This window comes from Callorhinus ursinus, unplaced genomic scaffold (assembly GCF_003265705.2).
Source record: "Callorhinus ursinus isolate GAN/ISIS: 27379988/994484 unplaced genomic scaffold, GSC_fseal_2.0 scaffold27, whole genome shotgun sequence".
In the NCBI taxonomy this organism is placed as follows: domain Eukaryota; kingdom Metazoa; phylum Chordata; class Mammalia; order Carnivora; family Otariidae; genus Callorhinus; species Callorhinus ursinus.
Window position 1 is genome coordinate 20334349 of NW_027397089.1, and position 235957 is coordinate 20570305.

Genomic DNA, 235957 nt, shown 5'->3' on the forward strand with positions numbered 1-235957 from the left:
GAAAACTAGAATAAACCTTGTGCTGTTAGATTGGAATTGGAAATATTGGTATGAACTCAAGTTTTCCAATATATATATAGAGAGATATATAGAAATAGAAATAGAGATAAATGTAAATATATGTCTATATGTATATGTAAATATGTATATTTATATGTACACAAACACATGTATTTTCCAATTCTGTCCACTGAGAGGGCCTAGGAGCAGTGACATCCCAATAGCAATGACCACACACAGAGCTCAGATGTTGGTTTCTAAATGCCATTATATACTAAAAGGAATGAGGGCCCCTTGAAGAAATAACTCTTTCCAAACTGTGAAGGAAAAGTACAAAAACTGCCTGGAATGCCTTGTGGTGCCAGAAATAAAGAAGTACTCGAAGAATGATGGGGGTATATCAAAACGATACAGAAACCAGCTGAAAGGGAAGCTCTCCTCTGGCCGAGTCCAGGATAATTTAAGCATCAACATAAATAATAAAACAGGAAGCCACAAATCCACACTGATATAAAGAAATAAATCAAAAGCTTCATGAAGAGGGGGTATTTATATTCTTACAAACCACCTTTCCATAAAAGTTACTAATTACAAAAAGGAAAAAAAGTAACTGCATAGTGAAGAAGCCTCACAGTACCACCATAATCAAATGATCAAAGTGACCATATCAGTAATGAGAAAATCAAAACCAGGAGCCACCTCAGAGGCTGCCATGTAGAGAACACAGCATCAATTCTAACATACTTAGTTAAAAGTGCAACCTAAATCTAATCGTAGGAACACATTAGATTCCAAATTGAGGAATATGCTACAAAATAAATGGCCTGCAGTTTTGAATGGGATCTGAAGACTGGACTGTACTAATGTGTCAATGTTAACTTCCTGATTTTATGGTTGCGTTTAGGTTAGGTAGGAGAATATACTTGTTTGTAGGAAATAAAAACTAAAGTACTCAGGGATGATGAAGCATTGTATCAACGACTTTCTCTCAAGTGATTTGGGGAGAAAAAAGTTACTTGCTCTACTTGCCACTTTTCTATAAACTTGAGATTGTTTCAAAATTAAAATTATTTTTATTATTTTTAAGATTTTATTTATTTTAGTTGACAGAGAGAGAGAGAGAGACAGCGAGAGAGGGAACACAAGCAGGGGGAGTGGGAGAGGGAGAAGCAGGCTTCCCGCTGAGCAGGGAGCCCGATGTGGGGCTCAATCCCAGGACGTTGGGATCATGACCCTGGGATCATGACCTGAGCCAAAGGCAGACGCTTAACAACTGAACCACCCAGGGGCCTCTTAAACTTATTTTTAAAACGTGAATGGGGTTGTGGAGAGTCACAAGAGACTCACACCCTAACAATGAAAACAAGGGGGTTAATCTAAAAAATCACAGCTTTAAAAGAAAATCCATCAGAGATATGAGGACACAAAGAAACCTAAATGAACTAAATTTCAGTGTTAGAAGCTTCCATCGAAGCTTTCCTTCCTGACAGAGTAGTGAAGAATAAAACATCTATAAGAGATGGGAATGAGAAGAGGGGCTTAACTTTCAATGAACTTTTTTTTAAAGATTTATTAGTATTATTTATTTATTTGAGAGAGAGAATGAGAGAGAGAGAAAGCACGAGAGGGGGGAGGGTCAGAGGGAGAAGCAGACTCCCTGCTGAGCAGGGAGCCCGATGCAGGACTCGATCCTGGGACTCCAGGATCATGACCTGAGCCGAAGGCAGTCGCCTAACCCACTGAGCCACCCAGGCACCCCTAATGGCTGCATGTGGCAAGCTACAGAGCAAGTGTGCGGCCACCGACCCGTGTTTCCCCAAGGCCTTCACCAAATGCACAGGGGTAGTAACTCAAGTGCTGGGGGCAGGGTAGGAGACCTGAGAGAGATCTCCTCTAGTATGCAGGTCTTCCTCAAGTGCACAGCTACAGCCATGAGAGAGCTTTCTAGAAAGGAATCCCTCTGAGTGCTCTTGGCCTTCAGGGAGAGTACTTCAGGGGTCCTCCAAAGACTGGGGACAGAGCAGCCAGGCAAACAGAAGTTTCCTAAGGTGCATAAAGCCAGTAACATGACTGGAAAGCGAAGAGAACTTTCCAGAAACACATACCAAGCAGCTGTGCTAAAAACGGAGAGAGACCTCCATGGTTTGTGAAGCTGGTGGCTGGATATAAAACAAAAAGAGATCTCTGTGGTCTTGCTAATGTCAGATCCCAAGCTCTGCTAAAAGGAAAGTCCTTATCCTGCCCTCAAAATATTTGAAGCCAATGGTGATCTAAATCAAACTAAAACAACAAAAAGCCCAGACCCATTTTTTTAAAGATTTATTTTAGAGAGAGAGAAAGAGTGAGCGAGCGGGGGGAGGGACAGAGGGAGAGGGAGAGAGAGAGAATCCTTGAGCAGACTCCCCAGCCTCACATGGGACTTGATCCCAGGTCCCTGAGATCATGACCTGCACTGAAATCAAGAATTGGCTGGTTGGCCGCTTAACCAACTGAGTCCCCCAGGTGCTCCGTCCAGGCCCATTTTAAATTTCAGCCTCCTACAGAGTATGTCCTTTGCCGACCCATAACTAGCTACGTTTCCTGATTAGTATGAGAGGACCACTCCAACTACTTAATATTTCTAACCAACACAAAGCATGTGTCCTTCCAGTTGGCCTATGCAGTCTTATTTTGGGTAAATATAAGACTTTTCTTGGGCTCTGGAAATAGTGAAAATAGCTCACAAACCTTCTGTGAAGTCTTAGGGAACTGCAGACAAATCTGTGGTTTGAAGCTAGAATTTAGAGGCTACACTAAACTCTACCAACCTATGAATTGAAAAACGTAAGAGTGGGTTTATGTTTTCCCATTTCTACTTCAACATGTAAGGAGCTTGGAAGTTACCTCCTCATCCTAACAACGAGTTAAAGCTAACATACTGAAAAATCAACAACTCTTCTAGGATCTATAAGAGAGGTAAGGATACATGTCAAACTGCTACCCCCAAGATTGGAGAGTGATACGTCAATACAGGAAATCATGGCTTCCCAGAGGAGAGATTCAAAAAACAAACCACTGTGGGAATGAGTGCCAGGGTAGGAAAACCTGAACTGTAATTGATGAATGGCTGGAGGTTCAGTGTGGACAACTCTGAGAGTTAACAACAATAGAGGAGCCCCACAATTTGTGAGATTTACCTCTAGCAGTTCAAGCAGGTTCTCACAATGAAAATAAGAGAAAATCCCCCTGTGCTTCCAGCAGAGAGAGGGAAAAAGGAACCATCTGCAATATATCAGAGTATGCTGTTCTTCTTAATAAGGCCTATCTTCAAGAGAAACTAGTTAAACAGAGCCTAACCTGCCAGGGTATTATCAGACCTGAGGGAAAGGAGATGCTCAACTCCAGCCTACACTAGCCTTCCATGTAGAAGAAGGGAAATACCCAATCTCAGCCCACTCTATAGCCATCCTGACCTACCTAAGAGGGAGGGAAAAAAATGAGACACACCTTGAAGTTCACAGTCCAGAGACACAGGTTCACTAAAGGACTCAAACCTAATCACAGGGCTACAGAATGCTTCTCCCCCACACACACACCTTACCACATTACTAAAGGTCCATTTATATATATAGCACTTCCTTTTATTTGAAACATCATGTCCAGCTATCAAGAAAAAATTACAAGACATAAGGCAAAAAAAAAAAACAAAAACACTATTTGAGGACATGGACAAGCATCAAAATCAAACATAGCAAGAATGTTGAAATTATCAGACTGGGAATTTATACAACTATGATTAATATATTCAAGACTCTAATGGATAAAATAGACAGCATGCAAGAATAGATGGGCAATAAAGAACAAAAATGAAATGCTAGAGATGAAAAACATTGTAACAGAAATGAAGAATGACTTTTATGGGCTTATCAATAGACTGGACATGGCTGAGGAAAGAATATCTGAGCTTGAGGATATCTTAGTACAAACTTCCAAACCTGAAAAGCAAGGAGAACATAGACTGAAAAATTAAAAAAAGAAGAGAATATCCAAGTACTGAAAAGAAACAGACTATCTGAATAGACCTATATCTATTAAAGAAATTCAATCAGTAGTGAATAACCTTCCAAAACAGAAAGCACCAGACCCAGATGACTTCTCTGGTAAAGTCAGTCAAACATTTAAGGAAAAAAAAATTATACCAATATTCTAGAGTATTGGTATAGAAGAGGGAATATTTCCTAACTCATTCTAAGACCAGCCTTACCCTATTACCAAAACCAGACACAGACATTACAAGAAAAGAAAACTATAGACAAATATCTCCCATGAACATAGAACAAAAATTCTCAATAAAACATTAACAAACCAAATATAACAATGTAAAAAAAAAAAAAGGATTCTATATCATGACCAAGTAGGCTTTATCCCAGTTGTGCAAGGCTGGCTTAATATTTGAAAATCAATTAATGTAATCCATCACATCAACAGTCTAAAGAAGAAAAATCACATGGTAATATCAACAGATGCAGAAAAAGTATTCAACAAAGTCCAACACCCATTCATGATAAAAACTCTCAGCAGACTAAGAATATAGGGGAACTTCCTCAACTTAAGAGAGAATATATACCCCAAAAAAGTTCTACAGCCAACATCATACTTAATGGTGAGAAACTCAAAGCTTTTCCACTAAGATCAAGAACAAGGCAAGGATGTCTCCCCTCACCACACCTTTTCAACCTCATACTGGAAGTCCTTGTTAATACAATTACATGAGAAAAGGAAATAAAAGGTATACAGATTGAGAAGAAAGAACTAAAACTCTCTTGGCTAAGGAGAAGAGAGGAGGAGAGGAGAGGAGAGAAGAGAAGAAGGGAGGAGGGGAGGAGAGAGGAGAGGAAGGAGGAGAGGGAAGGGGAGGAGGGGAGGGAAGGGGAGGAGGGGAGGGAAGGGGAGGAGGGGAGGGAAGGGGAAGGAGGGGAGGGAAGGGGGGAGGGGAGGAGAGAGGAGAGGAAGGAGAGGGAAGGGGAGGAGGACAGGAGGAGAGGGGGGAGGAGGGGGGGAGGAGGGGAGGGGAAGAGGGGAGGGGAAGAAAGGAGAGGGGAAAGAGAAAAAGACCTGTCAACCCTGAATCCTGTAAGTGGTAAAACTGTCCTTCAAAACTGCAGGAGAAATTAAGATATTCCCAGATATACAAAAGCTAGGAGATCACTAGACCTGCCCTGCAAGAAATGCTCAAGAGATTCCTGCAAGGTAAAATGAAAGGACACCAGAGAGTAGCTAAAAACCATATGGAGAAAAAAAGATCTTAATATAGGTAAATACAAAAAAATAAAAAAATAAAATGAAACAAAACAAAAAAATATATAGGTAAATACATGGACAATTATAAAAGCTAGCATTATTATAACAATGGTTCGTAACTGCACTTTTATTTTCTACATGATTTAAGAGACTACTACATTTAAAGAAATAAAATTAGTATAAAATCCAAAATTACTGTAACTCTTGTTTGTAACTCCAAATTTTCTTTTTTACATAACTTAAGTGTCCAGTGTATTTAAAAGAATTATTAGTTTATGTTTTTGGGTACAAAATGTATAAAGTTTTAATTCTGTGGCTTCAACCAAAAGGGGTCAGAGCTATAAAGGAGAAGAGTTTTTTTTTTTTAATAATTTTTTATTGTTGTTAATCACCATACATTACATCATTAGTTTTTGATGTAGTGTTCCATGATTCATTGTTTGTGCATAACAACCCAGTGCTCCATGCAGTACGTGCCCTCTTTAATACCCATCACCAGGCTAACCCATCCCCCTACCCCCTCCCCTCTAGAACCCTCAGTTTGTTTTTCAGAGTTCATCGTCTCTCATGGTTCGTCTCCCCCTCCGACTTACTCCCCTTCATTCTTCCCCTCCTGCTATCTTCTTCTTTTTTTTTCTTAACATATATTGCATTATTTGTTTCAGAAGTACAGATCCGTGATTCATCAGTCTTGTACAATTCACAGTGCTCACCATAGCACATACCCTCCCCAATGTCTATCACCCAGCCACCCAATCCCTCCCACCCCCCCACCACTCCAGCAACCCTCAGTTTGTTTCCTGAGATTAAGAATTCCTCATATCAGTGAGGTCATAGGATACATGTCTTTCTCTGATTGACTTATTTCACTCAGCATAACACCCTCCAGTTCCATCCACGTCGTTGCAAATGGCAAGATCTCATAAGGAACAGAGTTTTTGTATGTTATTAAAGTTAAATTGGAATAATTTCAAATTACAGTATTATAACTGTAGGATGTTAAATGTAATCCCCATGGTAGCCACAAAGAAAATAGCTACAGAATATACATAAAAGGAAATGAGAAAGGAATGTAAACATTTCACTATAAAAAAAAAAATCGGCTAACCAGAAAAGACCACATAATTACAGAAATGAGGAATTAAAAAGCCATAAGGCATATAGAAAACAAATAGCACAATGATGGAAGAAGGTCCTTTCTTATCAGTAATTACTTTAAATGTATATGGATTAAACCCTCCAGTCAAAAGACAGAGACTGGCAGAATGCATAAAAACACATGATGATGTCAATGCAGAAAAAGAATTTGACAAAATTCAACACCCTTTCATGATAAAAACGTTCAACAAACTAGGAATAGAAGGAAACTATCTCAACATAATAAAAGCCATATATGAAAAACCCAGAGCAAATCTCATACTCAATGATGAAAGTCTGAAAGCTTTGGGTGCGCCTGGGTGGCTCAGTCGTTAAGCGTCTGCCTTCGGCTCAGGTCATGATCCCAGGGTCCTGGGATCGAGCCCCACATCAGGCTCCCTGCTCCGCGGGAAGCCTGCTTCTCCCTCTCCCACTCCCCCTGCTTGTGTTCCCTCTCTCGCTATAACTCTCTGTCAAATAAATAAAATCTTAAAAAAAAAAAAAAAAGAAAGTCTGAAAGCTTTTCCTCTAAAATCAGCAACAAGGCAGGGATACCCACTTTCACCACTTCTATTCAACAGAGTGCTAGGATTTCTAGCCAGAACAATTAAGCAAGGAAAAGAAATAAAAGTCATCCAAATTGGAAAAAAGAAGTAAAATTATCTGTTTGCAGATGATATGATCTTCTATGTTAAAAAAAAAAAACCCTAAAGATTCCACCAAAAAAACTATTAGAGTACATGAATTCAGCAAAGTGGCAGGATACAAAGTCAACACACAAAAATCAGTTGCATTTCTATACACTATCAATGGACAATCTGAAAAGGAAATTACAAAACAGTTCCATTTATAATAGCATCAAAAAGAAAGAAATTTTTAAAAAATTAGAATAAAATTATTAGGAACCAACTTAACCAAGAAGGTAAAAGACTTGTACAATGAAAACTACAAAACATTGCTGAAAGAAATTAGACACATATAAATGGAAATACATCCCACGTTCATGGATTAGAACACTTAAAATTGTTAAAATGTCAATACCACCCAAAGTCATCCATAGATTCAATGCAATCCCTTATCAAAATCCCAATTTTTTTGTAGGAATGGAAAAACTCATCCTAAAATTCATATAGAATCTCAAGGGACCCTGAATAGCGAAAGCAATCTTGAAAAAGAAGAACAAAACTTGAAGATTCATACTTTCTAATTTCCAAATCTTAGTACAAGCTACAGTAATCAATACCATGTGGTACTGGCATAAAGACATACATATAGACCAATGGAATAGAATAAAGAATGCAGAAATAAATCCTCATATATATGGTCAAATGATCTTTGAAAAGGGTGCCAAACCAGTGGGAAAAGGGTAGTCTTTTCAACAAACGTTACTGGGAAAACTAGATATCCACATGCAAAAGAATGAAGTTGGACCCTTACCTAACACATACAAAAATTAACTCAAAATTAATCAAGGACCTAAATGTAAGTAAGACCTAAAACAATAAAACTCTTAGAAGAAAACATAGGACAAAGGCTTCATGACATTGGATTTGGTAATGATTTCTTGGGTATGACACCAAAGGCACAGGTAACAAAAGAAAAAATAGACAAACTGGACTTCATGAAAATTGTAAAAATTTGTGCATCAAAAGACACTATCAGCAGATGAAAAAGGCAACCCACAGAATGGGAGAAAATATTTGCAAATCATATATGTGGTAAGGAATTAATATTCAGAATATACAGGGAACTCCTAAAACTCAACCTCAAAAAGAATAAAATAAAATAAAATAAAATAAAATAAAATAGCAAAAAAACCCCAAAAACCCAATTCCGAAATGGGCAAAGGACTTAAACACACATTTCTCCAAAAAAAGATATGCAAATGTCCAATAAACACAGGAAAAGATGGTCAACATCACTAATCATTAGGGAAATGCAAATCAAAACTATAGTGAGGTTCCACCTCACACCCATCAGGATGACCACTATTAAAAAAACAGAAACCACAGGTGTTGGCAAGGATGTAGAGAAATCGGAACCCTTGTGCACTGTTAGTGGAAATGTAAAATGGTACAGCCACAATGGAAAATAATTTGGTGCTTTCTCACAAAGTTGAAAATAGAACTATCCAGCAACTCCACTTCTGGATATATACCCAGAAGAATTGAAAGCAGGGTGCTGAAGAGATATTCATACACCCATGTTCATAGCAGCCTTATTCACAATAGCTAAAACATGGAAGCAACCCAAGTGCCCACTGACAGATGAATGGATGAGCAAAATGTGGGCTATACATACAAGAGAATATTATCCTGCTCTAGGTAGGAAGGAAATTCTGCAATATTCCAGAACATGTATATAACTTGAGGATATTATACCAAGTGCAATATGCCAGCCAGAAACAGACAATATTGTATGATTCCACTTACATAAGGTACTAAGAGTAGTCAAAATCATAAAGACAGTAAGTATAATGGTGGTTGCCAGGGATTGAGGATTGGGGAGAATGGGAATTTAGTTTAATGGATAGACACTTTTAGTTGTACAAGATAGAAAGTTACAGGGATGGATGGTGGTGGTGGTTGCACAATGATATGAATGTATTTAATACTACATAACTCTGCACTTTAAAATGGTTAAGATGGTAAATTTAATGAGTCTTCTATCACATTAAAAAAGAGTGGGGGTTGGAACACCTGGGTAGCTCAGTCAGTTAATCATCTGCCTTTGGCTCGGGTCATAATCTCAGGGTCCTGGGATCGAGTCCCGCATCAGTCTCCCTGCTGAGGAGCATATTTCTCCCTCTGCCTGCCGCTCCCCCTGCTTGCACACTCTCAATTTCTCTGATAAAGGGAGGGAGGGAGGGAGGAAAGAAGGAAAAACCTACACAGGGATGTTTATAGCAACTTTATTTGTAATTGCCAAAATTTGGAAGCCACCAAGATGTCCTTCAGTAGGCAAATGGGTAACTATGATTCATCCAAACAAAGGAATATTATTCAATGCTAAAAAGAAAAGAGCTATCAAGCCATGAGAAGGCATGGAGGAATTACTATGTGAAAAACCTAGTCTGAAAAGACTAAATACTGTATGATTTCAACTATATAACATTCTGGAAAAGGCAAAACTATGGAGACAGTAAAAATATCAGTGGTTGCCAGGGTTTGGGGGTACAAGAAGGGATGAAGAGGCAGAGCACAGGATTTATAGGGCAGTGAAAAAACTCTGTATGATACGATAGTTGTAGATAACATTTGTCCAATGCACAGAACGCACAACCCCAAGTATGAACCCTGGGGTAAACTATGGGCTTTGGGTGACTGTGATGTGTCAGCGTAGGGTCATGGATTGTAACCAATGTACTCTCTGTTGGGGACTGTAGATAACAGGGGAGGCTGTGCATGTGAGTGAGAGGAGATATATGGGAAATCTCTGTACCTTCCTCTCAATTTTGCTGTGAACCTAAACTGCTCTAAAAAAAGTTTAAAAATATATATATATATGGATGTATCAGAATTTTGTTTGAAAATTAATTTCAGAATGAAACATGAAACAATTCTTTTAAAGGACTGTTGTCAGAATTCCCTAGAGCTTTAGTCCCAAATCTTGACAGTGCACCCCTATTTAACATTTTAACAAACTTCCATATTTGTATATGTTTATTATAAATTATTCCCCTACTTTATGTACATTCTAAAACACAGAAAAATAGAAATCAGAAAAGGATGAATTTAAAATAAAGTCTAAATAAAAATTCTAGTTACTTCTTCCCACACCCCAAAACCATCATGCCCTCCCCGGGATGCATGTGCCCGCCGTGGAAACCACTCCTCTAGGCCATGGGGAGAGAAGTGAGCCCCGCCCCAGGCCAATGGTCCGAGAGTGACCCAACCCAGGAGTGTGGAGAGTGGAGGAAAAGGGGCAGGAAGTGACCGTACTGCTAAGTACCATAAAACTCTGCCGTTTATGTACAGGTTATAAATCTCACATGACACGCTTCACTCCCTCCTTTCCTCTCTGTCCCTGCACCCTACCCAGGGGATCAACAGAGAGGTGTGCCACTCTTCTCCATTCTCACATGAACTTCTCAGCCTGACCCTCGTCCTCATGTCGACTTTGGCCTCCCTCTCGGCCTCCCTTGGTGATCACACGTAATTGGAGTTCACCTGGACAAAGATGCTGAAGAGGTGAGGTATGAAATGTGACTTACCCACACTCCTCCAGAGACAGTACCCAGAACCTGGTTAGGGACAACACTGGCATTTATTAGGAAAATGGGTTAGGCTGATCAGGGTTTTCTAAAACACATTTTTCACCACTCTTCTCCAAAAGGAGACTCCAGTCTTCAGATGTTAGTCCTAAAAAGCAAGCGTTTTTTTGTCCTTAGGCAGGTATTATGAACAAAATTCCACTAGAACTTTTGTGAAGAAAGAGTCTATTTTAGTCTCTCTTTAAATAGCTATAACCTCAGGAGCACCATATAAAACACATCCAAACTTATAAACACACACATACTTTCCTTGACTCAAAGGAAAAATGAACAATCTGGTTGATTGCCAAGATCCTCTCAACCCTCAAGTTCTGATTTTGTGGGAGGCTGCACATGGGAATATTATGGCCGAGTCCAAGTGTCAAATTTATTCATTTTCTAGGGATTTGGCGAAAACACAAAACTACAGTGAAGAGGGGCATCTTTCCCATTTCCCCCTCACCCCCAGCCCTTTGAATCCCACCCAAATCAATGAAAGAAAAACAGAAGGCACAGATTAACTATGATGTGACAGAACCTCCGCTTCATTTTGTTAGCGTAAGCCTTCCCTGCAAAAGTCCCTGAACACCCTTGGAGGCACATATGCAATCATGGAAGATGCGGAATAAGGAATGATCAGGTTGTGGTTTTAACATATCATAAACAAGCTTTTCTAGGTTTCCTCAAGAAATGAGTCATTACTTCCAGTAAACGAACTAACATATGCCAAGCCCCTAGTCAATGCCCAGCACACAGCGGGCTCTCCACAGCCTTATTCTAAAGATTCACAAACAAGCCATTATGAATGTACCTAAGCAGAATATGTCAAGTAAGAAATCTTCTGGCAGTCCCCGCTTTCTCGACCCACCCAGAAAACATAACAAGGATGTTGTTTTGAAGCTGGCACTGGATTGAATAGGTTGGGTTCGAATTTCTAAGAAGTCGGGTATTAACAGGAGTCATCGGTAGACTCCTCCTGCAAAGGAATGCCTGGAGGAGAGCCAGCACGGAGAATCAGGGACAGCAGTTCAGCCAGTGTCTCTGACCACCATGCCTGAGTGCTTCTACTACTCTTATGGAACCAGAGGGACACTTCCCTGTCACTTGGAGCTGAAAGATGGTTTTTTTAGGACAGAACAGACCAACGAGTGGCTCACCCGCTAACCAGCACCATGCTGGTTTGACAGAGGGAGGGCAACAAAGCTTACCAGATGGATATGCAGTAAGAGAGAGGGAGACAACAGAAGGGGATTAATGGCTTGGAGAATTTAGATGCTAAACACAAACAACGTGTACTGGGGGTGGCAGAGAGGGAGTAACAGTATCCATAGGTTCAGGCTGGGCGGGGGGGTGGCAGGGCATAAAGAGGGGAAGTGATTTCATCAAAACGCTAGAAGGGAAGGGCAGACTTTTGAAAAGAAAAAGCTGCTCATAAGATGAAAAGGAGAGAATGTGGACTATGGCTGTGGAGCCGGGAGAAGAGCAGAAGGCGACTTTTTCTTCTTACTACCTCTGAACTTCTGTGTACTTCAGTCTCCCAGGGCCCATCCTGTGGGTCAGCCTAGATCTTCTCAAAGGCTGCCACCCTTCAAATACCTGGGGGGAGTTCTCATACCCACACCGGCCCCCACCCCTTAGTCACTGTGGGCCAGACATGACACCAAGAGCCCTTGTAATCAGCCACTGTGTCTCATTATTAATCATTCTGCTCAGAGTGACAACTGCTGCCCATTCACAAGTATCTTTTCTTCCTTCTGCCATCTACTGGTGGAAATGAAAATTTCATATTCTCCCATCAGGCTGTTGCCAATTTGCAAATAGGTTGTGGACTCTGAAAGCTCATTTAGGTAATACTTATTTGCTGGTAGAAGAAATTTTTCCAAAAGAAAAAAATATATACTATATTATGGTTCATTCATTCAATAAGCACTTACTGAATGAAAAATATGAAGTTACAGACACACACACACAGTGTATGTAATATCAAGGGTAGAGTCTTGAAACCAAATTTTGCTTGGCCCCTTACCTGCTGTATGACCTGGGCAATCTACTTAGCCATCTATAATAATAATATCAATAATATACTCATAATGGCTAACACATACTAATCATATAATGAGCCAGTCTACCTCATTTAAACCTCACAACCTTGTAAGGTAGGTATATTGCTATCTGCGTTTCTTCAGATAATACTGAAACACAGAAAGGTTGAATAACTTGCCAAAGGTCCCAGAACTAGTAAGGAGCAGATCTGACCATCTGGCTCCACAGGTTATAATGTGAACAATAATATCTACCTATCTTCAGAATTATTCAAGGAACTAGAGACAACACATGTAAAGTTGCCGACACATAGTATGTTCCAGAAAAGGACAGATATTGAACATTCGCTGTGTGCTGAGCCCTACAAGATGTTAAAATTGCATCCATGAATAAGCCACAGTCCCTGCCCTCTAGGCAAGCATAATCACAGTACATTGCTAAGACGGCATTCACCTAAGGCTGAGTTCAGCCAAGGGAGCATCTAACTTTTTTTCAGAATTGTCTTCCTGGTACCAGGCACAGTAGATGAGATATAGCAGATACTGGAAGGGAGGGTGATGACAGAATTTAAAAACACAAAACAAAAACTAGGTGCAAGACTCTGGGAGGCAGATGGGATAGATGCTCTTATTTCCATATTAACAAATGAGAGAAATCAAGATTCAGTAACTCCCACGAGGTCACACAGCAAGTCAACAGGTCTCTTGACTAACATCTTGCCCACACTCCATTGCATTCCCCCATCCTTCTGGTTTCTGTCAGCCCCTAGATGGCATCCTCAGGTTAACGGAGGTATCAGGTGGAGGGATGGCTGTGAGCAGATTAAAACTTCCAAGAATAAAAACAGACATCAGGGCCCACATCCTAGAGATTACATGGTCCCACATGAGCCCATTTTCTTCCTGTCTCTATTCTATTTGGCACAAACCAGCTCTTCCCTTTAGGGCTAGACTGTTCAGTGCTATTTCCCAGAGATCGAGTTTCTGTAGTTATTTTTAGCTGGAGTTTCAGTGCATACCTGGGACAGGTGAGGCATGAAAAGGAATGTGGGTGTGGATAACCCTTGAATCTCTAGTGCCAAGCTCTGGGTCTCTTGTCATTCCAACTGAAGAGAGATGACTCACACCCTCACTTATTATCTGCCCTGAGGCAATATTTCACCTTAAGAACTATGTGGATTAAAACTTCTTGTAGATTCTCTAAATTTGTATTCAAGTTCTCGGAACATACTTTCTTGACGATATTTTGTTACCTGCTTTTGATAACTTGGATGCCTTCATTTTCTGTGACCAATGCCGCAGCTTGTGGTTCTTTCTGGTCTCCTTTCCCAGGCTTTGAGGGAGCTGGGGTAGTTAGTCTCTGATTTAGATTTTTTTTTTAAGATTTTATTTACTTGACAGAAAGAGAGAGCTTGTGCTCTCTGCACAAGCAAGGGGGTAACCAGGCAGGAGAAGTAGAAGCAGGCTCCCTGTGAGCAGGGAGCTCGATGTGGGACTCGATCCCAGGACCCTGGAATGACCTGAGCCGAAGGCAGACACTTAACTGACTGAGCCACCCAGGCACCCCTGATTTAGATTTTTGGATATCTGCAGGTAGGAAGCTACCTGGAAAACACTTTGGCTATAAGCCAGATGTTTTTATAGAGTCAGCAAAGTTCTAGGATATTCATCACATCTTTAAGGGACTAAGAAAGAATAACCAGGGCACCTGGGTGGCTCAGTTGGTTAAAAGTCAGCCTTCGGGGCACCTGGGTGGCTCAGTCGTTAAGCGTCTGCCTTGGGCTCAGGTCATGATCCCAGAGTCCTGGGATTGAGTCCCACATCGGGCTCCCTGCTCAGCAGGAAGCCTGCTTCTCCCTCTCCCACTCCCCCTGCTTGTGTTCCTGCTCTCGCTGTCTCTCTCTGTCAAATAAATAAATAAAATCTTAAAAATAAATAAATGAAGTCTGCCTTCAGCTCAGGTCATGATCTTGGGGTCCTGGGATCAAGCCCTTGTTGGGCTCCCTACTCAGCGGGGAGTCTGCTTCTCTCTCTCCTGCTCCTCTCCCTCTGTGCTCTCTCTCAAGCAAATAAATCTTTGAAAAAAATAATCATCATCATAAGCTAGTTGAGTCTAGACCCCTCCTGGCAACCACTAGTATCCCCTCCAAGTACCCTTAAGTTCCAGAGTGCATGGAATTCTGGGCCTGCTTTAAGTCTGGAATAGCCAGCCCAACTAAAACCCTATCACAGGGATCCTTGGACGCCTTCATAAGGTAGAGATATTTTCCTCATCTCACTTCAGCTCTAGACAGAAAATAAAACGAAACTAGCTAGTATCATGAAGCCATGATACAATGAATACTATATAAAGTGGCTTCACGATTCAGATGAGAAATAAGGGGAAATCTCTGGGCCAGCATTACATGACTATTGTAAGCTACTTCCTTTATGAAGTCATACAAGTTAGGTGTGGGAATTGTTTGCAATTGGGGGAGGGGGTGAGGTTGGTTGGTTATTTTGAAGCTCTGTTTCCTTTTTTTAATTTTTTTTTTTTGGAGAGAGAGAGAGAGACAATGAGTGAGACTGGGGGTGGGGGGTGGCTGAGGGAGACAGAGACTCTTAAGCAGGCCCCACACTCCAGCATGGAGCCCGACACAGGGCTTGATCTCGTGAGATCTCATGAGATCACGACCTGAGCCGAGATCATGAGCTGAGCCAAAGTCAAGAACCAGACGCTCAACTGACTGAGCCATCCAGGCTGAAGGCTCTGTTTCTTAAGTCAAGAAAGCAGAACTAAGGAATTACACCAAGAAGGAAACAGAAGAAAGGTCAGAAACACCCTCCTTACTCCTGAAACTAGAGCCTTTGATACCTTGACTGCAAAGATAATTTACATTTCATTTAAGAGAATATCATCTTCAACTTCTTTTTGTAAGATTTTATTTTTAAGTAATTTCTACACCCAACATGGGGTTCGAACTTACCACCCCAAGATCAGGAGTCACGTGCTCTACCAACTGAGCCAGACAGGCACCCCTCATTTTAAACTTCTATGCCTCCACCCATCTAAACCATTTCTGAAGACCTATCTTCTGTCTTTTCTCCACTTTCTTTGTCATCAACTCTATCTACCACTTCTATTCCACCATATAGTCTTAAACCCCAAACAACATAGCAGTCCAGAAAGATAGGTCCATACTGGATTGAATAATCTCCCCCCAAAATTCACGTCTACCTGGAACTCCAGAATGTGACCTTATTTGGAAATAGGGTCTTCACAGATATAATTAGTTAAGATGAGGTCATACTGGATTAGGATACACCCTAAGCCCAATGGCTGGTATCCTCAGAGGAAGGCCATGTGGAGACAGGACACATGAGGAAGGTTATATAAAGATGAAGGCAGAGATTAGCTACGCAGTCACAAGCCAAGGAACACCAAGGATTGCTGGCAGCCACCAGAAGCTGGGAAGAGGCAAGGAAGGGGTCTTCTCTTGAGGTTTCAGAAGGCACAAGGCCCTGCTGACACCTTCATCTCAGACTTCCAGCTTCCAGAACCGTGAGCCAGTAAGTTTGTTTCAAGCCACCCAATGTATAGTACTTCGTTACAGCAGTCCTAGGAAACTAACACACACCTCGATTAGGGTTTTAAAAGCAAGACCTCGAAACCTTGCCTCAGAGGCTAAGAGAACAAGAACAGATCCAATTAATGGTACAAACCCATGGCTCTGTCCTTATTCACTAACAGATCACATTTATTTATTTCTGTGCCTCCTGTCCTTCGCAGTAACATCTTTACTCATCCTGTGTGGGACCCTAGCTTATGGTCTGGACCTCCTAATATGCCCAAAGATGGATCATTCACGTTTCTTCACTGAGTGTCCTGCCGTCCCATCCTAGCAAAGCATAATTACGTACTTTACAGACAACAGCTAAGCTTTAGAGCAGTCGTTTTTTAACCCTTTTGGTCTCCCCAGAAATATGCATACACTTCAGGTGTCTACGGATCCTATGTGAGAGATCCCTACCTATTTAGAAACTTCAGACTCCTTCAGGATAATTCCAGTCTCTCTTCCTTACCCACCACCCACCACCCAATTCAATGTCAGCTTGCTTCTGAAGTCCTCCAATGAACTGAAACAACAACCATCCATTCACTTTTACCCAAAGGCTGAGAGAGAGGGAGAGAGAGAGTTGCTATTATCCTGAGCCACCCTGGAGAGTCCCATCAGAAAAACACGACATTCAGGAAGCATCAGCCTCCAGTGGTACACACAACTCAAGACAGTCACAACGACAGCCCCACTCAACCACGTGCCTCTCCTTTTCTTCTACCCTATTCCTCCTTTCCTTCTTTCTGACTTCTGACTTCTCTAACTTAACCTTCGCTCCCACGCACCAAAACGAGGAGCAATGAAATGTGGAGCAAACTAAATGACAGAATAAGCCATGTGTTTAGATTTCAATTAATTATGAATGCCTTCTTATCCATAGGCATTGCTCTTGGATGTATTTGTGGCAGAACGTACCCCACCACCTATGTTTATAAAGATCTTCCTGCGATCAACGGTCCACACCTGACTACCACAGAGAATTTTACTGACGTCTACTTGTCACTTCTCACCACTTTGACTCTAAGAAACACAATCATTGAAACTCGTACTTTTCATTAAAATACATAGGGAAAGTTTCTCTTCTGCCAAAACTCATTCTCAATCTTACATCACTGGAACCTCTTCACCCTGGTTCTGCCACTCCAGACACATCCTCTTCTTTTTTTTTTTTTAATTTTTTTATTGTTATGTTAATTAGACACATCCTCTTCTAATAAAATTGTTACATTTGACAAAAATGATTAGGCGTCTTCTGAGTTAAAAGAGCACAAGACTGTTCACAACCATGAAGCTCACAGTTGTTTCTGCATTCTATCAACTCTCCCCTATCCCATCCAGTCCCTACAGAGCCACGGTCTATTCTCTCTCCAGGAGCTGATGGCCCAGCTTTACTTCTCCTGAGTTACGTCACCCAGTAGATGGTGACAAAAGAAAGGGTATTAGCCAATGAGTATCGATGACAAGGGGGTGAAATTGGGTCTTGGAATTACCCTTACTTTTGATGCTTCTTGATCTCACTCTAGTTACGTGGGGATGGGAGTCTATATAAGAAACCAGTCTTCCTATCCAGGTGTTTAATACAAGAAGCCAAGGAAGTGAATCTATTTAGTGATCTAACAGAATCTGCAGTCTTACTTAGGAACTTTGGTCCATCACCAAAAAAAACACAACCTCCTTTTAAGCAGGACTTCCCTTTCAAAGCCATCCATCATCCTGTTCCTTTGTGGATCTTTTTTTTTTAAAGATTTATTTATTTGAGAGAGAATGAGAGAGAGAGAGAGCACATGATGGGGGGAGGATCAGAGGGAGAAGCAGACTCCCTGCTGAGCAGGGAGCCCGATGTGGGATTCAGTCCGGGACTCCAGGATCACGACCTGAGCCGAAGGCAGTCGCTTGACCAACTGAGCCACCCAGGCGCTCCCTTTGTGGATTTTTTTAAATCATAAATAATGTTTATCTTAATTAAGGATGAGCAATGAATCTGCCACATAACTGCCACTCGCAATTTCTTACCTATTAGCAAGATCTTACTTAAATCTCTAAAGTCCCTCAACCTATAAAGGTCTTCAAGGAGTCTGAATCTTTTAAAAATAATATTTAAATTTATTATTCCACATTAGGTCTAATGAAGCACAAGCTGAGACTGCTTAAAGTATCACCATTTTACAGACGGAGGAGCTTCCCTTTACAATAACAGGTCCAGCGTTTCATCACCCTAGTCCTTGACTTTCAGCTGAAAAAGCAAAAGGTCTATGTGAAGTGACAGAAGAGCACATCCTACTCGGGTCATTTCCAAGGACCCAAAGCTGACCTCAGCGCTGGAAATGCCAGTCTGCAGTCATGGTGCTCTATAGAAGGGGGGAACAAGTACTGAGAGGAGGTTCTGGACATCATTCTGACAGATTCTGGTCTGAGGAACTCTGCCGGAGGAGGTTTCATTCTCTCCTACAATCCCCTTTTAGGGAACAGAAGGCTGAAATCGAGTCTTTGTAAGAGAAATTAACGGCCTTTCCGTTTCTTCATTTTTCCCCCAGCCACCTTGTTCCTGACACCCATAGCACCCTCCATGTCATCGTTGTCCCCAGCGGCCTCCCGCGTGCGTTTCTTCTTTTCCCCATGCTCCCTTAACTCCTGCAAGAAAAGAGGAAGGATGGGAGTGAAAGTTACTGTCACAGAGGGTAACACATCCTGGTCTCCTCTCCCTAAAAGCGAACACTAAGTAACTCCCTAACACCTCACATTCGCAAAGGGATAAGACCAAAATCCCAATACACAAAAATGTTTACATGAATATTAAAACAATAAGCTATTATTTTCACATGGCAGCAAAGATTTAAGAGAATGGTAATACCTCTTATTGGTCAAGGTGTGGGGACATCCACATGTACTATCACTGACAGTTTAAACTGCTATAGCTTTTCAGGGGGGAGGGGCGGGAAATCTGGCATTCTCTACGGATGCCCAACAATTAATTCGGCCCAACAATTAATTCTACTTCTAAGAACTTATTCAAAAGAAACAAGTATGCAAAGCTATTCATACTAGGATGTCCAACATGGTACCACTTAAAATACAAAACATGTGAAAAAGCATAAACATGCACCAATAAAAGTCGTGTTATATGTTCATAATGGAAATTCTCTGTAGCCATTAAGAAGTGATCACATGGCTATTTGTTAAAACAGAAAAATGTTAATCATATACAATTAGATAAAAATCTAAGTATGGCTAAAAAAGGAAAAATAGCCAAATGTTCTCTCTGCGGGATGGCTTATATGTTTCCTTTGCTATCTCAATCTTTTCTGTATTTTCTGAAGTTTTTTCCAATGTACATATAATACTTTTATAAACCAAAATACCAAAGAATTCCACGTGAGCAGGAAAACAAAAACAAGTCCACACATTAGCTACTCAGAGTTGCCTTATCCCTCAAACTAGCACTATAGGGAGTGGACAGCACTTGCTAGGATTCTCCTTTAGAATCTTCCTGTACACCCCCACCACTATTATTACTGCTATTAGTAACTACGTAGCTCACGTTAGCTTATCTGGTGCCAAAAAAAACCCTTGTAGAGTATCAAGGTAATTATTATTCCCAATTTTTCAGGCGAGGAACTGATTCTGAGAGGTTAGATGCACTGTCCAAACCCACAATGTCCTATTCACAGCTGGGTCTTCTGATCTCCAATCCGAAGGTTTTCTTGCTACATGTGAAACACAGAAGAGAGGCTGAGCATGTGGTCACTGTGGTCATACTGAGCCCAAACTCCTATTCAAATTACCTACCAACTCTATACCTTAGTATGCTCATCTTAAAACTGGATTAAAATAATACTGAGTTCCCGTGGTTTGTTAGGAGGATTCATACAACAGCGTCTAGCACACAGCTAACACTGTTTGCATTTAAGCTGGTGAGAAAATAAGTTGCATACCATGCGAGCAAATCTCTGGGCTTCGGTCACACGTTCTGTCAGCATCATAACCTCATCATCCTGTGTTGGAAACACAGGCAATTTCTTCCCAATTAAGTGTTCTATGCGCTGGAAGAGTTCCACATCATACCTGAAGAAGGAAAATTGGCATGGCTTTGGTTGGCTGACAATGCAAATGTCTGTCCATTCCAAAAGTATACATTATGTGATATGATGCAACGGGAGCCAGTTTTAAACACTACCAAATCCATTATTCCTCTTCAGAATAATGATTACATGCCATCTTCTGTACAGTCCACTAGAAACTGGCCAATGTATTCTTTACTCCCAGAAAAACCCTGGCTACATAAAAATTTGTTCTTTTAGAAACAAAACCAGAATAATTATTCTAATACTTTGAGTTGAGGGAAAGGTCACTGCGCTCCAGCTTCAGCAGCTGAAAAAAACAGCAGGGGTTTCTTTGTGTGCTTCTGTGTGCCAAACACCATACTACATCTTCTACATGTGTATCACCAACCTTCATTAAGACCCTGCCAGGTAGGTATTATTTCCATTTTACAAATGATGAAAACAGCATGAGGGAGGTTAAGGGACGATTAGAGCAAATGGCAAAGTCAGGTGCCAAGTCAGTCGGCTCCAAAGCTCTGCTCTTTTCTCTCCATGGTTCTGCCCCTAAAGTCAATTCACTTACTGTGTGACAAAGGTGATAGCCTTTCCCGAACGCCCAGCTCGAGCAGTTCGACCTACTCGATGGATATAATCCTGAAACAAAAAGTGTAAATGTGAGTTACATAAAATATAAACAAAAAACTATGAACGTAGTTTTACCGCAAATCTTTGAAAGAAAATAGACTTGTGTTGAAACATGGAAAAATGGATTGGGCAACAGATTGAGATAAATCTACTTCCTCTTTTTTTTTTAAGATTTTATTTATTATTTATTTGAGAGAGAGAGAGCAAGCCATGAGCAGGGGGAAGGAGAAGCTCCCTGCTGAGCAGGGAGCCCAACATGGGGCTCGATCCCAGGACTCTGGGATCATGACCCACACTGAAGGCAGATGCTTAACCCACTGAGCCACCGAGGTGCCCCTATTTCCTCTTTTTTATTCTCCTTGCAGCACTAAATTGACTTTTTTTTCTTTTATTTTACAGAAAGACAAATCTAAAGTGTATCCACATGGTCTAGAGGAAAACAGCACTGGATCTAGAGGCAGACCTAGATTATGGTTCTGGTCTTACCACCTACCAGCTACACCACTGTCTCCAAGTCACACAGTCTCTCTGAATTGGTTTCTCTCTATAAAACAGGATAGAAATGCATGCCCAAACTCAGAGTCAATGTCAAGATCAAATGAGACAGCAGTTAAACACAAAGCCAATAGATATTAGTTGTTTTGGGGGCAATTTTGTCCTCACCAGGGAATATTTGGAAATGTCAAAAAACATATCTTGTTGTCACAATGTCACCTGTGTGTAGAGGCCAGGAATGCAGCTAAGCATCCTACAATGCAAAGGACAGCCCCACAGCAAAGAATCTGCTCGCCCAAATCGTTAATGGTGCCAAAGCTGAGAAACCCTGAGATACGCTAAGAACTAAGAGCTTACCATCCTGAAGAAATGAGACTGACAAAGATCAGCATATGCTGCACCTACCCCTCTGGCTGTAAGCACCCAATACCTCTCTTTGGCTACCTTCTTTCACATTTATTAATATCACATCTTCAAGCACGTGCAAGATAAAGAGAATGAATAAATCAAGAGCTTTCCCAGTTTTTGATACTTAACTGAGGACAAAATAAATAAATAAATAAAATGACATTGCGACTAAGGAGGGGCAGAGAATACTCCATTAAGAAATACACTTTGGGGGCACCTGGGTGGCTCAGTTGGTTAAGTGTCTGCCTTCGGCTCAGGTCATACTCCCAGAGTTCAGGGATCGAGCCCCACACCAGGCTCCCTGCTCAGCGGGGGGAGTCTGCCTCTCCCTCTCCCTCTGCTCCTCCCACCACTCAACTCACTCTCTCTCAAATAAATAAATAAATCTTAAAAAAAAAAAAAAAAAGAGGGGCACCCGGGTGGCTCAGTCGTTAAGCATCTGCCTTCGGCTCAGGTCATGATCCCAGGGTCCTGGGATCGAGCCCCACAACAGGCTCCCCGCTCAGCAGGAAGCCGCTTCTCCCTCTCCCACTCCCCCTGCTTGTGTTCCCTCTCTCGCTGTGTCTCTGTCAAATAAATAAATAAAATCTTTAAAAAAAAAAAAAAAAAGAAGAAATACACTTTGGCTACAATGGAATATTATTCAACCATAAAAAAGAATTGAATCTTGCCATCTGCAACAACAGACATTGACTTTAAGGACATTATGCTAAGTGAAAATAAGTCCGAGAAAGACAAATACCGTATGAGCTAACTTACATGTGCAATCTAAAAAGAAAACAACAACAACAACAAACTGAGCTCATGATACAGAGGACAGATCTGGTGGCTGCCAAAGGTGGAAATAATGGGGGTCGTGAATAAACTGGGTGAAAGGGGTCAAAAAGCACAAACTTCGAGTTACAAAATAAGTCAGTCATGGGGCTGTAACGCACAGCCTGGCAACTACAGTTAATAATACTGTATCACACATCTGAATGCCGCTAAGAGAGTACAGTTTAAAAGTTCTCATCCCAAGGAGGGTACCTGGGTGGCTCAGTTGGTTAAGCGACTGCCTTCGGCTCAGGTCATGATCCTGGAGTCCCGGGATCAAGCCCCGCATCGGGCTCCCTGCTGAGCAGGGAGTCTGCTTCTCCCTCTGACCCTCCCCCCTCTCATGCTCTATCTCATTCTCTCTCTCAAATAAATAAAATATTTAAAAAATAAAATAAATAAAAGTTCTCATCCCAAGGGAAAAAAATTCGTAACCATGTATGGGGACAGATGTTAACTAGACTTGTGGCAATCATTTCATGATATATGCAAATATCATATCATTACGTGGTACAACTGAAACTAATGTTATATGTCAATTATACCTCAATTTAAAAAAAGAAAGAAATATACTCTGGGACTAGAAAGTCAGGTCAGCGACAGGACTCACCTTGGAATGGGAAGGAATGTCAAAGTTAACAACTACATCCACATGAGGTATGTCCAAACCTCGGCTTGCAACATCAGTTGCTAGAAGAATAGAACGAGTCTTTGCCTTAAACTTATTAAGGGATCCTAGGCGTTTGCTCTGAGATGATGAAAAGAAATGGAAAAAATTTTAATCTTGGAACGCTAAGGAATCTTAGAATTTAGTGTCTATCTTGATAGACACACTAAATTAAGAACAGAGACAGAAATTTTCAAAAGGATGTTTCCCCCTAAATCCAGACTGGACTTCACAGGTCAAAAGGAAACATGGAAGCAACACAAAAAATATTTAAGACTAAGGCTAGAAAATACTAACATGAGATAAGGATGATTTAACATGACAGAGAGTTGAAAAATAATTTATTAAAAATCTTTTGAGACCAAAGAATCACTATTACCACTAGAGGGCTGAATAAATCAACTCAAGAGCTTCCATAGCAGATAAATAACTATGGAATATTCCAATTTGAGCCTCTCGCTATCATGGAAGGAAGGAGGCATCCAAAGCAACACTTTAAAGCCCATAAAAATCTGAATAATTCTGGGAAGATAAATTAATGTCTCATGTTGTTTTTGTATGGATCTACTGCTATAAAGTTTACCCTTCTCATGCCACCAGCTCACTACTAATGACACCAAAGAATCTTTACCTGACTCATCTGTCCATGGAGGGGGATGGCAGTGAATCCAAGATTTCGGAGTAGCAAAGCTGTTCTCTGAGTATTGTTACAGGTGCTGCAGAATATCATAAAGGAGTTTCCAGCCAATTCATTTAGAATATAAACCAGGTAGGTATCCTAAGTTACAAACCCAAAACAATGTAAGTAATTGAACCTAGAAGAAAAGACTGGAGTCCTGGGCATATAAATTATGTAAAAGACTAAGCCTATATATAGTTGCTTCTCAATTTTCCAGACTCCAGCTGCCAGTTTTGCATTCCTGAAAGCAGCATTATCATGTCTGTGAACAACGAATCTCACATACAGCCTAAAGTCAAACACAACTCCTTGTATTGAGCAACCAGGAAAAGTCCCTACATCAAAGCACAAAACTAGGGTCCCTGCCTATAAAAAAGAAGCCACATAATTAGTAGACAAAAGAAAAGCTACTTCAAGAATGGGGCTGGAAAGGAATTACATCATTATTGTGGTTTAGCATGCTATGAATTCCCGGAATGTCTGACTTTATCAGTGATAAATAGAAGCACAGTAAGCGCTCTAAAACAAACAGGAGCACAGCTCTTAGCTAATCAAAAGTGGACACACTTTCAGGTGCTTTGCTTAGGAAGGAGAGGGAGAGGCAGGAATGATCAAAGTAAACACTTTACCTTGAATTTAGAAGGAATAAAAAGATAATATTGCTGTAATTTCTCAACTGTCTGGTATTTGGAGGAAACAGCGCATTTCACAGGATTCTTCAGGGCTGCTCGCTGAAGTTTTTGCACCTACAGAAAGAAAACTTGGGAGTAGTACACTGATTCTTAAATACTCTATTTTTATTATTGTTATTGTTTTTATTTATCACTTAATAAAGAAAAAAACGTAAGTCCTAGAAAATTTCACCTTCTTGGTCATGGTGGCAGAAAAGAGAAATGTTTTCCGATCTCGGGGAATCACTTTGAGGATCTTGTCAACCTAAGGCACAAAGAAGAAAGGATACCAATATAACATTTAGACTGGACACTTGCAAATACTCTTTGTGAAGGAGAGAGAGAGTAAATATCACTGTGGGAATCTGGCGACTCAAAAATTCAATTCAATTCAGCTAAAATTTACTGAATATTTACTTTTTGATACCATACCAGATGCTATTTTTAAAAATGCCATTCAGAGAAAAGAAGTTTAAATCAGAGTCGAGCTAATCTAAGAGAAAAGTCAAGAAAAGTGTTCATCAACTAAGTAAACTATGATGAGTGGGTCAGCTATGGTGACAGAAAAATAAAGATATTTCAAAGTCTATGAAAGAGGTATAAATCAAATGAAATGGAAGGGAAATCTGGCTGAAACTTCTCATGTCTGAAATCAAAGTCAAACTACATTCTAAAGAGGCACTGACAATGTGAAGAGCACCAAGAATGAGAAAAGGCAGCAGAGATGTTTAAATTAATTGATGATGATACAGGGCTCCATATAAAGCAGGTGTGCAATGAACCAAATTTTGAAACAGGGCACTTGAGATGCCCTAAGAGGAGGAAAGAAACCGAATGCTCACTTCTGTCTCAAAATCCATATTCAATATTCGGTCTGCTTCATCCATGACCAAGTATTTGAGAGCTCTTAGGTTGAAACCTTTTGTATTTTCCAAGTGGTCAATCAATCGACCAGGAGTTGCTATCAAGAAAGGTTGAGGAGAAAGACGGTGTTTAAGAACAAGGACAAAAAAGAAAGTTACCAACCACCCCACCTCCCCCAACCCCCAAATTTCAGAAATTAAAAAAATTAAACAGGGTCACAAAAATCCTTTCTTCAAACTCTTTCCACACAAACAAGTTACACCCAATATCGGTCAATTTTCTTCAATGCATCATCACCAGTGCCTTTTACCTTTGTCAATTACTCACCTATTATTATGTGTGGTTTTTTAGCCAGGGCCAGAGACTGGGACATTGAATCAATTCCACCTACAATCACAGCTGGAGAAATAAAAAGAATATAGAAGAGAGAGGCTTTATTTTTTCCATAGTTCACTGAACATCTTTTAAAGCCAGTGCTAGATTTCTACTTAAATTTTTCTTCCTGTACAACGTTCCCCAAAGCTAAAATACCAAATTGGCTCTTAAGGTCAATGAACTCATGTTGATAATACTTTCTTCTATTCTTTTATACTCATTCTCAACTTGTGAAAAAACTCTGTGATTTTTTTCCTCTCAGACACTTACCACTTTGCACACCAATAGAAGACCCCAGGGCTTCAAACTGCTCTGAGATCTGAAAGGCCAACTCTCGAGTGGGTGTGAGAACTAACGCAAACAAACGCTGAGGCGTCTCCAGCAGGGCATTCAAAATGGGCAAAGCAAAGGCCCCTGTTTTTCCAGAGCCAGTTTCTGCCAGCCCGATGATATCACGACCTAGGAAGAAAAAGAAAACATCTAAAAGCAAAGAAATGCTCTCTACATTATTTCCATATTTTCTACAATGACCCAATGTGACCACAAAGGAGACAAAGAATAAACATTTGATGTACTGGAGGGAGAGGAAGGCTGAATAGACAGAAGACATGGTCTCGTCCTAGATAAGCTCAAAATCTGGGCATGACATACACAAAGATGGTATGTGCTAAGGACTTTAAAAGATAGGCCCCTCCAAAATACAATGAGAACCACAAAGGAAGGAGTAACTTACTGCCCACAGGAGTCAAGAAAGGCTAACAGAGGTGATGGGTAAATTAAATCTGGACGTAAAGAAAGAAAGGAAGGACACTGCTATATGAGGACAGAGGATGGAGGCTTTAAAGAACACAGCACGTGCAGGGAGAATGAGAAGTGCAATATGGCCGGAACACAGAAGTGTTAAGGAGGGGAAAGGGAGAAGAATTAGGCTAGAAAGGACACTCATAAGCCACGCTAGGGAGTTTTGATGTCTTCCTTTAAGAGGGAGGAACTGAAGGATTTTAAGCAGGGAACATCATGATCAATGTTATTCCTTAGGAAGAGAAACCCTAGGCCTGATGGCATAAAGAGCCAAAGAGCTCAACACAACAGGCCATTTCCATTGCTTCTTCTGAGGGAAGAATGCCATAAGCAATCCCTTAAGAAGAGGTCCCGGGGTTTGTTATCACCAATCAAGCCACAGCTATAAGATTTGGAAATTAACTCCCAAAGCAAGACCACCATCTCTAGGCTGGCTGGCTACAGCTGAACAGGACCCCCTGGGAATGCTTCTTAGTAAAAATGCCCTCCACCAGTTGATGCTCACATTGTTCCTTGACTGTATACAACTGCTGAGATTTCCTTACCTCGAGATTAACCCTACAATAAACTCCTTTTCCCTGAGGTTAGCTGAACATGACTCTCTTCTTTATGACCTAAAATGACCCAAACAGACAGAATGCGGAACACACAGGAAAATGAGAGCTCAATGACAATACCAGGAGAGTTATGATGGTGGTCTGAACTGAGGCAAGGCAGTAAGGCCACAAACAAGTGAGATGTAGAAAGTCGTGCAAGGAAATGTGGCTGACACGTGGGTTTCTAGCTTGGGAAATTCGAAGACCACAAATTGAGATAAGGGCTTCCAGAAAATTAGTTCTGGTGAGGAAAACAATGACTCTGGTTTGAACATAGGGAACTTGAGGTTTACGCCATACGCTCAGAGAAAAATATCTAAAAACCAGTTGGACATACTTGTTCGGAGCTCAGCAGAGAAGTGTAGACTAGAAACAGAGACATGGGAGCCATGAGCATCGTAACAGTGGTGCTCCCCCAAGGGCAGACACATTAGAATAATCCATGAGATTTTTACATCTGTGTATACCTAGGTCACACATGTAGAAATTCTGATTCAGTAGGTCTAGAAATCTCTATTGTTTTACAAGTTCCACAGGTGATTCTGATGAGCACTGGCTGAGATTCACTGATGCAGACTGTTCAAGCTTCAGGACTGCATGAGAAATCTTACTAGTGTTTTAGAGTGAGAAAAAAAGGATGAAGATAGATTTAACATTGCAAGGAAAAAGGAACGAGAATAAACTGAGAAAGAACAGCTGGAAAGACAGAAGACAATACTGACTTGAAATTGAGGAGAATGAGGGCTTCAGGAAAGGAGAGTGACTGATTTCAAACAGAAGAGAACAGGCTTTTCAATATTCATCTCTTAGACATTAATCACTTAAACTAGGAAAGGCCATGCCAGATCAAACAACAGCACGGTCTAGCGAATGCTACCCTTTACCCTTCTAATAGTAACATCAATGTTTTCCATATAGAAGTACAGGTGTAGATACGAATTATAAGTCAGACCAGACAATGGGCTAATTTTGTTAAGGTCACAAAAACAAGTAACAATATGGGGGTAAAATTTCTCCCTCGTTTACTAACTTTAATGTTCCTCTTGGTCGTAGGGTAAGTGACAATGAACTGCAACAGCATACACCTATTTGTGAACTACGGGCTTCCAAAGCTTTTTATTCCCCAACTCTGGGGGGATTCTGCACTCCCTGCCGCCGGGGGTAAAGCATGCCTTCCGGAACAAGAAAAAAACAAAAACAAAAAGAGTGGGACCTGTCCTCCTTTTCTGTCAGGGGAAATCTTAAAATTTTGGAAAAAAGGAGTATACAAGAAAGATTTAAAGAAGTAAAGGAGCTTAAGTCTCTCGATTCACGTGGCTGTGAGCGACGCCCACTGCCACCAGCAAAGGCCTGCACTGCTTGCAGTTCTCTTATCATCTCCTCAAAGCAATACTCGCTTTGTGAGACTAATTTTTCTCTATTATCTCCTTTCGTCCCCTCACAACCCTTAAGCCCTTGCAGTGGTAGTGTCTGTGTAGAATACACACCCCATAAGAGCAGAATAAATTCATTCACCTTGGTCACACTGCCAATACCTAACAAACTGCTTGGTATATGACAGCCATTCAAAAACTGTCTGAAATTCCTAAAGGACTTTGAGTGATCTCTGAATTAGAAATAAACTTAATACATGAAACAAATAGGAAGAAAAGCATTCTCAAAACCACCAAAAGATTTTGATCTCTCCATTGTAACACTCTGTGATATATGGCCATGAACACAGGCTTTTCAGCTAGAACATCCTATATTCAAATTCTAGCTCCACCAATAAATAGTTATGTGACTCTAGCCAAGGTACTTAATCTGCTGACCTTCAATTTCACCAATAAAATAATCATTCCTACCTTTCAGAATTGTTATAAGGTTTAAGAACAATGGATGTGCCCAGAATTCCATCAACTCTGAAACTGACACCATCATTAGTACTCAAACTAAAAATTTAAAGTTCATTTAATAGAAGAAAAAAGAAAAACATTGTTAGATTATTTAAATCTCTTGCTTAGGGCCAGCATCTACAGGGTTTTTTTTTTTTTAATGAAGCATTTATAAATTGTTCATTAGAATGAGATAAACTCAAGAATAAGAATAAAGACTTTTTCCATGATGATTATGTCAACCACATTACTCAGTTCCTGGTAATCTTTCACTGACTCTTATTTTCTCTGCATTCAATACAAACTTGTTACTGAAAACATGAATAATTTCAGAATTATTACCACCACCTAATCTGGGTTCCTTCCTCTGACACCTGCTGTAGGGTAAGCAGGAAAATGCCGGAACGCACCAGCCCTTCTTTTTGCTATTGGAAAGCAGCTCCAGTAGCTCTCACTGCTGAAACTTCTTCCCTACCTGTGCGGTCCTTACCCTAGCCTCTCTAAACAAGTTCAAAGTGTGTACTAACCCTTCCCTGGAACACTCTTCCTCACCTAATTTGTATGAAATTGTACTCATGATTTTCAACCCTCTACTGAGCCTCCACCACCTCTTGACCTTATGTGGCAACCTCGCCCATGTCCACAGTTTCAGCTACTTCCCTTTGGACATGATGTCTGCATCCAGTTCTGGCCTCGTAAGCAAGCTCTAATCCCCAGAATCCAACTGTGCATTAGTTAATTCTCTCTCTCTGATGCCTGAAATCAATTATTTCCAACTGAACTCCTCTTCCCTGGAATTATTTTTCCTCCTATGCTCCTTTTTACACCTAATATGTTCTAATATGTAATATGTCCTAAACACACAGTAATATATCCTAAACACACAGGCAATAATCTTCAATTTCCCCACCCCTTGCCTTCCATTAATAAACTGGTTATAAAATCATGATGACTCTTTTTCTATCATTTTCTCCTTTTCATTCTCATTACCACTACCCTACCCTTTATTTATTGCCAAAATTACCACAATACCCTAATTGGTCCCCAGCCTCTGGTCCCTCATCTCTAAACTACCTTACAAAGCTATGAGATTAATAGTCCAAGAATACAACTCCAAGGATTTCATTCTCCTGCTAAAAAATAATCTCCAAAGACACTCCACTGCCCATGAAACAAAGACCAAATTCCTTTACCCAGCATTTAAGTCCGGCATAATCTGGCCCCAACGATCTTACTAATCTTTCCCCCATTCTCTGTTAAGTACTTGCAGGCCTCCACACATGCCCGTGCTTTCCAGCCTTCTTAGCTTTTTTTCATGCCGTTCCCTATGCCTAAAAAAGTCTTCCCCTCCCATCAGACATGAATGTCTAAATCCTATTCAGTCTTCAAGGTTCAGCTCAAATGTCTTTCCAACCTTCCCAGCCAAAAAATAAAGTCAGTTTTCTCTAATCCATTCCAATGAGTAATAATCTATTCTCCTCCATCAGTGCACTTGGAATGTAACTTTCTTATGCCCCTGTTCATCTTGTAATAGATTTTCAATTATCTCCTTACTAGACTCCCAACTTCTCAGAGACGGCCAAGTCTTAACTTCTGGTGCCTTACACTTAGATACTTACTATTTATGGAAGGAACAAATGGAATTTCACAAAGTTTAATTACTTTTCCACATGACAGCTCTTCAAATCACTGAAGCCAATTATCATATCCCATCCAACTCTACTCTTCTCCAGACCTAATGCACTCAGCTCTTTTAACTATTTAGGACTTTTTTTTTTTTTTAATATTTTATTTATTTATTTATTTGAGAGAGAGTGAAAGAGATCACGCACGCAGGGAGGGGTAGAGGGAGAAAGAATCTGAAGCAGACTGGGCACTGAGCATGGAGTCCTACACAGGGCTCAATCCCAGGACCACAAGATCATGACCTGAGCCAAAATCGAAGAGTCCTATGCTCAACCAAATGAGCCACCCAGGTGCCCCATTTAGCCATCCAGGCACCTGTATTCTTGATATTATACCACATTCACTGCCATTCAGCTGGTCCCTCAAAACTGGTCCCCAGAACTAAGCATAATATTCTAGATGTGTTCTAATCAGTACAAGGCACTTTTTTCTCTCTCTGGAGCTAGTTCAAGAGTTCTTAACTTGGGATATGTGGCAGAGGAATTCAGGGTGGGGGGGTTAAATTCTATGTACAGATACATTGACACATTTTTTTTTTTCTGGGAAAAAAAATCTTAATGTAGCTAAGATTACATTCATTTTCTCTAAGGATCTTAATGAATTTCAGTTAACATTGCTAGGTCTCTTTTCCTATCAGCCCTGATGCTGTGAAGTTGGGCTTTGGGAATCTACGAGCAGGACTTTACCTCTATACCTACGAAAGTTCATCCTGTTAGTACTGGTCCCACTAGCCATCAACCAACTTGTTAGCCATTCTTCTGCAAATCTGATAAACATGTCCCACAAAGCGAGAGCTCTCAACTCCTCTGGATACTAAAAGATGTTCCAGGCACCCTTATGTAAATCTGCACTTACTGACTCATAATTTCTTTTTTTTTTTTTTTAAAGATTTTATTTATTTATTTGAGAGAGAGAGAATGAGAGATAGCACGAGAGGGAAGAGGGTCAGAGGGAGAAGCAGACTCCCTGCTCAGCAGGGAGCGCGATGCGGGACTCGATCCCGGGACTCCAGGATCATGACCTGAGCCGAAGGCAGTCGCTTAACCGACTGAGCCACCCAGGCGCCCCTGACTCATAATTTCTAACAAGTTGCTTGCTAGTACATTTTAATCCAGTGCTTCCTTGAAGTCAGCACCTGCTGCAGACAACAAATCTCCTTATAGAAAGTAATCTCAGTAGAACAAGAGAATTACTTTTTCAAAAACCGATAAGCCACAAATTTTGTATCTTTAGTGGCCATATTTTTATATCACTCGAAGTATGCAAGAACAGCTCTCAAAAATGGTAAGTATCGGGGAGCCTGGGTGGCTCAGTCGATTAAGCGTCTGCCTTTGGCTCAAGTCATGAGCCCAGGGTCCTGGGATGGAGCCCCGCATCGGGCTCCCTGCTCCAGGGGAAGCCTGCTTCTCCCTCTCCCACTCCCGCTGCTTGTGTTCCTGCTCTCGCTGTCTTTCTCCCTGTGTCAAATAAATAAATAAATAATCTTTAAAAAAGGTAAGTATTTAATTGAGTATAACGTCATAATGAACCTGTATTGAGCCACATATTTAATTTAATTTTCAACCTACCTTGTAAGGCCAAAGGAATAGCTTCAATCTGGATCTTTGTGGGCTTTGTCCATCTCAACTGGTCACAAGCTTCACACAACACATCTGTCACACCCTTAGAATTCAGAAAAACAAATTTTAGGAAAGAAGAACACACAGACACTTGCCTCCCTGCTAATTAAATGACTGTCAGAGCCATCCTGCTGGTGACATGTGCATTCCTTCCCCTTTGATTCAAAAAGTGTGAGCCTACGCGGTCTGCTCTTTAATTATGAGCACTGAGATAGTACCTCAAGACTTAACACTTTCTACTCAAAGAGATAAAGCCAAGTTCTTCCCATGTATTATTTCATTTAATCCTCACAATTCTATTAAGTACTTATTAGTACCCCCAATTTTACAGATGTGCAAAGTGAGGCACGACGAGGTAACAACGTGCCCCTGGTAAGTGACTGGGTCAGGATCCAAACCCCTTCATCTTACTCCGCAGCCCAGGACTTTGGCGGCGGCGGCGGGGGGGGGGCGGGGGAGGCCGCATGTAGTCTCCTGGCAAATACAAACGTCGCCGCACCAAAATGGAGAAAACCGCAAATGGAGACTCTCAGGGACGGGCAGCCCTCCCACCATTCAAACCCAGACGCTTAGGGACAGCGTCCGAACCCAAGCTTCGGAAATTCTGAAGGAAACCCAAACTAGGCCCCAGCTGCCTTTGTACGCCACCAGCCAGGGTGGAAGGACCCGGAATTTGCCTACGCCTGGTGCTTGCAATACAAAGAAAAGCCGGCGTCCTCCATGCTCACCAAATCTTTAAACGTTTTAGTTTCCTCCTCCTGCACCGCCGGCTGAGGCGCCTCTGTCGCAGAATCGTGCTCCTCGGGCGCCGCCATGTCTTCCGCGCACTCTGGAAGTGGGTCGGCGGCGCGCGGGATGCTGGGAAATGTAGTTTTAGTTCTCATCGGCCACCATGTTCTGGGCGCCCCCCTGCGGGCTTGATGGGATTTGTCGGCCCTAGGGGTGTGGTTTAGCGGAAACTTGGTTAAAAAAAAAAAAAAGGCGGGGGTTGGATATAAACGTGTGGACTTGTAGAACTGAATGCAGAAGGGGCTGATGACGTGGGCCTCCTATCTGTCTTTTAGGATACTTTTAAGAACTTTCCCCACCTCTCATACCTGTTATGTCCCTTGGTTTTCTAACCATAGAGCTTTGAACAGGTTGATATCACAATACTATTTATTTATTTTGTTTCATTCATTCATTCAATAATATTTGTCTAGAGCCTACCATATGCTAGGGCTATGCTAGATGCCTAGTGAACAGGACAGCATCCCCTGCTGTCGTGGAGAAGACAGATAATAAATAAATGATCACAGATAATGTCAAATTGTGAAAAATGCTACGATGTAACAAATGGAAATAAAAATGATGGAGAGTAACCTGGGGAGAGTGGGTTGTGGGGATAACTGTGAGACTGCGCAAGGCCTCTGGGAAGCAGTGATAGTTGAGCTGAGACCTCCCTGATGAGAAGAAGGAAGTCCCTTCAAGAACCCAGGAAACAATATTTCAGACTAAAGGAATAGCAAGGGCAAAGGCCTGAGGGAGTGCAGCCAATGAGGCTGTTCTGGAAAACAATCTGCCACTACTAAGGCAAATTAAGTTATTTTATGTTGCATGCCCTGTGCCCAGCAAGCACACTCCTGTGGTCCAGCATGCAGTTCTCACATGGTGTCGCGGTGCTCCCTACATCATTATTCTGGAGATGGGGAGTTGGAGGCAAGTGGTATCCATTCTTGGGAGAGTGGCTAGTTAAAATGTGTTCACAGTGTGAGCAAACATGCCTATAACAAAATAGCTGGATCTCAAAAACCTAGTGCAGAGTGAGAAGAGTATACAAAAAGTCACGTACCTTTACCATATAGGCCCACAAAATATCACTTTCTGCTGGAGCACATACACAGAAGGATACACTTTCGACATTTGAGATTGTTTATCTGTGGAGCCAGAGGAATTGGGATAAAATTGGGAATTGGGGAACTGAGACTAAAAGAGAATACATATACAAAGCAAAAGAAGGCTTCTGATGACAATGTGCCTTGAACTGAGGATTATCAGCTCAACTCAGTGTGCCTGAGGTCCTTCCCACCACCACCATCAGGGCTGAGAAAAGGCCCTGATTTAGGAATCACATTGGTGTCTCCAACAAAAACAGGTAGGGTGCAGTCAGAGAAGCAGTCTCAAGTCAGACCCTGCGGGACCCTGCAGTAAAAAAATGTCTGGGGTTGGATGTTATCCGGAATACAAAAGGAAGCCACTGGAAGGTATTGAGCAGGGAAGTGACAGGATCTACCTATTTAAAATATTACTCTAACTCTTTTATGGTGACAGACTGTAGTGAGGAAAGGATGGAAAGAGAAACTTTCTAAGAAGCAAGAGATGATCTTCTTATCCCCAGCTCTAAGCATACAGCCTGACGACGCAGAATGGATGCTCCATCCGCGCTACCTGGATGAATGACAACCCAGCGAAACATCAGGATCAAGTAAGATGGCAGAGCAGAAGGAACTTTGCTGGTTGTTTCCTTAGGGAGTGAGGTTGTCTCTAGCTTTGAGATCACCTCCTGCAGAATACACTAGGGCTTTCGGTCTTTTTATATCATTTCTCCAAGTTAAAGGAAGGCAGAGAAGACACACTCTGTATTAAGACCACAGGTCTCCCTGAAATCGGTTCCATCAGCCTGTGTTTGTGCCAACACAGTCTGAGGCACTCCAGCTCTCCGTTCAGCGCCCCTACAGCCCCCACGCTCTCTGTTTTCCCAGGGCTGGGAATTAGGCCACTCTGGGTGAGCTCCGAAGCGGATAATACTCGTTGGGATAAGGAGAAGTTGACTTATCCCGAAGAAAGTCTCCCAAACTAACTCTGGCTCTTCCTCCTTCTGTACTGTGCTCGGTAGACCTGTGGGAACGCTGTGCTCTTCGTCTGACAAAGGAGAAAGAAACTCGAGTCCAGACGGTAAAGAGACATGTCACACTGCAAGGTGACAAGAAACAAGAAGAGAAACCCAGGCGTCCGGGCGCCCGGCCAGCACTTTCCCCGCAGAGAACATCAGCTTCTGTGAGCCCAGCAGCTTTCGCCTGCGAATCCCTCCGCCACACAGAGTCTTCCGTAAGAACAGGGACAGCGTGGATACAGTACTTACTAGGCTTCCCTTCCCCTTGTTTTCCGATTTCATTTAGGAGGGGAGTGGGGAATGAAAAGCCCCGAGGGAAGCCAGAAGCCCTGACAACGAGAAAGGAGGGAAGCTAGAGGCCAGGAAAGGGGACCCAGACAGAAGCAGTTGGAAGGACTATAAAACTGCATATCATACGGGGTTTGAAGTTCCCCAGGTTTTGGTAAAATGTGTGACAGGAAAGAAAAAGAAAATCACACGGGAGGTGTCTGGGGCTGCTTCGAAAGGGAACGGTTTTGGCAACTCAACCGCTCTTATGATATAAACTGCCCTTTTCGGCCAAGCAAAAATCGTTTCTGTTTGTTCTTGGATAATTCGGACATCAGCTATTTTTAAAACTTCCTGTGGTGTCAGCGTCCCCAGGCGCGGAGGGACGCCAAGAGGACAGGGCACAGTGGCGCAGCCTGGTGGCGCCATTTCTAGGCCCAGGATGTGCCGGCAAGGTTTGGGCCTCACCCAGCACCCACCCTGGTGACAGGATTCACGTCAGACCGGCAGGGGGACCACAGAGGCTTCCGCAGGGGAGAGCCTGCCCCAGCTGAGAGGACTGTCTGCTTCTGACGATGTGGAGTCGTTTGGATATTTATATTCTAGTCATGGATATTATAGAAGTCATTCTAGTAACTGAGCGGTGTCATATCCTGTACTTTAGAACAATGAGGAAGGTTCGAGAGGAAATCCAAATAAACACTCAAAATGATGGGGGGGGGGGGGGCGGGAAAGCAAGGCTGAAACAATGCACTGGCTCCAGAAGGAGAGGGCAAAGTGACTGACCCCACCTTATTCCGAAAGGTCTTCACAGGCCCTAGGCACGCCTGCCTTCATAGGGCCCTTTCTCCACAAAAAAATTACTAAAAATTATACTTTAAGGCTGCATTAGTATAAGGACAGACATATAAATATTACCATATTAAAATAGTTTCTTTGATGTGAAAGTTCTTTTTTTTTTTCTTTTGATTTTAAAAGAAGTTGAAACCTTTTTTGGGGGCCCCTAAAAGTATGGTGGGCTCCAGGCACTGCGGCTCCTGCCCTTGGCACATAAGGGAAGGACCGTGGTGGTGCCTTCAGCAGGTCAGCGACCCTGGGCCGCTGTGGGGCATGAGCAAGTCAGGACAGCGGGGGCTCCTAGACCAAACGTGGAGTGAGCCTCCAAACTCAGGGGCAAGACTTCTGTGGAAGACGCAAACAAGAATCCATTGTTGATCAGTTTCTGCTGAAAATCCTCCCAGAAGCTGCATTCTCTGTAGTCCGTTGTGGAGAAAGCTCCCTTTCTGTTCTCAACGTGCTCTGTGTTCATCAAGAAGGAACCAGTGGCAAATTGAATCAGTCAGAAAATTCTCTTTAACTTATGAATTAGGATCTGCTTTGAATGTGTATGTTTAAGAGAAGAGCGACACAGATGACTATTACAATGAGGGCAAAAACAGAAGAAGACAGAAGAGAGTTAATATACAAATTACTTAGTTATGTAACCAATCTGTGTCTAGAGGAAGAAAGATAACTAGTCCCAGTTGTTTGTTGGTGTCTCCTTTTTGCTTTTGGTTTGAAAAGCTTCTTAAAATACAGAGGAATCTGTATTTGTTTCTTTTTTCTTTATGTTCAACAACTAGTCTCAAACATTATGTCAGACCCTGGGCCAGACATCAGGATCCAGAAGTAAGCATGAAACCTATGCTCCCGTTGGGGAGAGAGCCTGCTTAAAAAATAATAAGAAAGAGGGGCACCTGGGTGACTCAGTCCATTAAGTGTCAACTCTTGTTTTTGGCTCAGGTCATGATCTCAATGTCCTGGGATAGAGCCCCGTGTCTGGCTCCTCACTCAGTGGGGAGTCCATTAGAGATTCTCTCTCTCCCTCTCCCTATGCCCCTCCCCCTTGCTCTCTCGTTCTCTCTCTCTCTCTCTCTCTAAAATAAATAAATAAATCTTTAAAAATAAGAAGAAGCAAAAAGAAAGAAATCCTCACAGTGAACTGGAACAGATAGACACAGAAAAGTAATCACAAGTGAGACGAATGGTACTAAGGAGAAAAGCAAGGGGATGTTTTATCTGTGAATCATGGACATTTTCTCCGCAGAAGTGACTTTTAAACTGAGACATGGAATTGACTAGCTGTGTGGGGAATAGGGAGTGGTTTAAAGACAGAATCTTCTAGGTTAGGTCCTGCAGTGAAAAAAAAATCAAATGAAGCTTATAGTGATTATAAGATGATGATTTAGGATGAAGCTGGCAATATAGATAGGGACCTGAATATCTAGGACTCTATAGGCCATCTAAAGGATAAAAGAAGCCTTTAAAGAGATTTGGGCAGAGATATATTTGAAAAGATCACTCAGGCGGCTGCAGCGCAGAACAGATTGGGTCAGGGGGAGGGCTGCGGGAACATCAATTACTAGGTGTTCAAGCCAAAGATGATAGTATTTTGGACTAGAGAGGGGCAGTGGGGGTGGAGAGAAATGGACAAAATCAAAGGGTGTGGAGAGGCTAGATAAATCCTCACGAATGATTTAACCCGGAAGGTGCAGGCCAGGAATGTGTTGATGATTCCCAGGGTCTGGCTTAAGCAAGAAGAAACAGACTGGAACCTTTACCTAGCTAGGAGACCCTGGAAGAGAGGCAAATACGTGGGCAGATAAAGGGAGTGAGATCATGTTCAGAAGAGAATAGTTATTGTAGGAACTGAGCCTTGAACCCAAGCAGACTGGCTCCAGAGCTCCCACTCACCACCATACTGTACTATGTATGTGTTACCCCTAGAACGGCTAAGGGAGATAGAAATCTAAGTAATATGCCCTTAACATCTTCAGTTAGCTGAAGACAAATTATTTTGTCTCCTGGGGAGTCTACATACCCCAAAGGGCATCTCTTCTGTGGATAATTAGTTTTGAATTTCAACTTGGTCTTATCTCCCAATAAACATTAAAACATTGGCATCTGGGTATCTCTTCCACACCAGCTTCCCTCTCCATCCACCCTGTCTCACATCTTCCTTTCCTCCAGCCTTCACGTCAGCAAGTCCTGCAGACTCCATGCCAAAATGTATCTTGAGTCCCCCTGCTTCTCCCTTCCCATCACTACCACCATAGTCCACAAGGACTTACTCGTTGTGTGGTTTCCCACCAGACTATATGCACCACAAGGGCAGTGCCCACACTGTGCTTTGTCCCGCTATAGTGCCCAGCGCCGAGCAGAGAATAAGCATTCAGCAAATAGTTGCCCAATGAATAGATAAGACTGGTTTGTAGATTAGTCTCCTATGAGAGAGCTTAGCATGAATAAATCCCCAAAGCCTACTTATTTACTAATTATATGGATCACGGGAGTTTCTGAATCCAATTTAATAAGACTGCAGGCAGCCGCTCCCATGATGGGCACCACCCCGTAAGCAGTGGCCAGGAGCAGCTCGTTCAGTGTGGCAGTAAAACCAACTGCTCTGCCAACCTTTCCCTTTGGCCCCTTGAACATTTTTTTTTTTTAAGATTTTATTTCTTCCTCTGAGACACAGAGATAGAGAGAGAGAGCATGAGCAGGGGGAGAGGCAGAGGGAGAGGGAGAAGCAGGCTGCCCGCTGAGCCATGGGCCCAATGTAGGGCTCGATCCGAGGACCCTGGGATGATGACCCGAGCCAAAGGCAGTTGCTTAACCATCTGAGCCACCCAGGCGCCCCTGGCCCCTTGAACATTAGCTAGAACCCCTCAGTCTGGTGGTCTACTACCATCCTCGGGTCTTTCCCATAAAAGATTCCTATGTCCAGGACCTGAAAAAAATCTGGTGCCTCAGACTGAGAATTACAGTGCAGAGGACAATATTCTAAGATGTAAATAAAATATATAAAGAATGGAATTAACCCAAAGTCAACAACAAGCAGGAAATTCAAATGTTATGTTATAATCCTTACGTAGAGAACCACAAAGGCCGAAGTTTCAAGGTCAGTTCATTCATACTATGGGGTGGGTGATAAAGGAAAGGCAGCTATGTCTCATTTCCTGGTTTCCTGGTTGTTTCTTATGCCTTTTACCTAAGTGTTTTATTTTTAATGCATGCACAATTTTACAATTTTTTTTTTAAGTAGGATCCCAACGTGGGCTTTGAACTCACAACCCTGAGATCAAGAGTCGCATGCTCTATTGACTGAGCCAGCCGGGCACCCCTGCATACACAATTTTTAAAAATTGTTAGAAATGGAGATGTTTGGGGCGCCTAGGTGGCTCAGTCAGTTGAGCGTCTGCCTTCGGCTCGGGTCATGATCCCAGGGTCCTGGGATCGAGTCCCGCATCGGGCTCCCTGCTCCGCGGGAAGCCTGCTTCTCCCTCTCCCGCTCCCCCTGCTTGTGTCCCCTCTCTCGCTGTGTCTCTCTCTGTCAAATAAATGAATCTTTAAAAAAAAAAAGAAAGAAAGAAAGAAAGAAAGAAATGGAGGTGTTTTTGTAATTCCTTGGCAATCCAGGTACCATTGCCACAATGAAATAATAACACAGCAACTTCTAGCTGCTCTTTCAAATAGAAGCATGTGAATTTAAGTATAATGAGTTTGATGTCTAAATGCTTGAAATAAACATAAAGTAAAACATCAGCTGCTATCCTGGACATTTCTCATCCTCAGTGATAGTCCAGCATCTTTTCAACAGCTGTCCAATGACTCCCAATGATCCCCCAGGTACGATTCCTTTTCCTTAAGTAGAAACCAGAACCTCATTCGCCCACCCTCCCTTACACCTAGGGCACAAGTCTCTACCAAACAGAGACACCCGTGCCAAGGCTTAGTTCAGAACAGAGCGATGCAAGGAAGTGGATCCTGGCATTGGCCAAGGTGTCCCGCTACCAGGGCAGCAGTGACAAAGGTTCTGGGGTCCAGATGCTGCATCGGACGTATGGATGCGGTCCAAGGTGTCCTAGCTTACTGACAGCAGCAGTGGAGTTTCTGCTCGTGTGCTGATGTCACGGGGCTTGGGTGTTGTTCCCAGCTGCATTACCCCCAAGCCTTACCTGCACCTTCTTGGAGATTCTGTGAGCTTCCTAATACGTTCTAATAAATTTCTTTTCTGCTAAATTTAGCTGGAAGAGCTTCTGTTGTTTGCATGTAGGAACTCTAAGTAGCAGAGCTGCTAAGAAGAAACCATGTAGACATAATTAAAACACACTCCTCAGCTACCCCTCTGTAAGTGGCACTGCTTGCTGCCTGGTGAGCCCAGCACATTTCCTGTGTCTGTCCGCTGTCTCTCCCACTGTCCTAAACATCCTCTCAGCCATCCAGTGCCCCCTCTCCCATTGTCATTCTCACCCGGTGACCCTGCTTCCTATTTCGGGGGAAAATGAAGAGAACTTCCACAAGTTCCCACACCATACTTAACACTTGCCTGCCCCACCTTCCCTCCTGTTCGGAGGACGTGCTCTCAGTGGCCCTGCAAGTGAAGGGCCACCCCCAACCTCTTACTTTCTCAAGAACACTCCTCTAAAGCCTCCATTTCCTCTCCCGCACCATCACCTCTTTCCCCTCTCTCCTGGATCATTCCCACAGCACACACACACGCTATGATTTCTCTTCATCTTACAGAATATTTCTCATGACCCCATATCCTCTTCCAGCTAGTGCCCACTTCTCTGTTCCCCTTGACAGCAAAACCCTTCAAGAGAGTTGCCTATTGGGGCACCTGGGTGGCTCAGATGGTTGAGTGTCTGCCTTCGGCTCAGGTCATGATCCCGGGGTCCTGGGATCGAGCCCCACATCAGGCTCCCTGCTTGGCGGGGAGCCTGCTTCTTCCTCTTCCTCTACTGTTCCCCCTGTTTGTGCTCTCTTGCTCTCTCTGTCAAATAAATAAATAAAATCTTCTAAAAAAAAGAAAGAGAGTTGCCTATACATGCTGATTGGAGACCCACCTCAGTAAGGCTTTTGGCCCCATTGTTTCCACAGATATTTCTCTTGTCAAGGTCGTGAGTGACCTCCATGCTGCTAAACCCAACGGCCAATTCTCATTCTTCATTTTACTTGATTCTCCAGCAGCCTTTGGCTCCCTCCTCCTTGAGAAATCCTTTTCATTGGCTTCCAAGACGCTGCAGACCCCCGGTTTCACTCCTGCCCCACTGGCCGCTCTTCCTGTCTTCCTAGTTAGCTCCCCCTTATCCCCACCCACTCCACACTCTAAATGTTGGCAGACCCAGGGCTGCGTGTTTGGAGCTATTCCCTGCATTGTCCGTGTCTGCTCACTCCCGAAGTGTCATACCCAGTCTCATGGCCCAAATACCACCCATTTGCTAAGAATCCTCACGTTCATAACTCTTCTCTAACTCCTCCTCAAGCTCCAGACTCATTTATTCAACAGTCTACTCATCTTTCCTCCTGAATGTCTCCAGTGTGTTAAACTTAATGACTCTAAAGTGGGCCACTCCTGATTCTACTCCTCCCCAACTCATGCCACCCACAGCTGTCCCCAGGTCAGGAAATGGCCACGTCATCCACCTCAACCCCTCAGACCAAAAGTCCTCTCTTTCTCCCACTTAACACAATCAATCTGTCAGCAAATTCTGCTGGTCTACTGTCATAATGTATCTGGAATCTCATTACTTTTCTCTCCTGTCAGCTACCAACATCTCTCCCCTGCAGTATTGCAGTCGCTTCCTAATTGGTCTTCTTGCCTCTACTCTCACCCCTCGAAAGGAATTCTCCATGTGGCAGCAAAGGGATCCTTTTGAACATAAGTCTGATCAGATCAGACTTATGATCAGACTCCATTCGAAACCTTCCAGTGACTTCCCATCTCACTCAGAGTAAAAGGCAAAATCCTCACAACAGTCCAGAAAGTCCTACCCACATGGGCCCCACTGCCCTCTGAACTCATCTCCCACGCCGTTCCCCTCACCTGCCCCCCCTGCAGCCATGCTGAGCATCCCCCCTCCTGAAATCACATCCAGCATGCTTCTGCCTCAGAGGCTTTGTCCTTTCTGGTCCCTCAGCCTGGTGTGCTCTTTCCTTGGGTGCCTGCATGGTTCTCTCCCACACAGCAGCTGCAGGTCTTCACTCAGATGTCACCTTGTCATTGAGGCCTTGCAGTCCCTCCCCCTGGCCCTCTCTCCCCTGGCCCTGCTTTGTTTTCCTCCATGTCACTTATCACCATAAGCAGAATAATGGCCCCACATCTGTGCCCGTTCCTGATCTCCAGAATCTGTAAACACATTCTGTTACTTGGCAAAGAGGAATCAAGTTGCAGATGGAATTAAGGTTGCTAATCAGCTGACCTTAAAATAGGGAGATGATGTTGGATTGCCCAGGTGGGCCCAGTATAATCACAAGGGTCCAGAAAAGTGGAAGAAAAGACTGAAGAGGAGGCCAGAATGATGCAATGGGAGAAGGACTCAACCCATCATTGCAGGCTTTGAAGAGGGAGGAAGAGGGTCACAGCTTAAGAACACAGCAGCCTCTAGAAGACAGAAAAGGCAGGTACACAATTCTCCCTTAGAGCCTCCAGAAAGGATCATAGCCCCTCCAGCTACTTTATTTTATTTTTTTAAAGATTTTATTCATTTATTTGAGAAGGAGAAAGAGAGAGCAGAAGGAGAGAGCACGAGTGAGGGGCGGGGCAGAGGGAGAGGGAGAAGCAGACTCCCCACCGAGCAAGGAGCCACACACGGGGCTTGATCCCAGGACCCTGGGATCAGGACCAGAGCCAAAGGCAGATGCCCAACCAACCGAGCCGCCCAGGCACCCCCCCAGCTACTTTATTTTAGCCCAGTGAGGCCCATGTCAGATTTCTAACTGCAAGAAAATAAATGTGTGTGGTCTTAAGCCACTAAGTTTGCAGTAATTTGTTACAGCAACAATAGTAAACAAATACACACTCTCTCACAAATGATATTTACTTCTTCACTTATGCCTGCATTCCCTATCATCATTAGACTACACTTTCCATGATAGTAGAGATATTCGGCGATTTTGTCCACTCCTGTATGCTCACCGCCTAGAAAAATACCTTGCATATAGTGGGCACTCCATAAATGCTTTGTTGAATGAATGAGTATGTACGTGTCTGTAAGTATGTGATGTGTTTGGGAGGGAACGAGGAAGAAGAAAGACAAAGCAGCAGTTGTCAAGTGGAAAGGTTAGATGCTTATATGTAAAAGAAGCAGTAAACTAGATCGAGCTTCTGGAAACGGGTTATTACCCTGGGCCCAGAATGGTCATCCCTGGCGAGGTAAGGAGAAGCCCAACAGCTTTCCATGTATAAGGCAGGAGTGTGAGGACAAGGTCCAACTTGACTGTGGTCCACAAAGGAAAACTCTCTCTTATTAGCTCCTGGACACCGAAGGAGATGGTGTCTTCCCGTCCTGTCCTGGGAGTGAAATGGGGAGCACCAACTCCACGAGAAACCTTACAGAGCGGGTCATGCGAGAGAGGTGGAAAATGATACCCCAGAACATTCCGAGGTCTTCTCCTCTTCAGAAAACACCCCCTATAAAAGAGGCCACTCTGGGGAGGAAAACTTTCAGAGATCAGGAAGTTCACTGTCAGCACCACATATTTATGACTCAGTGCTGACCTAGGGCTGGGCTTGGGCTTTTGATGCCAGCCCCACATGTTCGAGATCCCATGGAGGGGAAGCATCAGGTGCAACGTAGAACCGCCTTTCCTCTCTGCTCCTGCTTCTCATCACTACAGGTCTTGCAAACGTTTGCTCTGCTGACGCACCATGGTCTGATTCTTCTCCCCAGCTCTTTCAAAACCACCAGGCCCGATGGACAAAGAAAATGTGGTATATATATGCAATAGAATACTACTCAGCCATAAAAAAAAAGAAAGAAATCCAGCAATTTGTGACAACATAGGTGGAACTTGAGGGCCTGATGCTAAGTGAAATAAGTCAAACAGAGAAACACAAATACTGTATGATCTCACTTATATGTGAAATTTCAAAAAAAAAAAAAAAAAGCCCAAACTCATGGAAAAAAAGATCAGATTTGTGACCACCAGACACAGGGCAGGAGAAAGGAGATTGGATTAAAGTAATCAAAAGGTACAAACTTCCGGTTATAAGATAAATAAGTAGCAGGGGTATAATGGACAACATGACAACTAGAGCTAACACTGCTGTAGAGTATGTTAGAAAGTTGCGAAGAGAGTAGATCCTAAAAGTTCTCATCACAAGGAAAAAATCTTTTTTTCTTTTCCTTTTTGCATCTATATGAGATGACGAAGAGCTTTTTTTTAAGATTTTATTTATTTATTTGAGAGAGACAGACAGAGATAGCGAGAGAGAGCATGAGCAGGTAGGAGAGGGAGAAGCAGGCTTCCCGCCGAGCAGGGAGCCCGATGCAGGGCTCGATCCCAGGACCCTGGGATCATGACCTGAGCCGAAGGCAGATGCTTAACCGACTGAGCCACCCAGGCGTCTCAAGATGACGGTGGTTAACTAAGCTTACTATGGTAATAATTTTGCAATATATGCAAGTCAGGTCACTAAACAGTGCTGTATGTCAATTATATCTCAATGAAACTGAAAGAAAGAAAACCCCACCAGGCCTGCAGTTTCCTGGAGGATATCCACCTGGTGATGGCCCAATCCTGCCAATTCCAACTGCCTTCCCTCTGCTTTCCACCTGCTTCCCCCTCCCAAGGCTTCCACCCACCACTACGCTTGGACCTCTTTTTCCTGACTCAGCCCTTTTTGGAAAATCCCCAAACTACATCACTGTTTTTTCATTAAAACCGCAGAATCCAGTTCATCTTCGCCCTTGCAGTCTCAGCAATCCTAACACCCTGTTAAAAACATTAAAAAAAAAAAAAATACTGCAGGAACTCAGCACACTCGATCTGAGTTGTGTCTTCAAATTCAGGGTCAAGTTTTAGGTTAAGGTTATATTCCATCAGACTGGACTATGAGGAAATCTATAATTCATGTGAATGAATTGGAGGATATAAAGGATTGGAAGGTTGCTTGAATTTGAGCAGGAAAAGAACCTGAAATCAGGAGAGCCAGCTGGAATATCGTTGCAGGTGCTAGGGGTAAGTGGGCGGTGGTAACCCTGAAAGGATCAAAATGGAGGGGAGAGGTGTTGAATGGAAAGGCAATACCTTGGCATAGGCTTATCAAAGAGATGGGGAAAGAGAAGATTTGGAAATGAGAGCAAGATTTCAAGGTAGGCACAAGGGATCCCAATGCTATCTTTGGCAGGAACAGAAGACTGTGAAACTGCACCACCTTTGCTGAGGAGGAGGAGGATATGTTTGGCTCTAGGTGTGCGGGGAACATGCAACAAGTGCTTATGGAGCCTGTCTTGGGGTGGGAGCTGGAAAGACACAGTGGGAAGGCTTAACACCATCTGAGATATTGTTTCTGTCCATAAGAGCCTTGCGTGCGTTCAAATCTCTTGAATAAAAGGCATCATGTGAAAAGGGGAGTATGTCAGAGGGGGAGACGAACCATGAGAGATGATGGACTCTGAAAAACAAACTGAGGGTTCTAGAGGGGAGGGGGGGAGGGGGATGGGTTATCCTGGTGATGGGTATTGAGGAGGGCACGTTCTGCATGGAGCACTGGGTGTTATGAACAAACAATGAATCATGGAACACTGCACCAAAAACTAATGATGTAATATATGGTGATTAACATAACAATAAAAAAATAAAAAAAAAGGCATCATGTGATAAGTCTGTGTAAGAGACAGAGAGAGTGCTCTTAGACATTCGGTTAAGAGCAAGACCATGTCTAGCTGTAGTCAAAGCGTAGCACCCCATTGAGGAGGAAACAGCTAGGGCTTTCTATTCTGCACAGGCTCCTGAAATCTGCTTTATTCAGCCAATGACCTCCACTTTTGTTTGCATCTCTTCTGATACCTACCAATTCCAGTTGACCTAAGAGAATTCTTTGCCACTGGTTTCATCCATACCAACATCTACTCCAAGACTGTGAGACACTAGGAATGGACTCGAAGGACTCAGTGAAAGCCTGTATGACGGAGGCAGGTCTGAGGCTCAGGCAACCCTCGAATCTTAGGAGTGGAGGAGAGAGAAAGCTATCAAGAAGCTAAACAGAGAGGCATATAAGAAAGGCCAGTGTCACAGAATTCAAGAGAGAAGCGTGTTTTAAGACTAATCAACAATGTCAAATGCTACAGAGAAGTTAGAAAGAATGAAAGTCTAACAAGTGATTGTGTTTACTATGCAAAACTCAGAGAACAATGTTAAAAAAAAAAAAACAAAAACAGGTCATCCAGGGGTGCCTGTCTGGCACAGTCAATAGAGCACACAACTCGTGGTCTTGGCGTTGTGAATTTGAGCCCCACGTTGGGTGTGGAGATACTTAAAGTCTTAAAAACAATAATGAGGGGGCGCCTGGGTGGCGCAGTTGGTTAAGCATCTGATTTCGGCTCGGGTCATGATGTCTGGGTCCTGGGATCAAGCCCCATGTTGGGCTCCCCACTGAGTGGGGAGTCTGCTTGTCCCTCTCCCTCTGCCCCTCTTCCCGCTCATGCTCGCTCGCGCGTGCTCTCTCTCTCAAATAAATAAATAAAATCTTTTTTTAAAATGACAACAAATCATCCACAAAGTATTATTATTTTGAATAGTTTCCTGATACCTAAGGTCTTATTTGTACTCACACCTATCAACTCTCCCACTAGCCTCCAGCAGTATGAGGCCATACCACCACAGTGGAATTGAGTACACACCCCTACTGGGAAGAAAACTGACAAGCAGGGTCAGTGGTGGTTTCAAAGGAATGACCCCAGAGGTTTTTATACAAGATCTGGAAAGGCCTGTTGAACCAGTCATTTCTTAATGCATGTCTGTGTGGTCTCTGACAATGTCGTCCCAGCATATCGGCGGTTAGCAAAAAGTTCTTAGTAAGCAAGTCCTTCCATTCTAGACGTTTTGTTCACAAGATCTTGCCGTGATTGAGACATCTGGGGCAGCATTACAAAATATCTGTGTGCAAGTTTTTATGATCTAGGCTGAAGTTAGATCATTTTCAAATCACACCCACATTGTTTTTTTGCAAATACTAGTCATTCGAGAAGCTGCATTTTGGTTTCTTATTGATCAACCTACTGGCATAAGATTTCCCTGCCTAGTTTACTGGATTGTTAGCACTGTAAGATCTAGAACACCATCTACATTGCCCACAAATGACAGTAGCCAGTACAAGGTTAGTACTCAATACGTATTTTCTGGATGAATGAATGAATCTGTCAGCTTGTTGTACATAATTTTGTCAATATCGTGAGCTATTACTTTATATTATGAATATACGCACTCTCAGAAGAGCTAAAGAGCATAATTCTGGAGTCAGGCTACCAGGATTCAAATCCTGGGAGACCTTTTGCTAGCTGAACGACCTCTCACTTCCTTTACTTTCTTTAATAATGTGGGGTAATCTTACTGTCCACTCCAAAAGATTTTTGTAAGGTAAATGTGATAATACTTAGAAATTGTACTTAGAACAAGTAAGTTCTCAATCAGTGTTAGCTATTACTATTATCATTAAATATCCACATCTTTTATATTTATTATCTACATGTCATTTTATTTAAGCACCAAGCAAAGTATTGTTCTTCAACGTTTCATGAGTACAATTTTTTTTTAAGATTCTATTTATTCATTTGCGAGAGAGACAGAGAGAGAACAAGGAGGGTCAGAGGGAGAAGCAGGCTCCCTGCTGAGCAGAGAGCCCGATGCGGGACTCAATCCCAGGACCCTGGGATCATGACCTGAGCCGAAGGCAGATGCTTAACCATCTGAGCCACCCAGGCACCCCATGAGTACAATTTTAATAACAAGGGGATGGCAGAATAAATGCATGCCAACCAGGGAGCCTGGAAAAAGACATTTGAACCTAAAGGGAAGATGTGAGACATCGTTACCCTTCCTTGACTCCATCTACAAAAATTGGGTAAATTTGGCAACTGTATCCACACAAATGCTGGAACAAGCCATACTGTGACTACCCCTGTGTATTTGGGAAGCAGAGGACTCAACTGTGACTCATTGCTAAAGTTCTGTGGCAAATCAGGTCACAGGCCTGCCTGCACTCCTGGCCCTGGGGTTACACTGGAAATACAAAATGGGATTAAACATCATTCTTTGCAGATGTAGTTTGGTATAGCCAAGCTTTACCTGTGCAGGCAAGAGAACATTGGAGGACCTTCTTTCCACAACCTAATGCTACTGCCAGTCAGGATCGGGGGTGTGGAGGGGCCCTAATGTTCCTTCTTAGCCCCTGCAGCGGTCTTGGTTCATCAGCATGATTTCCCCTCTCCAAACAACTCTCTGGTCGCTCAGGGATTATTTCCGGATCTTGGGGCTCACTCTTTGTCCTATTCCAGACCACAGCAGGGTTTACCTTCTCTCATAGGAGTTTGCCAGGAGCAAAAAGCCCCATCCCAAACTCCTGTCAACTCAACAAGGAGAAATTTATTGCAAATCACTAAAAGGACACTTGTCATGACAGGAATAGCATATGCTTTGGCAAAGATAGGATCCCAGCTTGTGGCTGGCCTTTGCAAACAGTCCTACCAACACAGGGTTTTTTTGTTTGTTTTTTGTTTTGTTTTGTTTTGGTTTTTTTGGCTGCACAGTCATTAATAGTGCATGCAACATTCGGAGGACCCAGGGGAGTTTCCAAGGTGGAGACTCAGAGGCTGGCACTCAGTGAGAGCCCGTCCAGGGCAGAAGTTCTCAAAAAAGACTGCAGCAACCACTGCAGACTCTGTTTGGATTGCTGACCTCCCACTCAATGTCCACCCTCCTTTTCTTCCTTACAAGCAGAATCCCAGGTATACTGGGAGCAGCTAATTGGCAGCAAAAATACTACATTTCCCAACTGGCCTTGCATGGTCAAGATCAGTCACTTTACAAGGTGAAGTCTCCTGGAAATTTCTGGAAGAGTTTTGCCTCACCCTTCCTTTCTTCCTCTCTCCAGTGTTTGGGTTTTGCAAAGGCTGCTTTGGCTGATTCTAGGTTTCCTTTCAATTAATTCCTACGTTGCAATTATGTCCAAAGGTTTTGAAACTACTGAGACTTCTGGATAATAAGAGAATTCTTGTAATAGAAGTTGATTACTCTTTAAAAATTGATTTATACGGTTCAACACTGAATATTCTAAATGAACATGATTACACATCTGCCCCCTTTTCAGAGTTATTAATTCATATGCAGGCAGACATGAGATTAGGTAATTAATTACAGAAAGGTCAAAATTTTGAGGAATGGGCCGGTTTTTTTTTTTCAATGAAAGGAAAGGACTTATTTTGCTATAGTGGGAAAAAATGTGCTGTTCAGAAATTGTTGCATTTAACTGTATCCCCATTTATCTCTGCACAATGTTTTATGGCAATGTCTCACTTCCCTCTACTTCCTTTTCACACTAAGATTTTGAATGAGAAATATATCAAGTTGACTGATTGTTTGCCTTATCTGCTCTAGGGTGGTTTCTACACCACTCTTCTCTTTTTTTCTCCCAGTAACTACTTTCCACCTTGACATTTGCCATCTTGGAAATGAAAGTGCCTGAGGGCAAATGCGTCAAAGCAATGAAGATCAGAATGTTTGCTAAGGATCATTTTTTTCATAGAGCAGAATGTAGTTTTACTGAATCCTTGAAATGCAGAACCAAATAAACCTTCTTTTTTTTGTGGAAAAAAAAAACAACCCAAATGATTATAAGCCCAAGAAGCTTACAGAAGCACTTAAATCTTAGTACAAAACTTTTATTTTTCAAACTTGGACATTTTTCTGAAGTATACTTGTAATCGAAATACCCCTCTTTTCTTCCTTTTGCAACATACCATTTCAATCTGTTTGTTTATAGAATGAAGGCCTTAAGGAAAAGCCTTATTTGCATTCCCCCAAAAGAAATAAATAAATATTTGTCTCTATGATCCATTTAACTGAACTTGACTAAATCCTGGTAGAGGCTCCACTTTTTGTATCAGACACAGAAAAGGATGGATAACATTTCATTACCAACAAATTCCCATTTCTATAGCTAAGCAGTTCTTTAAATTATTCAAATGCATGGATTGAGCTCCTATAATGTGCAAAGTATTGTTCCAAAGTAGACACCCTTCCTTAGATGTAAAGGGGGCCACTGAAATGATAACTTGGGGAGTTTATGATTTTGATATCCCTAAAATACCCTAACGATAGGAAAAGTTTGCTACAGCTGCTCCTATTGCTTCCTGAAATACCCAGTTTATTTCTAGGGAACAACACACCCATTGGAAGACTATAACTCAAACTTAAGCATCAATAAAAGATGGAGTTAGGGAGTAGTTGTACCTTTGAGACATAACGTGGACAACAATGTGAAGTACATTCTGGTGATCTAAAATGCTAGCATTCATGCAAGGTGGTCTAAGAAATGACACCAGTTTAAAAAGAAACCAGTACCAACTTCAAAAGAAACCAGGATACAGACCAATTGCAATTTATAGGAAAAATAAAAACATAGAGCCACTAAGCCCTCCCCGCAGCGCTGAGATTGTAGTTCCTCAGATACTCCGCCATCATTGGGAAACACAGGGGTAGATTGGGTTAATTTAAAGCATGTTAAATAACTAAATAACCCAGCCAAGTTTTGCCTGTGTGGTCCCAAAGACTTTTCAACATATTTTTCACCATTACGGTTGTAGGAATGGAAATTGAAGAAATGATAAGTATTTTCTTAGAGAGAGCTCACAGATTCCTTACAGCTCCCAACATGAAAATATGACACAAGCCATTGTCTATCATCCACAAAACATAACTTCACAAGACATCAGGCTGCCATGGTCTGAGTGCCTCCTTCACATGCCTCTAATTGAGGGTTTTTTTTTTCCCCTGAACAAAATAGGTTTGCTTTTCAGGTCAAATGTTATTTGCTGGCAAAGTACCTTCAGGATAAATATGTTTGCATCATTTCTACAGCCCGCAAGTCAAACCTCCATTGATAAGCCTAAATTCGTCCCGTGGTCTCTCTATTCAGAACTTCCCACATTTACCTAAAAGGATCACTCAAATCACCAAGGAATAAAATTCCCCTCGCCTGGAGAGAGACTTATTCAAGGAGAGCCATGTTATTTCCAGCTATTTCCAGCTCATGCCCCACCTTAGGAAGGCAAAACTCAGTCTCATCTCCTGAAAAGAGCCTCCGCAGTCTCCTGTTCAGAAACTGGCTATTCCTATTATTTTCTAAACGTGGCGTGGTGATTAAATACAATTAAATGCAAATAATAAACAGCAATTAAATAACAAACTTAAATTAAAAAAATACATGGTCTGGCAGTTTTCAGAGTAGGTAACAAAGGCCAATTTGCACTAGGTTCACATTCCTTTGTGTATCAGTTCCTACAACGAGTGGGCAACACTGCCCTCTAGAGGGGTTACTATGTTATATCCCTTACTTCACGTGGTGGGAAAATGCCCCAGGTCGCAATGGCCTATCCCACGCACATTCTTGCTTTTACTTTTGGGACCCTGTCCAACCTTGACCTTCTGTGAACGACTCTGAAGGCCATGGAGCCTCTGGGGAGGCCGTGAGACTTCATGAAGACTCCCGAGAGGATCAGAAATGAACATCTGTTGCAGTTCTCTTCAAAACCTAAGTTTTTAATAGATGTCAGAATCACGCCGTGGGCTTGTTTAAACACCGGTTGCTGGGCCCCACCTCCAGAGTCTGATTCCTTAAGTCGACAGTTGGGTCCAAGAATGTGCCTTTCTAACAAGTTCCCAGGTGATGCTAATGCCCTGGGGCCACACTTCCTGAGCCAGACACTGTGCTTGGCACTTCATCTCAATACCTTACAACAGGGTGACGTTTTCACATCTGTTTCACAGACCAGGAAGCCAAGTCTCAGAGGAATTAAGTGGCCAAGGTCCCATAGTAGTGGCAGAGCCTATAATAAACCCAGAACTACCTAACTCAAATCCACTGCTTTCTTCTGTACACTAGGATGCCCGTAAGTAAAGTTGTAAGTCACTTCATCTTCCTTGGCCTCAGCTGCTTGTTGCAAGGGGGTGGGATTCAGACGACCATTTAGTCGGTTTCCCTCCCAGAATATCTGGAGGTCTGGCTATGAAACCCCTCAGGAATATCCACTCTGCCCCAGGCTGGATTTGAGAGGGGGCACACTGAAGGTGGAGGGAAACGCGTATCAATGGGAAAGGCCCCTCTTGGGTCCTGAACCTGGCTACACAGTTCAGAGGGGACCTGATTTGCTCTGGATTCTGGAGTTCTTTATACTCAGAGACTCTGGAAGAGAAGCTTTAACGCTAGCGTCTCCTCTCACAAGCATTTTGAGGACCTCAAACCCTAGTGGGGCTTGGAGAGGACCCAGAGGGTGGCGGCACCCCCAGCATCCCCAGCCTCTGCTCAAACCACCAGGGCTGGGGCAGGGACCCTGAAACAACTTTAATACAGTGGTGCCCACCGGTGTGGAGACTGAACGGTTTTGATAAAGGAAAAATAGTTTTCAGTTCACATAGCCCATAGGATTAGGCAAGTAAAAAGTCCCTAGCACGCAACCCCAGGCAGGATGTCACAGCGATGGCAAAAGAAGGGCTCTGAGCACCCCCTCCTTCCCCCAATTTCAAGAACAGTTTTTCTCATCCTTTGCATTCCGCTCCTAATCCAACTTGGTGTTGTTTTCCTGAGGGAGCTACAAATCTGGAGCATCCCGGGGCATGGTTTCTGGCCTCGGTCATGAGGGCAAAGGATGTTCTCAGAAAAACAGCGCGGCAGACTGGTCAGCGGAGATCTTGAGGTCTTGGCCACGGCCGCCCTTCGTGCAGAGCTGGACTCTGGTCTCCAGCTGCTCACTGAGTTCGTCCAGGGCCCCGGTGCAGGACTCCAGGCTCTCGGCCAGTTTCTGAATCTTGGCCCTCAGCACGGCCTGGCTCACCCTGGTGGCCCCTTCCGCCCGCCTGGGGATGAGGAAGCCACGTGAGCCGAAGAAGACGACGCAGTAGACCGAGTTGTACAGGGCGATGGAGGCTTTCCGCCCGCACTGCAGCAGCTGGCGGTCCCCGCGGCCCTGGCAGCGGCAGAAGAACTCGAGGCAGCTCAGGATCTCGCGCATCTGGTCCTGGCAGGCGGCGGCGATCTCCTGCACCCTGCGCAGCTCCCGGGAATTGCAGAAGATCAGGGAGAGGTCGGACGTGATGGTGACGGCCCCTCCGGCGGTGGCCACCCCCAGCCCCACGGCCGACGCCACCAGCGAGACCCCCAGCGTGACCGGGCTGAGCGAGAGCCCCACGATGGCGGCCACGGCGCCCGCGGCGCTCAGCGAGCTGCCCGCCAAGTTGGCCGCCAGGGAGCGCCGGCGGAGGCGCTCGAGGCGCCGGGCCACCTCGCGCAGGCGCAGCACCTCGCCGTGCAGCCGGCCGCGGCGGTCCAGCAGCAGCCCCTGGAAGCGGCGCAGCGCGTCGGCGCCCTGCAGCTCCCGCGCCGCCGGCCGCTCCATGCCCTGCGGGGGACACACACGCGCGGTTAGCCCGGAGCCTCCGTGCCCGCCCGCGCCTCCCGCGCGCCCGAGTTAGACACGACGGCCGCTGCCCCGCCGGGGGAAACAAACCGGTCATTTGCCGGCGAGGCCTGTGTGTCAAGTTCGCAAAGACCGGTTCTGGAATCTGGGAAGAGCCACACAAGTTCTCGGGACCTTAAAACGCGTATGGCAAGCGGGAGTGAGGCTCTCGTCCGCATCCCTCCCGGGGAACGCTAAGGGTGCACTTATTAACTGTTCCGTAAGACGTAAGTTCAGTGAGGAGGGCGTGGTGGCATTGGAAGTCTACTGCAATACTGAGGCCTCTGCTCTGCTTGAAAGGGAGCACTTTGCAGGTGGTAGGTTGTACCAGTTCACAAAGCCCCTTCCTTACGTGAAGACTTGGGTCCTACGAGTTTTGCAATACATTTTTCCCCCTCTGATGAGTGAAAAAGACAAGTCACCAAAGAACTCAAAAGTCATACGATCAAATGTAAGAAACTAATCTAAGTTAGATGATTCCCTGAAGCAACTCTTCTGCCTGTTATTTTCCAGGCTCTTACCTTAGAATCAAGCCTAAGATGTCCTTTGGGCTATTTTTTCTAACTCTCACTCTTTGGTGGGTGCACAACTAAAACTAAATCGCATTAAATTAATACTATTATGCTTCTTTATGATGAAATCTTCCTTAAAAAATGAGTAACAGCTGAATAAAATAAAGTGTCCAACATTTTTGTTTAACAACTCACTGAGGGCTACCTTGTACCAAGTTGAATTGAAGTCAATTGAAGATGATTAAGAAAGAGAACTGTACATCTGGGGTAAAGGTGCATCCTTCCTAATTGCCAGAGTCCCACCTTCATATCCACTGTACTACTCCTCATTATCAGGAAGTTCTCAAAAGTGACAAATGAGCCACAGAAATAGAGCATTTCAATACTGTGAGATATCAGAGCAGAATCATTATTCTCCTCTGAAAGATGAGAAAATCGAAAGACAGACACAGTCTAGATGCAGCTGAGTCTTCACAGAACCGTCTAGAATCTTGGTCTCCTGACTCCTCGGTCTTAATTTTATTTGCATGCCCCCATTATCCCATCCACCAGTGATAAATTTCCAGGCAAAGACACCTCTTAGCAAAATGAGGAAATGTCACACAAAATATGTAGTGGACCAAGAATGTAACCCCAGCATTATAATTCCAATGGCTGTCTTTTAGACAGAATCCCTCTCGGCTCCCCCACTTACCATTCACTTCTGGCTATCTCCAGGAAAGAAAAATCTGAGGCTGTTTCTGGATGAGCATGTTTTATAGTTCCAGAGAACCAATGACTGCCCTGGGAAAGCCTTGTCTCATTCTGAGAATTTGCCATTTCCTGTCCTAGCCCCTGCTGCCTTCAGCCAGAAGGATGTGACATGGTGGAAAATGACCTGCCAGCCACAGCACATCCCGTATTTAGGAAATGAACATTGTGTGTTCGCTTTCCCCCAAACTCAGGAAAAGAACCACAGGCTCTTCCCCAACTTGAAACAAGTGTTGTCATTCTCCCAGGGGGCATACCCTGCCTTTCCTCTCCTGAGAATAGCTAATGACCCTGTATGGGAGGACAAAAAATGTACCCCAGGCTAACCAATTATACTGTTTCTTGAGAAGACATCATTACAAAATCATTTTTTTAAAAAGAAAAAGAAAGGAGGGAACCCTCTGATGTCTGATGTAGCCACTCATAGTCCGCTCCCGAATTTTAAAAAGCGTAGTGAAGCTGCATGTTGAAACGCAATCCATTCAGCGGGGAGCCTTAAAAATGTAAGGCCACACCCACAGGAAGTGTTCCCTGCAGTTTCGGGCATCTCCAGCTGTGGAGAAGATGCTGAAGGTCTCAGAAAGGGCACACTGCAAGCCAAATGCGTCAGAAAAATCAGCGGGGTCAGGCTGCACAAGGAGCTAATTATACACTTTCAACGGCAGCTGGGATTTGGCTTCCTGGGTTTTCATTTGAAGTGGCAATTGTAGCCCATTCAATAGTTATATGAACGGATTCTATTCCCGGGTTAGCGGAGTATGGGGCTAAAGGGCAATTATCTGGATAATTCAGGAGGGAAAAACACGTATGGCATCGTGGCTGCTTTCTGGGGCATTCAGATAGGTGGCTGGAGCTCAGCCAGGAAGCCCTAATTACATCATCTTTCTCGTTCTTGCACCTTCCAGTAAGGAAGGGCAAGTTGGTTTTTCGCTTAAATAGTTATTGTCTCACCTCTCTGGTTCATCTAGAAAGTCTTAACAGCCATATCTTTCTGAAACACAATTAAATTCCCCACCTTTATAACTATGCTTGGTATTTATCAACACAACACCATTTGCTACTACTCACAACCATAGTCCTTTGGAACTTGATTTTTCTGAGTTTGGTCCATGTCCAAATATTCTGGTTACAGCTCCTCAAAGGATAAATATAACCTTAGTCAAGATGCCTTCAGTATCTACCTGCACTTTTCAGGTAAGAAGTAGGAACATATCTTCCTCTGTGCCCATAGACATAATCACTCCAAATGGAACGTGAGCCAGAGTGAATTGGGGCAGGGGGCAAGGTGGGACTGTACTCTGTTCTCTCTCTCTTTTTTTAAGATTTTATTTATTTATTTGAGAGAGAGAGAGCATGAAGAAGAGGAGGGGCAGAGGGAGAGGGAGAAGCAGACTCCCCACTAAGCAGGGAGCCTGATGCGGGGCTTGATCTCAAGATCCTGAGATCATGACCTGAGCCGAAGGCAGATGCTTAACCAACTGAGACACCCAGGCACCCCCTACCCTGTTCTTCAGTTCCCAACTTCCCTAGATATTTTCTTGTGTGTTTGGGGTTTAGATGACCATGATTAAATTTTTATCTCTTGGATGAGGAATTTTACTGGGATACAGGAGGATCATCCTCTCTGGAGCATCAGTAATCATAGTACAGACCTATAATGAAGAAATAGAAGGTATAGGAGAATGGTCAACATAATACTTTGAATTATTAATAAGAATGGACACTTGAGGGGCACCTGGGTGGCTCAGTCAGTTAAGCACCTGCCTTTGGCTCAGGTCATGGTCCCGGGGCCCTGAGATCAAACACCATGTCGGGCTCTCTGCCCAGTGGGGAGTCTGCTTCTCCCTCTGCCCCTCCCCGTGCTCATTCTCTCTTGCACGTGTGCTCTCTCTCTCTCAAATAAATAAATAAAATCTTTAAAAAATAAAAAGGAAGGGGAGGGGGATGGGTTATCCTGGTGATGGGTATTGAGGAGGGCACGTTCTGCATGGAGCACTGGGTGTTATGAACAATGAATCATGGAACACTGCACCAAAAACTAATGATGTAATATATGGTGATTAACATAACAATAAAAAAATTAAAAAAATAAAATAAAATAAAAATGGACACTTGAATATAACACTTTCGAATCAGCATTTACTTTCATATATGTAAGCAATAAGAAATTTGAAGAGTAATTGAAAGTATTTTGATCAAAAGTATTCATTTCCCCCCAAAAATCTGTGGACTGCATCCTCAAACTTCTATTCTAAATTATGTTTGGGGTACTTGTAACACATTGCCCCAGAGAGACTACATTGAAAATGGTGGTTGACCTTCAGATTAGCGTTCAGATCTGTTAAACCTGTGATGAAGCTAAACAGTACTAGCTTGAATTCTGAGTCCTGGAACCATAAGGAAATAGGAGGAAAGAAGACAGGAAGAGACCCTTTTAAGCATAGTCATCTCCAGACTCCAGTCCCGGAGAGTCTAAATCAGGAGGTCCAGAGTGGGGTCTGGGAAAATGTAGGGGATTCTGATCAGCAGCCAGGGCTGTGCACCTCTGCTCTAGAAGCTGTCACTTTTCTGACTGCTGGTTTTCTGACTTCATGGCAGCAGAAACTGTAGGGCTAGTTAACAGCAGTTGGTGAGTTAGGTGTTTATACAGTTATTAAAAACCCATTAGTTTGGGCACCCTTGTTAAAACGATCACATCTTAAAGATAAAGTGACAGTTATGACCAGGGTCTTCCAGAGGTCCAGAGACACCTGGACCATCTCCATTTTTTGAGGATCTCAGTGAATTTAAAAAAAAAATGAAACCTTTCTCAAACAAGAAATAAAAAATTGTGGTTTCTTTTAATTGCAATGCAGTGTATCTTGCAATGTTGATATTTTGCTATTCACAAGATAAACATATGATTTATAAAATATCAATTCACGGTGCACTACAGGAGTAAAGCAACACAAGTTTAGAATTATATGATCATGACTTTTTCCTTTTAATCTTTACCAGTATATCTCAGTGACTATACATAGAACCTCTTTTGGAGACAACATCAAAAGTATAAAACTGAGACAACTTGTGAATGTGAGGCGTAGGCCAAAGGTTAGTAGGTCCTAATATGTACAGTCACTCAAATAAATAAAAGTAAGTGAAAAGAATAACACCTATCCATCTGAGGATTTTTGCCCATGTGTTTCATAAATGTCATGGGAATGTAAGTGCTCTAGAACATAATGAAGCTCTCAGAATTGCTTGTTGAATTAAACTAAAGAGGGGCGCCTGGGGGGCTCAGTTGGTTGAGCATCTGCCTTCAGCTCAGGTCATGAGCCCCGGGGGTTCTGTGATGGAGCCCCGTGTCAGGCTCCCTGCTCAGTGGGGAGTCTGCTTCTCCCTCTCCCTCTGCCCCTCCCCCTGCTCACGCTCTACCTCTCTCTCTCTCTCAAATAAATAAATAAAATCTTAAAAAAAAGAATTAAACAAAAGTATTTTGTTCTCTCAAAGAAATGTCATTATTTTCATATTTAATTTTATGAGAATTTAGCATGAAACTCTCTTGGAATATACAAGCTGGTAGTTTACTTAGAGCACCTATACTCCAGAGGACTTTCAGGACATCTATGTTGCAATGATATCTCAACTATTATTGTCATCAACTCATGGAATGCACAGGAAAAAAAGACCCAGAGAACTCCAGCCACCTTCATTTTTCCAAACTGGCCTCTGATCTTTGTTAATGTACACATTCCTCATTAACCACTATTGTTTAAACACTGGTCTGTGTTCTTTTTCCCACTTAACGTTCCTGCAGATACACACTTCTCTATGTTGACATAGTCCTCACCTCTGTCATTTTTAATAGCTATGTAATAATCCTATTGTTTGCTTAGTCATTTCCCTATTAGACACTTGGATAGCTTCCAGGATTTTTTTCACTATTACAACTAAAGTTGCTGGGAACATCTGTGTACATTTTACCCATTTGGATTATTTCTTTGGGGAGTATTCACAAATGGGAAAATACCAAGTGAAGGAAGAACATTTTCATAGTTTTTGTTACATGTGGCTATCCTGCTTTCCAGAAGAACCACTTTATAATGCCTTCAGCTTTTTAGGAATTCCAGCTGCAGGATTTAAGACAACTCAGTTTTCTTAGATTAATGGTTAATTTGCTTGGTTTATTTCAGCTCAGTGAATGTGTATTGAATACCTACTGTGTGTCAGACATCATGCTAGATCTTGAGGAGAACAAGCTGAATAAGCTACCATTCCTGCCCTCCAGGAAATGGCAACCTGTTAGAAAGATACAGAACAAATCATTTCAAGTCAATGTGGAGAGTGGCAGACATGTGTGCACTAAGAAAGCACAGGGAAAGTGCATGCCTAGTAAGTACCAGCGAAGGCTTTCTGGAAGCACTAATGTCGACTTGAGAGTTGAACAGATGTTATTTGGACAAAATTAGGAGGGAGAGGAGGACAGAAGAAGGGAACAGAATGGACAAAGGCATGGAGGAGTTTCCAGGAGGCTTCAGGCAGTTTCACATTGCTAAGCAGAAAGCAGGAAGCTGGGAATGTCCAGGGATGAAGCTGAGAGGGTACGTAGAGGTAAATCATGATGGCTATCAAATGCCATGTGGGGGACCGGGAGTCATTGAAGCCTTTAATCTGTGGCTTTACAGGGTTAGATTTGACATCACTGACAGTTGTATGAAGGATGATTTCCAGAGGTACCCAGCTAAAAGGCCAGAGGTGAGTTAGAAGGCTGTTAAAGTAAATGAATGAGATTATCATGGATTTGGACAGTATTGGCAAGATAGAATGGAAGAGGTAAAAGAAAACACGTATTTTGAAACAACATGGTACATATCCACTGACATTCTATTGGTCAATCAAGTCAAGTGGCCAGCAAAGATGGGATAAAGAAGTATACTCCTGCCATAGGGGGAGGCAAGAGGAAGAAATGCAAACCATCAGGCCATCTACCAGAATGCTTTTCTTGTGGAGGAGATACAGATTGCAAGATGAACTGTGAAACTACCAACCATCGCATACACTCTCTTCCTCCTCAGTTATTTCTTTGAAATTGCAGTCTCCATATGAATATAGAAAGAATCTCACTCCAGCTAGTATAATCAAACTATTGGAAACTATTGGTATGAGTCTGCAGGAACATGCTTGAGAATGAAGCAAGGAGCTCTGCCAAACCAAAGCTGGAAGAATAACAGGTGTTTTATAGCTGGAATGGCCTGTTTGGATGCCACTGACCAACCATTGTTCTTTCTTGTACTGGCATCAGCTTCCACATCAAAATTCTAGGAGTGACCACTGGGTTGGCTGAGCTTAGATCAAGTGCCTGTCCCCTGTCTGTACTGGGGAGAGAGAGAGAGAGAGTGAATCATTTCAGCTTCCAAATGCAAGATAGTAACAGAAATTTACCCACCCACTAACGCTACCTATAGTCAGGGAGGAGAAATTTTACAGTGGGAAATTATGGTGGGGTGTTAGGGGAGAGGGAAAGTGATGCCTACGGAAAAAAAGAAATAAGAAAAAGAAAGCATCTGGGGCACCTGGGTGGCTCAGTTGGTTGAGCGACTGCCTTCGGCTCAGGTCATGATCCTGGAGTCCCGGGATCGAGTCCCGCATCGGGCTCCCTGCTCAGCGGGGAGTCTGCTTCTCCCTCTGACCCTCCCCCCTCTCGTGCTCTCTCTCTCATTCTCTCTCTCTATGTTCTAAAGGTATTAAAAAAAAAAAAAAAGAAAGAAAAAGAAAGCATCTACCATAAACTTTTTCATCTGTTTTGACCTACCTGGAGTTTATAATAGTGCATGATGGAAGTTAAGCTAATTCTTCTCCAGATCAATATAATCATTTTGATCACTTTTATAAAACGATGGTATGCTTTCCTATAAATGTGTTCTATAAATGGGCTAATTTGTCTTATATTGATTTGTGACTATTGTCCACATCTATTTCTAGAAGCACTATTCTGTTTCACTGATCAATTTCTGGTTTTGATTCAATATAATATAATTTTGAAAATCACTGCTTCAAAATAGGATTTTTACTTTTAAAGTGAGAACCTATCATCATTGCCTTCCTTTGGAAAAAAATATAATCTTACTTATTCTTCTGGACAAATCTGACACTGAGAGCTCTTCAGTTGCCCCAGTCTCCCTAACGTGATCAACTGAAGCCAGTTTAATTTTGTCCCACTTCCTCCTCCACAGGTGTGCACACCTGCACAGCACACCTGGGATCACGTGGGTGAAACATACATTACCTCATTAACATAGAAGCATTTACCCCATGGGCTCCATTACAGCATATCTTCTTTACCACATGCCTTTTCCTCTGGTGCCAGAAAGACTGCAGCTGGGTCCACACCCCACCAGTAGCCATAAAGATTCTCTTATCTCCCAGGACAGGACACCAGGAAACTATTACCTTTGTCTCTCCCTTTCCCAAGCTTAGTCATTATCTCTCAAGTTCTCACACATATACAATAATCATTGCAACCTGGATTAGGCCAGCTGCTGGCTTTGTATGTACAGAGGCATAATAAATCTTAAGGTCCCCCTTAAGATCTAAAAGAAAAACTTTTAGACTCCTTGAAGAGTTTAATTTTTAGCGTGTCTCTTATTGGCAAGAGAATGTTGGATATTGGTTTTCTTTTTTGACTTTGCTCAAAGCCTATTTTTTATAGAAGAATTTAGTCTTTTCACATTAAACATTATAGTGAAGCAGGGATGTATCTTCCAATACACTGAAAGTTGATTGTTATTGTTCTGGTTATTTGCTTTAAAAAAATTAATGGTTTCTATAGTAGGGTTTCAACTCTATTTGCTTTTGAATTAGGTGAGAAAATAACTTTTAATCCACTTTTCCTAAAATTTAGCACTTTAAAAAGTATTTCTTCCTTTACTTTCTATGCTAAAAAAAAAATTAAATTACCTTTGAAAAAGAGGGAAAACATATTCTATAAGGTAACTGCTCTGCATGTAGAGTAAGAACACCAGGCTTGAGTCCTGGCTCCCTCAGAGTATCTTTTTTACTTTTCAGCTATGGAGCAATTCAAAAGTGATTTTTAACTCATCAATTTATAACGTTCTCTGCCTTACCTGCAACTGTAGTAGGTAGCTTAGGAACATATCCCTTACCCTTGGTCTAACGATATCTCTTCATCTCCTTCCAGAGGATTCCAGGATCTGTGTTGGTACTACATTGCATGATCCTGCTCCATTGACCATAGCCAACTGGACCAGAGGTGGCCAGCTGAGCCAAACTTGGCAAATCTGTTTCTTTCTCCTGGGAGTTCAGAATATGAACCCAAAGAGAGTTGAGCTAATCTTCTCCGCGACTGCAACTGAAGTATGGAAGTCCAGATCTGTGAGGCAGCTCTATTTTGCCTATTATGTGCCCCAAAGAACAGAGAAGGTGTGTTTGCTGGGAACAATAGAGAGACAAGAACCTGGAGGCAAACAGAAGGAGTCTCGCTTTTTCTTTCTCTCCATCACTATGTTCCAGAGCCATCTGTATATCCTTAGTTTTCTTTAACTTCCCTTTTATCCCTTGAGTGATCTTGATTTGAGTTCTCCTCTTTGCAACAGAGAACCCTAACCAACACTACAGCATACAAAATCTTCTTTTTGACTTGAACATTAAAATAATTAACATGTAGGGCACCTGGGTGGCTCAGTCGGTTGAGCAGCTGACTCTTGGTTTCTGCTCAGGTGGTGATTTCAGGGTGGTGAGATGGAGCCCCTCATCAGGCTTTGTACTCAGCAGGGAGTCGGCTGGAGATTCTCTCCCTCTGCCCCTCCCCACTCCTCTCTCGCTAAAAATGAATAAATAACTGTTTAAAAGTAATAATAATAAGGGCGCCTGTGTAGCTCAATCAGTTAAGCATCTGCCTTCTGCTCGGGTCATGATCCTGGAGTCTCAGGATGGAACCCCTCATGGGGCTCCCTGCTCATCAGGGAGTCTGCTTCTCCCTCTGCCTCTGCCCCTCCCCCCCCCGCTTGTGTTCTCTCTCTCTCTCTCTCTGTAAATAAATAAAATAAATAAAATCTTAAAAAATAATAATAATAATTAACATGGATTTTGGGGGTGTTTCTCTCTGCAGTGCCCATGAGTGAATCAAGTATTTATTAATCATTTAGGGGTTCTCCTACTTTGTCTTCACATTAGTTGTAAAAATGCTCTCTTTTCATGGGAAATATAGTTTATCTTGATTTCCCTAACCACCAAAGAAATACTTTTTGTAACATGTTTATAAAATACAAAAACGTAGAAAGTTAGGTTTTCCCTCTCCATCTGTTTTCACCCTCTAGAAGTAACACTGAGGTTCATAGTTTGCTATGTGTTCTTACCTAATGTTTATTCAAATACGTGTTGTGATTTTCTTTTACAAAAATAGCATATTGTTGTATATATTGCTATGCAACTTTTTTTTCCACTTAAAAAATATAACATAAACATTGTGCTAGTCATTTCCCTATCCCCATAGGTCATTTTTTGGCCTTTCTCTCTGCCCTGCTCTGTGTCCCAGCAGGCTGACCCCTATGGATGGTTTCACTCAGGCTCCCTTGCCAGATGCTTCTGATTGGGTCCAGCCAATGGGAGGGACCAGCAGGAGATCAGAGCATAGGAGGGAGGAAGTCAGAGTGTTCCTTCCCTGCTTTCACCCGCTGCAGCTCTGTCTTTCGCAGTAGATTTATCCCTTTTTGGCTACAGTTCCACTTCTGACCCTGCCTCTATTGTTTCACATATCACTGGGCTCCTGTTATGTCCACTCCCTTGTACCTTAAGCCCTAGGGATGGTAATAGCTTTCCACTATTGCTAGCCTGTAGTTACTTCCCCATCTCTTCTTATTGGCCTAACACTGCTCAACATCCATAAATAAACCTTTCCTTAAAATCTCTTCCTTTGAGGGGTGCTTGGTTGGCTTAGTTGGTTAAGCATCTGCCTTCGGCTCAGGCCATGATCCCAGGGTCCTGGGTTCAAGCCCCACATCAAGCTCCCTGCTCAACAGGGAGTCTGCCTCTCCTCTGCCTCTCTCTCTCTCTCTCTCAAATAAATAAGCAAATAAGATCTTTGAAAAAAAAATCTCTTTATTTGAACCATCTGGGGTGAGTTCTTTTTCCTCCCAGGACCCTCTTATATACAGATATTTTTGTCCAAGGTGGTACAGGTAGCTGTCACTCAATTTATGAGCAGGTCAGGATTTATTGACCCATTCCTTTATTGGTGGACATTTATCATATTTTCAATTGAATTGCTTATTACAAACAATGGTACAGTGAATATTCTTGGGTGTGGTCACGTGTATGTTTATGTACATTCCAGGTGAGTATTTCGTAGGAGAGATTCCTAAGAGTGCAAGTGCTGGAATAAAAGGCATACATATTTTGAATTTGATAAATATTTTCTCTCCCTCCTGGGCAGAGAGTCAACAACTTCCTCTCCCTGGAACATACGTACAATGAGCAACAAACAAGCTATAGCAACGATAAATAAAAAAGTACCGCCCTAGTAAAACATGCCTGTTAGACCATTAATCCAAAAGAAATCATAGATATTTTCAAACCTAAAAATAAAGTAAGTCTTTATAAAGGAGTTTCAGAATCCTACAGCTATTCAGACAATGTAATCCCTCAATCAGCTTTATTTTAAGGAAAGAGAACAATTTCTGACTGTTTGAACTAATCTGACCAGAAAAAGTTCCAGTAGTCTCTAAGTGCATTAGATTAAGCACATGATTAAGAATAAAATCCAAAGAACATGCTGATGGTAAGTTGCAGAGGACATCCACATTCTACACAAATTCTGTTTGGGGCCCAGACCCCAGGATGTCTGCTATCATGTTCTAGGTTTAGGCTTACAAGGCTTAGGGCGCCTGGGTGGCTCAGTTGGTTAAGCGACTGCCTTCGGCTCAGGTCATGATCCTGGAGTCAGAGGATCGAGTCCCGCATCAGGCTCCCTGCTCGGCAGGGAGTCTGCTTCTCCCTCTGATTCTCCGCCCTCTCATGTGCTCTCTCTCTCAAATAAATAAAATCTTTTTAAAAAAAGCTTACAAGTCTTAATATCTCAAAAGCAGAAATAGATTCAAGGAGGCAAGACAGATGTTCATTGAGCATTGTATGTTGTAAATTAAAAATAATCTGAATTCCCATCATGCAGGGAAATGGTTAAACTCTGATACATCCATGCTTTGGAATCCTATGTTGTAATGTTAAAATGAGTGAAATTGAGCGCCTTTCATATGTTTGGGTTTTTTCCCCTTTCTAGATCCTCTTATGAGAATTATCTGCTTGTATCCTTTGCCCATGTTTCTGTTGGGTTACCTTTTTTTCTTATGCAATATGGTTTACAATATGGTACTAATTCTTGTTACATATGTAGGAAATGTTTACTTTCATTCAGTTGTTTGTCTTTTAATTATACTTATGATGTTTTGAAGTCCCGACATCAGGTAACCCCATTATCAATCTATCAATGTGGCTTTTTACCTTTCTGTGTCTTCTAATGATAGATTCTTCTAGGCTTTTAGTGTCCCTTCCATTAATATGTATGAATGGTAAGAAGTAGAAATCTAATATCTCCTTCCAAAAAGAAGGCAAATTATCCCAACAGCTTTCCTAGAAGACGCAGTGAATGTCTTCTTGCCTTTCGTGGACTCTGGTCATGCCCATCTCTAGAATAGTCACTTGAACAAGGTGATAAGATAGGCTGATTGGCTTACGTCCATCAAGGCAGCAACTAGAGCTGACGATACCCTCAGTCCCTCTGAACATACTTCATTCAATAAGGCTGAATGAATGAGGAGTGATATCCAAAATACACTTTGGGAAACTGTTCCTAGTAGAAAATGCAATCAATGCTGGCAGCAAAAAAACAGATGTCCACTGCATGGCCTTATGACCTCCTAAGTCTCCATATTTCTTTTAAGTTATTGGCTTATTCCTACATCAATATCACATTGTTTAAAATACCAAAGTCTCTGACATGCTTGATAGCAGCTCATCATATCAGATAGCAAGAAAGCTATCAAAGATAACTAGTGTTTTGTCAAAGGGACACAGGAGGCAACGTTGGCCAAGATGAGACAATTTGGGCTTCACTAATAATTTGCAATAGATTGAAACTCATCAAATATATTTAAAACTATGAGTATATAATTGTTTCAAAATCCCCAAAACAGGGGCACCTGGCTGGCTCAGTCAGTAGAGCACGCGACTCTTAAACTCAGGGTCTTGAGTTCAAGCCCCACATTGAGCATGGATCCTACTTAAAAACAAACAAAACAACCAAAAAAAAACCCAAAAACAAAAAACCCTCAACTAACTGATCAACTCTGAAGTATGGAAAAAAATTAATCCAATATCTTGAAAGCTGATAAATTAAGGGACAGAGCAAACATTTATCCTGCCTTTCCTACACGTACTGGGTATAAGGAAGGAAGTTCTAGAAAAGTCAGGAGATGGTTGCACAACTCTGTGAATATACTGAAACCATTTAATCCCACCCTTCAAATACATGAACTGCATAGTGTGTGCATTAGATCTCAATAAAGTAGTTCAAAAAATCGAAAGAATGGTTACTTGTAAGGGAAGGCAGGGGGTAGAGATGGGGATAGGACACACACAAGAATTTCTGGGGTGGCTGACAAGGTTCTATTTCTTGACTTGGATGGTGGTTACAAAGATGTTCTCTTTGTAATGATTTGTTTTGTGTCGTTTTCTAATCTGTTTTTTCCCCCCAGTAAAAAGTTAAGTAAAACAAATCATTAATATTTAAAGTGTGGATGAGAACAGGGAACGTAGAATGAGTTCTTCAGCATCCCTCTCTAAGCCCTGGGCCTGCTCCCTTGACTGATGTCAATGGATTGTCAATGTCAGTGCAGGTTTGGCTTCAGCTGAAGGTTGTGGGGTGTCCTGGGAAGGGGTGAGGCGTCTGCTGTGGTTCAGTGGGCCAACAACCACCACAAGCTGGTCTGTGGTGAATGTGTGCTCCACAAAGGGGCTACAGACTGCCTCAGAACTGAGCTTCAGGCTTCCCCTGGAGAAGCTTCCAGCTGTGGTCTCGTTGTCTGAAAACATGAGCCTCAGTTCCAGTCTCTGAGTTTTTTTGGAGATGATGGTGTGGGCAACAGTTATTGGAAGATTTCATAGTGTTCTCGCTTGGGAGAAGTTTTTATTATTTATTTTATTTATTTATTTTTATTATATTATTTTATCAGTTAAAAAGCAACTGTAGAATATGCACCCCAATGTTCATAGCAGCAATGTCCGCAACAGCCAAACTGTGGAAAGAGCCGAGATGCCCTTCAATAGATGAATGGATAAAGAAGATGTGGTCCATCTATACTATTACTCAGCCATCAGAAAGGATGAATACCCAACTTTTACATCAACGTGGATGGGACTGGAGGAGATTATGCTAAGTGAAATAAGTCAAGCAGAGGAAGTCAATTATCATATGGTCTCACTCATATGTGGAACATAAGGAACAGCATGGAGGACATTAGGAGAAGGAAGGGAAAAATGAAGGGGGGGAATCAGAGGGAGAGATGAACCATGAGAGACGATGGACTCTGAGAAACAAACTGAGGGTTCTAGAGGGGAGGGTGTGGGGGGTGGTGGGTATTAAGGAGGGCACGTTCTGCGTGGAGCACTGGGTGTCATACGCAAACAATGAATCATGGAACACTACATCAAAAACTAATGATGTATTGTATGGTGACTAACATAACATAACATAAAATTAAATTAAATTAAAAAAAAAAGTAACTGTAGAAAGGACAAGTATTGGGGGCGCCTGGGTGGCTCAGTCAGAATAGTGAGTGACTCTTGATCTCAGGGTTGTGAGTTCAAGCCCCAAGTTGAGTGTAGAGATTGCTTAAAAATTAAACTTTAAAAAAGGGACAAATAGTGCATTATTCCACTTATATAAGGTAGGTAGACTAGGCAAATTTACAGAAAAAGAAAGTAGAATAGTGGTTACCAGGGGTTGGGAGGAGAGGGAAATAAAGGAGTTTTTGCCTCACAGAGGCAGAGTTTCCATTTGGGATGATGTAAAATTTCTGGAAATGGATGATGGTGATGGTTGCAGAGCACTGCAAAGATACCTAATGCCACTGCACTGCACACTTAAAAATGATTCAAATGGTAAACTGTAGGTGTATTTTACAGTTAAAAACAAATATCGAAAAATGAAACAGAAAGCAATTGTAGAGGGAGGAGGGAAGCTCACGCTACACCTTAACAAACTAATTGGAGGAAAATGTAAAATTTTTGAAGAGATTAGCCATATTAAGAAATTCAGATGGTGTGGAGTTATCCTTACAAGATGTCAGCCTTTGTAAAGAGTCATGGGGAGCAGCAAATCTGGAGGCTTCTTATGAAGAGCCACACGGGTCCAGTTCTGGATTTTGTGGGGAAGCAGATTTGATGGAAAAGAACTGATAAAGAGAAATCTGGGAAATAGGTTGCTGGCATCACAAGGAGGATAAAAACACCAAAACATAAATCAAACTCCCTGCAATCACTCAGACTTTTCCATCTGGCACAGAGTCTTCTCCAATATGGTTCTTCACCACGGGGTCAGCTTCATCTGAGAGCCGATCCAGTCAGTCTCTCCTTTGCTCACAGACTTTGTTCTTCTGCCCTGTGGTAGTGTTCTCCAGAGAAACAGAACCAATAGGATATACACAGAGAGAAAGATTGATTTGAAAGAATTGGCTCACACAATTGTGGCAAGTCTGAACTTTGTGGAGCAGGCTGGCAGGCAAGAAATTCAGGGAAAAGTTGATGTTGCAATTTTGAGTATGAAATCGGCAGGCTGGAAAGTCAGGCGGGAGTAGACAGTAAAATCCGGAGGCAGATTTGCCTCTGTAAAAAACCTCAGTCTTTGCTTTTAGGGCCTTCCACTGATTGGACGAGGCCCACCCTCATGATGGAGAGTAATCTGCTTCACTCGGAGTCTATTGATATAAATGTAAATCACATCTAAGAAAACAACCTTCAGGGCACCTGGGTGGCTCAGTCAGTTAAGCAACTGCCTTCAGCTCAGGTCATGATCCCAGGGTCCTGGGATCGAGCCCCACATCTGGCTCCCCGCTCAGTGGGGAGCCTGCTTCTCCCTCTCCCTGCTTGTGCTCCCTCTCTCTCTCTCAAATAAATAAATAAAATCTTTTTTAAAAATAAAAAAATAAAAACAACCTTCATAGCAACATCTAGACTGGTGTTTGACTAAACAACTGGGCACCACAGCCTAGCAAACTGACAAATAGAATTAACTATCACATGCCTCATTCTCTAATTCACAGCACTCTGTTGTCAGTGTGTCCAGGGGGACCTCTTCTTCCTCCTGCAGCTCCAGAAAGCATGTATGGGCCACCCCAGAATCCTTTCCACCAATCCTTTCGCCCTAGCCTACCACATCCTTCAGAAGCAATGAGAAATACCTATTCACCAAAATGTTTACCTCCTTTTATTCTCTTGTGTACTATTTCACTCCACCATCCCTATATCCTGACATGGTGGGTTCTCTTCAGAGTTGATTCAGCTTTCAATCACACCTACAACTGAACTTTTATTTTTATTTCTATTTATTTATTTTTTTAAGAGAGAGAAAGAGAGATGGGGGGAGGGGCAGAGGGAGAGGGAGAGAGAATCTCAAGCAGGCTCCATGCCCAGTGTGGAGCCCAACGCAGGGCTCAATCTCGTGACCTTGAGATCATGACCTGAGCCAAAATCAAGAGTCAGACGTTTAACCAACTGAGCCACCTAGGTGCCCCTGAACTAAAGGCTTTTTAAAAAAAATCTCTGTTCAAAATTAATTTTGAATTGTTGCTCATTTTTAGTTTAGGAAATTACTATTACTTAAGTGATTGCATTTTTACTCCAATGAAAGATTTACTGAATTCTGATTCTTATGATAGGGTTTCAGGTAAAGTTGACTTAAACATTTTTTTAAAGCTGTTGGTTTACTGTTGTTTTCCCAGTTCCCAGTACAGTGCCTGGTACGTAATAGGAGCCCATTAAAAACTTGTTAAATGAATCTGTTAATGTAGTAAATTAGTTAATAACAATAATTTAGATTATTCTTACATTCGAAGGTAAATTTTAATTAGTCGTGATGCATTATTCTTTCAAAACACATCTAAATTAGATTTGCTTGTTGAGTGACTGATTGATTCTTCTGTGCTCCTATATGGGACTGGGTCTGTTTCTTCTCTTGTGTTGTCCTTGTCGTCAGGATTATAAAATGAATCACATAGCTTTCCATTTGATTCTGTGCTCTGAAAAGGCTTGGATAGGATGGGAATTATCTGTTCTTGGACTGCTTGGGAGAATTCACTGGAAAACACAGACCATGTTTGGAACATGGACCTTTTCAGCGGGTATTCCTTTGACAACGATTTCAATTTCTTTTGTGGTTATTGGTATATCCGGATTTTTTTCTTATTGTGGATCCAATTTTTGACATTTAGGTTATCTGCAATAATTGTCCATTTCATTAAATATATTGGTATAAATTACACATGGTATTCTCTAATAACTCTGAAAATCTCCTCTATATCTATAGTAAGCATCTTTATATCCGAAAGTTAAGTTTATCTTCTCTTTTTTTTATTAAACTTTCTAAAAGTTTATCTTATTGCTTGTTCCCCCCCCCAAAAAAAAACCTACCTTCATTTTCTATTTTCATTAATTTTAGGGTTGCCAGAGTTAACAAATAAAAATAAAACATGGAGGCCGCTGGCTGGCTCAGTTGGTGGAGCATGTGACTTGAAGTCGGGGCTGTAAATTCAAGTCCCAGGTTGGGTGTAGAAATTACTTAAAAAAAAAGTCTTTAAAAAAATGTAAGACTTATGTTCCCTAGTTTCCCATTTTACCTTTATTATTTCCTTTCCTTTCCTTTCTTTGGGTTTGTTACACATCTAGCTCATTGGGTTAAAAGCCTAGGCACTTATTTTCTGTCTTTCTTATTTTCCAAAAAGTGCATTTAAAACTACAGATTTCCAGGGCACTTGGCTGGTTCAGTTGGTGGTGAAGTATGTGACTCTTGATCTCGGGGTCATGAGTTTGAGCCTCACACTGGGTGGAGAGATTACTTAAAATAAATAAATTAAATTAAAATAGATAAATTAAACTACAGATTTCCTTCTTTGGTCCCATTCCATGGGTCTTAATATATAATGTTCTTTTTTGTTCCGTTCTAAATAATTTGTTACTTCTATTTGGACTTTCCCTTTAATACAAGAGTTATTTAAATGTCTCTTTTTATTCTTAATTTTTTAAGTATATAGATTTGAGGATGGTTCTGTTTATCCTGTTTCTAATTTTATTATATTGTAATCATTGCATGCAGCCTGAAACTTATTGCGCTTTTCTTTATGGCCAAGCATCTACTTCCCAAATCTTTTGGTGTCGTATTACATATAGAAAATGATATTTGCATGTCTCCTGGGGGCAAAAGGAATTTAAAGCCCCAGACTAGGATGCTGGTAGGAGTCAGGCTACAATCCCCAAACCTCTGGCCCTGGTATAAAGGACCCACATAGTATACAGGTTGGGAAACTGGCCTATTACATGCTCAATTTTTGTATGTGTTTTATGTGAATTGAAGAAAATGCTATTTCTCTACCTGTTGAATATATATACCAAACATATATGGGATATGTATGTTTCATTATGTTTAAGATTTTAATTGTCTGTTTCCAATCTTCTATAGTTACTTCTTTTGATCTGTTGTTTCCTTAGTGATGACACCCTCCTTTTCCTCCAGTGGCAAACACTGTCCTGCATCTGGTGCTTATCATCCCATGCATTTCGTTAGGCTCTAACTTCTGTGTATGTATCCTGAATCAATACATGGCATTCTTTTGGTTGTTTGAAATTTTATATAAATGGTATCTTACTGAATGTATTTTTTTTGACAATTTGCTTCTGTCATTCAACATGACATTTGCGAAACTCAGCCCTATGCTGCATGTGAAGCTCAAGCTTAATCATAATCTAATCAGATTCATTCATAGTAATCTTTTTATAAATAGAATCCAAGTTACCTACTCATTTTTCTAATACATTTTCTAATGCATGTTTCCAAATTTTCTATTTTAACAATATTGCTCCGAACATTCTTGTCCGAGTCTTGTTGACTCCCTGTGGCAAGATTTTCTCTAGAATGAATGCCTCAGAGTGGAATCCTAGGCCTTAGGTTATATGCATTTGTAACTCTTCCAGACATTACCAAATTGTTCTCCAAAGTGGACATACCAGTTACCTTCCTTCTAGTGGTACAGAAGGGGTCCTATGGCTCTATGCCCTCACCAACAATTGGTATCATAGTTATATTTATTTTTGCCAAGCTGGCTAAAAAATTGTATCACGGTATGTTTTTATTTGCATTTTATGAATCTTAATATAAGGTTGATCATCTTATTTGTTATTTGATATTCCTTTTTATTCTTCTTTCCTTTTTAATACAGTGCTGTTGATGAGAAATCTGATGTCGGTTTGAATCTCTCCCTCCTTTGCAGGCATTCTATTTGTTTTGTCTGGAAGATTTTAAGGCTTTTTTCCTTATCTCTTCCGTTCATAAATTTCATACTATTTGTAGGTGCTTTCAATCTGAGGAGGCAAGCCTCCTTTGAATGACTTATTAAAATGTTCTGCCTCTCTTCCTACTCTATATTCTTCCTCTCTGGAACTCTTTTTTCTAAAAAAAAAAAAAAGGATTTATTATTTATTTATTTATTTATTTGAGAGAGAGAGCACGTTGGCAAGCAGGGGGGAGGGGCAGAGGGAGAGAGAGAATCCCAAAGCAGACTCCCCACTGAGCACGGAGCCTGATGCGGAGCTCGATCCCAGGAACATGAGATCATGACCTGAAACTAAAAGTCAGCCGCTTAACTGAGTGAGCCACCCAGGTGCCCCTGAAACACTTATTAGATAAAAATCAGAATTCTGGATCGTTCACCTATCTTGATTATAGTGAGCATTTTATAGCTCTGGTTTCTAGTTCATTAACTTGTTTTTCAGCAAACTTCATTTAGCCCCTTTATTATTTCAAAATCAGATCCCATAATCTCTAGTGTATCAATACTTGGGTGTATTAAGTCTTCACATTTCTTTCACGGCACAAATCATAACTTATTGTAAAGCCCTAATCCTCTTGTTCTACTAACTCCATTTTCTCAGATGGAAGTGTGACCATCCTTTCCTCTCTCTCTTTCACGATGGCCTTCTTTCAAGTTTGACATTCTTCATTTTTCGCTCATCTCTGTAGAAGACATTGCCTGTTAGACCTACATTGCTTCGCTTTTCTTAGCCTGTTTTGATATAACCAGTGGTGTATACCTTGGGGGTTAGTGTTCATTCTTCCCAGATATCGCCAGACCCTGAAGGTGGGGTCCTGCCTTATCTTTCTTACTGTCACCCTCCTCGCCATTTTTCTTCCCATGGCAGATAGACACCACCATTGCTATCATCTGGCTGAAGGGGTGGTGAGGAAGGATCAAACCATCTAGACATTCCTGCTGTGGTACCTGAATCGGTCAATTTATTTGGACTTTGAACATTTTCCTGCTCCTTGCGTCTATCAATCACTTTGGGACAATGAGCATTCAGGGTGTCTTTCCTATATTTTGCAGTAAAAACCCACTGTTCTAGTTTTAGCTATGGTAGATCTTCTTCACCTGGTCCTATGTCATGCAGGCATTTTTGTCATTACTGCTGGTCCCTGGAAAGTTTCCCCTCTTGTTTTCCAGGCAGTTGTGGTTTTCTTCATCTACCTTTTCCATTCCTTATAGAAATTTGGAGCTGGAAGAGAAGGTTGCATCATTTTTGTTCAATCCATTATCTTCAAGCTTTTACCTTTTACCATGCTTGAATTATCCGCAAGAGAGAAATAATCAAAGAGGTGGTCGATAAGAACCAAAATATCACCTTTTCTAATAAAAAGCCACTGGAGAATGTAGCTTAGCATGAAAGGCAAATGAGCTTACTCATACTGAACCACAGAATTATCCAGACTTAACCAGCCAAATCCAACAGCCCCAAGTGCACCTGGGGTAGCCCTGCCCTGCAAGAGGGAGAGCTAGTGCTTTGTTGGGCTGCCTGGCTCCCAGAGAGGAAGAATGAAACTAAGCCAATCGTGCTCCCTTTATTATTCCAGAAGTTACCCATCAGATTACATCACCCTCTCCAAGAACACAGGAGATCTCCTGAGTCAAGTTCCTTATGGTGTGGAAGGTGCATCCATTTCCTGTTGCCACGGTAACAAATTACAACCTGGTGACTTAAAACAACACAAGTTTATTCTCTAGTAGTTCTGGAGGTCAGAAATCCAAAATCCATTTCACTGAGGTAAAGTCAAGGGGCTGGCAGGTTTTTTGTTTTTGTTGTCATCGTTGTTTGTCTGTTTGTTACTTGTGGCTGCCTGGGTTTTTGGCTTACGTCTCCTTCCTCTGTCGCCGAAGCTCATCATTCCCATCTCTGGTTTTGTCATCACATCCCCTTCCTCTCTGACTCTTCTCCTGTGTGCCTCTTACAAGGACCCTTGTGGTCACATCAGGCCAACCAGATAATCCAGGATAACCTTCCCACCTCGGGATCTTAACTCACATCTGTGAAGTCCTTGATAATAATGTACCATATTCACAGGGTCCAGGGATTAGGACGTGGACGTGTTTGGGGAACCACTCAGCCTATGACCGGAGGTAAGATCAAAAGTTGGTTAAGAATTATTCCCCCACTGGGGCGCCTGAGTGGCTCAGTCATTAAGCATCTGTCTTCAGCTCAGGTCAAGATCCCAGGTTCCTGGGATCGAGTCCTGCATCAAGCTCCCTGCTCTGGGGAGTCTGCTTCTCCGTTTCCGTCCGCGGCTCCCCCTACTTGTGCTCTCTCTCCCTCTCGGTCAGATAAATAAACAAAATCTTTAAAAAAAAAAAAAAAGAATCATTCCCCCACTAACATTCCCTCAATTTTTGTTCTCTTAAACCACTGGTGTAGACATTAAATCTCTGTCAACCAGAGGTGTATTTGACATCCTTAAGAGAGGATCCCAGCAGGCTATCAGAACAGTCCTGCCCCATCTTCAACGAAACTACCCTTCCCTCTTATATCGACCGACTTTGTCTCCTCCCAGGAACAGTGATGGGAAAGAGATTTCACTCACAAAAGGTTCCAAAATAGTTCCCTAGAATGCATTCATTAAATAGTCCAATGCCATTTTGTATCCAAGGCTGAAATTTTCCTTTTTCTTTCACCCATTTTTATCATGCCTATCCATGTTGTCAGCAGAGCATATCAGAGGTTCAGGATGGAGATTAAATGACAAAACTACACTATTCCAATATTAATATGCACAACAAAACCTCAATAACAAAATGCCAAAATGTTGGGGGGGCGTTTTTTAAACATAAACCTCTTCCCTTGATCAAATGTCTAGGTAGAAACTAAGGTCCAAGGAATGAAAATCCAAATCATGAGACATGAAAGTTCAAAGAACAAAGTATGGTTCAGAATAAAACTATCTTGTTTTGAGTGTTAAAAATCAAAGAAATTAAGGTCCAAAATTCATCTCTCCCAACTTTTTTGTCTCAGCTGGAGGGGATTTCAAATGTCTGGGTTGAGTCAGGGATCTTTAGCAACTACAGCTAAAGCTGGATCTCAATGGAATGAGGGCAACTCCGACAGGGCCTCCAAATTAGAAAACAACAGTTACACCAGCAAGTCTGTAATGTGCTTTTTCCCAGAGTTGATAGATTTAGTAGAAGATGCAAAATGATCATAGCACCAGCCGTACACATACCATAGCCAGAAAAGCCGATTTTGTTGGCAGGTATCTCAAGCAAAATACCCAGAACCAGTATTTGGGGTTGCCAAAGACTGTTGCAGGGACAGCAGCCTCACCAAGAAGCCAGTTGATTGAGACCAAGAGTCCAGAATCCCTACACTGTGAATTAAAACCAGTTAGGAGAAATTTACTAGCTACAGGTTAATTTCCTTCTTTTTTTTTTAAACATTTTATTTTATTTATTTGACAGAGAGACACAGCGAGAGCAGGAACACAAGCAGGGCGAGTGGGAGAGGGAGAAGCAGGCTTCCCGTTGAGCAGGGAGCCCAATGCGGGGCTTGATCCCAGGACCCTGGGGTCATGACCTGAGCCGAAGGCAGACGCTTAACGACTGAGCCACCCAGGCGCCCTACAGGTTAATTTCTGTACAATGGTGCCTTGCATGTACCACAACCAGGAAGCAGAAATGTGCAGTGGCAAACCCTTCAGTCATTAGACCTTATTTGCAGAGCTGTTCTTTCCCACCCAGATAGTCAAAACCTTTTCATTTCCATGGCCCTTTTGACTTTTAGGTGCCTGCACCGTACTGCTGCAGTGAAGGTGAATTCCGTCTGGGAACAGAGCTCCCGTGATCACCAGGAAGCATTTTTATTCCTGTGCTGCAGCGGCTTTTTCCACCACACTTTTCTGTGGAATTCCTTAGGCCTTTGAAAACCATCACCTGGGGAGGATTTTTCCATCATATTTAAATAACCGGGGTCTAGCAACCTTGAGGACAAGTAGAAGGAGGGATTCTTGAGCCACATAAATGCAAACTTGGTCCATCCACTTTTGCCCTTGACGATAGTTCAAAGCAACATAAAAGAGGAATTAAAATTGGGGCTGTTTGTTCATATTAGCCACCCAGACCTGGTACTAACACACTGAAAACTTGTCTCTCACTAGTGCTCTGTGGTCCAAAGAGAACCCAGCTGCCCCCACAGTTTAGAAACAGCAAATACTTCTCTCCTCCTTTAATATCTAAAAGGGCAGTATATGAAAAGACTTTATATAATTGAATCCTTGCCTCGGCTTGAACTGCTTATTAAGGCCTCTTCAGCTTGCTGGCCCCTGCTAAGTCCTTCTCTATGGCCCCTGTGCCCTTGCCAAGGCCCTCTTACAGCTTCTGAGTGGCTTTTCCAAGGCCTTTTTTCCCAGGCCCCCACTGTTAAGAGCCAACTGCACCACCATAAAAATCTACCTGGCTCAATAGAAGCCTACACAAACTGCCAAGATCGAAATGTCCTGCACGCACACTAAAGAACAAGACCCCAGGGCCAAGGCCAAGCCCTTGCCACTCCAGGGGCCTCCGTCACTCCACGGGTATTCATTGGCTTCTCCCTAATTGTGCACCTTATTTCTCACACACCCATTTTCTGGCCAACATACGAAGTGTGGGAACACTGAAGCAGAACCCAATAAACACCACCCGGCCTCCTTTGCTGAGTTCAAAACAAACGAAGAATTAAGATAAAGGAGTGGACGAAGAAGGCCAAAGTATTACTTAGTTCCTGATAAAGCTGGATTGAGTCAAAAGAGCTTCCCAACACCAAGCTGGAGAGAGAGCCAACAGTTCTAGTCCAAAGCAGACTTGCCTCCCTGTGGGTGGGGGCGTCAGGCTGCCCCTAGAGCGGACCTCGTGCTCGCTACATTCCAAGGAGGAGAGTGGACGCGAACGAACTGGGCGTGCCCACTTTATTTTCCCCAAATTTGCCAATTCAATCATGTCCTTTTTCAGTTCAGAGCTGAGTTAAGAAAAGAGCAGAGAAAAGCCTAAAGCAACTGCCTTCACTTGGAAGGGTGATTTTTGCTTAAAAATTTTTTTTTAACTAGTAAAAATATTATATGTATTACTTGAGTAATCAAGTAAACTTGATTTTTTTAAATTTTTATTTATTTATTTTTAAGATTTTTTTATTTGACAGAGAGATAGCACAAGTAGGTAGAGAGTGGCAGGCAGAGGGAAAGGGAGAAGCAGGCCTCCCACCGAGCAGGGAGCCCGATGCAGGACCCTGGGATCATGACCTGAGCCGAAGGCAGCCACCTAACCAACTGAGCCACCCAGGCGCCCCTTGATTTTTTTTTTAAACCAAAATGATAGTAGTTTCCACCAGGTAGGACTATGGTGCTATGGTTATAATCTGGAATTCTTTTTTTTTTTTTAAGATTTATTTATTTGAGAGGGGTAGGAGAAGGGCAGAAGAAGAGAGAGAAACCCAAGCGGACTCCTTGCTCAGCATGGAGCCCAACGCAAGGCTCGATCCCACGACCCTGAGATCAGACCTGAGCTGAAACCAAGAGTTGGATGCTTAACCAGCTGGGCTACCCAGGTGCCTCATTATCTGGATTTCTAAAGATAAGTTTTTTGGGGGTATTATCAATTAGCATTAGAGAATGTTTCCCCAGTTTTTTGTATGTCTTTATGAAAACACATCAGTTCAGGGCGCCTGGGTGGCTCAGTTGGTTAGGCGACTGCCTTCTGCTCAAGTCATGATCCTGGAGTCCCGGGATCGAGTCCCGCATCGGGCTCCCTGCTGAGCAGGGAATTTGCTTCTCCCTCTGACCCTCTTCCCTCTCGTGCTCTCTATCTCTCATTCTCTCTCTCTCTCAAATAAATAAATGAAATCTTTAAAAAAAAAGAAAACACATCAGTTCATACATTTATTAGCTTTGCACTTAAAAATACAAATCATTGGGACACCTGGGTAACTCAGTTGGTTAAGTGTCCGACTCGATTTCGGCTCAGGTCGTGACCTCAAGGTCACGAAATGGAACCCCAAGTCAGGCTCTGTGCTGGGCATGGAGCCTGCTTATGATTCTTTCCCTCCCTCCCTCTCTCTCTCTCTAAAAAAAAATTTAAAAAACAAACAAACAAACAAACAAAACCACAATTCACCATTTGGAGCAAGATTTAAATAAAAGCTCCGTTCCAGGGACAAATGCTTTCAGCCTTTGCCAGACTTCCTCCACTACCTCTTCATTCTTTCAGTCAGTCAGTGCCCCACCCACGCGAGTCACTTCCCACTTCCAGACTGCAATGAAATGGCCATGGGGCAATGTGTGAACTTGATTTTCCAAGGGAGTCCCAGAGTGGCCAGACCACAGCGCCTGGCAGTTCAGGGGATTTAGCTCCCGGTCGGGGGAAACCTTGGCCAAGGGAAATGGGGACAAGAGGGGGCAGGCAGGTAAATGCCCGCTGTGTCTCTCCTTCCTGGACTGCTCTGAGGTGTAGCTTCTTCCTGGAGGCTTTCTGAAGAATCCCCGAGGACTGAGCATACACCCGCCAAATGAAAGGCCTGCCGCTGGGAAAACCACCTCCTTCCCCGGCCTCACTCTTTCCACCTGCAACTACTTGGGCTGTTTGGGGTCATCCCGCCCTTGCCTTAAAGCCAGCCTCAGCGCTTAACCGCATCCAAGCTCCCTCAGAGCCCGCATTTACTGAGTGCTTCTTAGGGAAGCAAAGACAATAATACCGTACACGGCATACAGGAAACCTTCCTTTTAAATACGCATCGAGTTTCTCTTTCTTCAGAAACTCGATAGCCTATAGCTCATCCATCTCTTCTGCCTCTTCAACTTCTCATAAACTTTTCTTTCAAGGATCACCCTCAGCCTGCGGTGGGGAGAGCAATTTGGTCTTTTCTCAGCATTTTCATTTTCTTCACTGCCAGTCACCCTGCTTAATTCCACAAGCCCTCTGGAGAGAACTGAGCACACAAAGCGTTCGGCCTTCCTGCGGACAAGAGGGGAGGCACTGCCATCGTCATGATAGATTTTTTCCCCCTGGCACACAGGCAGAAAACAAAATTGCAAGCAGGCAAGAAGCAGAGGGAAGAAAAGTTACATCACGGTGAAGCAAGCGTGGGGTGTAGGCAGGCACAAGTTTGTAGGGCTATCTGGTGGAGGAAAAGCAGATCAGGAACATGGATCTCGAGGCGGGGGCAGATACCACATGACACTGGGTTCAGAATGAGGCCAAATCACCTGTGCAAGAGGAGGCCAGGAGCTGGGAAAGTGTTTTCAGGAACACTGGTGCAGACAGGAGTGCAGTTTTGTTTTGTTTTTTAAGATGTTATTTATTGGGGCACCTGGGTGGATCAGTCAGTTAAGCGTCTACCTTCAGCTCAGGTCATGATCCCAGGGTCCCGGGATCAAGTCCCGCTTCGGGCTCCTTGCTCGGTGGGGAGTCTGCTTCTCCCTCTGTCTGCCACTCCCCCTGCTTGTGCTCTCTCTCTCTCGCTCTCGCTATCTCTCTGTGTCAAATAAATAAATAAAATCTTTAAAAAGAGAGAGAGAGAGCACGAGCAGGGGGAAGGGCAGAGGGAGAGGGAGAAGCTGACTCCCCACTGAGCAGGGAGCCCAACTCAGGACTCAGTCCCAGGACCCCGGGATCATGACCTGAGCCAAAGGCAGACGCTTAACCGACTGAGCCACCCAGGCGTCCCAGGAGTGCAGTTTAATACTCAATCTTATACTCAATAAATAAATACTCAATAAATAGCCCATAAGTTTACTGCCAGGATCAGAACTGATCCCAGTGGCAATGAGACTGATTCCGAAAGCAGACAAATAGATCACTTGCCTACAGTCGAGGGATGAAGAACCAGGAAACCTGGTTAATATTAATATGTTCCCCTCACACTTACCAATAATACATTCTCCTTATGTATTAGTTTCTATTGCTGCTGTAACAAGTTACCACACATTTAGTGGCTTGAAATGACACAAACTTAATACCTTAGGGTACTATGGGCTAGAGGTCTGACAGGAGCCTCACCAGGCAGCAGCAAGGTGCTGGCAGGGCTACATTCCTTTCTGGAACCTCTAGGGGAGAATCCTTTTGCTTGTCTCTGCCAGCTTCTAGAGGCTATGTGTTCCTTGGTTCATGGTCCCTTCCTCCATCTTCAAAGCCAGCAAGGGCAGGCTGAGTCCTCTCCTCCTGTCATTCTGATGTCTTCTGCTCTCCTCTTCCACTTTGCAGGACCCTTATGACATTGGGTCCATTTAGATAATCCAAAATAATCTCCCTATTTGAAGGTCAGCAAATTAGCAAACATAATTCCATCAAAAACCTCCACTTCCCTATGCTTATCACGGTATTATTTACAACAGCCAAGATAGGGAAGCAGTCCAAGTGTCCACTGTTAGATGAGTGGATAAAGAGGTGATATATATACCATATAGATATATTACTCACCCATAACAAAGAATGAAATCTTGCCATTTGAAACAACATGGGTGGATCTAGAGAGTATGATGCTAAGTGAAATAAATAAGTCAGTCAGAGAAAGACAAATATTCATATGTGGAGTTTAAGAAACAAAACAAATAAAAAAAGTCTAACCAAAAAATAGACTCTTAACTATAAAGAACTGATGTTTACCAGAGGGGAGGTAGATGGGACAATGGGTCAAATAGGTGAGGTACTTATCATGATGAGCACTAAGTAATGTATAGAACAATCACCATATTGTACACCTGAAACTAATATAACACTGTATGTCAACTATACTGGAATTAAAATAAAGATTTTTAAAACATAAAACACAATTTTTAAAATTATATCAAATAATAAATGACATAAAAATAACTTTGTAATAGTAAAAATTTAATGGCAGGACAAAAGAACCATTTTTTTCCACTAAGTCCATGTTGATTATTTTTTTGGACTGCTTAGATTAAAAAATATAATAAGTATCAGAAAGGCAGAAAATCTATATATCCTATATTTTTACCTTGTAATGTGATAAATAACAAAAGCAGCCTCTAAAACTGCTCAACTATGTGAAATTTTAACAATTTTCCCCTTAATTCCTATATGATGCAGAAAATTCAGATTATAAAAATAAAGTATTATTTAAAGGATATATATATATAGACAGAGAGAGAGAGAGAAAGAGAGAAAGAAAGAAAGAGAAAGAGAGACGCCTGGTTGGTTCGGTTAAGTGACTGACTTTTTTTTTTTTTTTTTCAGCCCAGGTCATGATCTCAGGGTTGTGGGGTCAAGCCCCACATTGGGCTCCGTGCTCAGCACAGAGTCTGCTTGTCCTCTCCCTCTGCTCCTCCCCGTTTGCTTGCTTGCTCACTCTCTAAAATAAGTAAATAAAATATATTTTTCAAAAAGGATATATATTGGGGGCACCTGGGTGGCTCAGTCATTAAGCATCTGCCTTCGGCTCCGGTCATGATCCCACGGTCCTTGGATCGAGCCCTGCATCGGGCTCCCTGCTGAGCAGGGAGTCTGCTTCTCCCTCTCCCACTCCCCCTGCTTGTGTTCCCTCTCTCGCTGTGTGTGTCTCTCTCTCGGTCAAATAAATAAATAAAATCTTTAAAATAAATAAATAAATAAGTGTGTATATATATAATTCATATATAGAATAAAAAAATCTTTTGTCCATTTTTAACTGGGTGGTTTTCTCACTGATAAGTTTTGGAAAAAAATTTTTTTAAGATTTTATTTATTTATTTGACAGAGAGAGACACAGTGAGAGAGGGAACACAAGCAGGGGGAGTGGGAGAGGGAGAAGCAGGCTTCCCGCCGAGCAGGGAGCCTGACGCGGGGCTCGATCCCAGGACCCTGGGATTATGACCCGAGCCGAAGGCAGACGCTTAACAACTGAGTCACCCAGGCACCCCTTGAAAATTCTTATATATTCTGTATACAGATATGTGATTCGCAACTATTTCTCCTAGTCGATGGTTTGTCTTTTCATTCTCTTAACAGTGACTTTCACACAGCAAAATTGTTAATTTTGATGAAGTCCAATTTACAATTTTTTTCTTTCATGGATCATGCTTTTGGTGTCATATCTAAGAAATCTTACCCTCATCCAAGTTCACAAACATCTCTTCTATGTTTTCTTCTAGAAGCTTTATAGTTTTATATTTTACATTTAGGTCTATGATCCATTGTGTGGTTTTTGCATATATCCATTTTTGCATAAGGTGAAAGGTATAGGTCGAGAATCTTTTTTTTTAAAGATTTTATTTATTTATTTGAGAGAGAGAATGAGATAGAAAGAGAGAGCATGAGAGGGGGGAGGGTCAGAGGGAGAAGCAGACTCCCTGCTGAGCAGGGAGACCAACACAGGGCTCCATCCCAGGGCCCAGGATCATGACCTGAGCCGAAGACAGACACTTAACCAACAGAGCCAGCCAAGCGCCTCTTTTTTTTTTTTTTTTTTTTTTTTTTTTAGTAATCTCTACACTCAATGTGGGGTGTGAACTCAGAACCCCAAGATCAAGAGTCACATGCTCTACCGACTGAGCCAGCTATGCCTCAGTACCTCTATTTTTTTAATCCAAAAAGTTCCATCACTCAAGATGTATCATTTTGAGCAAGTTATATAACCTCTCTTAACTTCGATTTTCTCAGCTGTGAAAAGAGGATCTTAGTAGGACCTGTGTGAAAGAGCAATCATAAGGACTAACAAGCCACGGCACGGTAGCGGATGTTGCTTATCTTGTTTCCAGTACTCCTTTCTTCCCAGGTCAGCATCTCCTTCTTTTGGGGAAAAAGCTCTTCTTCCTCACTTCATGCGCATGGTCCTATTGTAGTTGCCAATCATACTACCATGTCCTCACCCTGGCCTCAGGGAATGATGGTCAAGGGATGGAGCCAATTGGAGACTTTCTCCCCTCGGTACTATGGAAGATTGAAGTACTGGCCCTAACTTTTGCTCCTCCCTCTATCCACACACTTTACCATGTAATTTACACGTGTTGTCACTCAGGAAAAAGTCTATTTCCTTGAATTTTAGTCTTTGGAATTGGCCACGTGACTTGCTTTGGCAAATAGAATGAAGCAGAAGAGACGAGTACCAGTTTTGTCTAGAATTTAAGAGGCCATAGGATCCTTCTTGTCCCTGTCAGTAGGTAAGAAGAAAAGGTTTTCACCTGGATGAAGATGGAGTTTTGATTAAACGTCAAACTGGACAATTTTAGGGGCGCCTGGGTGGCTCAGTCGTTAAGCGTCTGCCTTCGGCTCAGGTCATGATCCCGGGGTCCTGGGATCGAGCCCCACATCGGGCTCCCTGCTCGGTGGGAAGCCTGCTTCTCCCTCTCCCACTCCCCCTGCTTGTGTTCCCTCTCTCGCTGTGTCTCTTTCTGTCAAATAAATAAAATCTTTAAAAAAAAAAAACTGGACAATTTTAGTTACTGAATTGACACTTTGAAAGAGGAGTTTTATTATACAAGAGTTAGCTAGTAAGCTAAAGGGGAAGCCCATAACTGAGACTCGACCAGAGACAAGCAAAGGCTCCACCCACGAACAGGCCTTAGGGGGCTGGCGTGTCACCACAGGACGTCCCATTTTGATTATACCCTCCTCGGCGTCATGCTTGTTCAAATATTTTTAAACCATTTTATCTTCTTGTATCTCATTCCCTATCATCTCTATTTTATCTAACCTTAATCCTTTCAAACAGCTTTCTCTTGACTTATTGACACGCTTTTTGCTCTTTCTTTTCTTTTTAAATGTTTCTTTTGATCTCAGTCCTACATTTTCCTACTGGCGAATCTCCGTAGTGAAGAATATAGAACTGAAAACAGCATCCCTTTGCCCCTTCCGTGCAGTATTATTCCGGGTCCTCCAAGAGGCAGCCACCAAGATGGAATTAGACATGCAAGAAATTTACTAGGGGAAACATCTGTAGCGGAAGTGAGGAGGAGCCAAGAGAAGTTGGGGAAGCTGTCCAACCATGATGCATCTCTGACCTTGAGTGAAGGAAAGCGGGAAGGAAGGAAGGCTGAGTGAAAGTGTCTTGGATCAGAGTGGGGTTCTCAAGAAAGTTCAGCGAGGCCACCGGGGAGTCCACAAGCCAGTCACCTGAAACCCACGCCTGACTCTGTGCTGAGGGCCATGCTTCCCAAGGCTGCCTCCAGCCAATGATTGAACACAACAACGATACTGAAGTAAGACCACACCTGGGAGCCGTGAGACTCCTCTGGCTGTTCTTTCCACATGACTCAATCCATCACGGCTTCGCCTATCTTAGACCTGTCACTTCTCACACTTCTCCCTTCTGTGCATCCTTTCAAACCCAGAGTAAGATGGTCCAGGAGCTGCTTTCACTTGGGGGGAAGTCTCTGTTTTAGGCAGTTGGTAGGAAATAGATCGAAGCACAGTTGAAAAGAGACAGAGGAAACCACTGAAGCTTGATCCTAGTCTAGGTAAAAGGAGTTGGTGTGGCTCTTGAAATCTAGCATTATTTACCAGAACAGGTAATTCAAATGACATAGGGTAGTTTTATCGTGGAACCTACTCTCTTGAGTATTTCTCATTTAGTAGCAATAGGCAACTGGTAGTCAACTCAGGGTTCAGAGCTTCACTCATGTCCATGTCCCCAAAGAGAATTGCTTAATAAAAGTTCTACTGATCCTCCAGAACTCCACACCATGAAGTAGAGGGAACATAATCTTGGCCTACAAAAAGCAGATTGTGGCAGATGATTACCATAGCCACAGGGCAACCTCAGGAGCAGATCCACAGAATGTCTAATTCTGTGAGCCATGCATCCATGCATTACTAACACCAGACTCCAACATCATAATTCCCCAAGCTTAGCAATACCAGACTAGACATCATATGTCCCCATCATGTTCTTCCACGCCTCGGTGCCTTTATAGATTCTGTTCAGCCAAATGAATGGCTCTCTTCTTCTACTCTCATTTGTTGGGTTTGGGCCCAGCAAATTCCTATTTATACTTCAACAGTTAACATAACATCTGCTCCACAAAGCCTTCCCAGCGTTGCCCTCTCCCACTGTACACTCACAGAAGGTTGTTCAAACCTATCTCATCGTTAATACATAATTCATTGTACTGTGATCTCACTCACACACACACACACACCTCTGAGCTCCTTAAGGGCTTGAGAGCAGGGATGATTTTTTTTTATACCTAATGCTTAGCATATATAGTAGGTGCTCAATACATTTCTATTGGCAAAAAGAAAACTGATACAGAAAAAAAAAGAAAAAAGAAAACTGATACAGAACTCCTTCCCAGATAGATATCTTCCTGAACTTTGTACAAAGGAGCATCCTCAAAGCTGCATTAGGTAATTCTTCCTCATACCAGGTGTGAGAGCCATAGTTCATACAGTAATTTTAGCTATCCTGATGATTCAGTCAGATAACCAGAGAAGAAATTATGCCACGCACTAAAGCAGTTACATCATACCAACATGGCCGGGTTCTCATTTGATTAATTAAGAAATATTGTGCTTAGTAATGAGGCACTGGCCCTAGGAATCAGGTCTAAGACACCAGCCCTGAAGAAAACATACCTATTATTCCAAGCATGGGCCATGTGACAACAGATTATCTAATGTTCCAACATGCCCTTGGCTTTGAATTGTCCTCAGTTTTCCCGAAGTAAAGAATCATGTGTAGTCAATGTTCGCTTCACACAGAACAGAACGACTAAGGAAACCAAATGCATGCTCCAGCTGCTAAAGCTGAATGGAAGAATGCATTTATATGAATATACGATGCAAACTGGAGAGAGCGGGGAGTGAAGGGAATGGATGCTGAGGAGTATCAGCAAACATGTAGGGAGAGGATGTTGCCCCATGTGTGGATAAATCAGCTTTCTCCAAGTGGGCCTAATATTGAATTGCACGCCTATTAATAATAGTTGATATTTTGTAGCACTTGCATTGGCCACCATTTTCCCACATGATAATAATGTATTTATTTCTTTTTTTTAGAGATTTTATTTATTTATTTCACAGAGAGAGAGACACATACACAGTGAGAGAGGGAACACAAGCAGGGGGCCTGGGAGAGGGAGAAGCAGGCTTCCCGCGGAGCAGGGAGCCCAATGCGGGGCTCGACCCCAGGACCCTGGGATCATGACCTGAGCCGAAGGCAGACGGTTAACGACTAAGCCACCCAGGTGCCCCTATAATTATAAAGCACTTTCAGATACCTCATTTCAGTGGCTCATGATAACAACCTTGTGGGGAGGGGCGCCTGGGTGGCTCAGTTGGTTGAGCCACTGCCTTCGGCTCAGGTCGTGATCCCAGGGTCCTGGGATCGAGCCCCAATTCAGGCTCCCTGCTCAGTGGGAAGCCTGCTTCTCCCTCTCCCACTCCCCCTGCTTGTGTTCCTTCTCTCGCTGTGTCTCTCTCTGTCAAATAAATAAATAAAATCTTAAAAAAAAAACAAACCTTGTGGGGAGGTTATTAGTTTCCCTCATAAGCTAGGCATCCTATACGAAGATTATGACCCCACCTACAAGTCTGCCGTGGCCCAGCTCGCGGAGACATTGCCGTGGCCCACTGAGGAAGGCTGCCTTAGATTTCAAGTAATCAGCTCTGCCTCTGCCCACCCACCCCACTCCCCCACCCAGGCGAGGGTGTATTCCCATCCAAGAAGCAACTGGCCTTTCCAGGGCCTGCCAGGTTGAAAAGAAGACCTGAGCCTTAACTGTTCTTTACAAAATTACCTTCAAAATAGGACCTAAACCCCAGATAAATGAGAAAACGTCCGAGGAGCTCTTTAGCCACACAAAGGAAATGACCTTTTTAGTGAGCCCCCCTCACTAAATAAACAAATTAGCAAACATCACTTGGCTCTTACCTGCTACACCTCCCCCAAAGCAAGCTGGGTACCCCCTCCCAGGCCAGTGAAGTAGGAGTTAGGAAACCTAACACGAACACGTTTAGCAAAGAGAGGATCGGGTCTTCTTCCCTAACTTACAAGGCAGCCTTGGGGAAACACCAGAATCTCTATGGAGCTAAAAAGCAAAAGGAGGTTCTGAGACAAGCTCCTATTTTTAAAAAACTCCTTCCTTAGGCCCTCCAAGCTTATGGTAACACAAAATGGCCTTATCCCTTAAGAAGGGGTTTCCTGACCCTAAAATGTCCTGTGCTAGTCTTAGCCTGCCACAGAAAGTGTCTACTAATCATAACTCAGTAGCATCCTCTGTTTGTCTTCTTCCTAAAGCAACTTTGGAAAGTGATAGTGTTCTTTCCATCTTGCCCCAGGAGAGACAAAGAGGAAGGTGCAAGAAGTACTGAGATTTTCCTGCAGTCATTCCAAAGTTTAGCAGGCGCTTTGTTTTTGTTCTTAATGAAACAATTATTAAAGATTAGGAGGTATCATTTTTCCATAAATGGCAAGATATTGTTGGCCAGAAATATTCAATCACTAGACAGTCTTCCAATCTGGCAGAAAGTAAAAGAATGATTTGGGATCGAGTGTCACACTGAGCCAGTTGGCCCTGTTCTCATCGAGATTATTTACAAGAATAACAGGACGGCCTCTAAACCCACGCGAAGAGTCAGTGAGACCTAAATTTGGGCCCTTGTTCAGCTGCTTAATGTGACTGTGAGCAAGAGTTCCAAGGTTCAGTTTCCTCGTCGATACAGCTAGTGCTCAGAATTTTCATTAGGATTAAAAGAAATAATGTAGATAAGTGGCTGGGCATGCCTGAGTGCTCCAGAAATGCTGGTTCATGTTATTAATCTATTTAACTGTAGGGAGAGAACATCTGCTTATCAGACCACTGGGGATTCAACCCAGGCACTTCAGGGAGGTATAAATCAAAACCTAATATTTGGAATCATTTTTTTTTTCTGTTTCTTCCCGTTGTAAACGAGGGACAATCATATATGCTATTAAAATTGAGCTGGTAGGAAATTATAGAAGTTTGCAACAGGTAGTCCTGGTACAACTAATACTAAGTTACTTGCATTCTTTTTTTTTTTTTTAAAGTAGGCTAGAAGTCACGACCCTGAGAACAAGATCTGAGCTGAGATTAAGAGTGGGACACTTAACCAACTGAGCCAACCAGGAGCCCCCAGTTGCTTGCACTCAAATGTATTTTTTCCAAGTGAGGGCAAGCGTGGGGAGACATAATTAAGGAGCAAGAATTTTCAGGTAATACTGAGCACATCTGCCTTTCTATGCGCAGGGGGAGAAAGGCTGAAGGCCAATTCCTTAAGGGACCTTCAAATTTGTAGTAGGTTTCCAATTACCTGTTTGAGCCAGGCTTGGAAGGAACTTTGGGATTGTCAACCAATTTTTAAGGAAGCAGAGAGACCCAGATATTAAGTCAGCACATCTAGTTCACAGGAAAACTATGCTAGACCATAGCCCCACTATCATATGTTTCTAGCCCCTTTAAACAAGAATGAAAGGTCTTCTAATCTAAGAGGTGTGAAATTACCTGCCCAACCTCAAGAGGAAAAGTGCACTAGGAAGATGGGAAGCTGAGAGTAAGTTAATAAAGTAGATTTTCCCCCTTTTAGAATTTTTTTAGCATATGAAATGTATCTTTACCCTGCAAGTTACTCCAAGATATATTTTTTAAATATTATTTACAGTTGCTTTCCAGGAGAGGATACATTTCAAATGTATCTTGATTAGACCGACCCATGTAACAAAAGTTCCTTTCCTTGAAAATGTCCGCAGCAGTTCAGCAAACATAGTAACTTCACTTGACTGTAACACTGATACTCTTTTCCCGTGCCAGTTTGTGCCTGCTCCTTTTTAAGACACAAAGAATACCCATCTTCTCAATCTCCCTAGCTTTCAGGCCACCTGACAAAAGCACAATGCAAGTCACTCTGTAACTACATATTTAAGTAACCACTGTATATTAGGAGTTTAGCAGAGGTGTCCTGGGGGAAAAGAAACAAAATCAATGACCCCGTGTGAGATGTGTATTCTCCTCATTCAAAGCCTCGCCCCCCCATCCATCCCCACCTGCCAAGCCCACTTTATCTCTATATGCCCCGGAACACACACCCCCCCCCTCCCGGATTCTATCTCTTGCATAGCTACCAATCAGAAACCAGTCCCTTGCTCAAAAATCCTCAAGGACTTCTCTCTATCAGTTAAGATTTGCATTTGGCAGCTAGTAACAGAGACCAGAAATAATAGTGGCTTAAACAAGATAAAAGTGTATTTTTCTTTTCTTTAAGGGAATTCTGGAGATAAGCGGTGCAGAGCTGGTGTGGCATCCCCTATAGTTCCTGCATCTTTGTGCTCTACAATGCACCTTCTATCCTCAGAAACAAAGGGTGCCTCCTCAGGTTGCATCCGTCTTATCCCCCTTCCAGGCAGCCAGAAACGGACAGGCAGATGTCCATTTTTTTTTAAATGCCTTCAGGGGCCTAACGCAGTGCACCATACCTTATGGGCACTCCTTCAGCAACCGCCAGATCCATGAATGAATAAGTTCTGCAGTTGGACGATTGATCACTAAAAACTAGCAAATGTCAACAGGATACCCAGGGCACCATATTAGAAACTATACGGTATAATCTGAAACTCTGAAAAGGACACCCTGCTTTCAAATATCTATATAATTGGCTTTCCACAGTACCTGGCTTTGCCAGAGTTAGAGATTTATTCTGTTGGGTTAAGGGACTATGTTTCCAGTCCAAGGCACTGTACGATGCCGAGGAATCAGAGAGAGTTAAAATAAGGATAAGGCAACTTCCAACATACACAAACTTAAAACATACATGAAAAATACTCAAGACTACCTAGCAGTCCAGGAATGCCAACATCAATAGGCATTTCAGAGAAGGGTAGAAGGTCTGGGAACATCGCTTCGTAATTTACGTGTGAGTCAAGTGGTTTGTTACTGCACTAACAAAGTGCAAACAGAAGAGGTAAGTGTGGGGAGGGAGGGAAAGCTGCCCGGGGCTGCTTAGAGTAGCTGCCAGGTGGCTGCAGTAATTGGCCCCAGGGTCGTCTGTGTGCAGTATGAAGGAGGGGAGGCCTTAGAAGAGGGGGTGATGGACAGGCAACCAGGGAGGAAGAGCAGAAAGTCAAAGTACAAACCATCTTCCGCACATCCCAGAGCAAGGACAGCGTGGGTGTCCTAAAGGAAGCGCACTCATCATGGTCCTCATTGCAACAAACCAAAGGGCTCAAGGAGACCTCCTCCTCCCTCCTCCCACACAAGCACCCTCTACCCTCCAGAGGATCAGCGGCTCTCCCACTGACCGAGTCCTCGGGCACCCTCCACAGGGCTCACAGCTCTGCTCAGGCATATCACCCCAACCCTGGGCCCCCTGCCGCCACATTCAGTGGAGGATAGGCTACAGATAAGCGGCAATTTCCTCCCTCTCCCTTTCCATCAGCACTAGCTCCCTTTTGAGGGAAAATTTGTTTGATTTTGTTTTCCTGGCAGAGGGGAAGCGGGGAGGTGAAGGGCAGAAAAGAGAAAGGAAACAAAGAGAAGATGCAGGAGCAGTTTCAGGCCTGGGTTTTCGCCAGTGCTGCTATTTAAAGCTTTGGTTTTCGAGAAATATGAAGAGACTGACACTCTTCCTAGAGACTGGAACAGAAGTAACCGGGACCAGGCCTGGGAAGTAAAGATTCGCATAGATTCGCTCCAAAAGCACCTGAGTTGATAGCTGAGGAGATGAACAGCGAGCCGGGAATGTGTGAACACCTGCACCCACTAAAGGGACAGCTTCTCCTGGAGTCACAGACCAAGGGCAGGGCATTATCCCAGGTTAGCCAGCAGAGGTCTCTCTTTTCCTAATCTTCAGGGTTTGTTTAAAAAAAAAAAAGAAGAAGAAGAACTCCATGGGTTGCCCATTTCTCTCATCCCTCCTCTGAAGTCTCCCTCCAAAACCAAATAAATAGTGAATCCTTTGGCCAAAGTATCTGTAAACATTCCAGCCAGTCGCCCAGTAAAAATGGAAGACAAAAAATGTTGATTGAGTTATTTGAAGAAAAAACGATGCAGTATTCACCCCTAAGCTGTTTGCCTGCTTGGAAGATTCACACCCACTGTCCCTGCAAAGGGCACAACCAGGGGTTGGCCCCTAAAACAAGAGGCAAGCGCCTCACCATGGCAATGAGAAGAGAAGGCAAGCTGAACCGCTAGCGGGTAGAGCCCAAGTGGTGCGATGCACACCTTCAGCTTCCATCCCTCAACAGAGGACGCCAGGCAGTGGGGCTTGTGGGGTGGAGGTGAGGGCCCCCCACTGAACCTGCAATTTATTGGTTGTGGCCAGTATCTGCCCTGATGGTCCAAAGACTCCATATCCCCTTCATTTACTGAAACCAGAGTTTGAAAACATGTTTTCTGTTGTGTATGTCAAACAGCATCACAAAGAAACATAAAGTTGCCGGCCTAACCATTCTTGCCCACATCCTATGGAAATGATCCTGATCAAGACTAAGGGCTTTGACTAGACTTAGATAAAAGGGGGAAATAATCAAGTCTCATTGAACCTGCACAAGTTACTCACTTAAGTAATGGCTTAAGAAGAAATGGCTTTTCCCATTTCTCCTAAAGTCAAGTCCAGAATTCCTAATGCGGCTTAAAAAGCCCGTCACGTCTGGGCTTCCCCACGGCTCCATCAGAGTTCGCATTCTCACTGTCCCTGTTCATGACATCCCAGCCACAAGCACCTTCTTTCACTTCCTCAAAATCCGTCCCTGACTTGGGGACTTGGACCAGCTCAGCCTGGGTCACTCTCCCTCCCCTCCTCGCTTAGAGGGCTTAACTCCTGCTCAGTCTCCAGATCTCAGTTGAAGGTCATTTTCTTAGGAGAGACTTCCTCACCACCACCACCACCAGGTTAGGCACCCCATTTCAAACTCTTACAGCATCCTACAGGGCAGCCGCTACAACACAGGGGACTTTCGGCAAACTACAGAAGGCCCTTCGTGGAGGGCTGGATTTTTAAAGGCTTGTTTCTCTTTGGCAAACACAGGCAGGCTTGGGGAAAGAGTTTGGATTTCAGCCCCTCCTTGCTTTGCTCCCTCAGCTAGACACCTTTGCATGGCGCCCAAACTGTTGGAGCACAAAACAGAAGCTTCGAGATGCCTTCATCACTCTGACCCTTCCGAACACTCAAGTAAATTCCATCTAGTAAGTATGGCTGTGATTCCCTGCCCATCTCCTCCAATAGCCTGAAGGGGGCGATACTCCTGTGTGTCTCAGTGAAGACACAGAGCCCGGCCCTTAGCAGGGGCTTGCCGAGTACGCATGCAACAATGACGCAGCGTTTGGAACCACTAAACAACCACTAAGTTACCACATGCTTTTTTCTAGTAAGATAATAAATGTTCACTGTTCAGTCTACACTATTGTATGATCATCTTCGACTCCTGAGAATATATGGTTTTTAGCCAGAAGTCAGGAATCTAGCTTCCCTGGAAAATAACCTGATCCACGGGGATGGACTACGTGATTCTGAGTAGGAAAGAGAAATCACGGAATTGTAAGCCAGAAGGAACCTATAAATCATCTTGTTTAACCTCCCCACTTTACAGAAAGTCAAGGACTAGAATATTTTTGTCTATAAAATGGGCACTGGATGCAGTGATCTCCCACACCTGGTATTCTGAGATTCTAAGATTTGCCCCAAGTCAGTCCCATGGAGCGTGACAGTTCAAGACTGGCCTGCTAACTAGAAATTTAAAACAATCTCCCCAGCACTATGTCCTAAATAATAAAACTAAGACAGGGAGTTAATCTGTTGAATTCTGGGCAGAATCCCTGGGTGTGCCAAATGCCAAAGATCAAGGAATGTAAGGTTTGGGATAATGTTACCCACAGGATCCCTTGTGCCAAAAAGATGGGGAATAGGCTCAATTTTCATGGCTTGTTAAGAATTTAATGATATCTGAAACTAAATAGAAAGAAAAACAGAGGAGAAATGAATTATAGAAATGCTTGTTCTCTGCTGTCTGAGAAAAGAGAATGTGAGAAATGAAGAGAAACTTATTCTGCATTCAAGAATTATAAGGATAATCAGTTTTCAAATTTGAAATATCTTTGTGGTTGTTTCTTGTTAAAAATTTTTTACAAGGGGAGCGCCTGGGTGGCTCAGTCGGTTAAGTGTCCGCCTTAGGCTCAGGTCAGATCCCAGGGTCCTGGGATCAAGCCCTTGGGATCGAGCTCCCTATTCAGCAGGGAGCCTGTTTCTCCCTCTCTGGCTCCCCCTGCTTGTTCTCTCTCTCTCTCTCTCTCTGTCAAATAAATAAATAAAATCTTTTTCTTAAATGAGTAAATAATAATAATTTTTGTTTTACAAAAATGGGGTCATACCATAAACAGTGCTCTGTACCTGCTTTAGTATTGACAACTTTTCCTATGAATATAGATAAAGCAACCCGTGGTGTTTTAATGGCTGCAATCTGTGTCATTCTTGTATATACTATAGTTGGTTCAAATAATCAATCCCATATTCCCATGCCTAAGGAGTTGTTTGGTTATTTACTTTTTTGTTTCTTTTTATAATCAAATATATAACTTCATAAAGATCATTCTGGTAAATATATCTGATTATTTCCCAAAAGTAAATTTGTAGAAAAGGAATTGTTAAAAAGTAAACCACAGTCTATAATATAGAATGCAATGTGTGCATATGTGTGTTTGTAGGAGAGCTTTCACATTTTTCCCACATAGCTGCCTATAATCCTATACCCTAATGCCATTTAGTCCATAATACAGTTTGTCTACTGAATTGATACGTTGTGCTTATCATATAATAAATTCTGCTTGAAGCTTTTAAGAGAATAGAGAACTTGGAAAAGCCAGGATAAAGTGGTGACTTGGGAGAGGCTCAGATTATCAGCTGATGTATAGGAATTACAAGCGGGAATCGATGAGATGTGTCAAGAAAGGTGGCTGGACTCACTTTAAGAGGCTGATTGGGGGAATCTCTATGGGCAAAAAAGGTGGCACTAAGTCGAAGACTAGCCAGTTTGGATGAGAGGAATTTGACACTGAATTTGAAAGGCAGTCACAGCTTCCACACATGCAAACTCTTTGCTTCTCTGGTCACCAATGAAGCTTGGAGGGGAGGGGGGGGATCACTCAGCCTTTCAGGATAGAAAGGAGGGAAGCAAAGGTTAAACTATCAAGAAAGGATAATGGCCACCTTTGTAGCTGAGTAATGCTAATTGTGACTGTATTTGCCTTAACTTATGTGTTCTGTATACAACTTATAGCCCCATAGTTTTAAACTACAGTTGAGCATGTTTTCATATTTTAAGAGCCTTTTGTATTTCCTTTTCTGAAAATTCCATTCATAGCCTTTGCTTATTTTTCTGTTGGTTTGCTTTTTTTTTTCATTGATCTGTAGAAATTCTATATTTATCAGGGAAATTAGTCCTTTAATATATGGGTTGTGGAAGTTTTTCCCAGTTTGCCATTCTATTTGTTTGTGTGTGCGTGTTATTGATTCAGTACGACAAACAAATCTATACCAGGTCCTTTCTGAGATAATTAGAAATGGCCCTAAACTCAACAAATGCCTTATTTAAGCTTTGTTTAAAAACTGTGTTAAATAGTGGCACCTGGGTGGCTCAGTTGGTTAAGCGTCTGCCTTTGGCTCAGGTGCTGATCCCAGGGAACTGGGATCCAGCCCCGCATCGGGCTCCCTACTTAGCGGGGAATCTGCTTCTCCCTCTCCCTCTGCCGCTCCCCCTGATTGTGCTCTCTCAAATAAATAATTTTTTAAAAACTGCGTTAAATATACATAACATAAAATTTACCATTTTAACCATTTTTTGCAATATACTGTTTATTAAATGCCCAATAAAAATTATTCTTCTTAAGGGTAATAATAGCAGTAATTAAAACCGAGAAACATATTTACAAGGTTAATATAGTGCTGATTGTGGTTGGTTACTTGAGAATCCAAAATATGAACTGGATGTTATATTGTTTTAAATATATATAACGATTAGTATTTATTAAATAACAGGTACTGTGCTAAGTACTGCAATACAATATCCCACTGAACAAGTTAATAACCCTATGAGGGAGCTAAATGCATCCTCATTATGCAGCCAAAAAATAGAAACTTTAAAAGTTGAACTAACTTGCAAAAGCTCTTACAGGCAATGAATTAGGTGACTGGGACTCAAACACAAACAGTCTGATTTGAGCCTGAAATGAAACCAGTGTCTCACAAAGGATGGGATCCACAACACTGTGTGTGAGATTCTTTTAGACAGAACATGGAAAACTTTAAAATTTTTCCAGTAGTGTGTATGTATGTGTGTGTGTATGTGTGTGTATATATATATATGGTATATTTGTGTATACATATGAATGTATCTAAGTATGTAGGCATGTAGGTATGTATTATTAGGGTTTAACATATAATTTATCACTTTAACCATTTTTTAATTGTACAGCTCAGCGGCATTAAATATATTCACATTGTTTTTTTTTTATTTTTTTTTAAAGATTTTATTTATTTATTAGAGAGAATGAGATAGAGAGAGAGCATGAGAGGGGAAAGGGTCAGAGGGAGAAGCAGACTTCCTGCTGAGCAGGGAGCCCGATGTGGGACTCGATCCCAGGACTCCAGGATCATGACCTGAGCCGAAGGCAGTCGCTCAACCAACTGAGCCACCCAGGCGCCCCAATATATTCACATGGTTGTACAACTATCACCCCCATGTCATTGTCTCTGACTTTGCTGATAGCTTTTGCCATGCAGAACATTTTTGTTTTTATGTCATTAAATTTAACAATATTATATTTAATAGTTCTGCTTTGTTTCATATCTAGAAAGACCTTCCCAACTCTCAGATTATGTTTTTTAAAAATCCTCTGAAGTTTCTTCTGGTATGTCTATAATTTCATTTTTTTTACACTTCACTCTTTAATCCTCCAGGGGTTGATACTGGTATAACATATGAGATAAGAATCCCACTCCATTTTTTTTAATGCCTATAGGAAATATATTTCCAACTAGACAAATTCATTTTAAATCTAAATGGGAAAAAAAGCCAAGCAAAAGCAGCCAGGAAAATTCTGAAAAAAAGAAGAGTAAAGGGACTGGTTGGGTATGGAGGATTAGTGCTACCAGAAATTAAGACATGATTCTAAATTTGCAGTAATTAAAATAATATAGTCCTGATTGCATAAACTGATAGAACAATGGAATGGAATAGGATAATCAGAATTTACCAGAATTTAGTATAAAAGTATAAATTTAATTGCCATCTTTATCATGTTGAGTGTTTCTATCCAAGAGTATGGCGCACATTTTCATTTGTGCAAGTCTTCCGTTAGAGATCCATCCACAGAGTGAGAACACGGCCCCTTCTGCCCCCCGCCTTCCTGTCCACTACAGAGAAAAGTTACCTGTGGACACTTGTTTGGGGTCTAAATTGTTTTTCAGAGTCATTCCTAACATATTGGACTCCTCAGTCTATTTACATAATGTGGAAAGCTGTTATCAAGTCTGATTTATCAGACATATCTGTACTGTATTTCCATAGTCTGGGCTCAAACCCAATACTAAGTGCTAAAGGATGAAACAGTAGGTGTTAGGTGTTGGCAGAATTTTTTTTTAAGTTTCCAGAGGCTGAGTTTGTTCGGATGGCAGCAAGAAGTTACTTACTCCTCAGTATTACTAGTTTCCACTCTCAAAGATAGTGCTTCAAGGGGCACCTAGGTGGCTCAGTTGTTAAGCCTCTGCCTTCGGCTCAGGTCATGGTCCCAGGGTCCTGGGATCGAGCCCCGCCTTGGGCTCCCCGCTCTGCGGGAGGCCTGCTTCTCCCTCTCCCACTCCCCCTGCTTGTGTTCCCTCTCTCGCTGTGTCTCTCTCTGTCAAATAAATAAAATCTTAAAAAAAAAAAAAAAGATAGTGCTTCAAGTTATCATAGGTGTTGGTCTAGAACAGCAATGTCCAATAGAAATATCATGGGAGTCACATATGCAACTTAAAATTGTCCATTTAACCACACTAAAAAAGTAAAAAGAAACAGATGAAATTTAATATTTTTTATTTAATCCATATATCAAAAATATGATCACTTCAATATGTAATCAATATAAAACTTACTTATGAGGTATTTAACATTCTTTTTCACACTAATTCTTGAAAACCTGGTGTGTATTTCACAGTTACAGCACATCTCAATTTGGATTAGCCACATTCAAATGCTCAACAGCCACATAACGGCTTCTGGCTACCACACTGGACAGTACAACTCTAGAAAATGGTAAAGACCAAGGAAAATTGCTTAATTTACTGGATATCCATAAAGTTCAAGATTGGAAATACAGTATCTCCAGGGTCTAGAACAGACTTTGGAGGTATCTAGTCCTCACACTCACTTGATATATGTCTCTTGTCTACAATGTCCCTATCAAGGAGTCATCCACACTAGTACCTGATTCACACTTCAGGAATGATGAACTCACTGCTTCCTAAGGCTAGCCAGTCCATCTGGGGGCTTTCTTAACTCAGACAAATTCCTTACTAAAGGCACAGGTAGGTTGGTTTATGGTGGTCCAAGGAGCTTAGTTAGGTTGAGCAAGTAAAGGCTTAGTTGGGTTAGGAAGGATTGGAGGAGTTAAGAACTAAAACATGGCTGGGGAAGTTAGGAACTGTTAAGACTGAAGGCTGGGCTGAAGGCTGGGCTGGGCGTCTGGTTAAAATCGTTAGCTACACTGCAAGAAAAGTAACAGACCCCCAAAATGTATGTACATATGCTGGCTTCACTAATCTGAAGATAGAGTGATTTGAATAATACTTTGAATTATTATAAACTTTTGAAATTTTCACAGCAAATTAAAACATAATTGAGTTACAATTAGTAAGGGATATCTTTTCTATTAGACTTGTAATACAAATAACATTATCCTAAATCCTAAAGGACTTTATCAAAAGAATTAATTCCCAGACCCAGAAACCAAAGGCACTTTAAAAGTCATATTCCCTTTCTCGATTTTTTTTTCTGTTTTAACATTTTCCTTACTCAAAAGCACTCTGGAAATAAAAGAGAGAAAACTTTTTTTTTAAATCCAATAAAAATGACAGCAACTGGCTGAATTATGATGCATGTTAGCTGAGGAGCGCTTGAAATAACAGACCTGACCTATATTTACATCTCCCCTGTTTCTTTCTTCTTCCCCCCCGCCCCCACCTTGGTTGTGAGGAGGTGTTCTTTTGCGGGCCACCTTCACCCCCAGTCCCAGCCCTCCCCAAGTCTACCTTTCCAAGGCAAGGTAAGGTGCATCCTCTCCCGGGCTCCTGTCAGCGCCTCCCTAGCACCTCTGGCCAGCAGCCGGCGAAACGGCGCGCCCTGGACATCCATTAACGTTTTATACTACATCTCTGCCCCCGCCGGAGCTACTCAGTTTGTTTACCGCGGCCCCACGCTCCTCCACCCGCCTGCATAATGTCAACCGCACTTCGGGGCAAAATGTTGGCACAGATGCTCCGCCCCCGCGCCTCCCCAAAACTCCCCAGCTAAAACACTCCACCTCCGGCCGCCGAAGTGGGTTTCGTTGTACGAGGTGGGGTACTGTATTTTTTACAAGAAAACAAGCATCCAAAAAAAAAAAAAAATTCAAACTGCACCGGCGGGCCAATGGGGAAGGAGCGGGAGGTGGGCGGAGGAAGAGCGCGGCGGGCGGGGCGGGCGCGGGGGCTGGTACCGCAGGGGATTCGTGAAAACGCGCCGGGCGCACGGTTCGGGGCCTTTTTTTTTTTTTTTTTCCTCTCCTTTCCTCTCCTTTCCTCCCAAACCAGCTAAAGCGCGAGACTCCGCCTGACGCCGCAGCCTTTCGGATCCACCTTAAATCTTCAGTGGACTCGGCGCAGGGGTCAGTGGGCGCAGCCAATGCCAATCAAGTTTACAACCACCAGCACGGGAGGGAAAAAAAAGAGGAAAAAAAAATAATCTTCAAGTTCTCGAGTCCTACACGCACTCAGATGGACGCACGCACTCACATACATACGCTGGCACACAAAAGGAAGGAGGGGGTGGGGGGACAGGCGCCCGAGGTGGGGGGAATGTTTGCAAAATGCTCGTTTGGGGCTCAGTGCCCGCGGCCCGAGCGCCCGGGGAAGGCGCGCGGGAAGCGCGGCCGGACCCGAGCGCCATGATGGTCGCCGCGGTTCGGAGCCCATTTTCTGGAGGGGGAGCTGCAATGATGCAATCCCCCGGCCCCGCGTCCCGGCTGCGCGCCCTTCTCCCTGCCTTTTCTTCGCGTTCCTTTGAGGCGCGTCGACGTTTCGCGCCCAACACGCATCGATTTCTTTTTGTATTTTGTGCTTTCTGATAACTGCCTCCTGTATGTCCCCACGCGAGACAAGCCTGGGACGCGGACGGCCGCACGGAGACTTGGGTGTCCGTGCAAATACTACACTTTCGCTTCTGCAGGGTCTGACTGAGGCTGACCCCACCCCACCCCACCCCACCCCCACGCGAGCCGAGATCCGGGAGGTTCCCCCCGCCCCGGGTGGGTGGAGGGGATTTAGCAGGACCTTGGGCCCTCCTTCCCTGCCGCCCCCCTCCCAGTTCTTTTGCAGGATTTTTACCTTAATGTTGGCGGAGAGGGAGGGGAGAGGGTGTAGGGTGTGGCTCAGGTGAAAGAGATGGCAAATTTAAAAAAAGAAATTCATACTCTGAAAAACAGATTGGAGATCCCAGACGTGCTTTTAAAACACCTTTTCAATCCACAAAAGCTTAGGAAGGGCAAGTGTCTACGCTCACAATGATGAAGATGAAATGGCGAAGGAAGCGTTCCCCGGCCGCCGGGAAAGGTCGCTCGGCGCGGCCGGGGCGGTGGGCGCACCGTGGCCTGAAAGGCCGCGCGCCCCGCTCCAGTCCTGTGAATTTCCACGGTCCCCTCCGTCCCCGTCATGCCCCTGGCCCCACATTTTCCTATTTCTTCCCTGCCCCAGTCCCCCGCGCTGGAGAGCGGGGGATGCGATGGGGCGGGGTGGGGGGAACTTTGCAAAGCGGCTGTAAGGTTGGAAGCGACCCCGCAAGCGGCTATGGCGCTCGGCCCCTCCTGCGCGCCGCTGCGGTCCTCCTTGGCCGCCGGCGAGCCGAGAAGCCTTTCGAAATGCGCGGGGCTGCGGATCATTGGAGCCCAGGGTGGGGGTGGGAGCGGGCTGCTGCCCTGAAGGGTCCACGGACTCGGAAAGGTTCTCTCCCCTTCGCTCAGATCCCCCCGCCGCTCTAGAACTGGCAAGGTGCTGGTGTGGGGGGTATGACTGTGGAAAGGAGTGGGGGCTTCCCCTTCTTTCTTAGCCCAGAGGGGAGATGATGAGGGAGGAAAGTTTTGTGAGAAACCGCCCCGCGCCACTGCGCGGGCCGGGGCGCAGCCTCGCTCCACGGCCTGCGGACGCCCCGGGCGCGGGAACTGCGCGCAGTGACCCCGGCGTCTCGAGCGCTGCAAGTGGCAGACGAGCCGCGAGACTCGATGGGCTTTTCGTCCCGGGGCGCCAGCCAGCGGGACCCCGCAACTGCCGGGGCGATCGGGTGCGGGGCTTTGGGGCAGTTTGGGGAGACGAAGACGCACCGGCCTGGGGAGCGGGTGGCTGGCGCCCGCAGCCGCAGCCCCTCATAGGGACGCCGCGGCGAGCCCCGCCGGCCGGGGCCGGGGAGAGGACGCTCCTAATCGCCGAGACGCACTTGGAGAGTTGACACAGACGTGTAAAGGACCGACCCGGTGACTTGGGGGCTGCGTTCCTGTGAACGTGCCTGGCGCGGCGAGCATCCACTTCTTCCTGGCCCAGCACTTCTAAAACGCAGTCCCTAAAAATTCACATGAAAGATGACTCTTGAAGAAAGGAAAATGGGGTACAGGCAGCAATTAAGAGGATTTTTTTCCTCTGTCAGGGACACCTTTTTTAAAGTACTCTTTTTGGCTCAGAGAAACTAATTTTATTTCATTATTTCCTGACTCTCCATTCCTTCCTCCCCATTTTGAATTGTTTTTCTTGCTTTCTCAGTGTCTTCCTGAAAAACACCCCATCTGCGTGTTTTGAATAGAATCACAAAAACACCTTTAGCCTTTAATTAAAATAATACCTACTTGGAAGATGTAGCCCAGCCACCAAAGGACCTTCTTTTTCCCTTCCCGGCAGCCGAAGAGAGTCAACCTTTTTTTTTTTTTTTTTTTTTTAAGCAACTTCAGGTCAAAATAAGCTGAAACTCTCGTTTAGAGCCCCTTTTGGGGTGCAATAATGTAAATGCAACTATTTGAGGGAAACAGTTTAACCCAAATTCAGATATTTGCAATTTAACCATCTGCAGATGCCTAGAAAAAATAATTTACTTTTACACCTTAGCTACATTTTTAAGAGAATGTAAAATAACAGGCATTTTTTAGTAAATTTGACTTTAAAATGCCTTGTTTAAATTTTTCTTACTTAAATAAAAAATATCTATCTCTGTCATGTGGATATGGGGCCCGAAACCCTCAGATTTGGTATTTAGATTAACCAGTTTTAGGTTGTGTAGATTAGAACCAGGAAATTTCAAAATTGAGGAATTTGTTATGACCAGTTTAATTTGAAGAATACCTGTTCTATCTGAATTAGTGTGGAATGCATGCCAATTTCTAAAGGACCTATGTATATCTTAATACTTTGGACAAGAGGTGTAATACTTTGAACAATTGCTCTCATTTCTCACAACAGTTCCATGTGTAAATACAGAATTTAGAGAAGTCACCATGTTACTTTCATTTTCAATCCTGCAAATGTGTGATCAGCCAGCCTACACTTACGTAAAAATTTTTGGTTCTGACACATATCCTATAAGACCTAAATATTCGAACTAATGGAGATTTGACAATCTTATTTATATGAAAATGTGGCTTTTCCACTTCACGTCTAAAGCTTTGCTCACTCATACAGAACTAAGTGGAAAATAGTGTCTACTACATTCAGAGCCACATAAACATCATCTCAGACGTGGGCCTAAATTATCAAGATATTTGCCACTTCATGTTATATTTGTGTAAGTAAGACTAGAATGCCAGGTCAAATTCCTCAAGCCTAATAAAGTACATTACAGTTCAATTCAATGAATAGCTATGGAAGTTTTCTTTATTGATTGCTTGATATGTAACAATAATTGGCATCTTTTTCACACATTACAAAAAATTATACTTGGCTCAGTATGCAACCTTTGAAGCATCGCCATTATTATTTAACAGAAGAAAGGAAAAAACCTATTCTACCCAATACAGCATTTACAAATGCACAAAACATGCCACTTTGGCTTGTATATGGTCTAGATTAAAAAAAAAAATCTCTTTTTAACATAAATAAGTTAGTATAATTTTTCAGTGTCTTTACAGAGTTATGTACACAGGTACACTTCAAATGGTTTTGTTTCATACACATACACAGGCAATGTAAAAATACTGTTTAAAGATGTAGTATCCATTTCAGTAATTCCACGTGTGCTTTTCTCTCTACACACTTTCCTTTAAAAACACCATTTCCTTTGGGCAAATTAACAAACAGAATGAGAAGCTTTAAATTAAAAATTATTTCATTATTTTTTATGTGAAGTTACAGATCTTTAAAATATCCAAGGATTTAGAATCATTTTTGACTGTGTCTACATAGCCCAAAGTCCAAATAAAGAAAATTTCTCAACAAACCTGATAAAAAATTAGACGGTTAATTCTGAGCATTCAGAACTCCCCCCATTCACCCCAGATTTTTGCCCAGAATTACCTGCAATGATTACCTAACTGCTGAATAATTAACTGGTAAATTCCAATTTTAAGAGGAACTGGGGATGGAAGGGGGGAGGACTGAGGACAGTTTTTTGCTGTTGTTTAAAAAAAAAAAAGGCCATTTGCCAGGATATAACGGAATTATCAGGTCTCCCAAATGAGAAAAAGCTTCATGTAAAAATAATTAGCCATTATTTGCAACCAGTGTTCAAATTCGGATGATTTTTTAAAATGAAGTATCAATTTTCACTGAAAGAGACATTACATCTTTAAAGAAAACAATTCAAACCCTTTCCCCAAACTGCTTCTCTCCATGCAAGTCAAATATTTTTCTCCTTGCTCTAAATGGAAGCAAGCTCTTCATACACCCCCATGCCAATTCCTCAGCCCCACCCTCCCCTCCCCTCCCCCAAAGTTTATATGCTACATAAAAGGTAAAAACTATATACACAGGTAGTACAATGAAGCAAATAAGGAAAAACCTAATTGCACAATGCTACATCCAATGCTTTTAGAGGCAGATCATTTAAGAGTGCCTAAGATTTTAGTGTTATTGTGTTGTTGCTTTTCAGTGCTTATACAGGATGTCCATTCCATGGAGTCAGCGATATGTATTTAAAAATTTTAATTTATATCTTCCTTGCTTCATCAAGCAGTGATGTATCTGATAAACAAGGAAACATGCTCTTAATTCTGCAAAAGAAAACAAGAAGAAAGAATTAGGAGAAAAGCACTAGAATAACATTACCAACAGAGTACAGGAATCATTTTGTCACTGTCTTGTGAAATACCTGAGCGATGGAACAGAAAGTGTGTACTAAAAGTTGATGACTATAGTCCTCTCCATACGTTTCCTTCACTGGATTTTTACTCTCCTCTGTGTCGTGTATTTTCTAGAGCAGTGGGGCTCAGCAGTGGGCAGTTTTGCCCCCCAGGGGACATTTGGCAATGTTTGGAGACATTTTTGGTTGTCACACTGGGGGTGAGGAGGGTGCTACTGGCATCTGTTGGGAAAGGTCAGGGATGCTGCCAAACATTCTACTAATGCACAGGACAGCGTCCCACAACAAAGAATTATTCAGCCCAAAATGTCAATAGTGCAGAGGTTGAGAAACCCTGGTCTAGAGAATCGGGGTCAAAGACAGTAAGAAAGCGAGGAAAATTAAGAAACTATAATATTTAAGAGTATCAGAATCTTCTAAATTTGAAAAATAACTGGAACTATAACATAAATGCTCTCGAAAGAAAATTCTAATATTTTTTTAAAATCTTCCAGTTTCTTAGTCATATGGAAAATATACACATGAATGCTTTTGAGTAGGTTCTTACTACTATTTCTAGTATTCTCTGAACTGGCACTATTTACTAACAAATGCCACTCTGTATGTCAGAATGGGGTCACATCAAAATCCAGTAGGTGTGATTCACTGTGGCTCATCTGATGAGCTAGGCTACAGGTCACAAACCACAAGTCCCAAGCTGCAGGTTGCTTCAGAAAATTTTTTTCATCCAATTTTCCCACTTCATGTACAGCTGTAATGTAATATAGAGGTTCCACAGTGATGTTTTGTATAAGCTTTGGAAAATGTCAGATGTGTGTGAATAAACTATGATCTAAAAACACAAGAAACTGGAATCTCGCCTTAATCTCTGTTTTTTATTCTTGCCTTTTTGTAAATGAGGATTTTAAAAATTAATATCAACATCTACTAAGATCTCTTTATATGTGAAGCTATGAGTGTGTTTGGAGGAAAAAAAAAAAAGTCATGGTCCTCGTCCATAAGAAGTTTTCAAACTATTAACATATGCACTTTGATCATTATGGACAGCCAATCCACAGAAAGTTGAGGGCTGAATTATTCAAATTAGCTCTTCATATTGATCAGATTTTAGTAGGTGGGAAACAATCTCCCTTCTCTTGCGTGGGGTAGACCTACCCTCGCCAGCCCTTATATCTATTATCCATTTTCCCTACAAATATCCCAATCATCCTGTTATAGCACAATTAGACAATCAGCATACACATGCTGACGTGTTCCTGGATTGCTTACTCCAGCAGAGTTAATTTAACTTCTGCTTTGCAACTTCAGTGTTATCAGAAATTCTGTAGGAACCTTAGTATTTTTCCATTTTACAGCTTTCCATTTTGTTTTGTTTTGTTTTTTTAAATACACAGGGTTCCTTTCCTGTTCCCCAAATTTGCAAGCAAACAGGGAAAGTGGCAGTTTGTGAAAATGATAAAAGAACGTAACATATCTCTCTATTCACATTGTTAAAGACTGGATTAACCAAATATGAGCCATCTGTACCTAACCTTTCCCTCAAATTTTAAATTTAAAGACTTACTTGCCATTTTCCCAAGTATGGCTCAAAATCTGTTACTGACTCAACGTGAACCTCTGCGAAATGAATTCTCATGAAGTGGGACTGAGGCATATCCCAGTTCTTATTCCGATGGGGGAAAGAAACCTATTGTTCCCAACAAGTTTTGGTGGGATTCACAGGGAATGGACCTTCCTACTCATCGGGCCTTGGTCACATGTACCTGGCTAGGACACTTGCTCTGGTTATTCCGTGTTTCAAGGAAAAATGACCTCAGGACGTAGAAACTGTGAAAAAATTCCAGTATCCCCAACCAGGGAGTCCCAGCCTTCCCCATTCCTACTTTTTTGACCTCACAAAATATAAGCAAAATAAAAACCCACAAGCTCTAGTCTGCCAGCAACCACTAAGATCGGGTATCTCGGGGTTTGAAAGCCCAATTCGGGGTGTCAGTTACTTGCTCCCAGTAATCAACCCACCGAGCTGTTTACGTTTGACGTCTTCTGAGGCCCGGCTTCTTGGGCGTCTGCTCCACTGAACCCGCGTTCGGGGAACCGTCTGAGACATTTTCTTCTGTTCTGTTGGCTCTTTTGTTTTGAGGAGAGGAATCTAAGGACAAGAGGGAATTTTAAAAAGAACACACACAACCTTTATTAGGAAAACAATGGCTGACAGAAGTTGGCACAATAGTCAGGGGATGAAAAACCCACACCTCCACCCACAATCCTGGATCCCTCATTCTCAGTGGCCTTTAAGGGCACAAAATGAGGTTGTTTTCACATAACAGAAAGTGTATTCTACGCCCCAAAGCCCTCTCTCCATTGCAATGCAAAGAGGGAGGCCGTTGATAAACATCCCAACGTAATCACAGACCCACCGCCGGCTAGCGGGGAGGAACTGCGATGTTTTCGGCTGGAGAAATTACCAGATCATACCATCTCGGGCTCCTGACTCTGAAAATCATCCACACACAAGCGGTCAGCCAGACAGCATCTAAAAGCTAAGATTAGCACACTTCGCTCCCCCAAGGCTAAAGCGGAATACTCCGAAAAGAAAGCGGAGGTTAAGGACCCTCAAAGCAGGCCAAAGCGTGCCCCGGACAGACAGACATTTTCTGTTTGGGGAAGGGTCATTACCGTCTGTGGCAGGTCGCTTCCTTATCCCAGTGCACGGCTCCGCTAACCCGGTCTGGTTGTCGGGCGTATCAGTCTTTTGGTCTACCAAGTGTGTGTCCTCTGAGTTTGCCTGAGACCCAATTAAAGGCACCGCCTGGCGGTTCCCGCTGACATCCTGGCTCTCCTGCGCCGGCACCTTGCAGGCGCCTTTGGGTGGCCGCGGGGGTCTGTAGTAGAACTCGGGCAAGCTGCCCTTCTCCACCTCCTGCCACTCGTATTTGCCCTCCAGGGGCTTGTGATTCTGGAAATCAAAATTCCACTTGCGCTGGCTTGCCTCTTCCATGTCTCTGCTGTGCTTCTCCAAGTCCCGGGTCAACTCTTCGTGGTTGACCGGGCCGAAGAGGTTTCTGCAGGCGGAGGGCTTGGGGTACTCCGCCTGTCTGGCGTCCATCCGCTCTAGGCTCGGGCTCCCGTTAGACACTCGCACGTTTGACATCTTCCTCCCCGGTCTTTACGGCCGCCTCGCGCGCGCGCGCTCGGAAAGCAAAACTGAACAAAACAAAACGCCCCGACCCAGCCCGAACCCCTCTTATAAGCCCTGCGACCGCGCTCGGAGCCAAGAGAAACAAACCCGGACAAGTAACTGCCCGAGCGTCAGGGGCGCGCTGGCTCTGGGGGAGGGGTGAGGGGAAGCCCCGGCCAGGCAGCCGAGAGCCGCCGCCGATCAAGTGTACCGGCGAGCGGGAGGGCGGGGAGGGGAGGGGAGAGGAGAGAGGAGGGGGGTGGCAAAGCCAGTCCAAGTCCGGGCTGCAGCGAGCCCGCGGGTCCCGCCAACCGAGCGGCTCTCCAAACCTTGCGGGCGTCGGAGTCGCGGAGCGGCGAGGCAGTGGGGAGAGGGGAGGGGGAGAAAAACACCCCGAAAAGACGAGCCCCCTTTTTTTAGTTGCCCAATATGGCGGTGGAAGGGAGGCTGACGAAGAAGAAAATGATTGACACCGCAAGTCTATTTAAACAGAGGAGGAGATCCATTGGTTGCGGCGCCGGGAGCCGCCCCGCCGAGGCTGGCGAGCGCGGCCTTAAGGTGGCCCGGCGCGGCCGCGACGCCTCCCCGCCTGCCCGCGCGCGCCGACTCCGACAGCGCCGCCCGGAGATTGGCTGGTCGCGTGACTGCCGGAGGTGTGCCGCTGCCAGCAAACCTGCTCCGGCTGGCCTCGGAGAAATTAAAAACGAGACAAACAAACTCGCCAAACGGCCGGGAAGCCGGGGAGGGGCGGGGGCGGCGGGGCCTGGGGTTCAGGTCCCGGCTCGGCGCTGCGCTGCCTGGCGCGCCCTCTCCTCGCCGGGGGAACGGAGGGGCAGGATCAGATGATCTCGAAGGTGGCTAGCGGCTGGTTTTACGCCTCGGTGGCGATCTTGTTTTCCCGGCACTCGCCGAGCCTGGGGCGCGGGCCGCTGGGGGCGGAGGCAGACGGTGGGAGCTCTGCCCCCAGCTGGGCTCTCGCCGGTGGCTCCCCACTCCTGGCACTGCGAGGAGGCAGGGTAGCCTGCGTCCAGGGGCTGGGAGCCCCCCCCTCCCCCGCCTGGGTACCTCAGCTGGGGGTGAGCAGTGGTTAGCTCACTCTTAACCTAGAAGTCTCTGCTGTTCTGGGGGAGGCGGGGAGCTTTGGGAAGAAGCCAAGGCGACCGTAGGCGCAGCACTTCTAATGTATTCTGAACCCAAGCTCTCCTTCAATAAAAATAAGGATTTCAAGATCAAAAACTCCACTGGTCTCCCAAGTCCCTAATAAACTTTGTAGCTGTCCCAGACACGCTTAGGTTTCAAAAGCGAGGTTACACCCCTGACCCAGGTTCTGGCTTCCAGAGCACAGTTAAAGCCATTGACATGGTCTGCGTGTGGGAACTCGTCTTCTCTTTGTATTTTTCAATTCTTGCCCGGGTTGTAGCAGTTTCCTCTACCTGAGTCCGCCGCCAAATACAACAGCCCCTTCCTTCCTCCACCTTTCTCTCCCACCAGATTCACTGCTTCGGCCCTCCCAGAACAAAATTGAGATGCCAGGGAATGCCTTTAGAGGGCTACAAGTCGTTGAAGGGTGAAAGTAATCTGAAAGTCCAGATTATGAAATGATTCATAAAACCCACCGCAACCATATCGTCAAGTCTGATAACTATTACTTGGGCGTTTCTCTACCCCCCTCCCCCTTTGCTGCTGGAAATTACCTACCAATACGATCCTGAGCAGGATGGTGGGACTTAAAACCGTATGGGTAGGGCTGTCATATCCGAGACAGAGCTCAAAGGGTCTTTCATGTGTCCCCACTCCACCCCACCTCACCCCCATACGTATAATCTTGGTTTGGGCCCAAGTCAGTACATTTAACTGGAAACTAAGCTCCTTCGGTTCTAATCGTCCACAGCCGCAGTGTTTTCTTACGCATCTATGCTACAGATGAGTTTGATTTTTAACTTGCTTTCTTAAGCACATATTGTTTGTGTGCTCCACTTTGTGTGGTGCCGGCCTCACCTCCGCACCCCAGAATGTAAGAGCTGACAGGGCCCTTCAGAACCCTGTGGCTCAACCCTCTCTTTTTACCAACTGAGGAAATTGAGAGTAGGGGAGGTTTCCTGTCCCGGGACACGTATCCAGTTGATAGCAGAGCCGGGCCTGGAGGCAGGTCTCCGAACTCTCAGGCTGGTTCATTTTCTCGTTCTTTCCTTCCTAATGGTTCAGGTTTCGTCTGGATTCGCCTGGGCTGTCGTCTGCAGGTCCTCCTCTCTTACAAGTGATTCAAAATGGCTCCTGCTCGTCCCCTGGGCTGCCTGCAGAGGTTTCCTTGATGTGGCCTGTGGTCACTGATATTTATACGCATGGGTCACTGGCCTTTCCTATCACTATGCACCAGTTCAACTAAAATGCAGATTCCAAAAGGCAAGGGTGATCCCCAGAGAGCAGTGAGCAGGGAGAGGCAGTGCCCCAAACTTGTTTCAAAGTCAGGACTTCCTACCTGCTTGACAGAAAATAGTTTACCTGAGATCCAAGTGAGAGGTCTCACCTTTATTTTTCCACATGGAATGCGCTACTTAATGTAGTGGACTGTAGAAGTGGGGAGAAGGATAGGAAAATTAGGGTAGGCCTCCATACCATAACCTATACCCTCTTCCTGAAATTAGGTCCTTGTTGACATTTTTACATAATTGCTAGCCTGCACAGGAATTCTATATTCTCTATAAGCATAAATTCACATGTGTAAGTACCCAAACTACCACATATATGGAAATGGAGACATTCTAGAGCATTACAACATACCACAAGAGTTTGATTTTATTAATGGAATTACTATCTTAAGTAAAAGTAGAAATTAGGGCGCCTGGGTGGCTCAGTCGTTAAGCCTCTGCCTTCGGCTCAGGTCATGATCCCAGGGTCCTGGGATCGAGCCCCGCATCGGGCTCCCCGCTCCGCGGGAGGCCTGCTTCTCCCTCCCACTCCCCCTGCTTGTGTTCCCTCTCTTGCTGTCTCTCTCTCTCTCTGTAAATTAAATAAATAAAATCTTCTTAAAAAAATAATAAAAGTAGAAAATTAGTATTTCCATCCCCTACACACCCCGAATCTTTCTTGGAGTAATATGTAGGAGCACCATTTTGTTGCTTTGTTAATCTTGAAAAGTAAACGAGCCACAGTCATGCCACCTTAAGACAACTGGCCGCCAGCAGAAAGGCAGCTATGATCTAAAGTGTTTTGTTTACAGTCCAGACATCCGAGATCGGTGCGGCAAATAATGAGAAGGCAGGAGTCTGCCGTAGTAGCGACCAAGCGTGAAAAAAATACTATGGAGTCCCCAAGGGAAGAGGGAATGTGGAGATCAGAGCGCCATCCTCCTGCGGAAAGCGGATGGCTGTGCAAAAGAGTAAGCCAGGGAGAAAAATTTCAGACAAACAGTGTGAAGGCGGAGCTTGGGTAGAACGCAGAAAGTTTCACTCGCAGGGCTCTAAAATGGGCTCTGCTTCCCCCAGGACCCAGGCTAGTCCTGAGCGGCGTTTTTGTTGCCGTTTTCCCTCCGTATAGTTTCCTCCTTAGAACTGAGCAGTGTCACGTAAGCCAGCCCAGATTTCCGTGTCCTTCACAAACCGAGAGGCAAACCCCAAAATAACTTCAAACACCTGTGTCAAGTGTCCTAATGGGGAGGGAGGGCGAGCCCGCCTCCCAGATGCGGTCCTCTCAGGGGAAAGTTAGGCAGCCCCCAAATATTTCTGCGAAGGTTCTAGTTTCCTGGCCCAGCTGCCCCTCCCACCACAAGTGCCCAATGTTAATCCTTCCTCGAGGATGTTTATAATGAGGGAGCTTTCGCTCAATTTCACTATTCTCCCAAACCCACATACTTTTTAGAGTTTGAAAATTTCACAGTCCACTGTTTTTGACGTTTTCATTCAACGTAACAAATATTTATTGGGCACCTTCTACTAATTTGCTTATCCTTTTTTTCCTTTCAACAAATATTTACTGACCACCTTCCATATATCAGGCATTATCCTAGGCGCTGGGGATTCAGAAGTAAACAAACAGATTTAGACTAGGTCGAAGCTCGCGTTCTAGTAGGGGTAGGGGAGACAGAAAATAAAGGCAAAAATACAGGAGGGAAAGATATACTATGTAAGGAAGTGACACATGCTCTGGAGAAAGGATAAACAGGGACAAGGGAAAAAGAGGGCTGGGAGGTCCCAAAGTGACCAGAGTGGCCAAGAAATGCCTCACTGAGGAAGTGGCCTTGGAGAGAAGCCCTGAGGACTTGAAAAGTCCTATGAACCATGCTGATAGCTGGGGAAAGGGTGTCCCAGTAAAGGGAACAGCAAATGCAAACCCTCTGAAGTGAGATCTTGTCTGATGCGTTCCAGGAACAGCAAGGAGCAAGAAGGGTAGTAGCAGGAACTCAGAGCATCCAAGACCATCTAGGCCTATGTGGAGATTTTTATCATGGACTGAGTGACAGGAAGCCACTGGGACATTAGGAGGTTTTAAGCAGCGGAATGATGTGCTCTTACTATAATGCAAGGTATTCCCCCACAGCATTGTTCTCAGCAGCATGGAGCTTAACAGGATGACTTAAGTCACAATCCCTGCCTTTAGGGACTATACATCAGGTGTGTGGGAGGCCACCCAGTGCACAAGAAACTGCAGAGGTAGAAAGCAGTACGTGGAAGAACAGGGTACAAAGATGGACTACAAAGGAGGGAGAAGGGGAGGCCTTCAAGGAAGTGATATACGCGAATCTATCTTCAGATCTTGAAGAAGGAAAAAAATGTCAGGATTATAAGGATGTATTGGTAGGGGTGGTAATTGGGGGATGGGATCAGACAGTGGGCAGGCCATGGATGGCATGCTAAAAAAAAAATCTTTTATTCAATAAGCAACGGGAACTGATGGACCTTTCGGTGAAGTGAATAACGTGATCATTGTCCAGGTTTGTCTCTTGGACAAGGGCAAGCCTGGGCCCTGAGAGATAGTGTCCAGGGACAGAGCTAAGTGGAAAGCTAGGTAGACAGTCCCATTATGGTGTTAATCCAAAGGAGCTGGTTGTTGGGCAAAGTATAGACCTGAGGCAAGAGGGTAGAAGCATGGGTCATGAGACCAGGATGAGAAGATCTGGAACAGAGGGTTGGAGGCAATCTGGCATGATCGCCTGAGCCACAAAGGCATAGCTGCAGATCTTGTCTTGGACAACAAGATCTTTGTAGTAGGAAGTGGCATCTGACAACAGAGTAAAAGATGGGTATGAGCCTGAAGAGCCTGACTCAGGGAGGTAATTCTGGTAATTTTGGAGGCTGACTGCAGTGGTTCAAGCAAGGGATACAACAGCATGAAGCATGCTGTGGAGGAGGGAATGAAAAGCACAGAGCAAACGTAGGATTGCTGAGGTGGTTAGAAGAGCAAAAGGGATTGGGGAAAGATGGAGAAATGGAGGATGAGTTGAAGGACTCACGCTTGGGTGTTTCAGAGAGTCATGCATTAACAAAGAACGGTAACACAGAGGGAGGATGTAGAAGAAATTGCTAGCTGTCCCCCCAAATCCATTCTTGCTTTCTCCCTTTGTCTCAGAATTATAACTGGGCTTACAGCTGCCCAGCCACACTAAATTTCCCAGCCCCTGTGCAGATAGATGTGCACTTGTGATTAGGTATTTTCCAACAGAATGTAAGGAAAAGTGGTATGTATCTTTCAGGTCCAGTACATAAAACCTGTCACATCAACCTCCTACTTCTGCCTCTCTCTTTCCTCCTTCCCATGGGCTATAAGGGTGAATATGACTGCAACTTTGGAAGCCACATGTTTTTCATTTTGCTTTTGTTTCAAGTAAGCTCTACGCCCAACGTGGGGCTTGAACTCACGACCTCCAAGATCAAGAGTCACATGCTCTACCGATGGAGCTAGCCAGGTGCCCCTGGAAGCCACATGTTGAAGGTGATAGAGCCGCATCAACCTGGGTCCCTGACCTGATTTGAAAGAAAAAACAAATTTCTATTTCGTTCAACCATTACATTTGGGGTCTATTGGCTATAGCATCTTGCAGTCAATTCTAATTAATATAGAGGGGGAAATTGGGGAGATAAGGAACAGGGAAGATTAAGAATTTGATACAGTCAGTATATGCATTGAAACTGGATCCTCAAGAAAAGAAAGAGAGGCCATGTTTGTTAAGAGGGCAACAGAGATAGTATTAGAAACATGAATCTGAACCGTAATGTGAAGGGATGTCATGATTGGTGGGGCTTTGTGAGACCTGTTCATATTTACAAATGTGTCACTAATCTTATGGCCACATCAGATACTTAGTAGATTAAAAGTTACAAAGGTATGGGAATAAGGATGTGGGAGGTGTTCTCAGTCCCTTCATGTTTGTATCACACTGGAGGTATGCAACATTCATTGTTTCTTCACTGTCCCGTGCTCTTTTCTCAGAGTCTGTTTCCTTAAACTCTTCTGTTGAAGGACAGCAGATTACATGACACTGTTCCCATTCTGTTCCTGAAATTGACCCGATGAGGGAAGAGGAGGCGTCCCATCTGACCTAAACGTGGCCAACCAAAATCTCTCTCCTGAAAATTTGGAACCAGGTCTCAGAAACTTCAGTTAATAAATTGTAAGTTAGAGATTAATAAGGTAATGCAGATTTGGAATTGAAAGAGCTGTTTTAAGAAAGGTATCTTTGACTCATATATGATGGATATGCAGATAAAGATCACCTGTAGAGTGTCAGAAGAAACAGACATGCAAAGAGGGGCAGAGAAGAGAGACCACGGGTTTTAGAAAGACAGATAACCCTTAGCAACCAAAGACTCCCCAGTTTCTGGATCCTGCAGCTCATGAGGTCCCACTCCCTGGACTTAAGTTTTGTGGGGCAGTCCTGGTTTATAAAACAAGTTTCCCCCTTTTTTTTCCCAAGCTAGTTTGTTAATGGGTTTCTGTTAGTTGAACCCGAGATGTTCTGATGAACACAATAGTTTACATATTTGAAAGCAGCTTTTCTGGTGTCATCACATTTGGCCCTCATAAGACCACAGTTATGAGACGAATGCTATTATGCTCTCTCACAGATGAAGCCCTGAGACAGAAGGCTGAGTGTTCCAAAGCCACGGAAGAGAGCAGAAAAGGCACGAAGACTAGTGTGCCTGCTCTTGTGAAGCAGTCCAGAGTCCATTGTGACGACACTTGTAGAAGATGCAATGACGTGGTGGGTTTGTAAATTTTATGACTGAGGCATCATTGCCTAAACTTACCTACAATGCACTATTCATAAAAAGAAGTTTCAGGGGGTGAGAGGGGGCGCACGCACGCCTGGCTGGCTCAGTCAGTTAAGCCTCCAACTCTTGGTTTCAGCTCCGGTCATGAGCTTGTGGGCCTTGGGATCCAGCCCCAGGCTGGTGTCTGCATGTTCAGTGGCTCAGGGGGGAGTCTGCTTGAAATTCTCTCCTTCTGCCCCTCCCCCACCACACACGTGTGCTCACTCTCTCAAATAAATAAATAAATAAATCTTAAAAAAAAAAAAGAAGAAGTTTCTGGGGGAAATGAGAGTTAAATTCCTGGAAAGAAAAGTAGCACCTTTGAAAGAAACTGGATTCAAGAAGGGTTTCAAATTGATAAGTGGGGTCATGGTTTAAAGAAAAAATACCTCAAGCATCTCTACTTAGAGACAAATCAGCATTTTCAAATAAAATATAGTAAACAAATGAGGATTTACTAGTATTGCTGGTTTTGTAAGTATGGAAATAAATAGAAAAACCTGGATTTGTGACTGCATACCTGATTTATGTGATTTATTTACCTGATTTATTCAGTTTCCAAGATTGAAACCTAAGTGGACAACTTCTGTGACTAGAATGTGGAATTTGGGACAATAAACATGTTCACTACCAATTCACTATTTTCAACTACATTCTATTCTTTAAATTGAGAAAACATGAAGGAGAAAACTTCCCTCGATTATGATCTCAGTCTTCAGTTTATACAAACTTGCACCTAAAAAAAAGAGAGAGAGAGAGAGGAGAGAAAGTGCTCATTTTCTACTCCTGACCACTCTCTGAATAACTGTTCACATGAATATTTGTTCATTCCTTCATTCATTAAATTTTTAATGAGCCCTTACCAGATGCCAGCCTTTCTTGGGACACAGTAGAAAACAAAGATAGCCAAAGTCCTGCTTTCATGGAATGGAGCTTACACTCAAGTGTGGAAGGCAGACAATACGCAAACAAATAAGCATAGTGTGTCATGTTGTTACATGTGCTAGAAAGAAAAATAAACTACTTCAGGTTACAGAGAGTAATGACAGCAGATGCTATATTAACAGGAAAGGATTCGTTGATAAAGTGACATTTGAATAGAGACCTCAACGAAATGAGGGCATTGACTATGTAATTTTCTATGTTCCAGGCAGAGGAAATAGCAAATCCCAGGGCCCTGAGGTAGGAATGTGCCTGGAATGGCTGAAGAACAGTAAGGGAACTGGTAAGCCAGAAATAAAGTAGGGGCTTGGAGGTAGGAAATGAAATCAGACAGTAAGTAGGGGCCTAGATGATGTATACTTTATAAGCCATGCTAAAGGTTTTGGATTTTATTCCAATCAAGATAAGCTGTCTTTGAGCAGAGAGTTTTGATGGGACTTTAGCTAACTTTGATCACTTTGCTGAGTGGGAAGTACTTCAAAGGAGCAAGAGAGCAGCAGGAAGACCAGTTAGTAGACCACTGCAATAATCCAAAAAGAGGTCATGTTGGCTCCAACCAGGAAGGTAGCAGTGTAAGCAGAAAAAGGATAGAATTGATAGAGGTATTTTTAAAGACATAGCCAATGGATATGCTGAAGGGTTGGAAATGTGTGTATCAGAGAGAGGAGTCCATAATGACTCCAAAATTTTTGGCCTAAGCAGCTGAAGAAAAGCTGAAAGGGGGTTGCTGAAATAGGGTTGGCTGAGAGAGGGGCAAATTTTGCTTTGAATGTGTTTTGCTTGAAAGGTCCATAGACGTCCAAATGGAGATGTTGGGTAAAAGCAGATGTATATATGAGTCTGGCATTCAGGGGAGAGAGGTTTGTGCTGGAGATACAAATTTGGAAATTTTCAGCATTTAGGAGACGGGACTAGAAAGCCATGCGTCCAGATAAGGCCACCAAGGAAGTAAGTTTAGACAGAGAAGAAAAGAGGCCTGAGCAGTAAGCCTTACTGTATCACAACTTTAGAAATCAAGAAGATGGGAAGTACCTAGGCAAAGGAGACTAGAAAGGAGCCACTGATTGGATTGGAAGAGAGCCTAGAGAGAGGTGATCCAGAGACCAAGTTAAATAATGTGTTTCAAGGAGAGAAAAATCAAATGGTTTAAGTGCTGCTGATAAGAAATATGAAGACTGAAGACCTACCATTGGATTCTGCCATGGAAGTCACTGGTGATCTTGATAAGAGTAGTTTTGGTAGACTGGAAGATATGAAAGCCTGACTGCTATATACCCACATGAATAAAATATGCACATATATACTTAGTGCAGACAGAGGGTAGCTAGGTTCTAATATCAGTCAACCAGTCTGGAAGCAGGCCAGGGGTAAGGCCTGAGCCTTGGCAGATGGGGAGTAAACACATTATAAAGGTGCCTCCCGTTGATTATCTTCTCAACTTGTTTCTTTGTATGGTTTCACTACGCTTCTTTCAATATCTTTTCTGAATTTTCCTAAAAATTGTCATGTTGACAAACTTCCTTAAACCTCTTTGAAAGGAATCACTTTTGGAGAATGTGCTAAGAGATTTAGCACGGAATTAGCTTTGCTTGTGAGTCTCATATTTCTGCTAGCTAATGTTCTGCTTAGAAATTCATTGTAAAACAGCATCTTCTGTTCCCACCATAATAGACTGTCTTATTTACCAAAGAAATAGTGTAAGGCTCTATTATAAATTCTTAGGGTATTAAAAGGGCAGTGAGTTGCATTTTTATTTATTCTTTTTTTTTAAGATTTTATTTATTTATTTGACAGAGAGAGACACAGCAAGAGAGGGAACACAAGCAGGGGGAGTGGGAGAGGGAGAAGCAGGCCTCCCGCCGAGCAGGGAACCCGATGTGGGACTCCATCCCAGGACCCTGGGATCATGACCTGAGCAGAAGGCAGACGCTTAATGACTAAGCCACCCAGGCGCCCTAGCATTTTTATTTATTCTTGACAAAAAGCCTTTCCTTACTCTGTCATAATGGTATTCTTCTACAAACCTCAAAAATCTGCTTAGGATCTTCCTATATCAGTGGACCAATTAGATCTCCAGTGTCAAATGCAATTTGTTGCCTTTTTCCTTAACTCAGGATTAGATTTTCTGGCCTAGAATGTTTCAGAGTAGTTTTCCATCTCTTCCTTATTGAAGAAAACAGGAACATCCAGAATAGTTAGGCCCTCTGTGGCCACATGAGGACAGAAGAGGGTAAGTAATAAGACAGAATCCCATCCCTCCCCGCCCAGAGCATTCATCAGGCAGGAATGTGACTGACCTGCTGCGCTGTTTAAACAGCACAGGAGGGCAGCACAAGGCCAGAACTGTCAGCCCTAATCCTGCAACTATGCCAAACCACAACCATATTTGTAATCCACTTTTTAAAATGCGTACATAAGAGTTTTTAATCCCCACCAAATTGAATTGAACTCTAAATTTGCATAGATTCTACCTATTAAACATTTTCAGATTGTCTTACACATTAATGATACGTACATTACTCACATACTGATCTGAATTTAACATTTATTTGATCATAGCAGAGTGTGCAGTCAGTCAAGGTAAGTATTATAACCCTTAACAAGTGAGGAAGTAGAAATAAAGATAAAAGGTGACTTGTTTATGGTCACACACAATTAGGTGTAAAGTCAAGGTAACAACTTAAACCTGATCCTTTTCTACTAAACTTAGCTTTTTCAGAAAGACAGCTCCCTAACACACACAAACACATACATTGCCTCCATGACATATTCGCCTTGACTTCAGATATAAATCTACATTCTTTAATCTTTTTTGTATCTCCATTGAGGCCAATTCCAATCCTCTAAACAAAATAAATGCAAAGTATGTAGCACCCAATAGTGGCCAATACACGCATTTCAGTATAGCTCAAATAGATAACTCCTGTTGCATTCTCTCTCTCTCTTTTTTTAAAGATTTTATTTATTTATTTATTTATTTGAGAGAGAGAGAGAAAGTGAGAGAGAGAGAGCATGAGCAGGGGGAGGGGCAGAGGGAGAAGCCGACTCCCCACCCAGTAGGGAGCCTGACCTGGGGCTCAATCCCAGGACCCTGGGATCATGACCTGAGCTGAAGGCAGACGCTTAACTGAGCCACCCAGGCGCGTCTCTCCCATTGCATTCTATTACGGGGTCTTAGAAATGGCAGTCATGGAACCCATCAAGTCTGCGGCCCTTTTCGAGAGAAAGTGCCCCACCTATAGGCCCCTGACCAAGAGCTGTGGTTTATGATGGGGCCTGATACAGAGAGCTCTGCCCAGAAGCAAAATGGTAATTAGCTAATTCAATTGACACTCTGACTCAAGATTTAGAACTGGGAAGTATAGTAAGAATCAGAAGGTCATGGTGAAAAGAGAACAGACAGATACAGAGAGAAGACATGCAGGGACCCTGCAGTCACTATGTGTTGGAATGACAGGCCATGGACTTCCATGGCAAAGGCATCTAGAACCCCCATCGTTGCAAATGAACTTTTGATTCCTGTTTACTTGGGACCCTTTCAAGGCTCCATAGTTTGGCTTACTATTTTCTAAGGACTTGGCAGTATGGCTAAAATCTTGTAACTCATATGAACACACATGCACACATATTCCACACATTACTCAAGGTAACAAATGAGACTGTTCCTTGTAACCATCACCCACAGATAAGTTCTGTAACCAGTATAAACGCACATCTAATCCCAACCAAGCTCACATAGAACCATATGCTTATATGATCAAAGTTGTACTTCATTCACTCCGTATCTATTAATTACTTATCGCGAATCAGCCATTACATGGGTGCTCTGGAGTTACACAGACAAATGAGCAACAGTGGCAAATAAGACAAGCTCTCTGTACTTGAGGGGCTCCCAGCACAGCAATAAAGGCCTGAGAACATTATATAAGAAACAAAGTATACAAAATTTAGAAAAACTGTATATCGATTGCCTAAACAGTAGATTCTCTTTTGCTTGTAAGTCATTCTGATAGAGCTCTTCTACCCAAGTTCAGTTTATCAGTCAACATGAGATTTGTGTCAACATACTATATACCCAAAGTGAAAAGATGAGAGCCGAATTATATCGTCATTCTTGAGTGCCTTGATCACTGGGATGTAGAATGGTGTAATTAGATGGACAGGGTTAATAATTAATAATTTCATCGTGACCATTATTTAATATGAATGCTGGCTTCTCAGGATTTTAAATGGGGTTATGATATTTTAGACTTAAAAGTTAGGCAACCCTTGCTGATATCTTATTTTGAGTGATTATCAAATTAGAGAAGTAAAGAAAATACAGGGAGTTTAAAGAGGAAGAAGGGGAACAGGTACTGAGGAAAGGGAGAAGAAGGGAGATCAGAAAACTAGAATCTTTTAAAACATGAGTCATCACTATATGGATGGATCCAGATTTATCATAGGTCTATATTTACTGTGGTTTAGTCATATAATCACTTGAAATAATTTTTTAAAAATCCACCAGTACATACTCTAACATGCTGAGTTTGATTTTCTAAAAAAAACGCAAAAAACAAAAAACTATTCTCCCTATATAAAATATACACTATTCTACAGAGGGTTCTGTTGTACATTTTTTTTTTAGCACTAGAGATGTGAGTCAAATACCAATTCATACTTTAAGTTTTTTAAAATAGTCTGTTGTTTAAATGACCATAGGATATGACACAATTAAATTCAACAAATAAGTGTGCATAATTTGTATGAACCATACGTCAGTCACTAGAGGAATTTTGAAAAGTGAGTAAAATACAATCACTGTTTTCAAGGGGGGGTGTTATTCTACATATAAAAATTAAACAAAGAGACAATAACATTAATGCAAGGCCAAATATGTGTGCTTTAAAAATATAGTACAAGCAAAGTGTTATGAAGTTTTTAGAGCGGAGATCAGGGAAGGCTTCAGAGGTTGCTTCTGAAATGGGTCTTAAAAACTCAATGGATTTTAACTGGGTGTGGGGGGGGTGGTAATTGAGCTAATCAAATGGGACAATTTACTAAATGTTAACTTGGTAACCAGAAGAGTCATCTTAGGGGTGTCTGGGTAGCTCAGCTGGTTAAGCGTCTACCTTCAGCTCAGGTCATGGTCTGATCTCTGGGTCCTGGGATCGAGCCCCACATCGGGTTCCCTGCTCAACAGGGAGTCTGCTTCTCTCTCTCCCACACCCCCTGCTTATGCTTTCTCTCTCTCTCTCTGTCACATAAATAAATAAAATCTTAAAAAAAAAATAAGTCATCCTATTCCCGTTATTGTTCACCAGCACTGTTCAAGATAGCCCATAATCATATACCAATCCTTTAAAAATATAGGATTGAAATTCTCTCTCCCTTTTGCCTAGTGGCAATTTTATCTCCCACCATAAAAGCTTTACATGCCAGATATAGTCATTATTAGCGCATACGCAATTGGTAAATGGGGAAATAATGTCAATATAATTCAGAAATTACATTGGTTCACTCATTATATTTCCTGGCATACTTACATTTTGAAGTGATGAGGGGCAAGCCTTTTCACAATTAAGTAGAAAACCTTAGCAATATAAAGACTTTAAGAAAAAAGCAAACAATTCCTCAGGAATGCCTTTCTTTAGTGCAAATAGAGGCTTGTTTGGATCTTTAAGAACCTTTAAGCTTTTCACAATGGTGAAGCTGCACAGTGTAAATGAAAGTTTCTCCTATGTGTGTTTGGGGGGCACTGATTGAGAAGGCTAAATCTTGGATCATATATTTTTTTTTGAAGATTTTATGTATTTATTTGAGAGAGAGAGAGAGAATACAAGCAGGGGGAGTGGCAGGCAGAGGGAGAAGCAGGCTTCCCATTGAGCAGGGAGCCAGACAAGGGCTCGATCCCAGGGCCCTAGGATCAATTGCTTAACTGACTGAGCCACCCAGGCGCCCCTTGGATCATATTTTTAATTTTGATGAAACTGCTTTTAATTGGAAGCAAATGTCCTCCAGACCTATATGTACAAGAAGGAAGCATGTGTTCCAGGGTTAAAGTTTCTAAAGAGTGCTATCCAATAGAAATATGAGAAATGTATGTAATCTTAAGTTTTCTAGTAGCCACATTTTTAAAGAGTAAAAAGGAACAGGTGAAATATTTCAACACGTAATCGATATAAAAACTATCAATGAGCGATCTATTTTACGTTTTTTTCTTACTAAGTCTTTGAAATCTGTTGTATATTTTACATTTATAGAACATCTCAATTTGGATTAGCATATTTAAATGCCCAAGAGCCAAACGTGGCTAATGGATACCATACTGGGCAGCATAGCTCTAAAGGATGACTGTGAAGTTGAACACATATGCCAGTGGAGATTTAATTGGTATTATTTTTTATTAGCATAGTAACTTTTATTGTCCTCAGGTAACAAAGTTGCATAGGTCTGCTCCTAAGCCTATATATTTTCTGTAAAGTCCTGTTATTTTTAGTGTACCATTTTAAAGAACACTTGTTTTTCCTGTACATGCTTTCTTAGCCTTCCTCTCAGCCATAGGTAGTCATATGATATAGTTCTGAGCAATGTAAAGGGAAGTCTGTGAAGTCATATGGGAAAATTTTTCACCCTGATAAGAAGAGAGAGGCCACAAGGAGAAAGCTAAGCACCCCCTTCCCCCTGCTATATCCCTTTCTTTCTGTTTGAAACATTTGATACAAGAACATGATGTTTGAAGCTATGGCAGCCATCTTGTGACTATGATAGAAGACTCTTTAATATGTTGAGGATGGCAGAACAGAAAGGCATCTTTGCTTATCAGAGATGAAAATGCAATCAAGCAGCTAGCCATGCAAATATGGGGGTGGGAGGGAGGCTGGGGCAGAGTTCCCTAGCAGGAGGAAGGGTGCTTCGGCAGAGAAGATGTCCTCAATGGGCTTTGCTTAATATTCACAACTGAGGTTCACCTTTTTTTCTCCCATCCCTCCCTTGCTAACTGATGAGAACATTCTTTCTTTAGGTATGACAAGAGTGCTGGAATTACTCCCAACACTTAAAAGAGTACAGAGTTAGAAGCAGCAAAATTTCCTTGAAGTCCCTTATCATTAAGGTTTCATGCACAAACACTGCACTTTGGCTGTTATATATGTATTTAATACTTTAAAAAATGTTTTACATTATCTATCCTGAAAAAAAATTTCCATGACTCAGTTAATAAGATTATATTGTGTTGATTCAACCAATTTTGAGTAATTGGTAATGCATATCAGATTCACTGTTCAGCAATTTCTTATCTGTCTCAGAGTCACAATAATTCAAGAACCCAGATTCACATAAATATGTGGATAAAAACGGCAGCAGTTTTGTTTGTTTTTACTGCTTTATAGTGTCAGGGTAATAACAGGACAGTGTGCCCAGAATGCAGTTTAAAAAAATGGTATGGGTCACTTTTTCAGCTACTGACTGGAAATTTTGCTAAGTATATTTCCTGCTGAGTCATATGACAGACTAAATAGGTAACCAATCTGTTTGTGATTTTCTTTTACTCATCAAAGCATTTCTTTTCAGTGAATGAAGATGAAGTTTTATTTGACCACTTACCAGTCTTACACTAACATTTTTATCACATGTAAACAAACCAAGGGTCTCAAAGGATTCACAGTTCTTTATCAACTCTTCATCCAATTCCCATACTTAATTTTCATTAGAGCCATCTCATCCAGTGCAATAAAAGTATTCAGTTTGTATTACAGTTGTTGGTTGCCTTGACAAAGTAAGCCAGCCGTCTTTATGAGTCAGTCTTAATCATTAAGGTGAACAAAGAATCAATTCACCTTATCTACATTTCTTTTCCTTCATGAAGAAAATGTCAATTCAATCCTGGCTTAGAAAACTGGTTATCACCTTCCTCAACCAAATGAGTGTACTTCTAGATAACAGAGCAGGATTTTAAAGTCACTTCTGACTTTGGTACAAATATGCCTTAAAAAGTATCTAAACTACCAGATTTACTAAATTTTACTATCATATTGAACATAATAAGAATATTCCAGAGGCTAATTTATTTATTTATTTGAGAGAGAGTGAGAGTACATGCACCCATGTGAGCAGACTGGGTGGAGGAACAGAGGGAGAAGGAGAGAGAGAATCCCAAGCAGTCTCCAGGGCCCAGTGTGCAGCCCCACCTGGCCAGACCCCATGACCCCAAGATCACCACCCCAGTAACGCTCAACCAAGTGAGCCACCCAGGCGCCCCCAGAGGCTAATTTTTTAAGGTGAAGGCTCTATGTGAACCATACTGCAAATGTCCAAAGCCTTCAAAATTTGGCCCCACCTGCACACATGTCCATACATACTCTCTACCGAATTTCCTACCTAAAAATCTCACCTTCTTTGATAGAAATTTTCTTCTATCACAAATCCAAGTCTTCATCACTTAAAACTTAACAAATAGCCTAACATTTGTGCTTTTATCCAATTCTAAGACAAAGACTCAGGTTTAGCTGAATTTACCAGTTATGTGTTTGTTTCTGAGCACATTAAAATGCATCAACAGAAATTCTTCCATAAAGATACTTAAAAAAATCAGCTTGCCTGCCTTGTTTTGTGTTTTCAAACAGATTCACTCATAAATCTATTAGACACTAAGTTCTACCAGATCTCATTTTCTAAGTATCATAGACGTCTAAAACATCTGAAACGGATTCCGAAGGGAACCTAAAACCATCTCTTAAAATGCGCTTGTTGCTCTGTGCTTTTAATGGCGATTGCTTCTAGAATTACCTCTCTTTTTAGTTTCAAAATTTGCATGGCGGCCTTTTTACCTTTGCTTCAAGAGTCAGTCTTAACCATGCAGGTTCTGCTAGGGGCTTGCTCGAGCAAGACAGCTTTCGGGCTCGGCTTATTTGCATCTTTTCCATAACAGAGTGCATATTATCCATAGGTACCTAAATACTACCTGCGCTTTTAGGTTTACTGTTGCTGCTTGCCCCTTCTTAGTAATGGTTACAGTGGTGCATTCGCCTTCCAGGGCAGGTCTGACAAAGCAACGATTTCTGAATATTCAGAGTTTTCATTACCGTTCGTATTTTCACTAGTTTCAGACTTAACACTTCAAGTGACCTGTCCTTAACTTCCAGTCCGTGTTCCTGACTGAAAGCAGGACTTCCATTATGAATTACACACCAAGACAGTAAACGCCAGCGCCCGGGAAGCAGGACTGAGCGGTGGCCCGAGTTGGTAAACAAACGCCGCGCAGGCGCAGTGACAGCAGGAGGGTAAACCGGTGGGTTGGTAGCCACTGGGGGATTTTTCGTAAAGCTTAAAGTGGAAGAGCAAAACAAAACGCCGCTTCTTAAGGTGATAAAGCGCTTCGCTTTTTCTGTTTTTACTCATTTCTGGCTTTTGTTTCTGAGGAACGGGCGCTGCCTTCGGAGCCTTGCAGACAGAATTCCTCGTCCCCGAGAACTGCGGCTAGCGTGTCGGCTAGTTGTTCCAGCCTCATTTGTTCTCCCGCGGAGTCCTGATCTCCTTTATTTGTTTACAGCACAAATCCACCCCGGTTGGGGAGTCGGGGGGAGGGGAAAGGCCCCACTACGCTACAAAAAAATGTCCTGGGCTTGAGGCTTCCCCAAGCCGCGCGAGATCTGCCCAAACCTCAAGCGGAACCTCCGAGGGTACGTTTGCGCATGCCCCTGACTAATCCTTTGTAGCGCGAGCAAAAGTTTTGAAACTTTCTGCCGCGTTAATAGTAAACTAAATCTGGCCCTTCAGAAAGGTCTGAGGGGTTCAAGCACACAACACTACATTCTTCGAGCCTTTGCCGTCACAACTCTGCATGATTGCATGGTCGTCCCCTCTTTCCGTTACTATATATTGGCCGTGAATTCTGTGTGAGAGGTAGTTTCGGCCAATCCAGTAGTATAGGAGTGGGGGTGGGAGAGCGGATCCAGGTTTTAAAATGAGGATGATGCCTTTTATGTGTTTGGAAAGATAACTCAGGGAGCGACTTGAAAGAATAAAATCTGAGGGGGGGGCCAAGTTTGTTTGTTTTTTTTTTCCCCTAACTGGAGACTCAGGGAGACTGTGCTGAACTAAGGTAATTCGGTGGGAAGGAGAAGATGGGAAAGTTTGAGAGAGAAATGAAGGCAGTAACTATACAGCACACGGGAGAGGTGAGACTAGAAATGCAACTGTTGGCAGTAGAAAAAGTTCCTTAAAGTAGTGTGAACCTGTGCATGTTTGTAAACAGAAGGGTAGAAATGATTAGGGCATGGTTTGTAAGGGGAAGATTGGGAAGTCCCTGAATGAGTTGAACAAGGAGGATTCTAAAAACCATAGTCCTGAACAAGGGCTGAGGTTGGATTAGAAAGAACGGTTTAAGATCACAGGAGTCAGGAATTTGGGAACTGTCTTGAGAGAACTGACTAATCTTACCTCTTTTGCAGGATACAGGGGACACCTGCACAAGCTTTGGATTTTGCCCTGCAACATCTGAAAAGTACCATCCAGACACCTGAAGTGCTCTCTCCCAGTAAGTCCTCTGGTTCCTACCACCTCCCATCCACCCTATACCTCAGCCAGAATGAAATGTGGATTTCGTGGAGTGAAATGGTGGAATTTAGTTACCAAGTCCCTTAGACATACCACTGGTGCATTACAAAAAGACATACTTGTAGTTCTAGCTTCCCAGTTCCCTAGGTATCAGAGTCCATCTTGATACTGGCAGCAGTTTTATGCAGCTTAGCCACTATATGTTGATTCTTTGTGTACTGTCTGGAATACAAGGCAGAGGAGGGATGGAGTACATAATTTTACTAACCCTCCAAAGCAATGGTTTGTAGGTAGGTAGTATAGCTTCATCTGTAAGGAAAACTAAATATAGAAAGCCGCAGGATTTAAGTTAGCAATGATGGACAAAGGATCCAGGTATTAATTCTTAAATGGAGGTATTTCAATAAAGACCCAGACATGGTAGTCGCCTATCAAGAAGTTCTCCCTTGGAGCACTTCACTCCATTTTCGCAGCCTAAAATACAGCCTAGTAGCTGGGCTCTGTGTGTGCCATTCATGGGAAAATGTTCCAGAAAAAAATTCATTGATGTAGTAGAATTGGATTTCTGGGATCTAGCTGTGGGAAGCATGACATCTCAATATGGTGTCACAGAAAGTGTGTGGAATTGGGAATCAGACCTGGGGTTTGCCTCAGTTGGTTATGCCAGTTACTCTGTGTGACTTCCCTGTGCCTCAGTTTCCCTCTTTGTAAAATAAGGATAACAGTGCCTACCTCATAGGATGATTGTAAAGATGAAATGAGGTACTGTTTAGAAGGCTGCACGAGTTACTACACAGAACTTGATATATAATTTATGATCAACAAATGAAAGTTTCTTCCCTGAGCCTCCCACATTTATGCATGCCATCTGCCCCTCAAATATGGAAGCTCTATGTAGCATAAAGCCATCTGTATTTAAGACAGGTTCTCTACCTTGCCTTCACATTAGAATTACCTGGGGAGATTTAAAAAACGCCCAGCCTGCTCCCTAGATCAATTAAAGCAGAATCTCTGGTACTGGAGCCTGGACATCAGTATTTTTTAAAGCTCTTCGTTTTGCTACTAAAGTTAGAACCACTGCTTTAACAGTTCCCTCTAGGACGCCTGGGTGGCTCAGTCGGTTAAGTGTCTGCCGTCAGCTCAGGTCAAGATCCCGGGGTCCTGGCATCTAGCCCCGCATCGTGCTCCCTGCTCAGTGGGGAGCCTGTTTCTCCCTCTCTCCACCCCCACTTGTGCTTGCTTTCGCTATCTTTCTCTCTCTCAAATAAATAAATAAAATCTTAAAAAAAAAAGTTCCCTCTAGAAGAAGAAGAAAATTAGACCTGTGGTTTAAGACCATCTATCTGTGTCACTATATACTTGAAAAATTTCTAGAGGAATAAAGGCTAGTGCTTGAGATGGGCAGATGAGTAAGGCATAGTGAGCTATATTCAGGAAAAGAGGCCACTACGATAAGAATGTGGTAGGCTTCCGGGTTTGGGATAGGCAGTTGATGAGGTCATTAATACAGGCCCCAGCAGTATATAGGCCTTGCTATAGAGATGGAGGACTTTGAGCCTCCCAAGTTGATCCTTTGAGCTAGCACAGGCAACACAGATGATGATGTCTTTATTGCTTTACCATGTGGTGAATCTTGGGCCGATGTCCATAGTGGGGTGGGGCGACCTTTTACAGCTGGCTCTGCTCTGTTGGTTGGGGAGGGGCACCATGGCATCACGGTGTTCTTCTCTGGTGGGAAGGTGCTTGTGGGAAGGCATGTGCAGCAGGCCATTGACAGTGAAACCTATCAGGGTTGTAGCTGCTCTGATGACACAGTAGTTTTGTTGGTACTAACATAAGAAAGGTGAGAGGCAAGCCTGTTTTTGTAACCTATTAGTGAATAGAGAATCTCTTGACACAGGAGGAATGGCATGTCTGGGTCAGGGATTTGAGTTTCTAAAAGACAAGTGACTTTATAGTAGGACAACTCTAGTTTCTAGGGATATAAGCGATTCAGAAGTTGAAACCAACATGCTACTTCAGTCTTTGGATGCCTAGACCCAAATGTAGCAGTAATGGCCAGGAGTGTCTTCTGCCATATAGGGTAGCCTGTCTTTAATTGGGTCCCTTTTCTTGAGAAGCACATTAGTTTGTCTAGTCCCCTGCAGGAGCACTGGGGAAATGACTAAACATTGGCTAGATAAGGAAAGAGGGATTCAGACTGCAGGGGTCAGTAGTCAAGTTTATGAAGTAGGAGAATAGCAGAATATGCCCAAGTGACGAGTGGAATAGGGTAGGAGGATAGGAGACTTGGGGTAAGGAGGGAAACATGTTGAAAGTTAGAAAAAGAAAAATTCCAAGCAGTGACAGTTTAGTCTGTTATAAAAATGTTAAAATGGGAGTGCTGCCTGAGGTTCTATGACAAGAAATATCACAGACAGGGCGCCTGGGTGGCTCAGTTGGTTAAGCAACTGCCTTAGGCTCAGGTCATGATCCCAGAGTCCTGGGATCGAGTCCCACATCAGGCTCAGCATGCTTCTCCCTCTGACTTTCTCCCCTCTCATGCTGTTTCTCTCTCTCTCTCAGATAAATAAATAAAATCTTTAAAAAAAATAAAGGTAAAATACTTAAAAAATATATCACAGACAGACCTCTCTGTAGGACTTTTGCAATATATAGGAAGGTGAGAACTGATTAGACTGTTCTTGAACTCTCACCCATATCAAGGGCATAAAAATTCAAGGTGAAGACTGGTAAAGGGGTTTCAAAGAGGATATTTGAATGGAGTTATTGGAGTGCTGTTAGGCAAGTCAGGGAGAGGGAAGTGGCCACACTCTTTCCCTAAATGTAAGCTTCCCTCTGTAGCAGGCACAAACTGGGAGGTGGAGGAAAGCCTTTAAGTCAGGTGGCAAATTGTGACTATTATACAGGACTGGATATATATTTTTTTAAAGATTTTATTTATTTATTTGATAGAGTGCGCACAGCAGAGGGAGGGGCAGACGGAGAGAAGCAGACTACCCCGCTGAGCAGGGAGCCCAATGCAGCCTGATCCCAGGACCCCAGGATCATGACCTGAGCTGAAGGCAGTTGCTTAAGCAACTGAGCCACCCAGGTGCCCAGGACTGGATATTTTAGTTACTAACTTTTTCTTTTCTTTTCTCTTCTTTCTTTCATAAAATCCTTTCTCTCTCTTTTATTTTTTAAGATTTTATCTATTTCTTTGACAGAGAACGAGAGACAGCTAGAGAGGGAACACAAGCAGGGGGAGTGGGAGAGGGAGAAGCAGGCTCCCAGCTGCACAGGAAGCCCGATGCGGGGCTCGATCCCAGGACTCTGGATCATGACCTGAGCCAAAGGCAGACACTTAACAACTGAGCCACCCAGCACCCCATTTATTAACTTTACTTAACTAAAAGTGACCAGAAAAAGGAATGGGACTGCCCAAGTATTCATTCAGGAATGGGAGAAGAACCAACCCCTACAGAGTGTTTTCACAGGGACAGTGGAAAATAAGAATTAAGTTGCCTTCAGTTAGTCCCCAAAATCAAGTTTGTTCAATGTGCTGGAACATTATTGTTGAGCACCTTCTTGTATTTTTGATCCTGGAGGTATAAGGATGAACTGGGTGACATTCCTCCCTATAAGAATTTATGAACACAATGCAATATATACAACAACAGAAGTAATATATGTGAGAATTAAGTACTATAGTGAAAAGGAAGATATGAGTAACTTATTTTGGAGGTGGTGGGGGTAAAGAACAGCACATGAGATGAAACCCAACAGGATTTGAGAGAGGAATAGATGTTTCCAAGGTGGACAGGGCAGAGGACACTGTGTGTCAAGTCTCAGCTGTGGAAACAGCATAGTGTTTGTGGGGGAGAGCTACAAGCAGAGTGAAGGGTGATTAAAATACAGGTGAACTAGAGGCCACAGATATTATGAGTTTAGAGTTGGGCTGTTGGTGGGTTCATCCGTGGAGAGTTAATGGAATTGTAAAAACACACACACGCTGAGATGCCAGTCATTTCCTCTATCATTCATTTCCTCCGTCTCCTCACCCTGCCCTTTTATAAAATTTGCCAGTTAGAGAGTGCTGAGAGGGTAGTATGGGAACTCCTCTCCATCCCGCTGATTGGATCCAGCTGTGTGTCTGACTTAGGCTGAGTCAGACAGACTCTGCCTCTTAAGAATATAGATCAGAACATGGAGAGACGGGGTCATGTATTTGTCCCCAGCTTTGCTGAAATATGATTGACAAATAAAAATTGTATATATTTAAGGTGTACAGTGTGATGTTTTGAAATGCATATACATTGTGAGAATATTACCATTATCAAGCTAATTAGTATATCCATATCACATAGTTACCATTTATGTGTGTGGTAAGAACAGGTGAAATCTATCTTAGCAAATTTCAAATATACAGTACATTATTGTTAACTGTAGTCACCATGCTGTATATTAGGTCTCCAGAACTTATTTATCTTATAACTAAAATTTTGTACCCTTTGACCAGAATCTCCCTATACCCCCCAACCCCCAGTCCCAGTAACCACTGTTATACTAACTGTCACTATGAATTTGACTTGTTTAGATTCCACATATAAGTGAGATCATGCAGTATTTGTCTTTCTGTCTGGCTTATTTCACTTAGCATAATGTCCTCCAGGTTCACCCATGTTGTCACAAATGGCAGGATTTCCTTCTTTTTAAAGGCTGAATAATATTCTTATCTGTGTGTGTATCATATTTCCTTTATCCATTCATCTTTTGACAGACACTTAAGACTGTCTCTGTATCTTGGCTACTGTGAATGATGCTTCAATGACCTTGGGATACAGATCTCTCTTCAAGATACTGATCTTATTTCTTTTAGAGATATTCCCAGAAATGGGATTGCTGGATCATATGGTAGTTCAGTTTTTAATTGAGATTGGGTTACTTTGATAGGAGCATTGAACTCGTAAGGTCATGCACGTTTCCGAGCCAACTCGGCCTGTTGGGGCCAGCCTTTGGGGGCCAGTGTTGCAGCGTAAAGCAGGATGAGCTGATCTCAAAAGAGAAGCAGGTGAATATAGCCAATGAAGAGGGAATAGGAGACAATAGGCATTGTAGCCTCATAGAGAAAGAGGGAGAGTCAGTGGCTGTCTTGGCTCTGACAGCTTTCTGGTCCCTTATTTCGGTCCCATCTTACGTTCATCTTCCTGTTCTAGAGTTCTGTACAGTTCTTCTGAGTCTTTATAATCTTCTTCCACCTACTTAGCTTTTTCCCCCACAAACAACACGGTAAGTGGCCAATTGTGTTCTCCCCTTCCTAATGTCTTGGCCTCATGAAACCGCATACCTTCCACATAAGGAACACACATAGGTAGCAGGGATACTTATTCCACTTATTACAGCTCAGCTATGCCTAGAAAGAGTGGGTATCTTGTTTTTTTTTCTAGAGTTTTCACCTGTGTATTAGTTATCTATTACTGCATAACAAAATAACCTAGAACTGGGGTACCTGGGTGGCTCAGTCAGTTGAGTGTCTGCCTTCAGCTCAGGTCATGATCCCAGGGTCCTAGGATCAAGCCCCACGTTGGGCTCTCTGCTCAGCGGGGGTCGGCTTCTCCCTCTCCATCTGCCCCCGCCCTGCTCTTGCTCTCTCTCAGATAAATAAATAAAATCTATAAAACCCAAAATACCCTAAAACTTACTAGTTTAAAACAATAATAAACATTATCTCATAATTTTCCGGTCAGGAATTTGGGAGCAGTTTAGCTGGGCAGTTCTGGCTTGGGGTCTGGCAACATAGTTACAGTCCCGATGTTGACAAGGACTGCAGTCACCTGACAAGGGCTGGAGGATCTGCTGCCATGGCGACTCACTCAGCTGATTGCTCCTTGGTGCTGTTGGTGAGAGGCCTGTTTTCCATATGTGGGCCCCTTCACAAGATGGCCTGAATGTCCTTCTGACATGGTGGTTGGCTTCCCCCAGAATGAGTAATCCAAGATGTTAGGGAGCTAGGCAGAAACTATCCTTATTATGATCTGGCTTCAGAAGTTACATAGAATTTCTTCTGCCACATTTTCTTCACTCGAAATAGGCTAGTAAGTAAGACCCCCATTCAAGGAGAGTGGTATTAAATATCACTATTTGAAGGGAGGCATATCAGAGAATTTGTGGACACATTTTAAAACCACCACCACCACACACACACACACACCACAAAAAAACCCCACCACAATTATTAGGTTACAGGAAAAAAAAACCCTAAGTGTCTAATTCAGTTTTGAATATAGTTCAATTTCATTATTTAAACAATTCCTTTAAGTAGTTTAAGTCTCCTTTGGATAAAAATGTTTCATGTTTCATAATGCCTCCCAAGGAAGTCCTGCATCTTTCTCTAAAGATAACATCGTTTATATGGGGGGTGGAGAGCGGTAATGTACACATCCTTGTGGAAGAGAGAGATGGTGTCCCCAGGTTTCATTCTGGACCTAGAGTATGTACTGGGAGTTTTCTGGCAAAATACCTCTTGTTGGCCTGATCACTGAGGAACTTGCTGGCCTGTGATGCTGAAACCTGCAGTTGGTGAATTCATGGCCCATTTTTGGCTTGGAGATTTAGGCAAATCTCCCAGGGAGTATTGGCTACTTCCCCTTGTGGACTCAGCTGCCCCTTGGCCCCTGCTGTGGAGTCACCTCACCTGGCCATGGCAGCCCCCCTGGCTGTTAGTTCAGCATCCATGCTTCAAGGGAACAGGAACAGCTTAGGATAGTTGACTGCTCTCTTTCTCTGTCTGACTGCACTGTTGGAGACTTGCCATTGGCCCAAACAGCCATGGAAAGTGCAGAGAGTGAGGTATGAGGGGCCTGGGCAGTCGTCCCAAAAGTACCAATTACCTCAACATGGAGGTAACTCATTTGTATGCAGAATAAGGGCCCCATAGTGATGTCCATGTCCCAATCCCTGGAACCCAAGAATATGTTACCTTATAAAATAAAAGAGACTTTTTGATATGCTTAAATTAAGGGCCTTGAGAGGGGAGATTACCCTGGATTATCTGGGTGGGCCCAATCTAATGACATGGGTCTTTGAAAAACCTTTCCAGGCTGAGGCCTGAGTCAAAGGCAGATGTGACTATGGAATAATGGTTAGAGAGGTACAAAGTTGTTGGTTTTAAAGATGGAGTAAGGGGGCTATGAGCCAAGGAATGTGGGTGGCTGGAAAAGGCAAGAAAATAGATTTTTCTCTGTAGCTTTCAGAAGGGAATGCAGCCCTTCCATCACCATGATTTTAGCCCAGTTAAGACCCGTGTCTAGCCTACAGAACTGTAAGATGATACATTTGTGTTGTTTTAAGCTACTAAGTTTGTGGTGATTTGTTATAGCCACGGTAGAAAATGAATACACTCAAATCCAACTTTGGCCCAGAAAGAGGTCAGGCCTAGTTTCCTGACAGCTTTGTTCTCCTTTATCCCTTTCTTTCTCACTAAACCTAAGCTGGAAAGGGAGAGACTCCATGTGGCATGTCCTTGTTCTACCATAGGGCAGTATTTATTACTTTTTCATTCAGCTGACAAAGTTTAAAGATAAGTACAATATTAAACACCCGTATACTCTTCACCTAGATTTCACCAATTGTTAATGTTTTGCCATATTTACTTGCCCTTTCTGTATATGTACATACATATATTTTCTTGTTGAATGGTTTGAGGGTAACTTGCATTTGTCTTGATACTTTTTCTTGAATATGTCAGCATTTCCTAAGAATAAGAAAATTCTCCAATAAACCACAATTCCTTTTTCCCACCTAATATAAATAACAATTCCATGATATTATCTAATACCCATTTCATAATGCGAATTTCCCAAACTGTCCCAAAAATATTTTATAGCTACTTTATTCTCTCTCCCTCCCCATTTAGCATCTCAGCAAATCCTATGTTGTGATCTCTAGTCTCTTTGAATCTGTAACAGCATACCCTGCAAACAGCACACCTTTTTAATTTTTATTTCATGACATTGACTTATTATTACTAATTTTTTTTTAGAGCATGCAAGCGGTGGGGTGGGGGCAGAGGGAGAGGGAGAGAAAATATTAAGCAGGCTCCATGCCCAGTGTGGAGCCTGACATGGGGCTCGATCTCACAACTCTGAGAATCATGACCTGAGCCAAAATCAAGAGTTGGACGCTTAACCAACTGAGTCGCCAGGTGTCCCGTGACATTGACTTTTTGATACGTCCAGAGGAGTCCCCTTGTAGAATATTCTGTATTCTCAGTTTGGCTGATTATTTCCTCATATGTCTTACAACTTGTTCTCCAACCCCTGCCCTTTTTAAGAAACTAGACATTATGGATAGAAGTTTGATTAGACTCAGATTAAACATTTTTTAGAAAGAATACTTGATTAGTAATGTTGGGTAGGTCACATTGCTTCGTGTTAGGCACATAATTTCAGGCTGTCTTACTACTAGTGGTGATAAAATTCGGTCACCTGGTTAAGATGGTGACCCCTACCCACTTCCAGTCTCACCATAGAAAAGGATACTTTTCCCTTTGCAGTTTGCAAATAATCTACAAACAACCTGTTCTCAACAACAACTCATTTGATAGTTTGAATACCCATTTTAGTCCTTGCCTGAATAGGTTATTTCATTGGGGGGCTACAAAAATGGTGCCCTAGCTATTATACTCTGTATTTATTAGCTGGCATTCTTCTGTAAAAAGAGCTTTCTTTTAAGAAAACTATTTTAATGAATCTCTCGGTGGCCAGTTGAATAGTGGTTTGCTTTCAGTTTTGTTGAAAGCAATCAGAAAACTCATGATTTTTAAAAGGATTTGTTACTCAATTTTGGGGGTTGGTCACTAATATCTCAAGATCATCCCCACTATTTCCAGTTGTTCCTTCGGTTCCCAGGAGCTTTTTAAATTCAGGCAGTGCACCACTGTAGGATTTGAGGTAAAGGTGGGTGAGAGTTTACCATTCTATGATAAAATAGAAGGAAAACTAGTAGGTGGGAACCAAGAATCAGTATGGCATCCTGACTGCACAGGTTTTCAGGAAGATCAGCTTTAGAAAGCATACTTGTGGAAGTTGAGGGTCTAGAAATTAGTTCCCATAAAACTGGCTGCATGCTCTTGGAACTCTTGGAAAGTTTTTGTCTGCCCCAGTCTCAAGACCTCTCTAGAGTACCAAACACTCTAAGCAAATTCTCCCATGTTTGGTTGATGACAAGTAAAAGCATAAATAAAGGAATTTCAAGAATGACTTTCAAAAGAACAGCCTGGATTTCAAGGCTTTTGTCTTGCTGCACACTCCTGTTTTGAATTTCAGAAGCTGAATATATTAATTCCTTCTTTCTTTCCATTCCTTTTGTAACTTGAAACAGTGCCACACTCCCTATTTCCAAGGCAAATTGATTCCCAGGCAAAGGAGAAAAAAAAAATCACATAAATCATTTTCAAAATATTACCCCAATTACAAGTATTGTGGAGTTTTGATGGAAGACACTGTCTTTTTATTTTCTTCCAAATGACCAGAAATAAGTTTGGTGATTACAAATTTAAGATTTTTTAAGCACAATTAGTATATTACACCACATGTTTAATAATATTCTGGATTATGATTCCTTAAAAAATTATTATTATTTTATCATTAAGCCATAATGTACCCATGCAATCATCCTAAAAGGAATGAATAATTTGGTCTTTTTTTTTTTTTTTTTTTTGTGGTCTCAAGTAATTTGAAGCAATCTTTTTGATTTCTCCTGTTGGAGGCCCTTAGTAGTGAATCACGTTACATTACATTTGACAACTTATTTTAGTCTAGTCCATTATTCACGATGCAGAATAGTATAGTATAGTGTGCCTGCTCTGGAGTCAGATTAAATAGTTCGAAAGCCTTGTTCCCACACTAACTAGCTGTGCAGTTCGGAGCACATTCCTTATCTTCTGGAAGCCTCAGTCTCGTCTATAAAACAGGAGAGATCATTGTAGTACCTGTCTCATGGTTTGGTAGGAGGACTAAGTGACATGTGCTAAACACCTGGCACATGGTACATATTAGCTGTTTGTGTTGTTGTTATTATGGCTAAGAAAAGGGAGATGATATCGAAGTCACCATCCTGCTGGCTCTCTAAGAATTTCTTCAGACACCTATCTAGCTTTCCTGATAAATGAATTTTCTGAAAGCAGCAAGTATCAGAATTAGCAGAGTTGCAATTCTCTGTGAGTCTTATATAGAAAAACTGGAATTAACCTGACTCTTCTCCTAAAATAAAAGAAGTAATTATGTCTTAAGCTGTGAATGTTAAGCCAGGAAGGAACTTTGATTTCTTGAAATTATACTCCAGCTCCCCTGTGCAACCTCTTTTTTTTTTTTTTACAGAATTTGCATTCCTGCACATTGAAAGTATTTCTGCCTCCAAAAATAAATATTTAGAATTGCCATGGTAAGGACTCTGAGTTAGAAACAACCAGTTCTATGACAGTCTCATGAGACAAATGTAGAGCTAGCTTAAATTCCTGATTTGGGGTAGTCCAAATTCTATCTAAAGGATTGACCTTAAACTAGTCTAATTTATTTTTATTCAAAATGATTGAGCAACTCACATTAAAAAATATTTGTCCTTTCTCCCATAACATTGTAAAGCATTCGCAAATTGTTCCTTGTGTCAGCAGTCAGGTGTGGTTCTGAAGTATCTCCCAGTTAAGGCTGTTGGGACTTGGAGGGAGAAATCGGCTCCTGTGTCCTTTCCCCCTCCTCTGGGATGGCACTCCACAGTCATTCTGTGAAGCTGGCATTTTCATTCAGTTGCACCTAACTGGATCTTTAGGGGAAAGAAGCAGTGGAATATGGAGGGAGTGACCATCGCAGTGTCCATACTAATTTCCAGAATCCTTTTAAGATTTAGGGTCAGCAACAATTAAGTAAGGAAAGGGCCCATTAGGTAAATTTGGCTCTGAAAATGCTAATTGAAAGTCCTCCTCAGCCATTCAGTCCTTCTCCCTCTCCCTTTCTTTAGTCAGCAGGGTCCCATGGTGACCGGTTCTGAAAGAAATCATCCCCTTCAGCAGTTACCTAGCACCATGGCAACAGGGACGTCAGCAAAGCAGGATAGACCCTGCACAAAACAGCTTCTACCAGGCTCCCTCCCTGCCTCTCTAATTCAACCCTGCCGGAGGCCTAGGAATGGGGCTAAGGACATCTTGACATACACACTCAAAAAAATCCTAGGTGTTTCTGTGTTTTGTTTTGTCCATAAGCATAGATATATGGGCATATAGTAAACTATGTTATGAGAATTTCCCCTCCCCCCAAAACATGGAGTGTATCTAAGGGGTGGAGTTGGTGGGGTAGAATGGGGACTGGGAGGGAGGTAGGCATGGGATGGTCTTTGGGTTTAATGAAACGTAAAAATTATATTTATGTTTATAAGGTAACAATAAGTTGATAGTAGGGGAAGTCAGAGCCCTAATTATATGGCCTGACTTATATTTAGACACAAGACCTCAGAGAAATATTTTTAAAATATTTTTATTGACCTGAGAGTGAAATAGACTTTAATGAACGCTTGAAGGGGGTGTAATGCTGTCCTTGGTGCTGAACACTGTTGTCTCAGACGTGCTAAGGGGGCTCCAGAGGGGAGTGCGGGAGCACCTTGTCATGTTAGGGTGTTGATGATAAGAAAGAAAAAAGAGGCTGGGAAGAAAGTATCATTCCCCTCCCTACCAAGCAACTCTGAACGTCCAGAATAAAATGTTCAGATGAAAAATAAAACCAAAAAGAACGTGGAGAAGGCTGGAGGTTGGATTGAATTTTCTCCTTTTCATAGGGAGATTTTTGGTCAGAGCCAATCAGGTCAGAGATTTCTGCTGCTTGGCTCCTGAAAGGAAAAGTGGGGGAAGGGAGATAGAAGATGGCCACATTCTCCCCTTGAGCCACATGACCCATTTCCCATGTGACACATTCCAGAGCCTTGGAAAGGAGGAGGGAGGGGCACCAAGAGAGTGGGCTGGGGGCGGGAAGATGGTTTGACAGTCAACCCGCACAGCGTCATCTTGTCTTCCTACCAGGAAGCAGGCTATGAGCCAAGGGGAAGGCAGAGGACAGAAATGAGTGTGCTCCCAAGCTTTCCTGGTGGTATATGGCATTCTCCAAAGTGCTATGCACGCGCTGCTCCTGACCAAGAAGACCCAAGGGGGCCATCTCTGAAATCAAGTCCAGATGAAGGTATGTGCTAGGGATCCCGTGGTATCGCGGCTGAAATCTGGCTTACAGGACATAATACCTTCTTTTTTCCAGGCAATTTGGAGATTTTTGTCCTGGCTTAGATTTGGTTAGGGGGCTTTAGATTTGTTACCGGTCTAGAAGAGCTGCTTAGATAGTTCTGTAAAATGAATGATTCGCCAGAGCAAGTGCCTGTTGAAGAAAAATTGATGGAAATTGTGTGCCGTGATAATTAATAAAACAAAGCACTAATTGATGAAAATGATTTTTTTTCTTTGAATCTTGGAAAGAGGAAACAAATAATATTACTGAAATCAACTAAATTTCATTGTCACTGCAATAAAATCCTGTCTCCCTTTTCAGTTGCTTATTCGGTGTGCCCATGTCCCCAGAGGTGATTGGCGGTGGCTTAGGGAGCCTGAGTGGGCAAGCGTGCTGTTTCTTTGTGCTGTGCAGTTGTCTGCCTTCGGGTATTCCTGATACCGGGAGAGCTCATGATTATTTCCATCTCTTGTTTGGGATAGTAGAGTGCCACTGACTTCCAAATCTTACAGAATAGCTATCGAGAAGGCTCCCAGGAAGTTCTCAAAGGAATCTTCCAAAGTTACAGGCTAAAATAATCTGCTATGTACTCAAATCTTGGTATCTTTGACCATTTCTACCCAGCACAAAGAGGGAAGCTAGCAAATTTAAATTTTATTTCATCTTTAACAAATATTTAAAAAGGTCTTCCTATGTGCAAGACATCATTATAAGCACAAATAGTCATTTAATCCTTATAATAACCCTCTGGGGGAGGTAATAGTACTGACATTTTGGTAATGAAGAAACTAAGGCACAGAGAAGTTAGGGAACACTCCCAAGATCACACAGCCAGCAAATACTAGAAACAGGATTTGGACCCAAGAAACTTGACCCCAGAGTCCATGATTTTAACTACTAACCTATGCTGCTTCCCTGCTTGTGTTCTTTCAAATTATGTCAACAGTTGATTGGGCTACAAATTTTGTTCAGCTGACGCTACTAGAAGATCAAATCAGCTTGCCTTGCTGAAACAGATCCCCAGTGGAATCTATGTTTAATCTTAAATTATCCCAATAGTCACCTTCTGTACCCCCAAATAACCCAGTAAGTAATTGCCTGTTCTTCTCTTCCCTTTGTGCTGTATAGATATCTGGTAGTAAAATACTGTGTTACTATGGTGACCAAATGATGTCCAAAGGCAAAAAAGAAACCTAATTACATCATGGTTGATTTTTTTTTAAATTGAACTTAACATTCTTTCATTCTCTGAACCTTAGTAATAATACCAGCCTAAACATACTGTCTTTAAAAAACACTTACTTGGTTTTCAAAATAAAATAAATAGATTAAAAACTTTTTAAAATTATGAATACAAACTGTGGTATCGAACAGACTGGATCTGTTGCTTTAAAATAATATTACCATACTTCAAGGGAATGGATTACTCTCTTTGCAAATTATATTAGGTTTTTAAGGGAAAAAGGAATTTTTTTCTTAACTTCTAGAAATTTCTGAAATATAAAGATTTCTTCCTTTTGGTCTGTGGAGTTTCCCTTCCAGCTCTTGACAGTAAATGATGACTGACCTCAATCTTATATGCTATGGGAAAACTAAGGGAAATTACTAGGTTAAAGATAATAAGGAGGAAGAAAAGGGGTAGAAATCAAAAATTGTGAAATTCTTTACTAAATGAGGTATTTCCCTTCAGGGTTTCACTGAAGAATACTTTGAAGGGTGGTTGTGTCCCCTACAATACTGAACTTCAGTCTTTTATTTTAAGCCCTGGATCCCTGCTGAAATCTGTTTTCCTGGGACAAATACCACGTTTACACTATTATAGTCACCTGAAGTGAGCTTCTTGAGTGAAGGGACCATATCTTCCATCATTGGGTTTCTAGCACTTAGCACCAGGCCTGGTGTATCGTAAGCTCTCGATAACCATTTGCAAAAGCTCTGAAAGCATTCTGCTGGGGCCTGTTTGGGGGCCCATGTCTATTTTGTTCTGCATGTACTTATAGGGAGGACAGTGAAGAAGTACATGTATAGTGGGAGAGACCTTGACAACAGCCAAAGTTATGTCTGAAATTTATATATGCCAGTCAGACTGACTCGAGCAGTAGCACACTAGAGTCCAAGAACTATCCATAAATTCTTTCCTGGGGATTACAAATCCCCCTGACATTTCACTTATCTTTAGAATAAAGTTCTCCTGGTGTTTTTATTTATATCTAGATATAGAGGCACCCTAACAGTCTTATTTTCTTCTGGTGTTTGCCTGGCACCATCTACCAACACTGAAATAGTTCACCTGGGGTTGAGACTGAACGTGTTGAGGTCAGTTCGGGCCCCAGGCTGGCTTCTCCTAATCAGCTGTGGTTCCCAGTCCTCAGAACGCTGAACCAAGAGCTCACGGGACTACAGGACTCCTCCCCAGAGAACCCTGGGATCGTTAGTGTCAGAGTAGATTGGAGCCAGGTTGCCTTTCCCAAACCATGGCAGCTAGGACTTGAGTGCAAAAGATCGTGTCAGGGTATCTGGAAAGATTGCTTAGGATTTGAATTCAAGTTAGCAGGCTAACTGGGGTTAAAATAATCCTCTCTCTTGGAGCTCCCGTGGTACTCTTGATCTCAGGGTCATGAGCCCAAGCCCCACAATGGGTGTCGAGATTATGTTAAAGAATAAAAATAAAAAATAAATAGTCACGTCTCTCGTTAATATTCACAAACATAACCTATTCTGTTATTCCCATCTAATTAAGTCACTAAGGAGAGGAAGAATAGATTTGTAGATAAGGTGTGGGTCCTTGAATCCTACCCACTCATCCTCCTTCCCCTCACTGTTACCTGCTGAGTGAGTTGTGCAAAAGAAACAGCCCTGCTGGAAGCCCAGTAAGGCCAGGCATGTGCTGCATGCCCACCACACAACTGCAGGGCTTCTCAGAGAAGTGGGACTGGTGTCCTCTACAGGCTTGGATCTGGAAGCCTCACTGGGCTTCCCACTCATCTCTCTCAAATCTACCAGCTCTACTCAAACAGAGAGAAGATCTGTAGAAGATCAGAGAAGATCAAACAGAGAGAAGGTAGAGAAGCATCCCCTTATGGAGAGGCCTTGCCAAGTGTGCTTTCAACTTGGAGGCTAGAGATGAAAGAGGAAGGGGGCAGTGAGCATGGGGACAGATAGGAGAAAGTGAGGCCTGGGTCCTGCCTTTCAGGCACAGTCACTTGCCGGCTGCTAGTAAACCCTGCCACCTGAGTCAGGCCCTGCGAGGCCAATGACTGGATCATTTCCTAGCATATGTGTACGTAGGGAAGGAGGAAGCAATGGACAGAAGAACCAGAGTATGGACGCAACTTCTCCTTTATGAACCAGAGCAAAAAAATGGCATGAGCTGAGAGGTGGTCTCTCCAAGAGGACAGTTTCAAAAGTAAAAGAGGAGTACCATAATGAATATATTTTCCTGTGTATGGGGTCATTTTCCCTTGGCTAAACTTTTAAAGCGATCAACTCAGGGAGCCTCTCATTTGGCATACTTTCCTAGGCACTGGATGTCTGTCCTGTGTAATCCTGATAGAGACTCTGCGATATAGGTTATTAGCCCCCATTTCTGATCCAGGAAACTGAAGCCCAGCGACATTAACCAACTTGCCCAAAGTCCCGCACAGCAAATAGAGCCAGGATCTGAATTCCGTGCTCTTTCTGCTCTATCACAAGTAAAGTTCTTTCCCTCTGTATTCTTTAAAAATAAATGTGTTTTTGGATATTAGGTTAATATAAATACAGTTCTAGAAAATTTGGGAAATGAGAAATTATAGAAGTGTGAGGGAAATAGGGGCACCTGGGTGGCTCAGTCAGTTAAGCATCTAACTCTTGGTTTCAGCTCAGGTCATGATCTCATGGTTGTCGGACCGAGCCACATGCTGGGCTCCGTGCTCAGTGCGGAGTCTGCTTCAGATTCTTTCTCCCTCCCTCTTCATCTCCCCCTTCTTCACTTGAGTGCTCTCTCACTCTCAAATAAATAAAAATGTTAAAAAACAAAAACAAAAACAAGAAGTGTAAGAAAAATAAAAACCAGTCATGATCTTGCCACCTAGAAACAACCACTATTAAAATTTTGGTATATTTCTTTCTCAGTCTTTCTCAGTACATCCAGTGATAATGAAAGGAAACATTTGTTGAGCACTGGCTTTGTCTCAGACATTGTTCTTCGCTCCTTTCTTGCGTCATTTATTTTATTCTCACAACAAATCAATAAGGTGGGTACCATTATTATCCTAATTTCATTGGTAAAGACAATAAGGACGAAGATGTTAAGTAACTTGGTAGAGGCTACACAGGTATTAAGTGATCTGAAACCCAGGCTGGTTGCTTTACAGCAGGGTTTCTCAACCTTAGCACTGTGGGTATTTGGGGCCAGCTACATCTGTGTGGTGGCGGGCTGTCCGACTTTATTGTAGATGGTTAGCAGCGTCCCTGGCCTCTACCTACTGGATGTCAGTAACACCCCCTCCCCCAGGTGTAACATCAAGAATGTCTTCAGACATTGCCACATGTCCCCTGGGAGGCAAAATGACTTATGAACCACAGCTCTAAGAGCCCATGCTCCCAATCACTGCATTACATAGCCTTTTCGTATTTAAAATCTGCAAAAAGTTATTTTCTTCCACATCTAAAGAAGGAAACATACCTTCAAGTTTGGGTGCAGCCTATGAAACCTTCTGGAATATCAGTAGCCTTATAGATCATAGGTAGGAGATTAGTCACTTCCAGAAAAATGCTCCTTAGTAGACTTTTATAATAGGTTTATAGTATCCCACCATTGCCCAGTTGGAAAAATAACCGTATTTCTGTCTCTTACAGTCTTTTCCCCGGTTCTCTGTGACAGGCACCCTTAGCCTTCAAGAATTCAGATTTCAGGGACACCAGGGTGGCTCAGTTGGTTAAGTGTCTGACTCTTGATTTCGGCTCAAGTCATGATCTCAGGGTCATGATCTCAGGGTCCTGAGATTGAGCCCCACTTCAGCCTCCGTACTCAGTGGGGAGTCTGCTTGAGATCTCCCTCTCCCTTTGCCCCTCCCCCAGCTCGTTTGCTCTCTCTCATGTTCTCTCTCTCAAATATATAACTAAATCTTTAAAAAAATTTTCAAATTTCAGGTGTACACTTACAGTGTAGCAGGGCAGTGCTTATCAACCATGGTGTCAAAATATGTCCCAAACAAAGGATGTCTTTTGCAAATAATTGCTTGCTAATAAATCAAATACCAAGATTTGCTAGTGATAGAGTTTTTAATTAATTAGAATAAAGTTAAGGATATCTACGTAATAATTTTCTTCTCCACATGATTTCTTAGGTTGAGGACTCTGTTGGAGTTACAGGTCAAGCTCCTAAAGGTGCACATAATTCTGGATCTATCTGTAGGAGTGTGTCGCATGTATGAACACATTGTCACATCTGTCTCTGAGGAGGAAAGACTAAAAATGGCTGGTGTTGGTGATTTGGGTTGCCTGACTGATGCGCAGAGGGGATTAAAGTAGGAAGCACTGAGAGATGACAGCAGTATCATTTTAACTTAAAAGATGTCCAGAAATATATGGTACTAAAATATATATTAACCATGTGAAACATGCAAATACACATTCAACATATTTTCAATGACAACTGACTACGTACAATTGCATAATTTGTCCATGAAAAGTGCACATGAATGCAAATTCAAATCTAACTTCTCCATGAACTTAAAGGTTTGCTTTCTTGGAACACCCTGATTGAGGACAGTGGTGCAGATCAAAATTTACCTTGAGTGTTGCTGTGAATTTGATGTAAGACAGAATATGTTTCTGAAAAACAGTTCTTAGTAACTCTTTGTTTAGTGTTTGTACTCTGTGCTTAACAAAAAGTTCACCTTCTTTTCAAATTGCTGTAAATTTCACTTACTGTATAGTTCTTTGCTTTGAGTGTGATGCATCTGGTGCTTTGCCTCCTCACTTCTTTCCTATTTAAGTTGCACAACTAGAGATGTTGATACTGAAATACAAGCTTGAAAATGAAACTGAATGCTTACCTCCAAAACAACTGTTTGCCTCTACTTTAGGCTCAGCGAGCACACAGCAGCTATTCAAAAAATGAAATAAATTGAATTTGGGGAGGTGCAGATCCCTTGGCCAAACTGTTTCCTTCAGAATTTGAAAGCCTCCATACTGTCCTCTACCAATAGGAAATTGGTAGAGGACAGCCAGGGGTTCTAGTAAGTGTCTCCCCCTTGAGAAGCTTGGTAGTAGATAGAAAGGCAGACAGACACAGCTGGAAGTCCTCTTTGACCAGAGGACTTCTTGCAGGGAATCTTCAGTAAGAGATTGTTGGCCCTTCAGAGATAATTATTGGGACGGGGTGCTTAGCTGGCCTCTAGGGAAAGAAAATTCATCCCTCCTTTGGAGACCCATACTCTTGATCTTGGATATCAGAAGCTCAGAGAAGCCCCAGCAGCCCTAACCAGCTTCCCTCTCCTCCCATCAAAATGCAGTCTTGGGGTGAGCTCTCTGCCAGGTGAAAGTGGTGCGTTATAAATTAAATAAACGTGTGCAGCTCATCACAATGTCTACCTATCAGTTTTAGTTCATAACGCTAAAAGGACCTCAGAAATCATCTAGACCAACTCATTTATATTATAGCCGTGGGAACGGAGATTCCAAGAGGTTGATTTACTTAAGGTCCTTAGAAATAAGACCTGTGCCTCTTGTTTTGCTGTTCAGTGCTTATATTCAGAATTAGAGCCCAGGTTTCTCAGCCCCCAGTCCCATGTCTCAGGCAAACCAGAAAGCACTACGCTGTTCACGCTTCTCAAGGTTTCTGATACTCTAGATGCTGATGGGGTAGTGGAAAGTGATAGGATGGCTGGTATGAATTTTAATGTTCACACTGAATTATTTAAGAAATGGCTGTATTAAATTAGTTTTTATTAGTGCAGAACACATGAGCACAAATTTAGTGGCTTAAGATAACAGCTGTTTCTTATGTCACAGTTCTGTAGGTCAGAAGTCTGGGTGGGTTGGCTGGTTTCTCTTTGAGGCTCATAAGGCTGAAATCAAGGTGTTGGCAGGACTGTGTTCCTTTTTTCTTTTTTTTAAGATTTTATTATTTATTTGACAGAGATAGACACAGCAAGAGAGGGAACACAAGCAGGGGGAGTGGGAGAGGGAGAAGCAGGCTTCCAGCGGAGCAGGGAGCCTGATGCGGGGCTCGATCCCAGGACCCTGGGATCATGACCTGAGCCGAAGGCAGACGCTTAACGACTGAGCCACCCAGGTGCCCCACTGTGTTCCTTTTTAGAGGATGATTCCCCTTCCAGTCTCTTTGCAGTGGTTGGCAGAATCCAGTGCCTTGTGGTTGTAGGACTAAGGTCACATTTTCTTGATGGCTGTCAGTTGGAGGCCATCCGTAACTCCTAGTGGCCTCTTTCTGGTTCTTGCACGGGAGCCCCGGTATCTCAGAGCCAGCTCCTTCTCATGCTTGGAATTATTCTCTGACTTCTTTTTCCTCATTTCTCTGCTTCTAACCAGAGAGGATCCTCTGTTTTTAAGGGCTCATTAGTTTGTGCCCACCTGGATAATCCAGCATAATCTTCCCATTTTAAGTTTCATAACCTTAATTGTACATGCAGAGTCCCTTTTGCTGTGTGGCATGGACATCTTTAGGAGGCCATTCTGCAAGACTCCATCCTGCCAGGCTAATGGGAAAGTCAGTGACAAACATTACTCGGACTCTCTTCCTCTTCCTAGGTCCTGGGGCTTGTAAACCCAGCAAAATGTACAGGGTGGCCCCTCTAGCCTTGGATCCCCTCTGATCATAGCAGACATATGATTGTCTGAGCTGGTGTGTGTCATTGAAAGCTGGGAGATCTGTGGCTTTGATATCCCGCTGGGGTGGTGGACTGTACTTCTAAGTCCGTGCCTTGGATCCAGCCCCCTAGCTGTACTCCTCCACCTGGAGTGCAGTGGGGAAGTGAGGCAAGGGGCCCAGGCTTATCTTTTTCTTTTCTTTTTTTTTTTTAAACAGCTCTATTCATATAACATAGCACCCACTCATATTAAGTGTACAAGGCGGTGATTTGTGTTATATTTACAGAGTGGCACAACCATTACCATAATTGAATTTCAGAACCTTTTCGTCATCCCCAAAAAGATCTCTTGTGACCATCCAGGCCTGCCTTTTGCATGGCTCCAAGGGCCATAGCCACATCCTGGTTCAGACATCCTTGTTTCTCCCTCCTACGCTCTGTAGAAATCCTCTCAGAGAACTCAGCCTCCAACACACGAAAGCCAAGGAAGCAGGGTTGTCTCGGGGCCCAGCGATATGACCCTCCTCCAAGACAAGGCAGCATTTAGGGTCTGGCTTCATTCTCAGAAGGGAATAGGAAAATCTCAGCGAGGAGCACAGCACAAATCGGTACCCACAGGGACTTCTCTTGCCTCTGTACAATGTGGTGGAGTCTTCCAGTTGCAGTTATCAGTGGACAGCACTGACTCCATGGAGCAGTGACCTGCAGGGGAAGGAGTCAGGCCTCCTCCTTTTACCCTGCTTCCTTCCTCCTCTAAGCAGAAATGAAGGCATTCTTTGCTTCCTGCCTAATGACCTATTGGGGACATAGTGTGGGAGAATTGGGGAACCCATCTGGTATAAGAGTGCAAAGAAGTTCCCAGAGGCATTTTGTCCCTCCAGGCCGCACTTACCCCTTTTTATCTCTTCCCCCCTCGGCCCCCCATGGTGTGGTAGGTTCTTTGGACTGCAGAGAAATCTGAGTTGTCTCAAGGGAAACTGCCTAACACAAGTACTAAGGCCAGGCCCCAAGGAGCCTGAAACATTGCTCAGGATCTGAAAGGTGGCTGGTATCCAAGGCAGCTTGGTGACTTGATTTCCTTGTCCTGTCATCTGTCTGCAGCAGGAGTCCTAGAGAGTCTACCATAGACGGCCCTGTTCTTCTCTGTCTTGGTTCCTGCCGCTTTCATTGCTTCCCTGGCCACCCAGCCCAAAAGTGGGCCCTCCTGCCACGCTCTGCTCTTTTCTTTCGCAGAACTCATTACAACTTACTGTCTTTATTTGTACTTACTTTTACTCTTCTCCACATCCCTCTGCAACACAGTCATAATTAGACTGTGATCTTCATGAAATTAAGGACACAGTTTTATTGGCCATTGTATACATGGTTCTTAGCACAGTACATTCTGGCACAGGGTATGATCTTAAAATGTGTTTATGGAAAAATGAATGAATTAATGAAAACAGGCAAAGAATCTGAATAGACATTTCTCCAAACTTTAATGTTCATCTGCCAAGTGGATATCTCTGCTTGGGTATCCAATAAGAATGCAACTCACCCAAAATAAAATTATTGATTTCCAGCTCCCCAAACTTTTCTCCCCCCATCTCAGACCCTCAAACCTAGGGAGTCATCCCTATCCCCAAACCCTGTCACACATCAGCAGATCTTGTTGGCTGTCCCCAAAATGTTTTCAGTATCCATCTACTTTTCTCCACCTACATGGCTACTAGCTCTAAGCCATCATTATCCCTTACTTAGGTTATTGTAATAACCTCTTAAATGGTGCCCCCCACTTCTCTCAGCCACCTACGCAGCAATTAAAGTTGTATTTTTAAAACATAAATCAGGTCATACTCCTATCACTCCTTTGTATAAAACCTGCAATGGATTTCACTGTGGTACAGCTAGTACCTGTGCCCTACAATGCCGTGTGATCCAATCCCCTGCCCACCTTTCTGATTATATCAGGCGCCATTTTCTTCCACATTCATCTGCTCCAGCTACATAACAAGTTTATTCCTGCCTCAGGATCTTTGCACACATTGCTTCTGCCCAGAATGCTCTTCTGATTTTCACATGGCTGGCTTCCCATCACTGGGGTTTCCACTCTAGTATTACTTCCTCAGAGAACCCTTCTCTGGCCAGTCCATCTGAAACAAGACCCTGTATCAGTCAGGATGATTTTAGAGGCAAATAACAGAAACTGAAAGGGGCTTAAAGCCATAACATAATGCTTATTTAATAAGTCTAGTGATGGTTATTCTAGCAGCACCACAGTGTCAGGACACTCGGTAGTATTTTTGTGAGTCTCTGGACTTCCCTTGGTTTCACAAGATACCACTCAGTGCCCTGACATCTTCACATGACAGTTTACAAAGGAGAGGCAAGAGGCAGCCAGGCCCACAAGAGAGAACACTCTCTGCATGCCTCTTTCTTCTTACCAAGAAAGAAACATTTTTCCAAGAGCTTCCCAACACCCTCATAGAGATCTCCTCTTATCTTGCCAGAAGCAGATGGTGCTCATGTGACCATCCCTAGCTGCAAAGGATAGTGGAAAGTGGTTATCTTGCCTTCTCAGCCTCTTGATAGAGGAAGGCAAGGGAGAAGTTGGGAATGGCCATTAGGTGACCATCCAGTCACCTGTCCTTCCGTTTCCCGTGGACCCTTGGTCCCTCATTCTGCTTTATTTTTTTCCATAGCGCCAGCCATTTCTTAACTATGTATGTATTTGTTTTCCCCCCTAGAGATGAGCTCCACAAAAGCAGGGACCTTGTCTATCTAGTTAACTTCTGTACTTCCAGCAGTTAGCACAATCCTGGTTCATACTATGTATGAAAAGACTATTGGGTAAATGTGTAATAGAAGATGATTTTACATATACCATCGTAACAACATAGTCATTTCTTAGGGTGAAGTTTCTTGGTGTTTATTTCTCTCTTTCCCCCCTATTTTATCTGAATTTACAGATTTTGCATGAACAGTAGAGAGAGGGAGAAGTTCAGTATTATTAAATCTGGAGCTGCATCCCTCCTACGCAGGCCTCTACTAAGTGGCAGTAGGGTGAGAAATATTGGCCAGTGTCCTTTATACTTACCCACAGTGGGGTGCCAGTATGATGTAACATTTTCTCCTGCAACACTGTTTGTAAAGAATTTGGGGAAGACTGCAGCTTGCGGTCAGCAGAAACCATGTGGGGTAAAGCTTGGGCTCCTTTCTGTTACATTCTTTTTGGGTGCCACATTTATTCCAATGCTAGCCATTCCTGCACAGAACCGTCAGGTAGGTGCTTCTTCTCCATCAGTCTTCCACCCTTCACCCGCTCCCTGCCATAATGGCACCCCATCCCCATTCTCCCAGATGCTGACTGTCCTCAAGGCTTTTGTTTCAGCCTCTCTTCTGTTTTCATTTCCACTAAGATCATAGATTTCAGAGATCACCATTCTACTGATAATAAGTAAAAATATGTACTCTTTAAGAAGAGTACATTTGGGGCACCTGGATGGCTCAGTTGGTTAAGTGTCTGCCTTCAGCTCAAGTCATGATCCCAGGACCTGGAATCAAGCCCTGCGTTGAGCTCCCTGCTCAGTAGGGAGTCTGCTCCCTCTCCCTCTGCCCCTCCCCCCCCACTCGTTCCCACTCTCTCAAATGAATAAATAAAATCTTAAAAATAAAATAGTTTTTAGAAAAAAAGAAGCATTTACATTTTAATAGGGGTCTTGACTTTAAAAGAATTATGCTCTAGTGGTAAGAGAATTTGAGATAGAAGCCTCCCTCGCTTCCAGAAATCACTCCTACAATGCTGACTCTTTATTTCTGATATTTTAAAATTCACATGAAGGACAAAGAAAGGTAAAGGTGGTAGAAGAGTAACCTAGTTCCTTGGACAACCAGTATCCAAATACAAAGATGGTGTGCCCAGTCTGATCTTAGGAAACTAAGCTTGATCCTAGTCGGGAAACAGATTGAAAGGCACAGAGCTGGAATATTATGGAGGAATACTTGTATATATTACATAATATATAGCAGGAAAGGGGAAAATGGCGTTCAAGAAAATTCTAGGCTTATAAGCCTGTGATACTAGGAGTCTCAGATGGTGGAGGGGAAGTTCTTTTCAGTGGAAATATGAGGTTCTCTTACAAGTATTCAAAATTACCTAATGGAAGTAATTTAGCAGAGTGGATTTTAGATGCTTTTGAGAAATATTCAATTCATCGTATTAGATGTTTTGGTTTAGGGTATAGAAAAAAGTTTTATGGGTTAATATGTCACTAAAAAAATCATGCCCAACTTGGAGAAAGGTTGTGTTGATTTATTTGGACCTCAGTGATTTTCCCCTTAAAACCAACAATGTGAATGATGATTAGGTACCTAGGCTCCTCCCCAAAAGCCACTCACTCTTAACACAGCTAAATTATGTGACTAATGTTAGTATTATCACTCTATAGTGTGTGATGTGTGATGTGGTTACTAAAATTTGCTTGTCATATGGCTCTTAAGACTTAATGGGCTAACAATAGGAAGAGTGCTAATTTTTAAAAATGTTTAATAAGTTTTCATTTAAATTCCAGTTAACATACAGTATAATGTTAGTTTCAGGTGTACAGTACAGTGATTCAGCACTTCCATACATCACCTGGTATTCATCACAAGTGCACACCTTAATCCCCATCACCTATTTAACCCACCCTCCTATGGTAACTATCAGTTTATTCTCGATAGTTAAGAGTCTGTTTCTTGGTTTGTCTCTCTCTCTCTCTTTTTTTTTTTTTTGGTTTTATTTATTTATTTGACAGAGAGAGACACAGCGAGAGAGGGAACACAAGCAGGGGGAATGGAAGAGGGAGAAGCAGGCTTCCTGCTGAGCAGAGAGCCAAATGCGGGGCCTGATCCCAGGACCTGGGATCATGACCTGAGCCGAAGGCAGACGCTTAACGACTGGGCCACCCAGGTGCCCCCCTCTCTCTCTTTTTTCCCTGTGCTCCTTTGTTTCTTAAATTTTTAATATAAGTAGAATTATATGGTATTTGTCTTTCTCTGACTGACTTCTTTTGCTTAGCATAATACTAACTCCATCCATGTCATTGCAAATAGCAAAATTCCATTCTTTTTATGGCTGAGTAATATTCCACACACACACACACACACACACACACACACACACACACACACATACACACATACACACACCCACACCCACATCTTTGTATCCATTGATCAGTCGATGGAGTTGGGCTGTTTCCATAAGTTGGTTATTGGTGATAATGCTGCTATAAATATCGGGGTGTATGTTTCCCTTTGAATCAGTATTTTTTTTATTCTTTGGGTAAATACCAAAAGTGCAATTGCTGGATCATGAGGTAGTTCTGTTTTTAACTTTCTGAGGAACCTCCATAAGAGTGCTAATTTTTTTAAAAAGATTTTGAGAGAGAGAGAGTGCACGAGTGAGCGAGCATGAGCAGGGCGAGGGGCAGAAGGAGAGGGAGAGCAACAAGCAGACTCCCCCGCTGAGCGCAGACTCCGACACAGGGCTGGATCCCGGGACCCTGAAATCATGACCTGAGCCGAAGTCAGGCGCTTAACCGACTTGAGCCACCCAGGTACTCCAAGAGTGCTAATTGTTTAAGCACTTGCTATGTGCTAGACACCGTGTTAGACAGTTTATAGAACCATACAGGGATAACACTTATTGAGTATTTTCCTCATACCAGGCAGATTGACTTGTGTTAACTCATTTAACTCCTGTGCATTTATTATCTCATTTAACCTTCACAGTAATCAGGTAAGATAGGGGCTAATTATCCTCATTTTACAGGTAAGAAAACTGGAGCTCAAGAGGGTTAGATAATGTGTCTGGGTGACACAACTAGTAGTGTGTGACAGAGGTGGGATTCACACTTCAGCTGTCTGACCTCACAGCCTGCGTACATATCCACTTTGCAATATCCCTGTATTGTGAGATGATAAATAGATGTTTTTCAGCACAGGATTACGTTCTGGGTGTAAGTTTGCCAGATTTAGCTAATAGAAATAGAGGCCACCAGTTGAATATTGTATGGGATATTGTATGGGCCATATCTGTGCTAAGAAAATGTCATTGAACCGGGCATCCTGTATTTCATCTGGTGGCCGTACCTGGTGGCACGTTGTGAGAATGTGTCTTATCCTCCCTGGTTTTCCTGTGCCCCCACCAAAGTCATGAAGCACTTAGCTCAGTGTGCACACCAGAGCCAGAGCTCAGGGCCAGATAGCAAGAGAGCCACTCGGGAAGCTTCTGACACCTTCTGTGGTCTCCTTCACCGTTTGTAAATTCAGGGCTTTGGGAGATGTCGCCCTGTAAACCGTGTTCTACTGGAAGTTGGTAGGCTGGTAAATGTGGGACAACTGGCTGCACAGGGGGCAAATAACCTCATTTGTGGTGTTTGCCCATTTCCATGGTGTGACTGTTCCTCCTGTGGCTGATTTATGCCAACATGATGTCATTGAACGTGGAGCTGGGAAGAAATGCACACAGCTGGTTCTGGGGAGCTGAGGCAAGCCCGTCACCCACCCCTGTTCGGGGCATTTCTTATTTTCCCTTATACACAAAGTGTACATCACCATGAAAGGTTTAAGAGAAAATCTCCACCACCATGTTGTCTAAGTTACAACAATTAAAATTTAAAGGAGACAACTTCTTACCTGGGCTAATACCACTGATCAGATTTCTCCTCACTTCAGTTCACACTGGTTTAGAGTTCTGCTTTCATCCTGTGTTTAAAGGCTACAACAGTTCATCATCTGTCATAATGAATTTCCAATAGTCTCATACTCTATATTCTGAAGAAAGGCTATATTTCCAGACCAACATGTCTACTGCACTTTTGATGCCAAGCCTCCGTGCAGTATGTGGTGGGAGTGATTTTTTTTCCCCCCAAATGTTCACTATGTCACATATTTCTGAGCTAGCATATTGAACAGATGTATCTGTGGGTAGGCAAGAGGCTGTGGCAGAATAATTTTACATTCCTCTGTTTGAGGAGTCAAGAAAAACCTATCCGTGTACAGCCAGTTTGACCCTCTGAATTCAGATCCCGCCTTTTGTGGCCTCCCCAGGCATGAAGCCCCAGGGGTGGTTAAGAGCATGGGCTTTGGAATGAGGCAGTCCTGTGGTGACTCCTTTATAACTATGATCTTGAGGAGGAACTTCAGTTTTTCCCATCTGTGAAATAGGGCTAATAATATTACCTACCTCAAAAGTACCTGACACATGATAAGCACAAAATATCTATCAATTCTCTGTAGTATTAATGTTATAACTGCTGTCCTCATAATTAATCTTATTGCTCATTAATAAACAGTCTTATGTGTTGGCTTTGGTCCAGCAGATGCTTACCATTCTACAGAAAATGTTACAGTTTTTTTTCCAACCAAATTGTGTAAAAATTCAACATTATAAAAATTCTAGTTTGACATTAAATTTTTGAACAAATGTCAGAAATAAAAATGGTCCTCCTATGTTGTGAGAATGTCTGTGAATCTTTATAATTTCATGAGGGAAAAGAAATCAGTTGTTAGGGTTCTTGGACTTGAGAACAAGCCTAAGCAGAAGTTGATGTGCTTGGCCAGGAATCACCCCTGGCAGACCTGTGACTACACAGAGTTTGTCAGCTGAGCACCTCTGTGCCTCCTTGTGGTCCTTTTGTGTGTTTCTCATCATTCATACATTCATCCACCTCTCAGGGTGATTTTCAAAAAGCTAAGATCATGATTCTTGGGGGTGCCTGGGTGGCTCAGTTGGTTAAGCTTCTGAGGCTTGATTTCGGCACAGGTCATGATCTCAGGGTCATGGGATCAACTCCATGCTGGGTGTGGAGTCTGCTTAAGATACTCTCTTTCTTTCCCCTTCTGCCCCTCCCCCCATAAATGAATAAATAAAATAATGACTCTTCTACAAATAGAGGATGAATGTATGTCAGAGATTTCTCAACTTACTACTGAAAGAACCAGTGAGATCATTAGTTTGGCTCCAAGAGCATTTGAATAAAAATAGGCATATATAGGGTTTTGTTATTGTTGTTGTTGTTTTAAAAAAAATGTGGACATAAGATTGCTAGATAGACACAAAACTGATTAATGTCCTACAGAGCAATAAGTTCATAACCTTGGGGGTTATTTTTTCTGCTGGACAGAAATCTGCACTTTAACATGTACCTTCACCTTGTCTTGGCTCTTGTCATATAGTAATAGCAAAATCAAGCATGGATGCATTCTCTCAGAGAATTAAATAATTCTTGGGGGAAGCCCATTTAACAACATCCTAGCATGACATTAAAAAGATATGCTAGACTCTCTTTGCCTTATTTTCAAGTATTGGGTACTTTTTTTTATTTTTTATTTTTTTATTTTTTGAGAGAGAGAAAGTGGGGGGCAGGAGGGGCAGAGGGAGAAGGAGAGAGAGAGAATCTTAGCAGGTTCCATGCCCAGTGCAGAGCCTACTGTGGGGCTTGATCTCATGACCCCAAGATCATGACCTGAGCTGAAACCAAGAGCTGGACACTTAACCATCTGAGCCAGCTAGGTGATATGTATGTGTGTGTGTGTGTGTGTGTGTGTAATAGAGATATATTTTAATAAGGGCCTTCACTACTCACTTCAGTGGGGTATGTCATGTGACAGTCTCAGAACTGGATGGGAAGACATAGATTGAGCAGGAAAGAGGTGAAGAAGTCTTTCCTATGGTTGTTAATATTACTGCATATGGATGACCCAGACATAATAATTGGTCAAGCAGCCCTTGTATTTCAGAAACTCTCCCCTGAAGAGGGATTTATTTCCAACTTAATGGAGTAGGGGAGACCTTTTTGAAATTTTACTTTGGGACCCTAGAACTTACTTATAATATGGCAGACTATTTTTTTCCGGAGTGGGGATTGCAGAAGCCTGTCTGAGGACACCTCAGCTACCTTCCTCTCCCTTCAATGAGAATTCTGCTGCAGGTAGCAGTAGTCCAGGGTGACTTCAATTTCGCCTGCCCTGCTCTGATCAGGAGTCTATTTTCCCCGTCTGCATGGTCACCAGTGTTTCAGCTCAGGCGAAGACACAATCACTATCTCTGGTTGAATTCTCCTAGCAGAGCCCCCTAGAGCAGGAGTCATGCATTTCAGTTCTCTGTCCTTATGGATTCCATTCAGTAAATACTTAGTAAACAATTATTAATGTAAAGAAAAAGAGTAGCATTCTTCCCCTGGGAGCCCCCAGCTTGGTGGGGGAACACAGAAACATGGAAACAGTTCTACAGCAGGGATTCCTGATCTCGGCTGCCCATTAAGATCACCTGGGGAACTCTGAAATTTCCCACTGCCCAGGCTGCTCTCCAGACCAATTAAATTAGAATCTTTGGGGGTAGGACCAGGGCAGGGGTATTTTTTTAAAGCTCCCTGGAAGAGTCCAATGCGTTGCTAAGCTAGAGAACCGTTGCTATAAAGCAAAACACTTGGAAAATGCTGTAGTAAAGTGCTGTGTGAACGAGGATACCACAGCCATTCTGGATATGTCAATATTCTCATCCACTGTCTGACCATATCGCAGCCCATGAATGCAGAAAATGTAACCTCTCATTGTAACCTTGGGGAAAAGGTAGGTCAGTCTGATTATAGGGCATTTAGAAACGATAAACTCTGGGAGGTGTGGTTTAGAAAATGTCGTCTCTGAAAGGAAAAGGGCCCAAAACAGATCAACCCAGAAAAGATGACCGCCCCCCGCAACCATTCCACGGGCTCTGTCTCTCCCTTGGGATGTTTTTTTCACTCCCTTGTCTTCCTGAAGAAGTACTAGCTAGCCTCCACGTCCCGAACTCAGACCTCACCTCCTTTGTGAAATCTTCCCTTTCCTTCTCCTGTCCCGTACAAAATTGGATCCTCGTTTTTCTCTGCCACTTAGCTCTTTGTCTTGTTAGCACCAGTTATAATTATTACAGAATTTAGTTATAATATGGTCAGGCAGCTTGTTCATACATTTGCCCTCTTCTGGGCCTTACTAATCTTTGTTTCCCTAGTACCTAGCATAGTGTCTTGGTTTACTGAATGAAAAAACAGAGCTGCAGCAGTTTTAGGTAGAGTCAGAACAGCCGTGCCATCATCAGGGGAGACCTGGACTCAGGAGCTCCTCAAGGCTCCCTTGTCCAATTTCTGAGGAGTGGGATCCTCTGCTTCCCAGGGGTGGGGCTAGAGGAGTGGGCAGACACACTCACTGGTGACATGCAGCTGGAGGAAATGATGGCAGATGGGAGGCCTCACGGTGCCTTAGTTGTGGTGAACTTGAGTTTCATCTGCAGGGTTTTGCTATGAGAAGAAGAGGGAAACAAAAGTAAGTTCACAGGTTTCAAAATATGTGTATTGACTGCAGAATAGTGCCTGCGCCACCAACTTCTGTTTTATTTAGGCCACAGGCATCCCCAAAAAGTTTAGAACAGCTCCTTCTGCCTGGGAAAATTGCTCATCTGCTTTAAACTTTAAATATCTTATTTTATTTTATTAAGATTTTGTTTGTAAGTAATCTCTATACCCAACATGGGGCTCGGAACTCATAACCCAGAGGTCAAGTCGCATGCTCCACTGACTGAGCCAGCCAGGCACCCCTAAAGTTTAAATCTTAAAAAAAAAATTGAGGGGGCATTTTATAGGTTTTACACATATGAAGGTGAAGAGATTATTTCAATTTCAATTATTTCAAATTTCAAGATTCAATTCAATTCATGACCCCTCAAGAAGTAGAGGGGTCATGCGTTCCAGATTTTCTAGGACAATGCTAATTTTAGATCTTATGTTCTGTTTTCAGCTGCATATCCTGATTTTTTTTATATGGAAGTATGGTTGCTATTCTTACAACTATCAACCAGCCAGCCATGCTTAAAGGTCTTCTAGTAGTCAAATGTCTAATTATCTGACATTTCTTTTGAGAAATCAAGTAGGGGTGCCTCATGGACAAAAAAAGCCTGAAGATAATACGGGACTGGCATTTACTACATTATTGCCCTGAGCTCCAGCTTTTTGTTGAATGTGGTTTCTTGGTGAGGACAGTATATGTTAACACTCCTCTCCCTGCCACAAATTAGCGCAAAAGTCCTTCAAGGAAAAGCAGGCCATTAAGAACTGTTCTTTCATTAAGAACTGTCCTTAGGGCACCTGGCTGGCTCAGTGGGTGGACTGTGCATCTCTTGATCTTAGGGTTGTAAGTTTGAGCCCCATGTTGGGTGTAGAGATTACTTAAAAAAATGAAATCTTTAAAAACAACAACAACAAAAAACTGTTCTTTAATCCCACCTCCAAAACTTCAGGAACGTTTCTTTGTGAGGCTAGTCACAGGAGCCCACCAGGGGGGACACTGGGCCCTGCTGGAGCCTGCTGCCCTCCCCTTTTCCACAGCCCACATGGAATCGCTCTGGTTATTTTGGATTTAGATACTGTGCTTTCTCTTTTCTGCTTCATACATTCAGATCAAATTAGACCTTAATAATCCAACTGCAACCCAAGTCACCCCAATTTTAACTGAATAGCCCACAATTATATAATCGTTTTACCTATTAAAAAAGGTAACTTTTTTCCTCACCAAATAGTTCCCCCCAAAATTAAAATAAAGGCAAAACTTTATAATGTTCTTCTATATCTAAGGATCCTAAGCTCTTTTTTTTTTTTAAAGATTTTATTTATTTATTCATGAGAGACAGAGAGAGAGAGAGGCAGAGGGAGAAGCAGGCTCCCAAGGAGTAGGGAGCCTGATGCGGGACTCGATCCCAGGACCCTGGGATCATGACCTGAGCCGGAGGCAGACGCTTAACCATCTGAGCCACCCAGGTGCCCGAGGATCCTAAGCTCTTAAAAAGCTGCTGAGTAACAGTTAATAGTTGGTTGCTTTTAATCATGCAGTGGCCATAAGCTTTCCAGTAACCTGGGTACATTCTTCAGAGGATGTCTTGTATGTTCTCCTGTCAATATGTCCTTTTGTGCAACAGTAACAGCAGAAGGGCATCAAGATATGTCCTGGATACATGGCAAAGCTATTAGAATATGAAGCACATCATCTTTGGAAAAAAAGCGAGCCGTTCTCAGATGTCATTAAGTTAGGTGCTATTCTGGCTCTTCTAAGTGTTACATACAGTGGCTCCGTGTACTTCCCTAATAGGTCTGTACTAGAAACTCTGCAGAAGGAAGAACGGGGCCACTTGCAGGAGCCAGCCAGTCTGCCTGCAGATTCCCAGGAGCTATTTCCATAGCTGACATCTGTGTGTTTCCATCTGCCCATGTCTTCCGCTCACAGCCTCACTAAAGTGTCATGACATTTAGGAACTTCCCACCTACTGGCCCCGCATTCCACCAGCTCTTCATTTGCAGGGTGACGCCCTCACCATGAGCCAGATCTGAGCACCCTCACCCTTTGTGGTCCCCAGTGAGGGAAGGCGCCAAGGGGATGTTCAGGGGTGGGGCTTGGAGTCCACCTCACTTGACGAAAGGTCAAGAGAAGGGGAGGCCAGAGAGAGCTTGAGCTGGGATCAGCTAAAACAGCTCATGAAATGAAAGAGAGACGGAGCCAGGGCTGTTTCTGGATAGAAGTCCAGTTGTCCTGCCAAGGCTCAAGTCCTCCTTCCTGGCGAATGACAACCCATCTAAGTGTCAGATAAGATCGTTAGCCTTAGGAGTCGCTCTTTATGACACCGTTTTAACAGGAGGCCTCCTTCTTCTTTTCTTATCCAGAACTGAGAGGAAACAAGTGAGTATGGTTTTCGCTCACAGAATGGATAACGGCAAGCCGCCCTTGGTTATTCCCACACTGCTGGTGCCCCTGCAAAACCACAGCTGTGCGGAAACAGCCTCCGCCCTGCCACGCCACGAGCGGACGGCATTCCACGAGGAGCGCGGCTGGAGGAGCAACACAACAGACCTGCAGCCTGGGCTGAAACCTGGCGAAGTGGCCACAGCCAGCATTTTCTTTGGGGCCCTGTGGTTGTTTTCTGTCTTTGGCAATTCCCTGGTTTGCTTGGTCATCCACCGGAGTAGGAGGACTCAGTCCACCACCAACTACTTTGTGGTCTCCATGGCATGCGCCGACCTTCTCGTCAGCGTGGCCAGCACGCCTTTCGTCCTGCTTCAGTTCGCCACTGGCAGGTGGACGCTGGGCAGCGTGATGTGCAAGGTTGTGCGCTATTTCCAGTATCTCACCCCTGGCGTCCAGATCTATGTTCTCCTCTCCATCTGCATAGACCGGTTCTACACCATTGTCTATCCCCTGAGCTTCAAGGTGTCCCGAGAGAAAGCCAAGAAAATGATCGCGGCTTCGTGGATCTTCGATGCCGCCTTTGTGACTCCCGTGTTCTTTTTCTTTGGCTCCAGCTGGGACGATCACTGCAACTATTTCTTCCCTTCCTCCTGGGAAGGGACTGCCTATACCATCATCCATTTCTTGGTGAGCTTCGTCATGCCCTCTGTCCTCATCATCTTGTTTTACCAGAAGGTCGTGAAGTACATTTGGAGAATAGGCACTGATGGCCGAACAGTGAGGAGGACCACGAACATTGTCCCAAGGACAAAAGTGAAAACGATCAAGATGTTCCTCATTTTAAATCTGTTGTTTTTGCTCTCCTGGCTGCCTTTCCATGTGGCTCAGCTGTGGCACCCCCATGAACGAGACTCTAAGAAAAGTTCCCTTGTTTTCACAGCTATCACGTGGATATCCTTTAGTTCTTCGGCCTCTAAACCTACGCTGTATTCCATCTATAATGCCAATTTCAGGAGAGGAATGAAAGAGACTTTTTGCATGTCCTCAATGAAATGTTACCGAAGCAATGCCTATACTATCACAACCAGTTCAAGGATGGCCAAAAAAAACTACGTTGGCATTTCAGAAATTCCTCCCACGGCCAAAACTATAACCAAAGACTCGATCTATGATTCATTTGACAGAGAAGCCAAGGAAAAAAAGCTTGCTTGGCCCATTAATTCAAATCCACCAAATACTTTTGTGTAATTTCGCAGAATTCTTTTAGTTATTGTTATGTGCCAGAGATTAAAAAGCTTTAAAAACAGAAGCTTTTTAAATGTTTTTTTAAATCAACTTTCTGAGGGAAATGTTTTATGCTGTAAAATGCATTTAATTATTATCATTTCTGTGGTTTTATTTTGGTTGCTTTTGGTTTTAGAGGAAGCTTTCACCTTGAGCTATGGTCGATAATCCTTTTACTATATTAGTTACACGCATAAAAAAGAGAATGCTTTTCTACTTTTTACTTACCCTTATTGGGTCCAAAAAACATAAACCATACACACAGTCTTGGATTCATGACTCCACTTAGTTTTATTCTGTCTGCTTTTTCTCCTCCCTAATGAAATTTTGTAACTGTGGGCTTCTGTTCCAAATGAAATCTAATGTGACACATATTTCAGAGACTTATATTACTCCAACTAAGTAATATTGAGGGAGTGTTAATATTGTACATATTTTTACATCACCTTCTTCCAAGTAACCACTGTCCAGATCTCCTGTGGGATGCACTCCATAGGATGGAATATACTGGAACTTGCTGGGAAGGCTTCTGTGATTGAATTTTAATCAGGATTCTTAGGGAAAGAAAAGTCATAATCAAGTTGCCTAATTTCCCTCTTTCTCTCTCTCTCCATTCTCCCTTAACCTAAGCAACCGATGATGCCCTGAAAATTCTGAATCATGATATTTTTCTCACATCTGTGTCCCATCTAGGCTGTGTCTGGGACGTTTACTTCCCTTCTTTGAGTTAAACTCAAGCCAATGAGTAGATGTCCTTGCTAGGCAAGCCCAGAAAGTGCCAATGGGAGAAACGGCAGGTGGCATTTCTCTGGGTTCTGCAGTTCAGGCAGAGGTCTTTGGCTGCCCAGCCCTGCCCTACACACAAAGACACCAAGGACAAGAAGCACCTTCTTTGTTGTCCTAGAGACTCGGACATGAGGCCGTTTCCCCTGCCAGCACCTCGTTCCCCGCATCTCTCTGCAGGATACATCATCATGCCCTCGCCAAGCCCAGACTCTTCTTTGCCTGTGATATCTCCAGGTTTTCTTCTCTGCTTGTCAGGTTTCGGTTATTTCAAATCTAGGGCCAGCACATTTAAAAAACATTCTTATTTAAACAATAAAAGGCTTACAGACAAGACCTGTATGCGTTTTCACATCCCAGTTCAGAGCTGCAAATTATAACTCTAGTTGTTCAGTGATTTTACCAGCATGATCTCATTTTATCCTCTCAAAAGAATTCTGCGAGGTACTTGTCGCCTCTGCTTCACAGATGAGGAACCTGGGATGCCATGGTGTGTGACTTGCCTACATTGGAGTATGACAGGGCAGGTAGTCACACTCGGGTCCTCTCACTGCAAGTATGTCACTCTTCCTTTGACATTACAGAAGTCTCTCTAAGGAACATGTGAGTGGCCAGTCCCAGCCAGGCCTCACTGGGCCTCCTGGCTGCTGCCTTGGTGGAAATCTAAGGAAGGTCTAAGAAAATCTGGCCATTCTTAAAAGGAGAGTCTAGGTGAAATTTGATGAGCTGGCCCTCATCTTTTCTTTGGCCATGGATAGGTTGATAGGTTCTGGGACTTGTGGTGCTGAGTGTCAGAGATACAATCACGGAGAAACGAGACAAGACTAGGTTTGATATTCAGGGCCAGGAACAAACACCATGAAATATCTCATCTACAAAACATCTACAGAAATGTTTTTATTTTTTTTTTAAAGATTTTATTTATTTGAGAGAAAGAATGAGAGAGAGAGCACATGAGATGGGGGGAGGGTCCGAGGGAGAAGCAGACTCCCCGCCGAGCAGGGAGCCCGATGCGGGACTCGATCCCCGGACTCCAAGATCATGACCTGAGCCGAAGGCAGTGGCTTAACCAACTGAGCCACCCAGGCGCCCTACAGAGATGTTTTTAAGTGGAGGTGCTTCCTTCAACAGATTGAAGAGAGAAAAAGAACATCTCATCTTCTTCTTCCTTTTCTTTTTTCTCATCTTACTTATCCCCTCAGCAGATGGCACTCTAAAATGACAGAATGTGCTAGATAGCTCTCCCATTGGCTCTTGAATTCGGAGGTTTAGACCTGTTAAAAAACAGAGAAGACCCTTGCATTTTTGTCCATACTTTTATTTTGATCCCTTTAAATGGCATTTTTTTGAAGTTAGATTGTAAAAAGTTAAATTTAATTCATCTCAATTTTATTTTGATACATCTTTTTAGGTCTCAGTTTAAACTAAAAGACGAGTACTAAGCTCCATTCTGTCTTGAATGTTTTGTAAGTTTACCCCAGTAGGTGGCAATTCAGTGAGACAATCTCATAGTTGTTGTTTTTTTTTTAAAGAATCCCCCCAATAATGACAAAAGTGTCAACCAAATCATAGTCTCATGGCCTACGATAATTCAGCTGTATTCTCTTAGCATGTTGGTAATTCACTGTATTTTGGTTCAGGCTTGTTTAATATTCAGGATTCCGGTTGTCTCACTTGGTCCTGAAATCAGAGGATACTGGACATAATGCACAGATTGATAAAATTTTGCCGAAGTCCCAGCAGGACAAGCACAACATTCACCATAACTCACATCTGCCTGGCAAAAACCAGAGTTAAATCCACAGGGAGGCAGGTTGTTGGAGAGAGTGAAAAATGACCCCAGTCTCCGTACCGGGTCCATGATGAGGTGCACCATGAATCTGGATTCATGGGGCCTCCAAACAGGAGTTGAAGAAAGGTAATGGGGGGCAGGGGGCAGGGTAGAGCCAATCCTCCTACCTGGCTCCCAGAGACTGTCAGAGGAAGGGACAGGGGTGCATCTCTGTGGGTGGAATGCAAATTTCTCCAGCTCTTCTAATCTTCAGTGGAAGCATGAGTCCGGCCAGCCTTCTGCTGAGAGTCCATAAGCACATCCTGCTCAGATGCACTTCCCTGTCGACCTTACATCACAGGTTTTTACCCAAGGCACCTGGTGCTGCTTCCCTGGGCCAGAATTCCTTGCTCAGGAAGGACAGATTTACCCAGGGGGACTCCACCAAACATGTGGGAGCAGAGTCATTTGCCAGAGAAGGTTGGCGGTTTGGCCTCTGGTGGTGGGCACTGTCCTTGCCTTTCCCCCTCCAGCCTTGCTTCCACCGGCTCAAACTCACCGTGAAGCCACATCACCGAGGTCTGCTGGAGCTCCTCGACCAGGATCAGCTGCAAGGATAAGCTCCTCTGGGGAAGAACTGCGTGTAAAAGTAGCAAAGAATTGGAGATTTGGGGATGAAAGGGACATTGAGAGACCTCACGCATGCTCCTCGTTTAGGGGAAGACATTATAACCAAGAGAGGTCAGAGTAGGGGCGAACTAAAATGCCTTCTGCCAACCCATCCAGCATTCTTTTAACTTCACCATTCTGCTTGCCATGGCATGATTCATTTATCGAAGGAAAAAAACCCTCACTGTGTGCAGAAGAGCACGGAGAGAATACACAATTCCCCGAGGTTCAGCGAACTGGCTAATTCATCTGGAACGGAGACAACCTGAGCACTCTAATTAGAGAACAGGGGACACAAACCCACTCTGTCGAACCGTTTTGCAGAGTGACCGCTTGATGGCACTGTGGCTCGTCGGCAGAGCCCACCACCTCTTCATGATGCCTGTCACACAGGCCTGTTCGGAGCAGTCCTGGTCTCCTAGCGACAAGACAGGGAAAATTGCTGAGCACCAGGAGCAGCTGTAGATTAACTAATCAATCAGTGGGTTCCAAAGACGGAGCATCTAAACATTGGAGGAAATCCCAAAATAATTAATACTCTGCGGACATGAAATCAGTCAAAATAGTATTTTAAACCCATTTTACAAATGGTATCATTTTCGAAAAATGCCATTAGACCCCAAAGTGGTGGTCATGCCGCCCACACTTAACCCAGGCCTCTTTCTTTTCCGCTCCCTGTACCATTCCACTCTGAGAATTCGTGGCCCTTTTCATAGCAGTGCAATCCAGACTTGCCCTAAGAGTAAATGTTCCTATGCTCCTGATTAGTAGGCAGTTAAAGTTACCTTAGGTTAAATTTATTTGAGGCCTCTCTCATTTCCCTCAGACCGTCTTTAATTTTTTGGTCCCCTACAGTCTGGACCATTCTGAACTTTTTTGCTCAGCTGAACACTTCTGTTCAAAAGTTCTGTATTCTTTTCCAGAAGAAGCCTCTTTCAAAGATTGCTTTGAAAAACACCCTATCAATCCTGGGTTATACAGTTAGGGGCTCTACAATTAGGATTCACCTATAATTTGAAGAATGTGCAATTTTAGTTCTGCAGGAAAAGACTGCCAAGGAGCTCTGGGCCCTGCCGTGATGGGTGCATGTGTATCTGGCTTCATGATTAGGATGTAGATGTGGAAGCTTGAGAACATCATCTGGGTTTCAGCAGGCAGTTAATAGAGCAGCGATTTGCCCGCAACAGCTAGATATAGATGAAAACTCCTCTAAGGGAATTTTGAATGCATCCTCTCTTCTGCTTCCCCGTTGTGTCTTCCAAAGAATAGTCTCTTTAAGAAGCCTGGATTCTGCTAGTAGGACCCTGAGTGTGCGAAAATGAGGACCTGGCAGAGATAATGGGGCAGCAGAGAAGTAGCTGTGAGGAGTTGGATGGGAGAGAGACAGGCAGCACAGTAGCTGAGAAGAATAGATGTGTATTCTGTCTGACTATCTAGATTCATTTACACTTCTGGGCTCTCTGAATCTCTAGGCAGGCGCATTCTACCTGAATAACTCTTTAAACGTTAGTGAAAATTACGGGGCTCCTGGGTGGCTCAGTCAGTTAAGCATCCAACTCTTTGATTTCAGCTCAGGGCGTGATCTCAGGGTCCTGGGATTGAGCCCAGTGTGGGTTCCACACTCAGCAGGGAGTCTGCTTGAGTCTCTCTCTCCCTCTGCCCCCTCCCCAGCCCTGCTCTCTCTCTCTCTCTAAAATAAAGCAAATAAATCTTTAAAAAATAAACATTAGTGAAAATTAGGCACAACATTCCAGTGATATATCCAGCCAGCAAAGTTTTCCTTCGTCACAAATAGTATGATGATTGCTTTCAAAGGTTCTGAAGTCAAATTCTGTGTTGAAGTTCAGGTTTCTGCTTACCATCTGTTTAACCCAGCAAATTATTCTCAAACCACAGCTTCTCCATTTTTAAGATGGGGAACATGGCAGTGCCCACCTGTATGAGAGTTCTCTAGAACCCTAATCACAGAACTAGTAGGACATAGATGATTTTTGGAGGAAGTGGCTCAGGCCATTGAGGGGACTGACAAGTTTGAAATGTGTAGGGCAGGCAGGCAGGCTGGAAACTCAGGTACACGTTGGTGTTGTTGTTTCTGAAATCTATAGATCGGGCCAGAAGCTGTAGTCTTGAGGCAGAATTTCTTCTTCTCTGGGAAACTGCATTTTCCTTCTTAATGCCTTTAACTGATTGGGTAAGGCCCACCCATACTATCAAGGATAATCTTTATTTAAAGTCACCTGATTGTAGATGTTAACCACATCGACAAAGTACCTTCACAACAACATCTAGATTAGTGTTTGATAAATAACTAGGTCCTACAGCTAGCTAAATTGACATGTACGACTAACCATCACACCACCTTATAGAATTGTTGTAGTAATAAAATGAGCCCAAATCCATGTAAATCATTCAGTGCGTTACTGAGCACAGGAGAAGCCCTTAATAAAGATTTCTATGGTTATTTTACTTTAGCCATTGCTAACCCAATGAATTTTTCCAACTTTCAAGTTACTTGGCACCTATTACCATGTGTTAACGTTAGTAGAAACAGGTTTTTAATGCTATTCTCAAATTGTGGCATTGTTTTCCTTAGCTTTTTTTTTTTTTAAGTTCTGCTAAGATTTTACAGACTCAAGGGAGAAGGAAAAATTGGAAGCAGGAATTTGGATGGAAGGGACATAGGTGGTAGAGCTACTTCTCTACTCACCCCAAAGGAAATTATTCCCCCTTCAGATATTTCTTAAGAAGGAATGGTCTAAAAACAAGAGACATAAAATACTTGAGAATGTAGACTTTTATCATCACTCTTCTGTTGGGGTTTCCACTTACACGGAAGAGAAAATTGACGGGGGAAAATCAGTTTGTTAATTTAACTGTTCATTCTAGCAGAATATGAAAAACCAATGAAACAGGACCTAAGTCACTGTAGGCCATGGTTAATCAGAGGAAACTCTGGAGCTAAAACATGTAAAAACTGTCTATTTTCAGTTAAACCATAAATGAATTATTACTAGAACTAGAAACAAATCTCAATGAAATCAAGTGAAACCCAAGTGAAGGTATTAAAAAAAAAAAGCTACTTGGTAATTGGGAGTTGAAGGGGAAAGAAACAATAAAAAGCCAAAGACTCACACTTAGGAACACAAATAATGTAAGGAACATTTAAGTTTATTTTGAAGAAAAGTTTAAACTAACAAACTAACAGAATGGTTTATGGCTTTTTAATTTTTTTTTTTTTTTTTTTTAAAGAAAAGACATTCGCGTTTACTGTTTGGAATGTTTATGAGAGGATAAGCCAAGGGCGAAAGCCAACCTACTGAGGATGGTAGAGCAGAAGGAAGGAAGTACTCTGAGTCTTTAATGACTTTAAATGTCTCTCATGACATTGTCAAGCCACCATAACTTTCACTCTCATGATTGTTTATACCAATTTCAGTCGGGTATTTATTCTCACCTGAAAGACTCCTAACAGATTTCCTGTTCTTGTTCTATACAGATTATCCAGTGGTGTGAAGGTGGCTCCTACGTGTTGTAAGAGCCAATTTTCAAATTTTCAAAAAAATGTTGTTTGCTGGTTGACAACACAGCATGAAATCAACCATGGTGGGAATTTTCCCACCCCAGAAATTGGTAAATACTACAAATCAGACCTTCCCCAACCAGGAGTCAGTCGTTAAACCTCTATCAGCACACAACTGGCTACTTCTTTTTACTCAACAAAAATGTTTCCAAAAAGCCATCTGACTCAAAATGCCATGGGCACCTATTATACTTGTAGAGATACTCGATTTTTACTTTATCTGATAACGAATGAGCACATTTTAGCTTGATGTTGTTCTGTCACCCCCCGGTACAGAATGATGTGGTTAATGATCTATAAAACATTCATTTTCACTAAAGGAGGGATAATGGAGAGGAACTCCGTGATGAGCCCTTTGTAAAATTTGAAAAAGGACCTTCTCTTATTTCATACTTCCAGTATCTGGCTGGGTACAGAGTCAGCATCTCCTGAGCCCAGTCATGCTAGGACTTGTCCTCAAGCCCCCCTTTCCCTACCTCTTCTGGCTCTCTTCACTCTGTCCCATGCCAGGAAGGGTGCTTAGTTCTGCTTTAAAGACACCGCACTGGGTACTGCTAGGTAGGGTTCTTCCTCTGCCTCCCTAAAAATGCTCAAGGGCTTGTGGGTTTTCCGTTTTCTGTCTGGAGTGGTAAAAACACGGGGCTACTCTCACAAGGGAAGAGGCACCGCCAGCTTTCATTTTGTATTTGACACCCACGTGAAGGCCTCCTTTTGGGAGAAGGCTTGGCCATCTTATTTTTGGCTTTCTTCCTTCCTTTTCCAATGCGGCAAGTTGGGGCCTAGGGCTGTCCTGGCCTGACATTTGAAGGGAATTTTATATATACATTTATTTATTTTGCCATAAATCCTATCCCTTCTCTCCTCATGGTGCTGGCAGGCATGGTCTTCATTCCACTGAAATGGTATGATCCGAAACTCTGTGTAGGCCTGGGATGGCCTTTGGCCTGTTTGGTTCTGGACTATCCAAGTCCAGTCGGTGTAGGCAAAGTGGTCATTGTCAGCCTGCTACCTTGGCTCCATGTTGGGTTTGGGGCTGTAAAGTGCTTAGCAGGCATTGCTTTCATTCTCAACAGAGGGGCACTGAGGCGTGGCAAGTCTGGAATTGGTTCTGTTGAACCACAGGAAATTTTTCCTGCTCAAATATGTATTTTTCCAGTCAGAATGCCTTGCAAGCCAAAGCTCACTGTCCAACTCCAGCCCAACCCCCAGCCTAGGGATGTCTGGGGGACCTGTCACAGCCCAATAGGTGAATGAGTCTGTCCACTTGGACCCCAGGGCTTGCTTTAAAGTCAGCTGATTTACCTCTCAGTCACTTCTAGAGTTGGGCTGAGTATCTCTCTGCGACCCTTAACTGTTTCTAAGTCACAACTATCATCTGTCTTGCGAAGTTCAGCTGACCCTTGAACAACGCAGGGGACTGGGGCGCCAACACCCCACAAAGTAAAAAATCCACACAGAACTTTGGACTCCCCCCATACTTAACTACTAATAGCCTACTGTTGACTGGAAATCTTATTGATAACATAAACAGTCAACATATATTTTGTATATGTATTATATTCTCTATTCCTGCAATAGAGTAAGCTAGAAAAAAGAAAATTGTTATTAAGAAAATCATAAGAAAAATACAGTGCTGGGGCACCTGGGTGGCACAGTTGGTTGAGCGTCTGACTCTTGGTTTCGGCTCAGGTCATGATCTCAGAGTCGTGAGATCCAGCCCTGCACCGGGCTCTGCGCTCAGCGTGGAGTCCGCTTGTAACTCTCTCTCCTTCTCCCTCAGCCCCCCCCCACTCTCTCTGTTTCTTTATAATAAATAAATCTTTTTAAAAAACTATTAAAGAATATAGTGCTGTATGTATTGAAGAAGATGTGTATTAGGTGGACTTGCGCACTTTAAACCTGGCTTGTCCGAGGGTCAACTGCAATCTGATTTTGATATGGGCATCTCCAAGCTGCCTACAGACTTACAAAAAGAGCCCTTCCAGCTCCACGGGTCTTCCGGTCATACATTTTTGAAGCCTCTACTATGCCTGCTCTGGTCAGGGCCATTCTAGCCTACACTAGGCCTTTTTCATTGGTGTGCTGGAAACCAAGTCTGGTGGGGCAGGTGGAGGGGGCGGTAATCCCTGATTTGTAGCATTCACTGATTTCTGTGTTGTCAATACTCCAATTGGGGGCGCCTGGGTGGCTCAGTCATTAAGCATCTGCCTTCGGCTGGGGTCATGATCCCAGGGTCCTGGGATCGAGCCCCGCATCGGGATTCCTGCTCCACGGGAAGCCTGCTTCTCCCTCTCCCACTCCCCCTGCTTGTGTTCCCTCTCTCGCTGTGTCTCTCTCTGTCAAATAAATAAATAAAAAGTCTTTTTAAAAAAATACTCCAGTCATTGCCAATTAAAAGCTACCAACTGGATGTCACTCAACGCAGAGTTGAGAAGAGCTGCACACAGTTGGCTTTCCTCTGGGGAGCCAGCAATAAGCCAGCTGCAGCACAGCACTGTTTTGCATTTTTAAAAAGGCACCCTCTGGGTGGAAGAATTAAGAAAGGTACTCCCTTAGGGCAAATTTTAAAAAGGCACCTTGCTGGGCAGACCTGCACCACAGGTGTCTCGGTGAGGAGATACCTGGCCGGTGCCCTTTCCTCTGCACATGGCCTGTTGCAGGGAATGTGAGCTAGATTTTAGGCCCATTCACCTCCTCAACTGAGTGCCTTTGTGCGGTGCACAATTGGCAGAAACTTACATGGCAGTCTTGGCTCTGATTCATGACTACTCTATAGTTAAGTAAAATGGATGGAATAAGGGAAAAGAGAACCAAGTTACCTAGCAGCCTGAAAACCTGCTTTATGCAGATTATAGGATTATTACCAGTTAGAACACTAATTGTTCTTAAAATTAGCTTAATTAACAAGGCTATTATTGCTAAAAATGGCTTCCAACTATACCATTCCGGGGATAGACATAATGATAAACCTAAAAAGACTTCAGAAATGTGATACCTACAACCCTACATGTTTAAATTCCAGCTCATTAAATAAATATGTTTATCTTCAGTGATTTAAATCCTAACAATAGTCAAACCGAGGCATATGTGACTATTTTAAATTTAATGTAGTTCTTTAGTAATTAAGAAGCAGTTGCTCATAACTCCTATTTAGCCTGCCAATTACTCTGTGAAAGTTATCCTCCCCCTTTTGTATAGAGGAGGAAACAGGCTAAGAGGTGACTCAGAAAATGGATCCAAGACCAGTTCTTCGGCCTCGATCTCACTCTTTTTACTACTCTGTGCTAACACAGACATATCTCAGTTTTGTGAAACAGACCATTTGAAATGTCTCTGGTGAAGATATTTTATTTTTCATAAAAATATAATTGTACAATGCTCTTCAGAGAAAGAAAAATTCCCTCAATGCCCCCCAATACCACATGGATTAATAATCTTCCTCTCTTTTAAAACTAAGTATGTAATTGATAATATGCAACTGATTTCTTGTGAAATATAGTATTTGTTTTTAACTTTCTTTGCCTTTATTTTAACTAAAGCTAAGTCCAGTTTAAACCTATGCTTTTTGTAATAAGCCAAATCAAGTCTATCATAATTCAAAGATGAAATAAAATGCTAAATGGTGATGCTGATAAATACCGTCAATTAGCTGGTACACAGTGCTATGAATTCGCTGCAGTAAGACAGATTCTGATTTAGATACAACAGACAGGTTTTAGATAAAATAGGAAAAAAATTTTAAGAATGTCAACTATATCCTAAAACTTGACCTGGTCAAACTTATTCCATATTATATTCAGTTGTTCTAGTATACGGCAGGTCTACGCTAAGTTAATGACAGAATATGACTGGTCTAAATACACAAATATATATTTTCCCCTTACCTTCCTTTCTTTGGGGGGAAAAAAGGAGAAAAAGAAAACATTACTCTCTTTACTCAGGGAGCAAAGAGAACAGCACGGATCCAGAGGGACAGAGCTCAATGATTCTCTCACCCTCTTCTGTTCTCTCTCAGCCCGGATGTTGTCATTACAGTAAGTGAGAGATGCTAGGATTTCAGTATGCTGCTTCTTAACTGGAATGGGAAAAGAAATGCTCCAGCTGTTTCAATCAGTGACATTTATTAACATGCTTCAAGTGGCCAAAGCGTGCAGCCAGCACAATACCCAAAGCAATCAAAACATTCCTTTTTAAGACCGAGGAACTTTCTCTTGGTATGATCTACTTTAAAATACCAAAAGGATCAGTTTAGGAATAAACTCAGTAAGTTGTAATTTACTTTCATCCAAAATTACACATCCTCTACCTGAGGACAAAGTCACTGCTCTTGTAAAGATACTGGGGCTGGGGGTGGAGGGTTGCTCAAATGACCCTGTAATTTAAAGTTACAACCAGAGAAGAAATACTTCAAGCACAATGGAGACATTCCATTGAAGAGCCACATTCATTTTGGAATGTTTGCTTTGAAAACAACTCTTCTGGGGAATTCAAAAGGTACTGAACAAAGCAACACAGAGTAAATCTTGGGTTGTTTTGCAAAATAAAAATATACATTTGAGTAGACCAGATGGCAAAAACATACCCATTATAATCTGAACACTATATTTAAAACACTTATATTCTGAAGGTCAGTATATTAACAATCTTTAATCTATATTTGTGATCCTAAAAAGACATTAAATACTCTTAAATCCCCAGTCCTCCAAAACACAGAGAGACCCAACAGGCGGGGCTAGTGGTCTATCAGTAGTCACACAGGACTAGACTAGATCTGAGTTTGCAACCTACACACAAGAGATCTTCAGGAACTCAGGCTAAAGGGAAGCACTTTATTTAAACGTGTGGCCTAAGAGAAGGGGGGAGAGTACCTTGTAATCTGAAACTGTGTGGTCCATCTCTTGTTCCAACTCACAATCTAGACTATGATGCCTCCTCTTAAACTGCCATTTCATAACAAAACATACTGTTTAGAAGCCAAAAATTTGCTTCATTAGAGCTAAGAACAATTTTAATTTAGCAGCAACAGAGAACACAACTCCTGATTTAACTATGGGAAAGAGAAGAGAGAGTGATAAAGTGTCTCAGTGGGGAAAGTGAAAGATTCCTAGTCTGTCTGCATGTAGAATACGATGAGCTTGATTCCTCAACCATCACTGTGTTTGGTAGTCAGGAAAAGTAAATGTAGCTGTGATGGGAACTGGAAACCCTGGCCTTGTGCACCTCCTGTCCGGCCTGCCAGCCACCGAGCTGTGCACAACGCCAGCTCAGTGCTTCGCTCCAGAGCGGAGGCACCATCAGGGCTGAACCAGAGGCACACCCACAGTGTGTTTCTTCCTGGCTCAGAACACATTCATACGGAAACTCATGTCAGGGAAGAAACTAAGTGTTCTGGTTATGCCTACAGCCATTAGATCTACTAGTAATTTCTCCCTCGTTTTGTTCCAGATCTCTTGAGGCAGAAACTCGATCTCAGCAGCTAATTTCATCCTGTTTTCTTTAGAAAAATTCTCCGAGTTAGTTGACTACACAAGGCAATGTGTGTGAACATTCACTCCTACCCTCCCCACATACATATACAGACATACGATAGAAACACATACATACATACAAACATACATACATACACACTCTAGGTTGTCAAGATGATGTATACTGCAGAAATGCCTAAAAGGTTACTTCTTGCTTAAAAATAAAATTTGACTAATTATTTTCCAAGTATGGACTAGGCCCTAGCAAACTTTTATAAATATAGTTTGAGAAGACAGCAACAAAAGTTTTAAATAGAGGCTGTCTTGAGGGCTTTCCTAATGGATTTTGTTAACACGTACATTATTTAAAACAGGCATATCATTATGGATTATAAAAATAGAAATGTATATATTTGTTAATACATATTCACAGCTTATGCTGGAATGGCTCACAGGAGAAATCATGGTTCATGCAGAAAATAAACATTACTCAAGTAAATATAAACAAATAAAATTAGGTCCATTAAGGCTGAGAACTTGGTTATCAGCCCATTTGGTTTCTCTTTGTAGGGCAATCAAAAACATAAAAGAAGGTGACACCTAAACACACATACACATACAATGACATGAAATACATGGAAAGAATATAAATTAACCAATAAAGCAATGTGGAGTTAAGGTGCAAAAATACAATCTTCACCCACTTCTCTCTACTCCTGTGTTTTCAAGCACTGCAACATGTTCGATGCCATGGGTGGCAAGGCCAACCAGAACAGATCTGAATGTTTATAAATTTTCTAAGTGTTGAAAGTTAAAGCAAAATCCTGTGGGATTTTGGTAGAAATTGCAGATTTACAGAGATGACTACTGAGCAGTAGGTTGTAAATGGAGCCAAGAAGTACAATCTTGCCCTTTCATCCTCCATAGGAATCAGAATATTGACTTCAATCAATGACTCGTCAAATTATATAATCTTCACCCTGAAAAATAAATCAAAGTTACCAGTGTAAGAATGCTTGTAAGTCAATGAAGCTTGGTTAATGTTTTAAAATGCATTTTGTTTGTTTAGTATCTACAGAGAAAGGCTTTTTTAAAATACAGACTGAAAGAAAACTGAGCTGACTTGGCTTTTTTTCATTAATTCAATTTAGATTAAGGCAAATGTTACCTCATCTAAGAAAAGCTATCAAAAAGCAAACCCTTCGGGGCGCCTGGGTGGCTCAGTCGTTAAGTGTCTGCCTTCCGCTCAGGTCATGATCCCAGGGTCCTGGGATCAAGCCCTGCATCTGCTCTGTGGGAAGCCTGCTTCTCCCTCTCCCACTCCCCCTGCTTGTGTTCCCTCTCTCACTGTGTCTCTCTCTGTCAGATAAATAAATAAAATCTTAAAAAAAAAAAGCAAACCTTTCAATTTTATAAAAATATTTTAAAAGAGGGGCATCTGGGTGGCTCAGTCGGTTGGGTGGCTGGCTCTTGGTTTGGCTCAGGTCATGATCTCAGGGTTGTGAGATTGAGCCCCACATCAGGCTCTGCACTGAGCACAGAATCTGCCTGTCCCTCTACCTCCCCCTCTGCCCCTCCCCCCACTCTCAAAAAAATAAAATCTTTAAAAAATTTTTTAAAGATAAACAGTTTATAACATTTTCTTTTAATTGTTACAAGTGCTCCCAAAGCAGTCACGATGATGAAGAAACCAATCCATGACATCTTCATTACAAAATCTTTCCAGTCTCTTCAACAGATGGTGCTGGAACTACTGGATATTCACATGCAAAAGAATTAAAATGGACCTCTAACTCACACCATATAGAAAATTAACTCAAAATAGATCAATGACCTAAAATATAAGAGCTAAAACCAAAAACTCTTAGAAGAAAACACAGGGGTAAGTCTTCATGACCTTGGATTTGGCAACAGATTGTTACATATGACAAAACATGAACAACAAAAGAAAAAATACACTGGACTTCATAAAAATGTCAATGTTTTGTGCACCAAAGGATACTATCAAGAATGTGAAAAGACAACCTACACAATGGGAGAAATATCTGCAAATCATGTTATCTGATAGAGGTCTAGAACTCAGAATATATAAAGAACTCTTACAACTCAACAACAAAATGAAAAACAACTCAATTAAAACATGGGCAAGGGACTTAAGACATTTCTTCAAAGAAGATATACAAATGGCCAACAAGCACAAGAAGAGATGCTCAACACCATTAGTCTTCAGAGAAATGCAAATCAAAACCACAATCCGGGGCGCCTGGGTGGCTCAGTCATTAAGCATCTGCCTTCAGCTTGGGTTGTGATCCCAGAGTCCTGGGATCGAGCCCCACATCAGGCTCCCTGCTCCATGGGGAGCCTGCTTCTCCCTCTCCCACTCCCCCTGCTTGTGTTCCCTCTCTTGCTGTGTCTCTCTCTGTCAAATAAATAAATAAAATCTTTAAAAAAAAAAAACAAAAAACAACACAATCAGATACTACTTCACATCTTAGGAAGGCTACAGTTTTTAAAAATGGAAAATAAAAAGCATTGGCAAGATATAGAGAAATGGAAAGCTTCATATGTTACTGGTGGGAATGTAGAAGATTTCAGCCACTGTGAAAAACAGTTAGTGGTTCCTCTAAAAGTTAAATATGGAATTACCAAATGACCCAGCATTTCTACTTCTAGGTGTATACCCCAAAGAATTGAAAACAAGTACTCAAACACACACTTGTATGCTCATGTTTCAAAGCATACTGTTCACAATGGCTAAAAGGGAGAAACAAATGTCAATAGATGAATGGATAAACCAATTGTGGTATACATACACAATGGAATATTATACAGCCATAAAATGGAAAGACGTATATGCTACAATGTGGATGAACCTTGAAAACATTATGCTAGGTGAAAGAAGCCAGACACAGAAAGTCACATGCTGTACGTTTCCATTTATATGAAATACCCAGATTTCGTATGGGTATTAGGTAAATCCACAGAGACAGAAAGCAAATTCACAGTTGCCAAGGGTGGGAGGGAGGGAATAAGGGCAAGTAACTGTTTAATGAATTCATTAAATTCATTGGGGGTGATAAAATGTTTTGTCACTTCATAGAAGTGGTGGTTGTACAACACTGTGAATGTACTAAATGCCTCTGAATTATTACTTTTAAATGGTTTTTTGTTATGTGAATTTCACCATAATAAAAAAAAAATCCTGCAGGGATGGGCTACTACACTAGATAGAGCCTGGACTAGGTGAAGACAGGTTTTCCCATAAGAGCTGGGTGACCTTGGGCACCTTATCCAACTCCTCTGCTATTTCTTCATCTATAAAATAAAAGGTGTAATTCCTTAACACAATCATTGGAGGAAATACTTAAGATAAATATAAGTGAAAGTGTTTTGTAAGCTGTGAATCAAAATACAAATAAAAGGCATATTACTAACAATAACTAGAATGATTTTTGGGCTAAGTCTACTTTAAAAAAATTTCCATACATTTATCAATTATTCTTCATAGATCCCATGTAAAATTCATTTCAATATTTAGAGTGTAACACTATTTCACTTGCTTATTAGTGTATTACAAATAAAATCAACATTTTATTTAATGACATACCATGGAAACCCTACCTTAAGACGCTCCTCTAAATATAAACTCTCCCACTCATTGTACTCACAGGAATTGCTGTTAGCATCTGTCTTCCCAGCTTTTGTGTGCCTGCTTGAGTTCTGCTGAGATTTGCTCTGCTCTTCTCCAGTGAGTAGGGCCTTGATTTCAGAAGGGATTTTTCCTTGGTCCATTGCCATGCACCACTGCTTGTACTGAAATATGTAAAATATTTTTAAGTAAAATTTTACTAGTCAGAGTTCAGGAACCAGTGGTAGAAATCCTAGACATAATAACTCCCATAACTAGAGGTCCGATTGGCTGCTGGGAATCCTACCCTCCACTGCATTTCCTATTTACCACGTAGCATGTGTATGAGGCTTGCCATCTTTCAGAAGAAGGTAGGCAATGGCTGAAGGATCTTCTTGTGCTAATACTGGAGATAATACTTCAGACTCAGAAGGACCCTCTGGTGAAAAGAACATCTCCCCACAGTGTGCCACTAATTAGAATCCTCTTTTTGCTGGCACATTATCATTTCTACTCCTAAAATAATAATTCTGTAACTTCCGTTCTCTTTCATAAACATTCACTGAACATCTACTTTCTACCAGAATGTGTACTATGGACTTTGGGGGTATACAAAGATTAGTTCAAAGGTTATGCCCTCAAATGGCTTATGCTATAGAATGTGAGAAATAATTTACAGCTTAAGTAAAAAATATATATATATATATATAAATCTGAATTGTATATATCTGGACTCTCTTCAGGCCCCAACCTTATTTCTTGCCTTTTAAAATGCTGAGGTAGTAGCCTGTCCCAGTTTTGTAATAATCATGGTAGCATTCTCTCTCTTCTCCAACCTGTCACCTCCTCCCTTGAGGTCATAGTAATGAGATTTCTATTCTCTTTTACATTTCTACAGCCACCACCCAAGGTCTTAATGAATGAATGAAACATGCTGAATAAATAGGTATGTTTAAATACAAATGATATACTATACATATTGTTACATATTGCTTTATTGCTTTCTCCACTTAGCAATATAATGTCTTGTACTGTCTTTCTACACCAGTAAATATATATTTGCATTGTGATTTTTACTGGCTGCAAAGTCGTCCAATATATGAATATAGTATAATTTACTTAACCAATCTCCTATTGTTGTACATTTGGGTTATTTTCCATTTTTTTCTTTGATAAACAGTCCCTCAGTAAAATAGTCATGTACATTCTGCTTCCACCAGCACTGTGCCTACATCCTGGCTAAGAGATTAATATTCTTTCCCGTATTTGTCAAATGGATACATGAAAATCGGTATCTTCATATTTTAATGTAGATTTCTTTGACTGCTAAGCTTAGGTTGATTTTTTCATGTGTTTATTGGTAGACTTTCTTACCATTTCCAGTTCCTCTCTGAGGGCACATATGGCTCTTTCCCGACTGGATACCAACTCTTCCAAATACTGATATCTTAGTTTTTTCCTAGCTCGGCATTCTCTTGCACTCTGCCGGCTCCTCTCAAGTTTTGCCTTCAAGTCAATTTTGGCTGGCTTCCGACCACGTTTGCCAGGTTTCTTTACTTTGCCTCCAACCACCTGCAGCAAGAGAGAAAAGAAACTTTTTTTTTCTCTCAGTTCTGTTTCTAGGAAAGTGACTATGGCGGCATATTAGTAAGGAAAACATTTACAAATAATAAATAAGTGAAACCTATGAAACTAAGAAAGCATAACCCCATGAAATGCCTTATGAGTCTTTGCCTCCTGATTTTTTTTCCTGATACTTTTGATACCATGAGTGTGAGAGAAGAAATACTGTCAGTTTTCATTATTTCTTCAATAATAAACTTTAAGTAGTTTAACAGTAAACTTTATGAACCATATGTAGCTGGATACTAAAATCTAAAAGACTGCCAATAAATGTTTTTGTTCACAAGGAATTTTTATTGACTTGAGAAAATAGTAAGTAAAAAAAAAAAATCAATATTTAAAATTCTAAGTTCAGTGCGATTTCAACATTATAAAATAACACCCAGAAGAAAGGATATTTGTTAAAACATCAATAAGGATTTCTCTGACAGGTTGTCATTATAAATAGCTTTTTTCTCATCTGTACTTTTTATGATTTTTAAATGTTTACAATTAGAAAGAAACATAAAATCTGTATAAAAATTGTATGTATGTATATCCAAATATATATACTATATATATATTTGTAAGATTTTTTATTTTTATTTATCTATTTATTTGAGGGAGAGGGAGAGTAAGAGGGAGAAGCAGACTCCCCACTGAGCAAAAAGCCCGATGTGGGACTTGATTCCAGGACACTGAGATCATGACCTGAGCCGAAGGCAGACGCTTAACCGACTGAGCCTCCCAAGCACCCTATATTATATATATACTTATAAATATGTATCCTAAGCAGTTTGGCTATGAAGTCCCTCTTCAAATTTGTTGAGTCCAAAGGAACACACAGGAAGTGTCCCTGACATCTTCAGGATCATTCTCTCCTGCCTTTACAAGCCTATAATTATAACCCTAGACTGTCTCAGGAGATTTCTACCTCCTCCCACTGGTCATACGACATCTTTTCAATGTCTGTTATTCATTTACCTGCAATGGCACAATTTTTTGGTGACTGACAAAGTAATTTAATCTTCTTCATTGTTTAGCTTTGGAACCTCCCCAAGTTCTTATACAACATGTAACTATGAGCTAAATGTGATGAAGTTTTAAATACATCAACCTGAACTTGTACATCAAATAAATTTTCTTGAAAGCAATTACCTTGAAAGGGGTTACATTTATTCCAATGAACAAGTTTTTTGGGAAAGTGCTTTTAGAGCTAGTTTCTTACAAGCTACAACACAGTCTGCCTCAGATTATCTACTTTATCTGACGAGGTTCTGAATGATGTCTAGTTCTTTCTGAAAATTACCCTCAGGGAATAAAAATGTCACGACTCCAGTATTCTGAAAGGAATATTGCTGAGGCTTTAAAGGCAATTGTTAAAGAGAAGATGCAAAACTCAAACACTGACAAATCACTGGAATAAAGTAGCAACGTTAGCAGGTAATGAAATTCAAACTCAATATTCATGTGGATATAAAAACTCTCATTTGTTTGTCTGAAAACCACTATTAATATCACACACCAACAATGCCCAGTACCCTATAAAGATCAGATCATTACTAAGTATAATGGTTAGGTGGAAAACCAAACTGTAAATATGAATCATCCACATTTACCAGACCCTGGGTGATAACATGATGGTCAACCACTGCATCGTGCATTTTATAGGGTGGCTCTGAAATAAGAGTGAATACTCCAAGGCTCTGGGTAAAAACTTTCCTTTCCAGCACTATTTTAAAGCTAGCTGCTTCAGTACTACTCCCAAATTAGTTTCAACTTTTCAAAAACAGGTCTTTTAGGGGCACCTGGGGGCTCAGTCAGTTAAGTGTTCAACTCTTGATTTCAGCTCAGGTCATGATCTCAGGGTTGTGGGATTGAGCCCTGCATGGGGCTCTGCGCTCAGCAGGGAGTCTGCTTCTCCCCCTCTCCCTTTGCCCCTCACCCCCAAACCCGCGCCCCACCCACCCCACCCCCCACGCCCCCAGCACTCTTTCTTAAAAACAAAACCAAAAACAGGTCTTTTAAAGCTTTTTATACGATGCATCATCATGTTTTTATTCCAATATAAGAACATTCACCTCAGAAAACCACTTTAATGAAATATTTTGAAATCATTGAAATAAAGTATATTTGCTATTGCTACAGTTTTTAAAAAGCAATATATTTACAGCATAAATTCAGGTCTATAGTAAAATAAATGGTAATCACATCTGTTCTCTATGTCGTGAAGTGAATCAGCAATCACACCATACTATAACCTAAGACCTCATATATTGCTGTTTGTAATTAATTCAGGAGAGGCTGCCTTTGAGAAACCAGCAAGAGGACACAGTGTACTTCAGAGACTTGACCGATTTTTTTTTGAATTTATAATCTTTTTTCATTGTTATGTTAATCACCATACATTACATCATTAGTTCCTGATGTAGTGTTCCATGATTCATTGTTTGTGCGTAACACCCAGTGCTCCATGCAGAACATGCCCTCTTTAATACCCATCACCAGGCTAACCCATCCCCCCATACCACCTCCCCTCTAGAACCCTCAGTTTGTTTCTCAGAGTCCATAGTCTCTCATGGTTCATCTCCCTCTCCGAGTTACTCCCCTTCATTCTTCCCCTCCTGCTATCTTCTTCTTTTTCTTTTTTCTTAACATATGTTGCATTATTTGTTTCAGAGGTACAGATCTGTGATTCAACAGTCTTGCACAATTCACAGCACTCACCATAGCACATACCATACCCAATGTCTATCACCCAGCCACCCCATCCCTCCCACCCCCCATCACTCCAGCAACACTCAGTTTGTTTCTGAGATTAAGAATTCCTCATATCAGTGAGGTCATATGATATATGTCTTTCTCTGATTGACTTATTTCACTCAGCATAACACCCTCCAGTTCCATCCACGTCATAGCAAATGGCAAGATTTCACTCCTTTTGATGGCTGCATAATATTCCACTGCATACACACACACACACACACACACACACACCCCACATCTTCTTTATCCATTCATCTGTCGATGGACATCTTGGCTCTTTCCACAGTTTGGCTATTGTGGACATTGCTGCTATAAACATTGGGGTGCACATACCCCTTCGGATTCCTACATTTGTATCTTTGGGATAAATACCCAGTAGTGCAATTGCTGGATCGAATGGTAGCTCTATTTTCAACTGTTTGAGGAACCTCCATACTGTTTTCCAGAGGGGTTGCACCAGCTTGCATTCCCACCAACAGTGTAGGAGGGTTCCCCTTTCTCCGCATCCCTGCCAACATCTGTCGTTTCCTGACTTGTTAATTTTAGCCATTCTGACTGGTGTGAGGTGGTATCTCATCGAGGTTTTGATTTGGATTTCCCTGATGCCGAGCGATGTTGAGCACTTTTTCGTGTGTCTGTTGGCCATTCGGATGTCTTCTTTGGAAAAATGTCTGTTCATGTCTTCTGCCCATTTCTTGATTGGATTATTTGTTCTTTGGGTGTTGAGTTTGATAAGTTCTTTATAGATTTTGGATACTAGCCCTTTATCTGATATGTCATTTGCAAATATTTTCTCCCATTCTGTCGGGTGTCTTTTGGTTTTGTTGACTGTTTCTTTTGCTATGCAAAAGCTTTTTATCTTGATGAAATCCCAATAGTTCATTTTTGCCCTTGCTTCCCTTGCCTTTGGCAGTGTTTCTAGGAAGAAGTTGCTGCGGCTGAGGTCGAAGAGGTTGCTACCTGTGTTCTCCTTTAGGATTTTGATGGACTCCTGTCTCATGTTTAGGTCTTTCAACCATTTGGAGTCTATTTTTGTGTGTGGTGTAAGGAAATGGTCCAGTTTCATTCTTCTGCATGTGGCTGTCCAATTTTCCCAACACCATTTGTTGAAGAGACTGTCTTTTTTCCATTGGACATTCTTTCCTGCTTTGTCAAAGATGAGTTGACCATAGAGTTGAGGGTCCATTTCTGGGCTCTCGATTCTGTTCCATTGATCTAGGTGTCTGTTTTTGTGCCAGTACCATACTGTTTTGATGATGACAGCTTTGTAATAGAGCTGGAAGTCCAGAATTGTGATGCCGCCAGCTTTGCTTTTCTTTTTCAATATTCCTCTGGCTATTCGGGGTCTCTTCTGGTTACATACAAATTTTAGGATTATTTGTTCCATTTCTTTGAAAAAAGTGGATGGTATTTTGATGGGGATTGCATTGAATGTGTAGATTGCTCTAGGTAGCATTGACATCTTCACAATGTTTGTTCTTCCAATCCATGAGCATGGAATGTTTTTCCATTTCTTTGTGTCTTCTTCAATTTCTTTCATGAGTATTTTATAGTTTTCTGAGTACAGATCCTTTGCCTCTTTGGTTAAATTTATTCCTAGGTATCTTATGGTTTTGGGTGCAATTGTAAATGGGATTGACTCCTTGATTTGTCTCTTTTCTGTCTTGTTGTTGGTGTATAGGAATGCCACTGATTTCTGTGCACTGATTTTATATCCTGCTACTTTACTGAATTCCTGTATGAGTTCTAGCCGTTTTGGGGTGGAGTCTTTTGGGTTTTCCACATACAGTATCATATCATCTGCGAAGAGTGAGAGTTTGACTTCCTCTTTGCTGATTTGGATGCCTTTGATTTCTTTTTGTTGTCTGATTGCTGTGGCTAGGACTTCTAATACTATGTTGAATAGCAGTGGTGATAGTGGACATCCCTGACGCGTTCCTCACCTTAGGGGAAAAGCTCTCAGCTTTTCCCCATTGAGAATGATATTCACTGTAGGTTTTTCATAGATGGCTTTTATGATATTGAGGTATGTACCCTCTATCCCTATACTCTGAAGAGTTTTGATCAAGAAAGGATGCTGTACTTTGTCAAATGCTTTTTCTGCATCTATTGAGAGGATCCTATGATTCTTCTTCTTTCTTTTGTTAATGTATTGTATCACGTTGATTGATTTGTGGATGTTGAACCAGCCTTGCAGCCCAGGGATAAATCCCACTTGGTCATGGTGAATAATCCTTTTAATGTACTGTTGGATCCTCTTGGCTAGTATTTTGGTGAGAATTTTTGCCTCCATGTTCATCAAGGATATTGGTCTGTAATTCTCCTTTTTGACGGGGTCTTTGTCTGGTTTTGGGATCAAGGTAATGGTGGCCTCATAAAATGAGTTTGGAAGTTTTCCTTCCATTTCTATTTTTTGGAACAGTTTCAGGAGAATAGGTATTAATTCTTCTTTAAATGTCTGATAGAATTCCCCTGGGAAGCCATCTGGCCCTGGGCTTTTGTTTGTTGGGAGATTTCTGATGACTGCTTCAATTTCCTTAGTGGTTATAGGTCTGTTCAGGTTTTCTATTTCTTCCTGGTTCAATTTTGGTAGTTGATACATCTCTAGGAATGCACCCATTTCTTCTAGGTTATCTAATTTGCTGGCATAGAGTTGCTCATAATATGTTCTTATAATTGTTTGTATTTCTTTGGTGTTGGTTGTGATCTCTCCTCTTTCATTCATGATTTTGTTGATTTGGGTCATTTCTCTTTTCTTTTTGATAAGTCTGGCCAGGGGTTTATCAATCTTGTTAATTCTTTCAAAGAACCAGCTCCTAGTTTTGTTGATCTGTTCTACTGTTCTTTTGGTTTCTATTTCATTGATTTCTGCTCTGATCTTTATTATTTCTCTTCTCCTGCTCGGTTTAGGCTTTATTGGCTGTTCTTTCTCCAGCTCCTTTAGGTGTAGGGTTAGCTTGTGTATTTGAGACCTTTCTTGTTTCTTGAGAAAGGCTTGTATTGCTATATACTTTCCTCTCAGGACTGCCTTTGCTGTATCCCAAAGATTTTGAACAGTTTTGTTTTCATTTTCATTGGTTTCCATGAATTTTTTTAATTCTTCTTTAATTTCCTGATTGACCCATTCATTCTTTAGTAGGATGCTCTTTAGCCTCCATGTATTTGAGTTCTTTCCGACTTTCCTCTTGTGATTGAGTTCTAGTTTCAAAGCATTGTGGTCTGAAAATATGCAGGGAATAATCCCAATCTTTTGGTACCGGTTGAGACCTGATTTGTGACCTAGGATGTGATCAATTCTGGAGAATGTTCCATGGGCACTAGAGAAGAATGTGTATTCCGTTGCTTTGGGATGGAATGTTCTGAATATGTCTGTGAAGTCCATTTGGTCCAGTGTGTCATTTAAAGTCTTTATTTCCTTGTTGATCTTTTGCTTAGATGATCTGTCCATTTCAGTCAGGGGGTGTTAAAGTCCCCCACTATTATTGTATTGTTGTCAATGTGTTTCTTTGTTTTGGTTATTAATGGGCTTATACAATTGGCTGCTCCCATGTTAGGGGCATAGATAGTTACAATTGTTAGATCTTCTTGTTGGATAGACCCTTTAAGTAAGATATAGTGTCCTTCCTCATCTCTTATTACAGTCTTTGTTTTAAAATCTAATTTGTCTGATATAAGGATTGCCACCCCAGCGTTCTTTTGGTGTCCATTAGCATGGTAAATGGTTTTCCACCCCCTCACTTTCAATCTGGGGGTGTCTTTGGGTCTAAAATGAGTCTCTTGCAGTCAGCAAGAGACAGCAATACGCTGTCTAGCGTATTGATGGGTCTTGTTTTTTAATCCAATCTGATAGCCTGTGTCTTTTGATTGGGACGTTTAGCCCATTTACATTCAGGGTAACTATTGAAAGGTATGAATTTAGTGCCATTGTATTGCCTGTTAGGTGACTGTTACTGTATATTGTCTCTGTTCCTTTCTGATCTATGCTGCTTTTAGGCTCTCTCTTTGCTTAGAGGACCCCTTTCAATATTTCTTGGAGGGCTGGTTTCGTGTTTGCAAATTCCTTTAGTTTTTGTTTGTCCTGGAAGCTTTTTATCTCTCCTTCAGTTTTCAATGAGAGCCTCGCTGGATATAGATAGTATTCTTGGCTGCATATTTTTCTCGTTTAGTGCTCTGAAGATCTCATGCCAGTCCTTTCTGGCCTGCCAGGTCTCTGTGGATAGGTCTGTTGCCAATCTAATATTTCTACCATTGTAGGTTACATATCTCTTCTCCCGAGCTGCTTTCAGGATTTTCTCTTTGTCTCTGAGACTCATAAGTTTTACTATTAGATGTCGGGGTCTTGACCTATTTTTATTGATTTTGAGAGGGGTTCTCTGTGCCTCCTGGATTTTGATGCCTGTTTCCTTCCTCACATTAGGGAAGTTCTCTGCTATTATTTGCTGCAATATACCTTCTGCCCCTCTCTCTCTTTCTTCTTCTTCTGGGATCCCAATTATTCTAATGTTGTTTTGTCTTATTGTATCGCTTATCTCTCGAATTCTGCCCTCATGATCCTGTAGTTGTTTATCTCTCTTTTTCTCAGCCTCTTTATTTTCCATCATTTGGTCTTCTATATCACTGATTCTCTCTTCTGCCTCATTTATCCTAGCAGTTAGTGTCCCCATTTTTGATTGCACCTCATTAATAGCCTTTTTGATTTTGACTTGGTTAGATTTTAGTTCTTTTATTTCTCCAGAAAGGGTTTCTCTAATAACTTCCACGCTTTTTTCAAGCCCAGCTAGTATCTTTAAAGTCATGATTCTGAACTCTAGGTCCGACATCGTACTAATGTCTGTATTGAGTATGAACGATTTTTTAAACAAACCTCACACAGTCATAAAAATCCAACAACAGTTATAACCCTTTGTTTAGTTTTCATGGTAGGAATATTATTTTATTCCTTTCTTTTTTTTAATTAGCAAGGCATAATAAATAATTCCAGGGTTCCTGTATTTTATGTCCTCTCCTGTAAAATTACATCAAAACCACATAACCACCACTTCTCTAGTTTAATTTTTCCTCAATGGTAGACTGAATTTTTGGCTTTGGGTGCCAGCTAAAATCGATTTAGTGTACCAGTTTTCAAGAGAATCAGGTAAATTGCAGGATTACTGGAAATCTTAAGTGGAAGAGCATTTTGTAAAGAAAAAGATATTATTCAGGGGCGCATGGGTGGCTCAGTTGGTTAAGTGTCCAATTCTTGATCTCGACTCAGGTCATGATCTCACGGTTGTGGGATCAAGCCCCACGTCGGGCTCCATGCTCTCTCTCTCTTTCCCTCTGCCCCTCCCCCCACTCACATGCTCTCTTGCTCAAAATATATAAATAAAATCTTTTTAAAAAAGAAAAGAAAAACGTATTATACAAATGTGGGTTGGTATAGTAGTTGCCTTAACAACTGAACTTCATATATTTCATAAGCTGTAGTGATTAGGGGAGGGTTAGGAGAAATCAATGAAGGAACCAGAAACGAAAAATGAAATCAACCTCACAAATTCCTCCCAAATGGGCGCCTGGGTGGCTCAGTCATTAAGCATCTGCCTTCGGCTCAGGTCATGATCCCAGGGTCCTGGGATCGAGTCCCACATCGGTCTACCTGCTCAGCGGGAAGCCTGCTTCTCCCTCTCCCACTCCCCCTGCTTGTGTTCCTGCTCTTGCTGTGTGTCTCTCTGTCAAATAAATAAATAAAATCTTTAAAAAAATTTTTTTTAATTAAAAAAAAAATTCCTCCCAAATATCTCTGGGCCAAAAAGCATCCTTACAATGTTTCATAAAATTTTCACAAACTCAGTGATTACCACATTGTCCCCTTGCTCTCTCCTATTTCTTCTGGAAGGAAGTACATTAATGTGGCTAAGTAAAAGTACTGATTTTTATGCACCAACACAAACACCAAAGAAAACTATGAAAATAATAAAAAATTTAGCTTTTCCTATTCTAGTTTTATTTCTATTCACATAGAGCCACATGAAATTTTAAATAGCTATCTTTAAACAGTAGTATCTTTATCCACTACCCATTTTACTTCTCCACCCCCCACTCCCACACACACACATTTGTGAGCCAGAAATAGAAAGCCCCAAGGGAAACACTCAGAAAGCTTGTCTCCCTAGCCCTCACCATGAACAAACTTACTAGCCATTGATTTTTTCATACTTTCCACAGAGAATTTATTACACAAAGGTAGGATAGTAGAGATGTTAGATTTCAGTAGGGCTTTTGCAATACCAAGTTTGTCTTCATTATATGTTAAAAATGTTCAAATCTATTTATTATAAGCAAGTTAAGAGTGAAGATCCTACTTTTCTGTTAACTACTTGGTTGTTTTTTCTTTTTTTAATACTTTCTCCACTGACACAAGCTAAAACTAGATGTTATTTTTAGAAAGTACGCACCAGGGACTGTCACATAATTCTATCTTAGTACAAGTATAATTCTATCTTAGTACACTCATTATTTAATAAATACAGCAGATAAAAACAAAAGATGTTCCTAAATAATGAATGGGTCAAAGAAGAGATCAAAGGGAAATGAGAAAACTACTTTGAGATGAATGAAAAGGAAAACCCAACATACCAAAACCTGATGAGATGCAGCTAAAATAGTGCTCAGACGGAGCCATAAATGCCTAAACTAAAAAAGAAGATTTGAAATCAATAACCTAACTTTCCACCTTAAGAAACTAGAAAAAGAAGAGCAAATTAAACCCAAAGCAAGCTGATAGAAGGAAATAATAAATATCAGACCACACATAAATAAAATAGAGGATGGCAAAACAATTGAGAAAAATCAGTAAAACCAAAAGTTGGTTCTTCAAAAAGATCAACAAAATCAACAAAACTCTGGCTAAACTGGTCAAGAGAAAACAATTCAAAATACTAAAATCAAGACCAAAAGAGACATCATCCCTATCAACTTTACAGAAATAAAAATGGTTACATGGGATACTATGAAAAATTATATGCCAAAAACTAGATAACCTAAAAGAAATGGACAAATTCCTAGAAAGACACAAAGTAGCAAAACTGACTTGAGAAGAAACAGAAAATCTGAATAGACCTGTAACAAATAGATTGAATTAGTAACTGAAAAATTTCCCACAAAGAAAAGACACAGGTCCAAGTGACTTCACTGGTGAATTCTACCAAACATTTAAAGAATTAACACTAATTCTTTATAAACTCTTCCAAAAAACAGAAAAGAACATTTCTAAATTCACTCTATGAGGCCATTATTAGCCTGATACCAAAAGCAAACAAAGATGTCATAAGAAAATCACAGATCAATATGTTTTGTCAATATAGATGCAAATATCCTCAGTATTTGCTAGCAGACTGAATCTAACAACATATAAAGAGGATTATACACCATGGCTATATACGACTTATCCCAGGGATAAAGGCAGGTGTCACAACCAAAAATCAATTACTGTAATATATCAATAGGAAAAAAGGGCCAAAGTTATATTTTTTTTCTAAAGAGATTCTGAAAAAGCACTTGACAAAATCCAACACCTCATATGATAAAAAAAACACTCAATAAACTATGAATAAAGGGAACTCCCTCAACCTGATAAAGGGTACCTATGAAAAACCCACGTTTTTTTGGTAATTTTTTAAACTTTTTAAAAAAAGATTTTATTTATTTATTTGACACAGAGAGAGAGGGAACACAAGCAGGGGGAGCAGGAGCAGGGGAAGCAGACTCCCCGCCAAGCAGGGAGCCCAACACGGGGCTTGATCCCAGGATCTTGGGATCATGACCTGAGCTGAAGGCAGATGCCCAACTGACTGAGCCACCAAGGCACCCCAAGAAACCTACAGTTAACATCACACTTAAAGGGCGCCTGGGTGGCTCAGTTGGTTAAGCAACTGCCTTCGGCTCAGGTCATGATCCTGGGGTTCCAGGATCGAGTCCCACATTGGGCTCCCTGCTCAGCAGGGAGTCTGCTTCTCCCTCTGACCCTCCCCTGCTCATGTGCTCTCTCTCTCTCTCTCTCATTCTCTCTCTCAAATAAATAAATAAAATCTTAAAAAAAAATCATACTTAAAAGTGAAAGATTGAAAGCTTTTCCCCCAAAGATCAGGAAAAAGACAAAGATTTTGTCTTCTCTCATCACTTCCATTCAACATTGTATTGAAGGATGTAGCCACAGGAACTAGGCAAGAAAAAGAGAATTCATTCAGATTGGAAGGGAAAAAGTAAAACTATTTCTATTTGGGGATAATATGATCTTCTATATAGAAAATTCTCGGGGCACCTGCGTGGCTCAGTTGGGTAAGCATCCAACTCTTATCTCAGCTTGGGTCTTTGATCTCAGGGTCAGGAGTTCAAGCCCTGTGTTGGCTCCATGGTTGGGCATGTAGCCTACTTAAAAAAAAAAAAGAAAGAAAATTCTAAGGAATCCACAAAAAACTATTAGTGGTAGTAAATGAGTTGAGCAAGGTTGCAAGAGGCAAGATCAATAAACAAAAATTAGCTCTGTTTCTATACACAATGAACAATCTGAAATGAAATGATAAAAACATTCATTGAGAATAGCACAAAAACATTCCATTTAGAATAGCATTTTATTGAAGGTATTTGCATCTACATTCATAAACATATTGGTCTGTAGTTTTCTTATGATATCTGTTTGGTTTTGGTATAAGGCTAATATTGGCCTCACAAAATGACTTAGGAATAAATTTAACAAAAGAAGTGTAAGACCTGTAAACTGAAAACCACAAAATACTATTATAAGAAACTAAAGATCTAATAAAAAGAAAGACATCCCATGTTAATAGATTGAAAGACTTAATATTGTTAAGATGACAATATTCCCCAAATTGATCTACAAATTCAACACACTCCCTATCAAAATCCCAGTTTAGGGCTCCTGGCTGGCTCAGTTGGTAGAGCATCTGATTCTTGATCTCATGGTCCTGAGTTTGAGCCCCACCCCATGTTGGATGTAGAGAATCCTTTAAAAAAAAAAAATCCCAGCTGCCTTTTTGCAGAAATTGACAAGATAATAAAAAAATTCATATGGAAATACAAGGACCCAAAACAGCCAATCCTGAAAAACAACAAAATTGGATGGCTTACACTTTCTTTTTTTTTTTTTTTAAGAAATTATTTATTTATTTGAGAGACAGAATGAGAGAGAGAGAGAGCACATGAGAGAGGGGAGAGTCAGAGGGAGAAGCAGACTCCCTGCTGAGCAGGGAGCCTGATGCGGGACTCGATCCTGGGACTCCAGGATCATGACCTGAGCCGAAGGTAGTTGCTTAACCAACTGAGCCACCCAGGCGCCCTGGCTTACACTTTCTGATTTCAAAATTTATTAGAAAGCTACCATAATCAAGATAGTGTGGCAATGGCACAGGGGTAAACATACATATCAATGAAAAAGAACTGAGAATCCAGAAATAAGCCCTTACATTTATGGTCAACTGATTTTCAGTAAGGTGCCACAACAATAGAGAAATGGGAAAAGAATAGTCTTTTCAATAAATGGTGCTGGGACAACTGGTTATCTGCAAGCAAAAGAATTAAGCTGGACTCCTACAAAACACCATATACAAAAATTAACTCAAAATAAAACAAAGACTTAAATGTAAGAGCTACACCTATAAAACTCTTAAAGGAAAACACGGGAATAAATTTGTGACCTTAGATTTGGCCATGGTTTCTTAGATATGACACCATAAGTATAAGCAACAAAAGAAAAAATAAATTGGACTTTGAAAATTTTGTGCTTAAAAGACCATCAAGGTCAACCCATAGAATGGGAGAAAATATTTGTAAATCATACATATGATAAGGGACTTGTATCCAGAATATATAAAGAACTCTGACAATTCAACAGAAAAGGCAAATAATCCAATTAAAGTGTGGGCAAAGTATATGAATTGACATTTCTCCAAAGAAAATATATAAATGACCAATAAACATTAAAAAACAGCTTCATTAGTCATTTTTGGAAATGTGGCTCAAAACCAAGAAATAACACTTTATATCCACTAGAATGGCTATATAATAAAAAACAGCCAATAACATGTGGAGATGTGGAGAAATGGAACTCTCATACATTGCTGGTGGGGATATAAAATAGTGGCCATTTTAGAAAACCATCTGCATGTTCCCAAAAATATTAAACATAGAATTACCATACGACCAGCAATTCTAGGTATATAACCACTCCTAGGTATATCCCAAGAAGAAATGAAAACATATGTCCACATAAGAACTTGTACAATGCATGTTCATAGGACTGTATTTCATGATAGCTAAAAAGTAGAAACAACCCAAATGTCCGTCAACTGATGAGTAGATAACAAAATATGGTGTGTTTATACAATGGAACATTATTCATACATAAAAAGGAATGAAGTACTGATACATGGTTCAACATAGATAAACAGTGGAAACATTATGCCAAAACCAAACACAAATGGCCACACACTGTATGATTTCATTCATATAAAATGTTCCAGAAAAGGCAAATTTATAGAGATAAAAAGTAGATTATTGATTGCTGAAGGAGAGAATGGGGAGTGGCTGCTAAAGGGTTTTTTTTTCTTTTTAAAATTAATATATTTTGCTTTTTAGAGCTGTTTTAGGTTTACAAAAGATTAAGCAGAAAGTACAGAGTTCCCATATATCCCCTTTTCCTCTACCCTTCCAGTGTCCCCTATTATTAACATCTTGCATTAGTGTAGTACATTCATTACAATTGATGAACCAATGTTATTAATAAATCCAAAGTCTACATTAGGGTTCACTCTTTGTGTTGTACAGTTCTATGTGGGTTTGACAAATGCATGTATCATGTATCTGCCATTATAGTATCATACAGAATATTTTCACGGCCCTAAAAATCCTATGTTTCGCCTATTCCTCCCTCCCTCGCCCCCAAAATCTTGGCAACCATGACCTTTTTACTACCTCTACGGTTTTGTGTTTCCAGAATGTCATATAGTTGGAATCACATGGTAAGTAGCCTTTTCAAACTGGCTTCTTTCACCTGGCAATATGCATATAAGTTCCTCCCTTTTTGTGACTTAATAGTTCATTTCTTTTTGTTGCTTAATAATATTACATTATATAGCTATACCAGTTTATTTATAAGAGGTTTTTTTTTAAGGTAATGAAAATGTTCTGGAAAGATAGTAGTGACCATTACACAACTCTGTAAATATATAGTTGACCCTTGAACAATGAGAGGGCCAGGGGCACTGACCCCCCCAAGCAGTCAAAAAAAATCCATGTGTAACTTTTGACTCACCCAAAACCTAACTACTAATAGCCTCCTGTTACCTGGAAGCCTTACTGATAACATAAAAAGTCAACTAATACATATTTTGTATATGTATTAGATACTATATTCTTATAATAAAGTAAGCTAAAGAAAATGTTAAGAAAATCATAAGGAAAATACATTTACAGTACTGTGCTGTATTTACTGACAAGAGTCCACATATAAGTGGACCCACACAGTTCAAACCCATGTTGTTTCAGAGTCAACTGTACTAAAAATCACAGAATTGTATGCTTTAAAAGGATGAATTTATGGTATGTGAATTATTTTTTTGTGAATTATTTTTCAATAAAGCTGTTATCTTAAAAAGATAGTGTTATTAAGGAATGTATGAATCTTAAAAAGCAGAAAGACTAGCAGAAAAGGAAGTATCAAGATGGCATGAAGACACAAGCTTATGAGGAGAAAGAATATAGAGGGGAGGGGTCAAGCCTAAGGGTTCTAATCTATGAGTTTACAAAGGCTGAGAATTAACATACAACTACTGGATTTAGCCAAGAGGGAGTTCCTGATAATTCTAAATTTAACCATTACAGAGAAAGAAAAGAACCTAGTCTGCAAAGGCCTGAGTGTGGATGGCACAGGCTTCCCAGTCAACAAGTTTTTCTTTTTCTTTTCTTTTTTTTTTTTTAAGACTTTACTTATTTATTTGACAGAGAGAGAGAGAGAGAACACAAGCAGGGGGAGTGTCAGGCAGAGGGAGAGAGAGAAGCAGGCTCCCTGCTGAGCAGAGAGCCAGACGTGGGGCTCAATCTCAGGACCCTGGGATCATGACCTGAGCCAAAGGCAGACGTTTAACTGACTGAGCCATCCAGGCACCCCAACAAGTTTTAACTTTCATAGGAAGAGGAGTGAGGAAGGCTCCAGTGTCCAGACTAAATACTATGGACTCACTATGGACAAGGTCTTGAGTTAGGCACTCTACATGTTATCTCATGTTATTTCATACCATTTCAGGTGAGGGAAACAGCATTATGCTCATCTTTTTCAGGTAGAGAGGGGAAAATTAATTCCTTTATTCAATAACCATTTATTAAACACCTACCACACCCCAAACTCTGTGAAACTCCAGGAATATTAATATAAGATGGGGTCCTAAACTGTGAGGAATATAGACTCAAGAAACGCAGCAGACGTGAAATAAACAATAACGTCATAAAGGGCATGATATCAGCGTATAAAGGAGTGGAGGGATGCATGTATAAACACACACACACAGATGCATAGTGATTTCTTTATTTTATAGATGACAAAATTTTAGTTCAGAGAATTTTAGTATCAGAGCAAGATCCAGAACCTAAGACCCCTGATTTGCATCATAGCAACTTGTCATGAGTTAACTCACTATCATCAAGTATGACTATTCCCCCAGATTTCATGGTAGGACTGGTTGACTTGATCATATCATGCCCTGAAAAGGCTCTAAAACTGACAGGTGCTTTATATGCCCTGCTATATTAATGCTACAAAGTCATTCATCTACTCCAGCTCACTGTGACATTGGGCACTTGATGGAGGGTGGTGGCGAAGAGGTTAACTAACAAACTTTTTCATTTTATGCTTCCTTGAAATTTCCCTCTACCATTGTGGCTCTCCATGCCCACCAACTGAAGTCACGCCAATCTATTCCTTAAAAAATTCTAATTTAGCTCTTCCTCTGTACTCCTACTACCCATATTAGTCCGAGCCCCACTCACAGGTTATTACAATAGGTTCTCAGTGGGTCTTCCTACCATCTCTCCTTTTCCACTCCCACTTTCCTAGCTAATCCATCTTGCAAAGAGCTGCCAAGTTAAGCTTTCTTTTCAGCTTATTAAAATAACTTTGCTGTATTTTCCTTCATTGTAAAAAAGTAGTGTCTGATCATTATAGAAAGAATAAACTTTAATGGCCCTCTGGCCATGTTACTCTCCAGCGCAAGAGAGGATCTTTGACTCCACACTGCTTACTAGGTCATCATATCCAGTATATCAGTTTGCTGTGGCTGCTGGGACAATTACCACAAACTTGGTGGTGATTAAAACAACAGAAATGTATCCTTTCTGTTCTGGAGGCCAGAAGCTTGGCAGGGTTGCACTCCCTCTGAGACCACAGGGGAGAATCCATCCTTTACCTCTTCCGGCCTCTAGCAGCTATCAGCATGCCTTGATTTGTGGCCCTATCAATCCGATCTCTACCTCTGGGTCACACTGCCTCCACGCCTGTCTGCCAAATCTCCCTCGGCCTCACTCTCCTGAGGACACTTGTCATTGGATTTAGGGCCCACCCAAATAATCTAGGATAAATTCTTCCTCTCAAAATCATTAACTGAATCACATTTTTTTTTCCGAATAAGGTAATATTCACTTTTACCATATAAGGTGATATTCACAGGTTCCAGGGATTAGGACACAGATATATCTTTATAGGGGCCACCATCCAGCCCACTTCATCCAGGCTCCTGCTCACCGAGCCAATCTTCTCTTTCTTACTCCCAACAGGGGCATCATATCAAGTCAGGCCTCCTTAGGACCTCACCCCATCCCCTGCATTCCCTCCTATCTTCGCCATTTCTCTAAATGTTCTCTCCATCTCCCCAGCATCCGGAACAGCAAACGTTTATGCTTTCTTTGGTTAGGGTAAGCTCTAGCTCTCTTCCTCTGAAGCTCTCCTGGACAATCACCCTCTTCCCATATGTCATTTTTCTTCTCCCAATGTCGGGAACATATAGTGAACACATTGAATTTATATGTTATATTGGTTTTTTTAGTGGCCTCACATACTTAAGTTCTATCTCCTCCAAGTAACATGAGCGCCTCAGGCCCAAAAGCTGTGTTTTCTACTTCCGCAACCTCAGCTCTATCCAGCCCAGAGCCAGGCATTTAGGAGGCATTTATTAAAAGACTGATCATTGAATAAATAAATGCAAAGAAAAATTAGGAACACTGTGAAACTGACTTAAGTTGATATCACTACTATGACTGCCAACTTATAGAAACTGAAAAGAAAAAAAAAAACCTCCCTCAAAAGGGATACAAAATCTGAAAAACCAGTTAAGAACCCTTAACTGTTTTCCCACCCTTTTTGCACTTATTTACATCCTAATGCTCTAATTCTTAAGGCAACTCATAAAAGTTTCAAGCTGTTAAGTCGAACAGAATTATCGCATTTACACGAAGGGGTAGGTAGCAACACCTCCAGCTAAAAACAAAAAAGAGCAGGAGGGCTCGTTTCACTCTTTTTAAAAACGTGAAGTGAAAAGTTATCTCCAACTGCTTAAAGAAAAATAAGATAGATATGAATGTTCCCAGCTAGTGCTCTTTACCACTTTAAAGAAAAAACAAGTAGCTGCATTTTCATTTGGTGTTAAGGCTCCCAAAACTTCCTTCACAGCTGTGGGTTAGGCCTTTTATTTACCAGATCTTCAGAAAGAAAGTCTAATCACATCTTCCTGCTGCTAACCTTTCTGCCAGTTTTTCTAGTCAACGGAAGGAGAAAGAAGATAAAGTAGGCCTCTCTGAACTGAGAGTTAACTCCTGCCTCTCCTCTCCCAACACCTATGCCTGCCCTGGCCCCCAGCTCTGATTGTTTGAAGCTAAATATAATACTACATATATTTGAGCGATGCCTGAAACTGTTACAAACTGACTCACTGAAAGTGGTCTATACCTAATTGTCTTTGCTTCTTTCCTGCCCACCTCTTTCTCAACCGCCACATTTTGGCTTCCACCCTATCACTCCAGCAAAAATTCTCTTGCTAGGTTCATACACAATCTCCTATTTTCCAAGTCCAACTGATACTTTTTCACTGTTTCCTTGACCCCCCCTTTTTTTCGTAGCATCTCATATTGTAGACTAAGTCCGCTCTTTAAAATTCTCTGTTCCCTTAGATAAATGGCATAATAGCCTTTTTTGTTCTCGTTCTCCTGTATCACTAACCTCTCCTTTTCCGTTTATGTTGCTGAGTCCTATTCCTCAGCCCCATCTGATCATTTTATTGTTTTCTAGGGTTTTGTGTCTTTAGCTCTCTCTTCTGTCCACACTCTTCATCCCTGAAGGATTTTATGCATGCTCCATCAACCACAACCCAAACTCTAATAGTCTCAATATGGTCTTCAGCTCAGGCCTTTCTTATGAGCAATCTAACCGAGCTGGTGCAGTCAGAAAGCACTAGCATTTGTCGAGAACCCATGAGGTACTAAGTTCTTTTGGTATGGGCTCACATATATACAGCTGACTCTTGAACAACATGAGGGTGATGGGTGCCAACCCCCAAGCAGTCAAAAAACCGTCTGTAACTTTTCACTCCCCCCAAAACTTGACTACTATTAGCCTACTGTTGATTGGAAGCTTTGCCAATAACATAAAAAGTCAATTAATGCATATTTTGTATGTTATATGTATTATATATTATAATCCTACAATAAAGCTAGAGAAAAGAAAATGTTATTAAGAAAATCATAAGGATGAGAAAATATACTTACAGTACCGTACTATATTTATTTTTTTAAAAATTCACGTGTAAGTGGATCTGTGCAGGTCAAACTTGCATTGCTCAAAGGTCAGCTGATTTTTTTTTTTTTTTTTTTTTTTTAATTTTTTTTCCCAATGTGGGCCCTGAACTCATGACCTGAGATCAAGAGTCGCATGCTTGGGGCGGCTGGGTGGCTCAGTCAGTTAAGCGGCTGCGCTGGGCTCAGGTCATGATCCCAGTGTCTTGGGATCAAGCCCCGCATTGGGCTCCTTGCTCAGCGGGGAGCCTGCTTCTCCCTCTCCCTCTGCCTGCCTGCTGCTTCCCCAGCTTGTGCTCTCTCTGTGTCAAATAAATAAATAAATAATCTTAAAAAAAAAAAGAGTTGCATGCTTTACCGACTGAGTCAACTGTTATTACATTTAATTCTCACAATAATTTATTAAAGTTTTATTAACCCATCCAATGAAGAAATTCAGCTTGGAAAAGATGAAATAATCTGTCCAAAATCGTAACAGCTTGAAAGTGGTAGAAAGGAGATTTGAACTTTGGTTATATGTCAAAATCCATGTTCTTTCCTAATTGCACCATCTGCTTCTAGTCTTATCCCAGTTCCTACATCTTTCCCCTAATCCATTCTCCATATACCCATTAGCATTTTTTCCTTCAAAGACGCACATCCGATAGTGTCAGCTCTGCTTTAAAATCTTTAACGGCTCCCCAACATCTATGGCCTTGGTTTTTAAACTTCGGTAAGCATATGAGCCACTCAACTGGGGAGCCTAATTAAAATTCAAATTCCCAAGCCCCATTCTCAAGATTCTGGGTCAGCAGGTGTTTTCTTTATTCCACACTTTGAAAAATACTGACCAAAATTTGTTAGCTTAACTTGCCAGGCATATCATGATCTGGCCCCTGCTTATTTTTCCATCCTTATCTCTGCCCATGCCTCTACTTGTGCTTTATGCTCTAGCTCAGGGGTCAGTAACCTATAGCCCTGCTGGCCCAGCCTGTTGCCAGTTTTGGTAAATAAAGTTTTATTAGGGGGCGCCTGGGTGGCTCAGTCAGTTGAGCGACTGCCTTCGGCTCAGGTCATGATCCTGGAGTCCTGGGATCGAGTCCCGCATCGGGCTCCCTGCTCAGCGGGGAGTCTGCTTCTCCCTCTGACCCTCCCCCCTCTCATGCTCTCTCTCTCTCTCTCTCTCATTCTCGCTCTCAAATAAATAAATAAAATCTTTAAAAAAAAATAAAGTTTTATTAGAACACAGCCACACCCATTCATTAAGTTCCACCTATGGTTACTTTTGTGCTAAACGGGCACGGTTGAGTAATTGCAATAGAGATCAAAATGGCCGGCAAATAATTACTATATGGCTGTTTACTGAAAATTTGCCAATTCCTGCTCTAACTTATAGCATAATACTTATTATCCAGTGCAGTATGCTTTAGTGCAAGATATTCCTTCTTTCCCATTTTCTGGGGGACCCCTATTCTTCCTCACAGATTCACTCCTACTGTGTGAACCCGTGTCTGACATGCCCAGACAGGCACCCATTCCTATTGCTCCAAAAGCACTTTGCCTCTATTGCCCTTATTTTTTACCTCACTATATTATAATGACTGTTCTATATGTCTGCTTAGCCCTTTACTGAAATGTAAGCTCCCAAGAATAGTTATAAACTTTTTCACCTTTGTATCTGTCTAGCATAATGCATGTACATATTAGGTGTCCAACAAATATTTAGTGAATTAATGAATGAACTTTTCTGAAAACCTTAAAAGAGCTAATCATTCTGAAAAAGAATATGTAAACTTAGATTTCAACTGGTTTCTGTATTATTGACATTACTCCTTAGGGTTAAAACTATCTTTTGAGGTACCCTAGGTAAAATATGCATGTAACCTAGACAGGAAAGGAAAGCACATTAGATCTGTCAGAGATTTGTTTAGTAGAGGAGCTGGCTCTTCTGTTTTGGCCTTGTGGATAGCACCGATGAAGAGGAGAATAGGAAAAGCAGAAAATATCTGGATTTTGTGGCACTGCTCAAGGCGGGTAGCTCCAACTACAGCAAAGGATGGATAAAGGGTCAATAGGATTCAGGGTCCAAAGGACAGATCTGGGAATGTCAAAGACATTTTTTGGCCAAGTTAAAATTTTTGCGAAAACCAATGCTACTCAGAACAACTGAATGGAACAGAAGACCCAGTCTTCTTACCTAAAAGGAAGGTGTGAGAAACCTTATTTTCAGATAATTGTGTGTAATACAGGTAGACAAGAGGTCTATGAAGTCTATGAAGGAGAACAGCGTCCAAATTAGCATACTGTGGCCAGCACCTGGCCCATTCCCTTGTCAGTTGCTCAACTGAATCTTGATGCCCTAAACTGTCAGGCAATACAGGATGGCAGTCTTTTACCAGCTTAGTCTGTGGCAGGAACATATCTAGTCTAGGATATCTCAATTTACATCAGTCATTGATTCAATAAACATAAAAGTCAAATATAAGATAAAAAAAATAAGAACCTTCTGCCTATGATCAAAGCCTCTGAAAATAACACACTTTCATTTTCTTTGTAATTGAATGCAGCAGGTCAGGAAGAAGCTTTCATAAAAACAAGCACTTCTCCCTAGTGGGGGACATGCAGGTGGGCTCAGGAGACTACCTTTCTCACACAATGTGACAGTTAAATACACAGCTTAAGCTCATTTCATGCCCCATCCCACTGCCCCGTCCCATCTTGGGCACAGTTAGGAACAAAGGGTAGTGTAGGTATAAACATGGCTGCAAATGTTAGGAATAACACGCAATTAAGAATTACTAAAATGAACATCTCAGGTACCAAGTGTACTGTGCCAAGGACCAAAGAAGTCACTCCTGGATAACAATAACATTTTTTGTGTGTGTTTACTATGTGTTAGACTCTGTACTCAATGCTTTATAATAATGCATTATCCCTAATCCTCAACAAAGCCTGTGAAAAAGTTATTGACATTTATCTGTTAAATAACAGATAAAATGGAAACTCAGAAAGGTTAATTAATCAGCCAAGATTTTTCTTTCCCAACTGGCCCACAGGAGATCTACTCAGTCAGTGTTTGAGCTCTGCTACTTAGCACTTTCCCATGCCCCCACTTTTGGATGCCCATCTACCTCTTGCTTTATTTTTGCCATGTGCCATTGTCTATATATAGTCTGGCTGGGTGGCTCAAATGAGCACACTGATTAATAAAGCCCAATCACTATTAGTGAGTACTCTATGCTCTATCAGGCACATTGCGAGATGGTAGAAAGGCAAAGCTGCACTCCCATTCAAATCTGTCCTACTCTGACTCCAGAAAGCTAGGTGACAGAATGTGGAGAGCTCCTGGCAAACTCATTCATCAAAACTGATGAAAACAACTCAGAAGGGGCGCCTGGGTCAGCACTGATGAAAACAACTCAGAAGGGGCACCCAGCCAGTTAAGCATCCACCTTCGGCTCAGGTCATGATCTCGGGGCCCTGGGATCAAGCCCCACCCTGTGTCGGGCTCCCCATTCAGCGGGGAGTCTGCTTCTCCCTCTGACCCACCCTGCTCTCTGTCAAATAAATAAATAAAATCTTTAACAAGATTATTTAAAAAACCCAACTCAGAATACAGAATCTTTATCATCATCACCTGTTTCCCTGACCTGCTCATTCAAATACTGTCTCTCTGTAACTGCTGCTCCTGCCCAGTTCATCCTCTTCCTGTTCCCCTGGCCTCGCTGTCAGCCAGTTTGTCATCCTTTATGCTCTCCCGTCATACTTTATGCACAACCACCATAATTCCAAGCCCCAACTCTCACCTCCCCTTATACAGGAGAAAATGGAACCTGAGACTCCATCACCTATATATACATAATGTGAGGAGAAAATGTGTTTTGTACGTATGTATGTCTATACTAAGAGGACAATTTAATTCTGCAGGACTATAACAACTGGAGTACAGAAAAAGGCGGGGCTGGGAGGTGCCGAAGACTTAAGGGCTGCTACATACTTCCTGACTGCTGGAAGAGCAGTCCGATCTTGCTGTGCATGGCATTTAAATATTACTCATCCACAACTACGACGTGCATTCAAAGTGAAAGTAGTGTATTCACAGAGGCACTATCCATCCAGAGACATGTGGAATGGATTTTCTTTTCCATAATCATTAAAGATTTTAAGAAACCGCTGGTTTCTAAAAAAAAAAAAAAATGAATTAAAAAGAATGAGAACTGAGTTAATTTTGCTTACCTGTGAACCCTACAGGAAGTAAGTTATGGATAGTCTACCCCCCAGATTTAACTTCACTCTTAGGGAAAACAATAAAATTTTATACCCTCCACTACAGTTTGCTAGTTTTAGAAATAACTCCTATGTAATTTTATAGGTAAGTAAAATAACTCCAAATCCTAGGTATTTTTCTTGGACTTGAGACTATTGAAGACTTTGAGAAAGTTATTAAATGTCTCACAAGTCTGAAAAGGAAAATAAAAATTTTATAGAATATACTGTGAGAGTCTCAAATTACGGAAATTAAAGAACAATGTTATTTTAGCAACCTTAAAGAACCATAACATTTTCTGCAAAAGATAATGGATACAGTATTCAGATTTACTTTCAAAATTAATACTGAACAATCAAGCTAGCAAGACTTCCATGGAAAAATTATTTTCTAATGTTTCTGGAAAACTTTCGGAACTCCCCCTTTCTGTCTTGGAAACACCACTTCCAGTTAGGGTTTGCTACTTCACAAGCAAACTGTTTCTCCAGGTGAGTCTCAATTCCAAAGTACTGCGTTGGGCTTTCCCCTCCATCTATCACTTTGCTCAGAGCCTTCTGTAAGAACAGGAAGAGGAGATAATGTAGAATAAAGCAAGCAGTGCAGAGAACCTAGAAATTTTTTCATTCTAAGGATGAGTGAGACAAAACCGTGAAAGCAGCAAAGTATTACTGGTTTGGTGGAGGGAGAAAGGGCACCCAAACAAAGGAAGATCCTAGCTCGAAGTATGCCAGAGACTGTGGAAAGTAAGACCTCTGAAAGGCAAGAGAAGGAGTGATTTCTACTTCAAAAATTGGCAAAGTCAAGAAGTCTGACTCCTTAAAAAAAAAAAAAAGTTCAATTTCCTAAACATTCTAAAACACCAATAAGCTAACCATCCCTATCTTCCATGAACTAAAACTAGACAACACTAAGGTGGGTAGACATAAAGACAGAAATAGGTTATATGTAACCTATATGAATTAGCCAATAATGAACAATGCCTGTTAGAATCATAGGAATAAGTGATTTGGATGGCAAAAGGGGGATGGTGGTAGGATGTTAAGATAGATTAACAAGAAGGAATTCACTACTTTTCTTAGAGACGGCTTTCTGGAGGAGGTTAGATTATGGACGAATAGCAACAGGAGCTTAGCAGAGTGTTCCAACCAACCACAGGAAAATAGCTCAGAGGGGGGAGTGAACTGATGATATGAATGGGGCATTGAGTAAGGGAGCCTGAGAGAATAAAGGGGAACCTTCAAGGGGAATAGGGCTGGTTCAGGGTGCCCTAATTAAGGTCTCCAAACTGGAGAAAGTCTGGGAGGGGGGCAGGGAAGGCAAAAAGAAAAAGCAGGGTACTTTCTTCACTTATTTCGCTAGGCAAATCAAGGACTAGGGTTTGCACTACCTGGAAAAGCTGACAAACAGGCTTGCCCTGGGACTGAAAAATTTCCAGAGGAGAGGGCCCTTTCTGGAAAGACGCAGCCCCCCGATCCCTGAATTCCTGGTTGAGTACCATGGGGTAATAACTGGAGGCGCAGGGATGTCTAAGGCAGGTGTTTCCTGGGTGTTGGCGTGGCTACCAGGCTGAGGTTCAGCGGCGGGTCTAGCACTTAGCGACAAGCAGGCGGCGGCGGCGGCGGCGGCGGCGGCGGCGGCAGCTGCGCGTGCAAACCACAGGACTTACCTTACTGTCATCCATCTCGGCGGACAGGCCGGCCTGGCCAGGCGCTCCCTCCCCCTGCCCTCCCCCGGCTCAGCCGGCCTGGCCCGGCCCGGCCCCCGCCCCGGGGGAAGAAGGGGATATGGTTCTGACTGTCTCCTCCTCTCGCCTAACAGTTCGCTTCCCTGATGCCACAGTCACGGGGACGAGGGACCAGTTCAGGAATGACAGAGCGGACCCTGGAGGCGGCCCAAAACGCCTCCTTTCGCCGCCGCCGCCTCCTCCTCCCCCTCCATGACAGTCTCGGGGTGTGTTTACAGACGCCCTGGAGAGCGGCCCGGACGGGAGGGTGGGTGGGAGCACTGCTCGCGGAATGGCCTCTTCGCTTGCCGTAGTCGGCAGCATTCTGGGGATTGTAGTTTTCCTTAACGCACTCTCTGCAGGGCTGACTAGGAAGAAAACTACAATGTCCACATACCCTCAGCCAGGCGTCGGTTTTCCTCCTGCCGGCGAGCGCTGCGGGGGAGGAGCCAGCCAGGAGCCCAGACTACGTTTCCAAAAGTGCGCTGCCTTGGACATCCAGCGCTCTGGGCACCGGTGGGGCGAGTTTGGGGCCCCCGCAGAAGCCCGCCCCAAGGAGGAGCCCTGGGGGCAGGCCCTCCTCCGGGACACCGAGGAAACACTGAAGGTTCTTTATTAAAAAAAAAAAGAAAAGAAAGAATGTACAGTGCTGCAGCTGTTTTGAGAAACAATTGGGCCGTTCTCACAATATTAGTTACCATATAGCCAGCAATTCCAAAGAAATGAAAACACTCCTTCACATGAAAACTTGTACAGCGATGTTCTATCCTAGAAGCATTATTCATAATAGTCAAAAAGTGGAAACCACCCAAATGTCCATCAGTGGATGAATGGATCAGATAAACGTGGTACGTATGTGCAGAGGAATGTTATTAGACCATATAAAGGAATGAAGTACTGATACATGCTACAGTGTGGGTGAGCATTGAAACATGCAAAATGAAGAGCCTCATTTTGTAGATTCCATTTATAATGGAAGATCCAGAATAGGTAATTGAAAGAAACAAAGAGCAAGTGGATGACAAGGGCGAGGATTGGGAACAGCAGGGAGGCAGGTATGGGGAGGGATTGTTCATGGGCACTGGTTTTCTTTTTTGAGGTACTGAAAATGTTCAAAACTTAAGGGCTCCTGGCTAGCTTAGTGGGTAGAGTATGGGACTCTTGATCCCGAGTTATGAGTGAAAGATGTATTTGCAGCCAAATACAGTGAATATTAACTAAAAATTTTAAAAGAAATAGTGATCCTCAGAGCACCTGGGTGGCTCAGGTGGTTAAGCATCTGCCTTTGGACTGGGTCATGGTCCCAGAGTCCTGGGATCAAGTCCCACGTCGGGCTCCCCACTCAGCAGGGAATCTACTCCCTCTACCCTTCCTCCTGCTCGTAATCTCTCTCTCTCTACCTCTGTCTCTCTCTGGTAAATAAATTAAAAAAAAAAAAAACTTAAAAAATGAAAAAAAAGTGAATTTTACAATATGTGACTTATACCAATAAAACCATTAAAAAATAACTAAGATGGCCTTTGCATATCGCTGATTTAATAAAGTCAGTGGTCTTTTGTTGTTTCAGCCTAAATTAAACCATAGCATTTGATAAAGATTTATTAATGTTCCTAATGTTATTCTGGAGAACTCTTTGACCCAGTTCTTTTCAAAGACTCCTAAAACCCTTCCAAAATTCAATTGAGGTAGAGTTGCCAGATTTAGCGATAAATATACAGAACACTCACAGTTGGTTTTAGGATAACCAAGTAACTTGTTAGTATAAGTATGTCCCATACAATATTTAAGACACACTTTTACTACAAAGAAAGCATTTGTTGTTTATCTGAAAATCAAATTTAACTGGGTACCTTCTATTTTATCTTTTAACTCCAAATTGAGGAAGGGTAATAGAGGCATACCTTGTTTTACTGTACTTCACTTTATTGTGCTTTTTACAAATGGAAGGTTTGTGGCAACCCTGCCTTGAGCAAGTCTATTAACGCCATTTTCCCAACATCATTTTCTCCCTTTGTGTCTCTGTGTCACATTTTAGTAATTCTCACAAAAATTTTTTTTTAAGATTTATTTGAGAGAGAAAGAAAGCAGGGAGGAGGGGCAGAGGGAGAAGGAGAGGGAGAGAAGCAGGACCCCCCCCCCCCCAGCTGAGCACAGTGGAGCTTGCTCTCATGACCCTGGGATCATAACCTGAGCCGAAACTAAGAGGCAGTTGCTTAAGTGACTGAGTCACTGAGGTGCCCCAATTCTCACAATATTTCAAACTTTTTCATTGTTATTACGTTTGGTACAGTGATCTGTGATTAGTGATTATGACTTGCTGAAAACTCAGATGATGGTTAGCATTTTTTAGCAATAAAGATTTTTTCATTAAGGTATGTACACTTTTTTTTTTAAGAAATAATGCTATTGCACACTTAATAGACTGCAGTATAGTGTAAACCTAACTTTTACATGCACTTGGAAACCAAAAACTTCATTTGACTTGCTTTATTGTAGTGGCCTGAGAACTGAACCCACAATATCTCTGAGGCATGCCTGTAACAGGAAAGTTGAGTCATCTCTGACTGATCTATATAATGCTCCAGAGGAACTAAAGCAGGTCACTTCCTCCAAGTAAAAGCCATGTAGCCAGGCCTTGCAGCTGGTAATGGGTCTGGCATGCTGGGGTTTCAGCAGTTGGGCCCACCCAGGTGTGCACCTGTAGCCCCCAAACTGCATTCATGGAGATCTCAGAGACACCTAGCCACATCCTTTCTGATGATCAGGGGTGCAAAAGCGTGTGCTCCTGGGAGGAGCTCTCTTTCTCCACCTCCCCTAAAGCCCCTTTAGTTCTACACCTCCAGGGGCTGCTTTCCACCCCTTTCTAGCTTCCTTCTATTGTGCCCAGCCTGGCCTCAGTCCTGCTTCCCTAGCTATGCCCTGGTCGCTAAGTCCTCTTCTTTGAGGTACAACTGCTTTCCCCCTGGGTTAATCCTCTACCTCTCTCCCTTCCTGCATCCTAGCCGACAAAAGTGCCCCGAGTCCTCTGCAATGGCATTTACCCATTTCGTCCTTCCACAGAGGCTGTGTGTGAGCTGTTTGCAGACTCAATTACCAGCCCCTCAGGAAGGAGAACTAAGACCTTTTGAACTATGAAGTGGAAATCTAAAAACATGCAGGAAAGTAGGTACACTGGTTTCAGGAGAGTGGTTTTGTCAAGGGAGGTTGGGGGCAGGCTTGAGGTGAGGAGTGGTTAGTTGTATATTTAACTTTTAAAGATATGAAGCAAATATGTTAACTCTGGAAGTGGAGTTGTATTGTTCTCTTTGTATTTCTGTACATTTGAAACATTACACAATTAAAATAGAAATTTATTTCTTAATTTTTTTTAAGGATTTTATTTGAGAGAGAGAGAGCACGGAGAGTGAGAGCAAGAGTGAGAGAGAGAGGCAGAGACAGAGAGAGAGCATGAGCAGGGGGAGGGGCAGAGAGAGAAGCAGTCTCCCCACCGAGCTGGATCCCAGGATGTGAGAATCCTGACCTGAGCCAAGGCAGACTGAGCCACCCAGGCATCCCTTAAAATAGAAATTTAAATATAAGAATTATAAACATGCTCACTTTAAAAACTGGAACTACTTTAAATATTTTTTAGATTTAATTTATAAAAATAAACTTGGGCGTCTGGGTGGCTCAGTTGGTTAAGCGACTGCCTTCGGCTCAGGTCATGATTCTGGAGTCCCGGGATCGAGTCCAGCATCGGGCTCCCTGCTCAGTGGGGAGTCTGCTTCTCCCTCTGACCTTCCCCCCTCTCCTGTACTCTCTCTCTCAAAGAAATAAGTAAAATCTTAAAAAAAGAGTTGCTTTATAAAAAAAAAATAATAAACCTTAATCACATCATAAAATAGTACTTTGTAAAGGACAGAAAATCTTATGAAGAAGTATTGTGTAGTCATATGTTAAAAATTTGCTGAGAAGTACCCTGTACTTATAGAAACTATAGTGGTGAGGAAGAACAAGAGAATTAGTTTCTATAAGTATAAATCCTCAAGGACTTTATAATCCAAGAAGAAGAAATTCACACATACAGGAGACTGAACAATCACTAAACAAGGCATCTGGTGAAAACAATATAGACTGAACTTAATACCCACGTGCTAGATTGTTCAGCGTGGGTAGAGAGCACCAAGCATTAGACTGATCCCTGGAAAGGTAAAGTGAACACAGCAAATGTACTTTTTTATTTCTAAAGGAGTGGGCGGAAGTTTAGAAGAAGAATAGTTTCTCAGGGTGCTGAGCCTGCTTTATATTCATGATCTTCAATCTTTTCTTCCTTCTCAAAAGGAAACTCCTAGGCATGCAAGTCCTTCTAAAAATGCATGTAATTTTCTCCCCCCTTCCCTCCCCACTTCTCCCTCCCCAACACACACACAAACACGTTTCATAGACTCCCAGACACCCCACGTAGAGGCACTGTTGGCCTAGGATGCATCAAGCCTCTGCTCCTGCCGAGGAGTTTCTTGTAGTGAATTCCTAAGCAGCATGGCACACACCCACTCCCACTAGGCCTGCATGCCTTCCATGCCCTCATCTCTCTCTCCTGTTCCCCTTACCACTAGGGCTGAAAGAGCACAGGTGTCTAAACAGAGCCAAGATGATCATGTTACTCCCTGGGCCACATGGGTCCGCTTGGCACATATCCCCTGGGGAACATCAGAGAGAAAGGAAGCTCATTAAAATAACTTGTTAGGCTCCAGCTGGCTTCCCACTATGTTTGACACACGAGTCTAAGAATTTAAAAATTATCCAGCCCTTTCCAAACTTTCCTTGGAAATGAAAATCATTTCCCTTAGTCCTGGCATGGAGATTTTGGTTAGACCCATCTCCGAACTCAAAATAGCCATAATTAAAAACAAAGCCTACCAAGAAAGAAAACAAAGGTGGCCATGAAATCTACTGTGGTAACTTCTGACCCACCCTAACACACACCATACGTTTGGGGAAGAAGGTATCCCAGAGTCAGCCCAGGAGTGACCCATCGTGACTTCTCTGTCCCTGCCTTGTCTTTTCAGAGAGTTGATCATCTGCGGTCAAGTGATAAAGATTTTAAAACGCAGCATGGTCGTGCAGTGAATTTGTGGGTAGTCTAAATTATGACACACAGGCTAAGAGAGGACAGGAGGATAGCTATTCAAAGGGAAAAACAAACCACTGATTGAAGAGAGGTAGGGGGTGGCATGCGATTAAGTGAAGAAGGCAAGGGAACAAAAAATTAACCTTATTCTAGAAACCACAAACAAGGGGAACAGTACAATATTCTACATTCAGGAATGTCATGGCTACGTTGATATGTAAATCTGGCACTGGAACAACAGAGTATTATTGCTGCTGATATGGTAATCCGCAGAGGTACAGAGAAAAAGTGGGCGGGTCATGTGAAATTCATGAAATGCTTGAGGTGAACTCACTGCTCAAGTATTAGTCATGTTTTGTTTTGTGTGAGGTTTTTTTTTTCCCCCCAATTTATTTTATAGATAAGTATTCCTCTGTACTTTTTGTTTCTGAAAAGTTTAGCTTATTTTCATGAGGCTATCAGATATTCCATTGCAGAAGTTTGTTTCTGTTCTTCAGGCATTTTGCAAAATGCCTCCCCTCCTTTGGCCTACACGGACAAATATGCCTGCATTTGCATACAGCACAGTACCTATTGACTCTCTGCATTGGCTAGAAAGCTCAGGGGCAAGAGCCTAAAGGAATATTTTAAGAGTGAGCCCATAATTCAGCCTCCAGCTTGTCAGCAGGAGCAAAATAAATAAATAAGGCCGGGAAGGACTGAAACAAGTCTGTCAAAAAGGAAGGGAAAAAAGCCCTAATCAGCATAAAAATAAGGAAGAGAAAATGAAGCTCACGGAACCAAAACCTTCCATGTTCAAACTTTCCCATACCCCTTCCCCTTCACCAACTTAGAGAACTTCTCTCAAACTCAACAACTTTTCTTAATGTTGTCTTGACCTCCATTTCTACTTAAAATGCTGCAGCTATTCCTAAGCCAAATGTATACCTCACCCAATAGGAAAGAATCAAGTGTGTCCTTATTTGAGGAAATAATAGGGTAATTATTTGGCCAGTAAGCAACTGTTTAAAAGTGGACCACTCTTTGTAAAAGATTATTTGCCAAGCATCACTCTTAGTCATTTACACTCTAGTATGAATGTGCTGCTTTCTTTTCTCTCTTATGTGCTACCTAAAGGTTAGTTTAACATGGGGTTGAGGTGTGGGAGAAAAGAGGAATATATGGATTTGAAGGATAGGTGTTATAAGAGGGGGAGAGATCTGGGTAGGTCTGATTCCTGTGGCGAGGGTTTGACCATTGAAAAAGCAGCAAATGGCTAAGGAGGATTGGGGTGGGGGGAGATAGGAGAGCCAAAAAGAATGAAGAACCCATCAGGTACCTTCTTTCACAATTCTCCTGAGGGCTTACCCAACACACACACATAAGACAGGCACGTTTTATTCTATTGACTCAGACCTGTAGAAGTTTAATTTACTATGGCACATGTTATGGAGTAAGTGAAAACACTCAGCCTACATTTAAAGCTTAGAAACCTTTTTTAAAAAGCAGCTTTCTTCCATCAAAGTTCACTTTTGAGGTTCTTGTTTCCAGTGTAAGCTTTGGTAAACCTAGAGTGGTTTGCTGAATGGAAATTTGACAGTGTTCTTCTTCAGGATCTTGAGTTTTTAAGGAACAAAAGATGATTCTTGGGTTATCCAGGAGAAAGTGTGGTTTGGGTACTTGGATACTTCACGGGAGAAACAGGGGGGACTTACGTCTTGTTTCTTGGGTTTGTATGTGTGTGTGTGTTTTTAAGATTTTATTTATTTGAGAGAGAGAGGGGGAGAGCATGAGCTGGGGCGGGGGGAAGGGGCAGAGTGAGAGGGAGAAGCAGACTCCCAGCTGAGCAGAGAGCCCCATGTGGGGCTCTATCCCAGGACCTGAGCCAAGGCAGACGCTTAAGTGACTGAGCCACCCAGGCACCCCACCTATTGTTTTATAAATAGCCTTAACTGCTCCAAATTTTGCTTTAATCTTCTCCATTTGTAAGGAAAAAAAAAAAAAAACCCACAACCTAAAATTTATTTTTGGGACCCTGTCAGACCTACTGATGATATTTTCAAAAAGGCACAAACAATATTTATGAGTATGTAAGTGTTAGCAATATTTTGGACATCTGCTTAGGTGCTGTCTATTGCTAATGTAAATACCTATCGCTAATGTAAAATACCTTTGATTCCTTCTTTCTGCTATTATCTTTTAATATTATAGATACTCTGATTTTTCTGCTTGGTATCACATATCTTAATTTATCTTTTGATTCATTTATGTATTTAGGTTAAGAAGTTTTGTAAAGCATATTTTCAATTCCTTTGACTTGAAAGGCTTCTCTCATCTATATAAGAAGACTTCCTATTCCAGGATATAGCTTTAAACCTTTTTTGCTTATACATAGGATTGTTTTCAAAGACATTTAAGTCTGAAGGTGGTTAATGTGAATCTTCTTGGGTCAATATACAATGTTACCTGAATGGTATAGCACCTGATATTTTGTGTGATAACATATAATACCCGTAGTAGTAATATCACTTGACAGTTTCCAAAAATGATTGTGTGAATATTATCTCATAGGAGTGAAAGTATTGCCACATGGAATCCAACCAATCATGCTACCAGTATTTCTGTCACCAACAGCAGTCCTTTGGTAGAATGGCATGGTGGTTCTAGCTAAGGTTATCCTTAAAAGTCAGATAGCATAATTCTGCTGAATAGCCATTTCTGTCTCTGTCATTCATAAATGTGTCCAAATCATTTAAAGATTTTTTTCTGTGCTATATGAAGTAGTCCTTTTAAAATAATGTATTCTAGGGGTGCCTGGGTGGCTCAGTTTGTTAAGCATCTGCCTTCGGCTCAGGTCATGATCGTGGGAGTCTGCTTCACCCTCTGCCCCTCCTCCCACTCAGTTCTCTCAATCTCTCTCTCTCTCAAATAAAATGAAATCTTTTAAAAACTAAAAAAATTGAAATAAATAAAATAAAATATGTATTGTAGGGGCACCAGTCTGGCTCAGTCAGAAGAGCATGTGACTCTTGATCTTGTGGTTGTGAATTTGAGCCCCACACTGGATATAGAGATTATTTAAACAAACAAACAAACAAACTTTAAAAGATGTATTCTAAGTTTATCTCAACCAAGTTTCACAGGATACCTTTGATCCTCATATTGTAAACGAGGTCTGTGTTGACTTTACCCTCACTGTTTATGATTTTCACAGATTCACACTGTGCTATTTCTTAGTCTTTACCTCTCCAAGATGAAAGTCTTTCCCCATGCCTGACTTCTGAGCAGCTTCTGACGCCATCACCTCTCCTTCCAGGGGCAAGATATCAGTAACATCCCATGTGTGTAGATGTGTGTGGAGGAACCATAGTTTTGCTTCTTTGTTCGTTCGTGTTTTAATCTGATTGAAATCATTATTCTGTTTTCATTTCTGTTCTGGACTTAGTGCTGCCTGACATATTCTGGGGCCTTCTACTAGAACTTTTGGGACATGTAACCACATAATCGCAGGGATCTATAGGAAATTTGTGTAGGTATATACATATTTTCTATGCAAACAGTAAGCTCTTTGTTCCTTTCATTTTTCTTCCCTTTAAATTAGATCTTTAGACAAGATAGTATTTTCAGAACTGAGAGTTTATACAGCTAGCTATTCTCATTCCTCATTTTAGGAATGTAAAAGTCTTTTTTTTAATATTTTATTTATTTATTTGAGAGAGATGCAGATAGTGAGAGAGAGCAGGAGCGGGGAGGAGAGGGAGAAGCAGGCTCCCCACTGAGCAGGGAGCCTAATGCAGGGCTCAGTCCCAGGACCCTGGGATCATGACCTGAGCCGAAGGCAGACGCTCAACTGACTGAGCCACGAAGGTGCCCCAGGAATGTAGAAGTCTTAAGAGTTTGGTGCTACAGTCTCTCCTGGCACTCCTGGTGCCCAGTAATGAGACTCAAAACACAAAACACCCTCCTAACAGTTTTTACCAGGAGTATATACATGTCTTTGCAAATTTTATAGATTTAATTTACATTTAAGCTATGGCCTGTAGATGGTTTTCTAAACTAGAATAGAAAGTCATTGTGTCTTAAGTGACGCTACCTTCCTCAAATAAGCTTTTTTTTTTTTTTTTAAAGATTTTATTTGAGAGAGAGCACAAGCAGGGGGAGCAGCAGAGGGAGAGGGAGAAACAGGTTCCCCACTGAACAGGGAGCCCGACACGGGGCTCGATCCCAGGACCCTGAGATTATGACCCAGCCGAAGGTAGAGAGGCTCAACCGACTTAGCCACCCAGGCACCCCTCAAATAAGCTTCTTGAGTTGCACTGAGGCCAGTTCAAGATGGCCTTGTGGTGGCTGATGCACACCAGGCTCGGGATGGGGCAAGACTCTTGATCTTTTGCTATGGTGTGTTTGGACCTCAGTGGTCAGCCTGGACTCTTACCCTCTTCTCTGCTCTTCGCCCTTTCCCTTTTTTTGTTCCCCACATGGTTCTTGTGCTCTGTTGTTTTTGCCCTTCTGTGTTTGCAGACAGCAGGTCCTGGAAGGGGGTTATCCTTTCCCTAATCCTGTAAGATTTTCTCCAGTTTGTTTTGTCTGGAAAACTTCAGGCTTTCTGTTTCCCTTAGATAGCCTCCTTTCCCACTCGGCATGGAATTTGTCTGTTGATCTGCTCAGTTCTGGCTGCTGCAGGTAAGGCCCAGTCCATGCTTGCTCCCTTCCTGCCTGCTCATAAGCTTCCAGAGGGCAAGGTCGTACCTCCTGTGCATGGTAACCCCTATCCTCCTGACTCCTCCCCCACCTGCACTGTAGGATTCCCCCTGGGTAAGGTGGAAGGAGTACTGGGTACACTTGCTCAGTGTTCTGCCCTACAGTTGTGTGTCCTCCCCATTTCCAATGCCTTCTCTCATTCACACTTTGCTCCCTTGTTTCTACTCCTAAATCAAGATGGACTTCTCTCCTGGCCACTGATGCGCGTGGCGCTTGACAGCTCCCCAGCTTTGCCATCCTTCGGGGCTTGGGAAGAGCAGCAACTTCAGCAGTTCCTCCAGGTGCCTGCAGGGCAGCTCAGTTCCCAGCCAACCAAAGTGCTAAGGTACCCAACGCGGCTCTTCTCTTGTTTCCGCAGGTGCTACTGCTAAGCTTGGAGGGGGCAGTTTGTTGTGTGGGAGGCTGGTGATGGAATTAGACCCCCTTCGGCATTCTTCAAGGGGGCTGCCTCCCCAGAGTTCCCTCTTCCACTGTTTCCAGCCAACAGGTGGTCACTCCACTAGAGGTGAATTCCTGGATATTTTTACCCAACACCCCATAAACAAAATGACAATGTTATTGGACATGTCATACAACCAGGCGTATGAGTAATGCTTCCATTAATCAATTTGCCAAAGAAAACAGGTTGCTATCTAAGCTTGTTTGGAGAGATGTTAGTTATGTGAAGGAAGAAAAACTCAGGCATCCGCTTAAAAGTACACTGTCAAGATTAAAATGATATATACTCGGTGACTTGTGTGTTTAAACTAACCTTTCCCTATGCAAGATTGCACCAGCAGTACAGTTGACAAGCAATTGTTACAAGAACCTCACCACAATGGCCTGGGTGGCGCCCGTTCCATTGGGATTGAGGTAGAGATAAGATGGAATCCAAGAGAGATGCAACTTTACTAGATTTGTTATTATACTATTAAGAAGTGTCAACTACAAAGAAGTCCTTCAGTTGTACTGTGATTAATTCATTTTTTTTTTTTTTTGGTCTATCCATTCATTTATAAACATACTGGGCAGCTCCTTCTCACCAGGCATTATGCCATTTGCTAGATCCACAAAGATTAATGAGACAGGGTCTCTGCCCTCTAGAAGCTTACCACAGAGGCGGGATTCATTTGCATACTTCTCTAAGTATGTAAATGAATAACTGCATGGCAATGTGTTAAGTGTGGTAATAAAGGTGTACCATAAAATATAGAGAGGATCTAGGGGAAGACTGCTGATGGGTTGATTTCTGAGCCAGATCTCAAAGGATGAGGACAAGTTGTTCAAGCAGGCAAGGAAAGAAACATTTGCAAAGGCATACTAGTGTGAAATAACAATAGGGGACTGCAAACAATTCAGTTTCCTTGTAACATAGGCAGTCTCAAGAGATGGGAAGAACAGTGTCAAGAGCTAGGGCCAAAGAAGTAGACGGGAGACAGAGGATGAAGCATGTTGAACGTTAAGCTTAGGAATGTGACTTAATTTGAGGGCACATGGGAGCCCCTGAGACTTTAAGTAGGAGAGTAATAATTAAATCTGGGGGAACTTGGCTCTTTCACATGCAGCGGGGACCTCCTCAATACCTTTTATGTTATTTTAAAACATTTTATTATACCATATCATGCCACACTTGTAGTCTATGCTATATGATGGCATGGTCTATGGCATATAGAATTTAATATTACAGCATAAGGGCTCGGCCTGTATTAAGCTCTTACTGAATATCTGATGACTGAATGAAGACTCAGACATCATAAGTCTCTCACCCTTGGTCAGATGTTGCTGGTATTGGCAGAACCCCAGGCCAAACCTCCCCACTTGAAGGGCTTTTTCTATCATGCACAAGCAACAAGTTGGGATGTCTCCATAGGTATAACACTATAGCTACATGACAATGCCTAATATATGTTCCAGAGATTATTTTAATCCCTCCATCACCCAGAACTTTAATTCAGCTTATTGTAATATCTCTGGGAAAGGACAGGAAGTTTTAACATGTTACGAAGTCGCAGAATTCACTCCAGAGAAACCTTCTATTTCCAACTTTGCTGAACTATGTCCATCTTGCAAGGCGAGTGATACCTATAATGGATATGTAGAAGACAGACTAAAAATTCTCAGTGCCCTTCATTTCCCCCATGCTGCGCCTGTAACAAGTATTAAGAAGAAGTGATGGATGGGCAGATAGAGGAGATGATAGATAAGAGAGACTGAATTTAGAATCTTCCATTTACCCAAAAGAGTTGAAAATATATTAAGAAAGGTGACAAAATTAAAGAAAACCCAATATTCTCCACAGGAATTTTCCTTAACCAGATGGAATTTCTATTTTTCATTTGTAAAAGTAAAAAAAAAGATAGCTTTTTATTTCAAAAGGAGTATGTCCCCCTGATAAAACCTTCAAGCAGTAAAGAAGGTTATAAGGTCAAAGGAGAAAACCTCTACCCCATCTCTCTTACTCTCCAGAGTCAACCACTGTACATCCTCCACAAAGTCTCCATGTACTACAAAAAGTATATCTGTCTCCCTTTCATTTTTATGCAAGTGGAATTACATAAAACATGCTGTTGTGCATACTTCAATGAACAACATGCGTTGGATGTGATTCCATATCACTGTTTATGAGACACAGTCCTCTTACTTCAGCGATGTTTTCTTTCCCTTCAGAATTTATTTCTTGTTCCAGTTTCTATTTTTACTAGTTAGGCCATGCAGAAATACACAACACTGACTATAGGTCTTTCTGTTGTCATGTGAATTTATCTGTAGGGCAGATTTCTAGAGGAAGGGCCTCTAGGTCAAGTATATGTGCACTTGAATTTTGGCAGAAATTGCCAAGTTTTCTTCCAAAAGGGCAACGAAATATATTCTTCTACCAGTAGTGCATGTCTCCCCACTTGCCAGACATGTTTTGTTACCCAACTTCTAAACCTTTGCTAACTTGATATGTTAAAGCATGGTATCCTAGCGCTATTTTAATTTGCGTGTTTTGAATTGGCAGTGAAGTTGGGTATTGTGTGTGTGTGCTTTTGTAGTTCTTTTTCTGAGGACTACAGGTTCATGTTTTTTGCTTCTTCTTTTATGGGTGGTTGCTCTTTTCTTACAGATTTCTAAAAGCTCTCTCTATATTAAAGGAATTGGTACTGATTATCATATGTGTTAACCATTTTTTTTTGCCCAGATTGTTGTTTGTCTTTGACTTTGTTGATTGTGATGTTTTATTTGGAAGATTTATTGGTTTTTTTTTAAAGATTTTATTTATGTATTTGATAGAGGGAGACAGACACAGTGAGAGAGGGAACACAAGCAGGGGGAGCGGGAGAAGGAGAAGCAGGCTTCCCGCTGAGCAGGGAGCCCGATGCAGGGCTCAATTCCAGGACCCTGGGATCATGACCTGAGCCGAAGGCAGCCACCCAATGACTGAGCCACCTAGGTGCCCAGGAAGATTCCATTTTTAAGTAGTCATATTTATTGATCTTTTCTTTATGGCTTCTGGATTTTATGTCATACTTAGAGAAAACTTTCTCCATGACAAGATTATTACAAAAATTCATTGTTTTTTTCAAGTACTTTTATGGTTTCATTTTTATATTTAAGGCTTTAGTCCACCTGAGATTTATTTTGGATGTTCAGAGAAAAATACAGCTCTATTTTTATTTTTTCTAAAAAACTAACCACTTAGGGTGCCACGGTAGCTCAGTTGGTTAAGCATCTACTTTTGACTCTGGTCATGATCCCGGGGTCCTGGGATTGAGCCCCACATCAGGCTCCCTGCTCTGTGGGGAGACTGCTTCTCCCTCTCCTGCTCCCCCTGCTTGTGCTCTCTCTGTCTCTCAATTAAATAAAAAATAAAATCTTTTAAATAAATAAATAAATAACCACTTATCCCAACACCATCTATGGAATATTTTTCCTATTGATTTGGAATGTTCCTTTTATCATAAAACTTATTTTGTTTGCGCTTGGGTCCATTTCCAGACCATCTACCTCTTTCCATTGATCTGCCTATTTGAGCAGTATATCAATGGTTTTAGTAGTAGCTTTAGAATACATTTTAAAAACCTAATGGCTTTAACGCAGTGCAAATACTCTGTATGATATTATAATGAATGATATATGTCATTAAACAGTTGTCAAAACTCATAGACTGTACAATACCAAGAGTGAACCCTGAGGTAAAATATGGCAGTTAGGTGATTATGATGTGTCAAGTATGTTCATCCTTGGTGAAAAATGAACTGTTCTGGTGAGTGATGATAATGGGAGAAGCAATGAATGTGTGAGGGGTGGGGATATATGAGAAATCTCTGTACCTTCCTCTCAATTTTGTTGTAAATCTAAAACTGCTCTGGAAAAAGAAAGTCTTTTAAAAAAGTTAAGTTAAATTAAAATTTAAAAATTCTAACAGAACGAATTTCCTTTCAACACTCTATTTTCATGTTTATATTTCCAGATGATCTACACTCAAGTGCCAATAAGAAATGTAACTGTAGGGGCGCCTGGGTGGCTCAGTCAGTTAAGCGTCTGCCTTCGGCTCAGGTCATGATCCCAGGGTCCTGGGATCAAGCCCCACATTGGGCCCTGCCCAGCGGAGAGTCTGCTTCTCCCTCTCCTCCTTCTGCTCCTCCTGCTTGTGCTCTCTCTCTCTCTCTGTCAAATGGATAAATAAAATCTTAAAAAAAAAGAAAAAGAAAGAAAGAAATGTAACTGTATGCTCTGTACTGAGTAACAATGGCTGGTAAGATAATCTAATGATTCTTAATAGCCCGTATGATTTTTATTGTTGTTTTCATTTCTAATATTGCAGTGTAAACAACATTGATTCATATCAATTTTTCTGATTTGATCATATATATTATATTTTTTCTTGTATAAATAAACTTTTGGCTGAAACTACTTGATGATGTCCCGGTGTTTACTCAGCCACCATACTGAACCCTCTAAAATGCATGACATCAGGCAGTACCTATTGCAAATTGGAAACACTAGGTCTGTGCTAGAATGTGGATAAAGAAAGCTCATGTTCATCATGCTTCTAACCCCACAATCCCAGTAATTGTAGGGTCCCAGAATCAGCTGTTATTCACTATCTTCTCCTCCATACCAGGATATCTCCCTTCTAAGTATTTAGAGATGCAACTTTTCAGTCTTGGAAGAAGAGAGATTTACCAGAAAGCACTAAGGTAACATATGAAAACTTAGCAACTGCAGTCACTATGGTCGAATTCTATCCCTTATGTGGTTTACCGTAGGCTACATCCTCACTCTTGAAGGCCACAGACATTCTTTTTTTTTCTTTATTTTTTATTGTTATGTTAATCACCATACATTACATCATTAGTTCTTGATGTAGTGTTCCATGATTCATTGTTTGCGCATAACACCAAGTGCTCCATGCAGAACGTGCCCTCTTTAATACCCATCACCAGGCTAACCCATCCCTGCACCCCCCTCCTCTAGAACCCTCAGTTTGTTTTTCAGAGTCCATTGTCTCTCATGGTTCGTCTCCCCCTCTGACTTACTCCCCTTCATTCTTCCCCTCCTGCTATCTTCTTCTTTTTTTTTTTCCTTAACATATATTGCATTATTTGTTTCAGAGGTACAGATCTGTGATTCAACAGTCTTGCACAATTCACAGTGCTCACCATAGCACATACCGTCCCCAATGTCTATCACCCAGCCACCCCATCCCTCCCACCCCCACACTCCAGCAACCCTCAGTTTGTTTCTGAGATTAAGAATTCCTCATATCAGTGAGGTCATATGATACATGTCTTTCTCTGATTGACTTATTTCACTCAGCATAACACCCTCCAGTTCCATCCACATCGTTGCAAATGGCAAGATCTCATTCCTTTTGATGGCTGCATAATATTCCATTGTGTATATATACCACATCTTCCTTATCCATTCATCTGTCGATGGACATCTTGGCTCTTTCCACAGTTTGGCTGTTGTGGACATTGCTGCTATAAACATCGGGGTGCAGGTACCCCTTCGGATCCCTACATTTGTATCTTTGTGGTAAATACCCAGTAGTGCAATTGCTGGATCGTATGGTAGCTCTATTTTCAACTGTTTGAGGAACCTCCATACTGTTTTCCAGAGTGGTTGCACCAGCTTGCATTTCCACCAACAGTGTAGGAGGGTTCCCCTTTCTCCGCATCCCCGCCAACATCTGTCGTTTCCTGACTTGTTAATTTTACCATTCTGACTGGTGTGAGGTGGTATCTCATTGAGGTTTTGATTTGGATTTCCCTGATGCTGAGCGATGTTGAGCACTTTTTCATGTGTCTGTTGGGAAGGCCACAGACATTCTGAAGGTCTCTTGAAACACCTGTGAATTACAGATAGGGGGTTCAGAAATACAAAGCCAGAAAGTTCAGAAATTACAACCAGAAGGAAATGACAAATGGCATGTTGGCAAGCGTTGTCTTTCTTCCTCATCATTTCCACCACCCCTCTACCCGCCCCCCCTCAACAAGATCTGGAAATTCAAAGCTGGGGATCACCTCTACAGGACCTGCCAAGAGAATTTCCCAGTTAGGCTTCCAAATTCTGAAAGCCATTCATCTTGAAGCTTCAGGTGGGTCCTATTTTAACCACCATCCACACAAGAGCTAGGGAAGCAGGACCAGATAGACTGCCTCATGAAACAAAATAAGAAGTGGCTTTGACTGGTTTATGTGACCATGAGGGCAGGCCAAAGCCAATTGCCTTGTGAAGCCATGAGCTCTCCCTCTGATGACTTTCTCTGCCTGGATGCCTTAGATAGAATTCCTGATTTGGGCTAGAATTTGGACCAAATGATCTTTGAGTTGGGGTGTGTATGAGCCATGGAAAGCTCCCCCAAGGAGATGGCAGCTGAGCCAAATCTAGAATGGGATTCAAATAGGCATAAAAGGGAGAGGAGGAGAAGAGGGAATAGCATCCCAGATGGAAGAGTATAAGCAAAGGCATGGATATGTGATACAGAATAGCAGGAGCTACAAAAAATTCAGTAGTTTGGGGCACCTGTGTGGCTCCCCCTGCTCGTGCTCTCTCTCTCTCTCTCTCATAAATAAATAAAATCTTTCTTTTTAAAGATTTATTTGACAGAGAGATTCAGTGAGAGAAGGAACACAAGCAGGGGAAGTGGGAGAGGGAGAAGCTGACTCCCCGCGGAGCAGGGAGCCTGATGTGGGGCTCGATCCCAGGACCCTGGGATCATGACCTGAGCCGAAGGCAGACGCCCAGCGACAGAGCCACCCAGGCGCCCCAATAAATAAAATTTTAAAAAACAATTCAGTACTCTATTTTTGGAGCACTGAATTCCAGGTAAGGAATGGTCAGAATGATGTTGGAGAAGTAAGGACTGGCCAGGTCCTGGGGGTTCTGGTACGCCATCATCAAAAACTTGGGTTTTATCTTAAAAATGTTTGAAGAGTTTTTAAACAGATGAATGATAAAGGTAACTGGAATAGCCCTATATATAAATATCACAATGATGACCTTAACCAAAAAATATGACAATTTTGAAATTAGCCTAATTAATGAAAGCTGGTGGGATTCTTGTCATTTATATGTTAGAGGATCATCATACCTTTTCTAAGATTAACAAAAAGACGTTTCTACCTAGCTTCTTGAACTAGGTTTTGACATGGCTGCACTTATATAATGGATCATCCTGGTAGCCTTGCAGAAAAATGTTTTAAGGGTATTGAGATTGGAGGTAGGGAAATAATTTAAAGCATTACTGGAATTGTCTAGGTAAGCATGACAGAACCCTGAACTAAGGAAGTAGGTAGAGACATCTGTTGAAGACAAAATCAGCAGATTTGCTTGAAGAGATAGTGTCACATAATAAGGTAACAATGAGAATGTACCCTCAGGGGCGCCTGGCGGGCTCAGGCGGTTAAGCATCCGACTCTTGATTTCGGTTCAGGTCATGATCTCAGGGGCATGAGATTGAGTCCCGCTTTGAGCTCTGTGCTCATTGGGGGGTCTGCTTGAGATTCTCTCCCCCCGCCCGTCCCCCCTCTAAAACAACAAAAAATAAATAAATCTTTTAAAAAAATGCACCTCTCAAAAAGAATCACAATTGACTGAGAAGCCCAGCTTCTGTGCTCTGAAGTCCATCCCTTCTTCTTGCCGAGGTCATGCTTCCAGGCAGGCTGCTTTATTACTGAGTATGGGAGGGATACTAAGGCAGGCCCATTCCTGGGAAATGTGGGACTTTTCTGTAAGACATTTTAGCTCCAGATGTTCCATCAGTTTTGCTGAATTTTCTTAGAAATGAACCGCAGTCTAAGATTCTTCCACCTAACCAACCTTCCAACCTTCCTTCTCTTACCCCTTCCTTCCTCCCTCACCACTCCCTGCCTGCCTGCCTTCCTTCCCTCCTTCCTTCCTTCTTTCCTTCCTTCCTTCCTTCCTTCCTTCTTCCATGATTCATAGGCTCAAACCTACATTATAGTTTGATGACTCTCCCAGAGAACCTGGACTAAACTTATAGTGGGTAACCTTTGGGGCTCTGGAGTCACAATAACCTGTGTATGAATCTGGCCCTACCATTGCTAAATAGGTGAGTTCAAGTGAGTGGTCTGTTAAATCATGGTAACTGTGGGGCGTCTGGGTGGCTCAGTCAGTTAAGTGTCTGCCTTTGGCTCAGGTCATGGTCCCAGGGTCCTGGGATTGAGCCCCACATCGGGCTCTCTGCTCAGTGGGGAGCCTGCCTCTCCCTCTGCCTGTGCCTGCCACCCGCCCTGCTTGTGCTCTCTCTCTGTCAAATAAATAAATAAAATCTTAAAAAAAAAAATCATGATAACTGTTGTGAAGATTAAATTAGTCAGGCTTGCAAAGTACTTAGCACAGTATCTGGCACATAGCAAGAGCTTGATAAATCTTAGCCATTCTTTTTTTTTTTTTAAGATTTTATTTATTTATTTGACAGAGGGAGAGAGACACAGAGAGGGAACACAAGCAGGGGGAGCGGGAGAGGGAGAAGCAGGCTCCCCACTGAGCAGGGAGCCCGACGCAGGGCTCAATCCTAGGACCCTGGGATCATGACCCGAGCCGAAGGCAGATGCTTAACGACTGAGCCGCCCAGGTGCCCCCTTAGCCATTCTTATTAAAGATGGGGGTTGAAGGAGAGGAAGAAGTAAGGGCTAATTCTTAGGTTTCTGGCTGTTTACAATATATAAAGTGATCACAATATTTCACTCAAGTTAATTCTCCTTTTGCATACAACAGACAATCCTTTTGAGGACAGAAGAGATTAGGTAATTCTTCCTTTCCTCCCTACTCCTAAATTTCTTGCCTCCTCCAGCTTTCATGGCTAATGGAAGATAAATCATTAAATGATACATCAAAATGGACATAAAAAAGACTCCTTCACTCTGGAGTTGAGAGGGTGGCCTTTCATCGCATTCCCCTGGGCACACCAGTTCCCAGTAAGATACAAGCTGTGAGAATATTCTTCTGCTCTGTGGAGGAAAGGCCCATTCTAGAGCTCCTTCATGTAACAAGGAAGAAAAATTGTCCGCTTTCCTCGAGGATCTAAAAAAACGAGGTGGGAGAATTCCAAATTAAATGCTTTTTATAGGGTTTTATTTAGAACAACTTAGCTATTAAATATGAGATGGCAAGCACACTGCAAAGTGCATATTAGCAAATGATCTTCCCCTTTCCCAAACACCCGTAGGAAACTCAGGATAGAACCAAAATTCAAACCATAGGCTGCAATATGGAGTTAAAACTAATAATAATAATAATAATAATAATAATAATAATAATAAATTTTAAAAAGGAATGGAAAGGGAAAATGTAAACTCCTGAACAAAATTTTAGGAAATTTATGGTACAAACCTGGGGTGGGGAAAATCTAGCTGAGTAGTGCATACATGACAAGCACTATGGGTTTTATGTTAACCACTAGCTCCTTGGAGCCAACTGCAGTTTTGGTTTATAAAGACATGAATGTAATCTTAGGCTGCCTAGTAGAAGTACAATATCCTAATAGTGGAAAACTTCAGTTTCCTCATCTGCAAAATCAGGGGCTGGATTGGATGACTTCCACATCCCATACAGCTCTATTATTTTATGAATATATGACTGTAACTTTCAAGTTCTAACCTTGAGCTCCTACATTTTCAGGAAATGGCCATAGACAAGATTTATAGGCTTGATGAAAATAGATAATCCGTTTCTCTGGTTAACTTTATAGCTTGAATTATGTCCGGGGGTGGAGGGCGGGAGAGGGAGAAGAATCTTTTTGTGTGAAGTGACCCACAAAGAGCTCCCAAAATGAGTGTGGCAATGGAAGCAACTTGTGAACGTACATTTCACGTATGTCAAGCTTTACACAAAACTATTTTTCTTGAGGTGGCAAGCTCGAGCAACCAGTTTTTCCTGAAGTTTGCCTGATAAATCTGTTTATGATGAGCTGTACTGTCATTCTTCTATCTTGCCATAGCCTTGGAGGGCCCCTCCCAAGCCGACCAGCTGCCTGTTGACTTTGGTAATCAAGAATCAAGGATTTCAGAGGCAGAGATCAAGGTCAATATGGGGCAACGGCAGAAAGGACTTAGAGAGCCCTAGCACACAGGGGCCGCTTCCGAGGCTCTGCGGTCCGAGGGCTGAGGGAGGGCAGGGATCTGAGTTTTAGCCACAACATAATAGGTAGTCTGAGGTGGTTTTGTGGGTAACCAGTGCACTCCCCCACTCCATCCCTGCTGCTACCATTCTCTTCAGAACCCCTAATCTGGCATTTTCAGGCATTTCAAGCATCTTTTGAGAAAAAGGCAACAGAGGAGACTCATCATGGGCAAAGCAAAGCTTTAATAAAAATAGAATTCCAAATATTTCAGCGGGGATCTCTTTGTCTAGCTAAAAGAGATTTAGAGAGTGGATTAGAAAGCCTGTATCTCCTTCTTGTTCTGCAATTAACCAGGTGTATGCCCTTGGGCAAGCCACTCCATAACCTTGGGCCCTGTTTCCTTACTCGTAAATGGGGAGGAACCCTGTGTAGCTACTTCCAAGAGTATATAGGTTTATGGATGACCCCTGAACTAGGAGCAGGTTGTATCCTGAGCAGGAAAGGAATTGTGTGTAGGCTTGGAGGTGATGTCTGTGAAGCCAATTAAAAAAGGACCTAGACCTTTAAAAGGAAGTGTCCGAAAAGCAACAAGCAAGAACTGAAATCACGGGACTCCCGGGTTCTTGTCTCATTTCAGTCCCTCCCAGGTATTGGCTGAGTTGCTCTATGTCTCACTTTCTTAATTCTGTCAGGCAGAAGAGGTCACAGAGGGTGGGGCTATGGCCAATGGATCATGCTCTCCATGTCCTGGAAAAGGGACAGAGGTAGCAGAAAGGCCAGGAGAGGAGTTTCCACTGAAAATTTACCATAATTGACTCTCCCCTTCTCTTTCCAGATCGGAAGGGACATGAGAACCCCATAGTTGTGACATCCCTGGTTTCAGTACCTTCATTCCCTCAGCAGCACAGCCGCCAACTTGGGCAAGGAAATCAAGATCTTGGACAAAAAAGGGTAAGTCCAAGAGCTGCTAAATTATATGGGCTTTTGGAAATTGTGTGTGTATGGGGGGGGATCCATAAACATTTATGTTTTCGGGAGAGACGAAAACCTTTTTTTTTATTGTGGTACAAGATACATAATCTAAATTTTACCATAGTGATCAGTTGTAAGCGTCCGTTCCAGTGGAGAGGACTTTTTTTGATGACTTCGGTCCTCTCCCTATACTGACGTCGATTGTATATTCCTTGTTGCAAAGTTCCTGATTATTCTGCAGGGTCGGATTGCAAGCACTCCTCGGTTAGGCTGGATTGGCTCCTGCAATAGGGAAACACTCCAAAAAGCAGCAACAGGACAGGAAATTATTCAGCAGTCATTTCTCCTTGATAGAAGTGAGATCTCATTTGTTGCTGTGTCCCTTTAATTCTTTTATCTCTCTGCCTTGGCCCTAACAACTTGTCCAGACCTGTGGCTTGCTTGCCCTTGGGCCTACTTTCTTTTGTGATGCTGCATTTTTGTTCTCTGCCAACTCCTGGACTCCTGGCTTATTCTTTGAAAAACCTATTTTCCTTGCGATCTGACTTGTCTGCCCCTTCAGTGGTCCTTCATAGCTTATTTGTCAGATGTGATTGACAGCTTCGGCTCTCCACCTGAGCTCCAGTCCCACCTCTCTGACTGTCTACTGGTCATTTCCTCCGGAATGTGCCAGTCGTTTGTTCTGCTGAGTAGATTGCAACATGTTCAAAAACAACCTTCATTTTTTGCCACAAACCAGCTGCTTTTATAACCTCTCGTTCCATGTCAAGAGTCCAGTGAGTCATTGAGACCAGAAGCAAAGTCCTCTTTGACTTAATCTCCTTTCGTGGCCCTCAGCCATTCATATGAAGGAAGAACCAACAGATTTTCCTTCATATTTTGGTCATTGTTTCTGTCCTTCTCCCCCTCCCCCCACGCCCATTTTTAGGTCCTTACCACCTCTACTATCATCTAGTGCTCAAATCCACTCTTCCCCCAATTCAGTTTCCTGTGCCAGGCCTACACCGATCTTTATTCAACAAGTCACGTCTGTTTAAAACCCTGAAGTTCTCGGGGCCCCTGGGTGGCTCAGTCGTTGAGTGTCTGCCTTCGGCTCAGGTCATGATCCTAGGGTCCTGGGATCAAGCCCCCCAACAGGCTCCCCTCTCTGTGGGAAGCCTGCTTCTCCCTCTCCCACTCCCCCTGCTTATGTTCCCTCTCTCACTGTCTCTCTCTCTCTCTCTCTGTGTCAAATAAATAAATAAAATCTTTAAAAAAAAAAAAACAAAAACAAAAAACCCTGAAGTTCTTAACTTGTCCTATCATAGAGGCTTCTTGCCCTTTTTCGCTGTTAGAGTTCCCCCTAATTTGATCCCATTCTAGACAAACTTTCTGCCAGGCAGCTATGTTGTAATGGAAAGTTTAAAGGACTTGGAATTAGTGGCCCTGCTTTCAAATGCCAGCTCTGTAGTCAGCAGAACCACCTTGGGCAATAATTCACTGACTCTTGGAGTCTTGGATCCCCATTTGTAAAATGGGGATAATAATGCTTATGTCATAGGGAACTTTATGGGGATTTAATGAGATAATATGTGTGGAAGCGAGTTAGTATTGTGCTTAGAACCCACATTTGAGCTGACTCCCTTGGTTTGAATCCAGGCCTTTTCACTGAAGAACCATATGACCTGGAGCAAGTTCCTTAACCTCTCAGGGCTTCATCTTCTTTGTTTGTAAAATGGAAATATTAACAGTGTGTATGTCATAGGTCTGTAGTGATGGTTAAGTTGAATAATATATGTAAAGTGCTTAACATAGTGCCTGGCACCCTATAAACTCTAGTAGGTGTAAGCTATTATTATTATGTGCAAGAGATCTAGTACAGTGCTGGACACCTAATCAGCACTTAACAGATGTTTGCTAACTCTGTTGATGAGTTCATCATATCCATCTGATCTCATTTCCCACGAATTCTTGCTATGCACATTCTTGCCACCCTTCCTCTGCACAGAGTGACCACCTTGGCTTTCCATGAAGACATCTTCCACTTCTCTTACCTTTGGTTAGAGTATTTCTCTTTTCTAGAATGTCATAATTTCTCTTCCCTGACTATCCAAATTCTTTCCATTATTTAAGGTCGATCCTAAACCCGGCCTCTATAAATCTTTCTCTTATTACTTCTATATTCATCAATTCCTCTCATTTCTGAACCAGTTACCCTTGATTTAGCATATGGTATGCTTAGATACTATTTCCTGTATATTCGTTTTGTGTCTTCAGCTAGTTTGGAAAATATCCCTCAGTCTATTGTTTGGAATATATAGTAAATATAGTGAATATTTAATCTACTGGACTACTGTATCAACTCAGACCATCTCTTGGGATCATAGTCCCTGATTATATTTAGGGTAGAATTTGGAGAAAGGGACACACACTTAGTTGTCCGAGGGTGAGGAAGGATCCAGAATTTTGAACCAATTTTTCAGACCTAGAGTCTCTTATCAGTAGAGTACACATGAGAGTGGGCAGATTGGGGGTGGTTGTTACAGAGATAAGAAGTTCCTACTACATGGGACAAAGTCCTATGACCTCTGGGCCAAAGTGTTGAAGAAATGTTTAAGCATGGGGTCTCCGCAGGTAAGGGGCCAGAGGCAGACTAAGAGGTGACTAAGACAGGAAAGTGTCCCCATTCAAATCTGGTTCTTGCTGTGACAGGCTTTGCCTTTAACTAGTTTCTCAAGCTTCTTACACCTTACACAACATTTGCCCTATTGAGAAACTGGTTTTGCATGAAACTTCCCATGGCTTGAAGCAAGTATCCATGACGGTGTTTGCATACCATTGGGGTTTTACCCCCCCAAATGTGCCAATAAAGATGAAGTGACATTCAGATGACATGGTATGAAGGACATCACTGTAGCCTCCAAAACTGAGAATGTTTGAACTATGCAAAAGGTTTATACCAGGATTTCACAATTACAGAGAAGGCCAAGGAAGACCAGTGCAGAATGCAAGGTAAAGAACATTGTCTTTGCCCCAGTCGCCACAGAGCCTTCTCTGAGGACTGCAGCCTGTGTTGATCTCCTGGTCTCCGGACTCCTATAGTACATGTTGTCTTGACCACACAGTTCAGTCCTGTATTACACATTGTCTTCTGAAAATCGCTTTATGAGTTGTCTCCCCCCCCACCCACTAGTTGTAAGTTTCTTTCTTTTTTTTTCTTTTTTAGTTGTAAGTTTCTTGAGAATACAGACTACCTCTACACGGCCTTGCTGTCCCCTGTGGAGCCTCTCCATACAGTTTAACTCAGTGTTGGGCACAGTAAGATTCTCAACAATAAGTGTTGATTGGATTTGCTTTTTTTTTTAAATGAATTATTTTTTTTAAAGATTTTATTTATTTATTCATGAGAGAGAGAGAGAGAGAGAGAGAGGCAGAGGGAGAAGCAGGCTTCCAAGGAGCAGGGAGCCTGATGCGGGACTCGATCCCAGGACCCTGGGATCATGACCTGAGCCGAAGGCAGACGCTTAACCATCTGAGCCACCCAGGCGCCCGATGGATTTGCTTTTGAAAATGTAAATTCATAAAAAGCAGCTCCACTAAGGAGAACTTGTTTCTTTTTTTAAGTGGTAGGCATTGGGAGTCCCCCTCATCATTTGTAGTGTGGTCCCCAGTGGCAGCCTCCTTTCAGAAGTCAGGGAATCGAGATGTACAGGAGGACAGAGTCCCAGTGCTTTCCCACTTAAGAGAGAAAGACGTTTGGCCTGGTGCTGGAGCCCAGGCCGATTTCTCGATTCCCCGTTCCCCTCCCAAGCACAGAGGCCCTGCGGTAAGAGTGTGAGGGACCTTGGGAAATTATCTGACTCAACTCTCTCATTTTGTAGATGAGGAAACTGGGACTCAGGGAAGCGCAGTTGGGGGCAGTGGGAAGATGATGAATGGGTGTTGACTCACGTAGAATTGGACAGTAATCCCAGTTCCGCCACTTTCTAGCCGTGTGATTGTGGAAGAGTCTCTTCCCATCTTGAAGCCTCAATTCCTTTATCTTTGAAGTGGGGATAACAATGCCTACCTACTGGAGTTGTGAGAATTAATTGAGACGATACATGTAAATGCAGTGTTTGGCAATAAGAGGTGTTTAATACTTGTTGGTTCTCTCTCCTTGCTTTCTCTTGAGTGTCCTGCCCAAAGCTAAAGTGCTAGCCTCTCCCATTTTTCAAGTTAAGTATTTTTCCAATCCCATACTAAGGTTAGCTTCCTATCTGCTGGAAAATTAGGATCAATGATGAAAAATTTTTAAAAATTATCTTCACTGAGCATTTGGACGATTTGAGCACATTTATATGTGTTGGAGGTGAAAGAGTTTAAGACAGGAATACTGAATTTCAGAGGGAAACTCAAAGGTATTGAGGTTTTACCCATTTTTCAGCTACAAGTGTTTGAGCTTCTGGTACTCTTAAAATAGTACTGATGGCCTTTTACCCCTTAAAAAAAATTCCATTCTCTGATATATTTACATGCTTTGCCTTGCAACCTGATATTTTTCACCTGTCTTTCTTAAGACATACTCTGCTGTCCATTAATCATCAATTGGAGCTAAAATGAAAACACGGCTGTTGAGGTTCTGGTAAAGAAATAAATGTAGGGGGTACCTGGGTGGCTCAGTCAGTTGAGCACCCAACTCTGTGGTTTTTAGCTACTAAGCATGTGGTAATTTGTTTAGAGCAGAAATAGAAAACTAATACAGTGGATTTCTCCCAAGGCGGACAGACTATTTGCCCCAAAGATGCTGCCTGACATTCAAGGACTTCACACAATCATAGGTAACAAAGTTCCCAAAGGGACTGAGACACGGGGAGAGGCAGAAAACTACTGTTAAGGAGGCAAAGTGATCAGCAGTTAGAAGAGAGTGCTTCTCGTGTTTGGCACTGTAACAGATGGATAAGAAATATAAATATAACTCATAACCTCCAGGAGAGACAGGATTAATAGCCATCCTTGACATTTATATCACATCTTATAAACCTTTTATAAAGGGCTGCACTTAAAGAGTCTCATGTAATCCTCTCATCAATCCAATGAGATGGAAATTTGTATTATTCCATTTTGTAAATAAGAGAACAGAAGTTTAGTGTGCTAGTTTTCTTGAAATCAGATAGTAGTAAGTGGCAGAGGTAGGAAGCAAACAGATCTGGCCCCAGAGCCTCCGTGCTTCACTACGTTCATATCTGTCCTGCCTGGAGAGCTGCTCAGCCAGGAAGTCAACCCATTTAGGGGCTGTGCATTGGTTAGGGTAATTTCTACTAATATATAGAGGTTGTGGGGAGAGGTGCGGGTAATACTTTGTGGTGGGCATCCATCCTCCAGATGTCTGCTTTTCACGAATCTTCCTAGAATGTACCTATTGTTGAAAACATCACTGGCCAGCAGTCGTTTCTTGTGAACATTTTTAATTCACTGTCCATCATAAACCTAAATATGACATGTCTAAAATGTAGCTCAATCCACCTCCCCCACCCCAATCAGACCTCCAACCTTGACTTTGCTATTTCTTTTAAGAATGTCACTATTAGGGAGCCTGGGTGGCTCAGTCGGTTAAGCATCAAACTGTTGATTTCAGCTCAGGTCTTGAGCTCAGGGTCATGAGTTCAAGTCCCATGTGGGGTTCCATGCTGGGTGTGGAGCCTATTTAAAAAAAAAAAAGAACGTCATCATTAGCCCAGTCATCTATACTCAACAGCTATATAAACAGTAATAGCTAACACTTCCTGAGAACACAGTTATTGTGCTAAGCATCCTAGACGTCATCCAGTTAATCCTCTGAACAATCCTATGAGGAAGGCACACTTATTAACCCCATTTTATAGATGCAGAAATGGAAGCTTATGTAAATTGCCAAAGGCGACACCTCAGCATCATCTTTCATTACTCATCTCCACCCTCCATAGCTCATGAATCACCAAGTTCTCTCAATTCTCTCTCTGTACTATTTCTTGTATTTGTTGCTTTCATTCCGTGTGTCTGTTGCCACTGCACCAGTCTTAGCCCTTTCTGATGTATGTCTCACCTGTAGCCAGGGCCCAACATAGTCTCTCTTGTTCCATGATTCCCTTCCTTAGATCTTTCTGATATGCTTTGGTCGGACTAAGCCACCTAAAAGCCCACTCTTATCCCACCCATTTCCAAGTTCAAATCTTTAAACTGGAGGAGAGATATCCAAATACCCCCGGAGGCGATCCTTAGTGTGATGGTAGCAATCATTTTTTGAAAAATTAAAAAACTTCATTAGATTATAATTAAAAGGAAAAAATGTTACAGCCTTAGGTTGAAATTATAGGACAAGACACATCATAAAGATAAGCAAACACTGTACCCAATAAATGTGTCACTCAAACTCCATTTGTTCCAGCATTAGGGAGCTCATACTGGTCATCTGACCATCCTAAATATGCAATTACATTTTTTAGAGGCAAGCCTTTGCATAAAAAAAGCAGTTTTGGGGGCTCCTGGGTGGCTCAGTCATTAAGCGTCTGCCTTCAGCTCAGGTCATGATCCCAGGATCCTGGGATTGAGCCCCGCGTTGGGCTCCCTGCTCCGCTGGAAGCCTGCTTCTCCCTCTCCCACTCCCCCTGCTTGTGTTCCCTCTCTCGCTGTGTCTCTCTCTGTCAAATAAATAAATAAAATCTAAAAAAAAAAAAAAAGCCGTTTTGTAAATGTGCTTAGTGTTTTCCAATATGTGCCTGCATATTTATAAACGTCATTATTAGTATTAAAATAACAAATGTACACAGTAAAAGAAAAACTGAATCAAAATACCACCAAAGGATATAATAGAAAAATTTCTCTCTCCCAAGATTGAATAAGGTAATTTGTACTTTCTTCTTTACACATTTCTGTAGTTTACAGACTTTTAGCAATGCATAGGTATTGCTTTAGAATAGAAAATAAAGCTAATAAAGCATAATTTTAAAAAGGAACCACATTTTCCATCATTCCCTGCTACTTATAATATAAAAGCTAAATTCTTTGGCTGAGGCCCTATGTAATCTGGCCCCAAACTGCTTTCCAGGCTTATTATATACTATTCAATACAAATGTTCTGCTTCAGTTAAACTATTTTAAACACATTTTCCCTGCTGTGTCTCCTACTGTGTGTTTTCTCTTCCTGGAATGAGCTTCCCCCTTCTCTTTTAATATCCTAATTCAATCTATTGTTCAAGATCTAAGTGAGTTCTACATACAGCCTTTCCTAAAGAGGAAGGAATCAGTGTGTAGTCAGTATTCACCATGTGGGTTATGCACTATATTTGGTGCTTTACATGGTATTCATTTGAGCTTCACAACAGCTCTTGATAGTTGGCATTAATTACCTTCTTTTTACAGATGAGGAAACTAAGTTTCCTTCAAGTCACATAGCCAGTATGTGGCAGAGCCGAAATTTGCCGCTGGCTGAGTGTTCCCCAGCTCAGAGAGCTCTCATTTGTTCCAACTTTTGAAGCACGTATCTGTATAAGTTTGACCAATAATCACAGAAGAGCATTCTAAGATAGTGGCATTGCTTATACCATTATTTTGAAGTACTTATATTTTGCATTTTTATCTTCTCAACAAAACTTCCCGTGAGAAAACTTGGGTGTGTGTTCTTACTTGCCATTTCCTAGTTATGTATCTTTGAGTCAACTCCTTAACCTTTCTCAGCCTCAAGTCAGGTAATAATAATACCTAACTCTTAGGGTTGTCATGAGAGTTAAAATCCTAACATATATCTTGTACAAAAGAGCTGATTGTTGTGCATTTGACTTAACACGGTGATATTAATTAATTTTCAAATTCCATTTAATTTCTAGTTTCTTTATAGTAGTGGTTTGAGATATTCCTAAGATGTGGTGTCCTAAAGAGGACTAGAACTTTTTCTTCAATACAAAGACTGGCTTTACATAAATAAATAAATAAACTTATTTATTTGTTTGTTTGTTTATGTATGTGTGTATTTGAGCAGGGGTGCTCATGGGTGCATGGGGGAGGGGCACAGGGAGAGGGAGAGAGACCCTCAGGGAGGCTCTATACCTAGTGCCGCGGGAGCCCGGATGTGAGGGCTTGATCTCAGGGTGTGAGGCTTGATCTCACAACCCTGAGATCATGACATGAGCCGAAATCAAGATTTGGGTCCTTAACATACTGAGCCACCCAGGTGCCCTTGCACAAATTTAAAAAGCATTTTTCAGTTAAAATAGCATTTTGCTATTTGGTCAATATATCCTATCTTGCTGTTTAGCTTAGCTAACATTGAACAAGAGGTTCAGTTACTGGTTAAAGATTGTTCCTAAAGGTAAATGTTTACATTTATAAACATGACTGTTGTGGGCGCCTGGGTGGCTCAGTTGGTTGGGCGACTGCCTTTGGCTCAGGTCATGATCCCGGAGTCCTGGGATTGAGTCCCACATCGGGCTCCCGGCTCAGCGGGGAGCCTGCTTCTCCCTCTGACCTTCTCCCTTCTCATGCTGTTTCTCTCTCTCTCTCTCAAATAAATAAATAAAATCTTAAAAAAAAATAAACATGACTGTTGTTATTGAATGTTGTCATTTTTAGTCCAGAAAGCCACTGTGAATTTTAAAACGGAGCACATTGAGTCCTGTATTTACTCAGAAAATGGGAAAGCCATGTAAAGATTGCTGGCCTTCAAAAACAAACATCATTTTTTAAATTATTCTTTATATCAGAGAAAAAGTCAAGCTTCTTGGGGCAACTGGGTGTCTCATTAGGTTAAGCATCAGTCTTCAGCTCAGGTCATGATCCCAGGGTCCTGGGATCAAATCCCGCATCGGGCTCCCTGCTGAATGGGGAGCCTGCTTCTCCCTCTTCTCTGCTTGCGTTCTCTCTCCCCTCTAATGAATAAATAAAATCTTAAAAAAAAAACAAAACAAAGCAAAACAAAAAACAGTCAAGCTTCTTGAAAGAGTAGTTTCTATTCCACTGTTTCTATTTTCTTCCTTCTCATTCCCTTTTCAACTCACTGCAATCTCGCCTTTGCAAGACTGTCGTCAGTGAAACCATCCCATCCACGGTCACTTTATTGCTAAGTCAAGAAAAGACTTTTTAGACCTTACCATTGGGGCTTCTCTGAGCATGAACTCAGTGGAGTTCTTTCTGTGCTTGTTTTTCTCGACTTTTGGTAACAGCTATATCCATTCCTTTTCTTGCTGCTTTTCTAGTTTCTCCTTCTCAGCCTCCCTAGAGCTTCTTTTGGACTGTCTTTTCCTAAAACATCAGTAATTCCCTTGATTCCCAACATCTTTTTTTCTCTCACTCTCCCTGCATGACCTCATCCATTGGCCATGACTAAACTAAAATATGGCTAATGAATCCCAAATCTTTCTCTCCTGCCCAGACATGGCCTCTGAGTTTCAGACTCATGAATGCAACAGTCTATTCCTCTTGAGGTTCCATAGGCACCTGGAACTCAACATGCTTAAAATTCAACTTATCTTTCTCCTGGTGATGTAAATAAGTAGCATTATCATCATCCATTTGCTAGAGTCAGAAACTTAAGAGTCATCCTTTTTTTTTTTTTTTTTAAGATTTTATTTATTTGTTTGACAGAGAGAGAGAGAGAGCACAAGCAGGGGGAGAAGCAGGGAGAAGAGAGGGAGGGGCAGGCTCCATGTTGAGCAGGGAGCCCGATGTGGGGCCTGATCCCAGGACCCTGGGATCATGACCTGAGCTGAAGACAGATGCTTAACGACTGAGCCACCCAGGCGTCCCAGGAGTCATCCTTGATCCTGCCTTCCCCCTTAACAGTTCAGATGTAACTGGTGACTGGTTCTTTTAATTCTAGTTTTGTAACAACTTTTGGATGTATCTTCTCTCCATTTATATTTAGTTTTCTAGCGTGTACAAGTACCTCTCATCTTGCTTTATGTTTTCCTTCCCCAGCCATTGTTTACACAGCAAAATGCACACCTGATCTTGTCATTTCTCCTGCTTAAAATCTTCCAGCAGCTTCCTCACCACTTGCCTTGAACAAAGTCCAAGCCCTTTGGCATAGCTTATACGGCCTCTATGATCTTGTTTCTGCTTAGATGTGTAGGACATGTTATTCATATCGCAGTTCTTCCACTTGCCATGTGATTGAACAAGTTCACTGTAAAATGGAGGCAATAGTAATTGTGAGGATTAAATGAGATCATTTGCAAGAAGTGTTAGCTATTATTTAAAATTACAATTAACATCCTTATTTGTAAGTCTTTGGAAAATAGTACTCTCATTTCCTTAAGACAAATTCTTTTTTTTTTAAGATTTTATTTATTTATTTGAAAGAAAGAGAGAATGAGAGAGAGCACATGAGGGGGGGAGGGTCAGAGGGAGAAGCAGACTCCCTGCCGGGCAGGGATCCCAATGTGGGACTCGATCCCGGGACTCCAGGATCATGACCTGAGCCGAAGGCAGTCGCTCAACCAACTGAGCCACCCAGGCGCCCTCCTTAAGACAAATTCTTTTTTTTTTTTTTAAGATTTTATTTATTTATTTGAGAGAGAGAATGAGAGATAGAGAGCACGAGAGGGAAGAGGGTCAGAGGGGAGAAGCAGACTCCCCGCCGAGCAGGGATCCCGATGCGGGACTCGATCCGGGGACTCCAGGATCATGACCTGAGCCGAAGGCAGTGGCCTAACCAACTGAGCCACCCAGGCGCCCAAGACAAATTCTTAAAGGAGGATTGCTAGGTATGCATTTTTAGACTTTGGAAAGCATATTGCCAAATTGCTCTGTCGAATAGTTACACCAATTTATACCCTCACCAGCAGCATTGAGGAGGCCTATTTTACCACACTCTTGACCTAATCCTGGGATTACCCATTTAAAAAACCTTTGCTGAACTGATAAGTGAAAAGTCATCCAATTCTTATAACTTATTATGTCTATTTACATATTTCTTACAGAAAGATCAGATATACACTGATAACAGTGTAATTGAAATTTACTCTTTCTTGGTTATACATCTTAATTTGACATTGAGGTTTTTTTACCTATCACTTTCACAGCTGGGATTTTATGTTTTTGAACTCCTTTACTTCCTTCTTTCCTTCCATTTCCTTAGTAATGAGCATGTGTTTGCTTAATTTAATTGAATGAAATTGAACACTTAATTCCTATTAAGACTTTTATGTATATTTGTTTGTTTTTTTAAAGATTTCATTTATTTTTTGACAGAGAGAGAGATAGCAAGAGAGGGAACACAAGCAGGGGGAGTGGGAGAGGAAGAAGCAGGCTTCCTGGTGAGCAAGGAGCCGGATGTGGGACTCGATCCCGTGACCCTGGGATCATGACCTGAGCCGAAGGCAGACGCTAAACGACTGAGCCACCCAGGTGCCCCTGTATACTATATTTGGTCCAGTGTTTTTGTTTTTTAAAATGAGGAGCTCATAGTTCTGTCCTGAGAGTTGGAAGACCTGTTTCAAATCCCAGTTTAGTCCTGACTAGCTGTGCATCCTTGGGCAAGCCACTTCACCTCTCTGGACCTTCGCTTTCTTATATGTAACATGAGTGGGATGGTACTATCTCAGGTATCTTCTAGTTTTCACATCACATAGGTAAGATTTTTCTTTCATGAGGTTTCTTTGGAGGCAAACTTTTGGAATATTCCCTTCTCCTCTACCACAAATAGTGTTCTCCTCCAATACAGTGTCATCTCTTGGAGGCAAAACTTGCTGCTTTACAGAACTGTGATTCATTTGTACAGTGCCATGAGCCCCAGGACAATAGCAGCCACTACCACCAAAAAGTCACAGCCAAGACTTAAATATAAAGTAGGTCTTATTTGTTTTGTGTGTGTGTGTGTGTGTGTGTGTGTGTGTGTGTGAGAGAGAGAGAGAGAGAGAGAGAGAGAGAGAGAGAGAGAGAGAGAGACAGTCCTTTGAAAATCTGTTGAAAGCTAAGGACACAGAAAAACCCACACAAGGATACACGCACAAAATTTTAGGGACCTCCTAGGCCCTCAGAAGCCCATCCATATACTCCCTAGGAATACATGAATCCTAGGGCAAGAACATTTGATTTGGGGACATTAAAGG

At 42.2% G+C, this 235957-nt stretch overlaps 5 protein-coding genes across 16 annotated transcripts; 1 reads left to right on the forward strand and 4 right to left on the reverse strand.

Moving 5' to 3' along the window:
- Positions 1-18389: 18389 nt before the first annotated feature.
- Positions 18390-99333, reverse strand: DDX47 (DEAD-box helicase 47). Its single transcript, XM_025879735.2, has 13 exons — positions 99214-99333; positions 33269-33499; positions 32490-32583; positions 26235-26423; positions 25917-25988; positions 25568-25686; positions 24919-24990; positions 24684-24800; positions 24007-24153; positions 23319-23456; positions 20931-21001; positions 20240-20369; positions 18390-18938 (listed from the first exon to the last, which is right to left on the reverse strand). Exons 2-13 carry the CDS (start codon positions 33422-33424, stop codon positions 18807-18809), a joined length of 1437 nt encoding a protein of 478 aa, XP_025735520.1. The 5' UTR covers positions 33425-33499; positions 99214-99333; the 3' UTR covers positions 18390-18806.
- On the reverse strand, positions 50366-99321 carry APOLD1 (apolipoprotein L domain containing 1). 2 transcript variants are annotated; one of them, XM_025879736.2, is made up of 2 exons: positions 99214-99321; positions 50366-54116 (listed from the first exon to the last, which is right to left on the reverse strand). In XM_025879736.2, exon 2 carries the CDS (start codon positions 54111-54113, stop codon positions 53373-53375), a length of 741 nt encoding a protein of 246 aa, XP_025735521.1. In that variant the 5' UTR covers positions 54114-54116; positions 99214-99321; the 3' UTR covers positions 50366-53372. The 2 variants fall into 2 exon arrangements, with proteins under 2 accessions (XP_025735521.1, XP_073734055.1); XM_073877954.1 differs by lacking the exon at positions 99214-99321 and adding an exon at positions 55380-55484.
- Positions 99334-103050: 3717 nt separating the features above from the next.
- Positions 103051-108149, reverse strand: CDKN1B (cyclin dependent kinase inhibitor 1B). Its single transcript, XM_025879783.2, has 3 exons — positions 107168-108149; positions 106511-106640; positions 103051-104402 (listed from the first exon to the last, which is right to left on the reverse strand). The coding sequence occupies exons 1-2, from the start codon at positions 107640-107642 to the stop codon at positions 106519-106521; spliced, it is 597 nt and encodes a 198-aa protein (XP_025735568.1). The 5' UTR covers positions 107643-108149; the 3' UTR covers positions 103051-104402; positions 106511-106518.
- A 2742-nt stretch (positions 108150-110891) lies between these two features.
- GPR19 (G protein-coupled receptor 19) lies at positions 110892-217245 on the forward strand. Of its 10 annotated transcripts, XM_073877960.1 has the most exons (7): positions 110892-111048; positions 114096-114276; positions 114731-114867; positions 125388-125517; positions 126289-126374; positions 138444-138600; positions 159164-160494. In XM_073877960.1, the coding sequence occupies exon 7, from the start codon at positions 159186-159188 to the stop codon at positions 160431-160433; it is 1248 nt and encodes a 415-aa protein (XP_073734061.1). In that variant the 5' UTR covers positions 110892-111048; positions 114096-114276; positions 114731-114867; positions 125388-125517; positions 126289-126374; positions 138444-138600; positions 159164-159185; the 3' UTR covers positions 160434-160494. The 10 variants fall into 10 exon arrangements, 9 of the variants coding, with proteins under 9 accessions (XP_073734061.1, XP_073734064.1, XP_073734063.1 ...); XR_012374000.1 differs by lacking the exons at positions 110892-111048; positions 114096-114276; positions 114731-114867; positions 125388-125517; positions 159164-160494 and adding exons at positions 125549-125740; positions 212564-212711; positions 216819-217245; XM_073877961.1 differs by lacking the exons at positions 110892-111048; positions 114096-114276; positions 114731-114867; positions 125388-125517 and adding exons at positions 125549-125740; positions 129350-129488.
- CREBL2 (cAMP responsive element binding protein like 2) lies at positions 170601-202809 on the reverse strand. Of its 2 annotated transcripts, XM_073877967.1 has the most exons (5): positions 202480-202809; positions 200544-200726; positions 177743-177940; positions 176409-176553; positions 170601-173720 (listed from the first exon to the last, which is right to left on the reverse strand). In XM_073877967.1, exons 2-5 carry the CDS (start codon positions 200586-200588, stop codon positions 173716-173718), a joined length of 393 nt encoding a protein of 130 aa, XP_073734068.1. In that variant the 5' UTR covers positions 200589-200726; positions 202480-202809; the 3' UTR covers positions 170601-173715. The 2 variants fall into 2 exon arrangements, with proteins under 2 accessions (XP_073734068.1, XP_025735452.1); XM_025879667.2 differs by lacking the exon at positions 200544-200726.
- Positions 217246-235957: the final 18712 nt, after the last annotated feature.

Excerpts from the sequence above, each read along its gene's own strand:
- CREBL2 (XM_073877967.1), bottom strand. The coding sequence starts at position 200,588 with ATGCCATGCACAGCAAGATCGGACTGCTCTTCCAGCAGTCAGGAA. Across the intron at positions 177,941-200,543 it reads GCTCTTCCAGCAGTCAGGAA|GTGGTTGGAGGCAAAGTAAA; the intron begins GTATGTAGCAGC and ends CTCTTGCTGCAG. Across the intron at positions 176,554-177,742 it reads TCAGAGAGGAACTGGAAATG|TACAAGCAGTGGTGCATGGC; the intron begins GTAAGAAAGTCT and ends TACATATTTCAG.
- DDX47 (XM_025879735.2), bottom strand. The coding sequence starts at position 33,424 with ATGAGAACTAAAACTACATTTCCCAGCATCCCGCGCGCCGCCGACCCA. Across the intron at positions 24,154-24,683 it reads TTATTCCTTCTAAATTCAAG|GATACCTACCTGGTTTATAT; the intron begins GTAAAGTGTTTA and ends TTTGTAACTTAG. Across the intron at positions 20,370-20,930 it reads GCTATCACCTTTGTCACACA|GTATGATGTGGAACTCTTCC; the intron begins GTAAGTGAATTG and ends TTCCTTCTTCAG.
- CDKN1B (XM_025879783.2), bottom strand. The coding sequence starts at position 107,642 with ATGTCAAACGTGCGAGTGTCTAACGGGAGCCCGAGCCTAGAGCGGATG. Across the intron at positions 106,641-107,167 it reads GAAGCGACCTGCCACAGACG|ATTCCTCTCCTCAAAACAAA; the intron begins GTAATGACCCTT and ends TCTTGTCCTTAG.
- GPR19 (XM_073877960.1), top strand. The coding sequence starts at position 159,186 with ATGGTTTTCGCTCACAGAATGGATAACGGCAAGCCGCCCTTGGTTATT.